Consider the following 243,793-nt stretch of genomic DNA (forward strand, 5'->3'; position numbering starts at 1 on the left):
GAGACTGGAAAGGGAGAAACGTGACAGCGTGTGCCCGCCTGCAGCTCCACTGGGCAGCTGGGCGGCTGCACCTGCCAGGGACCGATGCCCGCGGCAGCCGGCTGCCAGCATCACTCTGCAGCTGAACCTGCAACACCACCCCCAGCCCGCCTGCCCGCCCCAGCGCCCCGGGACCAGCCAGCTGCTGGTCCAGACAGCCAGCCCAGCGTTAGACCCAGCCTAGCGGCCACTCCTGCCCACTGTGCTCGGGACCTCTGTGCCCAGTGGAGAGGAGAGCAAGCGAGCGCAGCTGGATGGGAGATCAGCAACCCACAGTGCTGCGACTGCTGCTCGGGGACTCAGGGGTGAATCATAACTTCATCAGCCTACCAGGAAAAGAGCCAATTATCTGGCAATTGTTTGCAGTCCATTTCAGTGGGAGGCTCATAACCTAACCAGCCCTTGTAGTCAAGGGGAATAAAATATATGCTGACATCAGAACACAGAGGTTCCCATTGGAAGCCACTTTCACTGCAGTGTCGTGAATCTTTTCAGAAACAGCTTGAGAAGATTCATTCCGTGTATCAATCTTCCTGGGTAGCAGAGCTGATGATGGTCGTACATAATAATGCTTAAGTCAATTCACATGCACAGCCAGTGGCTGTCTACAAGTCTCGGCCCTAATCAGTACATTAAATAGAATCTTATGACTAATAACTCTGAAAGGGCCTCTCTGGGGGCAGGGAAATGCTCCATTTTGGTCACTATTGGCTCCTCTGGCATGTGCTACAGTGGCACGCTCTTCCCTTGGCTCCAGGAAGGGAGAATGGAAAGTCATAACTCTTCGTATGTTTGTTTGGGTGACACATTTTTTTATGAGCTGAATTTTTACTTTGAGTTTTGACAGTGATTCTGTGATTTTATGTCCATCCTGTAATCACATTGCCATTCTGGAGCAGGAGCAGAGCCCATAAAAACTGCTGGTTTAGCCAGCTCCACACTGGAAGGGAAGCAGATGCTCTCAGGAGGTGGGACACACTCTTTTTCTCGCTCTGGGCATGCTCCTTGCTTCCAGCTCAGCTGTGCTCACAGAGATGCACCTACCAAGAGCCTCTGCACCCACAGCCTCGCACGGAAAGCACCTCGCAGCCGCTCTGCTTCCAACAGTCTGCCGGGTGAGCTCAGCCGTCCTGACCGGGCAGAGGCACCTGTGCAGGAGCCGGTGTACGGAGTGTTCCCTCGGCTCCCCCCGCCGGGAAAGTCCAACCAGCCCAGCCCTCCAAAAAGCTGAGTTCCATGCGTGTCCTGCGGAGCTGCAGCTGAGCTGAGCTCGGTCAGGGCAAAGGGGGTCCCAGGGTCCAGCCAAGCTGAGCAATCGCTGGGGTGACAAAGGAAAGGGCACGAGGCAAGACCACAGACCATGTGCAGGTCAGAGGAGCTCAGGCTCCGCTTGCCCAGGGCCCCTGCAGCTCCAGGCAGGCAGCACTTGGAGGTTTTCTCCCTGGCCAGAAATGTCCGATAAGAACAGAACTACAGAAATCTAGACTTCCACATGCAAACGCCCAGAGCAAATCTATCTTTGCTATTCAGTTGCATGGCTTTTGTTGCTTGAAAATTTGGGATAAGAAAGCTATTTCTCTCAACACAGCAGAGACACTTTCCTCACACTTTCTCTTTTACCTCTGGGTCCCTTGCTTCACAGGCCAGTTGACTTGAGGGACCAGCACCTTTATCAGGGCCAACAGAAGAGTCCACCTCTCTTTTAAGCATCTAAAACTGACCACGCACACCAGTGCTTTCCAGCTGGTGGGAGCCGAAATGGGCTGAGTATCACTATGAAGCTGAGCCCACAAACCCAATAAACTGACCCAACTGATCCAGCTTCAGCAGTTTTTTCCACTTGGCTACAAAGCTCGCCATTTTTGCAGGAAGACCTATCACCAGGCCTGTGCAAGACACCGGGCTTCTGGAGCAGTATTTGTGATGCCATACCAGGTACCCCCCATCCACCTTGGAGGTGGCATGTGAGCAAGGGTGGAACAACCTTAAATACCACATCTTCTGCAGAAAGCACCTGATGCATCCTCACCAGACATCCAGGTGAGTGTCATATGCTTCAGTACTGCTGGGAGCATTCAATACATGTGCAGGAAAATCCTTCTAGAAGAAACATACTGCTGTTGGTAGATTTTCCCATGTAAATAGCTCTCATGTGTCTTCTTTTTGAGATTCTTGTGGGGTTTTTTAAGAGGTAGCAGACCATCTTAAAACTCCACAGAGAAAACCTGACCATTCGTCTCCCATTCACCCCCTGTGTACAGACACCACTCATTATAGTGGTTGTGGGAGTCACCCATTTAATTAATGAACTATTTTCTGCTGCCAGAGGAATGTAGCATGTGAGTTCAGGCAGCGTTCACCCATCCTTACCTCGGTGTGTGCTTCTCCGCGGGGCTCACGGGTGGGCACGGCTGAGGCTGCGCAGGATGCTCGAGAGGTGGCAGCACCGCTCGAGCCGTGAGCCCGACTCAGGGCAGGCTGCCGTGATTGCTGGCAGGTTTGGAGTGAAGTGTCATGCCAGGTCAAAGTCTTCTGAATGATTCCCTGTGAAGAAGGAACGGAAAGCATCTTACAGAGCAGCTGCTGGCTGCCCCCAGCCCCCGGTGAGCTGCAGCTCCTGGCGCAGCACAGGGCGATCGCTGCGGTGCCCAGACCCTGCGGGCAGCTGCTCCAATCCAGGAGCCTCTTCGGCATCCCCCGGGACACCACAGCTCAGACACGAGAACCCAAGGGGTGTCCAGGTTAGACCATGTCCAAAGCCAGTGTTAAGAGCTCTCTGTATGTTGTTTTGTACAACAGCTGAATCACAGATGGAGCTTCATTAAGCTTGAGATTCATCAGCCATTGTTAGTGTTGCGCTTAGTAATAAAATAATCATTTAAAGAAGACAGAAACAGTCATCAGAATCGAGCAAGCCCAGTGCTGCTGAGTGTGGCTTCCCGCACTGAGGCCTGGCATACAGCCTGGGCAGCAACAGGAAAACCCCGGACGGCTTTTTATTGTGAAAGCACTAGATGAAGCTGCAACCATATCTGTCACCTTCCAGCACATTGTTCACCAGCTCTCTTCAACATTCCCCAAACGATATTTTCTAGAGACTGTAATTCAGCACACTCACACCTCAGAGCTGTAGCATCAGCCCAGAGAGCAACATGATGAATGTATCACGTTCTTCCAGGGCCCGGGCTGGGGAGCTGGTTTGTCGTGCTCCAGCTGTTAATTATCCCTCTGCTTTTTCTGTTCTCATCCGAGCTGTGCCTCTGTATTTATCATAGGGGCCCACATGCACTAAAAACATTCAGGTTGTTTTAAGGTATAAGGAGCAATTTACCCCTTTTGTGCAGCACCAGGCAGCACAGGAGATTGCATGGCAAGACCTGATCAATAAGAAGCTCACCAGATTAGAGGCACCAAGGCTCCGACCTCAGAGTGCTTGTTTAGAAGAAGTGCAAGCAAGAGAACACACTACGAATATTAAGCACAGACACAGATACAATTTTCATCACTCTCCCTTCTCCAGCCTGCTTCCCAGAGGCATCCTCAGATTAATCCCTGCACTGCAACGATTGAAGAGCCCACACAGCACCAGGACGGCCCGGCCGGGCTGTTCTCTGGAAGAGCCGCTCCTGCTTTTGCTGCCGCACAGGGCAGCACCTGCGGCACCTCCTGCCCCAGCACCGCGGCCCCAGGAGCCTCCGCTCTGCCCTGCTCCCGCATGGGGGTCTCAGCCCCCCACACTCTGCCCACCCGCGTTCCCACCGCTGCCCACTCGCACTCCCAAACCTTTTGTTGGTGCAGAGTATGAACGTCAAGGGCTGCACTTTCACAGCCAGCACTGCAGGCGGATAACCAGCCATCTGACACGGAACTTCAAGATGCAAACGCCCGTCCCTCATGGATTTCCAGTGTGTGTGTCTCACACCTTCGTACACACCGTGACGCATCCTCCCGTTGCTCAGGACTCCGTTACTGCCGCAGGGCTTCCGCACACCTGCACTCAGTCCTGTTCTGTGCCTGATGCAGCTGGGTTCCCGTGCAGCCTCCCAAAGCAGCTGTGTGTCCCCACTCGGGATCCTGGCAGGGTCTGTCCTGCTCTCCTCCTTCTCCTCACTTCAGCACCACACAACATCTTGCTCCTTCCAGACAGCACAGGGTCCCAATGCTCTCAGCGCTGTAGGAACATCCCCACAGCCCCCCAGGAAACAGCAAAGCAAAGACCATTATCCCCTCTTTGCTTCCAAGGAGCTCATTTAGGTAACTCAGACCCGTGCTGACACTTCTCGAGCTGTGAATTGCTGATATTTAATGACATTTTCCAAATATTTTTAATAGAAATTTCAGGTCTTGTTCCTAATCTGACATTTATCTTCTATTAGCATGAAAACAAATAGAAGGGCCTGAGAATCATTGTTTGTATTATAAATGAATTTATTGTTGGTTTTATTACCTTCCCCATTAAGCTGTCACAATCTGTGCCTCTTCCCATTTTGGTGATGACCAGCCAGTGAAATCTGTCATCTTTTCCATGTAATTTATACAGGACCCTTGTGATAACTTTATTCATGTGGAGGATAATTATCAGCTCTATTATTAAGGTGGCCAAATCACCCTAGGGGATAATGTGTCAGAAAGGTTAAAATATTTACAAGCAATAAAGCATGCATTATAATTATCCAAGTGCCAAGATAGATAGCTGGCTGGGAGCAAGGCGCTGAGCCACAGTTTTGCCTTTGGCCAGCAAAGGCACTAATGACATGGCCACATCTCCCACTGGGACTGCAGAAATCCAGGCCAGTGATTTGGAGGGGACCTTTCCCATTCATATATATCGATCACTTAAACCCCGACGACCATAGTGAGCTGGTCTATTATCCATAATTGAAGAGGACGCAGTAGCTGAAGAAAACGTGTTTACACAATCTGCCCGTATTTCTTCACACAGTCCCTAAAAAAGTTTGTCTTCGTAAGCATGGCAAAAGGAAGGAGAGTGAAGAATTGGCATTTCTGAAATAAAACATTGATTTCTTCTGGGATTGGAGCAGCAGGTACATGCCTTATTGGTAAATGGTATATAGGTGTAATTCGAAGGACATTGCTGAGATAAATTGCCCTTTGGTTCAGACACTAACAAAACGAAGCACTGAATAACTTGGCACTACATCTGAAGTGAGACTATAAACCTAACCTGGGTCATTCCTCCAGATCTACTATAGTTACATCAAGAACAGTAGACAAGGGACTCTGGAGCTCATAAATAATTTCTCATGGAAAGCACGTACACTAGCCAGACGAAATCTCTCTCTGAGAAAATGTGGAAAAGTGGTAGATTTAACCTACTTCAAAATGTCATTTTTTTAAGGAAAAAACCCCCGATCCACATCTCTTTCTTGATGCTTAAAGGATGTGTCTGTACTCCAGCAGCATGTTAAGCACCAAGCCCTAGAACAGGCTTTGGGCAGCTGAAGGAATTTGCTGCAGCAAAGCCAGCCAGTTCCTTACAGTATAATCACACAGAAAATAGATGGTCACCTATGGATAAACATGACCAAACAAGAGCTGTAAGACATTTAATAAACTACATCAGTTAACCACCTTCTGCTAAGGAAGTGCCAAGAACTATAGAAACCATATTTATCTCAGGTTCATCTACAACTCACTGGATTTGTCCAGGGAGACATGATTAATGTAAAAGACTGACGTCCTGCAGCCAAGGGTTGGAGCTCCACCCCAGCAGCATGGACACCCTCCTGTCCCTGGTGTGATGGTGTCATCCGCCGCAGTGCAGGGACACCAGTGACACACAGCACACCTGCCCTGTCCCCGGTGTGGCACTGTCACCCGTCGCAGCCAGGGACACCAGTGACACACAGCACACCTGCCCTGTCCCCGGTGTGGCACTGTCACCCGTCGCAGCCAGGGACACCAGTGACACACAGCACACCTGCCCTGTCCCCGGTGTGGCGATGACACCCGTCGCAGCACAGGGACACCAGTGACACACAGCACACCTGCCCTGTCCCTGGTGTGGCACTGTCACCCGTTGCAGCACAGGGACACCGGTGACACACAGCATGCCTGCCCTGTCCCCGGTGTGGCACTGTCACCCGTCGCAGCCAGGGACACCAGTGACACACAGCACACCTGCTCTGTCCCTGGTGTGGCACTGTCACCCGTTGCAGCACAGGGACACCGGTGACACACAGCATGCCTGCCCTGTCCCCGGTGTGGCACTGTCACCCGTCGCAGCCAGGGACACCAGTGACACACAGCACACCTGCCCTGTCCCCGGTGTGGCGATGACACCCGTCGCAGCACAGGGACACCAGTGACACACAGCACACCTGCCCTGTCCCTGGTGTGGCACTGTCACCCGTCGCAGCACAGGGACACCAGTGACACACAGCATGCCTGCCCTGTCCCCGGGGTGGCGATGACACCCGCTGCAGCGCAGAGATGCCGGTGATGCCGGGCGGGCGCAGGCTCCCAGCCCCAGGTCCCAGCTCGGCAGCATGGGCAGCGCTTGGAGCGACACATGGAGCTGCTGCTGTCCCTGCTGCAGGGACCAAGAGCACAGTACATGCTATTGGTAGGCACTTGCCTGTGCTTTTCTTCGCCCCATTATTAAAATGCCCAGACAAATCAAGGGTGAGGGGGACTGGTGTGAGCCTAGATAAGGCACAGGGAGATAGATGGTCTATCTGTCTTACCATAAGCACTGAAGGGTGAACTCCCTCCTCCTTTGGAAGAAACCCTTCTAAGACACATCTCTACTGACAGAGAACTAGAGAACACAGACTCTAGAGGAAAGCATGTTTAAATAACATGCCATTACTTGCACAACGCACACAGATGCCTACTTTGGCTCTCTGAATGCGAACACAATACTTTGCAGAGCACCAGAAGACTGTCTCCACAGGACCATTGTCTCGGACTCTTGACAAAACATCTCCTGGAGCATTTCCTTCCCATTGTGCCAGGCAGATGCTTCCCTTTTTAATTTGTCAGAGACAAGCAGCTGCACCTCTGAAAATAACGTTCTTCAATAATCCTTTGTTTGCTGCCAGCTCTCCTTTCTCAGTTAGTACCCATGATGTTTATCCTTGTTTATCAGAAGGGCAAACTGCAGCCCAGGCCCACGGTTTATGTTAATCTCACAAACATGTCCAAATAAAAATCGACTTTGCACTATTGAAAGCTCTTCAGCTACGACAAGATGAGAAACATGAACATTTTAGCTATGTATCACAGCTTTCCAATTGTGATATCTTCTCTGAGCACAAAGGAGTTTTCTACTCCTTTACCAATAAAAACCAGATGGCACCAATTTCGATTGTCACCTTCTCAGAGCGGAGAATGCTTTTGTTGTGCTGGATCTGTTTTAAGTTAATTAGCGTCAAAGGTAATCAGATCTTTAACATATCAGTAATTCAATGTGAAGTGCCTGGGATGAATGTAGTAACAACCTTATTAATTGTCAGCTGTTTAGTCTAAAAACAGTGTGGAGAGCTAGTTATTAATAGAAGAATCTAAGAACATGGCATCTGCCATTCGGGGCAGCAGGTCATTGTCAGAGGCGGGGCCCGTCCCCTCTGCTTAGGGTGGGGGACACCCAGGCCCCAGCCTGCTCCTCGCTGCTGGTCACCCCAGGTACTGCAGGGTCACCCCAGGCTCCACAGGGTCACCCCAGGTACCGCAGGGTCACCCCAGGTACCGCAGGGTCACTCCAGGTACCACAGGGTCACCCCAGGTACCACAGGGTCACCCCAGGTACCACAGGGCCCCCTGAGGCTCCGCAGCCCCCCCTGAGCAGCCGTGGCACATCTCCCTGTCCCCTCCACCACACCCCCCGCCAGAGCAGGATACGGCCCAGGTCTGTTCCTGTTCCATTGAACCGGCAATGCCACCACAGCCCTGGCAAGGGACTACAACGGAGGAAAACTAGAGAGTGCTGAAGGTATGAAGCTGCTTCCTCACCATGGAAATGGCAGCCAGGACGTACCTGAGAGCACACAGGTCACAACCCTGTGTCACTACCAGGTTACAGCTTCTGGGAACATAGAAATAACTCGGCGTCTTCAGGGGGCCTGATAGAGCAAGGTTAGGAAATTCCTCCTACCAGCTGCTGTCCATTTGTGTTACAGTCAGCACAGCCCCAGGAATCAGTTACTGCTCATAGAAATTACAAGCATTAAGGATGTCAGATAGAACGTGAACTGGTCCTTTCTTAGAAATAAATGTCTTTTAATGGCACTTGAAGCAGCCTGTAAGTAATCTGCCCTTGCCGGACGCAGGACTGCAGCGGCTCTCCCAGCACGCCACGGACGGTCAGCACAGCCGGAGCTTCCCGAGGCGGCGCCGCAGCCACGCAGGTCGATGTGACAGACGGAGCCTGAGAACAGGAGCTCCATCTCCAAGGACCAAACGCAGCACCAGGCTACACAGGCCCTGACCCGCTCTTCCCTGTCTGGGCAGGACTGTGGCGTTATTGTCAAAAAGGTGTTTCCTTTAGGCCAGTTGACCCTTTTAGGGGCAATCGCCCGTGGTCCCAGAGAGGTCAGCGGTCCCCATGCCCTTCCCTCAGCCAGTGAACCAAAATGAAATACTGCATCTGGTCTTGTATAACGAATTAATTGAACCCAGCAGACTAATTAAACCTCTTCTGCTCTTGCTGTCTCCAGCCACGTCCTGCTGCCTATGGCCCAGAGGCTCAGATCCCTGGGAAGGCAGACGCTCGCAGCACGAGCAGACAGCTCTGCTCTGCTGGTCCCTCATGAACCCCGGCAGCGCCATGGTCCCCCCATGAATCTGTGCGTGAACTTCTGCCTTCCTAACGCAGCAAGTGCTAATGTTTGATGACTCACAATAGGGTGAGGAGACAGGCAGGCACCAGTCAGAAAGCTAATAAACCCCACAATCAGCATGGCTCGTTATTTACTTTGGGAACATGAAGTTCAGGAGAGACTATCTCATGCTTCCTCCTAATAGCAGTTTCAAGAATCCACCAGGGATCAGTTTAATGCTCTGGAAAAGGTTAACGTTGTTAGGGATTTACAGCTATATTTGAAACAGTTTAAACTATTATTTTTATTTCGTTGAGTAAAATGGAATTTCAGTGAATCGTGCAAAGTTAGATGGTCAGTTTGTGTCTGAAAGAGGTCATTAAAAGCCTGGGTGGTTTTACACGGCACCTAATTCTGTCTGTCAGGCAGGGAGTGGGGAGCTGCCGTCAGCTCTGGGTGAGCTTCCCTGCGATGCTCCTGCCATGTCCGGCACGTGTCCTCCATGCTCAGAGTAAGGAGCCAGAGCACAGCCAGCATGCCGTGGGACTGCACAGCCAGCATGTCACGGACCCTACAGCCAGCATGCCGTGGGACTGCACAGCCAGCGTGCTGCACCCCCAGCAAGGAGCTCTCAGGAAGGCAGGAGCTGGCCCTGGGTCCCAGCAGCGTCCCCGTGGGGCAGCACAGCATGCTCAGCCGCCAGCGCTGCCACAACGCCGGGGCTGCTGCCTGCCCAGCGTCCCTGCCACAGCCAGTGTTTGCTGTCCCATGGACATCCTGCCTCCTGCAGCTGTATGCTCCATGGACAAGAAATTTCCACCCCAGTTTGACATTTCAGGGTCACTGAGCGTTCCATGTGCCTGTGCTGTGAGGCAGCACAGGTGTCCCCAGGGCCTCTGCTGCTCGTCCCGCTGCTGAGCGCACATTGGTGTTGCCATCCCCCTTCACAGAAAAGTGTTTGAAGAGCCCTGACAGCCTGGCAGTAAATACCCAGGAGTGACAGAGGTTTCCTACGTGCCCGTTTGCCAAGCCTGGCTTTGGCCAGCAGGTCTGCGCCCCGTCCCTCCCGCTCTGCACCTCCCTGCGCTGCTGGCACCGGCACCGGGGCAGAGCGCCCTGCGTCCCCAGCTGCCTCCAGCTCAGACAGCTACTGCCCACGCAGTTCTTCTCAGCGGCTGCATGTGGTGCCCCGTGGCCTAAAACGCTGTCAGGGAAAGTCCACGTGCTGGCCGTGCAAGTCTGGGGCGATAACACTGCTTCTTCCACACAACCAGGAGAAAAGCATTTGCTTTAAAAACTTGACACTGGCCACATGTAACCCCGGGAGCCAGCAACTCTTTCCTGTAGAGGAAGTTTAGGGCATTCATGTCTCCCACTGCTCATTTCAGGGGTGATCTGCTAGCCTGCAATTGAAGGCATTTGTGAAAAACGCTGTGACAACGTCAGCCATAATTGCATCAGTCATGCCACACAAGACAAATGTGACTGGAGATGGCGTGTCAACCTCAGGAATTGCTTAAGACTGAAAAGCAAGTGGAGGAAACAGCAAGCGTTCAGAAACAATTATTTCACTATAGTAGGAATAATAACAGCTCTCATTTCCCACACACAGCTCTACTGGGAAATGGTGCAGAAAGCTGCCACGGTCTCCTCCCTTCCCCATGGGATACTATTTGGCTGAAATAGAAAATACGGAGCAAATGTGTCCATTTTCTTAAGTGAGGCTGAAATTGCAAGAGTCACCCACCTGAACAGAGAAGCATCCCCATTGCCATCTCCAGTCTCCACAGCCCACAGGTATCTGTCTCTACAGAAACCTGAGTTCTGCTAAGATATATCGGAGGCCTTTTGCCCTGCCACACTCATCCCTGAGAGAAAACACAACTGGTCCCTGTGGACACACCTCTGACACAGCCCCATGACAATGGCATCCTGACCGCAGGTGAGACTGGCAAGGCTGTGCTAAAGTGACCTCACGCTATCCCCATGGGAAAGGACAGGACAGGTTTCACCTCATCAGACTGGTAACCTTGTACCAGCACTGCCTGGACCAAGCAGAAGGTGTGGGAGGGATTCTTCCTCCTAAAATTAAATAAACCTTATGTGAAAAACACCATTTTCAATGTCTTGAGCTGTCAATTGCAGGAGAAAGTGATATTGATTTCTACAGAAACTTTATTTAAGTGAGTGACCTATTAAATGAAACTTATTTGACACTAGATGACTCTTGCAATTTAATTCCTGAATGAAGTGATGTCTCCAAGGCTTTGTGAAGTTCTTTATCTTGAACAATAAAAGGCATTTTCCTTACAGCCATTTGCGTATGTATTCCGTGGTCTTTGCAAACAGTCCTCCGAAGAATCCAGAACGCTTTTACCTTCATTTGCAAACACCAGCTGATAAACAGACAGCCCAGCACACACCAGCCCTTAGGAGCAAAGCTCAAGGGTGCTAAGAGCCCAAGAAGAGCAGCTGGACTCCCTGTCCTGCCCCAGGAACAGGGTGCTGAGGAGGCTGGAGCTCTGCTGCGCAGAGGGCTGGGGTGAGCTCAGCCAAGGGCACTGAGCTCTTGTGGTCCCCAGCACCCTGGGGGGACAGAGCTGCTCCCACAGCCATTCCCAGACGTGTGCAAGGGAACCCACCGCGCTCCCTGCTCCCAGCTGGGCACAGCGAGGCCTCCAGCCCCTCCTGACAGACACATCCTGATCATCGCTGTCCAGATGCAGCCCCGGCACGTTCTGTCAGCCTGTTTGATGCCAGGGCAATTGCTCTCCTGGCTTTTCTGTCTGCACCAAGGTTAATTCCTTGGGATGGTCTGCAGCAAGCAGCTTACAGGGACAAGCACCAAGCCCTTCGCTTGCAGTCAGGCTGCACCCCGTTCTTCTCTAGCACCCACTGCCAGCCCCAACCCGGGTACAGCATCCCCCAGCACCACCCTGGCACTGGCAGCCTGCAGAGGCTCTCAGTCCTGCAGAGATGTCAGCAGGATGCTGCCTGCAGGACAATGACAGGACTGTGATCTATAGAAGCAGCAGATAAACCTCCTAAGCCAGAGGTCCCTCCCAAGTGCAAACTGAACACATCGCGGCGCCTGTGGTTGTGCTGCTGCCCAGATGCCTTGCAGCAGCCTCTGTGCAAAGCAGCCTCACAAAGGGGGTGGGAGGCCAGGAGGCACCAAACAGACCTACTGTGGCACCAGCTACAGCACCTGGAAAAGCCAGTCTGCTGCAGGCAGCCCCGGGAACACCAGCACCCACGGAGAGAGCCCCAGGATGGGCAGCTCACACAGCCGCACACTGCCCTCACCAAGGAGGCACCCAGCAGCAAAGCACCCCCTTGGAAGGGCCAAGGGGCTCATCCCTCCCACAGCAGCTGCTGCCTTCTTGCCGGCTCCTCGCAGCCTCACCCCAGCTTGTCAGACCCCCACGTCTCCCAGAGGGTTTGGGCAGCAGCTACACTTGATCTCGGCTTGTCCTCCTGCACCCGCTGCAGCAGAAACAGCAAACAGAGCCTGTGCCACGCTCTCATGGCTTCTCCTGGGAGCAGCCCTCGCGGGGCCAGCGGCACGGGCAGGGGCTCACCCTGCCTGCACTGAGCTGTCTGCAATGTGCTGTGACCGCTTTGGGATGAGCCTGCCCGCTGGGCCATGCACAGGCTCCAAAACCTCCCCTTCCTCTTGTGCATTTCTTTTCCCAAGGGCCTCAAGGCAAAGCTCGAGCTGAGAAAAGGCATTTGGTTTTCAGTCCAGCTGCTGCACTGGGGCTCAAAGAGCTTGTTAGCTGGCTGGGGATGCAGAGCTGCCTGCCATGCTTCAGAGACCACTCGCTTCTGCTTACAAAAGCTTTTCCACAGTTTGTTCTTTTGAAAGAAGCCAATTTATTTTTATTTGCAATCTATAAGAAACAATTGACTAGTAAAACTGTCAGATTCCATCTCTTTCATCAAAATGGCTTAGTCATGTCTGGAATGTCAGCGCTGACTAACAACCCAGGTCCTGTCTGCGCTCACAGCCCCAAGTCTCCTGCTTGGAGCACCAGGCCCAGCTGAGTCCCTGTGCTGCTCCTCACTCGGGAGCCCTTCCAGGGTCCCTTCATGGGCAGACACATACAGTTACTTCGTGATTTTCATCTCTCTGTTCCCAAAACCCAGGAGCTAAGACTGTCCCAAGCTTCAGGAAGGCTTTTTCCAGCTGTGTGGCACATCGCATTCACAGGAGAGCAAGGCAGAGCACTCTGCCTGTGTATAGGAGGATCCTTCAGTGGTGTTCTGAACAGTGTGTGGGACAGGCAAAGCCACAGCTTGTTGTGCCTGTGCTCATGGGACTGCTCCAGGAACCTTTGGAGCTCAGCAAACGCCCAAGGCAAGGCTAAGGAGGGAGCAGGAGCAGGAGCAATGCCCGTGGGTCTGGGCTAGATGGCAAAGTCTCTCACCAGCACTCCCTCCTCTGGGAGGCTTCAGACCACAGCACTGCATGCTGAGCAGCCCTAGGAAGGTAAAGTTGCCATTAACAAGGCCACAAAACATTTAAAATGAGAACCATGCTCCAAGCAAGCAGCCATGTGAGGAGCTGCTGCTCTGGGCAAACACCACGGGCAGGACAGCGAGCGAGGCCCCTGCGCAGCCGGGTCAGGGCACACAGCTGTGTCCCCCTCCTCACCAGCACCCCGTCCCACCGCTGTCCTGTTCAAGGGGCGGCACAGCCCAGGCACCGAGCGCTTCCAGCAGGCAGCCATCCAAACCGCTACTATAAAACTACTTTGTACATCTCCTCTAATTTCAGTTCAGTCACGGCAGAGCAGCCCACAGGATTTGAATGCAATTTTCTCATTGAGTTATACTAAATCCTTTGGGGAAGGAACCAAAATTATGTAGAACCCATAAAAACTAATGCAACATCTCTATTCTGCGTTTTAACTTTTTATCATTATTTAGAGTTAACCTTTTCTACTTTTAAATCATAAAATCATTTCACATTCCTCTATCAGATATGGGTCATAAGCTACAGGAAACATGAGATGACAATTTGTTTCATACACACAAGCTAAAAGATAATGGGGCACCCAGTGATCATTGCTCCTCAGAATAAGACCCAGAGCAACAAATCCACTCAGACACACTGAACTGTAGCCTGTGTGTTAAAAGACAACGAAACGATGCGGATGTGGATTATACTGCAAGTCACCCAGCTCAGCTCCGAGTGCTTCACTGGCAGCGGCAGCCACTGGCCCCATCACCACAGCAGAGCTGCTCCCCCTGCTCCCAGGGTCATCTCCATCACGTTTAAACACAACAGCTGGAAATCTGGGACATAAGAACTTGGACAGTAAAAATCACAGCTCATAAAAATCAGGAGACCACATTTAAACCGGATCTGCTCTCTGCTCAGCTGCACAGGGCCCCAGTGGTGTATGCAGCACTGGAAGGACCTGTTGTCCTCCAAAGCATTGCCTGTGAGTTATCGCTCCAGGGATGGAAACTGGGCTTGACAGATGGCAAGTTAAACTAGTGACGACCCTTTCCACGTTAGCTGCCTGCAGGGCCAGTTACTGAGGGCTGGCCAGCAGCTGCCGGGTCACTGCTCCATGCCCAGCTCCTGCTGGAGACACAGCACCTCCCGGCTCTGGGGCTGCGCTCCCCACACCTCCCACACCACAGGAGTTAACCTGAGATCAGCCCAGCCTTCTGGAGGGAGGAACTGAATGTTAACTACAGCCTTGGATGGCAGAACAGGGAGCTGTTTGTCAGTGCATGCCGATGCCCGCTGGGTGACCCGGGCAGCACAGCCACGCCATCCCCCTGTCCTGCACCTGCACACCCGCGGCTGAGCAGGATCCCCGTCAGCTCAGCTCTGATGGTGTCAGTGTCTAAACTGCTCTGAAGCAGAACGAGGTTTCCCTGGCAGTGCACAGGGCATGCGCTCTCCCGCAGAACGGAGCAGCCAGTTTAATCATCCTGTCAGCTCGAAGCAGCAGCTCGTGCCACAGACCAGCAATTTGCCACTGACACCAGTTCCTGCCAGAGGTGTTTGTATGCTGCTGAGTCCATCACGTCTCCGCACAGAGCTGATGGGCTGCCACACCAACCTCTCACAGCTGTCTGCCGAGAGCTGGTGCAGAACATCCTTACACACGAGGTTCCCTTATCTGCTGCGTTTGTTTTCTGTTCCTGCTGCATTCCCCAATGCTGAGCCTTCTTTAAAAAGAAGGCACACAAAGCAGAGTTTAATTTATAACACACTGCTTTCTTTCTGAAATTTCAGCAAAGCTGAAACTTGACTTGAAATTTAACATCAGTTGTATTTACCCTACATGTAATTAATTCCCTTCATGCCAAGTGCTACCTTAGGAAAGAGAACTAGTCATAAAGGTATTCACCTGTCATTAAAAAAAGGCAGACAAAGTAAATAATTCAAGAGATTTAAAAATAAATTCCGACTTTCAAAGAAACAGACTTCCAAGCTTCTTTTCATCTGCTGTCTGCAGCACCTTGCCGTAATGGAACAGTGACACAAATCCAACGGGAGAGAACACACAGCAGGTGCTGGGCCTGACTGGCTTGAGAAACAAAGGAGTCTGTTTGCTGGGACAGAGCCCTGCAAAATGCACACAAAGGCCTCCTGGATTTGCAGTCAGGTCCAAAGAAACCAAACCCATCATATTTGCAAAAAACAAAGGCTTTCAAAGCAGACGGGGCTCCTGTGAATGGGATGGGGAGGGACTCTGCGGAGCCTCCTCAGAGCTCTATGACATGGGATATACAGCTGAGTTTTTAACAGGGAACCACATCAGCTTTCCTGCTGCATTTACGGTGTAATTTCATTACTATAGTGGTCCCAACTATCACTTTTAAGCCCTACATTTATTAAGAGCATCTGCACTACAATGGGATAGCACTGCTGGTAGCCAGCAAGGAGGCTCCTGCATCGGCTCTGCACAAGGTTCTGTGCACACCTGAAGAATCCAGGAGAGGGACAGGAGCACGCGATGGCTGCTGTGGACCTGTTCACGGGGCGCTCCCGGCAGAACGAGCCCCAGGGTGCGCTCAGCAGCTCAGCAGCGGGTTAGCTATGTTGCCTCAACACAGGAACGGGGGTGGCCCACCACATGTGTGCTATAAAATACTAATTAATCTGTATCAACAATGAGACAAACAGGCACACTGGCATGCCACTGACACGTCTTTGCACAAATGCCACATCTTGCACTCGCTGTATGTGCATGTGGTGCATTAACTGGTGTTGGACCGCAATGTCAAGGGCAGCCTGAGGTCTGGCCAGACACACCTCCCATGGCAGGACAGTCCAGTGCCATGTGGGACACATCCTTGGTGCCCTTCTGGCTCGATGTAGAAGCAGGTGGCCAGCTGGTGTGGCCATTGAAACCTTCCCCAGCCATAGAATCGTGGGCTATTGCCACCAAGGTCCTGGCCAAGCCAGTGGATAGAGCCCAGGGCTGTGCGGGCCTGGGTGCAGGCAGAGCTCAGCACGGTCCGGTGCCCAGAACACCGCTCGGGGATTTGAACTGCCCCTTCAGCAATGAAAAAGCATTTCAGGAATGATGGGCTTGGACACAGCTCCTCTGTGTCCACAAAGAAGGAGGAAGAGTCTTTCCTGACTCCACTATGATGGCCAGGATATTCTAAACCAAGGCACTAAGGCTACATAGGATTGCTGCTCCTTCCACCTACCAGCATGTACCTGACTTTTATACATAGAATTAGGAAAAATAACTCCAAATATAAGGTAACAATGATCCATCACTTTTAGTATCTTCAAAATCTGTAGAAATTTATTTCCTAGAACATTTGAAAAATACTCTTTGCCAATGGCCAGCTAAATAACGTATTGATGTTAAACAGCATGCGGATCCAGCAGCCCGGGCAGAGCGCTGGCCATGGGCCGGGAATGGGGACAGGAGCCCTGTGTCAGCACAGCCCTGCCAGCGCTGCCCTTGGGAGCAGGGACAACAGCTTCTCTTTGGGCAGAATTTCATTCATTCTCTTTCGCGGTCTCAACAACAGCATAGAAGCAGATAATGTGCAATTTGTTTTAACTCAACTTTATCTTGTCAGTCCTAGCAGTAATATCGCAGCAAGCATCACTCTGAAGAATAAAGATGCGATGATGCAGGGTGAGATTCTGCAAACCCTATTGATTACATCACAAGTCATCACTATAGATATTTGAAGGAGAGAAAAACCCTTGTTCTATCTAAACATGTTCATGTAACAAAATGTGCAATTGAGAGTGAGTGAGAGATGGCTCTAACAGGACACAGACGCTCGAAAGCAAAGCATTTAAGCTGCTTACCTTTCAACCTAAATAACATCCATTAAATGGAGCATTGTGGAACTCACACTGTGAAGAGAGAAATACAAAGGGTTCAGTGTGCAGGAGCCTCAGAAGCACAGACAGCATGTCATGAAGAAAGCACCGTGTTCCTAATCACTACAGAGAAATTAAAGTGTTTTCTATGGCTCCTTATGGGGCCAAGAACTGCTGCAAAAATGGGACGATGAATCCCAGAATTTGTAGGTGTGTTTGCACTGAGGGGAGGAGGGCACAGACAGCACTTACAGGCACAAGGACACCAATGCAGCAGAGCAGCTCGTTTACACCCGGCTCGTTATTGCAGGTTTGTCATTGCGAGGAAGCACAGAACAGGGCTGTCTGACAGCCTCTGGCCAGTCAGCTCTCGGGAAAGACCCCGGGCTCCTGCTCTTCTCCAGAATAAAAGTCAAATTCTGGGAAAAGACAATGTGTTCAGTCAGCACTGGCACCTGGCAGGGTCTGTCAGGGTGATTTGCACGGCCCGGTGCTGCCCTCCCAACGCCAGCACCTGCGGTCACAAACCCTATTTCTCTCCTTGTCTATAGGAAACAACCCTGATTCATTTGCTCAGCTTGTATTGATCCTCTTTTCTTTATTTTTACGAGAAATGAATTGTGAGGAGCTTTTCCTATGTTTAAACTTGAAGAGATATTGTTCAAGGACTTGCTGCGATGTTTCTCTATCTGACAGCTTTATTGGGTAATAGCCACTGATGGTATATGTGTGCACAGTCAGTCAGACCTTTTATACTATGTGTGTTCCCATAAAAATGATTGGTTTTAAGGTGTTATTCTAGCATCGTTGTGATTGTACCACGGGAACAAGCAGCCTAAAGGCAGATGTGAACCGAAGGCAGATGAGCAGGCGTGCAGGGACTGTTCCCGTCCCTGCAGAGCCGGGCAGTTCTTTGCCTGCGGAGCACGGACAGCGCGGACGGGGAAGCAGCTCTGCTGAAGTTCAATCACCAAATCATATTCAGACATCCCAGCTCCCCTGGCAATGGCCATATCACATCTCCCTGCCATGCTGGACCAAGCTGGAGGGGCTGTTTGAGCCTGAGGAGCCCAACGTGGCTGTCCTGTCACCAGAGGCACGTTCTGCCCACACAGTGTCCCCGCAGGAGGTGCCAGTGGCAGCGCTGGGGCCGTTCCTGGGCCGGGGAGCCCCTGAGCAGCCAGCGCTGCTGACGGTGCTGCTCGGCGGGACAGTCACTGAGGGCTCACGCGTTCGCAGCGTGTTTCAAACACACCCACCGTGCGCAGCTTTCGGAAGGGTTTCAGTCCCACTGCTCCTAAAGCAAAAGACAGTCCCCCTTAAAAGCAAGACTGGAGGCATAATTGATGCTACCAGCATCCCCATTACTCTGATTCCAAAAGAGAAAATGTGCTTTTATTAATTTATTAGCCAGTGCCATTAACTACCATTAGTTAATTATCACATATTAATTGTAACTGTAATTGTAACTGGATTTCAGATGATTTATAGTTTTGATTGCTTATTTTCTTGTCAGTGGTCTCAAACCCCCATCCAGACAGAAGTGAAAAAGTTTAAATGTTATGCTAGAGGTGGTTGGCTCACTTTGGCATTGGTAAGTGAAGGTAATGAGGAAGAGTCACTGATTATTTCAAAAACGAAGAACAGATGTTCCATATATTAAGGAGCTATTATGCTAAGTGTCATTCCAGTGACTTGTGGGAGTGGCACACTCATTTGACTAAGATTAGCTGTTCCAACAAGGTCATTTATGCTTTAATGTAATTAGTTATGCCAGTATTGATAAAGAAGACAAAAAAATACAACCTGGCAATGAAGCATCACTACTTCATCACAAGACTATCTCCTTGAGTTCAAGCTTCCTCAAAAATCCCAGCAGAGTCCAGTTCATACATAACACACGACTCTGTTCCTTCCTTTTCTGTGCTGCAGGATGAAAGGAGATGTGTCTGCAAACCCAAGATCCCAATGAGAAACCGGGGGTTTCAGAAAAAGTGCTGGCACAGCACCGTCCTGGGAAGCAGCAGAAAGGCTGGAGAGCCCAAGAGATCCTCACCCAACAGCATCCAGGAGACACCGCTCCATGCACTCAGTGACTGAATCGTGTCGACTCCAGTGAGCCCCACTGTTAACCTGGTTAACTTTCCTTGGGCTGCACCAGGTGGGATTTTGGTCCAGTAACTGAAAAATAAAATCTCATCAGATTCAACACTGGTTTCCTGGCTTGATCTGACACAGCTGTCATGGTAAGGGACACAGCGGTCCTGGGAGCTGCTGAAAGGACACGATGGTTTGTATGTACGTTTTATTACGGTTGAACCAGAAGCCCGGTGATGGTATCAGTGTTTGGAAGCTGTGTCAGCGGCCTGTGCTCCAGAGATGTTTCTGTTGATGTCACCAAGTCACCACAGACAATAGTGATGCAAAGTCTCGACACCTGCAGATGGTGGCACCAGGCAGCTCCGGGATGGCGAGGGGCAGGCAGCACCGTGCCGGCCATGACCATGGGAAACCACCACCAGGAGCAGAACTGAGGCACCGGGAAGGAGCATGGCCACCTAGGACCTCAAGCCATCATCCACCTAGGACCTCTAGACACCATCCACCTAGGACCTCTAGACACCATCCACCTAGGACCTCAAGCCATCATCCACCTAGGACCTCTAGACACCATCCACCTAGGACCTCAAGCCATCATCCACCTAGGACCTCTAGACACCATCCACCTAGGACCTCAAGCCATCATCCAAGGGCCGCCCTGGGCAGCGGCCAGGGGCAGTGGCAGCCCGTGGATGGTGAGCGTCGGTGCAGCCCCTGCCCCTCCTCGAGCATCCTGCTGTCCACACGAATGGCACATGAAATCTGCACAAAAGCCCTTCTGAAAGCTTGCATATTCAAATATTCTAGCGATGAGTTTTCAAACAAATGGCTGTTTCAAGAAACCCAGCTCCGAATCCAGCCTTGTCCGCAAGGCGTGTCGAATCTCCATCAAACGCTCGCCACCTGTTTCCACTTTGCAGGCGACCAATCCTTGTTCATCAAAGTAACAAAGCTGTTTTCAGTTTGAAAGCAACAAATCAAACTTTAATTATTTTGTCCTTCAGAGCTTTATGCTATCTTTTACGAAAGCTTTTTCAGATATGAAGACCTATCATTGGCTGGCTTAAAAAGGGAATAATTGACTGACAGCTGAAAAAACACTTCTAAGGACAATAGTATTTGTCAGTCTGGTATTTTTCACTCTGAAGACAAAACACATTTTATCAACACCCTGAAATTATTTTGTCAACAAAATTCATTTTGTAACAGTACCTTCATCTGTCAAGCTGACAGAACTTTCTCCAGAGTGTTTTAAAAACCATTTTCCTAACACAATTAATTTCTACAAAATTAAGTTTTGCCTTTTAATCCAGTGCGTGGGAAGGTGCTGCAATCCAAGCGCAGGAAGGTGTGAGCAGTGGCGCCGCCAGCTCACGCACAACCAGGACGCACCATGTGTGCAGAACACGTGGGTGCAGAACACATGAGAGCAGAACACGTGTGTGCACAACACGTGTGTGTGGAACATGCGCCAGGAAGAGACAGCACAGCTGACAAGAGGAGGCGCAACAACCAAGAATCCTGCTGAGTAAATAATGTTTTTACAGGTTACTTGATCTCACCGAAAACAATTCAAGGAGCCTTATGTAAAACATTGCACAGCAATTAGAGAAATGTGTGTGCATACACAAAACAAAGCATTATCACCCCAAACCAAGCAGAATCTACGAGATGGTTCCATCACCTGGTGGCACGGGTGACATGGAAGATGCACCAGGACCCCACACAACAGCCATACGTGTGGCTGATGGAAAAGGACCTTTTAAACACTTGATAAATTAATGCCAGCAGTAAACAAGCACTGTGGTTCTGGGCCATCCAGGGGATTTTCAATGGGGATTTTTCCAAATGTCTCCCAGTGACTCAGACACCGAATCTCAAATATTTTCTACATTTCCTCTCAGAATCTCATGACTGTCTTTCTACTTGAGTTTAGATTTCCAGTGGATATGTAAGTGGACAATTTTCCTTGTGCCCACTTTGTTTTTTGAGAAAATAATCCACAAAGAGGTCAAATAACTCTCCCAAGGCCATGCATTCCATCAGCACTGGGTAAGGGAACAAAAGCTGAGCTCCCTGCCTCGCAGTGCATCCCTCTGGGCAACAGCACCAGGAGAGGTTACTCACACATCACCAGAATTACACACACATGTGCCTAGATGAATAATGAATCAGCTCAGATGTTCTCAAACACGATTACATCTGCATTTGTAAGGACAGAAAGCATCCAGTTCTTCACAAATCACACATGTTGCATTTTGGAACACAGAAAAGGTTACAGGAAAAGGCACTTCTAAAGCTTTATAAATGAATTTATGGGCAACTGAAATGCATTTCTCAAGAGCTGTGTGACTGTGGGACATTCTCTGAAATCAGCTGGTAACTGGAGAAAAGGCTTGAACTGAGGTGTGGGTCTCCCCAGACTTTTAGACCTCTGTTCAGGAGCACGAACCCACATGTATAATTACAAGAGCTGATCAACAAAGTCAGGCATGCAAATTTTCACAATATGCCAAGAAATGCTGACAACTATTATTCCTGGAAACAAAACAATCCGACAAAACTTTGTCTTTAACCTTGTTTCTACATCTTTTACTAGTTCCTATCATAAGCCTCAGTTTAACAAGGCAAATGCGGGGTGGAAGTTTCTGCCTCACACCTTGGTTTCATTCTTCTAGTCTCCTGCAATGCACTTTCTGATTTCCTGGGTGCGGATTCAGGCTGAAGAACAGAAAAGGTGCTCAGCCTCAGGAAGAAAAAGCCAGAGCAGCCGCACAGGTTTCCAGGTGCGGCAGTGCCTGTGCAATTCCTTCCAGCACAGCCGCTCATGCCTGAGCTAGAAAACCCGAACCTCAGCGCAGGGGACGACAGGGCTGGCCATGTCTCACCCTGGTGCTGCTGAGAACCCAGACCCCAGTGCCCGTTCGCTGCCCCCGAGCCCACACGTGGCACCTCCCTGTGCTGTCTGCTGGGCTGTGTGACCCTGCCGCCCACCCCTCCATCCACAGTTCCGAGGTTTCACACTCACAGTCACACCTTAAATACACTTGCTCCTCTCGGCCCCTTTTTGACTCTGAATCATTAATTCATTAACCCGTTTTTCATATTTCTAAATAGAAACATACATGACTGGTGTGGATGATCAATACTGTGCTCTCTCATTCAGTTCCCATCATTTTAAAATCTACTCTGCTTTTAATCTTTGGCATCTTTAATAGGAATTGGTTTTGTGAAGAATTTGACACTTCACTATGGCAGCCCCACGCTAATAGATTTAATAATTCATATCTGCATTGGTCACTTTTAACTGGTATTACGCATTCCAGGGCTGCCTCACGACTCCATGCTCTTGTGAGCCAGTCACAGCTCTGCCCTTCCCCAGCGATCTCCCGTCGTGTTTCCAACACGGAGGGACCGCACCTCCCCACACTCCAAATACGGGCTGGAGCAAGAGCGAAGATCTTACACTGATCCTGAGAGCATCAGAAAATAGACTGTAAGTAAAGAGGGAAACCCAACAGACTGCTAGAACAAGACCTGACAGACCTACCAACACAATCCGGCAAGGGAGCGCAGACACGCTGGGAACACGGACAGTGCTGTGCTGAGCAACACGCTACGGCCCATCCTCTGAGCCCCTGGAGATGTCCAGAACGGCTCACCGTGGGGCCCCGAGGGTCCTTTCTGTTAGCAGCACCTGCCGCAGGGCAGGGCTTCCAGCAGAAAATAGTTTGTGTATTAAAAACATGGAAGTTCACAAAATTGACCTGAAACAGTCAAGACAAAAGAGGCAGATATTTGCTGCAAATTCGAAAGAGAGAAAACCACATCTCTTGGTTTTATGGTAACAGGAAAACCTGAAAGAGACATTAACAGCTCCTTTAATCATGATTATAGAAGATGTCATTCTCTTTTCCTGAAATGAATGAACGCATTGGTAGTTGGCCCTCAAACCTTCCTTAGCTGCATTACAATTGCGCTATTCTGGATTTCAAACCAAACTGAACAAAGCCATTTTTTCCTTTTGTTGTTGCTGTAGTAAAAGCCTAACGACCACGGCTGCTCCTCTGGGCGCAGGAATTGGCTCTGTATAAAAGGTTATAAACCAGTCAGGTTCAGCTCACCCAAAGAAAAGCTGCAGAAGACAAGCTAGACAGCCCTGCCCTGCACCTCGCACTGTCCTGAGGGGACATACTGTCACCTCAGAGGTCTGTCCTGGCTTTTCCTTTGGTGGTTTTGCAAGGGGAATATTTTACCTTGAATCACAAAGCAGCTACTCCATTTCTGTAAGTAAAATGGCAGAACATTATACCAACTTCTGTCTACTCACTCCTGCCTGTGCGTTCAGGGGTACAAGTCACCCCAGACTCCGCACCGCCACCCCCGCACTGTGACACTGCGGAACCAGCGAGGACAAAGGACGGGAGCCACAGTGGCACACGAGCTGCTGCCCCAGCACAGAGCTCTGGGGTGAAGCAGAGGCTGAGAGGAAGCAGCGTTCAGCTCCTGGACTTCTGATTTCTCCACCTCCACCATGTTGCCTTTGCTGCTCTTTCCTCCTCACACTCCTCCCCCGCCCCAGCGCGGGCTCCAACCCATGGGAGACAGTTCTGCAGGAACTTCTCCAACATGGGTCCTTCCATGGGCTGCAGCTCTTCACGAATACTCCAGCGTGGGTCCCCAGCCCAAGCCATCCGCTCCTTTGCTGCTTCTGGCCCCTGCCCCTCCACAGCAGATCATGGAGTAGAATATGGGACCCAACAGACAAGCAAAGGGGCCGAGAGGTGGATCACGCAGGGTAAGTGCCTTTAACTGACACACACACCTCTGGCACCAGCTCCCTTGTCATCTAACCCCAGCAAGTGTTTATTAATGAAACTCTCCTGACTGTTGATTCATTTGATTGTTAAAGCTTGTGGAACTCGTACCGTTATTATTCATTGTTATTAATGTTCACAGCTCAGCCTCTCTCTTTCCAATATGCTCCACAGAGGAAATTGAAGGCTGAAGCCAATCGTTAGAGTAAATGAATGATGGAGCCGCTTGAGGACAGGAGTGAGCTGGCTGCTCTGGGACTGCTGCAGGTTACTGGGAGTGAGTCAATCTTCACCCACGAGGACTGCAAAACAAATGCTGTTTCAGGGGGGTTCTCTGGTCTGTGCACTCACTGCTTACTCAGGCAGCTCATCAGCGAGCATCACCCTAACAAGGCTGTCAGTGCACAGCACCAGTGACCCACGTGCACAAAGGGTCTGAGTTTGGCAGGAGCACGGCCCCGGCTGGGCGGGCTGCACACCCACAGACAGATGCTCCGGGCAGCCAGGAACAGCCTTGCAGGAAACACCTCTCCATGCGACCGCAAACTGAGAAAAGCAGAGCCAGCTGTCCTTAGAAAGTCCTCTCCTCTCACTCCTGTGCAACCGCTCGTTCCTCATCAAGGGCCAGGGACCCACCAGCGGGGCCCAGCGGGTGGTGGCACGGAGCGGGGCTGGGGGTGCGACACCCACAGGTGCCGTGCAGAGGGGACAGCAGCTGCTCCCTCCATCACTCCGCTCCTGCCCTTCCCCAGGGCCCTCCACCTTTCCTCAGCCGCTTTGCCACACGGTGTTTGCCAATTCTTGCACCACATATGAACTCCCCCGGCCCGAAGGGTCGTGCTCCTACCTGTCTGGTGTGCAGCACCCTTCTAAATCCTCAGTAGCATTCTTATGCCAGCTTTCCAGAACAATATCTTTCTTCATGTTATATCTTCGGAGTCTACAGAGCCGTCACATACCATATTCTACCTATTATTCATCTCAAACAGAGAATTCTGCAAAGCAAGAGGAAATAAAAGAGAGCTTAATACAGCTTTACTAAAATGGAATTTGCCAAAGACTCATAGAAAAATGGATTTAATTAGGGCTGCTAATGGGGAACAGTTTGTTCCTGTGATTTAAAGCAGAAGTTAGATAGTGTCTATAATTTCAACATTTTAAATTATATATAGGGGGTTATTTCTCATTTCTACCTTAATTATAAAAATCCATCTTTATGAATCACAATTTTGAGGCAAATAAAGCAAAGGCAGCAAAAATGATGTTTTATTTAACAAAACTTGTAAGAACTCATAAAAGAAGCAAAAGACACTTCATATGGATAAAATAGACTTAGCACAGCAAATAATAGTTGCAGGCAGTCCTCTATGCTACTTAAGGACAACACAACAAGGTTAATTTTTTACTTGGGAAAAGCTGTGTAAAGGAACAAAGTGTGTTCTGTTATAAAAAATGAAACTCAGTATGTTTTTTATGCAATAATGGGAATGTCCTCTATTTAATTTTGCAGCTAAGCAGTCTATTAGAGTTGCAGGCATTAATTGGCCTAACGTGCTCCAGCTAGTAATCCGATATTCTAGAAGTCTCTGCTACCTCTTCTTACATTGATTACTGTCAGAATCTCTGAATTGCCTGCAAATTGCTTCTCCGGAAAAAAGGGCCAATAGATCTTGTTAGAAACACTCCTCCTGAGCCTCCTCTGTAGCCTTTGATTTTATTTAAAACTAACAAACATCGCTCTTGTGAAATTCCTCCTGTTAGCTGGCACTGACCAAACGACCTAAGTAAATGAGTCCCAGCATTGTAAAGCACTGATTAATTTAAAAGCAAATAGCGCAGCCAGCTGACTAGCGGGCCAGGCCCGGCTGCTGTCACTGCTGCAGATTCTGCACCCACTGTAATGCATTTTAATACTGCACCTCGGATCAGAACGGAATCAATGAGCGAAGTTCAAATGTGGCACATTTCCTATTTCTCTGACAGCTTATTTCATGGATCACAGGGACCAAAGTACAGCTGCTTATTCAACAGAGGAAAGAATGAATCAATTTTCATTCTTTAATACACTGTGTGACCTATTCTCTGATGCTCTATCCTTTACAATGGCTCCAGTCTTTTCAAGGCCTTCAATTTTGTCAGATAGAGAAAATTTAAAATAATGACAAAACACCCTGCCCTAGGTCTGCTTCCAACTGACTAACTGCTCTGCTGGTAATAAGTCCAAATGAAAGATACTATGTCACTCAGGTTGAATTAAACAGACAAACTATAATCCTATATCATTAAAAATTAATCAATCTCCTGGAAGATTTCTCTGATTTTGCCCCAAGTTCCCCATGAAAGGTGCTGGATGCCACAAAGATTTTGATCCTCATCCACTCCAGTTTTTTCCCCTACTTCAAAACAAGAAGGAATGGCAGGACAAAATGGCAGCCAGAGCAGCAGCAGCTGGAAATGCCGCACTCGTCCGCCCTGCACCGCTCAGCCGGGGCTGCGCCGGAGCTGCAGCCTGGGGGCCAGCGAGGCAGAAACGCAGAGCGAGCACCTGGAGCGGGGGCACCCCACTTCTGTTGCTCTGCTCACCCCACCAGATTCTCCAAAGGTAGCAGACAATGTCAACAATTCTTCAGGCACTGATAATTTGGGCAGAATTAATACACCGAGATGCATTATTTTGTAATTTCATTGTGAAGATTATTTTTTTCATTTCAGAACATCCCAGGGTATTGTGTTTTTAATTACCCTCTGTGTGCCTCATGTTTGTCTTGCCTTATTATTCATCCCTAGTTCACAGGTGATACTCATAATGTTCCTCTCATTGACAACTTGGTTCCAGCCTGGGCTTTCTTACTGCAATCATTTTTCAAAGAAGGAAGGTCAGATTTTGCAAAGGAGAAGAGTGCACAAGGGTGAGAGCTGCAGCCACCCTGGGCAGCCATGGGCACAGCATCCTGGTGATACTGCACCCCAAGGATGCTGCACGCTGGTGATGCCAGCACCCCGGTGATGCTGCACACCAGTGATGCTGCACCCTGGCGATGCTGCACCCTGGCGATGCTGCACCCCAGCAATGCTGCACCCTGGCGATGCTGTACCCGGTGATGCTGCACCTGGTGATGCCGCACCCCTGCGATGCTGTACCCCAGTGATGCTGCATCCTGGTGATGCTGGCACAGCAGCACCAAGGCTGCTGGGTTCCCCGAGCGCCTGAGCCTGGCACCCAGATAGGGATGGACGGCTGATGTGCCACCAAACTGACGGACTGAGCAGCACTGTGTGAACTGGAAAGCCTGGCAACGAAGCACTCGGGGACCTCCACAGGCAAACAGGATTTCTGGCTCTCCTTCCTCAAACTCTGCTCCTTTTGCCTCATACTTTGCAACCAGGATGAAGGCGAGACCCTATGAGGCTTGCCTGGCCTTAAGAAATAAAGGTAATAAATCAGGCCTTATCGGAATATTATCTAGATGAAATGCACATATCACAGCTGGCTTTATTTGCTTTTCTCCCTACATATCCAGTAGTTCAATTCTAGGGCTTTCAAAGCATGTCGATTTAACAAATATCAGTACTTCAGGGCACACGGGCAGACAAATTGCTTTTTCCAGTTCATAAGATGAATCTAGGAAGAGCATGGGTCACTAAACGGTTGCAACAAATGTTCTAGTCCAGACTGGTGTTTAAGCAGGATACGAGCAGTAGTAGAGGTTGCTGGTTTGATTCGTTTGCCCCTGAGAGATTAATTTTCCTTTTTTATTTTTCTGCCTTTGGTGAAGGCAGCCCAGAGACACATTGCAGCTCAAAACACCCCATCAGCAGCAGCTGTTCCACTTGCTGCTTCGCTCTGGAAGCAAACAGGACACTCAGCGTGTGGGAGCTGGCGGCTGAACTGTGAACTCCACAGTATTTGCCATTCCCATTTGCCCTCCCAAAGCTCTTCGGGGCAGCTGTTCAGACGATGAAAATTAACGCAGAAGAACTGAGAATAGCAAGTGCCCTGGCTAAGAAATACAGCCCTGCTCCTTCCCTTTCCTGGATTATCCACCTTCAATACAAAGAAGATCTGCTCTAGTAGTTCACTAACAGAACAGTTCTGAATGTTAATCAATTCTCCTTTCCATCGTCAAGCTGCCATTGACCCCAGCACTCCTCTGGCCTGAGGTGACAGGAGGTGACAGCCCCGAGGCTGTGCCTGGCACAGTCCAGCTCTGCTCCAGCGCGCTCCTCCGCTGTGCCCGCGCACACCGGGCGCCGAGGGGCACTGCGCCTCGCCAGGAGCGGTACTGCAGAACGTCCTTTCCCAGCACTTGTCAGTGGTGGGGACACACCAGGAACCTTAGAGCTATCATTAATTGGTCTCCTCACCAAGACATGTTCCCTCCACACCAGCCAGCAGATTTGTGGCAATCTTCACCTTTGCCACACAAGAAGATCAATTTTTCCTTCCTAGTTTTACCAGACAGCTCTCTTGGACTGGCTGCTGCCAGAGCGCGGTTCACGGTGGCACCAGTCTGGTGCTTTTCTCACCTGGCCAGGATTCTATTGCAGCTCAGCAAAGTATTTGAACTTCTCATTGATCAAGTTTTGGCAGACAGTTCTGGAGGACAGTGACGAGGGATGGAAGCTGAGCAGCCGGCAGCTCTTGTACAGTCAGCGGCTGAGCAAGTGGATTTTGATGAGTTTCACCTGATCAGCTTCAGGTGCACAAACATACTGTGTGTGCGGCACTGGGCACATACTGCCCTGGGGGTTAGTGCTCTGTCCATCCCCAGCACCCATTTGTCCCCTGGCTATTAAAGAAGATGTGAAAACTGCCCACTTTGCTCTGTCAAAGTAATGTTCAAAATGGAGTTCTGATGAGACCTTTTCCCTTCAAACAATGTACAAATTAACAGGCAGCAGCACTTGAAAAATGGCCATAATCCCTGTCTGCATGGGGAGTGTGTTCCCAGTGCAATGTGCCATATTATGACAACGATATATTCTTCAAGTGAGTGAAACCTAATGAATAACTAACACCCTGACAGTCTTGCTATTACTGAGTGCTTAGGAGTTGGGTAAAACCGACAGTGCAAGATGAATATGGCACTGAGATGTTACTTTGCATGACTGGTCAGGGGAATCCAGACTTAATGGACATTACAGATGGGTTAATTCTAAAGGCTGAATTTGATTCTGAGCCATAGTTGCTCTCTGAGCAAGTAAGGATGGCTTAATCACTTGGAAGACTGGGTTGCAGGTGTTATTCCTGCTTGTGAAGGAGCACTGAGTCGAGGTCCTGGGAAAAGCACGTGAATTTGCTGGTCGCCTCTGCCCGCCTCGGGAGGTCCAGCAGAACCCAGCAGAACACGCCTACAAGTGCAGCCAGGAAGGTGGGACCGTGCCCTGCAGGACGGGTCACCAGAGCACACCAAACGTGCGTTAGCCTGTTCTTACAGCACAGGAATCACGAGGTGCCAATGAAATTATTTTATAACAGGCTGAAAGAGGAAGAGCAGTATGACCTCAGAATTGAATGTGGATCTTTGCCCAGAACACTGTGCAGCCCAGATGTATTCATGGGTTTCAAGAGGCTTCAGAGACACTTGGGACCACAGCCGCACCTGCTAGTTCAGTGTGATCACCAGATACAACCCCTGCTCCAGATGGATTGTGAGCAGGAGCTCTGAGGACCGAGGGCAAATAATCACACAATCCATGCCCTGCCTGTGCCCGAGCCAGCCCATCCTGCGTGCCACTTGGATTGCCGCGGTGGCTGGAGGTGGCTCAGTGGCCTGTCCCTGGCAGCAGGGCCTGCAGCATCCCCCGGGCTCAACAGAGCATCACCATGGAGCACGGACCTCCCGTGTCCAGTTAGCGCTGCCCATCCCCAATGTAAGACAAACACTTGTCCTGCAGGATGTCCCCTGCACCTGCAGCACCAGATGGGCTGTGTCACCGAGGAAGGCTTGGCTTGCAGCAGCAGGCAAATATCACGCATTCGAGTCTCGACATGGCTGCACTTTGTCTCCACTCTCCCTTCAGTTTAAATGCAATCAAGTCCTCAGAAGATGTGGAGTAGGTCCCAGTCTGTACCTCTTTCCAGGAGCGGAGATTCAGATGATGATAACCTCGCAGTGCATCAGCTTGGTGAAATCATGGTCACAGGGATGTCAGGATGTCTCTGTACCTCTTACCCCAGGCACAAACCAGGAGGAGCCAGTTCCTGTAATTACAAAGTTGAGCCATATCAGAGGAAAACTAATCAGCTTGCTGGAAGCCAGCAAATTAAATATTAATCTAACTATTGTGAACACAAAAATGTTCAGATATTCTCTGGCACAAGTGTCAAAATCAGAGTGGAACTAAGGCTTTATTCGCTTTCCATTATCAACTTAAATAAAAACACTCAGAAAAATGGGCAATAATGTGCAAAAGCCACTAAGCACAGATAATTACAGTGTAAGTTTAGGCAGCTAATCACTCCTAGAATATGCTTTAGATCGAGATAACTGACTGGCTTGTTTCCCTGCTTTGTTAAATCAGACTCTCAGCTTTGCCTGATGGGGATGAGGCTCCAGAGTCGGCATCTTTCAAACACAACAGGGCTGGCTGGCAGGCACGGAGGCTCATCCTGCCAGCCAGCAGCAGGATCTCCAGAAGACATCTCCACCAGGACAGCAGAGCAGCGAGGGGAGGGACACAGCGGGAGCAGGGCTGGCAGGGGGCAGCGGGAAAGGTGGAGGGATGTGGGGCAGGAGGGGAAGCACAAGGACAGAGAACCATGGGCAAGGACACACAGAGAACTGTGGCACAGCCGAGCTGCAGCCACGGGATAGGGAGGAACAGCCATGGGAAGATGCCGTCCTGCAGCAGCTCTGGCCTTGCTGTGCACGGGCAGGAGAGCTGCAGAGCTGCCCCATCCCAACACACACACTCCTCAGACACACGGTGTGAGCTGTGGGGTTGTCCTGTGCAGGGACAGGAGTTGGACTTGATCCTTGTGGGTCCCTTCCAACTCAGGACATTCTATGATTTCTATGACCCACAGCTCTCCCCATGACCCCCATTGCTGTGCTCAGCCCTTGTGCTGCCCCTTCTCCCACAGGAGCCAAACTGGGGAGAGGAACAGCCACACAGTCGGGAGGAAATAACAGCACCAAAAGCAAAGGGTCCTTCTCCAAGGGAATCCACTTTGACTGTGGGCGAGAGGTCATGTTCCCTTCTCTGGCACATCAGCCCCGAACCCCCCGCATCCGCCAGCCCGTGTGTCCCAGTGTTGGTGCCGTGGGGCCGGACGCTGCCGGTGCTCACAGCAGCGAGCCAGGCAGTGAATGTGGCCCATGCATGGGGTGCTGAAAGGGGCACCCACCAGAGACACAACATGCCCCGTTGCCATTTGGATCATTTTGCATTCACCAGTATGCTGAGGCAATGTCTGACCACCGCATTATGTTATCCAGAATGGAAAAAATGAACTCCCCTTTAGAGTTGTACTGGATCACCCTTATGTTCTCAATCACTAATTTACATGGATTTTTTGCTAGGAACTGTGGCAAGAATTATTTTTATAACAGCATTCATGGATGTTCTCTCCTCTGCTTAATTATTAACTTTGTTGTAGTAAATAAAGGGTGTTTATGAATTCCATAAATCTCAACAAACCTTTTGCATGTAAAGCACTGAAGCATTTGTAATGAAGAAGCAGCATTCACTTTTGCTTTATTTAAAGGAATGAAATGATAAACATACTTCTGTGGATGCTCTTGTGCAGTTTCTTAAATTAGAATGCCTGCCAGCAATTATGCCTGAATTACTAGCTGCTTCATTATAACAACCTAAAAGATAGGAGTGGACTGGAATAAGTCAGGATTTTAAAGAGCTCGTACGCCCTTCAGCAACACGCAGCTTTTCCGAGCTGGCAGAAGCTCTGTCAGCGAGCACGGTGCTCAGTATTCCGTTCTGGAACACGGTGTGTCTGTGCCGAGCTGTGCACCGGCAGCTCGGCAGCCCCGGCTCTGCTCACAGCAGGAGAGAGCTGCTCTGGATGGAAATGCAGAGATTATCTATTTACTCCCTTTAGCACATTCCATGTCCAGCCTTTCTTTTTACACACTGATGGGCTCGTATTCTGTGGAATGCAGTATTGCTCTATTTATTGTTCCTAAGATCTCCAAGAGACAGGATCCATAGGGGAAATGCCAGCCACTGAATTATTCAGTGTAGTCCCCAGGATCGGCCTCCCCATTGGAAACACTCCTCTAGGGACACAGGCACTAAAGCAGTAGCTGTTCCTGGGTGTTACACATCCCAGCCATTTATACATCGTAGTGCTCCACGGGCACTGTCGAGGTTTCTTCTTCTGATCCAGTTTGACCCTTACAAACAGTAGTTTCCCTGACACAGGCACATTCTGTGCTGTTTTCTAAATAATCATCAACCTTTTTCCCTCTCAATTTAAGAAAGCACCGATCTTTGGGTGTGTACTACTCAGGATCCTAGGGGCTCAGCATAAGCAACCAAAAGAGAAGCCAGTAAATTATTCCAGCTGAGCAGCATAAACAACCAGAGCTTTTGTCGATACAAACCAAAAATGACCATGCTCTCATTCTGGAAGAAACAGTGGTATTAGAAAGCACAGACTAGACAAGACAAGATAAAACCTACACTCTTCAGATTCCAGTAGGCCTATGCTGTATTAATTATTTATCAAGATGTTTTCTTAAAGTAGTGTCTTTGTGCCTTTAATTTTCAATTCCCTTAATGCTATGAGGATCTCAGCTGGCAACACATCAATTATTAATAGAGTTAAAACAATATTTGTTTTCCTCAAATACATTTGTGAATGTTGTCCTCATAGCAGTGGTTTTTCTGAAACTTTAATGAGGGTGTCTGATTTCCTGCAGCCTCATGGCCGCGGCGCAGCCCTGGCCGGGCTTTGATGCGGCCGTGGCAGCACGTGGCACCACGTCCTGCACCCCATCCTGCACCCCACACATCCTGCACCCCGTGCATCCTGCACTGAGTGCAGCAACGCGCCCTGCACCGTGTCCTGCATCGTGTACAGCACCACATCCTGCACCCCATGCATCCTGCACTGCGTCCAGCACTGCGTTCATCCTGCACCACGTCCTGCACCGTGTCATGCACCCCGCGTGTCCCCCCGGGGCTGCACAGCCATCACACTAAACAGCTGTGATGAGGGACGAGAAACAGCAGCACATCTGTAATTGGGAATTTCAGTTGCTGAGTTCAGAGGTTCTGTTGTTCTATCTGTATTTTCTTTTTCCAGCAGCTGTCCCCAGGCTCTATACAGAGAGCTTGTGCTTTTCTCAGTTTGAAATACTTTCCTCCTAACAAAGAAAACAACAGTGCAGTTCCTTTAATCTATGAGCAAGCCATTTCAATTCAGCAAAAGGATACTTGAAACACCATGGTTTTAAGAATTTTATGCAATCTCAGCCACTTCTCTCACTGCCAGGGAGCATATAAAAAATTAAAACCCCAAATCCTGCTTCTTGCTTTTCTAGGCCCTAATTATAAATACATTTTCACAAGGAGGAGTCAACTTAAGCCTAATATTGTACGAAATCTCATAATTTCAATACAGTCTTCACTTGATGTGGATTGGTAATTGGAGCTGTGGAATCAATTTTTCCCATACTTGAAACACCCAAATGAGTATGAAATGTGTTGCGTTTGTTCCGTGCACGTCTACAGTTCTGCACTTTGCTTGGAGTGGAATGATCATTCTGATGTATTTTTTATAGCAGAGCAATGTTTCCTCAGACTTTGATGTTTCACGTATGGAGCTATTATAACCATTTGCCATTTAGATGCATGATCCGTGCCTAATCTCCAAAGCTTTGATGCATGCAATAATTATTGCTATTGATGTCATTGCACCATATTTAAAATACGAACATCTCTTTGTAAGTCTACAGCTAACAGAAGAGGGAAGCAACCAGTCCACACTGAGGCTGGAAACTTCCTGTTGGTAAAAAGTAAACCTCTGAAACAGTGTAGGACGACATGCGACAGCCTTCAGCGAGGCACCAGCTGTGCCGAACGCGGGGCTGAGGGAGCAGGGAGGTGATGCGATGTGTGCTCTGCTCTGTGCACAATCAGCTCTGGGAAACTGAGTCCTGGGTCTCCAGATGCCACATTCTGACAATCTGCTCTTGGTGCCTGCCCCTGAACTCAGCCATACGCCGTGTTCCAGGCAACTCCTGCACCTAGGGCTCTGAGCGACCATATCAGTGCAGCGTGGCACTGCCGTTCAGGAGCCTGGTGCTCATCACACCAGGTTTTTCAGCCCTGGCTAAGCAGAACCACTGGAAGTTCCCCAGAACTCTTCACCGCCCTGTCGTGAAACCTGGGGCTGGACAGATTGTGATCCGGGGCGTTGTCAAGAGTGTTTTTCACGAGGGCTGCAAAGCAGTGCAAGTCAAACAGCATCTCTCTTGCTCTAGTTGCTTTCACATATGGACGTTCAGCCAGAATGGCCTGTCCTGCACCAATGCACAGGAACATGGTCATGCGGAGAAAGTGAAAATCCTCAGAAAAGTTTGCCCCTTGTGCATAAATTCTGGGTGTGGGTTTAGCCTTGGAGAAGCAAATGTCATGTTTCTAAAGTTTAAGAGATGCCTCTTTGCGAGGTCACTTGGAAGCAGCGTCAGGTGTAGCCTGGCTGAGAACATCCATTGACACCAATGTGAAGCCCTCACCTGCCTCTCTTTACAAAGATGTGCTGCCCAGAGCTCCGGCTCCTGCAAGCCCAGCCAAGCCCAGAGCCAGGTGTCTGGCCAGGCCATGCCCTCCTGCCCGGCACAGAGACAACCTTCCCGCATCCCCTACGAGGTGTTCATGACAGGCTGCCTTGGCCTTGCTCAGACTCTACTCGTTGGTCTGACGTGTCATGTCTGAGTAGAAATCTCATTGATTTTATTACCTGCAGCCAGTGTTTTATGTGGCAGGCTCAAGAGACAGAAGACAGAGAGTGATGAGCTGAAAAAGAACAAAGGCAGAAGGCCAGCAAGGGCAGAGGTGAGGATCAGGAGCCGAGGACAGACGACAGCATCAGCAGCTGTGGTTCTTTGGAGCCACAGGCCGATGACACATCGCAAAGACGTTCACTGTTCACTGGCTGGACGGTCTCATCTTGTGTCCGGGCTGTACTCAGCCATCACAATCTGAGCCCTGGCCTCTTGGGCGGTGTCGTGGTGCCCGGCTCGTGCTGCCGACCGGCTCCCCAGCTGCAGAACCTCCCCGGGGCCCTGGGCACTGCGGCGGCTGCTGGCAATGCAGGAGCTGAGCCCTGCTAAGCAAACAGGATACAAAAATTGCTCGTTAAGACACTGGATGCAGTCAACTATCTGGAATAAAATGTGAATCCATGCAGAGAAGCAGAACTTTGTACAGGCCCTGACCGAGCAAAACCTCCTCCCTAGCTGGCAGAAAGTCCTTTTCTGGCCTCCAAAGGCAGAGTTCTGCATAGCTCCTGGTGCTCCCAGTATCCACCACCCCCTTCTCAACTACTTTAATCATGATCAGTGTACATGCTCTTCCTTTCCTCTCCTTTCATCTACCACACTAGAAAGACCGTCAGTGTCACACTTAGTCCAGCTGTGCTGTATTGTCATTTCATCCCAGAGGCACAAATCAGGGAGAGACGAGTTAACTTATTCCTATATGAACACTATCTAATGTCTACGCCTGACAAACCGACAGCACAGAAGACAGACATGACAAGAGCTTGCTTTACAGAGCACTTTATCTCTTTTCTCGTTAATGGAGTTCTGGTGGCAAAATTACTGAACTCTCCAGTTCCAGCTTCTAGGCGGTGCTGCTGCTGCTCTCTTATCCAAGCCCAAGCAAAATTAGCAAGTGTGACATACTCCCCAGCAAAAGCTCAACTGCTCATCTTACCAGCGTGCAGAGCACAAAAAAAAAAAGTGAGTGCAGGGAACTAGATTCCCAGCTGGTGTAGATCATACCAGCTCCACTCCTGTCTGCCGGGCTGCTCACTGTGGAGTTGGCCCAGCACCATGAAAAGGCCCTGGCAGTGTTCGTGTATTCCTACTTTACTTCCAAAACAATTGATCTGAATAGAGCATCTTGACCTTCAGCTGGTGACAAGAGACCGAACATGATTCAGCAGGATCACACGAGGAGTTCCCAGATGTCTTTATCACCCACCAGGCCACTCCATTTGATTTCACAGAATCACAGAATGTCAGGGACTGGAAGGGACCTCAAAAGCTCATCCAGTCCAATCCCCCCGCCGGAGCAGGAACACCCAGATGAGGTTACAGAGGAAGGCGTCCAGGTGGGTTTGAATGTCTGCAGAGAAGGAGACTCCACAACCTCCCTGGGCAGCCTGTTTCTCCAGCAAAGACCCTTCCTAAATCTACACTGTGAAGGAGAGGTCAAGTTAATCGAGAATTGAATCAGGCATTTCATTCTGCGATATAGCAATACAGATCAGAAACCACTAGGATGGATGTTAAGCAACGACAGAATCTCTCTGAAAGTGCAATACCATGGCCCAAGGCTGTCACGACCGAGTGTTGCCTCTCTGGACACCTGTGGTCACTGTGGATCCCCACCGGGGATCTCTCTGAGGTGAGGACATCTGCACATCAGCGAGAGATCTGCAAGGTCTAATCACGGGTTTAAAAGTAAATTAATTCAAGCATCAAATGGAGTAAGTTCAGGATGCAGGTAATTAGTAACAAAGTCTGTCCAGGAGACCCTCAGTGCTGCATGTGAAGATGACACGGTCACAGGAGCACACCTGCAAAAGAACCTCTGGGGTATTTAACCATTCCAGTGGCAACACGGCACAGCACAGTCTTGCTTCAATGTAGATTACCAGCTGTCCTTCCTGATTTGGGTTGTTTAAAATAAAATAGAAGTACCAATGGGAGGCACTTTCTATTAAAATATATTTATGTATCTAAACAACATGTAACAACATTATCTGGTGTAACACTGATACCACAGTAACCCTAGGGGTCCGTGCCTCGGGTTACACACATTTCAAAAGGAACACTTCCAAACCAACACCTCCTGTAGATTGCATTGAATTCACTGAAACCAGCAGCACAACCAGCGCCAGGTGCCACCCATCACAGCCCGAACACAGCGTCCAGAGGGTCATGACGACAAGAAAGGAATTACAGCCTTTCCAAATAAAAATGAGACTCTTCGGCTGCTGCAGAGTGCAGAGCTCCTTCCCGTGGCAGAGAGTGTTGTCCCTGCTTAGGAATCACAAAAACAATGGAAAAATCTCAGGAATTTTTTGGCTGCTTTCATCTGTAAAGTTGTCCCAAAGTAATTTCTCGATGCGAAAACAAAAGGACACGCAGGACTTTATCACGTGAAAGATGCTGCTTCAGATCTCATTCTACCCCAAAACAAGTACAGTTGAAACATATTACACTTAATTTTTAGGCAGCAGTGTCAGCCTTGGCTTTTGAACTCACTGCTCAACCGTAACTTGCGGCAGGACAGGGAATGAGCAGAGCTCGCCCCGCGCTGCGGCACCGTCCCGGTTCAGCTGCCAGGTCCTGCCGTGCACAGCACACAGCAGCAGCAGCCAATGAACCATCCTCGCTGAAACACCCACAATGAAAATCCAGTGTTGAAAATGCTCTGAACTTATTTTCATGTTTTCAGGCTTACATTGAAAATCATTATTATTGCTAAACATTTGACTTAATTTTTAAAAGTGATTATAAAACTGAAAATAATGGTGATATTGTGTTACTTTCCCCAAGGTGGGCATTAAAGGTAGAAAGTTGTGTATTTAAGTAATGAGGCTGCAGAGGGGAGGCAGGTACCCACAGAGCTTCTGGAGTCCAGAATGGAACTCTGGAAAGGATCCAGGTATCCCTCAACTCAAGAGGAGAAGAAAGAATTTCAGCTGTTGCTGCCCTGGTCACTCTGTCAACAAAGCAATGAAAGAGTTTCATTATCTACTATGAGAGCTTCAAATGATGCATCTTTTCTTCCTCCTCAGCAAGCTAATGGATAGCTTCTCCATCCTCTGATTTTATTTCCAGAGAAGCAATTTCTTCTGAAAAACACATTGGCAGAATGGGTTCTGCACAAGAACACCGCAAGTCCTTATCTCTTGCCAGCCTCCAGAGCCAGTGGAAACAGTATGGAGAAGTGACCGTCCATCCTGGATGGCAACCACTCCAGTGAGTGCTTATCAAAGACACAGAAAAATGGTGAAGGATGAAATGCCATGCATGAAAAATTGCAGCTACCTTTGCTCATTTTTTCCACACAATTGCTTCTACACATGGCAGTGACTCCTGGCACAGATCACAGCCTCTGTGGCCAAACACTGCACGCACATCCACCTGTGAAACTGTCTTTACCACTGCGGGTTTATATTCCACTGGATATATTTATTCTGAGTACCAGAACAGAAAACAGCAGCTGGTGCATGTATAGCAGACAGGTAGAGCTTGTGATAAAACAGCAGTCAGACCTCCAGCGCTTCACTGCCTATGAGTATCCTGGTGCTTGTAAAACTGTCCCTGCATCACACCTCCAGACAGAGTCTCCAGAAAATGTCTCAGGGCTGGGTTCACAACAGCTCTCTTCAAGCAGTTAAGGAAGGAAACACCATCATCCTTTTTGTCTGCTCAGCCCTCCCTCCCTGTCCAGGATCTTTTTGGCCAAATAACTAGTTAGAAGAGAGCCACATTCTGGGTAACTTCAGGAACAAGGATAAGTCCCAACTTCTTGCAGTAAAGTGCCAGAGTTACTTATCATCTGGACACACAGAATACCCGTACAGTATATAAATCACCTGTCATCGTCCTCCCTGGAAAACTCATTACTATAATAGTCTAATCATTGTGATATCCACTGGCATTACTCCCACTAACATTAATCCTGATTAGTTCATCTGGTACTAATGCGGACATCACAAGTACTTCCATGTGATTTTCCAGGCTTGTTGTGCGCTTAAGACCATCCTGGTTTCTGCTTCAAGGAAAAAGGCTTTTCATTCATCACCCGTAAGTCAGGCACCAAAGTCCCAGGATTCATTAACTATGTTGATCCCTTCCCTTCCGTCTCACAGTGTCGTCTTCTAAGTGAAGAAAGTACTTCATACCCCACCATTGTGCAGGCTCCTTGGTGTAGGGAATTTGTGTTTTCGCTTTGTTATTTTGCACACATTCCACAGAGCTGAGTGCAACATCTGTGCCAAGCGCTTAACAACAACCTGTCCACAACTCCGTGGTCTCAAAATCCATCCGATGCGTAGGGTTTTTTAAAGAGCGGGGAGCAGCTGGGGTTTCCTACATGCTCTGCACCAGAGCAGCGGGAGCTGCAAGCGGGCAGGTCCCACAGCACAGGTGAGAGGGACAGGGACAGGGACAGCTCTGCCTGCCCAGCCCAGGCAGCTCACCGCAGAGCCAAGCGCTTTACTCCGCATTCCTCCAGAGCTCTGTCACATCTCACTAGCTCTGCCGCGGATGCAGCTGGAATACCAAGCACGGCTCTGGTGCGGGAGGATGAGCGAACCCAGGCTGCCCTCTTCAGGAGATGCCTTTGGGCCTTCGCCAGCACAGCCCTGGTGAGCAGGGATCCTTTGGACTGGTCTTCATGAACAGGCACATTGAGAACTTCATTTTAGCAAAGATAAAGCGTGTCTCAAAAGGAAGGGCTTTTTCTATGGCACTACATGTGCTTGTCTTTGGCTCAGGCTCACAGGAGCAAGAATCAGCTTTTCTTCACAAAGAATACGCACCAGGAGATGCAAAGGAAGATGAAGAGTAGGGCAGTGGTAGCTCTACCCACTGCCTGTCACTGGGGGAACAAATAGATGGAAGATGAAGGGCAGCAAAGCCCATACTCCCTGCTTCACGTTCTGATGCAGCGGACAGTACATGCGTGGGGATTCCCTGAGGGCACACGGCATCACACCGACACCGCAGCGAGCTCAGCTGCTCCATTAGTCAGACTGGAAACTCCGCCACTGTCCTGCTTCAACAGGGGACTTTATAGCTCGGGAAGCAAAGCGTCTAGTGACAAAGCAATTGGTCTGCCCAGTGACAGGAGTATATTGCCCCAGAACCAAAAGGATGAGCATGTTGTGCACAGAAGAGGACAAACGCCAGGAGCCAAGGTGCACACTTCTCTGGGGCTGGTGTAGCCAGCAACTCCTGAGGCAGGTATGGGACCCAGCAATCTAAATGCAAACATGAGCAGATCACGTGAATGGGAACAAGGGAGGATTTTAGCATTACATAAGTATGGGGAAAGATCAGAAAGAAAGTCATCGAGAGAATTTAAACGAGTTATGTTTCATTAAAGAGCCAGAATTCACCATAATGAGGCTGTGTCCGAAAGGTGCAGTTCCACCTGGGAAGGTCATGGTCCAGCATGTGCTGCCAGTAAGGCTGGTTCTGGAAAGCACTTCAGCTTCTTCCCATTATGCAAGAGGAAAAAGCTACACCCATCATATCCAAAGCAGCTCTCAGGTGGCAAACTATGGCACATTGCAGAGATCATGTGTTTATAGTCCAATGATGTTTAAATCTTCTTCTCCTGTCTGCCACCCAGGGACATCTTTGCATTTTGCTTTTATTTATCACCAAAGTCTATTCTCATTCCAGCCCATAGAGGCTGGGGAATAGTGTTTCTTTATTTTTCATTCCAGAGGATTATTACTTATGTTGAACCCATTTGTCCCTAACAGAGATGTAAGATGTAGCTCCCTAGGAATTTAGATGTTATTTAAAGTTCTTTTCCAATATCCAATTTGTCTTTTGTTTATTTAGGGAGCTATTTCAGCAGGAACCTTGCTGTTGAGAGACGCCACGACCTGTTTACAGCGCTGGTCCTGCAGGCAGCCAGGAGCTGGGGGAGTCAGGTGGGCGCCAACATTACAGATTAAAGATGTAATTACAACAGAGAATACAACATTAAATAAAAGCAAAAATAGCAAAGAGAAAGAAGGAGAAGGAAACATAAACTGGGAGAAATAAGCTGGTGCTCAGCTTAAGCTGGTGCTCAGCAATCCCAGTGCAGGGACTGGAGGAGGCACCTCCAGCCAGACATCACCTCACTGTAGAGGAGCTCTGCCCGCACATTGTGATCGTGCGTGTGGCTGCTGGCCAGGCTGGCACGTCACCGCTCCAGAGCTGCACGGGCAGCACAGCTCCTGTAACACCCATGGTGGGAGGGCTCCTGTAACACCCAGGGCAGCAGGGCTGCGGGAGCACCTCCAGCGGGAGGGCTTGCACGGCTGCAGCAGAGCACGGGGCTGGTGACTCCCAGCAACAGACACTGCAGCCCTGACTCTGCCGACTCTGCTCTGCGCAGACACGCTGTGCAGCCCTCGGCGAGCCTCGTCACGCTCTCTGCTGTCAAAGGTGCTGGGCGACAATGGCACTCCGCACTGTCCCACAATAAAGTGATATCCTGATGGCTGTCTGGAGCTGCTCTGAGCCTGCCTGACAGGAGAAGAATGACTGAATTAAACCTTGCCACCAGGGATTCCTAGGCCACTCGTAATACAGCTGACAGCCAAACATGCAGCGAGGAAAGGGACTGGACTCGGTCGGTACCAGGGGCTGAGCAGCTTCATTCACATGGAACTTGGGAATAAGGCTCCTTGTCCAGAGAACTGCACAAGTCCCTGTGCACAGCACCACGCTGCGCACCCGCCCCTCCCTCTGCAGCACTCCCTTGGCAGCACCAAAACACTGCATTCCCCTTACTTGCTTCCAAACAAGGATTAAGAAGGTATGTCAATGCCCCAAACACAAAGTAGGTGCTAATTATTCCTGCTGTTGTTGGTTTCCTTTGGTCTCACTCTCTGATCATTTAATGGGAAGTAGATTATGCAATTATTGAATGTTGGAACCGGCAGACAGCCCCCCAGCAGGGGATACACATTATTTACCCATAAAAAATATTCCAAGGATTATTACCATGTAAACTGTGATTAATTAAATTCACAGGAGTTATTTCTGAGGCATGTAAATGGGAAGATTCCTGCAGAGGAAAAGCTGGAGCGCTGGCTCCATCCTGACAGCATCACGGCCGTGGAGTGAGAGGAAGCCCCAAACTCACCCCCACAGTGAGCAGCAGAGCGTGCAAAGGAGTGTGAATGGTGGAGACTGGAGTCAATGTGTCAAACTTGGATAGCACAGACATGTATGAGTCGCCACATGACTTCAAACCTAAAGTCCATTCAGCCCGATATCCTGCTTTTGGCCAACAGACTGCTGCTCTTCACTGCAGTGACCCAAAAAGCTCTCCTGCCCAAGGGCTCCAGCCTGATTGAGCTATCGGGTTGCTCACAAACAAAAGGAGGATGCTCCTTCTCAGAATGTGCATGAGAATACATCCATTTCTATTAATTCTACTCACCATGGCAAGTAAGTCCTCACTTCCAGAGCACAACGGGAGCACAGCCTGCCTTTGCAGGTTGCCAAGTGCTCCTGCCCTGGCCAGACTCTGTGCTCTGTGAGGAGCTTTGCTGCCACCGGCACCATCCAAGGTGGGAACGCAGCTGCTCAGGAAGAGTCAAAACCAAAATTCCACCCTATGTCAAGTGCAACACCTTGGAACTAGTGAGGAGGCAGCAGATCAGCAGGGGCTTCTGCCACTGCAGCAAGTGTCCATCCTCAGTCCGCCCGTCTGGAGAAAGAACAGAACGTGTCCGTGCGGCGGGGCGGAGCGCGATGCTCAGGAGCAGCCCCTGGGTCCCGCACCGGCGCGCAGCTCCAGGTCTGTGACACCGGCTGTGGACAGAACAGAGATGCTGGGCACCACGGGCAGGCTGAGAGGGCTGAGCTCCATGTTTCTCTCCTGCATTTTCTCACAACCTCCAACATTGTGATAGTGACGCACAACACCAGAGAATATAATTGCTGTAGTGATTACTTACAGCCATTACATTAAGCTTGAAAATGTTCCTTTCAAATTGAACAATGTTTTTTCAAAGTCAACAGCTGGTTCACAGCTTGAAAGCAACAGTTAAGATAAATTAAATAAAAAGGGTAATAAAATCACAGACTAAATTTAATTTCTGAAGCACATGCAAACTCCAGCAAAGCCTTTAAAATATCTTTAAAAAATATCCACAGTCAATACAACCAACAATTATACTGTGCTCATTAATAAGAATGTGATGTATGAACACAAATAACTGTGTACACTTCTAAAGCTACTTAAAACAGAGCACAAAAATTCATGCAGCATTTATGGCCCTAGTCTGGGGGATAAATCAAACAGAAGTTTCAAGTGGGATTTGTAAATCTTGGGAGGAAGAACAAAAATGTTTATATACATATACATTCTTCCTCTTAAGGTATATAAATATATATAAAGTGTGGTTAATGAAAATGACACATCCCTACCCTCAGGATAAAAAGGTGATCTGGTGTGTTCTCAAGATCAGCACGATTTCGGGAGCCTTTATCAGCTCTTGAAACGCACACTGAAGCAACGTGCGAGACTCACATTTCCAGAGTGTACGACTTCATTTAAACGCCAAGAGACTCTTCTCTGGCCCGATCTTGTGTTTCCCATGGGGAGAACGCTGCTCACAATCCCAGCGGCCTCCGCTTGGCTAGCAATGAGGTGCCGACGCTCCAGTCGGCTTGGCTGACGCCAACGCACGCAGACAGGCCCTGGCTCCCTCCCACACTCTGTCAGAAGAGCTTTCCACCGGCAGCCCCGCTCCCAACAGCCCCACCAGCGAGCAAGCTGTCTCTGCCTCCATCCTCCATACTGCTGATCTGCTGTTCAGCTCTTACATCCTATGGCACTTGAAAATGGCACAAGAATACATATTCCACCTTTTCTATGACAACTGGGTTTTTTACATATCAGAAAGGCTGTTTCTCATCAATGCGCAAAAGCAAAAAGAAATATGTCAAATCAGTCTTCCTCATAAATCTCTCCAGCAAGCAGATAGATTTGGTGTCCTGGTTTTACAACATGTGCATGAGACAGGTCTATTGCAACAGGCGGGTATATTCTCCAAGTTACACACCATTTTCCTTCCCTTCTCGCTGTTTGTCCCTTGCAAGCAGCAACAGGGACTACAACAGAAAGAAGAGATTACCCAGCCACTTGCTCTAGAAATCACTGGGACTACCTGTGCAGTAAAAACTGCACTAAGTACACATCCAAAAGAATGAGATGACTATGTAAAAGAGGACGTACCTCATTACTTTTAAGAAGAGGCATCTCTGTGAAGGTGGATTACACCAAATATTTTCCTGCACTTGGTGCACAAAAAGATTTTGGCAGGCACTCAGAACAAGAGGATGCGTTGGCACATTTTCATCTGATTCACCTCTCCTGCATTTATCTCCCGAAAAGGCCAGAAGGTTCATCTTCCTTCTGCAGCCCGAGGAGAGACACAGACACACACTGAGAGCAATTTATTCCACTTGCCTGCCTGCCCTAAGTACCCCGTCCCCGGCTGGGATGGATCCCTCTCTCTCAACTCCAGAGAGCTCAGGGGATTTGCTTAGGCCGGGTTTCCAGAGGAATCTGGCCTAGCCTAAAATTAGATCTCCTACTCAGGGTCCAGCTGAGACAGCACAGTATTTACTGCCACCAAGATTTTCTTAGATTTGTTGTAGAGAGTTTTTGTTTCTTTTAATGTTGAAGGAGCCATCTGAATATGTTTGCAAACATGGAGATTCAAGCTGATATATAAAAAAAAAAAAAAACCACTAAATTTTTTAAATAGTCTAAATTACATAATTTCCATCCAGCAAAGGTAACTAAGGCTACATAAGTAAGCAATACTATGTCTCTGTCGCATCTCAGCACTGACACACAAGTCCCTAATGGTTGTTATATAATGTTTTTGGAAAAGTAAGAGTTTTCCAGTGATTTCTGAATGTAGCAGTGGGTGTGCTGTTATAGCCTGCTTATAGCCCGCTCCAGCAAGAACACTGTGTGTCCTACACACACTGCAATGAAATGCATTCCAAAGTGCCATGCAAAATGTCACCTTATCTCGCTTGAAGTTATTCCATCTAGTAATATCAGAGAAATTATGACAATATGTTGTTCTACATGAAAGTACATGACAGCACTATTTGTGAGACCTGGCAGCTGCCACTCTCGGCAGAGCAGATGGCAGTGATAAAACCACAACGCAGGGAACAGGTTGGTAAAGACGTACCCGTCATTACACTTTTGCTGTACAATTACACTCAGCTCCAAGACACAATCGAAATGCACGGCTGTGTCACTCTTGAGCAGGAAGACCTTGCTTATCTGAGGAAAATAACTCTTGTCTAACAATTAATTCTGTACATATTATTAATCAGAATCATTCATCTCCTGTTCACAGCAGATGAAAAAGCAGCCAGGAAAGACATCCAAAGTCTTTAAAGTCTTATGTGTTCATGCTTTTGTTCTTGCAGAGAGAGAGACAACCATTCATCCCCTGTAATGGAAAATCGAAGCCAGCATGATAACAAACACTCTCACGGCAATCAGCAATTTACACTGCCATCTAAGGAGCAGAGGGCATGTTACTCCCCATTTTCATAGCCCTAAAACTGGCTATACTATTACATTTAAATCTTGTATGGTTTACTGTGCAAGCCTACACTATATCCTGATACAATTTCCAAAAAATGAGTTAGTTTAGGAAAAAAAGCAACTTTCATTTAGGAAACAAGTAATCTAAAAAACAGCAGAGGTACTGAGTGAGGAATCAGCCCCCTGCTCGTGGTAACCCCAAAGCGCCAGGCTGCCAACAGGGACACGAGCTGGGTGGCAGCAGGAGCTGGGAAGTCTCTGGTGCTGCCCAGGAAACCACCTGGCTAAGGACACCCCTCATACACGAACCAGCAAGGGCCCAGTCCCACAGGGGCTTGGGACAGGGGGTCCCACAGCCGTTTCCTTGCAGCCAATCCCGTTCTGCCTGGGTAGGGGAGCGGTGACCGACGGCAGCCCCAGAGCCGTGCCGTGTGTTCAGCTCTAACAAAAACCCCAAACTCAACCTGTCTGACACCATTTTGCCCATCAGCAAAGCAAGTAATTTACAGGTCCCTGCTTGGGTTTATGTGTGTGGGGCAGCTGCCTAGTTTTCATTACTTCTGGCCTTGGCTCACACACTCCTTCACAGATCAAAAAAGTGCTTTCCCTATCCGCTAACTCCAACAGCTGGTTATTACTCACCAGGCTCCTGCTACACTCGCCTGGGGAAGCATCATAAATAAATGTGTACAAGCAAGCAGATGCTGTCATTTAAAAAGTTGATCCAGCTATTAAAAATGCCCTATGTAGGACTCAAGTGGTGAACCACTGAGCATGTGTCTTGGTGACGTTTTAATAAAATCAAAAAAAATCGCAGGACTTTGTTCATTAATTCAAATTAGCAAATGAGGAAAGAGTGTTATAAACGAGAATATTACTACAAATAAAGCATTGAATTCCAAACAGGGCAAACACCTGCTCTTCACAATGAAGACAAAGGCAAGGTGAAATGCAGAGGGGTTTTTTTGATATTGGGTGTAACTAATCACCTTTCCACCAGTGGCAGACAAGGTAACATCAAGTAACTGTGGGTCCTGGAATCTATGACTGTAAACAGAAGAGAGAAATACAGATGGTTTATCAGACTTTATTATCTCTCTTAATTGTGTGCCTGTTTGTTTGGGTTTTTTTAATAGGTAATTTCTTTCTGAATGTCAGTGCTAGGAGAAAGTGAGCTGCCTGGAGCGTATTTTTAAAATACACAGAATATAAAAGAACAAAAAGTGCTTTGCAGACTACACTGCAGAAAGCAGCAGGGAAAGTTCTGAACACATAATCTCTGGGGTATTAATGCCATGATGAGCTTTATCAGCTTCACTGTATGTGAAGAACCAACTGGAGTTTGATGTTACGTTTTGGGTATTCAGGGAGGTTCAGTGTTTCTCTCTGAGTGTACTCTGGAGGACATGTAAGGTCCCAGACAGGCTTTCTTTCCAATATTTAAGATCAACATTGATTACAGTATCTTCCCATCTTCAAGAAATCATCTAGTTGTTAATATTACAGCTGTCTCATTTTTTGAACAGACAGATTTCCACCGTGAAAACAGCTGTCCTCCTCATACCACCACTGCGTGGTTAATACGTAAACTACAGCAGAAAAAACTACATTGGATTTATAAGTTTCCCTTTAATGCAAACAGCTGCATCAATCATACAATTGCTAAAGTCCAGGTCAAGACCCCAAATGACACTATCTAGACCGAGTTTTGGTAACATTCCACTGCTCATGGAGGCCTGGGCTTCACGGAGCATTTAACCCAGCAAAACCCAGCAATGTCACCGAGAGGAACGGCTGCGCCTCCCTCACCGTGAACCCTCCCGTCCCCTCGCTACGTCTGTAACGGCATGAACCGCTACGTGATGGACCAGGGGGGAGACCGACCTGACCCAAACTAACCTGGGAAAACTAACCCGGGCACCGGCTGCAGCAGCCGAGGCACGCGATCGTGACCCTGCGTTCTGAGAAGCGCCGCGGAGAGCAGCGCCAAGGCTGCGGCTGCCAAGACACTCGATCGTGACCCTGCGTTCTGAGAAGCGCCGCGGAGAGCGGCGCCAAGGCTGCGGCTGCCGAGACACTCGATCGTGAACCTGCGTTCTGAGAACCGCCGCGGAGAGCGGCGCAAAGGCTGCGGCTGCCGGCGGCAACCGGGACGTGCGAGCACGTGCGCCAAGTGCCGACCCCGCCCCGCTCCGTGCCGGGCACCGGAGACCCCGCGGCGGGGGGAGCGCGGGGCCGCCTCCCCCTCAGTGCGCGACGCCAACGCCGTTTCCGCAGCCGCGGGGGCGGAGCTGCCCGAGCGGCCGGTGCCGCCCAGCGCCGCCCCGAGCAGGCCCGGCAGCCCGCGCTGCCATGGCGGCGCAACCGGCCGCAGACGCCGCGCTCTGGGCAGAGGTGCGGGCGCTGCTGCCCGGCTGCGAGGAGGGGCTGACCTTGGCGCTGAGCGGCGAGGTGGAGGGCTGCGTGCTGCCGCTGCTGCGGCGGGCCCGCGGGCTGCTCTACAGCGCGGGCCGGCCCCGCGGGGAGGCGGCGGCGGCGCTGCGGCGCCTGGGCGACGTCCTGCGCGACTACTCGTGGGAGAAGCTGAACGCGGGCCCGTGGCGGGAGGTCGGCAAGGCCTGGCGGCAGGTGTACGCCTACGGCTGCCTGTTCGGGGCGCTGGCCGAGGTGGCCGCGGGCCGCCCGCTGCCGCGCGCCGTGCGCCTGTGCGACCTGGGGCTGCTGATGGGCGCGGCCGTGCTGGACAACGCGCTCGCGCGCCTGGTGCGCGTGCTGCAGCCGCACCTGCCCCGCGCGGAGCGGCGCGAGGCGGCCGCGGGCAGCGCTGAGGTACGAGCGCGAGACCCCCCGCAGCGCGCGATTTCTCCCCCCTCCCGTTCCCCCGCCGGCGCCCCCTGCTGGTCCCGACCCCTCAGCGCCCCGCGTGCCGCCCGTGTCCGCTCCACCGGCCCCGGGTTCCCTGTCCCTGCGCCCCCCGGTTCCCTGTCCCTGCGCCCCCCGGTTCCCTGTCCCTCCGGCCCCCGGTTCCCTGTCCCTCCGGCCGCGGGGCCGCTCCGGGAGCGCGGGACGGGCCAGGCCGGCGTGGAAGGCCGCGGAGGCTTCGTCAGCAGCTGCTGACCCAGGGTGTCTGTGCAGAGCGCCCGGGCTGACCCCGCGCCGGGCCCTGTTGGGCTCCCACACCTTCGCTGCCCGTCGCTGGAGCATTTCAGAGACAACTATCTGATTCCACAGAAACCTGTGGTCTTAGAGGGGATTATTGACCACTGGCCGTGTATGAAGAAGTGGAGGTGAGAAATAAGAGTTTATACCCTGTCCTACTTAAGGCCGAGGATCCTTTTCTGCAGATTTTATCTAGCATTAATGATAAAAAGATACAACATTTTTACTTGGCAAACACGGTAGCAGAAAGGTTAGCGATCCCTGGGCAAGAGAGACTAATGGCTTAAATCTCCTGAGCTCCTAAGGAAGTAGTTAACTGAAGTACACAAGGTTTTTAAATAAAAAAGACGGCTGTAGCATAATATACACGCAGACGTGACTGCTCCCTTCCTTGCTGCTTGCATCCTCCTAATTCTGTCTCTGGTTGGTTGGTTTTAGAGCAGAATCTTATGGTAGTAGAGTTTTAGATTCGTTTTGATCGGTTGCCTTACATTCAAAATCAGTAAGAAGAGCAGTATAAAAAGGTAATGGAACTTTCTTTATTTCAGTGTGGACTATTTTTGTCAAGTCGCAGGGTGCCGCACAGTTCCGGTGGAATTGGGTGCCCGATACACAGATGAGGAGTGGTCTCAGAAGCTCATGACTGTTGGTGACTTCATCGACCGCTATATTGTGAACAAGGTCTGTTACTCATTTTGTTTCATTTCCGAATACAGCAGTGTGTTACTGGTACAGGATTTCTGCTTAGGACAGACATGCTTAGAGGTGATGTCAAGGGAGGGAGTATGCTATAAGCACAACTCTGAATTTAAAGGTTTGATATATTTTCAAGATCTGAAGCTACAAATAGTTATTGCAGCCATAGCTAAATTTCATCTTCATATATAATCAAATGTACAGCAGCTGGAGAAGCAAAAGCCTGAATGGTGGAATCTAATGATAAGGGATCCTTAGCCAGTGGTTTTATTCCTCTCAGTTATTAAACTGCTTAGTGCGGTCTGGGATCAAGATCCAAATTCACATGCCATCAGGTAAAAAAATTAAAAGTTGATGAGCAGTTGAATGTCCTTTTGCTTTCACAGCCAAGCACCTGAAGCCCTCGTTTCTGTCACTGGTGTTCAGCAGGAGGGAACGTGTGCTGCTGCACACTGGTCTGTGGTGCAGCCTGGAGCAGAACGTTGAGACACTTGAGGAGTGCTGGAACTGTCCGTGTCCCTGCGGGTCTGGCTGTGACCATGCAGGGCCTTGTCACAGGATCCACACCAGAACTGTCCACTCCTCTACGGTTATAGCGAGGCTTCTTGCAGTAACTCGAGCTAGAGAACTGGTCAATTGTGGGGGTATATTGACACTCCCACAATTTCAGTGTAGCTGTAAGTGCCTATTTCAGAAGACCCCTTATGCTAGTCAGCTGTTGAAACAATTCTAGTACTCTGAAACAGGACATTGGAAATGGATGTTATCTGTAAGTAAATTAACTGAGAAGTCTTACCCTGTACATCACTGTGCATTTGTTTTCTTTCTCTGCTGTAATTTCAGAACAGTCTAGGATACCTTGCCCAGCACCAGCTTTTTGATCAGGTAAAACAGTGTTTTTATCTTTCTGCAGTCAAGTGTTCTTTTTGTAGCACGAGTCCCCTCAGGATGTCAGCTCTACATGGAAGGGCATGCAGGGAATTGACACTATTTCATAGATTTCTTTTTCCACAATTTGAAGAGCAAAGGGAGGGGTTTGTTCCATTTGACTGAACGCAGAGAAACAAAACCCATTTCGAGTTGAAGAAATTCAGTCTTTGTGCTGTTTTGCTACAATGTAGTATATGCTTACAGGGATATCACCTGGAAAGCAGCATTTCCCCAAAGAATATGCAAGTCAGGGAAGAGATTTAGACAAGAAACAGCCTTCAGTGGTGGTATGTTCACCCTGTTCTGGAATGTCATTCCAGTTACTAGAGATTAGGTTGATGGGAGACATACAAAGGAATCTCACAGAGGAACAAGCTTGGTGTGTAAAAGATCAGCTGCTCCTTTTCTATTAACTGCAAACCTTATTTTTGGGCGTTTCTCTGGTTTCTACTAAAGCACAGGGTCTCTGAAGCAGGAGAACCCCCTTGCTTTCTCCCACCTCCCCATCCAGCAGAAGTGCAAGGACATTTCCTGCAGTTCAGCTACTTCTCTCCTGCCTTGGCTGGCCAAGCAGGTCATTTGTTTTGTGTTAAGCCTTGTTCATCTGTCCTATGAACTGCATACCTTTGGCAAGTCAGAACGTACCCTTTTTAATGTTTATTTCTTTATGGGAATAGATCCCAGAGCTGAAAGAGGACATCGGTATCCCTGACTACTGCTGCCTGGGGGAAGGGGAAGAAGACGACATCACCATCAACGCTTGGTTTGGTCCAGAGGGCACGATCTCGCCTCTTCATCAGGATCCCCAGCAGAATTTTTTAGCCCAGGTCTGTACTCTGCTTATTCCACACATGCCATTAATGCTATAACAAGAAAAAAATGCTTATGGTGTGTGTTAAGAGACAAGGGTGGCAGACAACTTGATGAACAAGGATAGAGAATATGCAAATAGTATTTTGCTATTTTGCATTTGTCACTCCTGCAACTTAATGCTCAAAGGCATTTCCTGGTATTTCACATCTGCTCCAAGGGAACAGGTACTTGAATTCCAATAGTCTGATTTGTTTTAACTTCTTCCTATAGCAGTGTCTGTTTATTACTAACAAAGATGATGTTTCTTGCAATCAGCTATATTTTACTGTTAAATGCCAGCTGTGACCCGCAGTTTCCAGTAACGTGCAGGTTAAGGACAGATGGAAAATATTTGTTGTAATATATACAGGTATTTGGAAGAAAGTATATCCGTCTATATTCACCACAAGATTCAGAAAACCTGTATCCACATGAAAGCCAAATTCTTCACAACACCAGTCAGGTAAATAGCCACCTGAAATTTTAATATCAGTAATGTTGCTTTATCAAATCATATTTGAGTAAAGACATTCTACTGATGATTGTTTTGGTTTTTTATAGGTTGATGTGGAAGATCCTGACTTAGATAAGTTTCCCAATTTCAGAAAGGCTGCATTTCAATCCTGTATTCTGATGCCTGGACAGGTTCTGTTTATTCCAGTTAAATACTGGCACTATGTACGATCACTTGATATCAGCTTCTCTGTCAGTTTCTGGTGGTCATAGCTCTGACACATACACAAAGTCTGTTAGCATTGTAGTAGGAATTAAAAATGAGAGAAAGTACCACCTGGCATCTTCTCACAAGAGCATTCTTTTTAAGCAGGAGACTGTTCTTCCCTATGCAGTGGTTAGAGGTGGAGGATTAAAAAACAAAACCAAAAAACCACCACTCTTGCTTCAGCACGGTGAAAGACTTCTGTCTAAAGCAGGGACGAAACGCAAGCAGCAGTGCCAGCTGAACGTGTTCAGACTCCAGCCAGCCTGCTCTGGGAGGAGAGCTGCAGTTGTGCAACTGAAACTACAAACAGGGAACATGTTGCCAAGAAAGGCTCTTCAAGAGCTCACCTGCACAGATCAGCTTGCAGCACTGGCTGGAAACATTTGCATCTTTTGTACCTAAACATGCCCCGGAGGTCCCAACCCAAGAATATGGGGAACTACGTACACAAAACAGCCTCCCAGAAAGTTGTGCAGGTGTGACTGTGAAGAAGAATTGGAAGGTCAAGCATAGTTTTATTGTAAGAGTCTTAAAACTTCAGGAAAGAATAAGTACACTGAACAATGCACTGTTACTAATGAATACAATACAGTCTGGCTGTTCTGCACAAGTGGGGAATGTCACTGGGAGCAAGTTTTCCTAGCATCGTCTGCTGCTGAGAACAAAGCTCTTCTCTGCTCTCCCCACTTTTAATGGTGACTGGGAGTCTATCCGACTCATACCTGCAAAGAAAACAAAAGGAAAGTTAAGGAATGACATGCAAAAAAAGGATTATATTTTATAACCTCCAGATTTTTAAAATGCTTTATATATTCCTGTGTTCCTGTTCAGAATGTCCAATTTCCCTGGCTAAATAGAGGAATTCCAAAGAGATTTCTGCTCTTCTTAGGAGATCAGTATTTCCAGAAGTTGTTATGTCATGTTTTGTATCTGTCCTCTACCTGCCCTCCCAACCTTCGCACTTCAATGTTGTCAGAAACAACGTGCACACGATCTGCAAGTGACCATAAGGCAAAATGCTCACACTTTCATGGCTCAGTGTTGCCCATATATGGTTTACTATCTGAAATACATAACTGAAATCAGAAATAACTGATATTCAACTACATTCATAAACAATACAGGCAGTGCCACTGAATATCACAGTCTGTTCTCTAGATTTATCACACTCTAGTGAAAATGGGTTGCGTTTTACCTGGAATGTCACAAGACCAGCAGTCATTGCAGTGTGGACAGCGTGGGTCAGTCTGAGCTCTGAAGCACTTCCTGACACAAGGTAAATGCATTCGAATTCCGCAGGAGTCACATACTTGGCTCTGAAATCCGAAGTGTTGATTAAAAAAAAATAGATGTTATTCTACCCTGTCCTTCAGTTTAACCTAACATTGTTACAAAGGGCAGCAAGATATGCAGTGCTTTATTCCATAGGATGGTTCACAAAGTACGGTTGGTGGATACTCAAATGCCAAAGCTGGTAAATTATAAAAGGAGGCATTTTCCTGGAAACTAGGAAATAACTATTTCCCTATATGATCAACTAACATTCCTCGTTGCCCAAGTTCACTGTCTCCATGTTTACACTCGGACATACTGCTCCAAGACAAGTTTTATTCCAAAGATGGAAGATAAAATACCTACACAGGAAAAAAAAGGGGATTTTGTTTGTATACATAGGCACCATTACCAGATTACATGACCAGAATTTTTCAGTGCCAGCCTAATATCGCAAACTGCAGCCATGCCCACCTGAGTGCATCGACAGACACCTGCTGAGGTAATAGAACATGTTACCTGGATGGCAAGGCTGTGACAGATGTAGCATTTTCTTGCCAGGTCTTGGTAGTTGCTGAGAATGTATTGTTCCATCTCAATTATGCAGCGAGTATGCAGAGTATATTCTCCATTTCTCTGAGGAAACAAGTGGCAAGACAAGGAATTCCTCTTAATTCCTTTTACCTTTTTTGATTTTTCTAACCACCTGCTAGTAGGCATTTGACATCTGCTTTTCTCTGCCATTGTGACACTTAACATGCTGACACACGTAATGCAAAGCCAAAATACTTTTGAAGGAGCATAATTTATTTGTTTAGAGGATCAGAATAAAGATCTCAGACCTTTAACTGAGATCTAGTCCCTGGAAGGCACAGATGAGCAAGCACGCTCCCTGTAACAAAGACACATGGTTTTGAGACCCTCCATTTGCACATAAGTGGAAGTTCTACTGGCTTTCAGCAAGATCTAGGCGTTTGCTATGTGAAGTATCTCTGAAAATATCTGCTAAATCACTCTAATGTGTGTAAACGTGTGGCAGCAGGTTAGAGATCTATGATGTGATGAATCCAGGAGAAAATGGACTGAGGTCTCACTTGTCTTGGCAAGTAACTGCTGTGTCCACATGGTAAACCGATCTCAGTTTCTCCCTGAGAAACTCCCAGTGGCCCATACAGCTGGTATAAGAGCTTTTAACATGTTTGGCCTCACCACTTTTTGGGATATTGTAAATGTAACTCCCAGCACAATCTCCCTGAAGAGCATTGTCAGCTCTGGTTTGCCAGCTGCCGTGGACACAGGACATCTGTATGACATGGTGCAGGGCTCTACATGCAGCTCAGGCACGAGAAACAAATCATGTTGTCCTGTACAGACCCACCCAAGGACTCTGTCCTTGTACATGTATTACCTTTTCTGCCAAAATCACTGGAGCAGCAACACGCACAGGCCCCACAAAACCTTTTTTGCCATCATTCATTAAAGAGCAGCTCCAGTTTCAGCCATCACATCCATAGGGAAATAATGCCTGGACCCATTAAAATATGAACACCTGAAAAGACACAGCAGTTACCTCAGAGAGCCACTTATCCTCCGCAAAAACTTTCAACACTTGTTCCGCTTCTTTTTTCTTCATTTTCTTTGTCTTAAGTTGATCAGCCAAGTTTAAAATATCTGTAGAAGAGGCAAAGCCATTTTCTGATGAAATGATTAGGTCCATCTACAGAAAGAAACATTTTCAACTATTAAAACATGCAATTAGATACACACACCTTATAGTAACTTGCAGCTTTTTTTAGCATCCATACATATGACATACACTACAGTATATGGCACCAGAACTGTAGAACCAAGGCCAAGAGATGGAACAATCACTGTTGACAATCACAGTTTTAATTTTTGCCAAGAAAACATTTCCACAAATAGCACTGCACAGTCTGCCTAAATGAAGCTGCATTCGGGCACCCCTGAGCACACCTGGTGGGGACAATTCTGTTTATCTGCTCTTTCTTTCTTGCATCTTTGATTTGAGATAAACTTGGGTAAGATGGCAACTAGTTCCTGAACCACATCTCCATTCACATCCATTTCCATTCAGTTTAGGATGGCACCCTCTCAAATAATGTGATTTACTAATTAATAACTGACATACTTACTGTTTTTCTGAACAATTCTAATTCATTTTCTGTATAGTCAGAAGCCATTTTAGTTATTTCAGTTTCTGCCAAATTCACCTACAAAAAATTTAAAAAAAAAATAAATTAAAAAAAAAACCCAACATATCTTTGTATTTCTACACCATAAATTGTAAAAGATCCTTGGCGTAAAGAACACACCACCTCATAATTAGCAGGAACGCCACTTCTTTCAGTGGCATGAAGGGTTCCTAAAGATGGCACATGGGTCCATCCTTTGCACCCCCGACCTCCCAGCCACATTTCTCCACAGCTGCTCCTGAACAACCCAACCCGCCCAGGACTAACACACTTCTGTATGGCACAGCTGACATGTTCCACCGGGGTACGGTCTGGATAAGAGCAGTACCTATGTTATAAAGCATATTCGTATTTCACTGTGAAAAACAGTAACTGATATTTTGTATTACTGCGCATGCTACTGCTATATATTATTAGTTCAACTTAACCTTTCTGGGATGTTTTGCCAGTTAAAAGCAGCAGCTCATGTCAGAATGCCTCCTGTATGGTCGTTTGAAATTAGTATCTAACCCTCCCTCTCTTATAGAGCATCTAGGGAAACTTTTTATAGGCCATTCTTTAGCAATCCTTTTATGCTGGGTTGATTTTTGAGTAAAAGAAAACTAATATTGGAGGCCTCCCTGTGTTTTCTAGTTTAAAAATTCACCTTGAGAGAGATGTCTCCTGTGAAAAATACACCTCGCTTTGGCACTGAAGCAAGGTTTATGCTCAATGACTGAGGCGCTGCTGTAGGTCCCGTCTCCAGGCAGCGGGGCTGTCATGGTTTGTCCTCCCACTTCCCTGCTCACAAGCAGCTGCCCCGGGACAGCGGGATGGCCCCGCACAGACCCACAGTGTCTGCACATCACGTACTCACCAACGCATAGTGTGCCTTCCCATCACCCTCCGACAGCCCCTTCCGGATCTGCATGAACAAAGGCTGCAGATGGCTGTTAATAGTACTGACGAAATCATCCAGTTTATCATGCGCATAGTACACTGAAAATAAATAAGAAAAAGCACATACACAACCAAATTATGACACCTCAGGCAGATCTTTTTATGTTTTATCTGCTGAGATATTGTTTTCCTAGGTAAAGAGTTAAAAATCAGTGAGGCAGCATTAGAAAGAGCATTCATTAGCTGCTACCCTAGGGCACTGCTTTGGAGCTTTTTCTTTAGAGCAAATAGGAAACAGCAAACAGTAAATAAACAGAACACAAATATTTTGGGGGTTTGTGGGGTTTGTTTTGTTTTGTTGGTTTGTTTGGTTGGGGTCTGTTTGCTTGTTTTCCTAAATTTAAACAAACTCTTCAGTTCTGTGTGTAAGCAGACAGAAACACACCATGAGAACAGCAGGGTCCCTGCAGAGCGGGTGACAAGATCCAAGAGCACTGCAAGCCCACCAGGGCACGGCTTCCAGAGCCGGCAAAGGCAACGTGATGCAGAGCGCTGGAGAGAGCGCAGCCCTCCCGCAGAGCCTCCATCCCCACCTCACCAGAGCGCTGCCTCGGCACCCTGCCACAGCACGGCACAGAAACCGCCGAAGAGCATCGCTCCGCGCGTTCACAACAGCACGCGCTGCACAACTGTGTGATCTCACCGCGCACACCCTGCTGATCCTCCCCAGCCCCTTGTCTGCCCGTGCTCCGTGATTCGCTTCACTGTCTGCCCAAAAACACCCAGTCTGAAGAGCCAAGAGCCACGTTTGCTTTTTCTAGTTTTGCCACGTTTGCGGCACTACAAAGCAAAATGTCAAAACAAGCGTACAGTGGATTTTTATGTTGTTTTGCAATGCAAACACTTCTCTGGTAACATAAAACACAGACTTCAAACAGATGGTTATCTGCAAATTCCACCACAGATAAGAAAAATTCCCCTAAGCTCTTGCTGAACTTTGCACACAAGATACAACCATAATGAGCACTCTGGGTCACACACGGGAGCAGCTGCCGTGGCTTCTAAAATCCTAAATACTAAACGACATACAAAACATGTAAAGCAAAAATGCTTGTCTGTTCTATGATTCCCTGTTCCTCATATATAATTTATTTAGTGGGTCTTTCAACGGCCAAGCACAAAATACATTATGCTTAAGGAATTGGTATAACTATAGACCAAAGTCAACACTTATTTTCTTCCAAGTCCAGCTACCAAGCCAGTTAAATAAAACACAAAACATGGACAAAAGCCAGTCAGATCCAATCCATGTTAATGAACGGTTAATCAACACACTCCTTCTGTACATCCAAATAGGCAGGAAAAGGGTAGTTTTCTCTCATTCCTCCATTTTCTAGACATCCGTCCATATATGGACTGTATCAGCCATTTTTCTTATGAACTTTGCTGTAACTTAATATACGATTACATTTTATAATTATATTACAAACATTACCTAATACAGTCCTTCAGTAAATGCAGCCATTGTTTTGAAAGGCAACCTGACTTCATCCCTTCCAATTATCCTTAGGTTCATCAAAAATACACCAAAAGAAAATACATCTGTGTTTTCTGTTAACCTTCCGGCCTTGAAGAATGTAGCAGAGGAAACACTTGTGAATGACCATGTCTTTGGAAAATGAAATGCTGGTCACAAAAATGCCTAATATTGTTTTATTTAAATACTCGTCAAGTTAAGATGTGCTGAATCCAGGGAAAAACAGATAAGCTTGGAACTCCATCAAGGGCTAGAGAGCACAGGAATCTCAACATATGACTTGACTTCATTTGACACAGCTTTTCTACCCTTTTGTATTCAAGGAAACCTATGTCCTAGATAGGAGATAGCCTTGGCATGTAATGCCGACAACCAGCAGGAGAAAGGAATTAATCCATATAAGCTAGTTTTAGTAACACTGATCACATTTGAAAATTATTGTTCAGATTGCACTAAGCATTATTAAGATACGTTTGAAGAAACTACATCAAAAGAACATCTTTGCTAAAATAAAAAGTGCTCTGTATGGGTCTGACCTGATTAAAACTCAGTTTCCTCACTGCTGTGTTATCTTATATTTTAGGAAAGAGAGAGAACACTCACATCATTGAAGTTTTTCAACTTTTTCTTAGATGGTGTATGCGTTTCAGAAATCTAATTATTTGTAAACTGCACCAGGAAAAAAAAGTCTTTCCATCTCTCTACTTTTGCTCCGAAAGAGAGACGCACCTTTATGGATCTCGCAGCAGCGCCTGTGTAATTTCCTCGCCTCGGATCCTTCCATTATTCCATGAGACATCAGGACCTGCAGGAACCGCCGATGAGCGTCCGTCATCTGAGCTGCCATCGCTGTCCCCACCAGGCTCCGAACGCGGCAAGAGGCGCCAGCTGGAATCAACGCACATGTGCGCGCAAATTAAAAATACACAGCCCAAGCATACACAGGATTTCAATTAAACCTTCTAGCACTGAACCAGGGCAGAAAAGCAGATCTCTGGGGTTGTTCTCAGAACACTGTGACTAACTCCAAGGTTCTAGGATGCAAAATAAAGTCCAACTGATTTTAGCTACAGAGCACAATGTAGCATCGTGCTATCATTCCCACAGCAGAACAGAACTGGTGCGTGTGCCCAACACACACCGCTCGGCTCCGTTAACACCCCGCACCTCACGACTTGTCTAATCAGAGCGTGACTTCAGTCAGAAAACCCTGCCCTACGTGTTCCGAGGAACATCGGAACTAAGCAAAAGCACCTCAAGAAATCCCCTGACCGCCGCAGCCCCAAACCGTCAACAGCTCACAGGAAAAAAGGAGCTTCCAGGTTCCCGCGCCCCCGCGCAGGGGCCGAACCCCGCACCGGGCGGTGCGCTGGGTGCCCGGGTCCGCGCTGCCGCTCTCCGCACGACCTCGCAGCGGGTCCGTTCCGCCCAGCGGCCGTCCGGGCCCCGCTCGGCGCCCCCGGCCCCGCTCCCCGGGCAGCCTCACCCGCCGGCCTCCGGGGGCCGCGCTCGGCAGCTCGGCGATCGCTGCCACCGCCTGGCATCGATGCGCTCAGCAGCGCCCGCCCCGGCGGTTGGGCCGTGCGCTCTCCCGAGGGGGCGGGGCCGGGGCCGCCTCCCGAGCGCCCCGGTGCGGGCCCGGCCGCTCCGCGGGGGAGCGCTGCGCGCGGGCCGGCCCGGCCGGACACACGGGCGCCGTGTCCCAGCGTCCTCCCGGAGCGCCAGCAGCCCCGGCAGCGCCAGCAGCCCCGGCAGCGCGGCCCGGCTTCGTGCGGCGCCGTCACGCGTGTTCGGCCACCCCCGTAGGCGGTGCCGCGCTGGCAGCGGCGGGACGGGGCGTGGCCGCGCGGCCGACAGCCGGTTCGGCCGGGGCAGACCCGCGGAGGGCGCGGCGCTGGGGCCGCCCCGGTCCGGACCGAAGTCCGGGCGCGGGTCCCGCCGCGCCGCTCCCACCGTGAGCCGGACCAGACAAGGTACCGGGGCTGCCGCTCCGCTCCGCTCGGCGGGAGGATGGGGCCGGTTTGTTCAGTGCGGCGGGCGCGGTGCGGCCGCTCTCCCCGTGCGGGATCGCTCGCTGTCGGTGCTCCCGGCTGGCGGGGCAGGGCCGGGGCCGCGGCCTGGCGGCGGTGACCGGGCCGCGCCCGTGCTGTCGCTGCAAGGAGCTGTTCCGTGTCCGGGGGGCGGCGAGCAGCGCTCGGCACAGCGCGGGGTTGGGTCACCCCGGGATCGGGATCGGGGCACCCCTGGGATCGGGATCGGGGCACCCCTGGGATCGGGATCGGGGCACCCCTGGGATCGGGATCGGCCGCTGCTGGAGCCCGCGGGTCGCAGACGCGTCGCTGGCAGCCGAACTTCTCCTTCCTCGGGTAATCTCCGCCGGACCCTCCCTGTGCAATAACTGCGGACGCAGCCGGTGCGGTTCCCGCAGTCCCGATCTGCCCGGTGCCGCCCGCCGACCCGCGGCCGTGCCCAGCGAACCCCGCGGCGCCCATCGGTCCCGGGGCTCGTTACGAACCCTCCGGTGCGGGGTCCGGGACCTGCAGACGTTCGTGCTGAACTCTGAGCCCCGGCTGAGAACTCGGTGTCAGGAGCGAGCTGTGCTGCTGCTTTCCGGCCGGACGTTTGGTGGTTTGGGCATTTTTTTCGACTTGTTTGAATTCAGCGGTTTCCATAGTTTCTGTCAGCTCTAAATGAGAAAATATCTGAAGTTATCTTGCTGCTCGCGAGCTACAATTTGCAGTTTGTCAAATTTTGTGACAGTGCTGTGTTCCATATGTGCCCAAATGATGTGTTATTGGGCGCTTCGCTGGCTCCTGTCATCCCAATATGAACGTGTGCTGGGATGCAGATCTGGAAATGCAGGTGTGATTTGTCTGTTGTTGCGCGAAATGGCGGTAGTGGTAAATATCCCCAACTACACGAAGGAATTTGTGGAACAACGATGACATTAAAATATTAGTAAAATTACTAATTTAAAAAGAGTAAAAAATAATGTCTTGCTCCTTTAATATCCACCATGCTGAAGTTAAATTCCTTCTTTAGAGATCATACAATAATGCAGGGGATACTGTGTCAGATAAGCAATTACAGGTGTATTATGGCCTTTAAGATAAAAAATGGGACAAAACATCCCCACTGAGGGATCTGTGATCTAAGGAGCGGGTCATGGGTTGAGTTTGTGCTCACCCAGCACAGGAGGAGATCATTCCCTCCACGGCGTGTTGATTGAACGGCAGAGAAGTGCATGGGAATGGTTTTCTGTGAAGTTCAGAGAACACCGAGTGGGAACTATTGAATTTTATCTATTGGCCCCACATTGACCGGAGGTGCCATCCTTAATTATTGGAACTTCTGAGTATCTTCCAGTCCGCCCTTTCATCTGAACCTCAGCCGCCGCAGCTTCCAGATTCTGCTGAAAACCCCCTTGGTGCGGGACGCCCACGCTGTTCCCCATGCACAGTCACACTGCAGCTCAAAGAGCAGGTGTTACATTTATGTTCCTGTGGGTCTGCCATTTTGTAGATAAACTTAGAAAAAAAACACAATTAAAGGCAGCAATGAAAAAATTATGGAAATTACTCCCTACCTTTTTTTGGATTTTGATACAAAATCAGGTGATGAACTTTGCTATATACTGCTTATCTCATTTTAATCTGCAGCTACAGCCAACGTTTTAAAGCAGAGAGAATAAAGCAAGAATACTTTAACTATAAAAAGAGCCAGTTTTACAATGGGGGGTGGCCCTTTACCTGTACAGTCTTATGTAGAAATTACTGTTGCCTGTCTTTGGAGCATTGGTTACTTTTTGAGCATAACAATTTTGCGCATTTTGCCTGTAGATTAGGTGTGACCCTAATTTATTTAGAAGACCAGATAAGAAGTTATTATTGTTTTTCTTGATGGCAAATGAAATCTTTTCAATCACGTTTTTTTTCTAGAGACAGAAATGATAAACAATCAGAGCATGTAGCTTGTGTCAGTAATCCCATGGACCTGCTTTTAGCCCCAAGAGAGGTTTCCTTCATAGTTTTGGGGAAGTCACCTATGTCTTTTATGCCTTATTTTCCTCAAACATATTGGAATTACTAGGTGTGCTGTGACCTTAGCATTCTCTATATGTGTTATATTCTTTTTTAAGATTGGCATCTCATTATCTGATATAAAGAAAAACGTAAGGGCTAACAGACAGGAAAGCTATTGCCATTTTAAAAGCTTATCCCTTTGCATTGGATTTACAGTCCGCTACTCTTATTTGACCAAAAAAAAAAAATAAAATGCAGTTTCATTAGCGCAATGTGTTATTTCCATTTTCATCAACGTGCGGAGTTTTCCTCCTGTGAGGGAGGATTTTTCTCTGCTGATTCATACGTGGTTGTGTGATACGGGATTCCGTGCCAAAGTTTCAAGAGTTTCTGGGAACTCCGGTCACGCAGCCGTTTTACCGGACTCTGAACCGGGAAGGCAACGCTTCCACTCTTGAGAGTTCCAGGAAAAACGACACAAGGAAGGAGGATTTTTAAATGCTGGAGTGGTTTCCTCCTTTTTTTCTGACCAGCAGCACTTGTGTTCTTTTAAAAAAATTGTTACTACGTTCAGTCCTGTTTTGTCTGTTCCCCAAAATGTCAAAAGCTCAACTCTTGAGTAAGAGTTTTCTTGAGCATTTATGAGAAATCCATCTTTCAAGCACGTCCTTTATTACAGATAAGCAGTAACTGCCTCAGAGACAGTCACAGAAGTTTCTGTTCTAATCTTCTGTTTTCACTGACAAATCTCTTATCCCTTAACCTCTAAGACTGAAATAGTCTGTATTTGATCTTTAGAAGCTTGTTTTAAAGAGTGGTCTGTCGTGCACGTGGGAAGGGAAGAACACAGGCTCATTAAACGTGACTTTTCTGACAAGCGCAGAAACTTGGGTTGTGAGGTGGTTGCCTTGGAGCTGAATCTGGAGCTGAACGTGACCATCCGCTGAGCGCCCGGGTTGGATCAGCAAAAGAATCTTGAGGAAATAAGTTTTTGGAAAGTCTCTAATTCATTATTTAGTCTGTTTTCAGTTTACTTAAGCAGTTTTGCTATGCTTAAAGAATTCAAATATGGAAAAGCTGCGTAATTTTCCTTCTCCAAAGTTGTGCTGGTTATATCATGATCAGGTGCCTGTTTTACAGCTTCCTTTTGATTATTTACTGTGTTAGTGAATCTGCATTCTGTTGAGGGAAGGCTCAGAGGTCTTTGCTGAAGTCTTTTTCAAGAGGATGATGCTCATTATCGAGGGTACCGGTGATAGGACTTGGAGGAAACGCTTTAGTCGATAGATCAGACACTTCAGTCTTAAATTCTTTCAGTTATCTGAGTGGAATCATAGGGCTTTGATGTGTTTGTCAGTGATTTTGCTCTAGTGCTTGATGTCTCCCATACCAGCAGCCTTGCTTGTGCAGCAGCTGACGAGGGCAGGTCTGCTGCCACTGTCAGCCCGGTGTCCTCTGCAATTAAATCTTTGCAGAAGAGTCTTCTGCATCATTTGTGTTATCCCGATTCCTCCGCTCTGCTCGGGGCTCCGTGCGGTGGCTGTGGGAGGATGGCGGGGGATCTGCACCCTCACCTGGCCGCGGCACGAGGAGCTCGCGATGCTGTTTTCTGTTGGCAGAACCTCAGCGCAGCTGGTCCGTGGCACCCAGCCGGTGGCAGCGATGGCAGCAAACCCGAGAGCTGCACTGCACGCCCTCTGCATCCTTCTCTTCTCATATACAACAAATGAAGGTACGTTTGTTAATGTTTTAAATTATTATACTGAAGTTTTTGTCAGCAGCATTTTCCAATGACTAGTAGGCAACGCTATTGTCATTAATGAACTTATATAAAGCGTGTAACTTCAAATGTCAGAAATATCTGTGTACTGGAATAAATTCTTAGATCTTTTTATTGACCACGTGGGCAAGAAAAAACAGGAATTTGCAGGAGGAGAAACTGAGACTGTCAGGTCAGCTCCCTGCTCCCCCATTAGACTCTATGGACACCGGGGACCCCGGGGCGGCTCCAGACCCCGGGAGCAGCGGGTGTGTGGAGCGGCCGTGCCCGCCCTGGCCCGAGCAGCTGCTGCCAGATGTGCTGTGCAGAGCGCAGGGGACTGAGCTGCAACGCTCCGTTCGCCAGAGCTCAACACGTTTTGCAGGCACTTGCTGTCAGTCACTTGTTGGGTTTTTTGGTTGGTTTGTTTGGGGTTTGTTGTTGGGGATTTGTTTTTTTTTTTTGCATTTTAAGGCAAACAAAAATAGTTAAAAGAAAAGAAGATTTATTAGCTACTTTCTTATGCACTATAAAATAGTGCAATTCAAATTTGAATTAAAGAGAAGGATCAGGGTTTGCAAGGGCACATTGGCTGGGTCATCTTATCTAGGTAATCCTGCATTTTCTATAAATTATCAGCATTTAATTTCACAGATTTTTTTTCCCTAGTTAACTACATGTTTCAAGTTTCTTCAGCATGGTGTTCTAGTTAAGGATTAAAAAAGAAATCCAATATTTCAGTTCCCTTTTTGAAGCGCATGAACTGAAAGCAAACCCTGTACTGTATGCGGTTTCAAAAGGAAATTCTCAAATACCTGAGGTTTAGAAACACGGTGTACCAGAGGTGGAAGAGGGAGAAGGCCACAGGACAATAATGCAAAAGATAATAGAGAGTTCTGGACACTGAGGACACTGAAAGGCAAGATCAAGTAAAGCTGCTGATCATCTCAGCTTAACCCAGCAGGAAGAGCTTCATTTAATCGAAGTATTTGTGGAAGTGTAAGATCATTAACACATTGAAAAATAATGGTGTTCGTATTTAAAGGGCTTAAAATGTTCATACTTCTTTTAAAAGTCATCTTAAGGTGGAAAAAAAAAAGAAGAAACTTAAGAATAAAAATACAAATGGCAACCAAGTATAAACAATAGCAACAGGATAAATATGTAATGGTTCTTTTGGAGTAAATGAACTCTGTGACTTGTACAGTATTGCAGAAGCTTAATCTCTAACTTGCTGCTCTTCTGATGATTCTTGGGGTTTTTTGAAGAGTCAAGGACCATGCAGAACAAAAGGGAACTAAATGTGGTGCTGCCATCCAGAAAGGACATAATAGTTCTAATAAACATCTAGCCTTAGTAACTAGGAGAAAATGAAACATTCTCTAAATATTGGAACACTAATGAAACCATGAGCTGCAGTCAGTTCTAGGTTTATAACCAGTTGATACACAAGGCAATTTAGATTATGATTTTTTATGGAATTTGTAGTTTTTGTTTCGGAGGAATAATAGGAAACTTGGGTACCCATTGGAAAGAATAAGCCTGTGAAGCAGCAGTGGCTGAAGGACAAGGACCCTGCAGCATGTGAATTGTTGGCAATTTAATCTTGAAATTGCAATGTAAATGATAAGAGTGGAGAGTTAGTGATGTGCTGGACCATGTAAACAAAATTATTTATGTACTATAGAGAAATGAAATGTTATCTTTATATGGCCTTTGTATAATTGCTGCAGGAACCTTTCCTGCAAAACCCCCTTGCAAACTAACAGAAAAAAAAAGTCAGTTAATAGGATTCTAAAAACCAGACAAAGCTGCTCTAAATATTTACAGTGAATTGAAACGGAGAGAAGGATTTAGATCTGTACAACTTGCACAAGAAAAGAGAAATATTGTTAATATTTACTAATAACAGAGAAATCGAACATCAGAGAAGTCTGGGATGATAAAAATCTTGGCTCTTTCTGGCTGCCTCATCCCGCAGTGATGACATTGAGCACACTGTTAGTGCTGCTGCAGCACGAGCTCAGTGTCCCTCAGCTCCTCCTCTTGTGCTCCCGCGTCCCCTGTGGAGTGCAGGGAAGTGACAGAGCAGGAGCTGGAGGGGACACCCAGGACTGTGTGTGCCACTTCCCTTCCCACTTCTAAACAAGGTATTTTGACCAATGATTTCTGCTTTTTTCTTAAGTTCTAGTGACACAAATTTCTTTCCATTTACCCAGAATGTGAAAAATAACAATGCTTTCACTTAATTCGTAGGGGGTTGGTAGCTCTATTTAGATAGAAAAGTTCATGTTTCTGCGTAGTCCAATTTGTTCTTTTGATTCTCGTGCCGCTCCCCAGCTGTGGCTGCAGGACGGGTACAGGAATTCACCTGCTTCACTGACTATGACAAAGAGCTGGTTTGTCACTGGAAGGTGCCTGCACAAACAAATTGCTCCAAAGAATTCCTGCTCTACTACAGGAGGGATTTTCTTGATCTGCTGTAAGTGTTTAATAAAATGTTACATTATCATTGTTGGAAATTCATATATCCTACAGCCATTATCAGCTTTAATTCCCTCTCTGTACCATGGGTGTCTGGGACAAAATGTAATCCAGGTTGTTCTTCTTGCCAGGAGGAAAACGAGTTGTTGCAATTGGCAGCACACTCTGGTCAGCGTTGTTCTCTGCAGACCTTTCTGCTCTCCTGGTACAGAGCAGTGATCAAGGCTTAGTTGTAGCGGGGGGTGGGCTGTTGTAAGTTTGCCCAACCTTCATTGCATGCGTAATTTTACCTCCTTCAGGAGAAATCTGACCTGATCTCCCGGTGTGCAGCCCGTGCCAAGGGTGCTCTGCCTGGAGCCTGCAGTCTGTGTGCAGCCACATCTGCTGGCCCTGTCCTGCAGCAGGGCCGCTCAGCATCTCCGGCAAAGGAACATACATCTGTGCTCTCCTGTTCCTCTCCGTGTGATTTCTGCGTACAGACATCCGAATAACCTCACTCTGTACACTGTAGAAAACCTGTTGTGACAAAGGGTGTTAACCTTTCCTCCTGAGATCAATCCTTAGCCTTTCTGTCACGTTTTTCATAAGGGCAATACAGATATCCAAGGGGTGTTGGGGACGATGGGTTGTTTAGGAGCTTGTGGGAGGTCAGATTTGGTTTGTATTTGTTTGGGCTCAACATTTCTAGGAACTGAGCGTGTTTGTCCCAGATTTGATTAGCTCTTCACATTGGGAAACTTGATTTCACCCTTTCAAGAAATAGTGTGCCACACTTTCTAAATATCACGTATTTTTCTGCCTGTTTTTCAGAAATAATGTGTGTATCCCCGAGAATGGAAAAGACAATTTAAAGTGCACTTGCACGATACGTCCGGGTTATTTTGTATCAGGCCTCACATATATTCTAGCTCTACAGTTCAATGGGACTGATATGTGGAATTACAGTGTCACACCAGCCCTGGTTGGTAAGAACCTGTTCACTTTGTCACCAGGATATGTGGTTCCAGGCTTTGCAATCCCATCCAACTCCTCCCTCATGTCACTGAAACAGTTTTTCCTTATCAGAGGCAAAAAGTGCTATGCTGGTTTATTGTAAAATCCATTTGGCTTAGAAACCTGATTCTGGAGCAGATTCTTAAGGAAGGAGGATAAGTAATGGAGCAAACAGAGAATGAGTCCTCCAGCTGGCAGCCAGCAGCACTTCGGGGGCTCAGACAAGTGCTTGGTGCTTTTTACTTGTGGCTGTAGAATTCAAGGATGAAGAGGAATGTGCTGCCTCCAGTTTCTAAAAAGACACTAGGCTATCCCTACTGAAATTTATTCCATTCCTGTCTATGTTGCACTCTGATTTTTCAGGCTAATTGAATCATCCCCCTGAACAGAGATTTTTACAGTAATTGCTGTTGGATTACAACCACCAGTGATAAGAAGTTAATGACTCTCTCACAGGACAGAGCGTAGATGCAGTTTATGTCTCGCTATAGGCATCTCGTTTGTTCCGAACAGTGTGCCTGTTCTGAATACTTGGCACCTCAGACACTCACAGAAATCCCTCACACAGCTTAGGCAGCCGTTCATCTGCATCAGTGAGCCGGGGCTTTTCAGAATACTTGATTGTCGCTGCTGCTTCTCAGCGGAACAAGCAGGAGCCTGTGTCGGTGTGTGCGAGGCGGGACAGCCCGGCGGGGGCTGCGGGTCTGTGCCCCGCACCGTGTGCTGCTGCGGGGGCTGCCCGTTCTCTGGGCTGACACTGCATCCAGTGCAGTTTGTTCAGCCAGCTTGAAGATTCAGTGCTTGTTAATTAATACCTTGCAATTGCTCTGTTTTGGCCTCCCTATCCCTGTGCTACACCATAGTGAAAAGGGCTTTATGCATCGGCTGCGATGAGGTTCTGGTCCCTGGTGAATGTTTGCCTCTGCTTTGCTCCATCAGTGCTTTCCCATTGCCATGTTCTCCTTAATTGTATTTTCTAACATACAGTTAAGCCACGGGCCCCAAAAAATCTGGCCATTGGGAAAGCTGAAAGTGGTAATTTCAATCTGAGCTGGGAGGAGAGCTACTCTCCTCCATCCAGGCTCTCTGGACAGCCCGTCATCTACGAAGTGAAATACTGGAGGAAGCAGCACCCAACAGAGGTAAGAGACAGCCAGTCTCCTTGTTTTCTGTGTCTCTGGAGCTTTCAGGTTTTAAAAGTCATCTGCAAAGTCTTGAAACCTTTTCATGAATAACAGCGTAAGGGCCAGCAATGGCAGGTCCCACAATGTTCCCAATGGCACGCTTGCCACAGGTTACGTTGCCGCAAGCTGGTTCAGCTGGGCTTTAAAGGATCGCAGCTCTTGTGACCGCCACCCCAAAATGGTCTGCTGCTCACAGGGGACAGGGCAGAGCCTGGAAACACAGCGCTGCTGCTCCCTCAACATCATTTGCTCCTTAGGCACCAGGAGGCTGCTCGTGACACCGTGGTGCACCCGAGGCGTTTCAGACACCCCTGAACGGGCGAGCACCTTTGGGCTGTGGTGCTTCTACGGGGAGGAACGTGCATGGTGGAACGTGCACAAATACCACCTGCTCAGGGCAACAATGTGCCATGTCACACACAGCACGTTAGGGCAACAGGCTTTCATTTGTGAGAGCTCACTGAAACACGTAACACTGTTGTTATTCAATTGCTGTCACTAACCCTTCACCTCATATAGAAATTAAAGTGAACTTTATAACTTTCTTTTCAGGTTTCTGTAAAAGTAATTAACTACCAGGCAAAAAGTTTTGAAATTACTGCAAGCTCCTTGAGGAGAGGCTATGATTACGTCGCAAGTGTAAGGTGTAACTACACAGACTACCCGGGGTACTGGAGTGAATGGAGTGAGGTTGTTGAATTTCACTATGGTGAGTATTGTGACAAATAGCAGCTCGATAAAAGGATGGTGCAGTTTTATAAACCATTTCATATATACCACATCGCTCTCAGAGCAGAGTTACGGAATCGTCGTCATTTTGAATGTATTGTGAATACGTCTGTAAAGGCTTCCAAAGACAAAAAACATTGGTTACTTTTTGAGCATAACAATTTTGCACATTTTGCCTGTAGATTAGGTGTGACCCTAATTTATTTAGAAGAACTTCCGAAGACACTTCCAAAGTGTAAAAAAGCAATTTGGGGGGAAACTAAGGAAGACAAGGCCAAGGGAAGTGAGATTGTTTAGCCTTGTGGGAAACAAAAAAAAAAGCCGAGAGGGGATGTGTTTATTCTCTATAAATATTTCATGAAGTAGACACCAGGGAAGGAGAAGAGATACGTAAATTAAAGAACACAGTTGATGTAAGAGCAAGTAGGTTTAAATGAACAAGAGATATTTAGGCTGCAAATTAAGCAATGCTTTAACCATCCAAGGGCTGAGGGTTTATAAAAATCTTTGAAGAGCAACAGAGAGAAGCAGCACAGCTGCACCACAGTGGAGACAATAATGCCACTTTAGGGACTGTGTGACAGGTTTGCCCCGAGTGCTGACACAGCCCCATGGTGCACAGTGTCTGCCCAGCCCTGAGCCCCGTCCCTGCCTGCGGCCCCAGTGCTGTCACCCTGAGCCCCGTCCCTGCCTGCGGCCCCAGTGCTGTCACCCTGAGCCCCGTCCCTGCCTGCGGCCCCAGCGCTGTCACCCTGAGCCCTGTCCCTGCCTGCGGCCCCAGTGCTGTCACCCTGAGCCCCGTCCCTGCCTGCAGCCCCAGTGCTGTCACCCTGAGCCCCGTCCCTGCCTGCGGCCCCAGCGCTGTCACCAGACACCACACAGCCCCGTGAGCTCCGTGTGCTGGGGTTTGTCTGCCGGAAGCTTCATTTTACGTCCTCGGCAGGAGCATTTTTGAGGTGCTAAGGAAGAGCAATGAGTTGGGTCTTGCCAGTACTTATATGTACATACACATGTAAATGTCTGTGTTCATTTAACAGATTACCAAGTAACAGCTGAAGACATTCTGCAGATGGCTGTTCCTGGAGCCTGCGTACTGGTCATGGCAGTATCTGTCTTTTGTTACTTCTGTTTTACCAAGTATGTATCATACTGTTGACAGGTTTTATAGAGCAGCAGTTTGCACAGATAGCAGTGTTGCTATTGGATTAGCTGAATGTCTAGTAGTACAGGAATCTAATGTTTTGTTTTTCTTCAGCATCTTTATCTCCCTCTCTTTGAGCAAATGTTGTATAAACATGAGTCAGTTGCACTCTGTCATTTTCTGAATAGATAACTAAATATTGTCTATTAATCTTACTAGGATGGAGTTGTTATAGCATTCAAAACAGCCGCAGTTACGGGGTTTATGAGTTTTAGACCTCAGTCTTTGCTGGAGTTCCAGTAATGATGGCTAAATATCTGCATTTCTTTTAACATTTTTTTAGTGGTAATGTGAAAGTGGAATCTTATCTGTTTCACACATCATTTCAAACACGATTAGAAGAACATGTGACTGTAGTTGTGCAGTGCAGTCACGCACCAAACATACAAACATCTTTGCGTTAGTTTAATGAAAAGCAGCACTTGGAGATGCACAGAACAAGCACTTCTGGTGCTGTGGTGCTGACGGCCAAGGGCCAGAAGAGGGAAATGTACACTGATGAAGCCAAAATGCAGTCAGAGCAAACAATTTTAATTCTTCCCTTGCAGAGTGAAGAAAGAATGGTGGGATCAAATCCCAAATCCAGCAAAGAGCCATTTGGTTGTAAAAAATGTCAAGGTAATCCAAAAGTTTTGCAAAAATACCCTTTCCTGATCACCAGATGTAGAATATGTAATAAGAGCTATTGTCTGGCTAATGCAAGGGATACAAAACACAATTCACATGTGTCCTAATCTCCTTTGTATCTTTATTAGTTGTCAGTCTTGTGCTACATTGATGAAATTAAGTTCCCTTTCCATGATGTAAAGCAGAGTTATATGGACAACCAAATGTAAGTAAGCTAAAAGAAAAAACCCCTCTGCCTTACAGCATTAAGTAGCTTTCTGTTACATAAACATTTATTGTCTTTTCTTTTTGACTCCTAAAAACAGAAGTTGCAAGAACTGCATGGCTCTAAGTTTGTCAAGCCAAAGCATCAAGGGGACAGATAATATCAGAAATGTTGAGAAATCTTGCAGTTGCCACAGCAAGTCTGGCGAGTGGTTTCCAAAAGGCAGCAGCGCAGTTTTAACCCCTGAGACAATTCTGGTTGAAGAGTCTTTAGAAATCTGTGAATGTTTAACAGACGTTGAGGCTGAGAGCCAGGAAGAGCCTGGTGACCCGATGACGGCATTCGAGCCCCATGAGAGCAGTGTGAGTGCTTTCAGAGAGCACACGGAACACAACGATGCTCTAGCCAGCATGTTTATTGACATCCTGGCAGATGAAAACAACACGCAAGACAATAAAGACTCAGGCATCTTCACAGGTGAGAATAAAACCTTTGAGAAACGTGAGTCAGAAAATCCATCACAGCAAAATGCAAAGGCAAGCACAGCCCAGAGCCAGCAGCCATGTGATATTTTTCATACAGTCTCCCTTTTCACCAAAGCCTCTCAAGATGACTACAATTGTAGTACTGTGAGCAAGAAGTCGGAACAATCAGAAGAATCCTTTGAATCTGGCTATCGGAGCTCCAGCATCAATTCCGCTTCTCTGGATGCAAGAGATCTTCAACATATGGTTCATCAAGGCCTTTTTCCATGCAGTTCTGAAAGTCACCATGACTTGTGTGACTTGATCCAGGAACCTCCAAATAAGCCATCCTTTGGGACCAAAAAAGACAGAATAAGCAACTCTGTGCAGGACAGCTTTGATCCCCTTGCATCTCCATCCATGGGGCTGTGTAGCTCTGCATATAAGAGCTTTGACACCCTTATCTCTCCATCCATGGAGCCCTGTGGTTCTGCCTACAAGAGCTTTGACACCCTTATCTGTCCATCCATGGAGCCCTGTGGTTCTGCCTACAAGAGCTGTGACACCCTTATGTCTCCATCCACGGAGCCCTGTGGTTCTGCCTACAAGAGCTTTGACACCCTTATGTCTCCATCCACGGAGCCCTGTGGTTCTGCCTACAAGAGCTTTGACACCCTTATGTCTCCGTCCACGGAGCCCTGTGGTTCTGCCTACAAGAGCTGTGACACCCTTATGTCTCCGTCCACGGAGCCCTGTGGTTCTGCCTACAAGAGCTGTGACACCCTTATGTCTCCATCCACGGAGCCCTGTGGTTCTGCGTATAGGAGCTTTGATACTCTTGTGTCTGCATTCAAGGAACCGAGCAGCTCTGCGTATAAGAGCTTTGATAGCCTTATGTCTCAGTCTATGGCTGACAATAGCCTGAGTACCTGTGTTGGAAGTATCTGCTCCTCACCGCATTTGACAGAGTCTTCAGAGACACCAGAACTTACCTGCAGCGGTCAAATCTATCCACCCCCTAGCAATCTGACATGTTATACCAACTATGGATCTCCCTGCACTGGTCTTGATTTTCAAAACAGCTGCTCAGAACATCCTGATTTTCCATCTTTCTCCATTCCTGCAAATGACAGTGCTTCAGTTTTCGTACCAGAGGAGGAAATACATACACAATTAGCATATCAAAATGTTCAAGAGAAAGCCAGTATGATTTCTTGCCCTATTGAATCTCAACCATCTGGTTATCGACCTTTTGATAATGCAGTTAAATGTAGTGGTACATACTGTGACAGTGACAGTGAGGTTATCTCTAGGTCACTACACAAACCCTTCTTTCATCTTTTGTACAACAACCTGAGAGAAACACCTCCAGATACCATAATCCGTGAACCTGACCAAAGGACAGATGACCGCCTGTGTCTGGTTGCACAGGGGTTTGACAGCAGTATTGTCCCAGATTTAGCCTCTAGTGCAAATGTCACACAGACTGGTGATGGCAGCCTTCGGATCATCGGCTCTATTGAGCTGTCTGGTGAGAGCAAAGATGAAAATACCAGCAGAGACGAACAGCTGTTGCATTTGTTAGAGCTGAACTGTCAAGATTTTAACAGCAGAGAAAGAACTATGAAGGAGACAAAACCTACGAGCTTTATCTGTGCTGGTAAAGGACTGCAAGAGAGCAGCAGTGACAGACTAAGTGCTGCCTTCCACTGCCACACGCACAGCTGGCGGGGGAGACGTGGGAGCGCAGGGGAGAATAAAGAGGTGCTGACTCCTGCGGTGGGCACGTGTGGCTCAGCAGGGAGGTCACCAGAGGAGTCACTGGACAGCGTTGGGATAAACTTAGAAAGAAAAACTGCAGAGCCCCAGGAGCTCCTGGTCTCAGACACACTGTCACCTCCTCTTTTTGTGGATAACCCCTGTCCTTCTGATTCTCACACCATTCACAGGGAGGGGTCCAGACTGGCACCTGCGGTTAAAGAGAAACCAGTAGAGCTATTGAGGGAAAACAATAGGAAGAATGGGAAAAAAATGAAACTTGTACAAGCCCTGGCCCAGGAGGACAACTGCTACATGAAAGTAGCCTAGCTTGCCAAGACTGATCAAACCAGTCTTTGGAAACAAACTGTATGGCAAATGGAAATGTTGCTTGTTCTTCCATCCTATCCTGAAGCGAGGGCTGCCGCGGGTGAGCCGTGGATCCAGGGCTGTGACGCTCCAGCCGCGGCAGCGCTGGCACCCGGTGCACCCTGCGGCACGGCAGAGCCGGCACCTGCCCGCTGCCGTACGGCTCTGTCGGGGGGAGAAGCCAGAGCTGAAGTTTCTCTGGCTGTGGTTGTTCTCTACGAGTGAGCAGGAGTTGTTGGTCAACACCTGTGGTTGCTGCTCGGGCTCTGGGTGTTCTTTGGGAAGCAAACAAAGGTGATGTGGAGCTGACACCCCTCCGAGTGGGACGTAGGTGCAGGTCCCAGGGAAGTGACTGACGGGCACTGGCAGCGGCACACAGCTGCCAGGACCTACTTACTGCGGGGGAGCAGGGAGGGGCTGTGTTCCCAGCCCCGGCATGGCCCTTGTATGTCTAAACTTGCTCAGTCAAGACCGGAAATAAAGATTACTGTAATTTGGGCTTGAGCAATGCTGTTGTTGATGATTAGTATCTTATTCTGTAGAAGCAAGCAGTTATTTAACACTTCTACAGCTGTAAATGGAATCAGACATTTCTAAACACTGTTCTCCCAGAAAGGTTATCCAGTTTGTGGTCACGCTCCCTAAACTGACGGAGCATTTTTTTGGCCTCTTGGTTTGGTCCAGTCAGAATGGGAATTATGCCTGCAGCTTTAAGGCAGCATATACTTCTTGTTGAATAATTGTTCCAAAAGTTTTACTCACAAATCTAAACTTTCTACGGCATTATCATGTATTTTGGTGTGGTAAATTCCACCCTAGTGTCCTGACAGTGGCACAAAATAGCTAAGAACCGTTAAGTAATTTTATGTGTATTAAAATATACGTGTGTATTCTCATTATTTAGAAAACACTATTTGCATTGCCATTCATAAGGAAGGAAACCGTAATGCTAAGCACAGAGGCTTGTTTAACGTGTTTTGTAAGTAACATTTTTGTACTGCAAATGTCTCTGCAAAGTTCAAGGTGGCCAAGTAGTAGAGGTATCTCTGGATCAATTTTGCAGTGGTAAAAAAACGGTGGGTAAGCCCTGGAAGGAGACTCGAGGTGAAGTGTCTGTATTTAGATGTGACAGTATTTGTACAGGCACCAGTTTGTAGTTCACTTTCACTAAGGTGATGGTTAGTGAAAGACCCTACTAATTGTAGCTAAGGTGCTGATGAACGTGTTATTTGTTTTTACTTAAAATACCAGGTTGAATGTTATTTTCACTCATGTGAGGTTTAATTCTATCAGAAATACTTTTTTGTTGCACAAGGACAGTGGCTGCTGTAGTTGCCACCAGCACAGAGGCTGTGGAGCAAGAGGGCTGTGAAACCAAGGGATGGAGACGCTCTGCAGGCCCCACGACCGGCCTGCACGGACTGGGTGGAGCAGGAGGATGCACGGAGGCCGTGGTGTGCCCCATGAGTCAGCCGACTCACTTCCCGAAATCCAAGCAAAGTCAAGTTTAAGCAGAATCACACAGCTGGTTACTGCAGCTGCCAGAATGGGTCACTCAGGGCTCCCTGCGGTGACACCCGCTGTTCGGGAGGCGCAGGGACAGCAGCAGTGCCTCCTGCTTGTCCTTGTGAAGCCCTCGGGAAGGCTGGCCCTTGGCTGGAGCAGCCAGGAGAGCTCTGGCTTTGTTCTTCCTCATAGCTGCGCCCTCCTGCCTGCTCATTTCCAGTGGATGGCTTTCTGCATGTGCGTATACATCCCCTTCTTTCCCTTCTCTGGTGAAACTGAACTGTACCTCTTTGAGAAGGGGGAGCCCTGTTCCTTTGCCTTTGCATAACCCAGAACTGGGCATAAACCCTGGGGCTGGGGGCGGCTGGCCAGCTCACCCCATCCTGCCTCACTACAGTTCATGTTCCATCCTCTTCTGCTTCTGCCGGCGGGTATTGCCGAGCCGTGAAGCACAGGTGTGTTTCCAGTGACAGGTTCGTGGAGCTCGTGGAGTTCTGACCAGGCTGGGACTACCGACAGGTCCTTTTAACCAGGGGAGGGCTCCTGCCAGGACAGAGAATTACTTACAGTAAGCGTATTTTCAGTGGTTTTCAGTTTGTTTTGTAAGAATGCAGTGTGAGTGGAGTTTGTGTACAGTTTTAGTCTAGTTATATTGCCACTTATTACATGCTCGCAATCGCTCCATCTCCACACCTTTCTCACCTGGCTGCTTACCAGGTATCAGCAACCTGTCTCACCGTGAGTGAAATGGGTTCCTGAGAAAAGCAGGTGTGTTTCCAGTTTGGGAGCAGCTGGTTCTGGCACACGGCTTTTCCCTGGCCGAGAATGCCACAGCTTTGCCTTTTTTTCTTCCTCTTCTTGTTATTAGGTCCTTGGAAATGCACACCAGTGTGGAACAGGTGTTGGCAGATTCCTCTCCATCACAAGGTTAGACATTGCCTGTGGAAAACTAACAATAACCACAAGATGAGGGTGAGACTAGTGTGGAGCAGGAGCGAGTTCTTGGAGACAGAAACAAGTTAATTTAGGGTGAAGGAGGGATTAGGTCAGCTTTTTAAATAACTTGTTTCTGCGTCTTGCTTTGGGACCCTGCATTGTTCAGGTAGGGTGCAAGGATGTCCAAGTATTTATCCATCATGAGCTACAAATTTAATCTAAGAAAACAAGCTTTTTTAGGTGTTGCATTCTAGCGGTGACATGGCCAAAGGAACAAGGGGTGAGAGAACCAACTGAAGGGGCTTTGACTTCCAAAACCCCACTTGCTAATATTTATCTCTGACTGGAGTTCTGTGACAAAACTCCATAGTGAACAGAGACTGAGAGGACAGTTTGAATTCTCCTAACCATGTTTTTTTCTGTAGAAAATTCCTTAGGGAGCATGGTTTGTGCAGTTTGTATTCTAGCTCTGACAGAGGTACTTCCAAAGTGTGTAACTTTGCATACAGTTGCTTTCACAAAGAATAGGTGTTTTTGACTAATTCTCAGGGGAGCTGTGCCCATGCACTGCACACACACGTGCGCACACACACAAATCACTACCCCCCTGCAGCCTGCTGAGTACAAGGTCTGTCCCAGCCCCCCCCACGGTGATGTATCATGATTGCACGTTACTCGGAACTTCAGGCAGTCACGTCATGCCACCAGCTTCTCATCAGACGTGGCAGCCGCAGCACACAGCCCTTGACGCCCCGGCTAAACTGCAGTGCTGAGGTCAGAAGCCAAGCAACAGCTCAGCGTGACGGTGCTGACCGTCAGAGCAAGGACACCGATGATCCAGTCCGGTTTTCAGCTGCAGGACTACTGCGTAACAGTTTCAAAGCAGATTGCTCCAAAGTGATGTTGAGAGGAACTTTACATCGCTGCTGTACTTTGGCCAAAGGTGCTTTGTAGTGTTTGTCCCTTGTGCTGTCCTGCTTCCGTCCTGCTCCTCAGCGTCTTTCTACAGCATGAAATTTCCACACAGCCACCTTCTGCCCCTGCAGCAAGACTGCAAGATGACAGAGAAGAACAAGTAGCTGCAGTGCCAGATGAGCTGACTGCTGTGGCACATTGAGCGGCACAGGAGGGAGGAGCAGCTGTTTTCTTCTTTTTTTGCTCTTGGCCAGAATGCTTTTATAAAACAGTGAACATCTGTGCAGGAGACCTGCAGTTTTGTATTCTGGATGCAGAGAGGCAATTGTAATGGCAAGAGTTGATGGGAGTATCAGCCTGTGACCCACAGCCTGGTTTTGATAGAGGGATGGCTGCACTAGACCTGCCTGGTCCATGGAGTGTGGCTGGCATCCTGAGGAGCTCCTGTCCCGAGTCACTGATGGAGCAGCTGCTTCCACGGTCCTGCTGTGCTCCATCATATCAGAGTCAGGCATGTGCAGTAATGTGGTGTTTTTCCTCTGCTTTAAGGTTACTGTGTTTATGACTAACATATCACTGGGACTTTCCTACTTGCTGCTGTTTCCCCAGCTCTTAGACATGGGGGAATTTGCCATAAGCTGAAGAGTTTGAGGTTGGCTGCCTCTCCCCAGCACAACCACTGCTAGTTTCACTTGCAGTGAGCCACCCACACAGCAACAAGAATTACAACAGGGTAAGAAAGCCCTGGACTGCCTTCTGGGGTAGAACTTGCACACCTGGCTCAGGGTTGTAACCAGCCCCCGGTTCTTGGTGCTCTAGAGCTGCTGTGAGAGCCTGGGCTGCGCTGGCCGTGCGTGGCCCCACCGCTGTGGCCCAGCGCGGTGAGCAGCCGGCAGGCGGGGGAGCCGCTCTGCCAGGCTCGGGCGTGTGGCCCAGCGCGGTGAGCAGCCGGCAGGCCGGGGGAGCCTCTCTGCCAGGCTCGGGCGGTGCTGCCGACACCGACCAGGACACGTGTCTGCAGGCCCTGGGCTTGGGGCTGCGCAGGGCAGTTCTGTGCCAGTGCTCTGCTCCCCCTGCCGAGCTGCGGCACTGCACAAGCACGCAGGATGCTCCTCCACAACAGCCGTCAATGGCCTTGTTTCCTCCACAAGGAAAGGCAGTAGGACCCATAGTTTAGCTTGTGCTACCCATTCCATGGTCTCATTGTGTACTGGGCCCCTGCAACAGACACATGGGTATCAGGGATTCTTCCCACTTCTGGTCAGGCCACCTTTCCTGTTCTCATGACTTGCCTTAAAATCCTCCAGCTGCGCTCCCCAGGGTGAAGGACCAACACATTCAGCTGCTGTCCATATTGTTGCTATTTTGCGTGTTATCCACTGGTGGTTTAGCTTCCTGCTGGTCCTAATACATCACTTATAGACTTGTGCACATGCGGAGTGGCAGGGTGAGGACTGTGGGCACTGGGCTCTGCAGAGCTGGTCACAGAGCAGCAGCAGGAGACCCCGGCAGCCTCCTTGTTCGAGCAAGAGCCTCGCTCCACAACCAGAGCCGTTACGGAGCATGACGTCTCCTGGCCCCTGCTTCTTGTAGGAACAACTTTCCCTGAGCTCTTCTTGCTGAGCGCTGTACGTGTTTACCAGTGCTGATTTGGATGCAGATCCACTGATGTGACACAGTTTCATCGGTTTAGTCCCTGCGCTTTAGTGTAGCAAATAACCCCATGTTGTGGCCGTTTTAGCCTCAAACAAAACAAGCTGCTGCCTTCTACCACCTTACAATGAATTCGTATCAGCATCACAGCAAAGCCACATCTTCACAGGACTAGGACTGCCCCAAGAAAGTCTCACAAAGCCTTTTGGCTTTACGTAGAAATATAGTTTGAAATTTTGGAAACATTGGTTACTTTGGTGCAATCTGTTTCTGTGAAAATCCTGTTTGTCTCCAACATTGTTAATATGCCCCAAGATATCACAAGGTGTTCCTCATAACTGCCTGTTTGTCCATCCTGCACCCCCGTGATGCCTTTTCTCCTAAAGACACGGCACATTGCCGCCAGTGACATGAGAAACCACCGGTTGTGTTAGCACTGCATGTTCTGCGGATGTTCTGCACTGCGTGCAGCTGGAGGCAGCTCCTGCGTGGAAAGGGCTCCCACTGGCAGAGGGTGAAGATGGCTGCTGTGCTTTTCACCCCGCTGAAACACAGGCACACTCCATTGCTGTACCCAGCCCCAGGTGTGGGAGACCTGCTGTGAAACTTGTGGCCAGGCAGTGTGGGTGGGAATGCTGATATTTGACAGCTGTGGTGAAACAAAGCTCCAAGCTCAGGTGAGGCTCTTGCTGTAAATATCTCTATGCCAGCAGCAGGGTTCTGGTCTTGCTGCATCTGTGCGAGCAGAGATCTGGGGACAAGCTGATGTGTGTTGGCTCTAGATGGGTCTGTCAACCTGCAGGAAAGGAGCAGAGAGTGCTGCCAGCACTGCTGCCTCAGGTGAGTGCTGTGGGGACATGTGGTGGACTTGCTGCCCTCATGCAGGGTCAGTGCTCTTTGGAGTCACAAACACTGAAGGTGTGACCTGAGACCAGTCTGAGAATGGCTGTGATGGGGGGGGTGGAGAGGATGAGCCACATCAGCAGGACAGACAAGAAAAGGCTGGTGCTTGCTTTGTGAAGCTGCAGGAACCCAGCTGTGGGGCAGGGCTCTGATAGACATCTGGAGAGCAGTGCTTGTGGGCTAACCAGCGGGGTCCGGGCTCTCGGTAGGGTGCTGTGGGGGCTGCCTTGGGCAGAGCGCGCTCTCCTGTGGGCTGAACGTGTACAGCACAGCGAGGCATCTGGGGAGACGCTCTGGGCACGTTTTGCATGGTGTGCAGAGGAGGGTGGTGGGTTTGAGCCTGAGCAGAGCTGCAAGTTTCTGTTCCAGATGGTTGGGGTGAGTTCACAGGCACAGTCATTCCTGTTTCTGTTTACCAGCATGTGTCTGGTGATTTCCTAAGAGAAGATAAAAGCCTCTGTGTGAGCAGGACGTACAGAGTCACAGCTCCATGAAGGTAAGCCTTTCCTCTGGTAGGAGCCCAAGTGATGTCCTCCTACTGCAGCCTTCATGGAGAACGGGTTCATACTTGATGTGTGTTGGGGAAAGCAGGAGGCTGAGCCCAGTGTTGGTGGCTACAAGGAGACAGCTGCAGAGGCGGGAGGGCAGGGTGCTGGTGTCTGTGGGTGGCACCCAGCGTTCCCAGTGACAGCACCGCGCTCCTTCTCTTCCCCGCAGCATCCTGTGCCAGCTCACTGCCCACCAGCTGCGGGCTGTGTTGTTTTTCAACATGCTGCTCTGCTGACTAACACCTCTGCTTTCTGCCTGTCTCATTCATATTTTACCCTGTTTCCTGAGCTTTGAGGTGGTTTCTTCTATTGCTTTCCCTTCCAGTAGAACAGTGTTACTCATGTCTCAGCTGTTCTACTGCCATTTTTTACTCATTACTTATCGTAATGTATGATAATCTTCTTCCTAAATGTCACCAGTCAGCAGAGGTGCCTTTTACCCTAGAGTTATACCAGGTCTGTGTCTCTGACAATGCTGAGGGTATTGCTTTAATTCCATTGTGACAGGAAGAAAACACAAAGGTAGTACTGTTCGTGTGGGGGTTTTTTTTCCCCACATTGTGAAGTTGATAACTTCAAGTGCCACTAATCCTCTCTTCTGGAGAAAGGAGTTGTCAGGGATCTGTTTTGTTCTTCACCGTAGAAATGTATTGTACTTAGACTGGCCAGCCATGACTCCCCCAAATATGTATTCTCCCATGTAGCTACCCGAGGAGCCTGAGGTCGGGGCGGGCGCTGCGGGCTGGGCTGTGCCAGGTCTCTGCGTCTCCTCTCGCTGGGCGGTGGGTGCAGCAGGGCCGGGGGCTCTTCAGCTCAGCAGCTCTGGGGCTGCACATGGACCCACTCACCCTGGACCCAGCTGCTTTGTGCCCTCTTCACTGCTGCCATCTCCTTGGGTTATTCCAGCTCCTTCACCTTCCTACCACCACGACAGGCTGTGTGCCCAGCCCCCTCCATAGTGCTGCTCCTCTTGCCCAAGGACACAAGGAGCACACGCTGGGCTTCTTGCAGCCCTTTTTAAGGTCTGTGGAGGTGAGCTGAGCTACACTCCCTCGGTGTCAGCCTTGCACTCCGCAGAGCCCCAGCCCAGACACAGCTGCAGGCATGAGATGGGGTGGGGTGAGCCCCCGTGCAGAAGCCGGACCGCGTCCCTGTGCTCTAGGGTGGGTGCTGTGCCCTGGTCCCAGTGGCTGCTCTGGGGACAGGTGTAACCGCAGTGCAGTGGTACTTGGCTGTCTCTGAGGTAGTACACATGCTATAGTTAAGTTAACCATTTAATGCCTTGACACTGATGTCTCCCCACTGCAAGGCTCTAACGCCATCAGCCCCACTATGACCTTTAGATCTAAGGCTTGTGAGTTTTAATGTGCTCTCCCACGTTTTTCTTGTGTAAGAGAGCAGAGCAATCCACTAATGTTGTGTGGGTGTTCGGACCCGAATTTGTTGCCTCCTCTGCTCACCACATCCTTCTGTCGGCACAGTAATACCGATACAACGGTGACGTTCATCACTGTATTCCAACACGCGGCCGCCCTTGCTGGTGGCAAGCTGGCTGTGCTCTGGCTCAGAGCCGATGGGCTCCACCTGCTCTGGGGCTCCTGTGCACGCAGCGGCTGCAGGAATGGTGTAACCAGGCCAGCCATGGACTGTCAGAGGGCTGGGATGGACAGCTGAGAGGACAGGGCAAGGTAATGTCCATGTTTTCACCAATTTTCCCTGCTCCTAGTTTGTTACTGCTTGCTATCTGTGACTTCACTGTAAGTCTTTCTGATAGCTGATGTGGCCCTTGTGCCACTGCTGTCATTGCTGTTGACCTCTACTGGACAGCTGGAGAATCCTTCTATCTCCCTGTTGCTTTAGCATTGGGATTAGATGGCAGTGTACAGTGATAATGATTTTTTTTCAAGAAAAAAGCTGGGTTTTGCATATAACTGGTGAACTAAGAGGCTTCCACTTCTTTTTTTTTTTTTTGAGTGTGGTTATTTATTTTTTCATGCTTGGAAATGTCAGATTAAAAATAAATATTTAAACTGAGTTCTTAATTGGGCTTTTATTTTTGTGGAAGTTTCGTAAGTGTGTACATTTCCTGGAGACACTTTCAAATTCTGACCTTAGACTGCATTCATCTTTTGCAGCTTATAGCGCCATATTTCCAGATCCTTAACAAAAATAGTATTTGTAAATGTCTATGTCTGTATTGTTCCTATTTTTTATTCTCTAGTATATTAAAATCTTGTAGCATAATTTACATGTGCACATCTATATGAATGGTTAATCAACTTTATCACTGCTTTCACACACTGTTCCCTAGGATACTACAGGATTTTAGCAATGGTGTTTAGCAGCTGTACGATGACATCTCATAAGAATTAAGTAACTGTGTTTCAGAGATGCATTTTACCGACAGAGAAATTGAAATTCAGGTGTAGAATGGACTTTTCTAACACCAGACAGGGAATAAATTCCTGCCTGTGCTCATTGCCTACTGCCATTCTTCCCACCAAGTGAATAAACACATGTGCAGGGTGCTGACACATGGGAGCAGATGGGAAGGATGTAACAAGTGGAGGGATGTAGAAAAAGTGGGGGGTCTTAGTCCTAGAGCAGGATTGGGGCTTGCAGGGGGCCTGACGGGAGAAAGCTTCAGAGCAGGGGGTGCTGCACATCTCTGAAGCCATGAGCTCTTCAGCCATCAGAGATCGCAAAGACGCTGCTGCAGAGCTGCACCTTCCCCAGCTCTTCTGCACACACATCCACATCTCACAACAACCTGGGGCACAGCCAGGAGGCCGGACACACGGAGCGCTGACACTTTCCGTGGTGGTCTCAGAGGCCTCAGTCCTTCCCACCCCGCTAAGGTATGAGAACTGTGTAAGAAGTGAGGGAGATAAATGTTGGACTAATCTGTGGACCCTGTCAAGGGGAAGAGGTTGGACGGTAGAGTTGCAAGTGAGGAGGCATTGTTTCCTTGCTTCACCTGTGTTAACAGATCCTACTGCTTTTTTGTCTTATTTTGGCTACTGTGCTCTTGGTGAGGAGGAAGCTTCCTTCTATATCACGATGTTGTATGTTAACCTCTTTCTAGTGTGTAATGGCAGCTTAAGACATCTCCATAAGACCTGGGCGTGTTGCTTCGACTTTTTCCTGTTCGGTGCTTCCTGTCCTGTTGGATTGATGATACCAGTCCCTGAGCAGAGGAAGGAAAATAGGGGAGGCACTTTAAAGCAACCACAGGTCAGGCATTAGGCTGTGTCTTGGCAATAGGAGACTGCACCACCAGAAGTAGTGGTAACGACAGTAGTTGTCATACAGAGAAAAATTGAAGAAGTGGGATCAGAGGGGTCAAGGAAAGATGTTTTATCAAGGAAATGCATGAAGTGGAAAGATGGGCTGGAGTGTGGGGAAAGAGAGTTTTTGTCCTGACACTTGCAGCAGGTGAGGGAGACTAGTGTGGCTGCTGGGCTCCTGGCTGCGCCTGCAGCGTGTGCTGCGCCTGCAGCTCGGCTGCTCCCGCCGCGGGGCTGGGGTGCTGCGGCAGTGAGGTGTTTGTGGCACCTCCCGAGCGAGGTTGCTGATCTCATCTGGACACTGTGGTGCCTTGAGAGCAAGTCTCTGAGCTCGCATGGGGCTGCAGGGGCTTTTCGGTGGCTGCTAAATTTATTTTGCTTTCGTTATTTGAGTAAACCTGGGAAATTTTTGAACACCACAAATGTTCCTCAAGTGGGAGAGGCCTCACTGGTGTTCTCTCTGCTGAGTGACTGCGTGTTCGCTGATGGTGGTGGGGGAGGCACAGGCACCTGAGGACCTGGGTCGTGCACCTGTGTGCCCGGTCTCTGACAGTGCTGCTCTGTTCAATGGCATGTGGGCTCTCCCTGCTGTCTGTGCATCCTTGAAACTTGCTGCAAACACAAGTATGTCCCAAAAATAATACCGTTAGCTTCCCCAAAGTCTTGTCCCCAGGGAGTCTAACGCATTTCAGAATAGCTTGAGAAAACAGTGCTGAAATCCATATCAGGTATCAACAGCCGGTGCTCTGCAGGGAGTTTATTTTAAGTCTTTCAATGCACATCTGTGTGTTTCTGTAAATGTTAAACACTGTGACAACACAGCCTTAATTTGATATGCAGCTTGAGGGCCTGGTCTTAGACCAGAGGCTGTGGGCTGGGCAGTCATTTGTATGTGATGCTATTTCCTCATATCGTTGTAAGCATCCTGCTATCCTCTTCTCTGAAGACTTTCCTGTTCTCTTCACCAACCTGCATCAGTTTGGTGAAGTAAGTGCCTTACTTCAGACCCTGAACTAGGTGCTGTACATCATTCTCTTCTGTGCCACATGGGAAGCTGTAATATCTTTATGTCTAGTCTGCCTTCCTGGAGTCCCTTAACTAGATATTCCATGCATATTTAACCATGGGTAGGCCAAATCAATGAGTTTGCACAAACCTTGCTCATACGGACCCACAGTTACATTCAGATTCTATCTGACTAATTCACTCTACAGATGTTTAAGCCACATCACTGTTACTTCTCCTAGCTGCAAGCTGTTTCTAGTTGCAGGAAACCAGTGAAGAAAAAAAGGATTAGCACATAACCCAAGTGCCTTCCTGTTGCATGGATGGGCTGAGGCTGCAGTTGCTCCGCTGCTTGCTGTGCACATGGTGCTGACAAGAGCAGAGGTTCCACTGCCTTGGCTTGTGGGCAGGGCTGTGGGTCATCCCCCCTTAGCCCATGGAGCAGACACATCCAGGAGAGCTGAGGTGACTTGCTTAAATTAGGAACTTTAATTTCAGACATTTAAATGAAAGCAAGATTAATTCCACCTCAATTTTCAACATATGAGTAAATGGCTGAGCTGAACTTTTAATTGGTTGATGAGGTTTTTTCGTTTGTTTGTTTTCCCAGGACGTCCAGTCAGAACCAACATGAGGAACAAACTGTGGCTCCAGAGTATTTCCTTCTTCCTTTTATTACAGTACAGTAAGTTCCGAGATCTCTCTTCCGGGCTGTGTACCCATAGGATTTATCTTGGCGGCTATTGACACGGGCTCTGCTGAGATGCACATGGCACAGGGTTGTCGTGGAACAGCAGGTGAATATAGGGCACCAGGGAGGGCATTCCATGGGATAACAAGCTATGGAAGAGGCTCTTGAGGCAGCGGAGCACAGACAGAAGGAGAAGGTGCCTGGCTGGGCAGAGCTCAGCTGGACTGCACACCCCTCCAGGAGCAGTGCTGGTGGGAAAGGGCAGAGGTAGTGCCTGCCCTGCATTGAAATGTCTCCTGTTGACATCAGGATAGGATTTCCCCTCCCTCAAAAAAATCTTTGCAGTGGGACAGGTTCTGGTGGCCAAGACCCCAGGATATCCCCAGGGCTTATGGCCACTGTTGGCAGGCCAGCTGGTACAGAGGAATAAACCCCTCCTGGTCTGAGCTGCTTGGCTCAGGACTGCCCTGTGCAGTCACCCCCCTTTCTTGCTGGTTCAAACCCACTGTCTGAGCTCCAGCTGACTCAGAGCTGACTTTCTGAACAGGTCAGCTGGACAGAAAAAGGCAGCGACAACAGTGCCTGCAGGGAACAGAGGTGCAAGTTTAGCATCTTGCCTGCTGCTTCTAGGCAGACCGTTGGACCAGCTCCAAACCTCAATTAGCAGAAAAGATTAATTCATAGTTATAGCTTCCTGCCATACAGAACCATTGTGATGTCTGGTCTGAATCTTGTGTAACACAAGCCAAGGAATTACTCTGTACTAAATTCAGTTTGGACCCAACTAGATCTTGCTGTTAAAAGTATTTGATTTTTGTTTCTGAAGCTGCCAAGGATGGACAATTAATCCTAGATATAACTGGGTTTATGAATTATTCCCTTCTCAGTAAAAAGCTGTCCTCTTCTTAATTTTGTTGCTACCTAGGAATAGTAGTCCATTTGATTGATTAACATAATAGCATAGAAAAATGCTAATTAACCATGCTTATTATCTTATTCATACCTGCCGCCCTCTTTAAGGAAAGCAGAAGGTTTATAACCCCATTTTTGTAGGAGGGTAAAGTTAGGCTAAGGGAGATTATGTTGTCCAGGACTCTGGAACAAACAGCGCTTGTACCAGGGCCCTCAGAAGAGCCTGTTGAAGGCTCAAAATGAAAGGTTAAAACTTAATGGAAATTCTAGATCAAAATTTCGAAGTCAGCGTGAAATGAAGAAGTCAAAATGAAACTAAGTGACAACCACATAGTTTGAATCACTAACAGTTTAATAGAGCATGTGTTCACCCTTGGGACCAGTCTGCCACAAGCATCCCCAAATTTCTTCTGTTGCCATCCTGATGCTTTGGGGGGGTCTTGTACACAAATCTGAGTGCCGCCCAGAGCTCCTGTGGGGAGAGGAGTGTGACTGGGAAGAAACGCTTGTGATGAGTGAAGTCAGTGGGAGAAGTTGGACTTTATCTTCCTTTGAGCTTACTCTGGCTTGAAATTAGGCTGCACCCTCCACTGGACATGCCTGCTGTGCATTGTGACTGTAAATGCAGAGACAAGTTTGTGAGGGCTGTTGTTTGATCCACGGGGCGAACAGCTGTTTCTGGTCCATCAGTGCACACGTGGCCTGCATTGATCGTTCTCTGCTCACGGCATTCTCTCCAACTGTAAAACCAGGCACTGTGGTTGTGGAGCATATCACGCAGGCCTGCTTTCATCTTGTGCAAACAGCTCTTCAGGACACAAAGCATGTTCAAAGGGCAGAGGGGAAGCAGGGAGTGCAGCTTCTCTAACCAGAGCGACCAGGGGAGGTGAACTTGCCTTGGAGGGTTTGGTGCCTGACGGATGTGAAGTAACGTGTTCCCATTAGGCCAGGGGCTGTTCTGGTGGATGGGGAGGATCAATGCTTGATTTAAGGATGGATATAACAACCTTGAGATCTTCCCCTAGATGATGACAATTTTATTCCCATCAAAAAGAGGTGATACTGTACATGTAACAGATGAATAGTCAGTGTTTGCGCGTTGTTTGTGCCAGTGAGGGGCCAGTGTGGCAAAAGTATTGAAGCTGCAGATATCAAGCTGTAGAAAATAGTAAGTGGAGAGAATGGTAAAGAAAGAATTACTAAAATAACACTTTTTTAAAATGTGCTAAGCGCTATGTAGATGTCATAAAACAAAAGACCAGCAAAGAACAGTACTCAATTTAGGAAGTGATATAATTAAAATGTTTGAATATGCTGCTGTTTCTGATTGGGTAATCATGCCTCTTTTATGTGCTACGTAAACTGAGACTCTTGCAGAAATAATATGTTACTGCTATAGGGACTATATAAGAGGGAACAGAGATAAGTTTGAAAATTCGGTCACAATTTGGGCATTTCCTGGTATTTTGGTATGCCATTTGCTGCCACAGCATTTGAATAGATTTTTGTTTGACGCTTATCTTTCTGGCAATGGCTTGCCTCCCCGCAGAGGTGGAATGCACCTTGTGCTCCAAGACTGGAGGCTCCTGGGGAGGCTGGCACAGCGTGGCCCCTTCCCTTCAGATCCAGCCCTGAGACTGTGTATGTTGATAAAAAGTTCTGCCTGCTTCATCAAGGACATTGATATTCTGTTTTCTCCTTCCAAACCTACAGCTACGCAGTGTGAAAACCTCACCTGCTTTGTGGACTATGTACAGACCCTGTCCTGTATCCTGAGAAATGACTTGGGTGCCAGTTCGTACAACCTCACTGCAACATGGTGCGTCTCAGGAGGATGAGCAAAGTGCAGTCAGCTGGAACTTCTAACATGGCCATAGCACAGTGGTGTCCCTCTGTCCTCTTCCTTGGGTGGAATTCCTGTTATTGCTCCTGTGCTGGTTTTCACTTGGTCCTGCACACTCCAGTTATCAACTGGCTTCTGCCCTGGCAGAGGATCCCTGGTTCTGTGTCCCCTGACTGGCTGCTTGCTGCTGATTGCTACACTGACTCTGGCTTCCTCAGTGTTGTTTTCTCTCCTGCCCTGAGAATACCGTGCCTGCTGCTGTTAATGGTGACTGTCACTTGTGAGTGCTTGCAGGGCTCATGACATTCAGGCCCCGGGTGGCTGCTGTTCTGCCCCAGCAGGGAAGTGGGTGCAGTCCTGTGAGTACCTTTCCTCTCCACAAACACTTCAGCATCACTTTCCCACTTCTCTCAAAGATGCTAAGCTGAGCAAATAAAATGGGGGGAAAAAAACTGTCAAATTTCAAATACAAATTTTCATTTGAACATGCTGCCTTTTTTTCTTTTCCCTTATTAATTTCTATGCCTGGTGGTTCAGTGACCGATTAGTCCAGCTACAGCAAGTGGTAGACATGGACTTGTTTGTTTGTTTTGATGGTTTTAGGGTTCCTGAGGAAGATCCAGAAGATACTGTGGCTGCTTGCAGTCTTCTGGAGTTGTCCAGGAACACCAGCCACACACAATACGTGTGCACTGTGGACATGACTGAACTCCTGGCAGATTTCAAAGTCCGGGTGGATGTTACAGAGACGGCTAATAGGCAGCACATGATTTCCAAAGGCTTTTATATGGCAGAGAACAGTAAGTACAAAAATGGTGGATTTGATAAATATTGTCTGAGCTTATGTGTATCTGCTAGGATAGTCTGGGCAAGGAGTGAGCGTGGCAGCCAGTGGTGGGGGGCTGTGTTTGGAGTGCTCTCATCTAAACAGGGTGCTGTGCTCTTATTCTTGCTGTTGGAAACTACAGAAACATGCTTGAGGCCGAGCTTTAGAGCTGGCTTGGCCCCAGCCTTTTCATGGGGAAATTCCTTATCCCCATGAAGCAGTAGGTGATAAATTTCCACCTTAGACCAGTCTCGTACCTAGACTGAGCAAGTGTTTGTTCTTGGCTAGAATCTAAAGGGCAGGAATTGCTTTATTTGCAAATGCCACCAATGTCTTCCCAGGAGTCCCAGCAGGCCCTTGCAATAGACACCTGAACCAACACGACATTATCGTGAGTGGTACAAGGTGTCCCAGACACAATGGAGATGACACTTGCGCTTTCTGGGGCAATTCCTAACAGTGTCTTCTGCATGACAGGAAGACTGAGTGTGATCACATAGCTGGCTTGGTGGAATGCTGGTGTGTTCCAAGTTGTGCAGCAAACTCTGTAGAAAAGAGGTGGTTAGCCTGGCAGACAGGTACCATGTGGGTATATGAAAAAGGATTTTTCTACTTGGATTCTTCTGAAATTAAACTTTACATAAGACATGTTGTCTTTTTGACAAATGCCATGACATTTCAGGAAAACCTGTTGCCCTCACTGACAGAGCTTAGATTGGATAGTGGTGCTTTGCGTGTCTCTAGATGTCCCCATCCAGAGGCATCGCGGCTCAGGGACAGACCCTGCAGACTGGTGCTGGAGTTTGTGCATTACTGCCTTCCAGCAGATGAAAACAGCCTGCAGGGCATACAAATGCTTTCCTTTTAGACACTTATAACAGGGATTTGTAATGAGTTCATGCAGTGTCTGCTAGCCTGAGCTTTTCCTAATGTCTCTTTCACATTGAGGGGTATTTCCCTAATGGTGCAAGTGATCATGACCCCATGAAGTCCTCCTATGTCATGAGAAGAAAAAGGTGCTCTACTCTTTACACCTTCCAAGATGTATTATGCCCTTGCGCTGTCTTCTCCTGCTCCTTAGTGATGAGGAGATTCAGAGACAGGCATGTTCAGGGCAATGTGGGCCTGTCTTCACGGTGCTGCTGAGCTGTGAGGTTCCTGGCTCAGGACTGACCAGCCTGAAGGCAGGAATGCTGTGGGTGTTGTCCTGGGGGTGCGGGGCAGCCGTGCCACGGCAGTTTTGCTCTCTGCTCACTCTGCATTGCTGACACCATGCTGGGCCACCTCTGGTATGCAGTCGTGTTGTGAAGGGTAACACCATCCTGTCTTCCAGTCAAACCACAGCCTCCATTCAATCTGACCGCTGTCTTCTCAGACGGGTACAATATTTCTTGGGAAACCATCTACCAGAACTCGCCTTTCTACTTTTTGAATGAGGAGCTGGAGTATGAGCTGCGATATAAGAGAAGGACTGACACCTGGGAGGTAAGTGAAATGTCAGTTTACCGTCAAGTAGGATGTGCCAGCAAACAGGAGGCCAGCACAACCAGGACAGAAGTGCTGGTGTGGAAGAAGGTTTTTCATGGTTTAGAAAAGGTGTGTTTGCTTGTCTGGACTGAAAACTGGCAAAACTAAAAAAAGAATCAAGAAGCAGAAGCTGTTTGAGAAGTACTAGATCCTGTGGGGAAGGCTGGTAGTTCATATGCTTCTGCATGGGAGGATCCCCCCTGCAGCTACTGAGCAGCCAGAGCCTGGCCTTGCAAAACAACATGAAAGCAGAGGAGGTTGCTTTGCCGGGCTCCTCGCTGTGCAGCAGTCAGGGGGAGGTGGGAGCAGTCACTCCGGTCCCAAGTGTTTGGTGTTTAATCATTCACAGACTCAAAAGACAAAAGCTGTCCATGAAGATAAACGGATGCTGGTGATCCTGCCATGGGAACTCCAGCCGAACACTGAGTACGAGTTCCAAGTGAGAGCCAGACCCCGAGAAGACACAGGCTACCGTGGATTTTGGAGTGAATGGAGTCCTCCACTAATGTTGAAAACCAGCCCTCCTGGTATGTACTACCAGCTCTCCTTGCCCTTCCAGTTGGTCCAATGTTAGAATGCGTCCAGAACGCTAATCAAACCTAGTTAATTAGAACAAATTCTAAATAGCCTAGTGAAGACAGGCATGTTTGGCTCGCTTACTGATTACTTGCACCCCAGGCCTGGGCTGGTATGTGCTGTCTGTACTGACATTATCACTGTGCTGAAAAGCCCACCTGACAGCGTGGCTGTGGGAGGAGGGGTTGGTGGGACTGGCGGTAGCTTTGGGTGCTGCAGCAGGAGTGCTGCCTCCAGCTCCCTTTCCAAATGTCCATGACCCTGCTTGCAGCTTTCAGAAATGGGGGAGATGAGCAGAGATGTTCCCACAACTGAGGCTTAGCAGCCCCTTGGCTGAGAGGAGAGGGGATCCTGCACTCAGGCCTAAGTTCTGTGTCCAGACTCTGATGTCTGGTCATGCTGGGCATGGCTGTTTCATTTGGTAGCCACCACTTCCGCTCCACAGGGTGTGCACAGTACCTCATGCTCAGAAGTACACTGGTGCTTGTCATGGTGGAACACAGGCTACAAAAATGGGGAACCTTTGTTCAAATAGAGCAGGGCAGGATGACTGTGGTCAATGTTGGCAGCATGTGCTGAGCTTCCCTGCTCTCACTGATCTGCGGCTCGAACTGAGGTATTGCAAGGTGCTGTGGCAGCAGGCTCCATTTGCTAAGGGTTATCTGAGTCCTGCGTCTCAAAGGTGCTCCTCTCCATCACAGCCTGAGAGCAGCCAACAAGCACTCATCCAGTCAACACCTTTTCTTCATGTCTCTGGCCAGCTGCCCTCTCTTTTCACTTCATGGATCACCTGTGGAGGTGTCCCTAAACCAGGAGGAGTCTTGGTAGCAGGGAGCTGCCCTGCCCCAAGCATGTTAGCTCTTGGTCGGCGGTGCAGCCAGGCCATGGGGCAGCTGATGTGTGGCTCCTTTAATTGATGCAGTCTTCTCTGAGCATCCTCACTCAGACCTCATGTCTGGAGTGCTAGACCCCAGGTGACAGCCTCAGTGTCCCTAAGAGAAAGTCTGGGGTAGAAACTGAGAGTGTCTCTTCACTGTAGAAATGCAAGGAGTCTGAATGACCCTGTCTCTTTCTCTAGCAGAGACACAGACAGCAGGCATGGGATGGCTGCTGCTGTTTGGTGTTGTCGTGGCAATCGCTGCTTCAATCACAACCTTTCTGGCCAAACAGAAGAGGTAAGAATGCTTCGGGAAGCTGGAGTAAATGCTCCTATTATGTTTTCCTAAAGATGGGGTATTTGCATGCAGCCGTTTTTGCATCTTTTATATCCATGCATGGACACAGCTATGGGGCTGTGAGGGCCAAAGTATGGTCTCCAGTGGGTGCGCTTCCAAGAGCACCTTGCTTTTCTCTGGGGCTCTGCTGCCGTTCAGCTGGTGGGGACATGGCAATGGCACATGGGGACTAAGCAGGGGTGACCCAGTGTCCCAGGCTGCTCTCCTGGTCCTTGTCTGTGCTCTGCCATTGCCAGATGGGAGCTGTAGCCAGTGCTGTCTTGCCCCTTTCCAAAGCTGACACAGGCCCCGCAGTGCTAGCTGGGAGCCTTTCTGCTCTTTGGAGGGTCGTGTCCCCTTGCAGAGGGATGTGGCACACAGCGCCACAGAGGAGGGAGCTGGGCTGGTGCAGCAACAGGGCTGGCACAGCCCTCGGTCACAGACACAGTGCCCAGGGCAGAGTTCTGGCCCGCGGGTGCAGATCACAAGCCAGCCTAGCTAGGGGAAGATGCATTTCCAGCACTTGGTGCTGTTCCAGGAAGGAAAAAAATTGGAACCTCTTTCCTTAGTGTCAGCATTGTGTGCACAAGTCCTGAGGCTCACGAGAAAGGCCATTAGATGGCTCTGACAGAACAAGGCATCCTTGGATCCTCAGCCCCTTGCCAACTTGTGAGGCCGGTGAGGCTGGGCAGGTGATTTCCATTGCTTGAACTGGATCTGGAGACGCCTTGCTTTGCACCTGTAATGTGTGCTGTACTCCAAAGCCTTTCTCTTTTCTCTTCCAGCTTGTGGAAGAAGATGGTTTGCATCCCAGACCCTGCTGCCTTTTTCAAACCTCTTTACCAGGTGCATAATGGAGATTTCAAGGTATAAATGGGCTACAGAAACAAGGGGAGCACATGATAAAGCCCATCATGCTATCCTGGGCAAGGGATTCTCATTAGGGCAGAGGGTGGGGGAATCTATCTCAAGAGAATGCCAAACAGCTCCAGATATAAGGATCAGATCTCTGCAGTGTCTATTCTGTGCCACGAAGGCCTTTATGTCACACTTACGCTGCTTATTCCATGTAGGTGCTGCCTCAGTGGGTGAGCTGAGCTCAAAAGTGATCTGTGAAGCCTGGGAACCTGAAGGGAGCAGATAAAGATATACTGGGACAGTAACTGAGATTTTTCCAAAGCTCCAGTGCAGTGTTGCCATCAAGGCCATGGAGCAGACTTCATTGTAGAGCCAGATCTCCCGCTGCAGCTTCCGCAGTGACACAAGCCCAACATTAAGCGTTGTAGCTCTCTCTGAGTCAATCATAGAGGCAATACCTCTGCACATCGTCCTGGTAGGATGGCTAGAGCTTTGTGGACAAAGAACACCTGTGTGATAGTACAAAGGAAGGAAGCGTCTTTGAGTAACTCTGCATAGCCCTCCTAAATTCTTGTCCCATTTAACACCAGCCTCAGTTGTTCATGTGACAAAATGGCTTCCAAAGGCTGCAGTTTTCTGGAGTTCTCAGGGTGCAAAAGTAAAAGAACATTGAGCATCCATAAATAATGGTTGTATTAAGCTGTGAAATAACTCACTATGTCATTATCAAACTGTAAAAGTGGTGGCATGTGAGTTCAGCCATCACTACGCCTTTCTGAACAAGTTCCTGGTGTTACTGTAGCACCGATCAGAGACACTTCAGTGTCTGCTTTGTGTTTTCTGCCTTTTCTTAGACCCTCTAGGAGAGGGACACCAGCTGGGCCCTAATGATCTTCATGTCCTTTCCCACTGCTGCATGGCTGAGCTCTGCAGTTCGATTAGCAAGCACTCTTGGATGGGTGCCGCTCAAGCTGAAGCCTGCAGTGACCATCTCACTTCCTTCCTGCCTTCCTCTTTCAGCCCTATTACAGCTTCCTCTGTCTGCACCAGAGGGCTGCGGGCATCCTTCTGCTAGGCAGGTGGCCCTGGTTGCTCTCAGGGAAAGGAACCAGGACCAGGTGGGACCCAGCGTGGGAATTCCTGGTGCTCACAGTGGAAGTGAAAGGTCCCTGTGTGCTGAGAGCTGTCCTCCTTGTGGGGTGAAGCCGTGGCGTGCTGTGCGAACTACGTTCTTACTAGTTTCTGGTTATGCTGTTTGGTGCTGCTGGGAAGGGAATGAGCCTCAGTTGCCAAAGCTGAGTTGCTTCTTAATAAATTTGCAGATTAAAGCAGCAGTTGCCCACATGGCCACAGCACAAGATGCGCAGGCAAGGGGTTACAAGAGGATGTGGTGACATCACTAGCGTGTGAACAGACTTGTCACTTTTGGCTACCAAGAAACCAGTTGATGTTAGGGCTCATTCGACTGCACTCTGCCTGCATCAAAGCAAGTGGTTAGGTCATGTCTGTGAATAATGATCAGCAGCCTACAATAGTAATGCTCTGCAAGCAACAGTCCTGGGTTGGGTAGGAAGTAGTGCAAATGTTAGAGGAAAAGTTAAGACAGAAAAAGAGAAGGGAAAGCAGAGGAACATTGCTTACTCTTGTGTGTACATGGGGCCTTAGATTCATGTTGGGTGAGAATTTGCAAAGAAACGTCAACAGCGAGTAGGAAATATTCTGCCTGTTCAGTTCTAAGAAAGGGCTTTCCTGCTGTTTCTTCAAATAGCTTTTTGCAGCTTAGGTGCTTTTCTGTCCATTACAGCTTTAATAATAAGCTCTTTGTAGCTTAGGTTAAAAATAAATTAAAATAGATTTGGTGCTTGGTGCTGTCATGAAGATTTTTACATGCTCTGTGTCACAGGGTAATAGGATGTGTCAAGCTGTTCTCTTCACAAATATTATGCTCATGTCTAGTTACACGGAGCGCAGTTCGGGACAAGAGGCTGATACGATTAAGGCAGTTTGACAGCTGCGGCAACACTGAGCTCTCATGCAGCACTCTTGGAAGCCTTAGTGTTTATGAAGCTCAGCGTTGTTACCTATTTCAAACACAGTAGAAGGTGGTGCGCTTAAAGAGCCTTGACACAGCTCAGCCATTAGGCAGGTGTCAGACAGGGGGCAGAACCAAGTCTGGAGTTTGTGATGCACCCAGCCACAGGACTGCAGAATCCTTTAGGACTTACTGGCATTCACTAGTGGCACGTGCCTAAAGTTTGCTGTGACCTGTCTGATTCAGTGACTTCTCCAAAAAGAACAGAAACTTTTACTTTGTTCTTAGATCAGAGAAACCCAGAGGTGCCTTTACTTGCAGATGTGACTGAATGCAAGGGGCTTGTGATCTAGAGATAATGCGTGGCACAGGGCAGAACGTAGTACTAATGGTGATCCAGAAGGGCAAGATTCAATGTGTGGCACTCCATAATTGTGAGTAAGCGTTGTCCACAACAGGTTGTTGCTGCAGCTCTCTGAGGTCCCATCCATTGCCTACCCCTGCTTCCTTCTTGTCACTGAGAGAGACCAGGCTGGTCTGGGCATGGTTGTGTACAGGAGATCGGGAGAAGCCTGACCCGTTCCCAGGGAGGTGACAAGGCAGGGCTGTGTGTGTTGGGGGCAGCAGCAGCGCACAAGGGGAGAAGATGACAGTCTTTGCAGAGAGGAGCAGTGTCCAGGATGCAGGTGGGAAGACATAGTGGTTTGGGTCAGGACCTCTGGCTGATGCATAAAGGAATGCTGCTATAGGCAGTGACATTCTTTGCACCACAGAGAAAACTGCAAAGCCATGCAAGCTTCTCAGAGCTAATGGCTTCAATTACTTGACTCAGTTCTCCAGCAGCTGCATGTTTGGTAGTAACAGCATCTCATACCCTGCTATTTTGAAGAAGTCAATGGTTTTTAGGGTTTGACTTTGCCTCTAAAAGCATAAGAACTCTGGTCATTTCTGCGGAACCTCAAACCTGATGATATTAACCTCTGTCTCTCCCTGTATGTCCTTTTATGCAGAAGTGGGTTGGTGCATCCCATATGAAAATGACCCTTGATTTCTTTGACTGGGGAATAGTCCTTCCAGAAGTCCTAGAAGTTTACACCGCACATCCTTCCACCAGCACCTCACGGGAGGAGCTGCGTGAGCTGAGGAAAGATCCGCCCTGCAAGCCCTGTGTGTCCTGCCTGACTGCCCCAGGCCAGGACAGCCAGTCCCTGCTGTCCAGTGTGAATGGCAGCGCTGGGACTCCAGACCAGTCGTACGGGCATTTGTCCATTGATACTGTGACTGTGGCTGGTGAGTTTACACCTTGTGACTGTCAGTGCAACTGTGACCGTGTGTACAAGGGACATGAGCGTACCAGCGAGGAGGATAGTGCTGGAGAAACTGGTTACCCCAAGGTTAACATTGATGATGAAGACACAAAGATACTCGGTGACTTGCATCTGGCGGACCTGAGCACACAGGACAAAATACTTGCTTCAGGTTCTGTGTCCACTGACCACCCGAGGAGTACAAGTGTCCCAGACCACCAGCAAGTAGAAAGGGCTTTGGAAGGAGGGATAGGGAGCATCCTAGAAGCACTTTGCTTGCAGCCTGACCAGTGGGATTTGGAAAACCCAGGTTCTCTACCTTCTCCTGATGGTGAAAGTGTTTCCTACAGTGAAGGCTCCTATGACTTCTTCCCTCACATTGCAATGCCTGGTGACAGTTACCCAATGATCTGCGTAGACTTGGACACTATTGACAGTGGCTTTGTGGACTCAGACTGTGGGAGTCCAGTAGACTGTGAATTTGAGCAAAACAGTCAGAGCAACTGTGGGTCCATCCCTCTGGAGCAGGAGGGGGGTGAATTTCCACGGAGCTACGTGAAGCAGTGGGTCTCCTGTCGCTCTGACAGCCCTGCTGATGGGACGCAGACCAACTAAGGGCTTGATGTTGCCTTGCAGAGTGTAGGGCCTTTTCTATACTGTGCTACGAGCAAAGTGTTCAAATTCAGATGAGAAACAAAGTTCACTTTGTGTAAGCTCTGTTGCATACGACTGAAAACTGTAAGGTCCATAGAAATATATGCCTATTTCTATTGCTACTTATCCTGTTAATGTCTCAAACTTGATGTGTTGTGGGGTTTTTTTACATCCTAGGTCAAACCCCCTTATAATGGCAGAAAAAGCAACTGTACCTTGACAATTACCCTTTAGCTTATGTAGATGTGCACATTTTTTAACAGTGACCTTATAAAGAGTACAGAACTTTAAATTATTTTCCCTGATATTTTTGCATGACTTGAGAGTTTGGATGTACATGGAACCTTGGAAGTGTAATGCATAGCAAGCGTGTTTGTTACATTAAAGTTCCCTACCCTTTCCAAACAACATAGGTGGTGTTGCTTTTCCTATTGACATCTTTGGCTCTTAAATCCAGCTGTAATCGTTTGTTAATTACAGAAGGTCTCAGCCCTGTCCATGGGGTCTGATTAAAAACAATTCTCGTATAATCATCACAGAACTGTGTGTCCAGGAGACCAAATGCAACTCAGGTTTCAGAAAAGTTTTGCCTTTCCAGGTGGAGTCTGCAAATGAAAAGTCTTAAAAATGCATTTAATTCCAGACAAACTCTTGCTACCAGGGCTTTATACAGAATCAGCATCTCTCCCAGCGTTTTCCAAGCACTGAAACATTGAGTAGCTTTTAGAACTATGCAGATATTTCAGAAATGTTGTCCTACTTGGATGTTCCCACAATTTTATATTCTGTCTTGGACCTGATCTGCTGCAGTTAACAGGTCAGTAGCACGAAGTTTGAGCAATTTCTGTTAGCTAATAAAGCCAACCACTAAACTGATATTTGCACGGTAACTATGAATATGTTTCCCTCTGACATCTCTATCTCTGTTTTGTTTAGAATAATTGTCTTTAAAAGTTATAGTGATACTGATATTGAATGTGAAGACCTGCATCTTATGTAGGCATGGTGCTACTAACCCAGTGCTGCTTGGCTCCAGATGATCTTATACAGAGAGAACCTTTGTGGTAATAATATGTTGTTGCTGTGATACCAATAAACTTTCTTCCCTCTTACCCAAGGCTATAGCCAACCCCACAGCTCCCTGAACCAGAGGGAACACCGTAATGAAGAGAAGCTCTTTCCTTCACAGGTGAGTGCTGGGTGAGTTTTTCGATGCAACCGCATCCCTGGTTTCATTATTCAGAACAGCCATGGTTTCTGCTATGTTGATTTTGAACCTACAGGGCTTAGCTTTGCTCATGTTATTACTCCTTTAATATACCCCTAGCTCAGGGGCTTCCTGGGCTCTGCTCTGTCAGGTTTTTTTTGTTCCTTCTCTCCTTATTTTCCATTTTCCTTGTCATCCTCTGTGATCAGTCGTGTGAGGCAAGCTCAGCATGCTCTGCATCCTCCCGCTGCGCTGCAGGCACCCTGCGCGCCCTGAACGAGGCAGCAGAGGATCGAGCCAGCCCCGCGACCCTGCCCCGCACTGCCCTGCAAGGACTGCTTGCACCGTGCTCGTGTCTGTGCGAATGTGCGCTGAGCAGAAGCATTGCTGATGGTCCGTAACAGTCTTCTGCAGTTTCATCTTGCAGCTATAGCACTTCAGAAACTGCACTGCAATAACTGGCCCCAGGCTGCTTAAGGGAGGAAGAGAAACTTGCCTGTCTCTCCAGCGCCCATTTACAACACATCTCAGTTCTGCACGCTTGTTTCTGACAGTATCACTGGCCCCAGAACTGCTGAAAGAGCTGTTTTTGTTATTGTTACACTATCATATCAGCAGCAAAAGGAAGACTAGGGAAAGTGTGGGCCTGCTGTTGAACGAGCTGGGAACGCTGGTGCTGGAGGGTACAGAGAAGGCAGAAAGATACAGAATGTTGCCTTTGCTTTGGTCTTTACTGTTCAGGCCTGCTTAGCTGCTCCTGCCATGCTTGGGGAACCAAGTGATCTCACCCCACCCTGCAGAGGTGATGTTAGTCATGCACTGAGCAGCGGGATGAGTTAATAAGATGTCAGCAGCACCACCTGTGCAGACAGAGCCCTTGGATGGCTGTGGTCTCTTGAACCCTGCACAGTATTCACAACAATCAGGGACGTAGATCCAAGAAAACATGGAAGAAGGGTCTGAGTGACCTTGGGAGAGCAGGAGGTGAGTTACTAATGCTTGGGCCAAGTGGTGCTTGGGCTATGGGGGAAGTATGGAAAAAGGCAACTTGCAGAGAGCAGTGATGTGCTCCTCAGAAGCACTGCTCTATATTTTGAAATAGTAATATGAAAGGAAACTGGGAAAAGTTTGTGCTTTGCCATTTGAGTCAAACTGCTGCTGAACTCTTGTACTGGTTTTTCTATCTGCCCTGTAGGCAGAATAAGGCAAAAGCTGTGGGTCATATACAGCTGTAGTATCTTTATGGTGACCTGTGGCAGTAGGCTGGGAAGATGCAAGGGTACAATTTGTCTCTTCAGGAGACCAGATGTGTTCTGCTGCAGCAGGTGAACTACAGGCATCTGGACAATTTGAGGCAGCAGGGTTTTTTTGCTTAAATGACATTCTGAAGGCTGCTTGCATTTGAGATGTTTTCTGTTTCTGCTCCTGTTCAAGACTGTTGTAACTATAAAAAGTGTAATACACATTTAGATGGGTAACCATGGGGCCTCATGGGAGCTGGCAGGAGTATTACTGGATGGGGAACGCCCAAAAGCGGGTGCTGGAAGAAGCACCACAATTTAGTCTGTAGTACCAATTTGGAAAGGTCTGTCCCCATTTCTGCCTGGCCCCTGCCTTCCTGTCTCTTGGCCCCTAATGCAAACTCCTCCAGACGGTTACTCAGTCTGTGCTTTGCCCGCTCCTCTCTTCCCTCCTCTGGCACCAGACCCGTGTGCGTGTCTGGCCCGATGGGTGCTGGCTGTGCCGGTGCCACTGCAGCTGGACGTGGGAAGATGTGTTCCCTCCGCACCCGGGGGCTGCGCAGGCAGCGCTGCAGGGACGGGTTGTGTCCCGAGTGGCCCCGTTGAGCTCAGCGCAGCCACGGGACGGGCAGCGCGGGGGCCGGGGTGTCGAGCAGCGCTGGGCAGAGATCCCACCCCACATTCAGACAGCACTAGGAAATGGCTGTGGGTCACTTAGAGAGCTCTTCTTTTGGCCTTTTGAATATAAATCTTGCAAAAGAGTACTTTCACATTCAGCAAATTACTTAGCCTTTAAATGTTAACCCTTTAACAGAAATTCCTCAGTTTCTCCATTGCACTGAATAAACGCAGATGCAGCTAATTTAACTCAATCTGATAATCTGAGGAGGTTTTTATTGGTTCTTGAGATTATCTTTAAAATCGGGTACAGTAAACTCTGCTTTATTATGCCACTGCTGCTACCGCCTGATCTTCAAACCACACAGCCTAAACTATCAAGGGACAGAAGCACTGTGAAAAGTGACATTTCCTTCAAGCTGGTAAGACAGTTTAACATATTTCTGTTCTATACATGCTAATAGATAATGAATAGGACATCTTTATTGAGCTAAGATACTGAAAAATAGTTTCTTTACCTAAATGTGGAATTCTATATTCTTTCTCATACTGGGAACCTAGAAAAATAAAATAACTAGAAGAGTCTTTGCATTTCTGTTCTGCTAGTTTGCTGAGCACAAAATCACACTATTGTGTTAATTCTGATATGGATTGTGCTGGGAAGAAGCACCATCTTGAATAAATGATTTTTAGGTACTCCTCTCTGACTGAAACAGATGAATGTAAATGAATCCAACCAAAACCGCCCTCAGTGTTTGGGACTTTGCAGACAAAAATATGCCTTTTTAAAATGTGTATGTGTATGTATATACACATATGTGCGTGTATATATATACACATATGTGCATGTATATATGTGTGTGTATGAATACTGCTTTACTGCAGTAGTCATCCTTTGTAGCAGCTTTTTTTCGCCCTCTGGGATCCAAGTCTGTCAAATCTGAAAGTACATAGCTGTTAGTGAGCATCAGATTGTGGGATAAGGGAGAAAAAGGGAGAAAAAGACCAGTTATATGGGGTTCTCTCTGACCATCTGTGTGGATGACGAAATCCTGCTACTTCTTCTTTATTCTCCAGCAGTTCTCTTGCTGATCATATGATTCTAGTCTGTGCACTTGATGTGCTTTTGTCAGACATGTGCGTAGAGTCCTAGATACTCAGGAGGAAGATAATCTATAATTAATCTTTTTCTTAAAGGACTGGCCAAATATTTTCTTGTAAGCAGTGATGACTGAAGGAGTGCCCGTGATAAACAATCACACTTAGTAGCACAATGGATCGTTCTGGAGAATGTGCACTTTGGGCTAACCATGGCTGGAGGGATGTGCACGTCGGCACAGACACGCTGCTGCCCGTCCCTGTTTTACTTATAGGTGCGAGTTGGTGTCCTGCCTTTCTTTAGTGCCTGTTGGTGCTGCCTCTGGAAGAGATTGAAGCAAAGGAAGGGATTATGGCCAAGGGACAGAAAGTCATTTATGACTAATTGCTAAGATGTAAGGAAAGGAAACAGTGTTGAAGGGTCTAGGCGTGCTGAGCCCGCTCTGCTGTGCACCACTCATTGTGCCTTGCCATGGGAGGGAGAGCAGCAGAGCCTGTTTGGGGACAGCTCAGAGTCACCGCAGATCAGAACTTGAAGCTTCTGACCTCCTCTAAGATACAGGTGAGCACAGCAGACCATACGAGTGAGCTGCAACAAGAAAAACTGCACTGACAAAACAATCTACTCTACATAAAGTTGATGGCAGAGGTGGGATAGAGCCCAGGAGTCCTAGCTGTCTGCTGTGGGCTGGCATATAGTATCACTACATGTATCAAAAGGTACTCAAGCACGTTGAAGAATCTTATGCACACACCTCCACATGAAATCCTTTATTATGTTCTTGTATGACAATTGAATTTAATGGTTTATTTGACCTTTGTAACGCTGATCTTGTCTCACTTGCAGTCATCCCAAGGCCAGAGATGCAAAGGCCTGAGTTTTGTGTCTGTCATTTTGAACTCTTTACATTTCTCCACACAATTCTTCTATCTGCCTTTCTCTATCACCTCCAACATAAGCTTCTTATCCCCACTTTTCAAGTCACTGACAGCCTGTCCTCATCCTCTTGTCATCTCTCACTTCCATATCAAGAAGTCAACTCTTTCTACGATGCCAGCTTCCACCTCCCCCTAGATCATCAAATCAACTCCTCCCAACCTTCCTCTATGCTACTGCTTACACACTGAAGGTGCTGCAGACAATACTTTTGAGCTACTTGAATATAATTCTTCAAGTCTCTCCTTAATGCTCTGCTCTGCCGAGTTGCTAAAACTCAGATGACATCTAGGCTAGCCACATGCTGTGATTGTGCTGCCACCTTCTTGTATTACTTTGCCTCTCAGTGGTTTTTATTAACTAATTTATTTGACCCTATAAATTCTTGAAAACAAAAGCCATCTTTTAATTGTGTTCTACTGGACCCTGAATGTAGGGGTTAGCCAGAGCTTTGAATATGGATTTCTAGTAATACAAACAGATATAGCAATAACAGTCGATCACCTGTCTTTCTGTTGATAAGCAGTGGAGAGCATTTGGAAAATATGTATTGTACACATTTAAGTTAAAATTACTTGAAATTACATTTGGGAAATGGAGGCAGACGATGGAACCACAGGAGGGGAAGGGAAAGGCATAGCTGCATGGCCTCATTTCCCTCGAGCAGATAACAGGCAGAACATCTCTGCCCGGAAACACACAGAAAGGATGGAAACACCATTGCAACCAGCTTGGGACCACTTTGGAACTCCAGGTCACCAGTCAGCTTCTGGTGCTGAACCAACACCTGGATTGGTGGCAACATATCTGGTGCATCATTTCAGGGCTTTCTCTCAGACATTTGGTCTCTTTCTTTCCTGACATCTCCCATAACTACAGTTCTCACAGGGCTTTTCTGCCTTCACCCACAACTCATCAGTGCTATAGAAACTGGAAGTTAGGTCAAAAAAAAGCACCAAGCAGCTGGGCTGGGAGGTTGATTTGTCCTCCAGTGCCCCAGCTGCTGTAGTAGTGCCCTTGCTGCTGGTTCTGGACATAGGGCATGCCAATGAGATGTTGCCTTGCAGTGGTGCTGGCACCTTATTGGTTTCTGCTTGGTTCCTGGCTTGATTATCAGCTTCTTGCTTTCCTCCTGCTGCAGAAAGAACCAGCAGTGTTCAGAGATGATGATCACTGGAAAGAATTATGAGTGCCTGCTACGTCATCAAGAATCCTTTCACCCATCCATTCTCACTGAAATTGAAAAGTGCTTTTGCATTTGCCTCATTTGTACCATTCTGTGGCTGTCTGCTGTCCAGCATCAAGAGAGGCTGAGGTTTGAATTGACCATGTCCATTTTGCTACGTGGCCTATCAAACGCTTCATATTCACCTACATAAGACAAAGAGAATTACACCCAAGCAATAATTTTCTTCTGGGACTTGCCAAGACACTTCACCTGTGGTCAGGCCAGGCCGTCATCAGCTCTACCTGCCCCAGGTTAATATGGCAATTCTTTTCCCACAGCTGAGTGGCTTGGACCAGGTGGGAAGCACAGTGAGTATGAAAGGTGAGAAAAGGCATCAGAGCACCTCTAGCATTGTAGCAAAGCTTGCAGCTATTTTCCTGCAAAGCCAAATTCATTGCAAGCATCAGCAGACATTACTCAAATGACCTCATTAATGTCATTTGCATTGGTATTTCCCTTGAGCACTACATAACGTTCAATTATTTCCTTTCTTCATAAGTAGGAAGTGCCTGGCAGAAGTGATAAGAAGTGGGCAGAAGGGATAGGGCCTGTTTGTGAACAGCTCTTCAGGATGTACTATAGGTTTACCTTTGCACGGCTGAGGATTGCTGATGTTAAGAGGAGAGCAAGAATGCTATCACTGTAGGACAGACAATTATAACTAAGTCCATTCATGACTTCCTTCTGAGTTAAGGATTATTTTTTTTAAGATACCTAACCAAGATTTACAGACTACAAGTTGTGGATCATGTGTTTATGCAAGAGATTCCAGCAATAAAGGTAGTTCTCCTTTGTACAAATGCGGCACTTTGTTTCTGTCTGACTGTGTCTACCTTCAGTGTCCAACTACTGGCTTCTTTCCATCTTTCCCTATTAGATTAAAGAAAATTTTTAAAAATAATTTTCTCCTGCCTGAAATCTTCTCATGTTAGATACTTATGGCTGGTGTGAAATTACTACTTAGCCTTTCCTTTGGTTAAGTTAAATAAATTTAGTTGGTCTTCAGTTGTTTATTTCTGAGGAAGGTTATCCAGGATTAAATCACTCTTATTGCCCTTTTCAGAAATATTTTCATATTTTCAGCAACTTTTTGTTTAAAGTGTGGATCCCAACAGAAGAAATTAAATTATAATGGTGTTAAAGTGCTACATGTAGCTGCAGTAACATTTCTTTTAAGCGATATGCATTCGCAGACTGTGTGTTAGCTCCTCTAATTGCATTCATGTACTGCAGGATCTCCTTCAGCTGGGTATGTGCTCTTTCCCCAAATCATTTTCTGATAAGCCTTTCAGAATTCAGTGTTCCATGACCTACTTAGGACTAATATTCATGGCTTTTAACGCACAATTTTGCATTTAAACATGCTGTATTTGTTTCCAGGTGAGCTAGAGAACCAGGAAATGTCTGTCATGTTTCAAACATTGCAGAACGGAACAAAGAAGTTCTTGCAGGGAGTAGGGGTGGGTGTTTTTATCAAATTAGTAGCAATTACCTGGAAATATTCTGTCCTGGTTTAGTTATTCTGACCTATGTTTGTTTGTGTGCCCGAACAAGTTCTTGTAAGCATATGTATAATTCTACTTAATGCAGCTCTCTCTATTTCATATTTAGTCAGTCTTACTGTATTTATCACAGGGATCATATGCAACCCTGATTAGGATGATAAGCAGGAGACTTCATGCCTCCCTCAGCTCAAATCAGCTAATGGTGACACTTCCTCTCGACAACCCCCACTGTGAAGAAGGTCTGCAGCAAAACAGGATATTTACAAAAATATTATTTTAGTATTTAATTCAGAAAAGGGATGCTGTAAACAAGCATAATTACGGGAAAGAGGTTGATCTGTGGCTGCTGCTGTCCAGCTTGTGAAATCCGGACTGACAGGATACTCTTGGCCAGGGAGTCCAGCTCCTGCTACTGTAGCCATCAGATCATTTAATCCCTTCAGTAAAACAATCCTAATTATTGAAATATCACGATCCTTGCAAAGTGTAGGCTCTTTCTCACTCCTGTTCAAGACTACTTCAGACCCTTTGTTGGTTGGAAACCAACTTATTCTGTAGCCAGGCTATACCCATTTGGTATGAGCTGGGTGTCAGAGGATGGACCAGACTCTGTTCAGTGGTGCCCAACGCCAGGGTGAGGGGCAACGGGCACAGACTGAAACACAGGAGGGTCCATCTGAACATGAGGAGAAACTTCTTTGCTGTGAGGTGCCAGAGCCTGGCCCAGGCTGCCCAGAGTGCGTGTGGAGCCTCCTCTGGAGACATTCAAATGCACCTGGACGTGACCCTGTGTGATCTGCTCTGGTGACCCTGCGCTAGCAGGGCTTGGGCTGGGGATCTAGAGAGGGCCCTGCAACCCCAACCAGGCTGTGATTCTGTGAAAGAATTCACAGGATAGAATTTCTGGTCAAAAAAGAAAGAGACAAGTCCAGCATAACCTTGTAGAGAGACAGTGTTCCATATTGCAGAAGACACACTTCAAATATCCTTACACAAACCTTCAGTAAACTGGGGTAATGTCTAGGCCCTAAGTATTCTAAGAACATCTATGCTTCCTCTATTGCTACGGTTTTCTCTAAGCATCTCTTTTTGGTTACTGTGGGAAACAGGATACAGGGAAACATGAACATTTGTTCCAACCCACTGTAGGTCTCTTCTGCTCTTAAATTGTCATAAACCAGATGCTAAAAATGCAGGAAGAAGGAAAGATGGAACACTCCCTTGCTCCTGATCAAATGGCAGGAATTAAAGATTTCCTTTCAGGCAGCTAGTGCTTTAGATTCCTATGCAAAGTACTATTTACAATCATGAGAAGAACAGTTCCTATGTAAGGAATGATATGGTTGAGTTGGTGCTCTTTCTGGCAGAGCCAAGGTCAGCTTGTGTCAGGACTGGCAGAGGCGTGTAGCTAAAGCTTCAACCTGCTGGTACAAATACTGACAAAACTGCTTCTAAGAAGCGTTGTATTTCAGATCCTGTCTGGAATGGGAGGAGATTCGTGGCGGCTGGGCCTCCAGCTGTGCATCGCTGCTGTGCTGCTCTGTGCTGGAGGAAGGGGGAGAGGTAAGAGGGGACATGGAACAGGTCCACTGTGGTAAGAGAAGCACGTGTATGTGCTCATTTCTCACTCATAGACCCTAAAGTGTGCAAGGCAAGATCCAGTGACTGCCCTTTCCCAGGAACCAGTACAGCTGGCAATGCCCAGGGAACTGAGCACATACTGGACAAGCTGGGCAGCAGCAAAAAAACATCGCCACTGCCCAAGGTCCCTGCCCTGAGATCTTACACGCACCTCATGCAGGGAAGTGTGGTACAAGAGAGGAAGAGCATCGTGAGAAAGGATAGATGAGGTGTCAGTAAAGGAAGCACTAGCAAGTGATGCATTTGATACACTATGCAAGGCTTCATCAGGTGACACACAAATGCAGCTCTGGTCTCCTTCCCCGCAGAGTTCCCCGGCAGCCTGAGCTGCCTGAATAACTACGTGACTGCTGTGAACTGCACGTGGGTGACAGAGGAGCCCATGGGCCATGGACCTTTCCACCTTCATTTCACCAAGTAAGAGCTGCACGCGGCAGCCTGGGCAGGGGATGGGGACGGGCCCAGCGCGGGCTTTGCTCCTGCAGCAGGAGGGCTGTGGCACAGCCAGCTCTGCCGCCACATCGCCCCACACCTGGCAGCTTCGGAAGCTGCTCCCTTTGCACCCTTTTGTGGGCCCGTGGCCTCGGGGTGCAGCAGGGGTTGGGCACAGACGGCTCAGGGCGGCCCGTTTGCCCACTGTCCCCTCTGTGATTCCAGCAGGGGACTCAGAGCAGAGAGCTGTCCTGTCCCAGCCCTGCTCCCTGAGACCTGGGGACCTCCAGAGCCTGTCCCACATGAAGCTGCATCATCCATTTCCAGTCCCTTCCTGTCATGTTACCTAGGAATGAAAACCTTAGTGGTTTAAGCTAAATTAGTAAATATGTATATACACAAAATTATTTTGAAAGTCCAGTGAGCTTTAATAACAGACTTAGAATATTCTGTGAATATTTTTTCTTCTAACAGAAGAAATCAGGTGAATAGTTCACTAGGTGATAGGTTAATAAGCATTATGATACGCTAATTTGAGATGAATGTGCTTAGATGGTGTCATAACATTGCCTTGAGTACCCGTCACTAGTGAACTATTATATGAGGGTAAGCCATGCTGACATTAGATGCCTCATATATTCTGTAAGGTTAAGAACAGCCTAACTCTTAAAGACACTGGATTTTAAATCTATGAAAAAATGCCAAGCTGATGAACTGTGGTATCCCAGTTTATTGTGGACTCAAATGCAACTTGAAAAATTTGCTAATAAATGGCTGCATTAGATAATTATTTAATAGAAGACTGTACTTTGGAGCTACTTCCCCAATATTATGTTTTCTGTCATTCATTCTGTTACGCTGTGCTGAAGCTTCTGAATATTGAGATTGAATATTGTTCATGGTGAATGAGGCTTTAACGTACAAGTCGTTCTGTTTGTGCTGCGTGTGTAAGTCGCTGCCCACTGCTCCCCCTGCGCACGGTGGAGGAGCGGGGCAGGAGCGGGGCAGGCGCTGGGCTCTGCAGCTCTGGCACGGAGGGGCTCTCCGCAGTGGGTTTTGCAGGTGTCTCCTTCCTCCCTTCATCCCTGCCGTCCAGCCAGCTTCAGCGCTCCTTTCTATGCCGTCTGCACTAAAGAGGCTCATGTTCTTCCAGAATGTGGTGCTGTGCAAAGCTGCCACCCATCTTTCATCAACTGGAAAGCACTTAACCCTATGCCTTAAAAGAAACTTTCAGCCACCTTATTCTTCTAGCCTCTGGTCAAAGGGCCACAACGCCAGCTGCAAACTGACTGCCAGAGACAGCACGCAGAATCGGTACCACTGCACAATCCACTTAGCCAGCCAGATCCTGGAAACAGATGGCTATAGAGTCTCTCTCCAAGGCAACTTCTTTGGACGTAATCACACATACATTATCTTCCCAGAGTACAATCCCTGCAAGCACAGTAAGTATGAACCAGGGCAGCTGTGGGCTGGGGCTCTGCCCAGCAGCTCAGGGTAGGCCTGATATGCTGTCTAGAAAAGGGCATCTCAAAGACAACAAGTGAAAACAATGGAAACAAGGCAGAGTGCCCACCCTGGAGAGCACACTGTGTGGGCTCCATTAGTAAGAATGCAGGCCCAGTGTCTCTCCATTCTGACTTGTCCAGGACTTCAGAGAGGGCCGGGGCGCTGGAGCACCTTTCGAGTACACTTCTCATCTGCATCATGTTTTCTTGTGCCATGGATAATATACAATTGGATTGCTTTTATGGTTGGTTTTTTTCTTAAGAAATGAAGTAATGAGGAATTAAAGTCATGGATCTAATTCAACATCCCATGACCGGGTACTTCAAATAAATGCTCTAGTATCCAAAATCTCAGAGTCTGTCTCTTAGCGGTATCTTGGAAGAGCATAATGTGACATTCAGAGTGGTTCTTTGCTTGCAGGACTATCCCCAGGGACTAATTTATGTCAGTTCTGTAGCTGTTCTGACCTGCCCTGTAAGCTAAATAGGTCTACTGCTGTTCTTAGTATGACTCTTTAGACCCAGCTTTATCTTCCAGGACTTTAGTCAGCCTACTATCATGCATCGCCTATGGTGTTTATGTCCCAAATATTGTGAAAAAATCTACTTCTCTATTTGCAGTAAAACTTGATCCACCTTTGAACATCCAGAGCAACACCACTGCCAGCAAGTGTCACATATGGTGGAGTGTGCCTTGGTACCTTGCTGAAATTCTTCAATATGAGTTGCAGTATAAGGAGTCCGGCCTGTCCTGGGAGGTAACGGGATGAGGCACATGTGTGTTGCTCTCGGGGTGCAATGGCCACTCAGCTTGGGGCCCTGTGGCTGCTGACCGCTTCCCGTTGGCCTTTCTGGTTTCCCGCATCAAGGCTGAAAGATTTGACATAAAGCATAAATACTGAGTATCAATGAATCTTCTACTTGCAAACCCTGCGTTCAGAAGTCATCCATCATCATGCAGGACCACTTCTTGCACCCAAGAAGAGAGGATTTGGAAAAAAAAAAAAGCAGGGTGGGAAGAGTATTTAAAAGACCATCCTTTTACCCAGCCTTATTAACAAATTCTTTGTAATATTTCACAGATCGCATTGAACAAGACGTCACCCAGCTCACTGCCACAGATAGAAATTGAAGCCGCAGAGCTTCGCCGTGGCGTTGCTTACATTGCACGGGTCCGCTGCAAGATTTCTGAAGAGGAGGATTCGTACCAGAGCCAGTGGAGTGAGTGGAGCCAGACAACGGTGTTTCAAAGAGCAGGTACAAGTGTTGTTTTTACCTTATTTCATGCCTTTTCATGTCCATGTTCCAAAAAAGGGAAGATACCTGGTAAAATGAAGATTTTCAAATCAGAACCAGCTTCCTTCAAGATTTCATAGCTAAATCACTTTCCTTGAGGTCTTTAGCAACCTGATTCGTTTGCATGGCTTGGTTATTTGGGATTCTGTCTTGACTTCCAGACTTTTTGTCAATTATTTTTGGTGCTGATTCTTTTCCTAGATGTACCAAAACTGTCTGAAAAGATCCTAAATACCAGAACTATGCAGTTCTTGTTCATTCCTCTGAGTTTCGGCATGCTACTCTATTTATTTTGGAACTGCAAGCTTTCTTCAAGGTATGTTATACTTTTTCATTCAGTTTTGCTTGATCTTTACAGCCTGAAGAGGGTAAATCAAGTGTCCTCATATCACTTTTGCTTCCTGTTTCTGCTGCACAGGCTCAATCATTTTCAAAAGCTGTTTTGACAGTCTCGGGGCATGACATTTTCCTTGGCTGATGATAGTTTATGAGCCACTACACAATCCTTAAGGAGACCAAAGTGCCTTTGTGGTACCCAAACTCAGCTAAAGCTTAAGGCTGAGCATCTCTTGGAGTTAAATAAATTTAAACCCATGGAAATTTTTTGTTGAGTTTCGTGTAGATAAATTAAAAGCGCAAGTCACAGCAATCTATACAGGTGATTAAAGTGATATCAATGTTAAGCTACTTGTGACATACCCGGCAGTAGTCAGTATGTAATATAACAACATAGGCAAACTACACTGACGCAGATTCAGTGTTTCTTAGGGTCTGGGACCAAGTTGTACAGAGAAAAAACTGTCTCTAGAACCTTGGTTCAACCATTCTCTGCATTTTTTTTTACTGGCAGAGCAAAGGTAAATCTCCCTCTTCATTTTCTGCCTTGACATACATTATTATGCTCCATATACATGTCACTCTTAGAGAAACAGAATACATGGTGGCCATATGATAAAATATTTTTACAGGATAGACCCTAATACAGGGACTAGGATGTCTGGCAGAATTTCTCTGTCTAAATGTAATGAAACTGGAACTCTAAAACACTTCTAGAAACAGTGGGGTAGATCAAATAAGTTGCTAAACAAACGCATAAATAGCTTTAGTGCATATAATGAGTAACAGGCTAGAATTGAGTTTGCAGCATATAGCATTCCTCAGAAACTTTTAAGACTGTGCTTCAGGCTAGAAACATTCAATGCATGCACAGGAGGCAGACGAACAATTGCATGAGATGTCAGAAACTATGTGAAATGGGCTTCTTGTGCAATCTTTCTACCATAAGTGTGTGGCTTTCATCTAATCAGTGTGCTATGTCATCGAGACAGAATACAGAAAAATTGTCCTTTTTTTCATGTTGTTTTCTCACTTCAGGGCAAAAAGCCTCTCCTGCTTTAACATTCCTACGCCAGCTGCTTATTTTCAGCCACTCTATAATTTGCACAATGGGGATTTTAAGGTAAGAAGTAAGTTGAATTTTTTTCTTATCACCCACACTTCATGGGGGGGATTTTTTTTTTTCTGGGATTAATCCTTCCAGCTCCTGAGCGGAGTTACTGACACATGGTCCTGATCTTCCTGAGAGTTCATAGTTTCTCGTTTTCCTGCCTCCATGTACAAGCTACAGCACCAGAACTTCTGTCCGGCTTCTGTCTCCTTAGAAATAAACCCCCTCCCGTCCCTCACTCCCTGTCCATGCTGAATGTGAGAGGTGCACCCTGTCTTTGCAAAGCCAAAGCAATACAAGCTGCTTGCAGTATATTCTGGAGGTGAAATCTTGAAAATGTCTTGTGAAATTGGCAGTTAGATTCTCTACTGCTCTAATTTTGCCCAGTAGATTTGCACTAAACCTCTAGATTATTATGCCAAAGTCATATAGAAAGAACAGCTATTTTGCAAATTCCACCTCTAAGCAAAATGTTCTGAACTTATTGATCCTTTCACTAGGACTGGGTTAGACCTAATGAGGCTTGTTGGCAACTCAGACAAGAAGGGGCCAGGAGCTCAAACAAAGTGACTGCAGACGGATTTTCTGATCTAAACACCCAAGAACTGATTTCCCAGATCTGTTTCAAACCTGTGGAAAGCACAAATCTGGTTGCTACAGAAGAAAACTTTGTATTTGCCTCAGGTCCAAACCAGCAGTATCTCCCCAGCAGGTATGTAAAAACAGAAGAGATAGAAGTGAGTCTGGGACTATTGCTCGCACAAAACCATACTGATGATACAGCTAGCCTGGAAGCCTCTGAAATGATTAAAGCCAACTTTGAGAGCCATAGCATGGGAAGGAATGATCCCGCTCACGCACAGCACAAAAAGGGTGATATCCTTATGCTTCAGGACTCTTTGGAGATAGCAAATGTGTCCTTTGGCAGCAGTGACTATTGCACCTTATGTGACAATGATACTCCAGAAGGTTCGATTCCTGCTGAACTACTGAAGCTCTCCAACAGCAATAGTTTTGTCAAACATCAGGATGATCAAAGTGGCCTTCCCTGAAGAATACTGCCTGCAAAGGCAGTATTTGTGTTGTCCTCATCTGCAACACCGTCCTCCCAAGTGGTTTAAATGGTGACTGTGCAGACAATTACAAACATGTATCAATTTTAGGAAAACCCTTGATTTCTGTACTTCAAAAGAAGATTGTGATCAACTCCTCCGGCCAGCAAATGCCACCCCTACAGGCATGACAAGACCCGCCAGCAGCAACTTCTCTGTCTCCGGAGACACATGGCCATGTCCCGCCCTGAATTAACCTCCTGGCAGCAGCAGAAGTCCAGCAACCCCCAGTCTGAGGAAGCAGCAGCAGACCTGCTGTTTTTCCACAGGAAGAACTGTTGGAATTTTGTGCCTTTCAGAAGCAACAATATTTGCAATGTACTGAAGCATGATTTACACTCCGTAATTATTGTAAAACTATGTGTGACTCTTCGTAAAACCAGGATAAATGGTTTTTGCTAAAGAGGGTACGTTGCTTCTTAATATGATACTGATGACTTCAAATGGTTCCTGATTTCATCAGAATTTATAATTGTATTATTTAAAGATAATCAGGCAGTGGGCCTTGTTCTTTATTAACCTGAATGGCTGTGACTTTTTATTTTGCAGTAACTGGGCCCATGTACTGCATTGATTTTAACAAAAATTTATTCCAAGGTTAAGTGGCTGGCCTGATCTAATGGGGAAAGGTAAAAAGCAAGAATAGCCCAAATGAGGTTTATTTATTCATAAAACAGGCCAGGCCCACTGCCTCTCCAGGGCTTTTATTATTTCCGAAGAACTGACAAGTCCTTTGCCTGTCTGCTCAATGAGTACAGCCTGAGCTGAATCTCTGGAGGTTTAATTTCTGCCCTAGACACAGAAAATCCTGTGCATGGTTGATTACCCACCAAGCAGATTCCTGGAGTCTTAGCTACATCTCCTAGTTTAAAAGGGCTCAACAGTTTTAGCAACCACACTGCAGTATGCGCATGTGCATCTGCACCAGCTTGCACATGTGTACATATGATCACACGTTCATTCCCTCTCTTTGGGAGTGCTCCCCTTGTCTGTCAGGTGACTGTTAGCACTGAGTAGTTTTGACAACACAAAGGAAGTTTTCAGTTATAAGTACCAAAGTAGATCAAGACACCCTTCCCAAACACTTGTGCTGAGCCAGAGAACTAGAGTTGGAAGTTTTCAGCTGGGAGAGAAGCAGTAACAGAATGAGGAGGTCACATCCAGCTTGTGTGACAGTCACAGGAGGTGCAAGCACTGATCTGTTTGCAGTGTTGTAAGCAGAGGAATTAATGAAAACTTTGATTTTTCAGAAGTCAGTGTCTGAGAGCTTTGGAAATAACTCCAGTTTAGAAAACATTGACTATAGGAATCATTATTAAAAGCTGGTTTGAAAACACCATAGAAGAAGCAGAAGAGAGAACTAAATGCTGGCCAAAGCACTATGCCAGTGCTGCTGCTACCACCATCAGCAGTAAAAGGGATGCGAAGGCTCCTGAGTAAAGACGTATTTTACAGCTCATAACGCCAAGGGGGATCAGCACAGTGAGCTACCCATGGTGTCTGGTGTGTGAGCGCCTCTGGTGAAGTATTGGTGTTCCCCGTGAGAAAAGCTGTATCTCCATCAGACATTCTGCTGTTTAGTCATCTGAACGCTCATTTCAAGAGGGGTAAGAAGATCAGACTGCATGGTTCTCAAAGTATAGGTATCACAGCGCTGACACGAACTCATTTTGAAAGAGCAGCAAACAAGTCACAAACATTAAGACACAGCACTCAGCCTGTTGTGCCCTCTCAGTTACGACGACTTGTCTCCACAGTGTGGCTTCTAATGTATCGCAGCAAAACACAAGTGTCAAACAGTGGTGTTCAGCATGCCGAAACACCCTCTGCAGCCCTGAGCTTTGGGGCTTAACATCATTGATCTGCAAACTCCCGCTCAAAGGTGCAGAAGCCTAGCCTGTGAAAGCAATCTTTTTTCTAGAGACTACAATTAGTCAATGACCAAATAAATCCAGAAATCTTTTCCCGGTTCAATAAGCAGATAGGAGGACAATAATTACAGAGACAAGAGAAACACACTTGCTCTTTTTAATTTACTTTTGTTAAATTTGATCATCGTGTAAACAAAGGACAAAGAAATGTCAGACACAGAGCAGCACCACCCTCCAAACTGCCCAGAGTGAGCTCTGTGGGTTCCAGCCCCACAGCCCTGTCTCCATCCCCCCCACGCTCCCGCGAGCTGCCAATGCTGTGCTGCAGAATTCTGTCACCGCGGGCCACTCCGGACCAGCAGAGCCACTGGAGCCGCCCAGCATCCCCCAGGGTGTGTGTTCTTTCACAGAGCCGTTCACTCATCTAGCCAGCAAAAAACACCCCAAATTAAAAATAGTCTGTTTAATCTTCAAGTAATTTAATCTGATCTGCAGATCTGTTCCTGCTAGAGGCACAGCAATTCTGAAGACAGAGGTGCTAATCAAATACAGAGATCTAAACTATCAGTTCTAAAGCAAGAACCGCAATATTTGATGACATACATATTTATGTACTGGTGATCATAACTGGAAAAGAGGAGGGGATGTTCTTTTTATGCTAGGAAGGGGAATGAACACACAGGGGGCTTGCTTTGTTTTTAGCAACATGCAAGCCAAGGATTACATCGCAACACAAAAGTACAGTACTTGGATTGCTTCTTCATTGATGCTCATGGAGCCAAGTTGATTGACAAAATTGAAAATCTCAGTGTCAAATCTCATCATCTTAGGGCTGGTGAACAGACTGATTTGATCAACACCCTGCGTATTTTCAGTGCGTACTGCAGTGTAGCACTGAAACTGCTGTGACAGCATCAGCTCTAGATACCATGTGCACGTACAACGGCCCAGTATCATGCGGTATTTGCCTCTGTCTAGAAGTGATACATTTCTATTCAAATGGTACTACAGGCCCAGCACAATATGTTTTTTTGAGCCAAGCTGATTCATGTGAAGCCTAATATAGGCAGCGCCAGAGCACAGGAGTAACAGTCGTAACGGTCTAAATGCAACTTATGAGTTGCCTTTTCTATAATCTTTTTCTAATGTGATCTGCCAAATGCCAAAAAAGTTGTAAGCCACAGGTGAGTCTAAATAAAGCATTAGTTTGAGAAAGGAATCAGGGCACCAATGTGGACAGCTCAGTGAAGACCTTTTCATAAGATACTTTTACATTTTACAAACAGATAATAGGTGTATTCAGAATGAGACTGACAGCACTAGAGAAAAAAAATAAGAATGCTTTAACATAAATCAATGCCATGGCTCAGCTAGTTTCACTGTGTGTAACTGGTTACCCTGTCTTTACAGTTTTCCATAGCTTACACAGTGGATCCCACAGCTTGACATATTGCCGTAGGACGTGCACCAGCGCCAAACGTAAGGGTCATACAACCTTTGGAATCCAAATATCAGTTTCTTTATTACACAAAGATCACATCTGCCACTTAAGGACTACTGATCCCTCTTACCACCTTCCCTTACTTTCATGCCCTAAAATCTGCACTGCCGCTACCACCAAACTGAGGATTTTTTTGTCTGCTGGAGCCAAGGATGAAGTTAGTTATTTAATCAGCATTCTGTGAGAGGGAGAAGACAGGATGAATTCTTCCCTGGCTGGGAAATGTTGGACCAGCTCTGAGCAGATAAATGCAGTCAGCTCAGCAATGTTTCTGGGGCTAGACAGTCCAGTGACATGGAAGTCACCTGCCAGCCTGAATGGAACTTGTGTACATGGACTAAGGAAAAGTCTAGGGCTTGTTTATAGTATGCCTCAAATCTTCTGATAGCCAAAGTTTTCCCATTGCTGCAATACAGTTGCTTGTATTTGCAAATTCTGTATTAAATATTAATTTATCTCTCTTTCAGAGAGCTACAGGTGATTTTGCACCTGCATGGTCAGTTACAGGAGTGCTTTCCATAACCAAGTGATTCAGAGCCCTAAGTGTGATCACAGCTGGAATACACCTCTGTAAAAAGGGTTGCTGGGTGTGATCTGCTCTCCTGCCCTGACCCAAAGTGCAACAAGAGGCCTGAACTGGCCTGACCAGTCTCACCTGGGATTCCCACCCACATCCTCTCCATTTAATCTCCGTTTAGGCCTGAGCTCTGTGTCATTTCCTGGGTGGCCTCTGGACCTGAGCTTTAGGTAGGTTATGTTTTGGATGGACCCCTTGGGTGTGTTGTAGCTTGTCTGTGACTCCTGGATGGACTCAGGTCCTGTGCTGTAGCCCTGTTTCCAGCCAGGCCTCCCAGATAGACCTGCATCTGAGTCAGAGCTTTGTCTCCCGGCTGCCTGCACCCCTGCTGCTCCTGAGCTGCCTGCTCGGCCCGCAGCCCCGCCGTTGCCCGCAGCCCCGCCGTTGCCCGCAGCCCCGCCGTTGCCCGCAGCCCCGCCGTTGCCCGCAGCCCCGCCGTTGCCCGCAGCCCCCGCCGTTGCCCGCAGCCCCCGCCGTTGCCCGCAGCCCCTCCGTTGCCCGCAGCCCCGCCGTTGCCTGCAGCCCCGCCGTTGCCCGCAGCCCCGGCGCAGCCCGCCGTTGCCATCTGCCGGGGAGCCCCGTTTTCACTGACTTCAGCCTGTAGAGCAGAACGTTGAGATCCCACCAGCATTTCTAAACCGCGTTTGTTGGTCCACGCTAATGTACTAATTAGTTCTACGCTGTCGCTCAGCTTGGTAATTAAATGTATCACCAGGTGGAGAGCACAGACACACACAATTCTAATCTCTGTTGCAATTCGCTCAGCAGGGCAGGTGCAGGTCACCTCCAAATACTACAGTAAACTATTTTACCCAAGACAACCCATTATTTCCTCTAGGAATGGAGTTCTTCCTTCTATCTTTATTTTTCTGCAATACTGTATATTCAAAAAAATCTGTTCAGCTGTGTGCAGGAAATGAGCCAAGGCTGCAGCAGGCACTGGAAGGGTGTGACTGTACATGCTGCTCTGAAATGCAAGGGGCAGAGCTGTGCAGACTGACGGCTTTAGAGCTTTAAATGTGGTCACTGTGTCAGCTTCATCACAAGCCACCGTATACTAAACACGTAGTTCAGAAAGATTCATAGAACACGTCTTACATAAACTGACTAAGATTACACTTAACATAGATGTAGGCTCTGAATCAAACACAGAAATCAGGTTCTCAAAACACGTCATGCTAAAAGTAGCTGGAGCAAAACATCTGGGGAGCTTCCAGATGTGTATAACTGTAGGAAGGGAATTCTATCTCCACATTCGTGTTTGGGGACCAGGGAAATGGGATTTCAATTATGCTTAAAGTAGAACCTCTACAGTCATAGACAGAAAGGGAAAGATATTTCAGACACCTAATTTTAATTGTCTGGATTTTACAAGTGCCAAAGAGTTTTCTGTTATGGTTATTGGTGAAAGGTTAAATCAGTTACACCGGCTTTGTGAATTATGTTTATTCTACTGTTGTTACTTGTGTTTATTTCATTTTTCCCTGCATTTTGTCTAGAACTATCCTCCTGTTTTGTCTTCATTTGGATTGCACACACTTATTTTCCTTTTCCAAACATAATGTTTTTTCTTAAAACAAAACTACATTCAAAAAAAATAGTAGATTATCTGTTAACACGGCCTGCACAGCTTCTACTGCTTGCACTATAAAATGCAAACACATGCACCACATAGAAAAAATGCTACGGCAGAAATGAACTCAGTTGTAAAAAATGAACTGTATTAATTATTTTCATTGCTAAACTATGTTCTAGTTAACTTTTTTTGACAGGAAAAGTGGTTTGGGCATACCTAAAACCAGAGTAGGCTTTTTCCAAGCTGCCTCGGTTTAGAGGTCATGAGGCAAGGAGAAGGTTGGCAGCCAGGACTAACAGGGGAAGGTGTTTGCACTTGAACTTGGTTCTTGGAAAATTACAAAGACATTTTCTGAGTGATGGTCCTATAACCTTGCAGAGTAGGGAAATACTTGTAACTTAGCAAATAAACGCATAAAATCCTCTAATTGAGAAAGGGTAGGCAGAAGATTTGCTGTTGTATTTTTAAATTTTGTAAACAAACTGGGACCATGGAAAATAAAGACTTTTGGGAAAACATCAGTGCTGAATTATGGTAAGGAAAGCAGAAGAAACTCTGCCAAGTAGCAAAAAGCTTTTGTGTAGCTTAGGGCATTAATGCTATAACAGTGTTTGTGGCTAATGAATGTTTTAGCACTCTGCTGGCTTTCACGTATGTCAATTCAAACATCCTCCTGGCTAAAAGGCAGATTCTTTTCCATTTGATCTGGCAAAATGTTTCTCTCATCTGTTCAGAGTTTTGGCTCTGTAACTGGACAGCATCATAACAGTCCACACAACAGTCGGATTTATGTTTATGACCTTGCCTATTTTTATAAGGCTCAAAAAGCATCAGGCTCGTCACAGAACTAGTAGAATTTAAGGCTTGCACAGAGCAAGGTGTATAGCTATTTCAGACGTTACACAGCTGCAAGCTGTGAACACAAAGTGTTAAGAAGTTTTCTGTTCCCGAACAAAAAGGAAGGAATGAAGGGCAGACATAATAACATTACATGACTACTCAGTCAAGCTGTCTGAGTCAAGACAGTTCTGTTCAGACTCACCTCCTGTTCCAGCAGGGCTCCGGCAGACAAGATATTCTGATTTATTTGTATCCCTGCTCATCTGGGCTATGGATCAGCCACACAGACCATACACGTATCTCCCCACCTACGAGCTGAGGCAAATACAGATCAGGCCACAGCATCGCTACAGGCGATTTTCTAGGTTGTGCTGCTTAACAGCAGACAAAATGTAGTATTTTCCTTTATAGAAAACCAAGGAATGGTGGCTTCAGAACAGGGGTGGTAAAGCACACACTAGCATCCAAAGCTGTTTCATGAAATACCAATATCATCAGCTACAGCCTTTCAGCACGGGAAGCATTCATCGATGCTGCAAAGAGCAGCTTTGCTGTGTCATCCTTTGAGATGAAGACAACGCTACAGAGTCCAACAGCCTCAGCTGGCAGAGCTCAGGGTACCAGACCTGCTGAAAATCTTGTACAGTAGAGATTTTTATCCCTTGCTCAGTTTAAAACAAACCAAGCAAATAAAATGAAGTAGAAAAGAGGGAAACAACAAAATCCATGAGTTAGCTGCAGCCTCAGGAAAAAGGGAGAGCAGAGGACCATTACTGAGCAGGAAAGGGACTGAATAATAGATGATGAGTCATGAATTGAAGGATTAGCACCTTCTTTTTGTTTCAGTAGAACATAGTTTAGCAATGAAGATGATTAATACAATTCATTTTAACAAGATGATAGTAGTACATGCAAAATTTGAGTTAAACCCCTTAACAAGTGTGTTAAATTCTGCATGGCCAGACAGAATTCACACTGAAGTGTTTTTTGAAAAAAAAAAAAAGCCCAAGCAAACCATAACTAACTACCCAAAGCAGTCTCTGCAACAATGGAAGTTATTTCTGAGTAGCCGTGCAGAACAAGAAACCTAAAGGACTTTCGAAAGATAAATAGTCCCATCTTCAAACATAGGAAAAATACAGACAAAAATCACGCTAGACCAACTAGCCTAACTTCATTATTTGAAAGGATTCTGGAATAAAAGACTAAAAATATTTCTAAAAATATCCAGAAGACTAAAAAGCGAGAAACTATTAATTGATTGATCAGCTTCCATCTTTGACAAGAGAGTTTACTTGCTGGTAATGGGGAAGAAGTAGGGTTTATGTAATTTGTCTTTGGTAAGATTTTTGACACAGTTCAATGCTAAAGGACTGCTAAGGAAGCTGGTTGGCCTAAATGATACCACCTAGACCCATGAGTGAATGATGACACTTTTAAAAAATGCATTTGAGTCTAATCATTAATAGTTCCCCATTAAACTGAAATGGCATTTCAAGTGGTGTTCTAGGAGTCTGTTCTGGCTCAGTCTTGGTTTGATTAAAGATTTTCATTAATTTTGGTGACAAAATAGAAAGAGTGCACACAAGATTTGGGACATTGTTCTGGAAGGGATTTTAGTCATTTTTGGAGACAAAAATTAAGAGAAAAATATTTTGACAAATTTTAAATACAGTCTAAACATGACATTCCATAAAGTGCAAAGTACCACACTTTGAAAGAGAAAGAAAATATGTTAATATAAACTGGGAAATAATAGGTTACTAGCAATATACTGAAATAGGATGTGAGATCTGCAGTGTACCATAATATAAATAACAAACGGTGAGATGTTACTGCAAACAGACAAATACTATTATAGCACCTAGTAAGAGATGTAATTTGAGAATGGTAGCAAATACTTATTTCATTCTAGTTGTAACAAATGAGGCCACAGTTCAATATTATATCCAAGTCTAGGCACGAGAGAGACCAGAAATCTGGGTACAGTCTGAAAAAGCGTGAAGGTATAGTTAAAATAAATACACCCACACCCCTCCCTGCTCCACGTGCACCCAACCTATTAGAAGATGATGATCAGTTGTTCTACTTGTCTGCTGGAGAAAAGGAAGAGAAAATCACCATACGGGAAAGATGACGGGCTGGCTATTGCAAAAATCTTTCCAAAGACAGTGTTTGAACCCTGGGATGCAGCAGCTGCCCTGGCCCTGCGCCCGGAGAGATCACAGAACACACAACGGTGAGGGCTGGAAGGGACCTCTTGAGAGCGTCGTGGTGTCTGGATCTGGTGGATTCTCACGCTGTCCAGTGAACAAGATGGTCCTTTCCAGTGATCCTGACAATTCAAATAATCCCTTGACAAACTCATGGTGTGTGCTACAAAGTGTTGTGCACAAACGGCCTGGGCCTCCCAGCACCCGCTGGGTCCGGGTGGTCCCGGTGGGTCCCGCGCAGTGAGCACGGGTGGGCACGAACGCGCCTCCTGCGCACCTTGGAAACAACGCTCATGACCGAGTCCCTGGCTGAAGGGCCGCCCAGCGCCGCGACCGGCTGTCAGAGCCGGGAGCTCCGCTCAGGGGACGCGGGGAGGCGGTTTTCGGCAGTGACATTAACACCTGCACAGAACCGCTGTCTGCCCACGGCTCCCAGCGCCCACGGGTGACAGAAGCGGCCCCGCCCCGCCCCTCTGACGTCACTGCGGCGTCGCTCCCGCACCATTCTTGTGTCGTGGCACGAACCCGGATGGGAACGCGAGGTGGAGACTGGGAAGGCCGCGCTGCCCAGCTGCCCTGCCCTCTTCCGCCCTCATCCTGCCCTCTTCCGCCCTCATCCTGCCCTCTTCCGCCCTCACCCTGCGCAGCCTCCTGACAGGACTGGAGCGGGTAGCGTCAACCCTTTAGCTGCGCATGCTCACCACCGCGGAGGACGCTGGGGCTGACGGGAGACGCTCTGTCCGGGCTCGCACGTGAGTAGCAGATCGTGCCACCAATGAGCGAGCGGGCTGCCCGGAAGTCCTGCCCGCAGCGGAGGGGGGGCATTGTTGTGGGTGACGTCCCGGGCGGAGGATGCGGGCGCCCCATTGGCTCGGGCTCGGCGGCCGCGCGCCGGGATCTTAAAGGGCGACGGGCCGCGGGCCGCGCCGGGCGGGCCCATGGCCAGCACCAGCAGCCCCCTGGTGAGTCCGGGCGAGGGGCCGCCCCAGCCCGCTGCGGCCGCGGCCCGCGGGGCGCCGGGGAGCGGGTAGGCCGGGGCCGGCCCGTGCGGGGGCAGCCGCCCGCGCCCTGTGCGCTGCGGGGCGGCGGGTCGCGGTGGGGTCTCCTGGGCGGTCCTGCCGGCGGCTCGGGCAGGGAGGGCGGCCGGGCGGGCGCTGCCCTCCACGGGGCCGGCCTCGGCGCGCCGCTCGCCGGCCTCGTTCCGCCTTCCGGATTGCCGCGGCCTCGGGCAGGGCCCCGCTCCCTCCCCAGGCGCCCGGGCCGGCCCGGCGGCGGGAGGACGCGGCGCTGGGACCGAGGCCGGAGCGGCCGCCCCGCGGCCTCCGGCGGAGCGTCGCTCTCGGTTCCGGGCGGCGGCGCAGCTTTGCCGGGCCGTGTCCCGCCGGGAGAGCCGCCGCGGTGGCCCCGGTACCCACCTGTTGCTGTGTGAAGGGTTTATTTTGTAGTGGAAACAAACGCGTGGGGAAGATCGTAGAGTCGTGATAGGGCGTGTGTCATACGCGGTTGTTGACGTTGGTCTGTAGTGTAAAACTGTAGCGTCTATAACTAAAACTGTACTGCCCTGCGAGCACTGGCCAATGTAAGATGGTGTTGTAGCTGAGACACAGAAGTGGTAAATCTTAGTTTGCATTATAGTTTATATGTTTTCGTTAGTGTATAAATTCCCTTACGAAAAGAGTGTTTCAGACAAAGACGACCACCGCTGTCATTGGTGCCGTGTCATTGGTAACTGATGGGCCGTGGTTCCTTATCCTGTGTGCACCCGGCACTTCTGGCTCTGGTGGTCGCTCTATGGGCCGTGAGCTGCCGGGCTGGACGGGGCTGCAGGGTCTGTTTTGTGGGAACTGGCCGAGCTGCGCTGATTCTTCAAGTCCTGTGTCCATGTGCTCTTCTCTTCGTACTCAGTGCTTTTTCATCAGGTTGTTAGACATAATCATATTTGTTGACTGAAGACAAGAATTATTATGTGGACTAGCATCACAGGAGAGGACACAAAATACTGTATCAAGGATTATGAAGTAAAGCGATGTTTGATTATTACAGGAATTAGTTTTGTTTCCCTGCCACTTGATAGAGCTCCATATAGCTGCTTCTCAGCATCAGAGATGACTTCTGTTTACTTGGATACCATCAAACAGGGAGTACACTTCCTTTTGTGCTTCTGGCCTTGTTGCCTCTCTTTCCAGGTTCTCTCCAAAATACTTTTCTATTCCTCTTCTATATACGGTTTAGATCCCTGCCTAGAAGAACATACAGAGAGAGAATGAATGAGGAACAAAGTTGACAACCATTTTTGTTAAAACTAAGATTATTTTTCAGGGTAGCTTGTTTTTAGGTCCTTCTCTTCCATCCTGTTAAATATTTATCTGGTCAGGTGAGTGTAGTGATTTGCAGTAGCAGATGGAGGTGTCTTGATTCACCTAACCTTTTTGTAATTCAGGTGATATCAAACGTGGGAAATCCAGTATATCTGAAACTGAGCAAGTTACTGTTAATGTTTGTGTGATAGAATAAATGACATTAGTGAGTTTCGTGATTATTTTGCTATGAATGCAAAAGACTTGGGGTGGGGGAATAGAGCACAGCTTTGAAAGAAATGCTCCAGCATTCCTCTGCTAAAACAATTAATTCTTGTATTTGTGTATGTGGGAACAATTCCTAAAACATTCTGCTTTTTTCTGAAGATGTGGTACCCAGGAGAGAATTGCACTTTTAAGAAGGAAACAACTTCAGTGCTGCTTTAGTTACAGTTGTCAGTGTGGTCTTAGTTATTTGCTGTTCATACGTTCATCGTAAGCGTATTTGGTCTCACATCAAGAAGTGCTCTTCCTCTCAAAGGGAAGGGTCTGGAAGAATGGTTATTTACATCTCCATCGTCAGTAACAATTTCACTGCTTTAGCTGCCCTGGTGATTATGAGATTCTGCCAGTGTTTCTGACCTGATAAAACCGGTAGTATAGTCATGGATGTGTCTGGACAAAACTGCTGGCTTTTTTCTTTCCCTGTAGAACTAATATAAACTACACTTGCCAAAGATCTGGGTTCTTAGTACAGTAAGTTCTGTATGTATGCTAGGAATTAAACTAGGCTATGGTAAGAGTTCTCTTTGTGGTTATTTGTAGATATAGAACTTTCAGACAGGCTTGAGGGGTTTTCCCTACATACCTGTCTCCTTAATATTCTCTTCTCTTGGGTTTTCAGGATAAGGCTGTGACTAGTCTTTATCACTCATGCATAGGTTTTTAAATGGGGTAAGTTTTCTGTAAATCTCTTACCAAAGCAGGCTGCACAAACAGAAAATAGAAGATCTTGTTGAGATGATGCTCAAAGGTGAAAAAATGGAAGAAGCCGAAGAGGAGCAGTTTTATATCCATTCATATTTCTAACATAGGAAGTGGTGGTAGCTAGTGGCAAGGAGGCAGTGCAGAGAATAATCTGAATATAATAGCGATGCTCAGCTGAACAATGAATCCACTGTGTGGGTAGGCTTTTTTAAAAAACAAACCCAAAAAATTATTGTTTGGGTTATTGGTCTGTTACTTACAATGCTCTAAGTAGGGTCTGTTCTGCACAGCTCTTGATGCTGTAGGGGTAGGTTTGCTGTAGCTGGGCGTTGTCAGCGCCCCGTGCGCTCGGGCTCATCTCGCTCCCCAGAGCAGATCGCTGGGTGACAGCACTGCCAGGGACGCTTGGGAAGGGATGCTGGCTATTGAAGTACTTGCAGGAATTTTGATACAGAAGGCGTGAAACCAGAGGTGCAGTCACTCTGTTACGCTGAAAAAAGGTAATAAACTGGCAAAATAACAAAAATAGGTTTGATCTATGAAGATGTTAAATATTTTAGTAAGCCTTGTTTTTTAACAGTAACCTTGTATTTTATCCTTTATTTTTTTCTAGAAAAGCTGTATGGATTGCTGTAGAAGTAGCACATTTATAGCATCGGAATATAAGTGAGAAATTACTTTTTAATATGGAAAGATAAGAACTTAATTCAGAAAACACTGTGTTTGAAAGATAAAATCTTCCAGGTTCCTCATATTGGAGCTTCCTGAAGAATTTGTATGAAGCCAAGGAATTATTGTTTCTGATATTTCAAATGGCAAAGCTTTTTTTGCATATGGCCAAGTTAGATTATGTATATATAAAAAAGAAGCAAAAAAGGGGAAGGAGCTGATTTTTCTCCCTCACCACTTCCCTTTCTGATTTGCAGGTAAGCTTGTAGAGAGTTACTGAGGTCTAAATAAAGTGTATGAAAAGACTGAACACAACATGCACAAAGTCAACTGTTTCATCTAGAACCTTATTTTTCACACCTTATGGTTTCTACTCAACAGTGCTGTAGGAAAGAAGTGGTTTGTTGTGTGACTAAATATTGAAACTGAGTTTTGCTCTGTGCTTTAAGAGACAAGCAGTAAATACTGGCAAATATTCTATAATTCTTTATGGTGAAAAATTGCAAGAATTATCTTGCTTAGCACATTCTTCTGAAAACAAAGTATTAAATTTGATGTTCCATTATTTAGTAATCCTGCAGGAATTTAATTTACAGTTCTTGACAGTGCCATCCAACCTTTGTATGCTCCATCTACATACATACTCCCACCTCGGTGTGGCTGCTGCTCCGCTCTTCACCCAAAACTGTTCTCTTTGCCTTCTAGAATTGCTAGAAAAGCCTAATGCAGGAAATCTTTGTGTGTTTGTTAGCGTGAGTTCCCATCCGCGCGGTGCAACACCTCTCGGTGTTGGTGTGCTTCAGGAGGTGACGGATGGTGCAGAGTGTGATCAAGACCGTTGCTGTCACAGATGCCTTTTGTTTTCTTGTGAGCTGGCCTGGATCTGCTTGTGTGAAATGAATTCTCAATGGCTTGTTTACATATAGAGCTATTTGGGGCATAGGCTGACTTTAGGTTCTTAGAGATTTTTGTGGTTTCCTGTTTCTGATCTGTTTTGAGGCTCAGAATGGGACGGGGGAGGCAGTGGAAGGGGCCCTTAAACAGTCTCTGCCCCCAAAGGTGCTTGGAACCGAAGTGCTTTGCTTAGCTTAGCACTGGAGGAGGTTAGAGGGTGACTGGCTGATAGGCAGGCTCTCACAAATCCTTTCATTAGCTTTAATCCCTACCTGAATTTGGAATTAGAATGCTGGAAACTAGTGACAGGAAATACCACTGTATGTGTAAAGTTGTCAAATTTAGAAAAAGGCATTTGCATTAACTAAAGTGTTTGGGTCAATGTTGCTCTGTATGTGAGAAATTCATTTCTGTAGAAACAAAATCACTCTTGTGGATAAAATAACTTTCTTCCCTAAATGAAGAGTCAAAACAGTCTTAATAATGTAGATGTGTTATCTGTGCTTCCACATCCTTGAACCTATTGGTTATATTTTGGCTGATATAACACGAGTCTGGTTTCCTCATTTCTTACGTCTGGATAAACTGTGTTAGAGATTGACTGCAGGAAGTCAGGAATGGGTGGTAGGTGGTCAGTTCAGTTGCAAAGGAGGTGGAGTGTCAAAGCCGAGCTTTGTCTCTGATGTTTTGAGATTATTATATAGGACTGGTATCTTCCAAAATTGATTTTGAACAAGGCAAGCAACTGCTGACTAGATACTGGAGTATTTTAAACAACCTACTTGTGCCTTACATCAATACAAAGTCCCTTAAAAAAATACTAATCAAATTCTCATAGGTTATTACAACATGACATTGTCAGACATAGCTAGGGCTTTGTATTTCCTCTGAAATAATAACTGTATCTTATGATGATTTAGTACAAGTATTTTCAACGTTACCTTCGTATTAGTGTATTTTTTCTTTGAATTGTATTAGCGCTGTTAATAAATCAAGCAGACTACATCAACTCGAATTCTTTTCATACTTCTGTTTCCCACTATTGCAAAGGTCCCAGACAGTTTAGGTAGAATAGCATCTTTGAAGAATTTTCTGCTCCAAGCTTTTCCCTTCCGTTAATAGTTATAATCCTTAATCTTGAGATATATTACCAGGACGTTATTTTAAAAGGAGTCTTCTTTTGAATGATGGTCAGTTCTATCAAAATACTTCAAGAGGTTTTTCTGAGGGAACAGCTTTGTGCAGTGCTCCCATCAATGTTTGCCTTCCAGTGACTCTGCACGTGCAGGTGAGCACAGTTGTTCTGATGGGTCGGAGTTCAGATTTCTTTAATCAGTTAGCATGGCAGTCTCTTTAAACTATAAAAAAATTCTCCTTTTATAGAGCTGAATGCCTTTGCAATGTGCGTAGTTTATTCATAAAAATGGTCTATTTAACAACAGATTTTTCATGTGGCAACTTCTGATATGAAAAAATGGCACTCCATGTAGATGTATGACTATAAAGATTCGCTTGCAAAACAAAGTTGTGTTAACATAGCTTTTATAATTGAAAGATGAGATTTCAATCTGTTATTTTAAATGTAGTGATTGGTAACCATTTATGAACCTTGATCAAGCTATAGATTTTTGACAAACGGGCTTCGAAGTGTTTTGCTGGCTGTGCCGGTTGGTTTCTGTAGGACACATTTGTTGTGTGATGAGGTTGATCTAAGTTCTCTGCAGGAATCGTTGCATATCATCTGACGATGAGATTTGCAAGAGCTGATGCAGCTCTGCACAGCATAAACACAAACCGCTGTGCTACAGAAGATGGATGTCAATGCTCTTTTAATACCTATGAATAACTAATACTCGGAGTAGGGTTTGTTTAGTGTAGTTTGAAGAAAGTGGCTTTCTGTGGTCTTCAAAGAACCCCTCTGTAGGAAAATACATCCTATTGACCCGGGAAAATATCTTTGGCATCTTTGTAAGAGGAGGGAGGAGGCCAGTGGGAAAGCTGTGCATGGTATCTGTTAATTGCCCCTTCTTATGCTCTTTTTCAGGTACAGGATGTGTGTCAGGTGCAGTTGCTGCATCTTTGTCAACTCTCTGAAACACCAGTGTGCCATGAAAAGAATATATTAAATATAATTGCCTACCTGTTCATGCCCAGGCTGTCAACGTTTAAATTATAAGCAATACAAAATAAATTTCAATTTTGGAATTTTTGGTTAGTATGACAATATCAAAATAATTCACAAAACCTCCCAGGTCAAGCGTATCTAGCTTTAACTGTCTTTAGCAGAATGTCAGTATTAAGAGTAGTGAGTCAGCTTTATCTCTAAAACTGTGAAGCGCCTGTTCGGTGAAAACAATTACATTCTCTCAATGTGAAATAGAGGCCTCTATTTCTCCTTAATTTCACAGATAAATAGGTGGACTCCATGTTTTTACTTGAAGAGAAGCGTATTAATTTGGACATGGAATCTTAGATGCATAGATTTGGGCAGATGTGGAAGCTGTGATTGCAGACTGCCAGCCAGGGAGGGTATCGTACACTGGGTCGTGTAGTATGTGTTTTGAAATCCTCTCGAATTCCGTTTGCAGGTGAAAAGGTTCATTCATAGACAGCCTGCAGTGCTGCTGTGTTGCTTTCTGAATCCTATCATTTCCTAAGCAGACTATGCTGTTGTAGGGCATACATGTTTGTGTTGCTTTATCTTCATGGTAGTCTGTGAACTTCTTAATAGCAATTTAATGTAATGCTTGTGACATACCCCAATCAGGAATTCTTATATCCAGTAAGACTTGTTTTGGATTGCAGGTGACCCTAATTTTCGGAGTTCTGTATTCTTTGATACCACCAGGCTGAAACAGTCAGGTTCTTTAATGAACACAGACTTGAGGAGCTTACCCTAGTCAGATGATTGGATGTTTTTACAGGGGTTCAGTGTCTTGATTTTCTCCTGAAACTGGTTTGTTTTCTTTTCCTCCTTAATGTTTGCACAGTACTACTGGCAGAAAGACTTTGCTTCTACTAGTTGGTGCTTTCTAGTTGTGTATATTCAGGTATGGACTAGGTTAAGTTCTTTGTCCACTTGTTTCCCACTGTTATGCCTAAGTTCTTGAGCTGTATTTTGATTTATAGTAATGTTTTGGTAGAGACGAAAGTAAGATCTGTTTGTGTAATTTACCAAAAGGTGTGGATTACTTTAAGTAAGATATTTACTTTGACAAAGGGCGAGTGATTTTCTCCCCCCTCCCCCCCCCCCCCCTTAAGTTTATGCAATTACTCTTTTTCTTTCAATCTTTTTGGTTTGAGAGTCAATCCAGGTGCGAACTGGAAGTCATCCTTGTTTGAGGGTGACTATTAATTATAAGTTGTTGAAGAATTTAACCAGTTTTACTCAGAATATATTCTATATTCATTTTCTTCAGTATTCTGTATTTCAGGTGTTATATAATGCCAAGTCAAATGTTTCATTGATGCCTATCTGCATGATTTCATTTAGTAGACCCCTAATACAGGTTACCATAAAAAACATTCACGAGAGGGTTGTGCCAATGTTCTAACTTATAAAGTCTCACCAGGATTGTTCATTATCAAACCAGATGTACCAGCTGAGGTGTAAAGCACAGGTTGCTTTCTGTAAATAATACTTTCTGTTAGCAAGGTCTGCTTTCAAAGAAAAAAAAAGGCCTTATAGGCAAGTGGATGCTCATGTCTGCCCTACATGCTAATCCAGCTGGAGATTCAGTGATGCAGTTGGACTCAGTGCTCGGACCAGGGGTGGGGCAGGACCCTGCGTGCACCAACTGTACCAGAAAGGAGATTTTGCGAATTGAGTTTCAGTGGAAGCAAAGACACTGAGTTGTCTTCAGGGTTCACTGTCATGGCAATTAGGATACAAGTAAAAGATACTCCAAACTTCAGAAGGCCAAGTCTTTTCAAGTAGAACTGTATCAGCAAAGCAGTGTTGCGGATTTGGTGATGGGAAAGAGCCAGCAGAGATGCAGTTGTGGTTGTGCGTGGTGTTTGTTTGCTGCATACTATGTGCTAAGATATATTGAAAGTTGTCGTGGTAGTGCTGTTGTCAAAATGCTGAATTGCAAAAAGGATTCCAGAAAGTATATGTCTTTCTAGATAGCTGGGAGCTTTGCCTGTGACTGATTTTTCATACAAAGGGGAGTGAGGAAAGTATAAAAGGAAAAATGGAGTGATATCTAGTGGGCTTTTTGCATTGATTCAAGTTTTCTTATCTCAACATTTTTCTACTGTTTGCAGCTAAGAAGGGAAAAGAACAATGTATGGACTTAATTCACATGGAATGTAAATAAAACAAAGAGTGTTTCTAGTGATTTATTGAAAATTAATGAAGATTTGGACATGTCTATTGATCTATAATTCCACTTATCTTCAGTAGATATTGTCTTCCTTATTATGTTTTCGAACAGTATGTTGTACTAAGAAGGAAACAATTTCTATATGGAAGTAAATTAGAAACAGCACCCTTAAGAACTTGGGCAAGTAGGTAGTGTTAGAGCAGTTTTTAAAAGTAGAGATAAAATGATTAGATCAGTGGTTATCAGTGTGGCGCACAGTGATCCGTGACGTGCAATAGGTGAGTCTGTTGTCACTGTGCGAGGGCCTGTGCTCTCACTGCCTTGCCAGCTGAGAAATGCTGATAATTGTGGGCAGGAAAGCATCCTCAAGCTTCTGAGAACTGCAGACACAGTTTAGAAGGTGTTTAAGTTGTTCAGCGATTGACTTCACATCTCACTAAAAGCATCTGCATCTAGCAGAGGCAGAACCTTGGATCTGATTTTTGCAAACGAGTGGCTGTACGAGGTTAGACCAGACGAGCTAGCCTGTATTCTGTCTCTGACACATGTGTAGACGTACATGTAGAAACATGTATAGTCTCTGCAGATGTTTTTTTTGGAAGCTTTTGAAATAAAACTGAGAAGGTAGATAATGCAGAACATAAAATAATAAGAATATGTGGAGTGTAGAAAGGCAAGTGTTGGAGTGACCTTTTCTGTAAGTGTTCAGGTGCAACATAACAAGTTCTGTCGCTTCCTAAGTAACTGATACTTTCAATCTATTGCATCTTTCTCTGTCCTTCTTGTTCTTAATCTTGACATTCCTTTGAGAAAGTCAGGGGACTAATTGACGTTATACCTTGGCTGAAAATAACCTTCTCTTCCTACAAAGTCCTTCACTCCTGTCTCTCCTTCCCTTAGGACTTTTCTGTACTTGATATTCATTGTGACTTAGTTTCAGATACTGTGCAAAAAATATACTGCATCCCACACCTTCCCCCTGTTTCTCACAGTGCTCCTTGGTGCTTTTATGGTGAGGTTTTTTGTGTTTGTGTTTTCAAGGTGATCTTGATAGCCGCAGAACCTAATCAGATCTCCCTCTGCCCCCCCCGCTGCTGTTTAACTTATAAACCCTGAGAGCTGCTCTAGAATAGCCTGACTGGAGCCAATTCATCATTTAAATCCTAATACTTAGTCTGTGTGCATGTGTTTTTATTTACTATATTTCAATTAATGGAATGTTTCTTTTATTGGCACCACGTCAGTTGTTGAGCAGTCCTGCTTGTGTCAGGCTCGTTGCAATCTTGATAGGAAAGAGTACAATTTGTTTTTACTTCTAGCTACTGTGCATCTTTATACAGGCTGCTGCTGGAGTCGTGCTCTGAGGGAAAGGTGATTCAGCTGGGATGGGAATGTTGGGATATCACCTAGTCTGGGAATGGTGTCAGCTCAGATATCTGCATAGAAGGTATAAAAGGAACTGTGACCTATAGCACACATACTTTAATGTGTATGCAATATTTTAATGACAATAGCATCAATATACTTCTCTTCAAAGGGAAGAATGCTGCACAACAGACTCGGAGTAGGGACATATCCCTCTCTCGGGGAGTTATTGAACTTCTTGAAAAGCAAAATTCTCCCGCCTGCCTCCAAGTCTTCCCCCAGCCTCGTCCCCCTTTTGTCCTCATGAATGCTGTGCAAAATACAGCAAATAGCTATAATTTTGGGCAGATTCCTCATCAGTCTCTGCTCTACCACAGAGCTCAGATGAAGGTCTAATGCAAGAAGTGGTTACCTGTTGTTGATCTGCTGCACTGTTGGTGTAGTCACTGTTCTTGGAACAAGCCCTAAGGAGAGTGGAGGTCCTGAGCGAGGAGGCTGCACACAGGCTGCAAAGGGAATCCTCCTGTATGCTTTTGCAAGATATTGTTTAGAACAGTTGCCTAATAATAGCTAATTTTCAGTCTTGTGGGAATTTATATATCGATTACGATGAGTGGAAAAAATTGAGAGTTTTAGCTGTACTCTTTTTGACCTTGTTATCTTCACTCAATTTAGAAAGTATACATTTGCATTGCTTAGAAATGTTTGTGTCTCATTCTGTAATGCCACTAGATGTGTAAGTAAAGTGTGTTTCGGAGTTGTATCTTGTTTTTGAAAGAAGTGTAGCAGTAAATAAGGGCTGCTTCTCCCTAATGCATAGAACACAGCTAGGTGAGTAATTGCTAATTTGGGAGCCCATATGCATGATCAAACGTAAGTCCGGTTCCCTTCTAAAGTGGTTTCTGATAGAAATGAAGGCAATTGTTCGGAATCAAATTGAAATTCATGAGATAAAAAATTATTTTTGTCAGAAGTAATGTTTATTTGAATGTCAACACAAGCTGAGTTACAAACTAGGGCAGGGTTGTATAATCCATCTCTTTTGAGGTTAAGAGATTTTCATTAAGTCATAGTTTCATTCTGCCGGATGTGTGTTAGAATACTGAGATTAAAAAATAATGGTGTTAATTTTCCTCAATACTCCCTCTTTGCATACTGTTTCAGTTTGTATTGGCAGAAGTAGTTCAGCAGAGCTCTCTTACTGTCTGTGTTTTCAGGCCAGTTTCAAGTAAAACACATGGAGCAGACACCTGACAGACTAATGAAGGTATATGATGGAGTATAATGAAGGTATATCACCAACAGGGAGGGAAAGCAGCTTGACAAGTTTCTTTGGTCTTACTTGAGGAAAATTGTTAAAAGGATACCAAATGATGATCTGTTTTGTATATTACAAGAAGCAGTATTTGGAGTGTATCTCCTGGTACTTGCTGTTTCCTAGGCTAAATCTGGGTCTTTGCTTTGGGATTGGGAACTCTTTATGTGACCGTATGCACAATTTAAATAGTGTAATCTCCCTTGTTTTAGAAGGTCATAGACCAAAGCATTCTTCAAAAACTTTATTAGATATTGCTGGTTATTAAACCCTCCGGCTGATCTGCCTTTTGTATGTTGTGCTTTCTTTTCTTCCCACTCTTCGTCCATGTGTATTAGAGAGAAATACTATCGGAGAAAGTGAGATTCCAAGTAAAAATGTAGGAATGTATTCTTTGTCTCCTTTAAAATTTTCATGCTTTACGTGTTTGTTTACAGTTCATTGTAACTTGGATCTCCAAACTAATGTTACTTGTGCATACAGGTTTGCATGTATAACTAGATAATTCTTTTAGTTTCAGGAAAACTACTATATGTTAAGATTGGGTGGATGACTCTGTCTCTTAAGCACGAAATAAAGTTTAAAAATCATGTTACTTGAAGGAAAATATACTGTGAAATTCGGTATCTTGGTGTTAGGGAGCATTTTTTTGAGTTTGAAAAAAGCATTGTTGAATTCAAGAGTTCAGACTTTTGACTTATGGCTATATGTATGTGTGCAGCATCACTTGAACAGAGTCGTTCAACAAATTAAGAGCTGCCATTCCCAAAATAAGTACAGGCATTCCCCCCAAAAGTCATTTCAATGATAACCCTTTCAAACAGGACTTTATATGATGCTCGTACGGAAATGAGGTGCGGGCGTGTGTGTTAACGATCTGAAGGTACGGGAATAACGGTTTCATTTCTGTTTTCAGTACGATGCTGTTCCAATGCAGTCCAGCGTGGTGTTGTGCTCCTGCTCGTCCCCCTCGATGGTGAGGAGCCAGGCAGACCCCAGCGCTCCGGCGGCGGCCCCGGCCTGCGGCAGCAGACAGGGCCCGGCCATGGAGGGCCCGGCCGAGCCGCGGCCCGGCGCCCTCCCGCAGCACGCGGGGCAGCAGCCGCCGCAGCCTCGCAAGAAACGCCCCGATGACTTCAAATTTGGGAAGATCCTGGGAGAAGGATCTTTTTCGACGGTAATGTTACTTTTTGTAACTACATTTTATAACGTTAACTTTTTATATTTCAATCTATGCCATTTATGTGAAGAAGTAGTACTGTGACAGATCTTTGTAAATATTCCTCATCGCTCCTGTTGCCTTCCTTTTCTCCCCCCTATAAGAAGATTTGGCAATTTACTGTGGCTTATATTACAATCTTCAGAATTCTTCTGGGAAAAAAAAAGAGTAAATTGGTGATTACTCCAGCAGGTGTATGAGTCTCTTAGCAAAACAAGCATCATGATGCTGAACAGAATTCCTGCAGAGGTCTTGCTGAAGCCAGCATAATATGAACACGTGCTTAACTATTTTGCTGATTGCAGTTGCAATACCTTATTTTGGACAATCGTTATTCCAAATAACTACTGGAAGTTCAAAATCAATGTTCGTGTATGTCTTCAATGAACCATTACAATGTATTTTCTCTCCTCTGACAACAGGTTGTCTTGGCTCGAGAACTGGCAAGTTCTAGAGAATATGCCAGTAAGTATTGACTCCTTCAACAAGAACGTTTTAAAAATACAGTATCAATGTAGTCCTGTTAACAAAACACCTGTTGCTGGGATTATGACAATTTTAAACAAAACCAATTACTTAGATGGACTTCATTTGGCTGTATCTCCTGCATTTTCATTCTGTCTTTTTCTTCACTAAGTTAAAATTCTAGAAAAACGCCATATCATAAAAGAAAACAAGGTGCCGTACGTGACACGAGAGAGAGATGTCATGTCCCGCCTGGATCACCCGTTCTTTGTGAAACTCTACTTCACCTTTCAGGACGACGAAAAGCTATGTATCCTTTGTGTGTTAAAATTTGCTGTAACGCTTTCTTTAAAGTGTGCAATCCTCAGTTTTGGTTCCTTTGAAACATTTTCTAACAGGAATGATGAGAATAACTTTGGGTATTTAAAATATCTTAATGTTTGCGATGCAGTTTTCACAATCGTAATTTTAATAGAAATGAAGCAAATAGAATGAGTGCGCACCCGCAAAGAGATGAGCAGGTGACTTGTGGGACAGGGGAGATGAATAAAACAATAACTTATATTGTCCATGTGGTAAGTGCTGAAGGGTGACTTGCAACACTCTAAATTTAAAATATTGGTTTTTTTTTAAAAAAAATGTTTTAGAAATGTTTTATTTCTTACATATAGTAAACCACTACAATAGATATGTTTAAAATAGGGATAGCCAACTATATTTACTACTATTTCTTATTTGAACAATTAATCTATTAACATTTTTCTTGTGTAAAAGTCCTTACAGAAAAATCTGAGTGATAGCTGAAACTCTTCTGTTTGGATCATGGTTTCCTAAGTTTTCTCTCTAGCAGTAATTGCAAAGTGCAGTTTCATCTTGAAAACTCATTAGCTTGCGGTTGGCTTTTCTTTGTGAAGAAAATGTTAATTATGTGAATTTCCTCCTAAACTTCCTGCTTCGCATTGGCGGTACCAAGGGCAGAAAGGTCTGTGTCCGGGGTCAGTGTTTGTCACAGGGGCCGCTGGCAGCGCTGATGGGCCCCGTGTCTTGTGTGTGTACGTACGTAAGCACACGTGTACAGGTGTGCACCAACAGAGCTTACAGGGGCCTTTTTTCTGTAATGTGAACACTAGTTTATTGAACACTGGTCTGACTCTAGAACTTTCCAGATGATGGGGCAGTTTTAAACTTAGGTTGAATGCTTGTTATGGCCGTAAGTAGTTCTCTTCGAGGGCAATTATGTATGTAGTTTAAATGAATTATTCAGGTGACTGTCTGGAAAAACTGCAAATTTAACCCTCTATGTAGTCTTTGCTATGCTAAAAACTTGGGAACTGTCCTAAGTTGTTAATATATTTAATACATTGTTTGGGGTTGCTACCATGTAAAGTTTCAAATTAACCAGCTTCTCTTTGCTGTTGTTCGTGTATTTTTAGTATTATTCTTGTCTTTGAAATAAGCTATGGGCAGTTTTGTTTTAGAATGGGTCAGTGATAGACCTTAACTATACTCACATTCAGATTTTGGGCTTAGCTATGCCAAAAACGGAGAGCTGCTAAAGTACATACGCAAAATTGGCTCGTTTGATGAGACCTGTACCAGGTTTTATACTGCTGAAATTGTATCAGCCCTGGAGTATTTGCATGGAAAAGGAATTATTCACAGGTAATAAAAAGCTGAGAGCAACATGCATTTGATTATGCACAAGTTTTTTTTTCTAGAAATGTTCTTTTTGAAGTCTAAAGCAAATGTGGATTTCGTGGAAAGCTAATGAGAGCGTAATAGCATTTCTCTAGCATTAGTACCGTTGTTAAGGAGCTAAACAGAGAAAACTTTAGGAGGAGAGCCAGTCTCTTTTATCAGACCAACTGTTCCAGCATGAAAAAGTAAGAGACTTTTTGAATTAACATTACAAAAAACTTATCTTTTTCAGTCTTGATTGGTTGGCCTAGATTTCTAGATTCTTTACCAGCGTACAAAGATACTTTGTATGTTGCCTTTTCTTGTCAACTGAGGATACTTGGTGAAGAGTAAATATTATAACAGCATAACCCAATGCTACTTTGTGTTGTTGCTAGTGAACCTCTTGACATCTAACTCTGTATTGCTATATATTGTGTGCACGATACTGTGAGATCTGGTTTTATTCAGGATCAGAGGCAGTGTCCACACATACATTTGAAATACGGATTATACATGAATTTGTATATGACAAATGCCATGGAGGCAGTTTGCAGTTCTTCCCTGTTCCAGCCACGTCACTGGGCTGGGGAGGTCGCAGCTGCTTGACTGACTGGAGTTTTGCACTGAGTCACAGGCCTAGAAGATCTTACTGCCAAATCAGCCTGTCAGATGCTATTTAAATTAAGGGATTTTGTTTGTTTTTGTTGAACAAGTGAGATGCACAATAGCTTGGTTTTGAGATTATTCATTATTTCAGGTCTTTGCAGAAAAAATGTTAATTAATAGGCCTTTCAAAATCTTTTGACAGCTACAGGTTAGAGAAAGGCGACATAACAATTTTCATAGAATGCCTACATCATTTTGATAGTGTTATGTACATAAGCCACTAGACAGTTTTGCAACTGTAACTTATGTGCTGTTTAAATACGAAAATCTACCTTTTCCAGGGACCTTAAGCCAGAGAACATCTTGCTGAATGAAGACATGCACATTCAAATAACAGACTTTGGAACAGCAAAAGTATTATCTGCAGATAGCAGGCAAGGTATGCAATTATTTACTTCATCATGTGACACAGGTAACTATAGGCAAGTGGGCCTTTGAAAATATGTGTGTTGTATTTACCAGATTGTAACCTTTAAATATCGTTATCTCTTATGTAACAAAATCACTGAGAGATCTTGAAACAGTTTTGAGTGTCACTGCTTAGATTATGTGAGAAGAGGTAATATTTGGTGTGGCAGTATAGCCAGCTAGGCCACCAAATAGCAGGAAGTTAAACTGCTTCAAATTACTGCTCATTTGCAAGACAAGAATACAAACAGTTACTTCAGATGAGCTGAAACAGTAGGTTTTTGCTCTGCTTATGTATTTAACCCCAGTGACTATCAGAGTTGCTCACATGTGAGGGCTGTACGATTCTTGTGTCACTGGTTGCTTGGCATTAACCTGTGACTCAATGATGCTGCAAACAATGTCTGAACGAAGGACTGAACTGAACTGGATTGGTTGAACTTTTTACTTGGATGTAGTAATCTTATCTTGGTAGATTTTATACCTAACAAAGTGCCTAAATGCCCAGCTTCTTGAACCTAATTCTTGTGGGTTCTTTGTAGTGTTACATAACTTTGCCTTTGGGTTTTTGATTGGGTGGAGGAAGGGGAAGGTTGTCTTCTTCAGAGTATGTATTTGCTTATTTCTTTCAATTTCCTTACCAGCACGGGCAAACTCATTTGTAGGGACAGCACAGTATGTTTCTCCAGAACTGCTAACAGAGAAATCTGCCTGTAAAAGGTGAGGAATCAAGTATTTCAGATTTTAGAACTTTACTGACTGTGCCAGGATACTGCCAAATGGAAGGGGCGGGGAGCGGTTTAAAAAAAATAGAGAGATGGATTAGGTGTCAGGAGAAGGAAGTGGGTCATGGATTTCTCTTATCCATAAATAAATTGGAAAAATTTGTTCCGTCATCCAAATAACGTAGTTATTTTAATTCTGTTTTATATTAACTTGCTCTAATGTGGTAATTCCTGCTACAAAAACAACAATATCAAATTCTGTCAGTTAGGGGAAAGGCTACAGCTTTCTTTGATTTGTACTTCCGATCAACTTGTAGTTATCTTTGCTAAGCTTTGATTGAGGTTTGCGATGATTTAAAGCTCATCTCTCTGCCTGATATGAGTGATACCGTTAAGAGATTTCTTACCTCATTTAAATGGGTTCTTGATGATAACTTGCAGACTGTTGTATATCTATTTTATTACAATGGTGGAAGAATAATCAAAATAATCACTGAGAAATGATAGGGAAAAGGAGTTCTTTTATATGAGTAACTGTGGTAACTTGTGCTAGCGTTTCTTAAAGTGATAGAAATACCGTTAGACTTCCCACTTTTCTTCTAGTTAAGAGGTTTTGACTGGTTTGGCTAATGGAAATACTTCATGAGGCTTTCATCTCCTTTTAGAAGTTACATAATCCTTGATCTTTACAGAAAACTCCTAATTTGAGTAGTTTGGAGTCTTTGTTAGTATTTTAGTCTTCCATGAGGATTTCTAAGCTTTAATGAAATCTACGTATAGTTTACCTTGAGGTAAAATAAGCTAAAAATACTTTCAGGCCAACACACTGAAACTTAAGACTTTCCATCACCCATGTACTATATATTCTACCTTTTTCTTTGCATCTTAAGAAAAGCTTTAAGAGAAAAAGCTGTATTGTGACCTATTTTGCATAAAATATTTAGAGGAAAGGATTTTAATTCTGAAGGAGCATACATTGCATTAAGTTGGATGCATTTTTGAATTGTGGTAGTGGATAATAAGTATTCTTTTTAGTCTCATTACATACTCATTAATTATTTTTACGGTGGATTTGACAGTCTTGCGCATGTGCCTGTGGTCAGTTGTTGTGAGGTGGTTACTCTATACTTTCCCCAAAGTTGTGTTGCCAGCCTACTCTTCTGTCAAGGAATGCTGTGGAAATTATGCTAGGCAGGTTTGTCCAGTGTGTTCATGCTGTGTTCTAACTAACAGAAGCTTAAGAATTATTTTTTTTAGTTACAGTTTAAATACTTCTTATAGGAAAACACGCTATATGTTTTGTTTTGGTTTGATTTTTTTTCTTCTTTCTTTTGAAGCTCTGACCTCTGGGCCCTGGGATGTATAATATATCAGCTTGTGGCTGGATTGCCTCCATTTAGAGCTGGGTAAGAGATTTAAGCTAATTCTTTACATGTGGATCATAAATATATTGACTTGGTGTTACCTTTTACCTTACTACCAGTTCTGAAGTACAACTTTCTGTGGTTCAGCATTGGTGTTGATGTCATGCCTGCTTTTATTTGTCCATTCTGATGTCATGAAGATGCTTACACAGCTATAGCTAGAGTTCCTGAGAGAGATTTCTTAATGTATCCTAGGATTTCACATGTAATTTATACCCTAAAGGTAACAATGCCTATGTGAAGAGGGTATGGGACACCTCTGTATTGAGCTATTTGAACTTTTCTTATTATTCAGGTGTCTGATACAGGATCATAGGTACTTGGAAGACTGTACCCCTTTGCCCTAGCAAGAAAGATTTATGGGAATGCGACTTAACTTGTAGATCTCCCGTTTAAAATTTGTCCAGGTTATGTACTGTTAAGATGAAAGAATCATAAAGAACTAATAACAAGAGCTATTTCTTTTTCTTTTGCAGAAATGAATATCTTATATTCCAGAAGATAATAAAGTTGGAATATGACTTTCCAGAAAAATTTTTTCCCAAGGCAAAAGACCTTGTTGAAAAGCTATTGGTAATATTTGCTGCTGTTGAATGATTTGATGACATTGGAAACATTCAGCTTATGTAGTTATTTTTTCCCTAAAGTTTCTATGCATTCTATTGCAAACCTTATAATAAGAATTACTGTAAGCATTCTTGACTTTCTATGGGAGTGTCTTGAAAATCAATATCCATTATTAAACAGCACTTAGATTATTATTTTTTAAAATCTGAATTCTAAAGTGTGGACAAGGAATGTCTCTCAGTAGCAAAGGGTTCTTATTACTGTACATTACACACAGAAGTTAAGATTCAAAGCTTAGGTTTATGTAGTACTCAGCTTAATAATGAATAGTTTGGTTGAATGTAGTGTACTCTACATTACGGTGTAAGTCAGCCTTACCTTGCATTTTTGCATGCACTTACCTTGCACTTAATGCACGTCCCAATAGTATCATCCAAAGGACTCCTCTGCATTTGAATGTTTGACAGGAAGGAAGAAACGATAGTTCTGCCTCATCAATAAGATATAGTCATGACACTAAAATGAACATGCAGAGAACATTTTAGGTGGTTCAAGCGTTTCGAGGTTCAGTAGTCCAGTGTACTGGCATGGCGCAGGCCCGAGGAGGAAACTGCCGTACGTTTGTGGATGGTGATGAGTGCGGCCATCGTAAAGGGCTGGCCACGTGTTCCCTGTCCAGGCCAGCACAATGGCCACGGCAGGGCCTGCTGAGCAGTGAGGTCCAGGTTGCTTCAACATCCTGAGAACTCTGCAGTTGTAGGTGCTTGAGAGGTTGATGTTTGACACCAACTATAGCTTACACAGCTTCTTGCATCACTACAGTGTGATGCTGGGCTATACTTCAATGAGCTGTGCTCTTTTGGGCCTTCTCTGTATGCTTGCTTGGTTTTGGGTCTGTCTTTATGAAGAAACAAAGCCAAAAAAAATTGTGTGGACCCAAAGAAGTGCTCCTTTCTCTAGATCTGTGAGCTGGTCTAGTACGAAATCGTGCTGGCAAGCCATACTGTGACAAATAACATCTCGTATTATAAGCAGTCTCCTTGTATTCTAGATACGTATGCTTGGAGCAGTGAGACAAACTGTTTCTAAGTTTTCACATGCTGCTGTGCAAATGTGAATGGTGCTCGCCCCTTCCTCATCATTATTTTATGCATGTTAACTTAATTGTCATTTGCTCAGGTTCTAGATGCTACCAACAGATTAGGTTGTGAAGAAATGGGAGGATATGGACCTCTTAAGGCTCACTCCTTCTTCGAATCGATTGTGTGGGAGAACCTACATCTTCAGACACCCCCAAAACTTACAGCGTATTTACCTGCTATGTCAGAGGATGATGAAGACTGTTATGGAAATGTATGTTTTTTCTATTGCTATATTCAGCTTTGATGCTGTGTGAGACCTTTGTTAAAGCATAATTATAGCATATTAACTAATCTTATTTAAACTACTGATTAGTATATTTTAATGAAGACTCAATGATTAAGTATCTAATATAAAATTACTGGTTAAAACTTGAACTAGTCAACATTTTTTTTTTTCTGATGAAGTGGGTTTTCAGAAAAACTACTGGTTGGCTTTGCTTTTGACCAACCATACTTTTTTGGATAAGCACCTGTTAATCTATAGAGAGCAGGCTGTCTTTTTGCACAAAAGCATAATAAACAAAAGCATGCTTAAAGAAGGGCTGCAGTTTAGTGTAAAATAAGCTTTTTAATCCAATAAATGTCCTTACTTCATTTTGTTTCCTCCTCTAGTATGACAATCTCCTCAGTCAGTTTGGTTGCATGCAAGTTTCTGGTTCTGCCTCTTCCCATTCACTGTCTGCCCCAGAACCAAGTACAGCACAGACATCAGGAGGAAACATCGAACAGTATATTCATGATCTTGACAACAATTCCTTTGAGCTGGACTTACAGTTTTCTGAAGATGAAAAGAGGTTACTTCTGGCAAAACAAGCTGGGGGAAATCCCTGGTAAGGTCTTTGAATGCAGCTCATCTGTTACTCGCACAGCAGTAGCGATTCAGGAAAATATGTTACTTTGATTCAAATTACTCTTTGTCAATCTTAATATCTTCAAGCAAACAATTAGCAACTAGATTTTTCTTGACTTCTATTTTTAAAGTAATGGTAGCAAAACCCTAATACTATGTTTCTAAAATTTACAGGGTCTGGAAAGTGTTATGGAGTATGTTTATAAGACAGGCAGAAATGACACTGTACCAGTGCTTCCCTCTACAGAGAACTTGAAGTCCCTCTTTCTTACAGTTGCCATATGTTGGTGGTTTTTTTTGAATGATAATCATAGAATGACACAACAGTTCAGGTTGAAGGGACCTTCCCAGCTCCCCCAGTGCCACCCCTGCCATGAGCAGGGACATCTTCACCAGCTCAGGTTGCTCAGAGCCCCGTCCAGCCTGGCCTGGGATGTCTCCAGGGATGGTTCAGCCACCACCTCTCTGGCCAACCTGAGCCAGGCTTTCACCACCCTCATTGCAACAATTTCTTCCTCATGTCCAGCCTGAACCTCCCTCCTTTGGTTTAAAACCATCACCCCTTGTCCTGTTGGTATCTGACCAAAATTCCTCCAGACCACGTACTTATTAGGGTTTATCTTCACTCTTGAGAGGAGTTTCTCATCTGTGATTTTTTTTTTTTCTTCCCTGTGTCAGATTGTAGAGGAACTATTTGGTGTGGAATGAGGAAGAGTCCAAAATTCATCTAGTAAAGTTGTTCAGGATTCTGTGGCAGAAAAGAAGACACTAGGGAGAGACATGTAAAATTGCTTGATAATCATAATAAAAGATGTTTCTGTGGAAGAAGTACTTCTGGAGTAATAGTTATTTTTCTTTTTTTTAAGGCATCAGTTTGTAGAAAATAATTTAATCCTAAAAATGGGTCCAGTGGACAAAAGAAAGGTAAGGGCTTTTCTAATTCCCTGTAACAAAATTCAGCTGTTAAATTTTTGCACAGTGGCAGTACAGATAAGGAACCTGGTTTAGAGCTTCCTTGTGTAACTTATAAATAAGTGTCAAATAGTTTTGTTTACTTATTAAAATGTAGTGATTTGTAAATGTTGTTTCTGAAGGTAGTGGTATGCTCTTGATTTTTGGAAAAGGCTAAAAGTAAATGTGCTATTGGTGCTTTCATTTCGAGCCTAGAAAATGAGTGTTTGTTCCCCCTCCTCCTCCCAGTCTGGTACAGCCCACTGGACGCTTTGTTTTGATACACGTCTGCATGTGGACTGAGCCACAAATATCAGAAAACACGATACAAGTCCATATTATCCTTACCTGTGGCGTTTTTCCTGGCTCCAGCTAGTGGCTGTATCCTGAGAGAGGCAGAGGTGACATCGCAGCAGCTTTAAATATGAGCTTCAAGGTGGCTAGATGAACAACAATAGTCTGTCAGCTTTACAGGAATGGAGATTCTCTTACATCTAAGTTACTACCTGCTTATTCCTAATTTTCTCCACAGAATCACGAGTATTGATTTCTGTACTAGAATCTTTGACAAATAGATTGTGCTTCACTCTGTGCAGCTGGTTGTTTGCTTTGTTAGAACTTCAAGATGCTTTCTAAAATAGTACTTGTGTTTTGCCATGCAGTAGGAACGCACCGCAGCCCCCAAAAAAGGAGTGAAGTCAAATAAGCAAAAGGAAAAGCAGAGTTCCCCAAGCTCAAATATACTGTCCTGTCACTGAGCTCTTTTAATTCTACCTCTGTTGTTAAATTCAGAGCTCTATGCATTTACATTTTTTTTCCTCATGCTTTTTTTGCATTACTGTTTCTACTTTTCTTCTCAGGGATTGTTTGCACGACGGCGCCAATTGCTGCTCACAGAAGGGCCCCACCTGTATTATGTGGATCCTGTCAACAAAGTTCTAAAAGGAGAAATTCCGTGGTCTTTAGAGTTGCGGCCAGAAGCCAAGAACTTTAAGACATTTTTTGTTCACACAGTAAGTGACTTTCTTGAATTTCTTTGTAAATTGCCCTAAAGTCCTTGGACAATTATTTTAAGTTGTTAACAAACAATTTTTTCTGGAGAAGATATAAGTCCTTAAATAGAAGAGCTGATAGCCTTAATTTAAAAACAAACCACAAAAAACATACACAAAACCCCCCCTAACAACAAAAAAATCCTGATGATATACACATTTCCCTCAAAAATAGAAATGTATTTTTTATTATTCATGTGTAAATAAAGTATAAGTGGCTTTTGAGATTTGAAGGAAGGTCTTAAGAAGGACTTCTAACATTTAGCTGTCTTAATACATAGTGGATCACAAGGAATGTCGCAACAATATATTGTCAGTTGACTGCTTAACAATATTGAGATGCCAGATGTATGGTTACTCAGTAATATGTAATATTATATAACTAACCGAATTTAACTTTTGCAAGGTTTATTAATTTATTCTGAATAATTATTTTATTGTTAGGTGAAGAATAATTAGTGTCTTTTTGGTTAAACTGTTTGGAGTACTCATTAAACTGTTGTTCACTTATAGCCAAACAGGACATATTACCTGATGGACCCGAGTGGGAATGCTCATAAATGGTGCAAAAAGATACATGAAGTTTGGCGGCACAGATACCACCAGAATGCTGCTAAATAGTAAAGCTCATGAAAAATTTCCCAGTTTCGCTACTTGCTGCTAGAACTCCATGTGCAGCCGATCAGAGGAATCTTTTCAACCCACCTATTACCATCTCAAGGGGAAGCAAATGTCTGAAATGTTCTGTGTGGTTTTTTTGGTTGTGTGTGTGTTTTCTTTTTTTTTCCTTGTCTTTTTTTTCTTTTTTTTTTCTTTTTTTTTCTTTTTTTTTTCTTTTTGTTTTGTGTTTGTTTTGTTTTTTAAGAAAGAAAGAAAAAAAAAGAAAAGCAAAAACCTAATGGAATTCAGGGTCGCTTTGCTTGCTCTTTGTGCTTCTGTTGAGGCTTCCACATGCATATCATTGCAGTGAAGATCTTGCTTTTGTGCACTTCAGCTCAGTTTCTGCTGCAGACTAGTGGATAGACCTTGCGTTACCAGCTTCACTTCAGATGAGTTCAAACCAATCCACACGCACACATGCCAAATCATGGCCCAGCCTGGCATTTTCTGGGGCTGGGGTTTTCTGTGACTTTCAGATTATCATTAAACTGTATTTCATCAGGGAGCTTTTATATGCCTCTCCTAAGCACCACCTCTTCGTTTTCTCTTCCTTTCCTCACAGTCCCCCAGCTTATTGGTATATGGCATTTGTAACCAGGTCAGTTGCACCCTTGTGTAATTCCTAATATAGTTCTGGTTGCAGGATTTATGTGGTACTTTAGTAATTATGTAAATGAATCACATGTATGTGTCTGGCAGACAGGCTCCAATGATACAGGTTGTGAGAGAGTAAAATGCTTAACATGGCACTGAAAGTTTTCTAAAATTGAAATGTTGGCTTCTGAAGCATATAAGATTTTAAACATTCAATTTAAATTTTAATATGAATTGTATGTGTGCTTAATCAAGGGACAATAAACTTACCAGCATGCTTTTAACTAATGCTAACTAAAAAAAAATAACTAGTTAGTATGGGGGGAAAAGGTTACTATTAAGTAGTAAATAGTTTTTCACCTTTTCAGGAGATGAGGGCTAGAAGCTTTCTTTCCAGGGTGTGCATGTATTGTGCATTTTAGTGGGGCCAACCTATTTACCTGGGTAGAGAAGGAAATGTGAAAGCCTTGTGCAATTGATTACTTGACTTTTTTTTGTCTCATTGTGTAATGAGATGTATAAATAATCCTATTTTTGGTCTTTGGCCAAACATTTACCAGCTCTGAAAAAAAAATAAGCCATTGAAATATTAGATCCATAAAGTAATCTGGTTAAAAATGCAAAGGAAAATATTGATACAAAGGGGAAAATATATGGTACTTAAGTCATATCTATAAAATGAAAATATTTTTCATATCGATCTCATGTATCCTCTTCAAATTAAGGCTTTTTTAGTGGTCAAACATTTCTTGTAACATTGCAAAGATATAACTTTCTATGTGCTAAAACCAACTTCCCTAGTGGTATTTTCAACACGCCTGTGTCCCTGAACCTTGCAGAGAGGAATGGCCTGGATCCAGACAGAGGCATTCCTTCCTTGTTTTAAAAGCAGTATAAACATCACACCTATTTATTCACCTTGTACACACACCATCTCTTTGCATTTTGAGGTCTCATCATATGATGTGCTTTTCCTTCTGCCAAAGAAAGAAGAGTTCCGCTGCAATGTTGAAAAAACTCATGGGCCACTGTTTTAGAAGCAGAATTTCTCAGCAGACACATGAATGTTGGATATTTTGTTGTTTTACAGGGTGAAGGAGATTTATTCTTGATCTCTGAAAAACTGTGTTACATGGTTGAACTTGATGACAGTTCAGCTTTTCCAGTATCTCTCAGTCTTTAAAGGAGAGAGTGCAGTTGTGTTTCTTGTGGAGGAACCGCATTCTTGTGGTCTTCTGTCATCCCACCACGTGCACAGGCTTGACAAAAGTAAATCCCTGGCGCAGTGCCCAGTGTTAAGGGAGATAAGGTGTCCTACAAATGGATGAGATGAAGACAGAACACCATTCCCTTTGCATCATGAGAAATTTCGTCACATAAAACGTACACTCCTTGTTACTAAAATTTGTATAGCGCAGTACACCTTCGACCTGTGTCTGTATTAATCCTATATTCACCATTCTAACCAAGATGATATATACTGTAATTCTGTTGCAGTGCTATCTATTTGCTCTCTGGCTGCCAAGTTCCATCTATCTTGGGTCCACTGGAGGCAAGCCTACCACTTTTGGATTTAGTCTTTGGTATAGAGATGTAGACGTACTCCCAACTTCATACTTGAGAGTTTGGCAGTGATGGAGATTCATGGTGCTGCTGCTGTTCAGTGTGACAAAACTTGGCCTTCCATAAAAAGTCTGGCAAGGCTGTTCTGCTGACAGAGAACACCTTAATGTCATGAGATGAAGTCATCTCTCTTGGCTCGTTCACTAGGTGGATATCTAGGAGTGCTTAAACATGTTTTCTGTAATATTTAGGCTCGTAGTCATTTTGCCATACTGAAGTAATTACTCTGCTTTTTCACACCTTGGAAATCCTCTCTCAGTAGGCTTCCATCCTGCCCGCCAAAAGCTTTCAGCCACATCAGTCTATAGCAGTAAGCTGTCAAGAAGGTGTCTGGAAGGCTGATCTCTGCATTCTAGTTTCCTTTTTTCTTTTGACAATGCTGTCATTAGGAAACTGAGCATCACTTGCAGGCATCCCTCCCCTCAGAACTTCAGTGTTCCAACTCAGGGCTTCCTTAGCTGCTGCTTTTTTGGGAAGGGACCTAGAACTCTTCTAGGAGGGGTATTCATTTTTCTTGGACTGTAAGTAAAATCTGTGGTTTTGAAAGATGGCAGAAGAATAGAGTGAGGCAAGACAAAGCAATCATGTGGATTTAAGTCAGTTTGTCCGCTTCAGTGTGGACTGACAGGAGCTGCATGCTATGGAGGGCTGGTTCCTGTTTTAATTGCGTACACCTGCAGTGGGATAGCCTTAGATCTTTGGAGATCTAAGCCATCTGGAGATGGCTTCTGTGCTTTGTGGGCGTTCATGGAATGACGTGTACAAGGGAAGTTCTTCGGAGCTGCAGATAAGCCAGTTAATTGCTCTCCTCCTTTCTGAGGTCTTTCAAAGCACAAAAAGGGTTATTAGGCACTTAAAGACTCTTCTTCAGATTCCTCACTGCAAGCCTACTGAAAACCCAGTCTGTTCATTATCAATTCATTCCATCTTTTGCATTTTGAACACTTGCCAATCATTTATAAAGCATCTGGTCAGTGGCGTTGTAATCTTGTTTTGCTTGGGATTTGAACTTCAGGGAGGTGTTTATTCCATCTGTTTTCTGTGGGGTGGAGCTTAAAAAAGGATAAAGTACTGCTAGAAAGGATTTTTGAATCACAATGTTCTATTCAGTATCCAGCCCAGTCACACGGAGTTTAAAACTACTCTGACAAACTGGAGAGATTAGTTTATTACCATTGGCCTTGAAGTCCAGTTTTGACAGAGATTTATGTTAGGGAAGACTTGCTTCGGATGTGAAGTTGCCGCATTGTGAGCAGACTGATATTACCTGCTGAAGACATCGAGCTGTCAGATAGCGCTGTTCTCCACTTTTCTCCTTCTGATGTGATTTGGTTGTGAAGTAACTGCTATATCTACACCTGGAAAACAAAGATGTGATAGTTGTAGTCCCTTTTCGTAGTTCAAGATGCTTAATGTGCTCGATATCATTACATTTTGTGCTGGGAACTTTGAAGAATCCTGAGGATTTTCCACATGTACACGTAACAGTTTCTCTTGAATGATTTAGTAAAGTCAACACAACTATTTCTTTTGGCCTGTGGACAAAACATTTGATTTCAACACCTAGCTGAGGAGAGAACTTGTGTATTAATAGTTGCCTGAAGATGTGGTCTGTGGATTCTGATCATTCTTTCTAATTGTGAATTACACAAATAGGTGTGGTATTTATATTTGAAATTTTGCTGAATGCCTGTAATAGTTTATGCAAATATTTTATTAATCAAATGGAAGTGCTCCTGCAAAGCTTCTTGATACAGATTGTCCATCAGTTGATCAGGTGAGCTTACAGACAGTAATTCTCTGACCCAACAGGGCGTGCTTTCAGCTAAGATGAGACTGGTAATTTGAGAATGTTTCCTCTTTCTTAGAAGAAATACGACATTCATACATCAACAATAACCTGGTCTGTCTGTCAGCATGGCAGTGAATGTAGATGGTTGCCATTTGACAAAGCTTCCTATGACCATGTACTAACTCTGATTGGATGTGACAAATGTTCTAAATTGTAGCAGAACTTACAATTACTGTATCCGACAAAAGAGAAGAAATAGGAATCAGGAACCATAATCAGTTTGGATAGTTGTACGCTAGCTGTTTTCAGGTTGGTGGCAGTCAGTTACATGTGTAATATTCTCTACCTGGTTTGTAGCTGTAACTGTGATGTACAGATAAAAGGAAAAAAAAATATGACAAAAACAAAACAAACCACAAACAAAACCAACACAAACCCAAAACCCCCTCAACAAATGTCACAAAACAATCTCCCCTCCTCCAAGAACTTGTGAAAACAGAAGCAAATAATGCAATGATTTAAGATACACACTTTTTGTATTTTTATTCTTATAAGGTTATTTGCTGGCTCTTGTTGGCCTCTAGTTCAGTCTGTGTTATTTAAATTCTAATATATGAAATATTTGGATTGAATTCATGTTCGGGGCCATGGTGTTGTATGTATTGATGTACAGCCTTGAATGTGAATAATTATTGTAAACTATATTTTACACCTTTTTTCTGGCTTTATTATAAAAATTTTCTATTGGTCGATGATTTAATCATATCTCATAATTTAATGACTGTTTATTCTCTCGACAGATCTCTGTGCTGTAGATGTGTAGTTAGTGACCGGATGATGGATTTCACTTAATGCTTGGTAGTCTGTAATAAAGGCATGTAGGGTCCTGGCCTGGCTTCCGCCTCTTCCTTCCGCTGTGGGGGGGGCAGGACCTGCAGACCACAGAATGTCCTGGGCTGGAAGGGACCCCGAGGATTGGGTTCAGCTCCTCTCCCTGCCCAGCACAACCCCACAGGTCACACCATGTGTCTGAGGACATTGTCCAGTCTCTTCTTGAACACTGGAACAGGCTCCTCAGGGAGGTGTCATGGCCCCAAGCCTGTGTCCAGCACCTCTGGGTGAAGAACCTTCTCCTCATGTCCAACTGACATGTCCTGGCACATGTTCCTGCCATTCCCTGGGTTCTGTCACTGTCACAGAGAAGAGCTCAGCCCTGCCCCTGCTGCTCCCCTGCTGAGGAAGCTGCAGCCCCATCAGCTCTGCTCTCCGTCTCCTCCAGGCTGAACAAACCCAGGGACTTCAGCTGCTCCTCATTTGGCTTCCCCTCCAAACCCTTCACCAGCTTTGTGGCCTCTTCTAGACACTCTCCAGTAGCTTTATATCCTTTTATCCTGTGTCCCCAGCCCTGCACACAGTGCTCCGGTGAGGCCACCCCAGAGCAAAGCAGAGTGGGACAATCCCCTCCCTGCCTGGCTGGCCCTGCTGTGCTGGATGCACCAGGACATGAGTCCCTCTGGGCTCCAGGGCTACCGGTGGCTCATGTTCAAGCCCCAGATCCTTCTCTGTGGAGCTGCTCTCCAACATCTTGTCCCCCAGTCTGTCTGTACAGCTGGGGTTGTATGTCCCAGGTGCAAAATCCAGCACTTGCTCTTGTTGAACTTCATGTGGTTGGTGATTGCCCAGTTCCCCAAGTTGTTCAAATCCCTCTGCAGGGCCTTTCTGCCCTCGAGTGTCGGCAGCTTCCCCCAGTTTTGTGTCATTGTTGAACTTCCTTATTATTCCCTCAAGTCCTGTGTCCAGGTCATTTATGAAGACATTGAAGAGCGCTGGCCCTAAGACCTTAATCTGAGAAAAAAATTCTTCTCGGTAAGGGTGACAGACACTGGAACAGGCTGCCCAGGGAGGTTGTGGAGTCTCCTTCTCTGCAGACATTCAAAACCCGCCTGGACATGTTCCTGTGTGACCTCACCTGGGCGTTCCTGCTCCAGCAGGGGGATTGGACTGGATGATCTTTTGAGGTCCCTTCCAAACATACTGTGATACTGTGATCCCTGTGGAACCCGCTTCTGACTGGTCACCAGCCCGACGTGACCCCATTTACTAGAACCCTTGAGCCCGGCCCGTCAGCCAGTCGCTCACCCACCGCACTGTGTGTTTACCCAGCTGTGTGCGGGACATCTTGTCCAGGAGGAGACTGTGAGAGACACTACCGGAGGATTTACTGAAATCCAAAACCACTGCCGGGTGTCCGAGCGCCTTCCCGGTTCCGCGGGCTCGGTGCGGGAAGGGCCGCCCGTGGCCGCGCCGTGGGGAGCAGCCCCCGCGGCCGCTGCGGCGCAGGCGCCGGGCGGGAAGGGGAAGGAGTCGTCCCCAGCGGACGCTTCCGGTGGGAGGTGCCCCGGGGACCTGTAGCTGGGGCGGACCCTTCCGGCGGCGGCGAGGATGGCGGCGGAGAACCACTGCGACTTCCCGGTTCCCCCGATCGACGGCCTGGGCCTGGGCGGCGCGGGCGGGCCCTGCCTCCGCTGCAGCTCCGCGCCGCCGCCCGGCGCCGTGCCCGGCAAGTGGGTCCGGCTGAACGTGGGGGGCACCTGTTTCCTGACCACTCGGCAGACGCTCTGCAGGGACCCCAAGTCCTTCCTGTTCCGCCTCTGCCAGGCCGATCCCGACCTGGACTCGGACAAGGTGAGCGCGGGTTCCCCGGGGGGTCGCGGTCCCGCGGGGCCGGCGCTGCGGGGTTCCCGGGGCCCTGCCCCCCGGGCCGGCTCCGGGGGTCTCGCTGGGCTCTGGGGTGGCTGCGGCTGTTCCGCGCCCCGCGGTGGGTTCCTGAGCGGCACGGCTGCTCCTCAGCACAGCAGAGAGACGCGGGGTCATTCGCGTGTTTGGGGTTTTGTGTTGTCGCTCCGGGTTCAGTTTCAGCCTTTTAATGGAGTATCTGCTCGCAACGATGCCGTGTTGTTTCTGCACTGTCATCACCCTCTTGTTCAATTTCAAGGACCAGATGAAACTACTTTTGGTAACAGCCTGGCTCATTACCCACAGCATTCTGTGTTTCAGCAACTCTTTGAGTAAAACATTATTCTCTGTCGACTGCAAGTGGTGGGTGATAATGAATATTCGGGTGTTCGTTCTCACTCAGTTTTAGTAGGGAAAAAAAAGTTAACTGATTAAGATTTTATTTGTGGAATGGAATGTAGGAGCAGATATAAAGTATTCATGTGTTGTGCTGGCTCGGAAAGAGATTTTGGAGCATAATGGGCAAAAATGGCCTTCCAGTACAATACACTTAGGGAAATTAAGGGAACACGATATAACCCTTGAATATTTAACCAACAGGTTGAAAACAGAGAGTTGATTCTTAGCTATCAGCTTTTAACTTTTATTTTTCAGGCAGACTAGTAGTGAATTTATTCATTTTCTCATCCATGAATTCCAGAAAAGATGTTTAAATGCTTAAAAAGATAAGGAACAGAACCTGAATAGTGTTCCAGAGTTAGCAAGAAAATACCTTAAAGTGTGGCGGTGTGGGGGTTGTTTTTTGGTGTCTTTGGTCTGCCTTTTTTTTTTTTTCCACTGCAAAAAGGTGCTTATTTGCTATCTCAGTGTCACCAAAGGGAGAGAGGAAAGGCACATCTTTACAAGAAAAGCTTTAGTTCTAGTTAAAGTCTTTGGCTGCCTTTTTTCCGCAGCTGATGAAATCCATCGTCTTTCACAAGCACAATCATCGAGGTGTTGCTATCTTGCAAAAATTTCACAAGGCTACTAATCTAAATATTTTTGGTTTTACTGTGCTTACATTTTTGGCTTTTAGCAGCAAATAGTAAATTTATGCTAAGGTCATTTAGCTATCTGGTAGGATTTGATGAATTGGTAGGGTTTGATTTTATTTATTTGTTTTTTAAACATGTTTCAAGACTTCTGTAGCTATGGTTGTTAAAAGCATAGGTGACGAAGCTAGCTGTAGCCACAGCTGGAGAAAGATGCCCTTTGCTTACAAGGAACGTGCCTATACGTTATTTGAGCTGCTTAGATATTACAGAGTGTCGTCCTTTTTTGCCAATGTAGAAGTCTAATGGAAACCACTTTAGCAAGATGAAGACAAATTGCATTGTCCTGTCACTGTGAGTAGCCTTTTTTATAAAACTATAGCTAGTACTTATTGTGCAAATCAGTAACGTGAGGCAAACAGTAGGTATAGAGAGAACTACAAATTGTTGTGGAAAATCCCGTTATTCAGAGACGAATTCTCTGGGCTTATGAACCTGGATGTCTTCAATTTGATGTACAAAGCCCAAAGCTTTTCCTGGCTAAATATGCCCCATGGTTGTCTTTTCTGTACAACGATTGTCAGGGTTTCGTGTCCCGTTGTCTTGACCATCTGTAGTCGTTGATTTTCACTTCAGCCATTCAGAGCCTGATTTCTGCAGTCACCTGTCACCTTGGATTTTGCAGAAGCGGCCTACTGCTTAGATTACCCATCATAGTGTATTAATTACAGTACCTAAGCTTGCTTAAACACACAGAGCCTTTCTTCCAAGGATGTGATTCAGAATCTTTGGATTCTTCATCTCCTGTGAACAGCAAAACATAATCCAAGCAGTTTCTTTTACCTCGGAATGAAAACGTATATCATATGTTCTTTAAAGAGAAAAAGAAATCCTTCCCTGATATCTCACCAATTTGTGAGTGTATCGTCTTGATACAATAGCACATCAATAGATTGTCTGTATGGTTTGATTTTGAAATGTCAGATGCCCTTAACTGATTAGCACAGGATCAATTGGTGATATTTGTGTTATCATCCAGGACTCTGGTTCTTCTCTTTTGCCACATATAAGTAAATTAAAGTCTGATAGTAGGAGATTTGTTTTTTCACTCGTGGTTTTTTATTTTGGAGTCCCATTAGGAGCTCTAACCTGGTACTAAGTTGCCATATTTTTCTTAACTGCAAGTGGTCATTTGCAGTGACTACTGTGCTGCACAATTTTGCGCTGGTCAAACAGTCGTTCGTACAAAATGCAGCTGATGGATAAAGATACCGTCCTCCTGAAGCTCGGTGCCTTACAACCGGTCTTCGGGTTTGTTTCCATTGTGTTTTCTTCCTAAAAATCACCTGGGTTTTCAACACCCCGTTGTGAACTTCACCGCGAGAGGGTTGTGTCTGAGCTCAGGACACGCTCGGCCCTGCGGCCACGTGGGGAGCGGAGGATCCTGAGGGTCGGGCAGCCAAGATGATCGGAGCTGGCACCCACAGCCCCGTTTGAAAGAACTATGAAAAATCTGCCCTTGGCATGCGATATTGTGTTTCCTGCATGGGGAATTTGTCCGGGATGTACTTGAGTCACTCACTTTGGGAAGTTTTAGATGTATTTTCAACACATTAATACTGAATTGTCCTCATAATGCAAAGCACGTTTTCTAGTTCATAGGCACATTTCATATTCCTCTGATCACGCTCCATCTGATATGTAATTCAGCAAAAATGAAGGAGGAGGCATATTTTTTAGAGCTTCGGTGGGTTAAACAGCTTGTGGAAAGCTCTAATGTTGTCCCAGCTGACGGAAGGGAGGGGGGCAGGTTGCACATCTAGAAACAAGACCAAACAGAAGAGCTCAAAGTTGTTATGGCACATAATTTGAGAAAAATGTGTTGTGGGCATCTAGCTCAAGATTTAAAAAGCATAGGAGGTAGGTGAGAGAATTACTTCTAAATCCGGATTTAGATTTAATGCCAGATATGATTGTATTTCTGTGCATATTGCTGCCTTTAGCACAATTTCTACTTGCTCGGTGTATGTAAATGATGTCACTTTCTAGCTGCCCATGTTAGAGCACACAGCTCTGAGCTAAAACCTCGGCGGTTTGGATTCTGAGCGTGTCCATTCTGGAAAAACATTTGAGGAGAAATCTTTGGTCTAGTTTTGACCTCAGTGAAGATAATTAACTGGAAATAGATTTCTGCCATTTCAACTAGTGTATTAATGCAATTCTTGGGGAGAATGTTAAATGGGATTGGGGATTGTCACTTGAACTGTGCGATTTGGCGGCACATTCTGAAAAGCGAACCTTTTTTTGGCAAGGAGTTGATGAGTGACTTCTCAGTCCAGAAGTACATACAAGGGGCTGGAAATCTGAGAGCGAAGCCGGATGAGCCTGCAGCGGTGTCCAGCTGCTGGAGTGTGCAACTATAGGTGTCCAGGCTAGAAAGTACATATTTCTAACAGCGACAGTAATTGGAATGGCTTGCATAAAATGGTTCGGCTTCACCACTGCTTTCTAAAGGTCATACATTTCACTGTATATAAATTGAGACCTATGTATGTTTTAAATTAAGATCAGGCTAGGTATTCGTTGCGATTCCTTTGAGCCTCTGTCTCTGTAAAGATTGAAGTGGAAATGTTTGAAACTCGAATACGTTTGAATGTTTTTGGCAATATTTTTCAAATTCTTTGAAAATACATGTGCATTTTGAGTCTCCTGAAATCTGTGGATGGTAGATATGCTTAAGTGTTAATTCTTAAGGAAGAAGGAATACGATTGTGAACTACACTGACTTTTCATGGTATGCTGAACCAAGGGACTGAAAATTTAAGAGCAAGTTATTCAGCTTCCTCTGAAATTCCATGGTGTTTGTAACTTGGACTGAACTTTGGTGTGGGAGAGTGGTAATGAACAAATGCAGCCTTCACTGTAGCTCAGCAATGTTGTTTTTTAAATGGTGCCCTCTTAAAAAGGAGCGGGTATGGAAAAGATCCAGGACTTATGGACTAGGAAGGAAAAGTACTGGGTAGTGTACTGGGTAGTGAAGAATGTAATGCACAAATATAACAGAGTAAAGATACAAACACCATTATGGTTAATTAGCACTTTTGTGTCAAAGTCGACTGGAGCATTTGCTTTGAGTATCCCTACGAAGAGTGGGAGAATTTGTATGGAACACCGGTGGGGTCAAAATGTGGGTTGATGGGACTATGTGAATAGAGAGGAAACTTGAGTTTCAGCTGCTGTTCTGGCAGACATTGACACCACTTTGTGTAAAACATACCTACAAGAGAGAAAACCGAGACCCTATTAGAATATAGATTTGCCTGGCATTTGTGGGATTCACCTGAAACTTGGAAAATGGCTTCAAAATACCACACGGGTTGTGGCAGTGAAGATTCAGACTTGCCCAGAGCTGGTAGGGGCCTCATTATTTGGCAGAGGCCGCAGCACAGTCTGTTAAACCGAGCTACCCAGCCCAGAGCTACTTCGGTCATGTCTGCACAAACTGTAGCTGCACCTTTCAGCTGTCCAGATCACATCTGAAGTGCAATTTTTTGTTCTTATCTTGAAACGGTGTTTTAGAAAGAGTGTCCAAAATGCTCATTACACCTGAGAATACAGTGTGGTTTCATGTACATGTGGATGAAGCCAATCCTGACAATATTCTGAAAGTGTGGAAAGACTTACCACACGTATTTTGAGAGTTCTAGGTGGAACAGATGACTACGTTGCTGTGTCAGCTTTTATTGGATTTATGTTTACATAAATATCCTTAAAGATCCGGCATAATCGGCTTTTCCTAGCGATTTCAACGTGAAGTGCTTAGTGTACATGGGAGGATAATCAGGCAGCTCACTCTACAGGAGTGAGAAGGCATTTTTTGTAGGAAGATGCCTGGGAAGTCAATTTTGTGCCTCTTTTTTCTTTGGGTTCTTTGTATATTGTTACAATATTCTTTACTGAACGGTTTGTGTTTCGGGTCCTGACTCTCTGGCACTGGTGTGTAGCATGCCAGGCTTGTAAGGCCTAAGCCCAAGACACAAATCTTTCTCTTTGGAAGCACATTAATTAATGCCTGTTTTCCATATTTGTAATCTAGGTAAGCAAGTGGCTACTCACTCTGAATTGGTCAATCTATTAATAATTTTGCGTGGAGTTTACATACTAAAGTGACTCCTATTGACAGAATTTGCATTGCTCACTGTTAGAATTTAGCCAGAGTTCTTAAACTTTAACCATTGATATTTGCTAATTTTAAAAATAAAAAAACCCTATTTCACCATACATTAAGACTTTTGGGCTCCTTTTTCTTCTTTATTGTTTTTTGAGGCGATGATGCTTGAAAGGTTAACTATGACACTAATGAGATGGCAATTTATTTGTATGTGGTGTATTATACATATGTTTGGTTTGGTATTTATATTTATCAGTGTGACAATGAAGAATTTTTATAGATTCTAGATGGTAATTTGATGAGGTAGAAAACCTGGTAGTGATTAGGAAAGGAATGAGTGTAACAAGAAAAAAGTGAGATGTGGAACGGTAGAGTGGAAAATAGTTTGTAGATGAGGAAGATGGTTAAAAATAGGTAAAAGACCAAAGCAATTCTATGCTGTGTTTCACAGAGTGGTGCTGTCAGTGTGTGTAAAACATACTTGGTACAAGCGCCAGGAATGAGCTGTGATGTGCCTGTCAAAGACGAGGCCTGACAGCTCCTTCCCTTTGATCCCTGAGTTTCTCCAGTGTATAGAAACCTGCTCAGGGAGGAGTAATTTCAGATACTGTAATCCAGAAAGTGAATAAATAAAAACAAACATTTTGAGGCCTTTTGCTTAAGGAGCAAAGTAACCATTGTTACTTGAAATTTCCTTTAGAGCTCTTAGTTATTGTGCTTCCATGACCAGCTGTGTGTCGGTGGTGTGGAGCTGGTGGCCGGTGTGAGAAAACACTGTCCTCTAGAAGAATACAGTAATCTTACTGAAAAATATTGTTTCTGGAGACTTAATTAACTTAACTGGGTGGACTTAGAGGTTTGTAAGCCCATGTTTTTCTTAATTCAGTTAAACTGATGGCCCAAGACCGTGCTTTAAAACACAGTGTTTCTTTTTATTGGTTTTAGATCTTCCTTTCCAACTTCACTGGTTTCTGTTCCTGTATTAAATAATACTTTTCAGGTTATAATTCATACAGTTGTCAGCTAATTTAATTTATTTGGCTTGTATCTGTAGATTGTTCATTCTCGAAGTGTTTTGGTAATGTAAATCTGTTTAAATGTGGAACATTTAAAATATACCACTTTATGCACTTCATCCATCTGTTGGTTTTGGTGCATCGTTTCACTTCTGTGAGACTATGAGTTTAGATCAGAAGAAATGGTGATTAGACTTTTTATCAAGCGCCGTCTGCTCTGAGTGCAGGTTAACTGACAGCACGTTTTAATATATTAGCATTTTCTTGAACAGTTAATTGTATATAAAATATGACATCCCTTCTTCTAAAATGACATTCTAAGTGTGTAAATCCTTTAGCTTGTAATTATAGAAAGAAGTTTATATTTTTTGTAGTTCAGACTGTGGTATTTCTACATTCTACCAACCCTGGCTAGACAAGCACAGTTATTAAGAAACTAAATCCATGTACCTGAAAATACATCCACTGTCTGGTTTTCAATGAAACATTTTAGTAATGTTAGATGCTTTAAAGTGGAGAGAGTTTTCAGGTATCAATGTTCGGTTATCAAACCTTTTACATGTCAGCATTACTGTCCAAATGCAGAGGATTGGGTCAGTACAATTTTTATCACGTGGAATAACTATCATATGTAGTTTTGGGGGAGAATGATTGAAGTTTAGCCAGGATTGTTGGTAGTGATGTTTTTTTAGGATCTCCTGTAAATTACTAGAATATTAAAAATAAGAATAAATAAAAGAAGTGTCCGGGTGCTGCCACATCTCTCCAGTATGTGCCTGTTGGTTCGGATGGGTTAGTGCTGTCAGTGACCCACACGGCAGCAGGAGGAGCCATGTGTCTGTCAGACGTCTGTCTGTCTTGCTCACCACCTGGCCAGCACAGTGTTGGTGCTGCATTGGTCACAGGTGTTCACACACGGACTCTAAATTATGTAGGAAATATCAATTTTGCTCCTTTATCTCTTTGTCAAGAATATCAGCTATGCAGATGTATTTCTTGACCTGTGTTTTCCATTCCACAAAATGCTGTGCTCTGTTCAGTAAACTGAGCATCGGTGAGCTGGATCTGTCCCTTCTGTGTCTGCATGAGACAGGCAGGAACTGTGTCTTCAGTGTGTCTTCGTTTCTCTAAGATGAAGCACATACAACCCTCGCTTGGTACGCAGCTGTTCTCAGTGCCATGTGGGTATTGTACAGCTGAACTAAGACAAACCAAAACTTTTTATAACAAAATGTTGAGATTAGAAGAAGGTAGGTTCATTTGTCTTAAAAAAATATAAAAAGGCGAGCTGATATTTCAGCCTCACTGGAATGTAGGTTGCCGAACAAAATGTTAGTTTCCTGGTTTTAAGTGTTATTTTTAAGCTTAATTTTCAGTGTTCTCACTACTTAAATCTTCTATGTTAACGATGTTGTTAATCTTTTGATAGAAGGGTGAGGGGGATTGGTGGAGGAAGAGAAGTTGTCTAGTACATGATTGAGTGATCACTCTGATACAATTACAACTACATTGTTAAATTCCTTTAAATGTCTTTAATAAGTCTACCTTTAAGGGATGTGGCTATATCTGAATACATGCTTGCTGTTTGGATGCCAGGCTGAATATAATTAGTTTGCAGTTCTGCTTGGACATTCAAATCGTTGTGGGGTTTATGCCTTTTTGGTTTGTTTGGGGTGTTTGTGGTTTTGTTTTGTGGTTGGTTTTTCTTTTTTTGGGGGGAGAGAGTGTGTGGTAAGTTGTTGTTTTGTTGTTGTTTTGTTTTTTCCTAATGTAGGATGAAACGGGTGCCTATTTAATAGACAGAGACCCAACCTACTTTGGGCCAGTGCTGAACTATCTCAGACATGGGAAACTGGTTATTAACAAGGACCTAGCTGAGGAAGGTAAGATGTTACTAAATCTTCTGCTTTCTTGTCACTTGCTTATTATTTTTATTCTTGCTTTTATTTTTATACTCTTTCCTGTTCCATCGTGAGGTGGGGCCTAAGCCATCATGATCTATCAGTCTGCTGTGAAATGGCATTTATGCTCCTTGTCTTTGTTTCCTACCTCTCATTCTGTGTTTGAAATGGCATCGGTTTTGTTCAGATTTTTTTAGGACAGTTTTTCACAGTGGACTGGGCTTTGACCCACATGTGCCTCAAGGAAGCCAGAATCACTAGATTGGTAAATAAACTTTTCCGTGGGCAAAATGAATAATTTTCTATAGCTGTAGAGAAGATAGTTGTAGGAACTGGTTGGTGGTTTTGGCCTGGAATCTTTGTTTACACTCTCTTTCAAAAAACCATGTTCTCATACTAGGTGTACTGGAAGAAGCCGAATTCTACAATATCACATCACTAATAAAATTGGTAAAGGACAAAATAAGAGAAAGAGACAGCAAGATCTCACAGGTGAGGCTGTTTTCTAGTGTGGTTTTGATTATTTGTTCTAGGGCAGGTAGTGGGTGGGTTCCTTCTTTTTTTTTAACTGCTCATTTGCTCATTTCCCCGGTAAGATACTGAACGGCTGCCTCCCTTGCTGGCTGAGCTGGAACCGTTAGTATGGAAAGATTAATATTATTAACTGCCAGTATCTGCCAGTCTGCTTACAAAGAGCACAAACATATGGTTCCAGTTCTTGTTTGAAAACTGAAAACATTCTAAAGAATTGTCAAAAAATGTCTGACAATAGTAGAATTTGTCATAATAACGTTTCTGGAAATAGTTATTTTAGAAAACAGCTTTTGTAGAATGTATTTTTCTCATATACATTTAAATACTCTGAATATGAAGAGATTGTCTAACTATGGTATAGGTGCTGTTTATACAGTATGTCTTTACAGCGAACACACAGATGCTGTTTACCTCTAGTCATACACTTCTGTAGCAAAGTTGGTTTCTTTATTTGTAGTGCTGTGTAGCTGAGAAGACTCTGCCTCTTCTCATTGCCGCTCGTGAATGTTTCTTCATCGAAGTGGCTATGATAGACATACTGTTACGAAAGTATTCAAGTTTGTTCTTCAATTCTGCTACTCTGGCTTTCCCTGGTAACTGAGTCTTCATGGCCATGTTACAAACCCATGTTGGCAGATCTCTCCTGAAGTTGAGCTGTGGGATTGCAGAGTTGCTCTGACAGCATTTTCTAAAGTGTTTCAGCTGAAATGGTCCTTGTTACTCATTGCTGTAGACGGGAAACTTTGAAAGGGAAATGAAGACATTCCTTGAAGTTAGGTAGGCCTCTGCAGAACCTCAGCCTTGATTTTGAATGGTGTGGTTTGCTACCACATGGAGCGATAGGCAAGTCTTAAGATTATTTTGTTATAACTATTAAGTAGCACTCAGTCCCAGAAACATTCTTGAAGCATTGAGTCTTCTGCAAGGTGATTCTGAACAGATGAGGTTCTGGGGTTCAAGGTGGTGTTGCTTACCATTTCTAAAGAAGAAAGGTAACTTTAGACAAGTCACATACATAGTGAATTCCAGGTTATTTTGAGCATCTTCTATTTCTTCTTGAAGGTGCCAGTCAAACACGTGTACAGGGTGCTGCAGTGCCAGGAAGAAGAACTCACTCAGATGGTTTCCACAATGTCTGATGGCTGGAAATTTGAACAGGTAAAAAAAAACTTATGGGATATAATTACAAAGTCTTCTAAAAATTCAGTTATGTGAAAGAATATCAAGTCAGTTCTATGTATCTTTTTAAGTGCAGTCATTTTCAGAAATGGGATAGATAAAGATGCACAGTTAAAATTTGATATTTATATTCTTATTTGTCAGAGAATAAAAAACCTGTGGCTTTCCAGGAGGTAGATTGTGCTGACTTTCAAGAAAAATGTCTACATCATGTTTGAAATGTAATGCTTCAGTGTCTACACATGAGCATTTGAAGGGCAAATGAACCAAAATTAACTAATACAAGTTTATACAAATTTGTAGGTCAAATATAAAGAGCTCTGGGTAGAAGAAATGAGCTTGGGAGATAAATGCTTGTCAGGCCCAAACAATGGATCTCCAGATAAGGGATGATAGACATAGGAGGGTGAACTTACCCAGCATGGATGTGGAGCTGGACAGGTGTGAGCTGCGTGGATGTTCTCGTTCTTTGCACTGCATAAAAACAGCTTTGTGTGTACATTCAAGAATACATTGTAAAATTGCTAGAAGATCTTTCTGTCATCTTTGCTAATCTCTGTAAATAAGAAACTAACTGTGTGACTTGTTCATCCTTTGCATTCCTAACCTGCTGGAATATCTAAACTGCACTGGAGCAGTGAACGTGTTAGTGCTGGAGCAAGACACAATGCTGAGCCGCCAGCTCCTTGTACAGGGGCTGGTGCCAGCTGTAGGAGAGACGGGATAAACACGAGTCTCTTACCCTGTGCAGTCTCACTTTAATAACACAAAAAAGCAACATTTTTTTAAAAGTATGGCACACAAAGGTAAAAGAGAGCGTTTTGTTTATGTATGATGAAATGTGTGAGGTGCTGGTGTCATGGAGACAGCCATGATCAAATAAACCAAACCAGCAGAGAGAGAGTGTCTTATGCTTCAGTTCTCCGGCACAAGTATTACCAGGTCTGTTTGGAATGCCCAAAGCTGAATGTTGTTCAAGTCCTGGAAGAAGCTCTCGCTTACTGCACATGACTGTTGTTGACCAGTGCATTGACAAAGTTTTGGGGTTTTTTTTACATTCTTTTTTTGTCATGAGAAACTGGCTTTCATTGCAAATAGAGATTCCTTACTTTTTAACAGATTGAATTATACTATGGCTTTTACCTGTCCTAAAGCCTTGTATTCTTTGGGGATATTGTGTTTGGGAAGAATACTGCTCTGACAGTACAAATGCTGAAAGAACTATCATAATTTCTTTTAGAATTCAGATTCTCTTCTAGCGCTGGAAAATTCCAGTGGTTTTCTTGAAGGTTGTGTCTCTGTTTCATCCAGCTTTCTCCTGACTCCCTCCTGCCTGTGTTGCTCTCCCTTGGACACATAGTTTGAAGTAGATGAACACAACAGCTGTGTGGTCTCGTAATGCTCATTACCTCAGACCAGGCCATTCTCTCCTTTGGTTGTATTGCAGACCTGCTTTACCAGACATCATTCACTTGGAACATGATTTGAATATTCTGTATAATCTAAACAGTTCTGTTGGTAAGATTTGAGAACGATGTAGCATTTCTATAATTTTTTAAGCTTTTCTAAAGCAACATGCTTCCCTCAGAAGTTGTCTCTGGGGTGAGAATCCTGGGAGTCCTTGTGCTCTGTGCCACATATAACATGTTTAAATGGTTGGTTTTGATCAAAAATATTTCTTTCCCCTTAACATTTCAAAATTTTATTGTAAAATACAATTGGACGTGGTGATTAAATAGGAGGTGAAAGTGTTAAACTTCTGATGCTGTATTGATGCACTTTTCCAAAGAATACCACTGAAAGCGTTGCTGGAATACTGTAATTATGTATCAGTCCCAGTCCAAAAACTACTGCCAATAATTGTGCTGCCCCACTTTTGTGATTTCAGTGGGTTATTTTGTAGGTGATTTTTAGTTTCAATCATTACCTCTTCAGGCAATCAGAAAAAACAGTATTTTGGCAATGCTGCATAAGGAGAAACTCTGGGCTCTACAAAATCGCTACGTACAAAGGCTTTAGACAGGAGTGGTGCGTCAGACATGTAAATTTTAATGATCAATGTAAGCTGAGTCTGTCGCCATGATGCTGTCTTAAATATGTTCAGTGTGTGAGGAGGATGGCGTTTAGCTGCTGCCCTCAAAATTATTCACCTAACAATAACAGGATAAAAATACATGTTCATGGGCCTTCTCATCGGTAGTAATCTCCAGTTTACTCAGGATAGGCAGTTGTCGTGTAGTTCTTCAGCCTTAATTTAAAGCTCTAATCTTTCTCAAGTGCACTGACGGGCTATGCTTTGATTTAAATGGGCTAGGAATTGCCATGTGTTATGAAGATAAAATATTATTTGTAATAACAAGTTGAGAATTTTAGATGAGTTTGGTCTGAACTTCTGAATTATTAGACATTTAGCAAGTGTGAACAGAGTTCTTGGTACTGATTTTTATGGGAACAAAGCAGACAATTTTTTCCACTCCAGTTATTTTCTTGGACCATCTGTAAGTTATCCTTCTGAAACCTACTTAGAGCACTCAACTTTTTTGCCTCTAGTTTCCTTAGCTGTATTTTGTTTATCAATATGTGGAACGAGATGAAGCTCTTTCATACCCAGGCTTGCTATATTGCTTTACATAACACTTTCCAGTCTTTTATCCATATTACTTTCTGCACTTGGCAAGTATGACAGGAAAAAATGCTCACTTTCATAATGCACCAGACCTTGTGTTTCAGAGTAGTTTGCTACACCAAAGTGATATGGGAAGTTTTTTGGCTTACTATCAATAACTCTTAACTTCCCTTGAAATTACAATTGCAATTTGCAATTGCTTTGCAATTGCTTCCATAAATTTAAAGTATGTTGAAATGAAAGTTGTAGCTTGATACCAACCTGTTCTAGTGGCAAGTAAATGTTACCTGAACGTCTGAGCTCATCTGTTACTTGTACAATTGGGATAATGGTATGTGCTTCAGCTTTACAAAGGTTTCTCTTTGTGTTTTGCTTTGATTGGTTATTTCAGCTTGTCAGTATAGGTTCCCAGTACAGCTGTGGCCGGGCCCAGCAGTCAGAGTATCTGCTGATAGTGTCACGGGAGGTGAGAGGGGAAGAGAGATGCTGCCAGAAATGCTGCAGTGAGGTGTGTCCCACCGTTCTTTTTGCCCTCACACTGATATGCTTGGCTTTCTTGCATTTCTGCTGCTTTCAAATCATTCCACTTTATTCCTGGATGTACAGCACATAGTAATTTGTGTGTATTTGTGACTGGCTTCTGTTTATATTCACAGTATTTCATTACACATTATGAATGTTTGTATTGTAAAAATAATAAGAAAATGAGTTTAAAAACCCTAGTTAAAGGTTTTTCTTAAGAAGGGTTCTTACCTTCTCAGTGGGTAACTTCTTTTATGTAAATTTCCTCCAAACTTAACAACCTTTGATCCATGAGGAGCCCTGTAAATAAAGCTTTGAGTTCACTGGGTTCAGGAGGGTACATTTCTGTGCTAGTCATTGTTCCAATTTGAGTGTATTTCATCCATCTAATAGCCAGTTCTGAGTTTGAACCCTGTATTTCTAGAAACTCGGAACTTAACTGGTTTTTTTAGTGGATTAAATATGTTCAAAGTAGAACAACTAAAAACATGTTTTTTTTCAGAGCTAAAATATGGAGGAGTGAAGGGAGAACAAAACCAGCATTTTAAAGTCTTATCTCAAGTGGAAAGAACACCCTGGGGTTTTTTTTGGCTTGTTTATATGTTTTGGGGTTTTCCCTTTTGGGGAGTTTTCTTGAAACCCAAATGAAGAGTAGTAGATTCACTCATTGGCTTTTTAGGCCTCTCATCCTTTTGCTGCCCTCGCCCTCAGGTCACTGCTTTTTAAATCGCTGAGTTACTTCCCAGTGTTCAAGAGTTTGGGAAGGATGTTTTGCTGATGGGTCACATTGGAGGGGGTGTCCAGTTCTTTACATAGCTGTGCTCTGCTTTGCAGTGTGCTGTGTGAACTGATTTGGGAACCTGGTGTTCTGTAGTATTTTTCATCAATAAAATATCGAAGTACTTGTTCTTTGCCTTGCTATATATATGGTTATACAGTCTGAAAGATCAGTATAACATGATGAAGATAACATGACAGCGAAGTGACTTGATACAAGCAGAACTTGATACAAGCCTGTGAATTTACATGGGCACTTAGCCATACAGTTCTAGATTTTAAACCTGGACTGTTGCCTAGCTATATACAGAGTCTGCTTTCAATGTACCAAGCACTATCTGTTTCTTGCAGTTGTATAGGTAACATTTGGAATGTGAAATTAATGCACTGGGTTTGCAGATTTCTTGGAAGTGAGTGGGAAATGTGGCCTGTTGTCAAGGGATGTGTTGGGTACCGGGTGCATGATGTTATTCATGTGTTCAGGTCCTAGATAGCTCAGAGTAAAATTCAGCATAATAAAATGGGAGATGGAGGAAGGCAGTGAAGAAATAAATATTGTTAAACCAGGATAGCAAATCTGTGTAGGCAAGTTACTGAAATGTGGCTGGTTTTGAGATATCTCAATTTGGTTGGGCATGACATTTGTTCACTTCAAAAATAAGGTTCCTAAAAGTGATGCACTAACCATTTTGCCTATTCATAGGGATATTTTTAGGTGTACAGTCATTGATTTGAGACAGAAAGAGATTCATATATTTTGCTGCCATTGAGTAACTTGATTCAGGAATCATTTGACCTGTTTTCTCAGCTATGCCACCTTTATCATCTGTTTTTCTTAAATACTCTTGCAAACAGTGAATGGACTGTGATCTAATGAATTTTCTGTGATAAGTAACATTGGCGTTTTCCTCTGCTGGATTATGACATGAGCTCACGGGAGCGCTCAAACAGGATCACACTGCTTTAGTAAGGGGGGAATGAAACAAGTCATGGAAGGGGAAAAAAAAAGATACATACATGCATCTATACATATGTATATATAATCATACAAATCTATGAAATTCAGCATTTCAAAATGTTGTGGTTTTCCTTCATGAAGTTTCTGGTCATTAAAACTCTCTCTACTTTTTAAGCCCCATGAGCCAAAAAGAGTTTGTCCTTTCAGAAAGGCTGAGAAACAGTGGGCTGGATAATCTAAAATCCTTTTCTTGTGCATTGTAATGCATGTTTTACAGACCTCAGCATGCTCTGATTTGTTGTGGGTTATTTTGGGGGGTGGGGGAGTTTAGCAGTTCCAGTTTATCAGCATCTTTCCTAAAGTGTTGTCACCAACACTGGGAACAATGGGGTGACTTTTGGAATACAAGTGCTAAAATATTGTGGTTTTTCTGGTGATATTTTCTGACACAACAGTTCATTTCTAATCCGCAGTCACTTTCTATTGTTTCTTTTTTCTGCTATCACCCTTATTGCTGCTGATACATGCCAAAAAGCTACAACGAAGTTTCTAGCATGCTGTTGATGTTATGCAAATAATGCATTCTTAGTAGCACACGTATGGAACTGCTTAAGTGTTGGAATTTTGAAGAACTTGTGTTTAATTTTGCAAAGTGACTTTATCTTGAAAGGCACCAGCTGATTAATAATGGCAAAAAGGCACCCAGATGTTTGGCAGTCAGCTAAATCAATAGTCCTATCCAACTAGCTAGTAAGTAGTCAGCATGCCACATCTCCTAAGACGACTTGGGTGCAAAATGTTGATTTATTTGGGTTATGAAGCATTGGTGGGTGTATGTAGCTATCAGCTGAGGACCGGTCAGCCTCGTTGAACCAGGATTGATCATTTGGCCAATGTTTTGATCTTGTATCATATCTGCTTTTAGAGAGGTCATTTATTCCTTTGGAGTGCCAATGAGTATTTTTCCTCCTGGCAGTTGTTACCATTGCTTATCTGATAGCAAGTTCTTGGCCTTTTGCAAGAAGAAATGTTGACTGCATACTAAATCAAATCATACACTTGATTTTTATTCTTCAAGTTTCTTTTCAGAGAAGGTGAATTATGCGTGGCTTTGTTTAAATATTTATGCAACTTTTTGAACGTTTTCTAGAATTTCAGTGGGTTAAAAATACTGCTTAAAATAGTCCTATATTTTACATCAGTGATTTAAGCAGTTACTGTATTTGTGTTATATGGTTTGTAATTGCTATGTAATATACAGGATAAACTTTATACCACTTCAACAGACTTAGAGCTGGCTGAACTGCTTTTTTTTCCCCGAAAAGTTATGCACGATGTTTCCTGCTGGTAGGGGAGGAAGTCAACAAGTCACGTCTATGTATGGAGTGAGTCTGGGTTGATTTTCCAGCTTTTCATTGGACTTTCTTAGTCCATTTTGTGCAACTAAGCAACTAGTAACTTCATGGGTTTTGTGATTCTCTGTTACACAAATACGCTATGGTGCAGAATGTAGAGTATCCATTGTGAAAGATGAGCTGACTTCACATCTCAAGTTAGATGGCGCCTTTGTATTCCAATGAGAGTATATTGGCGCCTCTAAAAAAAATTGGGGTTTTGTAACTTCATTAAATGGTTTTGGTGGAAAAAATGTCATGATCACATTAATTTTTGGTGAGCCGATGTTCATTACTGGCTGTATTTTGCAGAGCCAGAGTGCCGGTAGGAGCGGAGGAGGGAGGGGTTTCTCTCCCCTTAAAACTGCAGTGCAGCGTTGTTTTCTCCTGAGGGTGCTATATGGAATCTGCTTTTAACCTCGGTCTGCCTTCCACTTCTGCTGGGGGAATAATCTCATCCCTCAAGTACAGATTCTGGACCAAGATTTCATCTTGGCTGCGTCTTCTCTGCTTTAACAAAGATTTACTCTCTTGGTGCTGTGCTGGACTAATGGCAGCACACGCTTTTAGACAGATAACTGAAGTGTTTCCAGTGCTGTTGCCCTGAAAAACAAGTCAAGCATTTTCTATGGGGCCGTTACCAGTGCACTCGAATGATAAAATAGAGAATAGGAACAGGACAGCCTTATAACATGTGGGTGGTGATTTGGTAGGAGGATTTAATACATTAACGGTTTTAATATAGTTTTGGTAATGACATTTAGGTACAGTGTATCTGTGCAACAGTTGATTTTTTTAGGGCTTTGATCTGTGTCAGTAGTTATACCACCGTACATTATCTTGCCATGCTTTTGAAATAAACCCTTAAAGTAGCTACATCTGAATTGATTCTGGCTTGGAAAGGCAGGCTATGTAAAGCTTCTAGCATTAGGAAAGTGTACTGTGTGTAAGGTAAGCCAAGTTACATGAAATTTCTGCCATTCGGTGAACATGCTGCATATAAGGTAGCACTGATGTTGAGTATATCCTTCTTTCTCAGTGAATTGTCGTTTATCATTCAATATCGAGACTTGTAGAAGCTTGTAAATATGTCGCATTTCATTATACATGGCTTCCGCTTGTAGCACTTCCTTAATTAACTTAGTTGTAGCAGTACCTCTGAATTTCAGATGTTAACCTTGGTGTCTCACCATGCTGTGTCTTGCTGTTTTCCAGTCAAATGCAAATTTTGTCTTTGTCCACTCAAAATATGTTTTAATACAAGTATCATTATTCTGTAAGTAAAGCAGGTATCTCTTCAGGCTAAAGTGCTTATTGCATGCAGCCGTTTACATGTTAAATTACGCCACATAAAGATACCACGTACAAACTTTTTAAAATTAACATTGGAGGATGGGAAGGTTTCTAGTAAATAACACGGAACAGGCTACTTCTCCACTGACCTGCTCTATAGCCTTTTCTTTCACAGTACAATCATAAGAATAAAACATTAATTCTGTAGATGTTTAGAAAGGAAAGGTGTATTTATCTCATCAGAGTGCCTGTATTTGTCAATATCAAAACGTATTTTCATTAAAGTGGAGAATCACGCTTCAGGCACAGCCAACAGTCTGAAGAGTTTGTACAGACTGAGGAGCGTTTGCACTAGTGATGAGAATTTATGGAGTTTGTTTTACGTGGAAATGCAATTCACTTTCTTTTTTTCACATCTTTCAGCTGGTCAGTATTGGTTCCTCCTATAACTATGGCAATGAAGATCAGGCTGAATTTCTGTGTGTTGTCTCAAAGGAATTGCATAACACTCCCTATGGCACAACCAGTGAACCCAGTGAAAAAGCAAAGGTAAGTTGCTAGACACCGGACTAAAGAAGTGGAGTCAAATTGGGTGGGCTTCACTAACTTGTGCTAGGCCCACCTCTGTTCTGGAGCGTTATTTAATTGCCTTTTTTCCCCTCATTCATAATAGTGGTTCACTGTCCATCATATGAGACACTGTAAATGGTACAGTCAGCATACATTTGTTATACCAGATGAGTTCTTTAAATGCAATACTCTGTACTGTTCCTGATGCCTGTGCTGTTTTTTCTAGTATTGGCAGGTATTTGCTGTTTATGGTTCAGAATCGTGGTTTTGTTTCTTACACATTTGAATGCTTCCTTATTCTGCCAAAATTTGTTTTTCTTCTTTGAATTCAGCTGAAGAAATCTTACTGTTAAAAATGGAGATTGTAATATACTGTCTCTGAAAAACAGTCATTTGCAATGTTATAAAATGAAAAGGTTAGCTTAATATTTTCAGGTTTCTACCTAGTTCTCTTTACTTTCTGTAACCCGCTTTACGAAAGATTGTAATGGGCACAATATCTTAGCATTTTACTGTTGTCTTTTAGAGTTTGTACAAAGGAAAATGTAGAAGCACAGCTGAATAGTAATAAGGCAGAGCAGTTATTTATGTAAGTTTATTCTTCTCTTCCATGCATATTGGGCAGTTGCTATCATTCTGTCGTTGCTTTGCATGAGGAGATGACTACAGACAAACTGGATACTCCTGTAGCTGGCTTTAAAGCTTCTCATGTAGTATATGTAGATGGGAAACAAGTGGTAAAACATTAAAGGTTGTTTTTTCAAGAATCACCCCAGAGAAATTAAATTTTGAAATAATGATGGGTCTTGGCACTGAGGCCTCAAATAAATAAAACTTCACTACTTTCTGTGCCTTGGAACCTGATTATGCAGCTACATATAAAGAGCTACTTTTGTAAATTGCACTATAACAATACTCTAAACTTTATGTTGGATTTTTAGTGAAATGATTAATTTATGCTCTTTTGCCACTGTCGAGATAAAACTTGCGAAGAGTTGTAAGGGATTAATGTAGTCAAGAGTGAAGAGTGAACCTGGGTGAGCCACATGAGCCAAAACCATGTTCAGGGTCTGATTCTGCCAAGGTGCTTCGGGAAAACCACAAGTTGGCGAGTTGTGTGGTAATAATTTAGGGCTGAGATATATACCCAAAATAAAACAGAATTCTAGAACTTAATAAGCATCTTGGCAATGAATGGTAGTGTAACTTCAGGGAACTTCAGAAGCTGCCGGAGTTACATTGCATCCTTAATGTAAAAGAAAATACAGATCAAATGAAACTATTAAACCTTAAATACAAGAGTTAGTTGAGAGTGCAGCACAACTCGGTAAATTCAGTATCTCTGAGACAAACTAAATCTTAGAACTCTCCATTTAAGTTCTTCTTGGTCGTGGTTTTATAGAATAGAGCAGAGCATAATTTGACCAGGGTGATGAATAAGAATTACTGTTCTTTTTGGTTGGAGATATAAACATTTGCTCCTTTTGTTGAGCTGTTGCTAGTAATTAGTGGCAAAACTTGAAGAATAATTTTTTCGATATTATGTTTCTAGTAGGTCAATTATTTTTTATATGTAGAGTTGTATCGGGGTGGGGAAGCAAAAAGAAAATTAAATCTCATTGGTTGAGAGATTTCTGAGATTTCTGTGTTCAGGAATGTGGACTGAACCCGGGGAGCTGTGGTCGCAGTTCCCTCTTGGCCATCATTAATCCTCCAGTCTGTTGGTTACTGTCTGAGTTGATCTTCGTGAAGTTCATGTGATTGAAATTCTGTATCCAGTGACATACACAGAATAACGTGCTCACGGCCTGAGGCTGGCTTTTAGAAGCCATGAGCAAGTCGTCCTATTACTTTGGCAGCAGGTTGAGTTAGAGAAAACAAAAAATTGCCAGTATGTAATTTTTATTGACAAGCACTTAAATTTTAATTAAGAGTGCTGGACTTTCAGGATAAGAAAAATAATTTTCTGATAGGTCATCTAATCAAGCTTCACCTTCTTTCCTTCTTAGAGGCTTTTTTTTCTTGTGTTTTCCTTTTCTGGAGAATGGTTTGTGTAGTAAGTTAGCAGTTGACTTCCATGTAACCTTCTAATACATCTAGGCAGAGGAAATCAATGGCATTTGGGCATTGACTTAAATGGGTCCAGTGTCTTTCCCCGGTAGCCATGGCACTACTGTTAGAAAACCTGTGTTGCCATGAGCATTCCCCTCTCTCATACCACTTTATTGACTTGTCACTCTTGGGACAAATAAGCAAAGCTTGTTCAGAACATCTGCATCCCAGGTTGCATTCTCAAGTGCTGTCCTTTCCCATCCGTGGCAAAGAGTATATGGAGTGAAGGTTCCAGCTTTACAGTTTTATTTAGATTTTCTCTGTACCTATGGTCCCTATTCTTATATTGCATGGCACTATTGGCTTCTATCTGATGACTTTAGGACATTTGAAGAAGGAAATTTTCATGAAATATGTAACGTTCATCCTTGAGATTGTCTGCTGTCATACTTGCTTACAAAGAGCGGGGGTCCCAAATAAAAGTAAATAAATGTCATTCCCAGGTGCTTCAAGTGTAAGTGGACTGTACTTCGCTGCAGCTCTGACTCACTGGCAATCTCTTCTTTTCCTTTCCTTTCTCTATACTTGCTGCATGCTGCATGCCACACAGAGTGAGGATGAAGAAACGGATTACGATATGAATGACTCAGATTAAGTGTAAATGTCATGGTGAGCACTAGCTGCCCTAGGATTCTGCCCAGCTGCTTTTCTGCCCCATCCAGTTCCTATCCCACTAGTGCTGTCCCTTGGCTAGTCCCAGTGGTGTGTGTGTTTGTGATTATCGTGCTGGCACGGTTAGCAAAGACGGAATTCCCACTCTGTATATTGCTTCTTTGATGGAATAATTAAGTGTTGCTGTTATAAACTGCATTGTGATTGGTTCCTTTAAAGCTTTGCTGAGAAGAACATTTCTTTCTGTAGATTCCAGGGTCAGAATTGCTTTTCGTTTTTATTTTCTGTGCACCATCTTTTCTGTCTCTTTTGGTTTTTTTTACACGTAGAGGCATCTGATACAAACTTAGAGTATAAATTTTTAGTAAATGTCTGATTCAGCAATAAATTAGCAAACTTGACTGAAGGGCAACATAGTCAAAAGGTGGTCTTTCTGATAATTTTGAAACCAATAATTTTTGAATCAAGATCTGCCCAATGTAAGTAAATAGTGTGATCTCAGTGCTACAGTTACATTTATCACAGGAACCAACTCTTTCCTGGGAGGGATCAAGTCCTCCCCACAGAAGTTGGACATGTTATTGAAGATGGAAGTACTTTAAAAGTCACAAGTGGAAGAACACAAAAGGTGCATCAGAAAGAACAACTTTTGCAACCTTTTCCTAATGTGTCTGCAAGCACTGCTCAGATTTATTCCGCTATCCAGTTTTGAGAAGATAACTTGTCACTGAATGTTCATTGATGCAATGTGCAGGTAGTCACTTGAGCCTGTATAAATTGAAGTCATTTACAATGGCATGAGGTAGAACTCCAGCTTCTCATCTATACACTAGAACTCTTCAGCTGTAAAGCAGCCTTATACTTATCTTGGAAGTGTTGCTTCCACATGGCTGAAGAACTGGCATTATTTTCTTAACTGGTGCTAACAGGAACTATGGCCGAGGTAGAATAAGGTCTTTTGCCAAGGGCTCGGGAATGGCTGCAAGAAACAGATCAAATCTGAAACTTTATTGAAAAAAACAATAAACTGGCATTGTGCTGGAATTGAATGCAAGATTCTTAAGCTGCCTGAGAAACGAACAGTCCTTAAAAAGCTATTCTATCTGCAGCAGATTTATTTTGAGTGGGAGGAAATAGATCTCCCATTCTGCTTCCCTAAGAAGCAATCACATTCAGGCCCCTGGGATGTGAGAGTCAGTTCAGCGTTGTTTAGAGTTGATAAGTCAACTTGGGATCTGGTGAACCTGGAGGAAAAGCAGAACAGAAGCATGAAAAAAAGGAAACTCAGAACACAGCAGATCTGCAGCAAGGGCAGGACAGTTCCCAGTGTCTGTACAGCGTGGGGATGAAAGGATTGAGAGCAGCACTGCAGAGAAGGGCTTGGGGATGCTGGTGGGTGAAAGGTTGCATGTGAGCCAGCAGTATCCAGCTGCAGCCCAGAAAGCCCATTATCCAGGGCTGCACCCAACGCAGCGTGTCCAGCAGGGGCAGGGAGGTGATTCTGCCCCCTGCTCTGCTCTGGTGAGACCCACCTGCAGAATTGTGTCCATCTCTGGGATTCCCAGTACAAGACAGACATGGACCTGTGGCAGCAGGGCCAGAGGATGGACACAAACACGGTCTGGGCGCTGGAACACCTGCTGTAAAGAAAGGCTGAGTCAGGGTTGTTTGGCCTGGAGAGGAGAAGGCTCTGAGGAGATGTTATTGTGGCCTTCCAGTACTTAAAAGGGGCTTATAAGAAAGATCGAGCAGGACTTTATACCAGGGCCTGTAGTGACAGGATGAGGGGCGATGTTTTTAAACTGAGAGTAGATTTAGATTGGATATAATGACGAAATTCTTCACTAGGAGGGTGGTGTGACACTGGAACAGGTTGCCCAGAGGAGTTGTGGATGCCTCAGGAGAGCTAGCTGATCAGAAATCACCCTTTAGCAAAGGCATGGGCTACAGAAGATGTACCAAGCAAAGTGTGTTAAAATATTGCCTGATCTGATAGAATTTTCTGCTTTATGTTGCGTTTACTGGCTCAGTAAAGTGTGCCAAGTTCAGCATCCAGATTTGGCTTAGCCTTATCTTACTGTATGTGCTCTGAAGCTGCAGAAAATAGTTCTGGGTCTTAGAAGTACTTTTTATCTTCTAGGAAAGAATAAACGCAAATGTTTCATTTTAAATTGGAAAGATTAAAAAAAAAAATAGGTCCAATAATATTATCTAACTACACAGATGCTTATTTCCACCATGGCTTTGTCTCCATTAGAGACTCTTTCATTTACTGACTGCATTTGCTGGGTCAGACTGGTATCTACTATGTGGACGTTTACTCCAGCACTTTCTTCTCAGCTGTGACCAACAGCGAATACTCAAGGAAAGAGTTTATGTGTGAAACATTTATAAAATTAACTCCTGATACATTTCCTCACCTTCCAGTAAGGCTCAGGAATTTTGGCTTCAAGCCTGCATCCAGATCATTCTGTGAAAGCTACAATGACACTATGATGCCATGAGCATGTGTCAATGGCACTGTCTGTAAGTTTGTCTAATCCCTTTAGAATATGTCATAGTGGCAGCTGTTCAGTGATTTTCAGGACCTGGCTTTTCCTCACAGAATTCACTTGGATATTTCCTACAGTTTGAAATGAAATGTTTTTTGCTTAGAACACATAGTAAATTATCTTGATGAAATAAGCAATGTTTGCATCTAAAATATACCCTAAAGCATGTCATGGCCCCTGGGAAACATATTTTTCTGTATTTTGAAAATTTATTAAAGTAGGTGCAGTGACATCTGAAATGAAAAAGAACTTGGTATGCACAAGGCAAGACCCAGGTAGTGCAGGAAGTACAGTGAGCAAGAGATGAAGTGGTTTGTTTGTTTATTAAGCAAACATTGAACTGTCTTCAAACTGTCCCTGAAGCACCCAGATGGTGATGGGTTCTTCATGAACTCCAGTCCTTCAACAATCCCATGGAGTTGTGCAAAGCAGCTGAGAACCTATTTGACTACAGTTGCTGTGAAAGACATATTAGGCTTGCCAATGGAGGCTGGTAGGTTAAATTATCAACATTTCAACAATATTAAAAAGAAACCAAACACCTAGACTTTTTTGATTTAAAACCATACGTGAAATTGTGGTTGCCAACCTTTACCTACGAGCACAAAGACCGAAGCATTTGTCTGTGTGGTCAAATCCCGCACGTCATCTGGGATCGAGGGGGATACTGAGCACTACATCAGGTGTTTGTCTTAACGTCAGATCACACTGAAACCATCATCAAAGGAAATTCTACATTGGAGATAGCTCTGCCGTTTTCCAGGGCTTGTGCCTTTGCTTTCTTTCAGCTTTTGAAATCAAGAGCCCTTCCCAGTACTAGGAAAACTGTCAAGAAGCAAAAGAAAATGAAGTATCTTTAGAGATACTTGTACTTACAGATTAACGTTGTTAAGGACTTTCCCTTAGTATATTTGAAGCTTTGCTTAGTGCTTTATTTGGCTTCTGTTGCTATTGGTTCTACAGTTTGCTGAAAGGCGCCCCAGCAGTGCTGTGGAGCCAAGAGCTGACCCGTCATTGCTGATGTGGAGCAGCAAGGTGAGAAATGTTGTGCTTGGACAGCAAATCCTGAGACCTGGATCCTTTCCTCACTGGAGCATCCAAAAAAATGAAACGGAAAGGAAAAAAATTGTCAAATTGGAAGTAGAATAAGTGGTTTTCATGTTGCAAGATGCCAGAGACAAGGATTCATAGGTTTTCCAGGGGTAGATGTTTTGTTTCTGTTAGACTTCAGTCCCTATGTTTAATATATGCCTTTTAAAGTGAATATTAAACAAGCTGACTGCTTTAGGGGAAAAAAATCCTCTTGCTCGCTATAATGGGAATCTCAGTTCCTTGGTAACAGTGGGAGAATCAGACTCCTTAGACAGATTGAGAAATCTGTTCCTCCCCGTGAAGTCAGAGCCCATGTTGCCTTCAGCCGCCTGGCCTGGATGTTTCAAAGGATAATGGTGGACAAGGTAACGCATCAAGAGTTCCGTGTGCCGTGTCCACAGGAACCATTTTCATATGGACAAGGATGCCTAAAAAAACTTGTGAGATCTTGCACAAGAAAAAAATATTAATGTAACAATATTATAAAACTGCTGTCAGAGTAGCACGTATTGTCAGTCTGGTCAGTCTGGCTGATAAGGTTTGTACGTCTGAACAGCATAGTAAACATCTGTGAAGAAATGTAGTTGTTTGACTTTAGTTCATGCAGAAGACCAAACCTGGGTATCTATTTCAGATTTTAAGTGGATGTGTTGATTTAAATCATGTCAGCTCATACTCTTCGCCTTTGGAAGCTTCCTGCATTGTCTTGTCCAGTGTGCCATTTGTGCACATTTTGACTTGCTAGTTCATGTTTTCAGTACTAATTCATGGGACACAATTTGCAGCTAAAACTTCAGAGGCTTAAGGACATTTTACGGGAACAGGAAAAATGAAGATTAAATTCAATTTCTAATGAAGTACCCGAGTTCATTTACCACGCAGGACCTAAGTATCTTCAGAACTAGGATGAGGTGAAATGGCTTACTTTGTACACCTAGTAACCCTTAAGCTTTGGTTATATTAATCATACTCAGTTCCTAGCGGTGATTTACATCTGTTTTCATTATGTTTGATAGTAGACATTGTATGTATCAATCTGTCTTTTTTCAACCTTAAAGCACAGACTTCAGGAATGTTCTTGAACCAGGTGACACTTTATCAGTTATGCGAAATACTCATTATATTGCCCTTTGACCTCCATGTTTTAGGAGTGACGCAGAGCAAATATTGATTTATAGAATTTTTATTGGTCTGTTTCAGATTTTGCAAGAACGAGGTTCCAGGATGTGAAGACAGTATTGAACGGTGACACTTTTTTCTTTTATTCCAAGACGCAGTGAATTGTCACACTGAAGAGGCTCGGCTGTACAAGAAAAAATCTGATTTAGACAATTTTCTGTTGATCTGGGTTCAACCATTTTTGCCTCTAAGCTGGTGTCAACTGGCTGAAAGTGTTGCAAGATTATGTAATGAGAATAGATGGTGTGGGAGTGTGTTAAGCTTTGGTTGTAGTGCATGGTTGTACTCCCTTGTGGGCTGACTGACACTGGTCATTGGTCATTTGAAAAGAAATGACCGTGCACTCATATTTTCCTCCGAGACATGTAGCACTTAATATCTGGTGCTGGATGACCCAATGTTGATCAGTTCAGAGACATTTTCCTACTAATCATTGTAAACATTTAAAGGACAATGTAATTGGTGCTACACAGACACACACACACATATTGCAGCCTACAAATGCAAATATTTGGGCCTACGTTGTTTTCAGAACCAGTGGCAGCCCCAGCTGACTGTGTTATACTGCACATTCCTTATGTCTCTGTGACATGCTCTATTATGTAATAACAGCCTAGGAGATCAACTGAAACTAGCACGTAAAAAGTTACACAACAGACAAAAGGTTTCTCTAAAGGAAGGGTGTATATATTGACTGGATTTATAGCATATTTTAATACCCAAAGGGAAGACTAAGCTCAGAGAAAATGGCCTTCATCTGAGTTGTTCTCGAAGTTCCTTCTGTTGAAACAGTCTTCTCCTGCAAAAGTTATGCTCCAGTCTTAGCCAGATGTTTGGAAGGGGAATCAGAATTCACTTAAAATGAACAATTGAACATTCTGTTTCTTTTGAGATGCTTGTACTCACATGTGTGTTTGTGTTTTTATAAAATGCCTATAAGCGTTGACCTCTGTGGATTATGGTAGAGATTTCTCAAGAGCTGAAGGTTGCACAGAAATACGGCTGGCTAGTCCTAGATCCCCGTCTCTGTGACTGGGATTAAAATCAACCTTGTGTGAACACAAGCTCATCCAATTGCAAAACTTAATTGCTTCAAACCTTCAGGATACCTGTAATCAGTCTTTCTCTTTCTGTACTGTTCCATCTATGCAGTTAAAGAACACTGTTTGAAAACATCTGGTGCAGCTGCATTAGTTTGTCCTTGATGAAGGCTAATACACGAGACTGGAGCTTTTTAATACACTATGTTTTGAGCAAAATCTTTAGCAGATCTTTAAAACACTTAATGAAATTGACTATCAAACTTCATTGACTTAGGAAAGTAGTGGAAGGGAGTTGCAAAAGGCTACGAGTTTGTTTTGAATTCTAAAGACATTACGGTTTTCATTCTCAGTAACTTCAGAATTTATGGTTATACTCTAGGTAATCCTTTACACAAAAGCCTGATTTTTCAAACACCCAGGGTCTACTCTTTTTATTTTTAAGGACTTATTATACATCGATAAAAGTTTGGCAGAAACAATTTGTAAAAACCGTTTCTACTAAGCAGGTTCAGCAATGGGCTAAATGTTTTGTCCATGTGTCTAATGCTTGAAAGGGTTTGTAATGCATTTTGCAACTTGGATGTGGTCTGCACGAGGAAGCTGCTGGCCCCTCCACAACAACAAATAAAACGTTTGTCATTTTTTTAAGATGTTAAAACGGAATCGAATTTACTAAAAATGTAATTGTCTAGGGGGAAATGTTTATACTTTTATACTTTTTTAGGCACCCATATTTTATCAGCTTAAATTTAGCACCCAAATTTCCCCTAAATAGTAACAGATTATCTTGTGTATCTGGAAATAAGCGTAACAGTTGTCTGTGTTAACTGCATATTAAAAGGTTTCCTCTGCTGCAGTAGTCACTGTGTTTTTGAACAGCATGACTCCACCAGATTCTCTGAGCTCCCCAGCTCATGGAATTGCAGCCAACGATGTTTCTTCTTGTTTTCTTGCTGTGCTCTCAGAGTAATTGGGCATTGGCCTAAGTGGATTTTAATGCCTAAAGTATCAGTTGTACAACGATGCTTCTCAATCAGCATTTCTGTTGTCTCTCTTGTTTAACCCCAGAAAAGACAGAATATTTTGTTTCATAAAGTGAAATTCTCCAGACTGGCAGCAGCAAAGCATGAGTAACAAACTGAGCAAACTGAACAAATTTAGAATGTGTAAGAGTGTGCTTTTCTAAGTAGGTTTTTTTTCCACTGGAGTATTTTCCATTTAAAAACAGCTTTTATGGTGAGATTACCTGCAATCTAGTTTACATGTATCCCTGTTGTAGCAAATTTGGGAAAATGAGTGGTTAATCATTTTGCACTTGTTTCCAATACCTCACAAAGATTTTTAAGAAAAACAAATAGGCAGGTACCTTGTAAATTATTTTAAATATGCTGTTGTTTGAGTCCACCTGAACTACCTACCTTCCTGTTCTTGCTAATGCCGTTATTGCTTTAATCAGATGGATGGAAGTGCTACCGTGTGCTGTTTTCAAGGCATTAAGAATTGATCCCTAAGTAAGTTTGGCTTCTTTTTATTTGACTCTTGTAATTTCAAATAAAAATAGCTACAGTAACAAGGTAGTTGCATTAAAGTCCAGTTTGCATCATGAGGTTTTGCAAACTTTGCTTGGTCTCTTGAGATCTTGCAGGCTGAGGTAATGTACCAAGATAGTGTAAACCGGAGCCCTTTGTCCCTTTTTTGGCATCTGTATTTACCTCAAGAGAACTGCCTGTGACTGTACAGAGCGGATGGGTTCACTGGGGCCTGTAGTTGAAGAGCTGTGCTGCAAAAGCCTTTGACATGGATGTGGATTTGCACAGCTGCTCCATTCTTAAAACAGCGTTCCAGGTTAGAATTTCAGATCCTGAGCACAAAGAGATCTTGGCAGATGGAAATAAAGCAGGAAGGGGGAGATGGCAAAACATAGCAGTTAATCAAGGTGACCTCTCGTGAAAATGTAAATTCTATGACAGATTTAACGTTCTACCCTTTTGCAATATGAATATTCAGTGAAGTTGTTTGGCATGTTGTCCATGGAACAGGATGTTACTGCAGCAGGTGATTAGTGGATTTTCAGGTAAATTCTTTAATGGCTTTTGCATGACAAACTTCTTGCAAAACTTGTTTTAAAACGGAGAAGTTCAAATTGACTAGAGCAACTTCTTCCTTTGAGTTAGGAAACAGTGTGCTGTTGGCCTTAAGCTTTGTCAGAGGCTCGTTTTCTGTATCAGAGGTGACATTTTTATATTAAATGCTTTTGACTTGTTCAGGTGGCAGTTAAATTGGAGTTTATCTGCAATGAACAAGTCATTCTGAGGCCTCTAAGATGTGAAATGAAAGACAAAAGGCTACCTGGAATTTTCTCCCATTAACTGTGGAGTCTCCGTGGATTATGGCCAAGAACAGTTTGTTATCCCACAATAATTTGTGTGTCAAAGGCCTGATTGTATTTAGAAGCTTTATATTGATTCTCTACTAAACTTTCAGTCTCCGGAATCATATCCTCAGCATATTTGGAAAATGTACTGTGTTTTTTTTCAAACTCAGCTAGGTTTCTTGTAATGATAAAAGTTCCTTCCAGCTTTCATTTTAGCATTAGTAAAAGATATTTCTTAAGAAATTGAGCTTGACGTATCCATCCGACTTTTTTTGTCTTCAGATTTTCTTCAGACAGTAGCTGCGTAGCTCCATTTCTAGCAATGCGAATGCACAGTTGTGATTGATTAGGAACAGAACTGTTTCCTGAAGACACCAAAGCTGAATCAATCTCCTCTTTCTCTGAGAATTGTTCTTCTTTCAGGAGGAAAAAGAGAACTCGTAGCAGATTAAACAAAAGATTTGTTTGCGGACATGCTTGGGGAACGGGGCTGTTGAGTAGGATGATGGTGTTTCCAGAAAACTGCTGCTCAGAACAGAACGTTGTATTCTGTGAGCATCTGTTGAGGTTGTTGAGAGCTGTCGGTCTCTTTGAGCAATAGGAAGTGACCACTAGTAAATTAACACACACTCAATAGATATCAGTATTTTTATTAGTATTACAAAAATGAATTTGGGATGCAAAAATGCAATAGTATCTGATTGAATGAAATGACCTAGAAACTAGATTGTAATATGTATTGTCTAGTCACTCAGGTATACTGGAGTATATTCCTTGAGAAGTACTGAGAAAAAAAGTGACTACCGGGCTTTTCATGGAGATCAAAGTCAAATGAAAGAGTCTGGAGATGAGGCCTGGGATTTTGTTCACTTGAGATGTGATAAAATCAGAAAGTGCCATTCTCCTGGTTTATTCTCTTTCTCACCACATCAGAAGCTTCTTTCAAGTTTTTCAAATTAACTTCTTCAATCAGCTCCAAAAGGTGGGGCCCTTATAAAGATACAAGGTTTTATTATTAACAGTACCCGTTAGCTTAGGGCAGTAGGATTAAAGCTTCCAGTGGTCATTGGAGAAGTGTCTTTTCTGACATAACAATTTTGAAATACATACAGTCTGAGGATGCTGCCTGGTACTTCATTGTAGTTTCGACTGCAGTTATGTCCAGCTTTAAGGACAGTCTCAGGATCTTACCTGGATTTGTGTGTCAAATTGTTGATTCTTAAAATGGTATAAATATTCAGGTGTTGGGGTTTTGTTTGTTTTTTAGGGGTTTTTAAGTGGAAGGCTCTCTGAGCTCAGTGTCATATAACTTTTCTTTCTTTTGGCTCACAACAATCAGGAGCTGTCTTTAAAGGCTTCTTAGGGAACTGAGGTTTTAAAGGGCTAAATAGACCTTATTGTTCAGTTTGCCTAAATGAGTGTCAGACAGAAGGAACTCTTTCCATTTTCACTGCAGAAATGCTAAGGGCTAAGATCCTTTCCAGGGCTAATTTGAAATTCTGGAGACATGTAACACTGAAGAAGCAGCTCGTCTGTTTTTCTTTCAACTCACAGACTCTCAAACAATTTTTACGAATGGCTGAACCACTTGCAGATACAAGTGTTCATATATGGCTTGGGATTTCAGTATCCAGCTTGGTGAGGAATGCACTAGAGAAGACAGTGTATTTCCCACCACTTTATTATTGCCTGTGCTGAAATCTAAAACCTTTTCTGAACAGCACTGGCAATAGAGAGACTTTGAGGAAGATTCTGACGCAAGAAATTGTCGCTGGATATTTCATTGCAATTTGGCTGTCCTTCACTTTAGCAAGGTCTGTCGAGGCATAAACTTCTCGGAAGTTCAGTGAATAGACACTGCTGCAAACAGCTTTCTGGGCCCATCAAGGGCTTCTCTTTGGGATGTTGTGGGTTAATAACTCCAATAACGAGAGAGTTTTTAAACAGTTCTTTTGCTGCTTTGGGGGTGTGTGGAAGGGGAGGAGGTTCTGTGGCAGTGCTCTCCTTAGAAAGCTAAGCCTAAATTTTGATCTGACTTAGCACCTGTTGAGACTTCCAGGCCTGGTAATCTGAAATGTAAGAGTTAATGTATTTATGTACATGATTCCTGCTCTTTTTGAAGATTTTTTCCAGAAGCTTATGCACAACTTTACTCAAACTTAACTTGGCTCATGCGCTTGCCAGGACGAGACAAGTGCCACGGCACGGTAAGACAGACGTTGCCAACCTGTCTGCCTGGAACTTAAACAAGATGACCAAACCGAAGGAGTATCAAATGGCAACTATCTCCACCTGCTCCTGTCCTGAGCCTCGTCCGAGCCTGGCTGCAAAAGATCTAATTTCTGTGGACTCTGTAGGCCCACCTACCCAATTCAACAGGTGTTTGTTCCTTTTCCCCCAGATCGCTGGTCTCAGAATTAGTTGTGCATCAGCTTTTTGTGTTAATATTCAAGTGGCCATACTTGCAACATGTTATTTCCTGGATAGTGGATTAGCAATAACACTTTATTTTGTGCCAATTCATTATCTCTGAAGTGTTCTTACTGCAGCAAAGTTTGAGTTTTGATCTAGTTTTAATGCTTTTGCATTAGTCAAAACTCAGCACAGACAAGAAACTGAATCCATGGAATTTCCCTGGATGAAAATCTGCTAGGGCTTCCCAAATCATTTGAAGATGGTTACAGGTAACCGTCCTTTTTAAAACAAATATACAATTAAAAGTGTGTGGGTATTTTTTTAACCTCCTTTTCATAACACTAGCGTATTGTAAACTGCATGAAATAAACCTGTTTTTTTCCCTTTTAAAGTCTGATGTCTTAAATCTTTCTTTTCTAAATCTGTTAATGTTGACATTAACAGTGTAATATCACTGATATTCCTAGTTTAGCACTTCAGACATAAAACGGAGTTGCATTTTGTGCAGTGATTCAAAGCAGTAATACTCCTTCCTTTATAAAGGAGATGTATCCTTTTCTGCTGCCCCAAATACTTCTGTCACAAAGATGTCATGTTTATTCAGATATGGGCAATGACAGTATTTTGTGTTTACTGTGGCTGTTGCTCATCATTATAGTAGGAAGTACTCCCCTCTGTTATGGATATATAATCACACAAAATAACACGTACCAAGTTTTAACTAATCACTTTGCATACATTTTGTACAACTCACAGATCACACTGCTTAACATCACAGACTTATTTTCGAATCCAATACTAGAGAGAGTGCAGAGGAGGCGACGAAGCTGGTGAGGGGCCTGGAGCACACGTTTGAGCGGCTGAGGGACCTGGGGGGTTCAGCTGGAGAACAGGAGCTGAGGGGAGACCTTCTGATCTCTGAATTGCCTGAAAGGAGCTTGGAGCCAGGGGGGGTCGGGCTCTGCTCCCAAGTAGCAAGTGATAGGACAAGAGGCCTCAAGTTGCACCAGGGGAGGTTTAGATTGGATATTAGCAAAAAAAAATTCTTCCAGGAAAGGGTTGTCAGGCGTTGGAACAGGATGCCCAGGGCAATGGTGGAGTCGCCATCCCTGGAGGCGTTTAGATGAGGTTCTTAGGGTTATGGTTTAGTGCTAGAGTTAGGTTATGGTTGGACTCGATCATCCTGAGGGTCTCTTCCAACCAAAGAATTCTATGATTCTCTGATTGATTGATGAGGAACCAGGGACCCGTGTCCTGGTGCATCCAGCACAGCAGGGCCAGCCGGGCAGGGAGGGGATGGTCCCGCTCCGCTCTGGGGTGGCCTCGCCGGAGCACTGTGTGCAGGGCTGGGGACACAGGATAAAAGGATATAAAGCTACTGGAGAGTGTCTAGAAGAGGCCACAAAGCTGGTGAAGGGTTTGGAGGGGAAGCCAAATGAGGAGCAGCTGAAGTCCCTGGGTTTGTTCAGCCTGGAGGAGACGGAGGGCAGAGCTGATGGGGCTGCAGCTTCCTCAGCAGGGGAGCAGCAGGGGCAGGGCTGAGCTCTTCTGTGACAGTGACAGAACCCAGGGAATGGCAGAAGATGTGCCAGTGGAGGGCCAGTGGGACATGAGGAGAAGGTTCTTCACCCAGAGGTGCTGGACACTGGAACAGGCTCCCCTGGGAGGTGTCACGGCCCCAACCAGACAGTGTTCAAGAAGAGACTGGACAACATCCTCAGGCACACGGTGTGACCTGTGGGGTGTCCTGTGCAGGGACAGGAGCTGGAGCCGATGATGCCGCTCGCCCCCTCAGCTCAGAACATCCTGCGACTCGACGCCCGTCTGACCGCGGCCGCAGCTGCCGGCCCGGCCCCGCCCCCGCTCCCTCTGACAGGCTCTCCCGCCTGCCCATCACCTGCGAACGCCCGCCAGAGGCAGCGTCCCCATCTGCCAATCAGAAGCCCGGCTGGGAGCAGTTGGGCGGGTTCAGCCAGGCTCGAGCGCGTCCCGGGACAGGCGCTAGCGCCCGTGGCGGGACCGGACTACTGAGGGCGCAGGTGACTCTCTCGGAGCCCGAGGTAAAAAAATTCACTCAGTTTGTCGACGGGGGCATGAGGAAGTGATTTGGCTTGGGAGAGCCCTGCTGGGATTCTGCCCTGCGCTCCGCGCTCTGGCATTGTTTTCGCCACCTCTGGGTCCTGTGTTGCGGGGATGCGTAAAGCGTGGCGGACGGATCGCGGTTGAGGTCATTCTGCGCCGGCGCAGCGGCACGGACGGGTCGGGCGGAGGGACACACGGCGCGGCCGAGCTCCGCACCGAGGGAAGAGGGAGGGAAACTCCAGAGACAAAGGGGGGGAGCCAAGTCGGGAACATCCGGGTCATTCGCTGCCGCTTCAATCCGGGACACGCGCGGGTGCTGCGGCCGATCACGGTGAGGCCTGGCCGGGCGAGGGGCCGGGGCGGCGGGGCCTGGCGCGGCGCGCAGGCGGCCCCGGGCCCCGGGACGGGGGGTTGGGGCTGGCGCTCGCCGCCTGTGGCGCGAAGGGACGGGCAGCGCGGGGCACGCGGGCCTGGCGGCTCCCGCGGCGGCCGCACGGCTGGGCCCGCGGCATCGCTGCCCGGCCGAGGGGGGCTCTGCGCCTCCCGCCGCCCCCGGGGGGCTCGGCTGCCCGGGCCGGGCACACCGCGGGGGTCCGGGGACCGCCGGGCCTGCGCGCAGCGGTCCTGGCCCCGACGGTTGCGGACCCGGGGCCGGCGGGGGCCGGGGCGCCCTGTGCGGGCCTCGGACGCGGCCCCTGCGGCCGCTGGGCCGGGCGGGCACCGAGACCCGCGGCCGCGCGGCGCCTTTTGTTCCTCCCGGCGCCGCCAGCCGGTGCCGCCTCGGGAGCGTTTTTGGTGCCGCGGGCTGGAGGAGACTGTGTGTCCCAGCCCGGCGTTGGGTGCGCTGGTTAAACCTCAGCCTCTGGCGCTCCCCACTCCTCTGGAAAGTAAAGTTTGAATCATTTTGAGGCAAATTACTCCAACTCATAATTGCTTCCAGTGTCAGAGTTTAACCTTTAAAGTAAAAATGTGAGGCTAGCAATCTTAACGATTTTTTAAAAAATTGTAATTAATTAATAAGAGCTATTGAATGTTCTTGAGAGTTAAAGATGTTGTTGTATTTAGAGAGTTGTCATGGATCAGAATCGTGGGTGTGATTGCCATTCCTGTGGCACGGGAATACTGCTTTGCAAGACTTGTTTTTATATCTGGAAGCAGGGTCCCTCTTCCCCCCATCAGAGGGTGTAGATGGGTAAGATGATCTGTAACGGAACACAAGATTTGCACCTATGATGAGTGTGTTGGTTTTATTTTGTCCTTTTTTTCCAAAATAGTAGTAACAGCAGTGGAGGTAAGCTACTGAGTAAATTTGGAAGTTTCTATTAATTTTCTAATGAGTTTGTAGCAGTGAAATGGACATTGCTACCTCCTAATGCCAGGGTGTGTCTGGAGAGATTAAAACCAAACAAAATGTAAATACTGGTCTCTTAGGCTTGTTTTTTTTGTTTGTGTGGTTTTGATGGTGGGTATCCTGTTTATGGTTTTGTTTTGTTTTTAAATGTTGACTCTTTCAGGTTGATAGACATGTCTTGCATTTGTGAGGTATTTCAAAAGCTTACAAGAGCAAGACTTAAGGTACAGATATTTGGGCAAACTACTGTTCCGAAGGAGAGAGAGGAAAAAAATACCCAACCAAACCATGCACATAAATTATTGAAGAAGATAAAACTAGTAGTGAGAATATCACATCTTCGGGTTGAATACCCGCTTAGTATCTCATTCCTTCCTGCTACTCCATGATTTCTGAGACCAAAATATATATTGAGATGATCAATCCCTGTTTGTCTTATCTCAAGCTCCAGCCGAACTAAAGTTAAATTATTTTATTGAAGAGCTGCTAGAGAGTATATATTGGCAATTTGTTAATAGATTGATTTGTTTTTGAGGGGATGCTTATACAACAGGATCTTAATTTTTGAAGTGGGTTTTCAGTTGTCTTTTTCTCTAATGTCTACTTGGCAGCAGTTTGTGATGAGGTTTTAGATGCTTGTCTGCCCTTGTCAGGGCAGCTGAAGCCTATGGAGACCACATACCTGAAGCCTGTGGTCTCATACATGCTGAAATGTTGGATGTAGTCCAAGGGTGTCCAACTCATTTTCACCGGGGGCCACATCAGCCTCATGGGTGCCTTCAAAGGGCCGAATGTAATTTTAGAACTGTATAAATGTAGGAGTAATTACAGGAGTAGTAATCCTGATGTAGTCTATCAGTGCTTAACTAAGTCAAATGTCTCAAGATTTGAAGAGGGATTTATAGAACAAAAGAAAATCTTTAATTTGCTAGGGCACAGTATAGCGCATAACCAGTTGAAAAGCAAGCAGGGTACAAGAGCCTGAGAACCTGGTTTTTTTCTGTTGAAAAGTTACTTGATTGGGGGTGTTCTGTAGGACCTGTGTTGTTTATATGCACTCTGAGAAGTTGGCACTTTCCTTGAGGTGTGCCAGGAAATATAACTCACATATTTGAAAGCATCCTATAATATGTTTCTTGACAGAAAAGGTAACTGAGCTATACTAAACTATCTAAGAATATTTGAATGCTTTATAAGCACAAATAATTTTCTGAAATTATTATGGGAAGGTTAGTATTATTACGGTGCACCACCAAGTACTAACAGCACACCTGAAATTCTGCCATATGTTCAGTAGTTCATTTATATCTGTCATGAATGCATGGGCTCACAAAATATTTAGAGTGACTCCCAGTACAATTTGGGTAAGGGAGAGTTTTTTGTTCTGACTGTATGTTTTTGGTGGCTGCACATCTGCGTGTGAACAGACTGAAGTCTGAAGTCGTGTGTAAAGTTTGTGTTGACTAAGTCCAGCAAATCTTCTGATATAACCAAGGTACAGATAAATGTGTTGGGAATATTGGGTTGGATATAGGATTTTTTGTGTGTGCATGTTTACTGAGTGTTAATGGTCCCTTTTAAAATGCTTTATCTGACATGAATTTGAAGTTGAAGTTATGGATTATGGCCAACCATGCAAAATTGACTTGGGGAAAAAAGCTACAAGGAGAGATTTGAAATACTAGCCGTCCTAGGAACTGCATAAAGCTCTTAATCTGGTGTTTTTGAAGACACTTAGATAAGGTGTCTGCACTGCTAAGCCACTGTTGGTATGTAAGTACTTAAATTGGAAGTATGCTGTCTTCTGATCTTTTAAAGGGTACAGCAGATGAACATATCTATGTATCTCACATGGGGCAGGTCAGTGCCTTGTAAATCTTTTCAACGTGAACATCATGCTAAAGGGTGTAGCATGAATGTGTGAGATTTTTAAAACAAGGATCTTTGTGAGCTACGATTCATATGGTTATAGTAGCAGACTGTAATACTCTTACAAATAGTCTACATAGTAATAGAATAGGAATTTTACATAATTCTTAACCAGTGTTTAAATATTTGTTTTAATAGAGCAGTAACACTCCTTTCATTAGTCCTGTGATACTGTTTAGTGGAAGAATTGGAGTTTGTTTTGACCATGTGGCTAATGAAACCCTCAGTCTAGATACAGTTTGGCAATGAAAAATAAACTCACTTTGCTGTTCCGGGAGAATCCTCCCCTGGAATTGAAAGCACCACTCTGTTGGAACCATTGTATCTAGATCTATTCTTGCCTCACCTGCAGTAGTGACCGGCGGTCTACGTGCTGCTTCTGCAGTGTCGGTCACCACGCTTGGCTGTTCTTAAGGCAGTGAAACTGCAGAAAGATCATTTGGTTTATACTGGGTTGAAAACCTGCCATGTGGAATGAGCAGGCCACTGGCTCTTCCTTAGCTCAGTTCTGTATTGCCGTCTGTTCATGCCGCTGTCTAGAAGTTATGTATAGTGTCAGCGCTGCAAAACTGGATGATTTTGTTAAGTTCTATGCTTGTGTTGCTTTCATGTGGAATACTGGCTTTCAGCAGGAATTTACAGTCTAAAAACAACATTTCTCATTCCTGTGTTTGCCAGAAGCAGGAGCAGTGCAGATGTTTACCGAGAGAAGCAAGCCATACCATTTGTGGTGTAGCAAGGAGATACATATGTGTCTATCAGTTGCACAAGTTGAAAAGTCTGAGCGCTTTTGCCGTTACTAATAGCGTTTCTGTTGTCAAGCCGCTATCAAAGTTGTTTCAAAGATGTGGTTCAGCTATAAAACACAAGGTGGGAATAGTATTTTGTAGGTCAAGTCCAGTAACTAAGAGGTTGTTGACAAGGGGAAACTTGATGTTATTCCTCATGTTAACGTCTGCAAGGTGTGCAAAAATGTGTGCCTTGGCTATAGTAGTGGATATCAGAGGCCAAAATATTTCCTGAGTGAGCAGGGCTTATAAACAGATCATATCATGCATTGTTTACACTGTAAGTTCATACTAAAAGCAATTATTTTTGTTTTAGAGGGACTCTGAATATGTCTGGCATAGCTCTTAGCAGACTTGCACAGGAGAGAAAAGCCTGGAGAAAAGATCATCCCTTTGTAAGTATGAGAACTGTCAGATTTCTGTCTCTGCAATTATTTTGGTGGTGTTTACCCTGATGTGGTTTTTTAAAACTATTTTTAAATCAAAAAGCTGCTTAAAGCTATGTAGTGCAAAAAGAAATACCTCCATGTAAAGATAACGTGTCATTAAGTATTGCAAGTGCCTTTTCTGAAATCCTCACCCTTTCGCTTTTTACTTTGTTTCAGGGATTTGTAGCAGTACCTACAAAAAATCCAGATGGCACAATGAATCTAATGAACTGGGAATGTGCTATTCCAGGAAAGAAAGGGGTAAGACTTATTCTCGTCCTAACATCTCATGCTGAAAATTAGCATAAGCTTGCTTGTGCATTACACTGACACCTGAGAGTGAACCTTAGGTGTAGCTGAACAGAAGTACTTGGATCCTGCTGCTACTTCAGAATCCAGGTGGAGTGAGCCAAGAACGATACTGGACAGAACACACCATGAGCCTTTTCAGCTGTTGGCACTGAACACCTTAAGAATAAAAGTTTTCAGACAAGTGTGTAAGAATCCTGCATTGAGCAAACTTGAGATGATCTTCTGCCTCACGCCAGGGATATTTGTGACTTCTGTTCTTAGTAAATGCTGGTTTAACCCCTAAAACTTGAAAATTAATACTACCAAAATTTTGCCTCTGCTGGTTAACTGCCTCATATTGTTTTGTCAACAAAATCGCAAGACTTTTCAGTCCTGGAGAAGTGCTGTAGTACTGGTTTTTAACTTTTTGGATTTAATGGAAAATATTATCAACATGGCATCTCATTGCCTTCCATTCTGTGGAATTTTCTCTTTTTGTATTAGGGTGAGAAGAATAGAACTCCCTTTTTTCACCTGATTTCACTTGTGCTTCTGTGTCCTTTTCTATAAAATAATAAGGGAAGGGAAAAAAGAGACCAGAATTGCTTGTTTTTATCAGCTTGATCTGGTTCTAGGGGATAGGACAAATGCAAACTTTCATGTGGAAAGAATCATTAATGCATGAAACTACTTTGATTTTGTACACTGCCAGTTTGACATTCTGAGCAGCATCTTGTTTCTGCTTTTCAAGCATTTACTTAACATGTAAAGATTATTCTTTAATTCATTGGATGTAGTTGTTTCTTCTGATGTTATACTATTTGTTACGTGGTGGTTTTCATTCTTTTGAGTCTTCAGTGTTTGGTGTTGGATACGGGACTTCTTTTGTTGCTTTGGCTGTTTTACTGCCTCTTGCCAACTTGCTTAAGTCCCCTTAAGATCTCATTTCTTAGGTTCTGAGAAGAAAAAAGTGTGTAGGCGAAACCTGCAGATTCCATACCACTGCCTCAGTTTATGCTGGACATGGCATTGCTGTTACAGTTATAACTTGGCTTAGTACTTTGGTAGTTGTCCACACAGCTCAAGTTAGTACTTAAAGAAGCACCTAGAAATAATTGAGCAGTGTAAGGAAAAACTCATCCTCCTGTGTTCTGCGAGAACAAATTATCCCTCCTAATAGCCAGATATATATCTCATCAAGATGTCACCTTTAAATACTTACGTAAAATCTTCATGAGACTGCTTTAAAGTTTTGAAAGCTGTAATCTAAACTCTACCATAACATTTTATAGACACCATGGGAAGGAGGCTTATTTAAACTACGGATGCTTTTCAAGGATGACTACCCTTCTTCACCCCCAAAATGTAAGTAAAATGACTAAAACCCCAGGTTTATTAGAGCAACGATAAACTAGTCCATGAGGTTCTATGAATTATTATTACTTTCTTACAGATCTTTTTTTTAAAAGGAAAGTTGTTTTTTCCTTTTTTCCCCACCCAGCACTTTGCATTTAAAAAGTTGTGATGAAATAAGTGTTCAGTATAACAAAATTGGGAGAGGAGAGGTACATTAGCGTGCAGGTTTCCTCAAAGTTGGACAAAAACACCACTTGAAGCGGTCACTACTTGACCAGTGCACTTTGGAAACGAATAGCTAGGCATGGTTAGACCAAATCCCTGTGCATGTTCTTACTGTTCAGTTAGTCTTTTAAGCCAAGAAGGCAAGAACTTAGACAAAATAATGATTTAAAAGTTCCATCAACTTTAACCTTTTAATTGACTTGCTCTAAAACATGGAACTGTTCCCTTCCTGATACTATGTACAGCAGATATCTTCAGGTACCTAGTTTCCTTGTGAAGTTTTTGAATATTCCTTATCCCGTCTGAAACTTAACTACTTTAGAAACCTGAAAATATCTATTGTCTTGCCTGGTTTCTTCGTTCTTGAATTGGCTACCATCACAAACCAATGAGAGTGATTACAAGTGGCTCTTGACAGTGGTTAATTTCTCATTTCATTTTAGTGTTTCAGCTGGGTTGTCTTGGCTACTCCTTTTGTTTGTTACCAACTAAATGCATGTAACACAAGGGGAAACATCATTTAACTAAACATGAATACCTTGAGAAATACCAGCTAGCACATCTTGCAAGTGTTGAATGAACTGTCCTGCCTTAAAATGAGTATTATGTGACTAATAATACTTTTTACTAATGCAACTTTTGAGTTCCTACTGAATTTCATTGAGCAGCTCATAAGCAAGACTTACTTGTGAAAGAAAACTGTGCTAACGTAGATATTTCATATATTGTTAAACAAGGGTTCATTACATTAACTCGAGATGGTGGCTGTTGCGTTTAAGTGCTGTAAAGGTTAAAGAAATGCCAGAATACAGATTGAGTGGCAGCAGAGCTGCACAATCCTACTCCTTCAGTCACTCTTACAATTTAAACTTGGTTCCTCTTGTTCAGTGCATCTTGATTATACACAAAGGAAAACTGAAACTGGAAAAAATGCTAGAAACCTAGTCGTCTTTGTGTGGAACTTACTGGATTTTAACGTGAGAAGAGATGATTGAGGGGCAATATCTTTACAGCCTCACATGCTACTATATAAAGGAAAGACAGGATTGGTTTAAAAATGTCTTTCTCACAAAGCTGCTACAAACTATTTTGTCCATTTCTTTCCTAAACCAAAAGATTACTGGTCACAATGATAATGTTACATTTCCTGGATTGATACCAGAGCTGTGATGGAGTTCCTGCTTTAGGTGAAGGCTGAGCCAAGAAGAAAACTGGTATTAATAGCTCCTGAAACCTGTGTGGGGTTTTGTGGGGGTGGTGGGAGTGTCTTTGGCCAGGTTTGTACTTTGTCTAAACCAACTCTCTGATCTTAATCGTAGTGCTACGTGCAAGTAATTTTATTTTCTTCGTCAGGTAAATTTGAACCACCATTATTCCACCCAAACGTGTATCCTTCAGGCACAGTGTGTCTCTCCATCTTAGAGGAGGATAAGGACTGGAGGCCAGCAATCACAATTAAACAGGTCATTAATTGTACTTAAACATATTTTTAGCCCTTTTATTTGCTTTGCTTGCTTATCTGATGTGTATGTAAGATGTTCACTCTGTGTTTCAGCAGTTGGTGTCTAAGGCTTTTTTAACTGAATGTCTCTTGGTAATATCCATGCCAATGTTACTTCTATTCCTTCTTCCACAGATCTTGTTAGGAATACAAGAACTTCTAAATGAACCAAATATTCAAGACCCAGCTCAAGCAGAGGCTTACACAATTTACTGGTAAGTGTGTATTAGCTTGAAAGCTGTCATATTGTCTACAGCTCTCTGTTACACTGTAACATGCAAATGTTTTAGGAGTGATCAGGGGAAATATTTTAGCTTCATGGCTGTGTCCTGTGGAGATGCCTAGCTCTAGCTTGTGCCAAACTAGAACAAAACAGTAACTTCACGATTCATAAGCTAGTGGAGCTTTTAATAGCATTGCAACAGCAGTAAAGCGTTAAGAGTCCTGGTTCCAGCCCACCAGAGAATCCTTGCCCCTAAAGGCTGAGTGATGAGGCAGTGATTTCATGGACCAGTGACAGAGGAGACTGAGTTGGGTGACAAGTCCCATTCATCAGTACAGGGATAACTTCTAACTTATAGGTGCCTGACTGCTCTAGGAAACATGCAGCATTTTGTGAAAACTGTATCTTCCAAAAGAATAGATTAAGAAGTACAGAAAACTTGTAGCTTTATCAGAATAAAGTTGTGAAGTTTGCATTGGTTAGGAAAGGTGACAATTTGAGAGCTAAGAAGGATTTTTTTTTTTTTTTTTTAATTTTGTTTGTTTGTTTTTATTTTTTTTGGCTTAATCTTCAAGTTTTCCCACCATTGAAAATATTTGGCTGATCTGTAATCTTTAGGGGAGCAAAACACTTTAAACAAATGATTGCTTTTGGCACTGACAGCTACTGAAATAATGACCAAGATGGAAATGTGGAATTACCTTTCTGAACAGCAGAGCAAGTCTCCAGGAGAGTGCCAGTTTTGAAAAATGGCACTTTATGAGACTTCACATGCAAGCTACATAAAAAATATCTGTTATAGGATGGGTGAAACAAACATAGGGATGGGTAGTGCATCTTGGATTTAAATAACATTGCGTGAGGCCTTTAATTTTCAAGTATCTGCTGAAGACTTGATGGGACTGAGTGCATATGGAGGACAATTAGGCAGCCACAGTTGTAGGCAGTGCCTTTGGGAGCCACTAATGATGAGGCAGAATCCCCCTACTTTCTTTTTTAAAGCCACTCTTGAGGGAATATGGGGTAGGAATAATATACTTTTGTACATGTATAAATAGTCTGTGTGGGGTTTTTTTAATCACCTCCCACACGCATGTATGTACAAAAATAGTCTTTGCTGGTCTTGTTTCTGGTTTATTTTAAGTGCTTCTAGAAAAAAACTACCGAGAATAAACCATTACATGTTTTTTGTTACTTCAAATATATATAGTCTCCCATTTATATTCCTCATGTCTTTTGGACATGCATAGTATTTCAGATGGGTTACTAGATTTCTGTGGTCTGGGGGAGTGTTGTCTCTTGCTACTGAGTGAGTGGAAGCAGCAGCTCCGTAGAGCAGCATTGTGTATGCATCTGTAATTTAGCAGCGTTGATAAGTAGTGGGGAAGACACAGTGTTGTTTAAATAGATGTCTTATAGGCAAGTTGTTAAACTTCAAGAATAAACTTTGTGTTCCAATTAGAATACTTGTTCTCATTCTCAGGATGGCTTTGGCGCTGTAACTCCAGCACTCTCACGTGCTGACCTGCTGAGGCAGGTGGTGTCGTGTGTGCGGACTGAACAGCCGGGTTGTGTTCTCGTGTGACAAGGCAATATCACCTTATTTGTTTATGAGAAGAGACTAGAGTATTTTCAGTCTGTTTGCTGGTAATTGTTCATTGGATGTGACCCAAATTGGCTTCATTTCTTCTTCCTCCCAAACCGTCAACTTCTGATGATATAATTTGCTGCCTTTTTTTTTTTTCTTTACTGCAGCAAGCCTTCATAGCTGAAAGTAAGTTAAGTTTACTGCAAAGCTGTCTGCAAAATCTAGTCACTGTAAACTACCTTTGGCACATGAGTAATGGTAACAAAGCTTTGTTTAGCTCCTGACTGACACTTCTGACAGCTAATACAAAATATGGTGTTGAATGTAAATGGATGCTCTACTAAGCTACTACCATCCTTTGTTGGCCCAAGAAAGGAGAACAAAGAACTTGCCCTTCTGTGTGTTGAATCTGAGGCTTCATGACTGGTCATAGCTCCTTGAAGTAGTACTTGCTTGTTAATCAATCTGTAGCAAGTGTACTGGACTCTGGGAACTATAGTGTCTTTTTTTCAAGACATTGAGCTCGCTTTTTTCAGCTGAAGCGTAGGATAAACCTATCACTGAGAGTCAGGGTCTGCAGGGATAAAGGCTGAAACTACCACACCATTATCACTTGCCTGTTTCTGAGAGAGTGCCTCTCCTCTCCTCTCTCCCCAAAGCAGTAAAGATAATACTTCAAAGTTGAATGAAGTCCAACAACTGCTAGTGAACCACTCTCATAACCACTTTGTGCTGTCAGGATACAGGAATTTATTGTTAATGACCTCAAGTCTTAATGTGGGGAGTGGAAAACGTATGTTCAGATGAAAAAGATGGCGTGCATGTAAAGTACAGCTGGCCTTGAGACCTCTTACAGAGACTGGTATGGTATGAAGTCAGACAGAATCATCTGACAACAGATACGTTTGGGAAGTAACTGGTTAAACTGTACCTTACTTCCCTCCACAGGAGATTATCAGAGCAATGGTCCAAAAGAGCCTTTAATATATTGTAGTGTTCAGCAGATTCCTATCCAATGGTTTTGTCTTCAGCAATGACTTAGTTTCATATTGAAGAGAAAGAGAAGAACAATAGGATGTGGCCTCTGGTTTCTCAGACTGTAATTACCCTTTCTCTCTCTTCTATTCAGCCAAAACAGAGTGGAATATGAAAAGAGGGTTCGAGCACAAGCCAAGAAGTTTGCACCATCATAAGCATCTGTCATGCAGAATCTTAAAAAGGAAGGGATTGGTTTGGCAAGAACTTGTTTACAAAACTTTTGCAAAATCTAATGTTGCTGTGTACAATTAATATCCACTTAGGGGAGGGGGTTGTATGTGTGCCATTTTCCATATTCGCCACTTGTATACAGTTCTAAATTTGCTGAATTGCCCCCAGTTTTTTCATACAGGGTCTCTTCCTTCAGTCTTTTGTATTTTTGATTGTTATGTAAAACTTGCTTTTATTTTAATATTGATGTCAGTATTTCAACTGCTGTAAAATTATAAACTTTTATACTTCTATAAATTCACTAGTATCTCTAGTTACTTTGCTATCTGATGCAGGCATGCTTTAAAATGTTAGAACTATATTTAGCCTTTAGCTGGCTGTATGAAAAAAATCATGCCCTCCACCCCCTTCCCTCCCTGAATTTGTTTTTCTATCTTTCAGAAACTAGGTTGTTATTGCTTAAGAGCCTCTGAGATCCAAAGTCAGCCAGCATCCTTATTCTGCATCACTTCCTTTGTGTTTATATGGCGTTCTGTCTGTGTTGCTGTTTAGAGTAAATAAACTGTTTATATAAAGGGCTTTGTTTCACTTATCTTCATTAAAATTATTTTAAAACGCTGCCATTTAAATGGCTCTGAACACAATTCAGTCCAAGTCCTGTTTTTAAGGCCTGTGATGCTGCACTTTTGCTTGCATGTTGCCTTCGTTTGTTTTCCCTGCCCTCCACCCGCAATGTGAACACATCCCTTCTTGGGACCCGAGTGGCAGTTGCAGCAACTCGGCTTTGAATTCTGAGCAGCTACAGAGCAGCTGCTCACGGTGCATAATGGGATCAACATACTGGTGTGACCACACACATAAAATAACCCAGCGTTAGACTCTATGATAGAAGCTGTCAGAGAAAGGCAAGGGGACCTACAGCAACTGCAGATTCTAAGTGGTACCTGTCTTTCAGAAATACTTCTGTGCCTTCTTCCATATGTCAATGTATATAGCTTTTAGGAAAAGGACGTGCTCTATGCAATTAGTTTCCTTCTGTAAAGGAAAGTAGTTAAATTATGTAAATTATTTTAATGTATGTCAAGCTGATATGCCCTCTATTAAACTTTCACTGCTTTTTTAATGGTATTTTTTTAGTCAAAATCATTCTGCAAAATAAGTGTGGAAAGCCTTGTTCCATCTGGGCTGTAGCTTCTTCAGTGCTTGTTACTCAATGGCTACTGCTAGGGACTTAAGTTATTTTAAGTATGACACAGCTCTCTTCTCAGATTTGTTTTGCTTGTCTGCATTTGATCATGAGCTTTGTAACATAAAAGCATTCCCCCAAATTAGAAGAGCCAACACCCTCATTATTTGCAGTCCTTCAAAACATGTGTATGATTACACTGATTAGAATACAGGGGGGTTTTAACCTCTATCAAAGCTTCAGGCCCTTTACATAATAATTAGCATTACATAAACAATTATCTAAAAATTAAATAACCTAAAGCCGTTTTGTGCATAAATAGACCTATAAATCCACATCTAGCCTGAGGTTCACCTACAGGAATGTGTTTGCTAAGCACCAAGTTACAGGTTAACAAACCACACTAACCGGTCACAGGAAAATTTCTTTATGCAACATGTTACAACTCTTTGGGATTGTCATTTATTTATTGATGTTCTTGTGGTATGTGGGGTTTTCTGTTTGGGGTTTAGGGGTGGAATTTGTTCTTACTTTTCAAATAGTTCATTTATTGGCTGTTGCAGCAACTTGACAGTACCGTCATCTTCTGGACTGCTCTCATCACTGCTTTCAGTGGCATCATCTGCAGTGCTTACACTGTCCTCCTCCGATTCTTCATTACTTTGTGCTACCCTGGAAACATTTTTCTGGTTATAAAAGCAAAACAACTTAAAATGAGAAAAACAGTATTTAAATTAACTTTCATTACCCTGGGGAACTGATTGGTCTGTTGGGATTAGAAAATTCTTTCCCTGAGTCAACGTCAAATGGATCTGGAAAAGGAAGGAAAAAAACCATACACGTTGATGAAGATGGCATATTTTAATGGTCTACCTTCATTTTCATTATACAATAAGACTACTGGCAGGGAGGGAAAGGCATAGGAAGCCTGGGTTAGCTTTCTGTTCAGTTTACTGCAGCTTGGTCAGAAACCAGGGGAGGACAAACAACAAGTCCTGTCCACCCTTCTAGTCTTTTCCCTCTTTTCTGTGCCCTTTGTGCCCCTCGCCCTCCTCAAGGGGCTCAGTAGCTCTTTAGGGGCAGTCAGACTACACACTGATTTCTAAGACTTTTGGCAAGAAAACATGGATGTTCTCAGAACGGTTTAGTTCTAAAAGGTCTGGCTAGTTAGTCCATGTCTGCTGAGAAGTGAAGTAGAGCCGGCCAGGCTCGGGTCTTGCTGGAGTTACTGGGGAGAGCGGTTACCTCAGAAAGCCAGACAGGGCAGGACAGCGTGGGGCTGCGGGGGGAGCTGTGCTGCCCCTTAACAGCTCTCTTCAGTTCAATTTAACAGTAGTTAGGCTTCCACCAAACAATGGGATTATTTCACTCAGCATAGCATGTTGTAGAGAAACTACCCTTTCCTTACAGTGTGATCCCCTGGCCTGTTTTTATGGGACTGAAGCACTGTGAAGGAGAACATTAATTAGGAGCATCTCTCTTCACGTGTTGTTGATCATTTGATTTGGCTTTTTTTTTTGTGCTGTCTTGAATAAGACCAAGCACTCATCTGTGAATGCAGCCTGAAATACTGGGATACCAGTCACTGGAAGACTCTGGGAATAAACTACTGTACTTATAAGCTATTTTCATAATAGCTCTGATTTAAAACATCTTGATTAGGGACTGTATAAATGTCCATTAAAGGTCTTCCTCAGGCTTATTTATAACTAACTTGCTGTCAGGCTGTGTGCCTGTATTTCTCCTGTAGTCCTCCTGATTTACTATTCTACTCATACTCTGCTTTTAATATCTGTAGATAAAATGAGGAAGCAGCATATTTTCTTTTTACTGCGTAGTTCTCCAATATCCTTAATTTAATCAGGGTAAGTACTTCACAGTTAAGCTATGAGTATACCACTATATGTATTAAATTGCTTTAGTTGTCTTTTTTAGTTGAAAAAAACAGGCAAACTTTCTTGTAAGAAGAATACACAGTGTAAAGACAGAACACATCTCAACAAAGCTCTCATCTTCTACCTTGTCAATATTTTCATGAGGTTAAAGGAAGAGATCATAAGGAAACTAAGTTAGGAAGAGGAGGTGTGTGGTGTGTCTGTGTGTCTTACCTATTTCTTCATCTTTTTTTTCTTGGACACTGGCTAAGAAATCCTCTTCAACTCTCAGCACTTCTTCCTGGCAACGACAGGCTGCGTATTTTTCCAAGAGATTTTTGTTCAAGTCAATAAAAGCCTCACCCCATTTAAATTTCCGTAGAAGAATGGTGGCCAGGTCTGGGAATCCTAAAGCAGAAAATAAATTATCAGTTTTCTTTTTCGGTGTGAGATTTCACTCAGCTTACAGGTTTCTAAGTTCAGTACGAACCTACATATCACTACAACAGTGATACGTTCGCCAGTGTATTTTCAGTGTTCAGGGATTCAGACTTTTAAAGGATTAAAAATCTTTTCAAATTTCAGTTTAACTTGAAATATCTGACTCAAAGAAAAGTCCATAGTCTCTTAGTGTTATAGAAAAGTATTTTGTAGAGGTAATGAATGATTAAAGCTCTAGCTCCCACCGTCCTTCAGTAAGGGAGTAACTATACGTGCGGTATTTTCAGAAGACTGGTGTGCAGTGTAGTAGAGTGTGTCCCTTCAGTTGGCAAGGAACTTCGTGATGAGTTTGCAAAACATCACAGGGGGCAATTTCTTTTATTCTTAACCAGAACCCAGCTTATTAACTGACAGCTGTTCCCTCTTCTTAAGACAAAGGTGCATAAGGATTCACACTCTGTCTGGTGGTTTTTAACAGTTTTTCTAACATTAAGTGCCATCCTGACAAAACCAGGATCATCGGTTTACGTGTCCCGTTTAGCAGCTGACATGAACACCCCACAGATACCTCCATGCTACCGGATACAAGTACGTGGAAGAAAGCTGGACAATTTGGTTCCAAACTCAGTAACGTGATGACCAGCGGAACAGTGGATTCTATTGTGGATCATCTCTGATTTACTAAGGATGTAAGAGTTGCTGGTAAGTTATTTCACACCAGACACAACCTACCAACAATGCAAAAAGCTGCAGCAAAAGCCTCGGCGCAGGAGAGCTTGCAGGGCCGGCCGTAGTTCACGGGGTTTGCAGCCAGCAGGTACGGCAGCAGCCGCAGGTGACCTCCTCTCATTCTCTTAAAGGGAGTTTCTTCTAATCTGGCCCATGAGCAATCTATGACTGCAATGCCACTCTGAGCAATGATGTGCCTGACAAAGAAACATCGCCGCGTTTGAAAAGTTGTTACCATTGTATTGATAAGTTGAAGTGAGAATTACAATTGCCACTTTATACTGGCAACAGATTTGCATACAGCCTCCCTCCTTTGTCAATCAAACCCCATGTTTTACAATGATCTAAAATCCAGATGCAGTGAGAAAGAATAACATGCTTTTCTTCCTACTACGCATGTGGTGAGAAACATCTATCCATATGTTTCAAACTGAAAGTAAAAAATTCGATGTTTAAAACTGACAGAAGAGTGTGGTTAATAGTAACGTTCACATTCTTAAAAATACACCTAAGTTCAGATTTAGGTTCTTGGCTACCTTCTAACGACTAATCTTTTCTCTCAGTAAATACATCTCTATAAAAATTCTGCAGGCACATCTCTCAAAAGTTCTCAAAGTTGCCACCAAATAAGTTTTATAGTTGATGAACTGCGTTGCCCAGCCAAAGAACTTTAGTATGGAATGATAAAAGATACAATAGCTATGGGCCCGTGGTTCTGAGCAAGTTAACCTGCTACCAGCTGTGTAAAAATGTTCACCTGATTTAATAAAACGGCTCTATTTCTCATGTTCGTGCATCAGTGCAATGTAACGGGAGGGTCAAACCTATTCCGTAGCACCATTCTGGCCATGGCTCGGTGGTTAAACTCCCTCCATGCACCGGCACGCTGCGCTGGAACCGAGCACCGGGCTCACCTGTCGGCCGCAGACACGTACTCGGTGGCCAGAGGGCTGAGGACCAGCCCCGGGAACCTCTGGCGGAGGCGCAGGGTGCGGAGCAGCCCTTTCCGGGCCAGTTTCCTGCCGGTGCATTTCTTGGGGTCGCAGTGTCCGAGCTCCCACATCGCCAGAGGACACGGGAACTTCGCCTCCGGCGCGTCCCCCTCGCCTTCCACACAAGCTGCGAACAGCAGCGCGTTAGTGCCCGGCCCGGCGCCCGCGCTCCCGCCCGGCCCCGGCCCCGGCCCCGGCCCCGCACGCCCCCGCACCTCTCAGCGCGGCCTCGGCTTCCGCCGCGAAGGTGTCGAGGCCGCGGCCCCCGCGCCGGCCGCCCCTCCGCGGGGCAGCGCGCCGGCCGCGCTCCATGCGCCGCGTCCCACGGGCCGCGCCGGGCGGAGCGGCCGCCCCGTGGCGCCGCGCTCTTCCGTTTCCAGCGGAAGCGGCGATGGCGGCGGCGCGGCTGCTGCTGGCGGCGCTGGGTGAGCGCGGGGGCCGGCGCGGGGCGGCGGGTGCGGCGCGGGTCGGCCCGCCCGCCGCAGCCAAACGCTCTTTGCCCGGCAGGTCTCGCCTCGGCGGGGAAGATGAAGATCGTGGAGGAGCCGAACACGTTCGGGTACGAGTCCGCCCGCTCCCTCGTCCCGCGGCCCGGCCGGGCCCGGGTGCGTCTGCCGCTCCCGCCCGGCCCCGGGGTCCCGCTGCCCGCTGCGGGTGCTGGGGCTCTCGGGTGGGGGAGGATCTGACCGTGGCCGGATCCGTAATTCAGCCTTAAAGGTTTAACTTTCCTTCTTTTGAAAGGTTGAGTAACCCATTCTTGCCTCAAACAAATAGGCTTCAGCCAAAGATGTCCCCGTCTGCAGTATCAGGTATATGCAAGCATTGCCTTTTTTGTACGGTTTTCATCATTTAGTGCTAGTCATTTGCAAAATATTCTACTTTATCTACTTTATGGAGAGCCTAATTTTACGTGTCATTTTATGAGCATCATGGAAATGAAGCATCCTAATTGCTATGGCACAGATTGCGTGTTATTGGGGGGCAAAGCCTTTGTCCAAGCCGATGATAATCTGTAGAATGAAATGCAAAATCATGCAGCTGGAAAAATCACATAGGAAGGAGGACCTGCCTGTGTCCCGGGGATCGGGGCATTCCAGAGGGTGTGATGCCGGTGGCCTGGTCTTTGTTTCTAGCATTGCTTGTCTAGATATTTGGGAAAATTATGTGGGCAATCCTGGCAGTGGAGGGTTAGAATCCAGGATGGGGTTTTATTTTATTTGCTTTGTCATCTCTTTCGTTTTCCTTTCTTCACAAACATTTAATAATTCCATGCAAAATTACCTTAAGGGACACTGAAATATCCCTGTAGCACATAGTTCAGAACTTTTGACCCTTTTTTGAATGACAAGTTACCTGCCTTGGATTTCTGGGTCAGCAAGGCTGGGATGGTCGTCTGCAAGACTAGAGCTGTAAGTGCTGAGCTCTCTGACCGCAGCAGGTTTGCCGTGTTGAGTACTCACTGGATCAGGCTGGGCAGGCAAACTGGGAAAAGAATTTCTGGTCAGAGAATCTCGGTGAAACTTAAATGTGCAGCACTGCCAACATTCTGAGCACATGGGCTTTCCTCATGTAAACTGGAGGAGCCTCGGTGGCTTTGGGGACACACAGCTGCCAAGCAGGAGTTGTGATGATTACAGAGTTAGATTTTGGCAAAATCTGCACTGGTGATTTCTCTTACGGATTTGGCCTCCAAATATTGGTTTGTATACAAGTTTCTTGTTTCTATTGCAGAAAGAGACTTATCTGTTTCACTCACTATTGAAGATGAAAAATGTTCAAGATCATGAAGCAAACCAATATAGCATTAGTGGGAACTTAGAGTAATTCATATGGAAGATACAAATTTCCTTACCTACAGCAGAAAACTGAATTTGTTACAAACTAAATTTGTTACATACTTGTTGCAGTTTTGTCATGACAGTAACTTATTCTTATTTAACCAAAATATTATTCTTCCTCGCTGTCATTTTGTGGTGTTTTTAGGCCCTGCACATCTCTTTAGGCTTGCTGGCAAGTGTTTCAGTTTTGTGGAATCCACGTGAGTAATGGATTTCAATGTTTGATTCTATACATTTATTAGGAATGAAATAGGTTTTTATTTGTCTGAAACATCTTATTTTCTTTTTATTTTCAAGGTACAAGTATGAGTTTTGTCCTTTCCACAACGTCACTCAGCATGAGCAGACCTTTCGATGGAATGCCTATAGTGGGATTTTAGGGTGAGGCTTTTTAGACCTTTAAGTTTTACCTATGTTATTAGCAGACCATTTTATAGACTGTCAAAAAGGAGAGTTTTAAATTACGATTCTTTTATTGGTCAGCTTAGGTCATTGTAGTTGTTATTATGCATTAAAAAATTCAGATTTTTTTTGGTGATAAATACATTCTGTTTTAGCTGATTAATAACCAAGTGCCAACTGCAGGTGTGATATGTTAATGTGAGAAATTCAGTAATGTATAGCTACAGCTTATATTCACAGTGATTTCATGCCTGTTAACTGTTTTCTCTTTGAGTTGAAAATAACCTTACAAAATGAAATGAATGCTTTTTGTGTCAAAGGTATTTGACAAAAGGTAATAAGACTCAATGTAGACCCAAAAAAAAGTATCCCAAATATTCAAAGACCCAAGACTATCCAAATCATAAGACCTAAAATAAATTTAATTATAAACCAGAGCACTGCTTTAAAATTACTGCCTTTCTAAATATTGTATGTAGATGTCTCTCTTTCCCTTTGTGGACAATAATTGGTGAGGCAGTATGAGAAGGAAAGGGTACATCAAGATGCCGAGACTATCTATGGCTTTAGGACTAGCAGAAGTAGAGGCTGGTTTTTAGGTGCTCTCAGCAGCACTAAAAATCCTGCAAATAATCCAAATTGCACAGGGCACTTAGCGCCATGGAATTTGTTGTGGGGTTGACCTATAAACTGTATTTTATTGGATTTAAACACGGATTTGTAAGAGCAAAATGTTTGCAAATGGAAAGCTGATCCAAAACCGTGCTCCCAAAGTAATATTCATATGCCCTGTATAGCAGCCTGGATAACAAACTACTCTCGTTACAAGGTTTGGGCTGTAAGAAATGGAGATACTAAGATGACAAAAATGAAATATATACAGTTATACTGAAGATGCCGTAAGGGTATTCCTGGTTTTCTTCCGGAGTGTTCACCTTTTTCTTTCCAGTAACTTAAAATAAAATGATGTCCTGTTTTTTCAGAATCTGGCATGAATGGGAAATTGAAAACAACACGTTTGTTGGAATGTGGATGAGGGAAGGAGACTCGTGTGAAACCAGGAGCAGACAGACAAAGGTACAATAACCCGGACTGTGCTAATTCAGACAGCATGACTGTACACACTCACAGCACACTACAGGCTGAAACATAGAAGTGCTTTGTAATTTGTGTCAGGAAAAAGAGCTGTTTGTTGAATTCACAATGCCAGCCTATTGTGCTAAGAACATCCAGGAAAAACGAAGGAAAAGAATTAGGCAGTGAGCACCAGCATGGTGAGAAGCTAACTAAGGGGTTAAAACAAGAGAAACAGTTTGTGGTGTGAGTACATTTTAAATAAAAAGTAAAAATTCTTATTTTGTGGGGTGATTAAAATGTTCCCTTTCACATTAAAACAGTGGCTGTTCTCTTTGACTAGAAGTGGAACAGCATCCGATACTTGACCCATGTGTGGCACATGAGTTGCATGTGTCCTTTATTCTTTTATTCATTCATGTTTTTCTACCTCTTGTTTCGGTATGTTACATGGTTTTACAGATACAATTAATTAAACGTCCTTCCCTGGTAACATTATTGTGAAGATGAGTTAGAGATATCACATAGTTCACAACAGGCTGCTCTCCATGTAGAAGATGCTTAGCTATTACAATGAATGGTGACAATACAATATTTAAGAGACACATATATAGCTAGAATAATAACTAAAGTGAAGATGGGACAAGGGGCAAAATATCTTGGCCAAGGTGAAAATATTCTGTGCTGTAGTGGAGGTGCCTGTTAACAGCTTTATCTCCTGTAGGGGCTGCACAAAGAATTACTATTCTTGTGTGACCTGTGATGCTGATTCCAATCTTTCACTGGCATTTACTTTTGAACAGACAGAAAATAGTGGTGCTGCAGGTTTAAAGATGAAAACAAATTTCTGCAGGCTAGGTGTGTATTGTTCTCTTCATTTAGCACGTTAGTCAGAACTGAAATCTGTTGAGTGAATTATGCACAAGTCAGATGGGGTTCTGAAGGGTGTCCTGTTCACCCTCCTTTTTACCCTCATTCTTGCTGGAAATATGGTGCTTGGCAGTCCAAGGAACAAAGATAAGTGGGGGAATCATTTCCCATTAGAAGAAGCGATTTTCATATTTGATAAAATAATTTGAATCTGTGTTTGTTATGATTCTTTTTCTGTGGGTGCCAGCACTGGGAGCTTTGACGTGACAGTACGTACAGAAATGCATCTGCTAGCATTGGAAGACAGCAAATTGATCATCATGCTGGCCCTGTTTTGTGCAGACGTGTTTTATTCATCTTTGTTTTTACTGATGTTTAGGTTCATCTCGTTTGTGGAAAGAGCAATAAATTGGCTTATGTGTCTGAGCCAAGTACTTGTGTTTACTCTCTGACATTTGAGACTCCTCTCGTGTGCCACCCCCACTCTCTTTTAGGTAAGATTGAGAAAATCATTTGTGAGTGGAGCAGCCGGCAGATTACACCAACCTCAGAGTGAAAATGTTTAGGTTGAGTTTGTAACTTGGTATAAAGGAGTATTAAATCTAACATATAATATGAAGTGTGTTTTAAATCCCAGTCATTATAACACGTAGGTGTTTCTCAAATAAACTGTCACTGCTGGTATAGACCCGGTGAGAGATTTCTTTTTTTTTTTGGACTGGTTGTAGGAATCACCCGTGTAGTATCTGCTCATTTACTCACATTACAAACAGGGAGAGCTCACTTAGAATTACATTCACCAAAGATACAACAGACCTTCTAGATGGAGAGAACAGGAGAAATTTGGGTTGGTGGCATTCTCCAGAAACTTTAAATGCGTGAAATGGAATTTAAGTCTAACTCTTAAAAACAGTAGAGACCATGTCCTGTATAGAAACAGGTTTTTAAAACAAATAGGTATGCACACTACTAATGCAGAAGAGTGCTATTGGTTTTTACGTGGTTTGGCTTCCATTTTTCAGTTTATCCAACTCTGACTGAAGCACTACAAAAGAAATGGGATGAAACAGAGCAGCTTCTGTATGATGAACTAATAACTGAGCAGGTTTGTTAATGTTTTCCAACTCTGTTTGGTAGAGAACCATTACTGTCAAATAGACAAACCTGGCTTCTGCAGTTTCTCCTTTAGTTTCCTTTATTCTGCAGTTGGCAAACAGCAAATTTTGTGCTCTGTAACTGCTACATCAACTTGCAATTGTATTGTTTTCTACAGTGAAACTTGAGGAATTGTATTGGCCGGTGCAAATTACAAGCAGAGATGAGAATCAGATCGATTAATCTGTTGTCTTTCGGAAACGTTCTTTTTTAGGGATACAAAAAAATACTGAGAGAGATTTTTGAGGAAGCCGGCCTTCTGAAAGCAACAGAAGAGATGGAAGTTGAGAAACAGAATAAGAAAATAAGTCTGGAATTTGAAACAGTGGAGAAGTGCAGTAAGGTATAGAGTGTAATACTGACAATGTGGAATTAAATTGCCACCTTCCTAATGTACAACAGGATCTGTGCAAAAGCATTATGTAAATACTCTGGATTCAGCTGAAATCTGTTCATGGGATTATATTTTCTGGTTTCAATATGGAACAGTCTGCATACTGAGTGATTTGATATCTTTATTCTAGCCCTTAAGTCAAAACCAAACCAGCACAACTGAATGCCCAATAAGAAGATGGAGGGGAGTGTGTAGGAGTTAGTGTAGGTGCTTGGGATATGAACACCTTGTAAGTACTGTTCCTGGGGAATATCAGTCTGGGAATAGGGAGGAATAACTAGTGAAAATAAATGTGTAATCAGCCTTGGGAATGATGACACTTTTCTCTGAAGATAATGATCCAGACTTGTGTCAGAATGCACTGGCTGTTACACGGGCAAAAGGCAGAATGATCGATGCTGTGTCTTCTTCTGAGAGACTTTAATTTGTGCAGACAGTCCTTCTGCAACAGAATTGAACTGGGGAAAATAGAGGTAGGAGGTGTGTTCAGCCTAAAAGAGTGCAAGCTGAACATCAAAAAGAGAGCATGGAAGGGAATCAAATCATTATAATGCAGAGAAGCTGCTTGTGTACGCATACACAGGCGCGTCACAAGCAGAGCCAGAGGCCACAAATGCATTTTGTCATTTTGTTAGCAAAGTCAAAACACCACATAATGGTTCCTGAACATAACCAAATAAACTGCGGTTAAGCTGAATATGCTAATCTAAAGATTACCATTTTAATGTGGTACTCTTAGGAGCTGGAACAGTCACCTATTTTTTTTAATAGTTAACAATACAGTATTTATTAATTCATACTACTTTTTCTGGCTTCATCATAGCTTAATTGTCATAAAGTTGGCTGGTTTGGTAACCACAGAATCTTTTGTTTTTTCTTGATTTGTATAAAAACTAAAGCAATAAAAAATTGGGGCTTTTTCAAGATTTTGGATATATGGTTTGAGTCTCTGAAGCGCTGAGGAATCCCTGGCTCTGTCAGTTAACAGAAACCGCTGAAACTGAGAACATGAATTCACTAGGTCAAGAACTGAGGAGATGACAAATTTCCAGACTGTAGTGTTATGATATAAAAAAAAAAACAATAAGGCTGGTATTGTTTAAGATCTTTTAAGTCAAAAGCTCCAAGCTCAAAGCTGTGCACAGACCCGTTATTTTGTATAAATTCCTGTATGCATCTGGAGAGTGGAAGAGCCATTTTAAATGTATTTTCTTTCTTAGGAATACAAGGAACTTTCTGAAGAAATAAAAAAACTTAAAGAGTTATTGAGTCAGCATGGCATTGCATACAAAGGAAATTCTGGTGAGTTCTTTGGTATTGTTCTTTTTTCATTATTGTTTATTCGGAATGTGAATACCCAAATATCGTTTTCAGTCACAGCAAGGATTAAATAATCTGTCAAATATGGAGGTAAAATTCAGTAGACAAAAGTTTTTAATAAGTACTTAGGTCTTGATTCCTGCTCAAGAAGACTTATTTTGCTACCCCCAAAATCTGTCGATGACTTGAAATTTTAGCTTTATAGAAAAATTTTGACTTCTATTGTAATTGAAGTTTGTCTCTAGTACTTAAGGTGCCAAAGAAAAATGGCTGTTACAAAGAAAAATGCTGTTACAGCATTTGTTGCACATAAGCATCTTTTAAGTAACTCCACGTTCTGCATAGTCAACCACAAGGCCTGACTTCTTCAAGAACACTTGACATGTTCTTTGTATATTTGATTTGGTTTTATCCGTTGTTAGTCAGCTTTTTTCCCCCCTCTTTGATTTCTGTTAGGTAAGTACCATATCACGTGCAGTTTTTAGAAGGAAAGACTGTTTGGTGCTGGCTATGAAGAAGCAGGACTATTCTGGTTTAATTCCAGATAAATTTTGTTTTGTTTTGTTGTTGGGGTTTTTTTGTTCCCCACCTCCCATTCCTTCCAGTCCACCGTGCCAATTATTACGTGAACTGTTTGTCTAAGGAGGACTTAATTTCCCCGAATATATATTTACACCTTTTATGTTCAGAATTGGCACCTCAAGAAAATAAGGAAACTTTGAGCTAATTAAATTAGCTTACAGTTAGTGACTTTTTTCTTCTGTTTCAAGAAACTCATTATATTAGAATTTTTGTAAAACATTTTATCTGCATGTTTAAGCTACTAAGTATGTAACTTGCACAGTATTCCTGCCGGTTTGGTAGTTCATTTAGTTATTGGAAATGAGAACTGTATAATCAAAAGCAGAATTCACAACTTATTCTAGATGACTTATTTCAAAACTATTGAGTGAATTCTTTGACAAAAATGTTTTGGTGTGTAAAAGCAGAAATAACTGATGTCTTAATATTACAGCTGAAAATACTAGTGTTGAACATGTAAGTCACAAACTGGCAACTGCAGCGACAGCTGTTCTTAACGGGTCAAAGGACGACGAGCACCTGCATGGCGACACAGGGATTTGGAATGACACCGTATGAGGAGACTTGGGTGGCAAACAGCAAGTTCACAGGGAATGCCAAGCAAGTTGAATGTGTGTCATGGCACTAAGATGCTTTACCTTTTGCAAGTATTTTTGGCTTTCTGACTTTCTGCCCTAAAGCAAAGGGAACGTAATGGAGCGAGGGCTCACCGGTACGGAGAAGTTGGCTGGTTCTGAGAACATCATAAAACTTCTGTGCTAAGGCTGGTGTTGGGAATAGGTTTACAGATTCTGTGTTTCCAGTCCCAGCTTTTGTTTTCTTTGATCAAAGACAGCAATGAGTGGTGTAAATACAAAATAGTTCAAGACCAATGCTGTAAGATGTTGTATGAAAGGTAATAAATACAATATTAAGAACTTACTTCATCTCCATGCTAAGATGTTTTCTGTGCAGGCTTCAGAAGTGTTTTCTTGCAGAGCAGCGTGTAACCCGCCGCTCGGCCTGTGTTCGGAGGCTGGTGTCAGCTTTGGGCAGTGGGTGGATGAAATGAAAGGTGTGCAGGATCTGACAGACAGGTGCTATGAAAACAGCAGATTGTTCTAAAAGAATAGCAGTGTTAAGGGAACACGTAGCGATTCTAGAAGGTATACGGAATACAGCTGCGAACACGCTGCGGTGGGAGCCCGTGGGCGCCCGAGGGCGCTGTCCGCTCCGTGACCGCGCGCCCGCGCTTCCGCTTCCGGCGGCGGGATGAGCTGGGCGCTGCGCGGCGCGCGGTGAGCGGCGGGGCCGGGGCGGTGGCGGCTCCGCGCCGCCGGGCCCGTGCGGCCGCCCGGCCCTGACCCGCCCCGTGTGTCTTTGCAGGGCGCGGCGCTGCCTCCGCCCGCCCGGGCCCCGGAGGTGGCTGGCGCAGCGGCGGGGCCCGGAGGACGCGGATCCGGAGGACGGGGGGCCCATCCCGTTCTCCGCCAGCAAGGCCAGTCCGCGCGTGTGGAGCGTCGGCCGGTCTATGGGGAGCGACCACGAGAGGCCGTGGGCGAAGGTGCTGCCGGTCAGTCTGCTGTGCACGGGGCTGCTGCTCTGGTGCGTGTTCCGGCAGCAAACGGAGGTCGATGAGCGGCTGGACGCGCTTTTCTCCGATCAGGTCGCGGACTCTGTAGATGTGGCCCCAGAGGGCAACGCTGCCCTGCGGGAGGAGAAATGAGGGCGGGAGCGCGGCTGCCGAGGACGAGCTGCCGAGGGGTCGCTGGCATTCACCTGGTTAAAGCTGTACTGAGACTTCAGGGGGAAAACTTGTTTCTCCAGCCTGTCGACAGCCTTATCTTGCAAGCTTGATTCCTTCATGTATCGTTAGCTTAGTAATTTACACCGGTAGTGCAAGGAGTGTCTTCCTGCATTGCACAGTAGGGATGAACAGTGTGTATTGCAATTCAACTTGCATTTGAAGATACGTTTTGTACAACCCATCTCTTTTTCCATGGATCGTTTTGCTTACGTGCACAGTGTATTAAAATATCAAAGCTGTAAGTGTGTAAAATTGCTGAAGGTGACCTTCATTGGGTGTTTTGTTAGTCACAAACTTCAACTTGAAGGCAACTGTGTGTGAATCATTAATATCTGATTCCTTTGTGCTTTTTTTTTTTTTTTTTGTAATTTACTAAATAACGGAGAAACTACCTTCAACCTTTAATATATAGTTGGTGCTTGCTTTCTGGACTATAACTGCTCAGGCATGTCCAGTTTAGGTGATCATTACTGCTAGGAGAGGGTTTTGCAGGAAACTGAAGTTATTGGATTCTGTTATATTGGGGAGGAACCTCCTAGTTGCACTGAACAATGTAGTGTTTGGGTTTTTTTTTCCTACAGATTCATAGATACTCAAATTTGCACACTAGAGACTTTAATTGGAGAGGAAGAGTCTAAGCTACTAATACGACTTAGTTCCCTTCGAAGTCGAAGGCATTTTTTTAAGCTTTAAATGTAAAAATGCAAAGCTGTTTTTGTGCCATTAGAGCTCCTAATTAAGAAACAAACCAAAAACTCAAACAAACAAGAAAACAGAACAAAAGCCCCAAACAAACAAAAAAACCCACAAACATGGCAGCAGCTAGTAAGACAGGCTGGAGCTACAGAGAAAACGGAGTTAGCATCACGTTCGCCTAATACTGCTGATTACTCTCTAAACAACATGCACCAGCGTGGCTTTTGATTTTGCTGTGGAGTCCCCGTAGTTTAACCAGATGATGCCTGGTAAATGAGTACGGTTGGTTTGGTACCTTCTTGGATTCAACTTTTATTAGAGTAGAATGTCACAAGTGAGGTAGGTGCACGGGAGTGTCGTGACAAACAAAAGAGTGACCCTGGATTTTATTTATATCGACCTAAGGTGTAATGTCTGTTTCTCTGATCGGCTTGCTTTCTCCCTGTTCTATTAAAATGATGAACCCAGCAACATACTGCTTTGTAAGGAAATAAAAACCCGCCCCTTCGTGTGTGACTTACTTTTGGGTGATGGGATACGTGTTCAATAAAGAGTGTCCACGTGTAAAACTCATAGTCCCTTGCTTTTAAGGTGTTGGAAAACTGCAGCATTTTGCAGTTAGAAGCACGGATCGTGAGGCCACCAGCGGGACCCGCAGGAGCAGCTCTGCCTGCCCTGGGGCACCTTTCCGGAGCCCGGGGTCCCGCTCGGCGGTTCCCGCGCTGCCCCCGGGGCCGTGTCCCCCACCCGCCGCCAGGTGGCCTGAGCGCGCGCTCTGCGCGGGGCGGGGCCGGCGGGGTCGCGTTCCAGGGGGCGGGGCCGGCAGGCCCGGGTTGCGCCTGCGCCTTGTTGGTCGCCGTGGAAGATGCCGTCGGTTTCCAAAGCGGTGTCGCGGAGCGCTGTGTCCGGAGCGTCTCCGCAGACCGAGCAGCCGACGCATTATACGTAGGTACCGCGTCCTGGAGGCTCCTCGGGCCCCAGCGCCGCGCGGGGAGAGCCCCAGGACCCGAGGGGCAGGGTCCGCTCGTACGCTGGGCCTGCTCCGCGCGGCCTTGTGCGCTGGCGGCGGGGCTGTGAGGCGCGGCCCGACCCGGCCGGCCCGCCGCGCGCCTCTTCCGGCTCCGCGCCTCGCCAGGCGGAAGCCGCGCTTGGTGCCGGCCGCTGGAGGCGGCCCGGGCACGGCTGACGGCGGAGCGCCGGCCGCGCCTCCCCGCGGCTGCCCGCGCCTCCCCGCGGCCGTGCCGCTGGTCCGCACTGTGACCCCCGGCCCCGCAGCTCCGGCTCTCACGTCGGGACTGCTCCCTTCGAGATATGACAGCAGTCCTTCCACTTCTCCTAAGCCTTGCGTAGCCAGCCTCAGGTCGAGTCCTTGGGACGCTTGTGTGAGAACTTTTGCAGACCTCCCCGTACTGAAAGACAGCTCGCATGTACTCACCATCCTCTCTGCAAGCCTGTTTTCTTCTGATATAGACTATGAAGTCCCTGCAGCCCTCTAGCACAAATCACAGCCTGTCTTATGTAGGACCAGGTGCTCTCCAGAAATGCAGAATAATTTATCATTTAATTGTAGCATTCCATCACTCCAGTTCCCCATATCATCACTTCTATAAGCTCACGTTTCAGCACACTCAGACCACGAGAATGTAACCGCTTACCTAGATACCGCTACAGCCCTTAACATCAAAAAAATATATTCCCCTCCCTCCCCACAATCCTGGATTGTGTAGAGATAGTTCTCTAAACTTAAAGACATGCCTAATCGCTCTGTGTCGTTATGTCCCCCATCTATCAATTTATGCAGCTGAGAACAAAAAAGTGTCCTTTATTCCTCTTTGTAATCCTTTCCTTTCCCTGTATCTTCAATTCCCCTGTAGCCTGTTCCACATCCTGCACCCTTGTAGAGACCTCCGGGAACTTTAAGATTCTTCTGCAAAGCTCCCTTATACCCCTTCCTCTGCAAACACTCCATAACTTTAGCAATGTACTGAACTTGCTAAATTGACCGATAGATACACTGAGACAGGAAGAAGTGCTGTCTTACATCCTTTGACAGGTGCCAGAGTCATGCCTAGTCTGGCATGATCTTGGTATCCTGTGGAGAGAAGTATCAGACTTCTTAACTAGCTTCTATGCCCTGTGTGCTAATGAAGGACTGTCTTACTAACACTCAAGTAACCTTCAAAGACCCCAGACTGTCTCAACACAAATGTAACAGTCACTAATATGAGTTTGCTGAAGCCCTCTCATAGCCCCTGATAACCCTCATAAAGCTCTTGTAACCCTCTAGCTTTCTATGTAGCATGTCCACATTCTGGGAATGTTGTGATTAAGGACTAATGTTTAAAGTAGATGTGGTATTGAGCTAAATAGCCTCTGTCTGTAGGACTATTTTGTGTGGTAGCAAGCAATGCGAATGCTCATTCAAGTAACCTGTTGGATTTATAATCTCTGTTTGATGGTTACTTAGAACATTATTCTAATTACTGTGCTTTTTAAATTCATGTATTTATTTGATTTCAGTTTAGTTACAAAACATAGTATAATTTGCCAGGTATTCCACTGTATTTTATTGGTCATGCATCTGTCATAAAAAAATGAAGTCACTTGTATTCAACAGCTAAGCAGTAAATTGTGCATAGGAACTGAAACGCTATGCAGGTACATTTGTACAATTTTTCATGGGCTATGTACACTGAATTGTCAAGTGCCCTGTTAATACTGTAAAAAATGTGCCTCCAATAAGATAAACTTGTAACACAGTTTAATTTTTTTAGGTATCTAAAGGAATTTAGGACAGAGCAGTGCCCCCTATTTTTGCAGCACAAGTGTGCCCAGCACAGACCATTTACCTGTTTTCATTGGCATTTCCTAAATCAGCGTCGTCGTAGACCTATACGAAGGCGTGATGGGACTTTTAACTACAGTCCAGATGTTTATTGTACAAAATACGATGAGACTACAGGAATCTGCCCAGATGGAGATAAGTAAGTGATTTCTTTCAGTCCTAGGTGTTTATAGTATTATCAATGGAATTAAGGAAAGATGCTAATTTCTCTTTAGTAAAAATGATTGATAGAGTCCTGCTGCAGTTTATTTGAAAACAGGTTTCTGTAAGTGTTTTGTCAATTTTTGGCACACAGACCTTTATACAAGCATGTATTCTTTAGGCTATCGTAGAGTTAGAACTATGAATTTGCATTGTGATGATCTTTAAAACATACCATAAGAACCTGTTTTTCTGCTAGTATTGTTCTGGCACATTTGTGCTAGTGTAGTTGCTGCACTGTTGGTTGGTTGGGTTTTTTTGTTTGTGTTTTTGTTGTTGTTTTTTGTTGCTTTGGGTTTTTTGTTGGTTTGGTTTGGTTTTGGTTTTGGTTTTGGTTTTTTCGTTCAGTTATGTTTCCTTTTTCTCCAGCCAACTCTGAAATTGAAATTGAGTGCAAACTGTACTGTATAGAGGTGACTTCAAGATTTTAAACTTCTGTAAGTTTTGTGAATATTGATGTGTAGTAGAGGAGAATGACTATTCTGTGATGCTTCCAGTGAGAAAAAGCAAAGGAAGGAGTTCACTGTTAGTTGTCTCGCTAGCCGCGTAGTGTTTGCATTTCCATGGACTTATGTTGTGGCATATATAGAGGAGCTGGGTATATTGTGGTTGTATGTCAGAGGAGCTATCTTCATCTGCAGTGATGGAAGCAAGGAAGGACTTCTAACAAAAAAATGCAAGAAAATGGCCAGGAAATAAAAGTTTGTTTGCTATTGGTAGTTGGAATTATAATCCATAGATTATAGCCATTATAAAGTACAGATTGCAAGTCACATAGTTGTGTCTGGAAAATGGTTAGTATATGTACAAAGATGTATTGGTGATGTAAAAATTGTTCTCTTCCTTTTAATAAAGGAGTTGTTTTAGATTTCCGCTGAGATTATTCGATAAGTTCCATGTCTATAAAGAGCAGAAAAAAAAAATCACCATCAAGCAGCCCTTGATTTTAGATGGTGATAACATTAAAAAAATAAAATTGTACTTATTAGTGTGGAAATAATTTGAACTTGTATCAGTATGGAAGATGTCATTCCTTAGCTCAGGTGATGTTGTTGCTTACAAGGGTGCTTACTAGATTCATTAATAATATTTTTGCGAGCATCCTGCTATAAATTCTTACAACTTCAGCAGAAACTAAGAAATAGATTAGTGTTTTTTATTTTGAGGCTGATCTGTGATGGTGGTTTGGGACAATTTTTGTTTGAAGAATCCTGCAAAGTTACTTGTTTTGAGTTAATAAGAGATATAGCATAATTCAGAATTAAGTTATTAAAAACAAAATTCAAAGCAATGCTCTAATTTTCTTCTTTCTATTATGTAGTTGCCCTTACCTACATCGAACAACAGGAGATACAGAAAGGAAGTATCATCTCAGATATTACAAGACTGGAACATGCATTCATGAAACAGATGCCCGGGGTCACTGTGCGAAGAATGGAATTCACTGTGCCTTTGCTCATGGCCCACATGACCTTAGACCACCAGTATACGACATAAGGTAGCTTTGTTTCAAATTCTTCAGTCTGATTAGCAGGAAATAACACCCATCTGCTATCACTACATACCAGAAAAATTCGTTATGCTTTGCTTGAAAAATATACTTGCTTCTGTAACTGTAAACATAAGAATACAATTCAATGGACATCACAATAGCAGATAGAAGCACACTGGGAAATACAAATACTGAGGTTCTGTAACTTGCAATTTCAGGAACCATATATAATTCTTACAACTGATGAAAGACCAGACAGTCTGCCTTTTGTCATTTATGCCTTGTAAATTTGCATGTGTTTTTTCCATTCACAAACTTATGATTTTGTTAAGCCATCTTTCAAGTTCTCAGCTTGTATATTTGACATTTTGCCTACTGACATTGTGGGGTTTTAAAATTATGTTGTATTTTTCCGTGTATAAGATATCAGTATTATTTTCTGCTTCTCTATTGTATCATCAAGTTACAGGGAAATAAGTTCCTTTATGAATCAGGGTAGTGATAGGTATGAGTTTTAGCTGTGTCCAAAGCTAGGAGATAAGCATGGTGTTGGGAGGTTTTATAAATGGGTGGAAGGGGAGCTCTGGCTACAGAAAGCAGTCTGTATATATGCGGTAGTAAGGGACACCAATTCCTAGAGAGCTTTGAAGCCTTAGAGGGTCAAAAGTATCTCTTTCTGGACACTGGAACAGCATTCTGGGGAATTACCAGTGTACTCTTGCCCTGTTACTATACTCTTCTGTAGACATCTGTTACTGGCCACTGTTGGAGGCAGGATTCCATGTATTTGTGTGACATGGTTATTCCTTGAGATTGTTTCCCAGCTTCAGTGCAAGTAATAGTTAGAAATACAGTTAACTTATTTTCTTTTACAATTTAGGCTTCTTAAGAGCTGAATTAAATGACAGCATTGTGATTGACTTGCCCAGGTTTATACCTGTGACAGAGAGGGTTACTGTAGCTATACCATTTAGCAGTGTTGTTTTCTTTTCCCCATTCCAGAGAACATCAGGCACAGGAAACCTTACAGAATGGGCAGCTGGGATGCTGTGAAGGCATTCCTGATTTACAACCAGGAATTTTAGCAAGCCAGGCAATGATTGAGAAGATCCTTGGTGAAGATCCGAGATGGCAGGGTAACGTTACCCTGTCTCCTTTCCCTGCTACTTTATTGGTGTTTTAGCCGATTTGTTGATCCTGGGTCTTCATCTGGGAGAAGTTCAAAAGACTCTTGTTAAAGAGTGAAGAATTGGTTTGTATGTGTAATATGGATATTTGTGAACAAGTTTTACTGTCTGTCACATATTCAGATTGCATTTTAAAAATGTTTTGTTTTGAAAAGGTTTAATAGGTTTTTTTCTGTTTACTTGATACAAATGTTGCTAATCTGTGTCAATTGAACAAATGTTCTTAAAAGTCAGTAAGAGTCTTGTGCTAAGTAGTAGTAATGATCAGAGTCTTCATTTTTTGAGTCATTATAGACTAGTTACTGGATGATTATTCTTTGCTGAGCTTGGTTAGCAGGAATGAAGTAGAATATTAAACAGAAAAATGGAGGAGGATATTAAAATACAAGTATGTCTTGAAAGCATTATAGTAGATCTCTTAAAGTAAATCCAGTTGCCCCAGTTTTCTTAAGGCTTTAAAATTTGGTTCTCATGTTCTTTGTTTAGACTTGCTTATTATGTAGCCCAAGATGTTAGTATCAATTGGATAATGTTAGAGTTCTTGCCAAATTTTACTTTAGGAAAGACTGCTGGGTACGATTATTTCACAAAATTCATGTGGGGACACGTACTTGTTTGACTGAAAGTGAGTTGATTTTCTTTGTGCAGTTAGAAACACCTATTTTTTGTAGCTAGCACAGTTGTTGTTTGGATTTAATTTGAGAACAAGAGGGTAACACCCCAGGGCAGAATTAATGTTTTTCTTCAGGTAACTTGCCAGTGGTTTTGAGTTGGAACAAAGAGAATATAAGAGCTTATTGTTATCTTAGTTGCTGTCTGGGAAGCCAAGGTCATTCTGAGCTCTCTGGATGCAGGTGCGAGGCAGCTGGGAAGGGACATGGATGGGACAGGCCTTGACTGACATCCAAAACTGGTCAATGTGAATATTCCATGCCATTAGCATCATGCTTCGTATTTAAGGAGAGTCAGGATTTACCAGCTAGAGAGAGGGAGATGGACACCCATTCTGGTTCTGCTCCGTTTCAGTCGAGTTCTTTTAGTCTGGCCTTTTGCTGTTGAGCTGTTTTGCAGTGGGTCTCTGTGCCTTTCTGCATTTTTCTCTCTTCTCACCGGGACTGGTTGTTTGGGACCAGGATGCTGCTTCCAGGGACTGGTTGCTCAGCGTGGATGGAATTTGTGAGAAATTGCATTGAGTATCTTTTATTTTATTTTCTTTTATATATAGTAGTAGTAGTAGAAATATACTAGTTTTGTTTGTTTGTTTGTTTTATTAAACTGTGTTTATCTCAATCCACAAGTTTCTACCTTCTCTTTTGACTCTCCCCTGTTTGGGGGCAGGTGCGGGGGGAACGGGCAAGCAGCTGTGGTGGTTAGGATGAATAGCTCAGTCACATGAAGATGCTGTCTTCGAGGAATCTGTGAATCGTAATTATTTTACAGAAAGCAGTGTAGTAAGTAAGGTTACTAAAGACACTCTGAATGCAGAAATTAGTGGTTTATTTCTTTTAATTCTTGACCTGTTTACAGACAGAAATTTTGTATTAGCTGGCTACAAGACAGAACAATGTACCAAGCCACCCAGACTCTGCCGCCAGGGTTATGCGTGTCCGCACTATCACAACAGTCGAGATAGAAGACGAAATCCCAGAAAATTCAAATACAGGTACACAAATACATATTAAGAATAGAGCTTTTGGTCAGTCAAACAGTTGTTACTGGACTGATCTGTTTGGATTCTTCTAAAATACAATTGGATATTCCTAATGGAATAAAAACACATCTTTCCCAATAGACTTGCTAAAATTTTTTTGGGGAAAAAAGCATCTGTTCAGAATGATCAGACAGTTCTGAAGACAAAAACTATGACACTGTAGTGGAAATATCCCTCTTTCTCGTGAAGAATGAAAACCATTTCTATAATTCTTAGCAAAAATTGTAACTGTTAGGTCAAACTTTCTCTGTCATAAAAAGATCAGTTATAGTTTCTGTCTTTTTTCTGGTTTTGTTCTATGATTTTCCACTTCTGAGCAATATTTTAGGACCCAGATTTAATGCGTTGCCTCTCTTGCTTTTCATCATTACATCATTTTACATCATTCTCATACACTGTGGTTTCTTCATTGGTTTTGGTGGATTTTTGTGCAGTGCTGCAAGGTTTAGAATTGATGGGCTTTGCTTGACTGTGAATAAATGTAATGACAGAAGATAGATAGAATCCTACTAGCTCACCTTTCTGTCAAAGGCTTTCCAAAAAGTCAGAGTCTCTCAGAATTTGCAACTTTATAGGTCCCAGAATCTGAGATTTAGTGGGAAATTGTTTGAGACTTCTGCCAGAAATAGATACAAACACGCTCTGGACATGGCTTTTTTTTCTAGGTCCACTCCTTGCCCCAGTGTGAAACACGCAGATGAATGGGGTGAACCCTCCAGGTGTGAAAGTGGGGACAACTGTCAATATTGTCATTCTCGTACAGAGCAGCAGTTTCATCCTGAGGTAAGAACTATGTTTCCACTTATTTGTAGAGATTTCAACTTTATTATGGATTAGATTATTGGTTAAGGATATTATTTATGAAAAAGCATGTGACATTTCATTCAACACTTCCAGTCACTGAGGTGTTTGCTTAAGCAAAACAAAATTTGCTAAGAAATAGTTATTTGTACTGCTGTGGTTTTCACTGATAGGCATTTTTATTGTACTGCTAATGAAAAAACAAATTTGAGCATAAATAAATGTGTTCTCTCCTTTTACCTAGCTTCTTGGATTGGTAATTAAGTCACAGTAGCACTTGCTATTCAATGACTTGGGTCAAACTTCTGTTTTAAGCACAGTTTTAAAAGCTTTATTGCAAATAATTAAGAGAAACTGAATAGGTCTGGAGGAGGTGGAAAGCACAGATAACTTTCCTAGTTGCTGAAGTAAGACGCTCCAGAAAAACAAGGTGATTCTAGATTCCTCTGTAGGCAAAGTCATTTTAACTTGTTGGGTGCTTGAGCGTTAACACCTATGATAGCTCCCAGTGGAACTGGTGGAAAGTTTAGTCTTGCTGTTTTGCTTATCAGGTGTGTCATTTGGGTGAATGCTTGTCTACAGCATGGTTGTTTACCACCTTTTTAGTGTTCGAGGACAAATAAATTATTTGTAGAGTGACAAACATCAGTATTAATGTTGTGATTTAGCATCTTACTATAGTTTCTTGGATGATCATTGGGTTATGCATGAACTAGTGTTGTATATAGCAACTGAACTTTCAGCCTCAATTCAAAATCGCTTATGAGAGGAGAATTTTTCTCAAGTGCCTAAAATAGCTCTAAAATAAAGAGCTTACAGAACTGGTTGTTGATATTTGTTTTAATACATAGTTTCATTTTTCACCTTTGCTCTAAGGCGGTAGTCCGAGGTAAACGTTTTTTAACATAGCATATGCAAAAGTGGCATTCTGAACTAAGAATTATTACTTATCAAGTCATGAATCACTCAAATGACATTGAAAGCTCTCTGCTGTTTGCCACGGACTTGCAAATCACCAGACTTAATTTTCTAAAGAGTCTATGTGCTCTTAAATAGGACCTTAGTATTGTTCTAGTATGATAGTATGTCAGCCCCTCCTCCCAGCCTTGTGACATCCAAAGATCATCAGGATCCAGGTAGAGCAGCACACCGGATCTGGCTCTTACTGGCGACTTGTATAATCATCACTGTCATGAACAGTCAGTATTACTTCAGTTCTCACGCATCCAGTCAGGTTAGAGAAAGACATTTGAATGTTAGGATAATTTGAATATTAGAGGTGAAAAACACATACTGTTTTTTTATTTGGTTGGTTTGGGTTGGATTTTTTAGCTGTGTAAGCTGCTCTACTATATACATAATTTCTCCTGCAAGATTTCTTAAAAGTGGTGTAAATTACTTTGAACATTTTATTCCTGACGTTTTACTTGTTTCTATACAACATGGAAAACCAAAGCAGTTTAAACAATGCTTTTCTAAAATGTTATTGATGCTTACTATTTATTACTATGCAGAAGAGGGTTAAGATTCTCTTGTGTCAGGTTTGCTTTTCTTCAAATTCTGCCCTTCTATTTGGTTTTTAAAAACGATCATAAGAACTGAATCTTCCAAGAAAACTATAATGCATATTGTTAGTAAATATTCAGAATTTTTCACGTAAAGGTGTTGAAATTTTCTGACTTTTGTCATTATGTAACAAACATGTTTAGGTTAACTACCCTTCTGTTTTGTTTAGATATATAAATCTACAAAGTGCAATGACATGAGCCAAACTGGTTACTGCCCACGTGGTCCATTTTGTGCATTTGCACATGTTGAAAGTAAGTAAGAGAACTGTTATTTTGTATCAGTGTTCATAAAAAAGTGAACAGTCATTTCTAAACATCAGTAACAGAAGTGACTTATCATCAATTTTAATTCAGAAATGGCATTTAATGTCACTTGTTTTTAGAAATTTATTTCGTGTTTTCTGATACTGTACATTGCTGTGGGAGCTTGCTGCATTTGCATCAAATTTGCATCAGCAGTAAAACAGGAGGTGCTTTTCTTTACAAATTTAACTTGTCCCTGTCACTTTTTGAGCTTGATTTGGCAATAATCTACACACACGGTTGACTTTTTAAAACATATTAGCTGTGCTATTGAAACCTCTACTCATCTTCTCAGGTAAAAGTTAAACATCCTCGCAACGTATTTGCAGAACTAGGGCCTTAGCTAAACTGAAAAAGAACACAGAGAAAATGATATCAGCTGTCCTCTTTATTCCTTAGCCCACTTATATCATCGGTGCACTCGAACTGTTCTATACAGAAAAAGGGAAGAGGGAGCATTTTTTTCTAAGAGAGCACTTAATCCTTTGGTATGCATCCACACAGATTAATTCTGGGCATGCGTCATCAGATGCAACAGTAGTATCAGCCTGAGTTACCCCTACACTCTTCCTGCACTCCAAAAGGTGAAGTGTATAGTTGTAACAACTATTCATGCCTTCTTTTCAGTTGTGATGCAAGGCAAGACTTGAAGCATTTCTATGTAGCTGGTTTCTTATAGGTGATAAATATTTTCCTTTTTGATTATGTAGTTTTTGCTTGCTTATGTAATCAATAAAACCTCATAGTTTTTCTTGCAAAAATAAAAGGTCTGGTCCTATCTTACTTTTGCCTTGTGCTTCTAGAGCTGGAAAGAGGGATGAGAGACCCTACCAATTTCGGAAAGCTCCAGATTTCTGCAATTCAGCATTATTTATCTTATTATTCTCTAATGATAAGTAATGGCAGTCTTTTCTCTCTGTCTAACCTATGTAGGCAAATGTGATGTTCCATACAACCATTTATTGTGTCACTTGCTTACCTAAAAGACTTTCAGTAAATAGAGTGATACTTGCTGCCCACAGCTCTTGTCTCTGAGAATCTGTGGTATGGCCAACTCATCTTTTAACTTGTGTGGGATGATCAAGTTTAGTTTTTGTTACTCATAGAAGAGGAGGGATGAATAGCCTCCTGTATTTATTTCAAGAAACACATTATTGTAAAACCTAGCAATTATTCAAAACAGTATGGCAGTGAAGTCAGTATTGACTATTTCTTTACATCAAAAGTAGCTCACTGCCTTTGCTTTTGGGCTGTTGGGGCACTCTCTTAAATCATGTCCTTCACTGTTCGCCAGTGTTGGCAAGTACTTCTTTGACTCAGGAAGGTCTGAAAATACACATTTTGTTACAGCAGTAATATATGACACTGGGATTACTTTTCTGTTGATCTGCTGTAAGTTTTTCCTGAAACAGCTGAAAGACACTGATTTAAACAAATTCACTCCCTACATGCAGCATGGTATAATTGTGACATGCTACAAAATTCCTGTGGGCAAAGACTACTTTTTCTCACTTGCAGACTGAAATTCTGCTGGCAAGAATTAGGAAACACTTTGAAGAACACATCTCCTGTGTAACAAACAGCTTCTGTTACTGAAGGCATTTGCCTTCACATTGTTCATCCAAGACTATTTTCTTCTATTGGTGCCAAGATGTCAATAGTGAAAAAACTTACTTCTGACTTCATGAAAGATGGGATTCTCTAGGCCAGACCTAGCCTGACCGTTGTTAGTGCAAATTCTAAGGAGGCTATATAGCTGAAAAAGTTGTATCTCATAAAGAGTACAACCCTATTTCTACGTAGCATGTTAGGCCTCTGATGCATAATCCCTGAAGCACCATTGCGCTGGCATTAGGTAGTTGAATTTCTTTGTGAGGGCTCTGTCCTGATCTCCGTGAGCTTCCGTGGTTGCCATGGGATAGGCCGCCATGTGAGACTGTCGCTTTTCTGTTAGCTGCAACCTCCTACAACACTTGGAGATCTCTGAGACAATACGGTTAGACTGGGGGAGGCTTACACTGTGGAATTCGTAACTTTTGAGCAGCTGTCCACAAACTATGATGTTCACTCTTGGAAGGAATTAGAATGATATAGAAGCACACATTCTGAATTTAATATATCTGTTTGACTTACTATCAATAAGCATAATAGCAACAACTAATCATGCTGTTCTCCCTAAAAACCTTGGAACGAGAGAGATTATTTCTCTTTGAAACATTTGGAAAGCAGTCTTATACTACCTTTTTAGGGTGGGATGACTGCTTACACTCATTTTTAGAATACTGGACATGGATGTGGTTGTGTCAGGGGAAAAAGCTAATGAAGATTTAAGAGAGAGTGTGAATCAGATGGTGCTTTTGCTCTTACTGCGAGGGTTGGCTGGACACGAGGTGCCTGACTAGACTTGCTCTGAGCAAGCAGCTCTACAATGAGATGATATGTAGTGACAGTGAGAGTAAATTAGGAAAAGTCAGTGCATCTGTTTCTGTTTTTCCAGCTGTTCCTCACACTCTCATTCTGCAGGAGGCACAGCAGGGGTCTAGTGGAAGATAGCATCATCTTTGCAATCCCTATGGTTTCTTTTTCCTTTTCTTTTTTTGGTGTGACTGGACTGGACTTGTGTGTATAGTGGTACTGATCAGTAGCTTTTTCCTTTCTCTTTTGTGAATTACGTCCCTATTTTTGTAATTTATACAATAGTGGTAATATTTGCTAAAGCTTTGGGCTGTGTAGTAAGAAGGCAACAGAGTTGTGATAAATCAAATGCTACATAGAAATCCCCACATCATTAGAGACAATCCTTGGCTATGCTATCTCCACTGAAGAGAGGTGTCTGTATCTCATACTCATTCTGTTTCCTACTATGGCTTCTACTTTTGTGCACTCTATCAGAGCTACTTATTCTTTCCAGTAGAGAGAAATGTTTAAATGATGTTTAACTGTAGTTTATATTTACAGCTTCAGAAATGCAGTAGTGGCTAGAGATGAAAAAAATCTTCCTGTACCTGTAGAATTTATTAAGAGATATTGTTTTCAGTCCTTACTTTGATGTGTGTGCATGGATTATGAGATGAGGAGTGTTATTAACTGTAGTTGCTTACTAAAGTAAACTCATCATTTGTCTGTAAAACTGGAAGTCTAAGTCTCCTTAATATATTGCACATTTAAAGAATCAAGTATCTAAGATGTTTAATAGTTTAACCCTTGGGGAGTTGCAAAGTAATTGTTCGGTCACCTTGAGATGAATTTTCCGGTACTAAAATTAACAAGTCACTTACTTAGAAGTTAATAATGAACTTTCTCAAAGGTTATTGTTCCTTTTTAAGTGAAATAGTACAAGTCTCATATTCTCTTAAAATTGTTTTATGATTAAGTCAGTTGACTCTGGACTGGAAGAAGAAAACAAAGAACCCTGTAATTATGATGCCATTGTTACCTTTCTAAAAATACTGTCTTTAAACCCTGGTGTGACAGCGATTCTGGAAAACAAAGCGAAATCTAGAATACTTTAAATATATTAATTTCGATCTACCTCCCGCCAATTTTTGATGCAGCAAGTAAATAAGAGTATCACGTTTGTTAGCAGCCACAAATACGTAATGGTGAATGATATTATTCTTACCTTGCCTTTATGCTTATATTTAAAGAAAAAGAGCGAGATTTCTTGTGTGTGATTGATGTTTCCATGTGACAGGTGCTGTGTTTGGTACTAGGTATGTAATTGTTAAATTCACACAGCTAAGTATCAAATCTGTGTGTAATTTGTTGGGGATTCCTTCAACAGAGGACACCATGAATGTAGTCATACTGCAAACTGGTTGTCAATCAAAGCCAGGCGCTCACCTGCTTTCAACAGACAGCGTAGGAATTGCAAATGAATGGAGCAGCAGTCTTAACTCAACAAAGAGCATTACAAATAGCAGTGGGCAGTCTGGAAATGTAAGTGTAAATAATTCTGGAAAAGTTACTACTAATAATCAATGTTTATTTTACTTCTTAAACGTCTGTTTTTTATTTCTTTTTACTTCAGCAAAAGAGAAGAAAAAACGCAGCTATAGTAAATGTCGGGCAGTAATATTTCACTGCTACTGTAAACCTAAATGGAATGTCTGCCTTTGGCACCAGATTTAACTATGTATTATGTGTGTTTTCTGTTCTTGTTTTTTGTCTTTAGATGCAATATTTTGAATGCTACAGTGAGGAACATCATTGTTAATCAAATATACAAGTACAGGACAGCTTAATTTACATATGTCTCTTTTTTCTATAGGAAAGGTTTCATTCATGGAAGATCTTGCCTGATCCCAGCCCTCTTCTCTGCTCTAATTTCTTAACATTAGGAATTAATTGATGTCGTACCTGAACATGCTTTATGCTTAAAGCTTCTTACAGTGGTGCGGTACATGCAATATGTTTGGTAGTAGAGAGGTGTTTGATTACAGGGGTGATAAATGTAGTTTATATTACATTTAGCAGTTAAGGATGGGGGAGAGGAAGGAGAAAGATATATTGCAGAACTTTTATTATCTTCCTTTTAGTATCAGTTGGAATAGATCCTTTTGTTAGGTTTTATGTTTGTTGCAAAATAATATGTAAGAATAGTGACTTCTCTCTTGTTCTCTCCTGACTTGGGGTTTTCTTACCTCATTTGTAGTGTCGAGTTATAAGGAAATACACATTTATCCCCAGAATTTTCACTTCTAGCTTTCCAGCACTGTTGATCCATACTGTTTGGTTAGAAACCAGATAAAAGAATGTATTTTAAACAATGTTTAAAAGAAATTGCCAATAAATGGCGCAGTTAAAACTTGTTTTCTTTCAGGTAGCTTCATATTGCTGTCCTGTAGACTGAAAATAAAGGTACCAATATGCCTACATTTTATCTTAGGCTCCCAGTGCAGAAGTCTGCCTCTGTACATGAAGGGTTCTGAGAGAGGGTCTGCCTTTTTATTGAAGAAGCTCATTTTGGTTTTGCTAAGGTTCTAAAGCATTTCTTCTCCCAGAAGCTTCTTAGCCTTTCATGAGTGGTCTGGGCACAGCTGCAAATACTAACTGTTCTAATACACCTTCCAGCTGTGGGGAATCTTCTACTGTTAGACATCTTTAGGAGTCTGATGAACATTGTGTACGTTTTCCATTCCATGCTCAGTGAGTCTCTACCTGTACTACTGTTCAAGTGCAAAAATGGAAATGTTGACGCTGCTCCCTTCCCTGTGCTTTCTACTTGAAGTCCTATGGCAAGTGGCCACCTTTTTTCTGATGTCTGGCAAAGTGTTCTGTTGTTCTGTCTTTCACTTGACTCCTTACCTGCAGGATTATTTGATGCACTTCCTTTTTTTTTCTTTTTAATATTCAGTTCCTGGTTTTTCATTAGCAGGTTGGTCTTCTGCTTTCCGTGTTTAATTCGTGAGTTTTGTTGCTTGCTTGCTTTCACCTTCTCCATCTGCTGTAAACCACCTAATTTTAGTATTTGAGTAGTCAGTCTGTTTTCCTCCCTCCCTCCCCCCATTTTTTTGTATCCCAGTAACATATTTACAGTGGTGGTTCGTGTTTTTCTCTCTGTTCTGTCACCTCCTTTGTGTTCCTTCTCATCACTGTCAGACACTGGTCCTGAGTAAACTTGTCTAACAGTTTACATACCTGACATGATCTACTCTTGCCCTGCAGCTCTGTACCTCAAGCCCCATACATTTGGGTGAACAAGGGCATCTTTCCCCACTTAACGGCTCTGTTGTTTGCAGCAGCCCTCCAGGACAAGTAATCCATAACGGCTGTCTTCCTTCCTCCCTTTTCCCCTCAACTTCATTAGGTCACATTGTAGGGGAACAACCATGATGTACATCTTTCTGTGTTGGTAAAATGTTGCCCACCTAGCTGAAGAAGCAGACATGAAATATGCATCTGAGAAGCATTCTGTGCAGGTTGGGGAGCTCATCCTTGAATTGAGTCAGTAGCTTTCCTACAGTAGTATCTTACTTTGGGTGTTAGTCTGCCTTTGCTGTCTAGTCATTTTATTTTACATATTTGTCTGCTGCATTAAGGAGCCTTGTGCTGCCACAACTGTTTCAAGTGCACTTACAAGGAGTAACTATGTCATTCACAAAAAGTTTTCAAAATCTTTTGATACGGAACCGAATACTTTAGCATCACTTTATTGACCAAAACCCTTATTTTTTTAATTTCACTTAAGAGCAATGGTTTGGTTTGTTTGGTGTGGGGTTTTTTGGTTTTCTTTCTCCAGCAGCGTCCTTTTATTTTCTTTTTCTCTCTACCATAGAGAAAGGATTTCAGTATTTTAAAGCTGAAAAAAGTGCATGGCCGTGCAGAGGGACAATCCTCAGGTTTGGATTTACAGTAAATAGTGACAGAAAGAGAAACTTTGCATGTGGTAACAAGCTTGTGGTGAAGTCTTTGACTTCAGAAGGAATTTTGTCAGAGTAAACCTTGGCTATCAATTATTTTTTGCTGTGGTGCCCACTCTTGTACTTCTGTCCGCTCTCAGGGTGTATGTACATCTCACACTCTTGTGTAGAGACGCTGTCTTTGGATTTCAGAAGCAATCTAAGTACAGGACTCCACACCAATAAGGTTCATCACGGGAGATTTTTCCATAGAAACAGGCATGAGTGAATGCATAGGAAATAATCTTCAGCAGGTATAGAGCTTACATTTGTTGGAGGGTCTTTTTCTGTCCAGGGTTAAGACCTCATCTAGGTTCATGTCTGTTCTCTACCTGATTTACAGGGATTTGAATTTGGGGGAACATTTTGATGTTATACTATTCTGGAGAGAGAGGTGGCTCCTGTTAAAATGCTGATTTGCTTAGAATACTTTCACATTCTTTGGAACATAGAATAAAATTGAGGGTTTTTACTGTAAATTGAGAGTTTAACAGTAAACTACGTAGTTATTCTTGTTTAGTCTGTCTGATTCAGTGTGTGTTTTGTATTTAAACAAACCAAAACAACTTGGGTAGAATTTCACCCACTTATTGTATTAACTAATTCAGTTCCTTGAGAGCCGGCAGTTTCTGTTCCAGAACTAACATGGAAGGGATTGGAAATGTGTCTCATCACTGAGTGTTCTGTCCACTGGGCCGTTAGGTAGAAATGTAGGATGGAACTATTTCCATAGTGCTTTTGTGAATCTGGTTATAAATCTAGTTTAAGAAAATTGAACAGTTTACTTAAAAAATGTAGAAAGGAGAAATGCCCACAATTCCACTCCAACATAGTATTGGAGGATGCTGCACCTGAGTTCATAAATTTCAGGTTGATCAGAATTGCATTTTTAGCAAAAAAATTGTCTGGACCTACTTACAGATTGTACCTTCATCTTAAGCCTTTTACTTTAGAAGTTTAAAACTATAAAATGTACAGCAGAACTAAAAGTTATAAATTCAGTAATATTTTAAAATATTAAAATGTTGATTTATTAATCAGTAACCATTTTTATATTGAAGAATTTCAGAAGACGGCCTTCTGAGATTTACAAACAGGCATTTAGATGCTTTTTGCCAAGATTCTACATGCCTTTTTCTTTTTGAATTGCTTGGCTTGATTCAGATGAGTTCTTATAAGAGTAAAATGTTGTATAATGCTTGCATTAAACTGTAAATTAAGAAATATATGAAGGAATAGAAATTAGCATTGTCAGAAAGCAATTATTCCTTTTTTTTGTAAATTAATACCCATTAAATAGAGAGCAATCTCTGTCTGTGATTGATTTTGTGCATAGGGACCAAACAAGGTTGCATTCTAGTGTGCACAAATGCATCTCCTTTTGCAGTCTGTCTGTTTACTGTAGCTCCATGTTGCTTTTGTCATCTGCTACTTTTTTTAAGCCAATGCTAAAAATATATACAAATAAACCCAAATTAGTATTGTATTTACATCAGACTGAAATAAATTTATAATTTCAACTGATTGTGTTACAGAGGGAGACTATAGCTGTAAGCATTAAAAAATCATAGAGTATATTAGACACTGGTTTTTGTCTTCTACAGATTTCATGTTCTTCAAGTCCAACTGTAACATCAAGTTCTGGTAGCAGTAGTTCTCTATCACCCCTTGGATCTCTTTGTAGACAGAGATCATTAGCAAATGGTGGTTCATGTTCTGAGTCAAGCACATCTGGTGTTTCTTCATCGATATCTTCCTATCCGAAAGCACCAGGCTTTGAACGAGAAGATCAGGTATGTGAATAATATGGCTCTAGAAGTCCAAATGTAATCTTAAGTTAAATTAGATTCAGCATTAAATGTTGTCTGCCTCGTGTATCAGCACTGATTTTTGATAATTCAGCAGTATTTGGAACCCTCTACTGAGCTAAACTGCATCAACTTTGCAGTTGTCACAGCCCAAGAACACTCATGCATTCACTGCAGCTCAGCTGACATGCAGTGAATTCCAGATTAGGAATCTCCCCAAGGAAACAAGGAACAGACACAACAAGATGGCTTAAAAGCAGCAGAGAGAACCATTTTTTCCTGAGGAGACAGAGCGCCTTGCAGAGTTTACTGCTAGTCAATTTTTGGACCAGAAATAACTTGAATGTGCTCAATTATGCATATAAGTGGAAAAATTGCAATTGCTCTTCCTTTTCCATGTATATTTACTCTATGATTGTTAAAATGTAATTCTCAATATGGGATCGCAGTGAGGGAAATGAAGTCAGACTGTTTAAGATACATACCATTACAGAGATGCCACTGACCCTCCATAAACTAATAATATCTTTTACAGCAATGACTCATTAAGTTCATATATTACAAAGATTTTTCTTCTTTCAGGCAAAGCATCGAGAATTCCCAGCTGAGAATCAGCAGACAATAAATGAACAAGACAACAAGCAGGTATTGCCAAAAGCTAAACACTTTTTCCCTTTTGATAATCTATTCATGCAGTATGAAAGTTATGCGGCACTTTACAACATTGTCTAAGGAAAATTTAAGCCCAGTGACAGGACAAGAGGCATCAGGCACAAACTGAAAACCAGGATGTTCTGTCTAAATGTACGGAAATATGTTTTTACCATGTGTGTTCAAGTGAAACTTTCCATATTTCAGTTTGTGCCCATTTTTAAAGGAAAAATTATTAATTCTCTTGGTTGTTATTGGCCTCAGTCTTGCACTGTATCTAGCTTTGAAATAGACATTTTCTGTGGTATTGGTAGAAATCCGAAGGGTAAATATTGCACAATCACTGCTCATCATACAGAGGACAATGTGGGTTTATTCAGTCACAGTTAAATGTTTTTATTAACTAAAAGATTGGAGGGAATAAATAAACAATAAAGAGAATTAATATAGTGGAAACTCTGCACCAGGTCCCTGTAGGCTTTATGGAGTTCTTTTCCAGTTTAGAATGTGACGTGGTTACATATCGTTTGCATTTCTTACATTTTACATTTAAAAGTGTGATTCGTATATTAAAAAAATGTTCAGGTAGAAAAAAGTAGCACATGTACAGGTCATCGTATAACATGATACTTGTGTGCAGCACAATCATGTTTACGCACCGATCGCATTCAGATTAAATGAGAACATTTGCAGGTAAAAAAAATAAAATAATATAATTTGTGTACAAATGCATAATTAAACGGTACAGTCCCCCAGGAGATATTTTCCTTTTGAAAAGGAGCATCAGACCAGCTAACTATTACATTTATTTAAATACATTTTTGTTTTTAAAGCAGAATTCCCTCATGTGGTAGTGATGTCCAGCCACAATGGAGAAATGGACTTGCTGGGAAACTATAAGGAGAATTATCCTATCTATTATTCAGAGGGCTCTTCTGGATTTCTTTCTGTTTGAATTAAAATTAACTACAGTAAAATCTGTATTCTCTTTATTTTATATGTTTGTACATAATTCTGTGTGAGTGTGTGTGTGTATATTTATATACCTATGTTCGTTTTTTTTAACAGAACCACCTCAGTGTTTTTTCAGCAGTTAACCCACTCGCTTCCAGTATAACTTCCAGTCTGGCCTCTAGTGTTGGATCAGATGGTTCATCTCCTACAGCTGTCTCTGCTATCAGTGCCAAAGCTCTCCCGTTCTATTCTGGCAGTAACACAGTTGAATCTGTAGTAGGTAAGTCTTAACATCTCATCTCCAATTGTACATGCTTTTTTGCATTATTCAAGTTGTTCTTGCTTTCGCATAGGCTCAAAGAACTGTGGTCTCACAGGTGCTGGATAGAGAGGAATAATCACTTCCCCAGCCTGCTCGCTGCACTTTTACAATACAGGCCAATATGCTGTAAGCTCTCGTTGCCACAGAACATGCTGAACATGTCATTCATCAGAATTCCTAGATCTTTTTCTGCAGTGCTGCTTTCTGATCTTCTGGGCCCAGTCTGTGCTGTTGCAAGGGATTATTCTGTCCCAGCTGCAGCATTATTGTATTTGCTTTTGTTGAATTTCATGAGGTTTCTGTCAGTCCAGTTCTCCAGCCTTTTGAGCTCCCTCTAAATGGAGGTCCTGCCAGCGAGTGTACCAGCTGCTCCCCTTAATTTAGTGCTAGCCACAAACTCATTTAAATTTGTGTCACTTTTACAGTAAGTGTGGGTTATTTCGGAGGCTGTGGCAGACAAAGTTGTGATTTGAAAGGTGCTGTATTCTGCAGTCTATGGTATAAGTCATATGATCAGGAAGCTGCTCTGATTAGCTGGTGTACTTGAAGCTGTGTTTAAATCCATGTGTAGCAGTGACCAGCAGACTGCAGTGAGTCAGCATGTCAGCATGGTAAGTTAGGCATTTGCTCTTTTAATTATTTTAGGAAATAAATCTATGCAGAATATTAAATGGTGGATGATCTTCTGCAGTCTCACAAGTGTATAGCTTGCTTTCCTTAAAGTTTTTTTTTATGATCTGTGTGTTAGAACAGAAAATAAATTTTAGATTATTTTTAAATTTCAGAATTAGAATGAGCAGAATTTTAGTTTTTATTCTATGCAAGTAATATAACTTCATTGGCTTATGGTTAATATTTTAAGATACTCTATGGAAGGAAGTCACATTTTTGTTGAGATAAACATTACTTCTGGAATAAGTAGTTGGCTGTAACAAGTTGCTCATATAACAATAAAAACCACGGTTTAATTACTGTAGATTAGATGTGGTGCTAATCAGTGTAATTTTAAAATAATGATATACTGAACAAGTGTTGCAAAGTAATTTAAACAGTGATATGCTATGTTTGCCATGTCCCAGTGTGATTATATTATTGAGCATGAGACTCTTGATTCCTCTGAGTTAGAATATGCCTCTGCTGTCTACAGATGCTTTTCTAAAGCAGTTTTCAGAATGCTGTTTGTTATCAGAATATTAATCACAAAATACATGTCTCATGTATGTATAAGGTAGTGTAGTTCATGGTAACTGCATAGGTTTGGGGTTTTTTTCTTTAAAAGAATTTCATATATATAAAAATTCTTTTTCCGGAATTCTGCTTCATGGACATATACGATGGCATTAACAATAAAGTGCTGCACATAATCTGAATAGAACAGAAGATTATTGTGGAACAGAAAATAGATACATAGCGTTCTCATAGGAAGTGGTGGATTGAAGAATCATAAAAAAGGGATAAAAAAAAGAGCTACAGCAAGGGAAGGGACCGGATGATTATGGGAAAAGGGGATGAGTGGGTTCGGACAAAGGATGAGGTGAAATGCAGGAGGGTTACATCAGCAAGGGCTGAGGAAGCTTTGTCAGACAGTGGGGTCTGTAGCCCTTTCTGTGGCTCTTTATGTTGATCTCATGGGGAGCTCCAGGCCCCCTCTGTCTGCTCCCCGAGTAATCGTCCCCAAGAGGTGGGGAAGAGAAAGGTGCAGGAGAGTTGGGAATAAGTATACCAGTCAGATAGAAGTAATATTTGGCATTGAGGCTTGGACAATATGTTGAAAACTGAGGAGTAACGGAGTGGAAGAAGATATATTGTTGCAGTCTACTCCTGTCAGAGACGAGAGAGGTGCATTGAGTTGTTGGTTTCCTTCTGATAAAAAAACACAAAGCAGCATAATCAAGAACATAAAAGCTGCAGGGTGTTTGAAGTCCTCCACAGATTTGGAGAGGAATCAATAGAGAATGGGCAGCAGTGAAGGGAAATGACTCAAGTGGTAGCAGGGAGAAGGTGGGAGCTTAACATTAGGGGACATCTGCCAGCCTGATACTTCAGTCTGTTCATAGAATCATAGGATTGTTTGGGTTGAAGGGACCTTCAAAGCACACCCAGTGCCACCCCTGCCATGAGCAGGGACATCTTCACCAGCTCAGGTTGCTCAGAGCCCCGTCCAGCCTGGCCTGGGATGTCTCCAGGGATGGTTCATCCACCACCTCTCTGGGCAACATGGGCCAGGCTCTCACCACCCTCATTGCAACAATTTCTTCCTCATGTCCAGCCTGAATCTCCCTCCTTTTGTTTAAAACCATCAACCCTTGTCCTATTTTAACAGGCCTTGCTAAAAAGTCTATCCCCATCTTTCTTCTTGGCCACTTTTAAGTACAGAAAGGCTGCAATAAGGTCTCCCAGAGCTTCTCTTCTCCAGCTGAACACCTGAACTCTCTCAGCCTGTCCTCCCAGCAGAGCTGTTCCAGCCTCGGATCATTTCTGTGGCTCCTCTGGCCCCTCTCCAGCAGGTCCCTGTGTGTCCTGTGCTGAGGAACCAGAGCTGGACCAGCACTGCAGGGGGTCTCACCGGAGCGGAGCAGGGGGGCAGAATCCCCGCCTCCACCTGCCGGACACCCTTCTTCTGATGCAGCCCAAGTTAAGATTTGCCTTGTGGGCTGCAAGCACACATGCTGTCTCATCATGACCTAGATGCAAAAGAATTCTGTGATAGAAGCACTAACAAAAATAGTCAAATAAAGTTTCCTTATTTTAGCCATTATGAAAGTTTTATGGATAATTCAAGGATAATTCATTGATACAATGTTTTGTTTAACAGGTTCTGCTTTAGATTTGCATTTTAATGATGTGAACATTGCATCCCTAGATAGAGAATTAGAAGATCAAGAAGGCAGCGACCTTGGATTAGCAAGTAAGAGGTCCAATTTGTAAAATAATACTAATTTAAAATATCCTTCTTTCTTACCTTTCCAAACTTTTATTTATCAAAATAGTTACAGACAACACAGACTTTGAAGAGAAGTCCTCTGTTTTCTTCCAGCCATGGTGTAAAGGGACTGCAGCACTATCATCCTATCTGTATTTTGCCAAGAATTAGTCTATTAAACATTTTTTTAACATGCTTAATGACTTGGGCCCATGGGCATAACAGTAGATGGAAAGACTTACATGCATTTACAGAAAGACATTATGCTTGAACTTGACTGCCTGCATATTGAGTGCTGCAAATGTCTGAGAGCAGGCAGTGTGTGCTGCGGGGACCAGCCAGTACTTCCATGGTTAGGTGGCTGCTGAGAGGGGGAGTGGGGACAATTCTTGAGGAGAAGGAGCTAGCAATCTTTAGGATTTTAATACTTGCAAATTAGAGTCCTCGACTTTCTATTAATCTAACCTGGGAGGAGCAATCCAGTTGAAGGTCTGTTGGGAAGTATTCAGCCGTTTGGCCTCTTCTGGGAGAGGAGCGGCACAGCAAAGGAAAGCAGTGCAGTGGAGAGACAGCAGGGAGGAAGGATGGAGGGGGCAACATCAGGAAATTAAAATGCTACCTTTTCTTTGTGAAAGTAGCAGAGGGAATATAATCAAGAGGCAAAAATTAGAAAAATAGGAGGGGAAACTGAGGAACTATAATTTTGTTATATTCCTTTGAGAGTCACAGAGCAAGAGAACAGATGTATTTATAATACTTCATTTATTTGCTGGTATCTGTTTTGCTAGCATTTATTCAAAGGGTGTCTGGCGATTATTAAGCCAGTTGTGCGAGCATTCACTTGTGCAAACAAAACTGTATTCTTGGGTGGCAAACGTGTCCTTCTTGCTCTGTGGCTCTAGACACAAAGGGTGAAACAGCTACAGCTGTGCCCCAGTTTATTATTGCTGACTGTTGCTCCAAGAAGAACAATTTCTCCACTTGCATTAGTTGTTTGCTGTTAAAATGAGTAAGTCAGAAAACTTGATCTGAAAAATGTTTTCTCTTTCTTTGTAGCTGCATATGAAGCCACTGGCGTAAGCTATAAATTATGTTTTCGGGCACTTGGAAAACTACTTTCAAGTGTTCAATTTAAAAATATTTTTGTAATATCAGATAAACAAACTTTTTAATTGAAAGGTATTTGAATATATAATTTAATTTACATTTGATACATTTTTCAGAAAAATACTTACAGAGCACTTTGGACTGCTTTGAAACTTTGTTTTGTCCCTGTGCATCCATAGGTCAAAGATTACTGGGAAGTTCAGCACCTGTCAACATTCCAGGTTCTCTTGTTCGTTCCTCATCTTTACATTCATCATCATCCCTTTCAACCTCTCCACTTAGTTCTCTCTCACAATCACTGTCTCAGTCCTTTGTTTCGTCTGCTATGGCTCCTCACTACCAGCAGCCTCAGCCTGTGAGGACAGAACGTGGTTTGTTGGGCACCTCAGCCTCTTCTCACAGCCCTACAGGTAAGTAGGTTGAAGGCTGCACTTTGTGTATTGTAAGAGGGAGCTCAATGGCGGGCAAGAAATGTTCACTTCAAGGCTTTGCGTGGTTTTTATGTCTTAATCTGGACAACAAAGCTTAGCTCTTTTAATTGATAGCACAACCGAGAATGGGGTTGTACGTGGAAGAAAGTTCAAGGAGTGAACTTCCATTCCCAGCCAAGGAAAAAAAATAATTATTGGAAGAGGGGGTATTTACACAGGCGTTTGAAAGGGGTAAAATATAGCAGTTGGCATATAGACAGCAGGAAGGTATTTTAACCACAGCATTTTGCTAAAGGAAAAAAAACAGAGGAAGAATTAAAATTATGTATGAGCTGCTAGGAACAAAGTTTTTGATATATAAATGAATTCTCACTCGAACTTCTCCTTTTATGGACTGTACTGTCTTTTATTAAAAGCAGCAATAAAAAATGTGGTAGGTCTCCTGAATTGCTATAAATACTGTAAACATTTTCCAGACTGTCACATTTCTGAAGGTAGTGAAATAATGTCATGAGTCTTGCAGGTAAAATTATAAATTTTGCGTATGTGGCACATCTGTTTTGTTCTTCATGTGAAATGTTTTGCAGCAGTGTGTGCAGAATGATTTATTTTTTTAATTTCTGCATTTGTTTTACAGGTGTAAATGGTGTTCCAGGGAGCATTTGGGACTTTGTAACTGGGAATGTCTCTCCTAGTTCATCCCCAGTACTAAGCGGTGGCACCACCCCCTCAATAAGTTCAAACGCCAGTGGGAGCGAACTGACTCGAGTTAGACAGGAACTTGACAATGCCAAGAAAAAAATGAAGCAATGGGAAGAATCTTGGAAACAAGTAAAACGGGTATGCTAATCTATGGTAATATGAAATTATATATATATATTTGACAATCATGCAGCTCTTACGGCTTTTCCTTTCTATATATCTTCTCATCCTTGGACCCAGAGTTTCATTGCAATCTGTCAAAGGAATATCTCAAAATGAACTAGCAGCATAAAGGAAACTGAGCGCTTTAAAAGGCAATTAATTTTCTGAAAGTTGATCTGCCTCTAGACAAGAACACTTGCAGGTATTCAGGATAGGGCTGAACAGCAACGTATCTTCATGTTTAAGTAACTAAAAACATACATTCCCTCCTGTACCTCTTGCAGACAGTAAGCACAGGAAAAAAGCAGAGGCTTCCGCTCAGCTGTGGTTGTGTAGGGTACCTGGACAACATCTCAGCAGTCAGGCTGAGGTTGTTGATAACTGCCAGTCTGGTGCATTTTCTGTAGTTCTTTCCTTCCCCTCATGTTGTTCTCTGATGAGAAGTAGCTAAGTAGCTCTACTGAATTTTGGTAGTTTTTGGTGTATGTTGACATTAAATTATGAATTTAACATTTAAAATTTGTTCAATTTATAGAGCTCCAAAAAGGCTCCTGGCTGTTTACAGACAAGTAACAGTGATATACCTAAAAATTACATTAAGACAAAACAAGAAGAGTTGTTAATTAGAAGGTAGGATAAGTAGGGGGAAGCATTAAATTGACAGTAAACGTGTTGTTATGTTTAAAATGAGAGATTACCTGCATCTTTGAAGGCTTTCAAATTTGTTCTTCTGTTGTTAATTTTTAACAAAATATTTTTAATATGCTGGAAATCTCTTTCTCCCAGGCATGTGATGCATGGCAGAAGGAGGCTCAAGAAGCAAAAGAACGTGCTGACATCGCAGATGTGGACAAACAACTTGCTCTGCAGAAGAAGGAAGAAGTGGAAAATAAGTTTAAAAAGCTGAAGACACAATTAGCGGCTTGTCTGTCTACTACGTTACCTTATATGAAAAACTGTGGAGATATAGAAAAGATATCCTTGCCAAAGCTTCGGTCCTTACAAAACCAGCTGCACTTAGATTTAGAAACAATAGATGAGGTGAGTTTCTTCATCTGCATAACTATTTCTGATAAACAGAAACTGGTAGCTCAGTAACCCTCAGTGACTGACTTATGCAGGTTTCAGTTCAAAGAGCAACACCGCTCTCAGTGTTAAGTCTTTTCTGGAATAGAGGATGGTTCAGATTTCTCAATCTAATGGATTCTTCTAAGTTTTTGATCAGCTATCAGAACAGATTACAAGTGATTCACCAAAATTCTTGGGGTAATTAGAAAAAAACATTTAAAGCCAGCTATTACATCCAACTTGGGCATTACCTAAATAACTAAAAATAATTGCCTTAAATAAGTTAAAATAGTTACATGCTTTTCACTTGTTTAGAAGGTAGGTGGATAGGAGTTTGTGTAGTCAGAGAGGCCAGTAGAGACTTGGAGCACAGAATCATTGACATCAGAAGGGACCTCTGGAGATCATCCAGTTAGATGCCCGGCTCAAAGCAGAGTCAGCTCAAGCAGGTTGCTCAGAGCCTTGCCCGGTAGCGTTCTGATTATCTCCAAGGATGGAGAGTCCACCACCTCTGCGGGGAACCTTTTCCAACGTTTGACCATCCTCACAGTAAGAAAAGTTTTTTCTTATGGCTTTGTAGAACTTTCTGTATTTGAATTTGTACCCATTGCCTCTTCTTTCACTGGATACCGCTAAGAAGAGTCTGTCCCTATCTGTTTTACTCCCTCCCATCAGGGATTTATACACACCAGTAAGATGCCGTTTCTTCTGAAGGCTGAACAATCTTTCACCCTCTCCTTGTGTACCAGGTGCTTCAGTCCCTTAATCACCTTAGCGGCATATTACTGCATTTCCCCTTCTCTCAAATCCAGACTCAGTTTTTACCAAAATTTAGGATACTCTTTTGCTGCCAGATTGAGGGCATTTGTCAGGGCTCTCAGCTCTGGGAACGTCAGGTACCACTCCTCTGAGCTCATCAAGGAAGGTAATAATGACCACGTACTGCTCCAGGCAGCATGCTTCAAACCTTACTGGGGGCAACTTGGTTTCACATTCCTTTCTTCCCCTACAGTCTCCAAGGGCAGTGACACCACATAGGACACCAGTTCTTGCTGGTTTGTTTTGGCTGTGATGGGCCTGTCCAGATGAAAAAGGGACAGTCAGCCATACTCCAGCACCTCTCTGAATTCAGCAGTGTCTTCTCCATCTCAGTGCACAGCCTGTCCAGTGCCTCTGTATCAATATGAACTACAGCTTTGAATAAAAAGCCAGGATCGCTTTAGAAGAGTTTAAAGCATAATTTAAGTCTTGTCGATAAAGTAGGTGGAGGACAAGACTTGCTAGTTACTAGGCTCTTGTTATGAAGTATATTTACAGGATTCTGGATTGGATTAGGGACCACTATTGTTTTTTTTCTCCTAAGGGATTTTAAAGAGGAGCAAGAGAGTCTTGGGAACCTTTATCAATAAAGTCCTTCCATCGTGGAATGGAGGTCACCTTGGCTAGGCCGGAGTGATCAGAACCATTAAAACCTTTTCCAGCTCCTCAGTTTCTCAGGTTTCCTTTGCCGCTGTGGCCTTTTCTCACGTGTCTTTTCCTTTCAGGACAAAGTTGTGTCTTAGGCAGTGCCACACAAAGCGTTCTGGGTTCTTCTCTTAGTCCAAACCGTGTCTTTCTCTTCAAAAATTAACACGGCTTTTAGATGCTTTTCAGTTCTTCTTGTTCCTTAATAGCATTGATATGCCTTACCACATGGAGACATTTATTTGCAGTTGTAACATCCTCCCCGAAGTCTGTACCAGTAGCTTGATTCAAAGTCTCGCGCATTTGGGATGCTTCCATTTTGTCCTAATGTGGACATTTCCAACAGCATGAGAAAATGTAACCGTGGTTTGAAATGGCAAAATAAGGGAGCAGATGATAATGAAAAAAGCTTATTTAGTCTTTTTGTTTGGTTGGTTTTGCTTGTTTGTATCTCTCATCCCAATTACGCAGGAAAATTTCAATGCAGAGGTTCAATCCCAGATATTTTCCTTTCTAAAAGCACCTGTACTCCTCCAGCTGCTACTTCAAAGGTTGCGCATGTTCTGATCTTATGATCCCTCAGTTCAGTCATACAGAGACATTGTCCTTTGTGTTGTTAAATTAGAAATTTGTTCAGGACAGCCAAGTGTAAAGCTTCTAGAACACAACTGTATACTTTGGAATCGTTTTTATTGAGTGCAATAATCTTTTTACAGGTGATTTTTCAGCTTCAGTCAAAGAAGTGTGTCGTATGTCAGGAAGGTGATCGTAGCATTATCCTTAATCCACGTCAGCATTATGTTCTTGGCGATCACTGCGCAGCTGCACAAGAAGAATGTCTGTGCTGCAAGAAAAAAGATAATCCGTGGTAACATACAGGCGTAGTACTCAAATCATGTTCATGAATTAAATAATTTTATGGTTTTATACTTTGTATAAGAATTATATCACTGATAATTAATCCATCTAATAGTGCTAGACTGATTGCCATCTTGATGTGGGAAACTTAGTTGCGTTAAGATAGAGAATGAGCTTGCTCACCCTGACATACCGACTTCAGTCACTTCATGAGGTTCTATGTTCTTGGGGTTCTGTCAGTCCCCCCAGTCCCCTCGCAGCTGTTTCTGACTTCCACTTACATTCCCAGCGCACAGCAGCTTGGCTTCATTTGCACTGTGATCACTTTGTATGTGTCTTACCATAATGCCCGAATGAAGTGTTTACACCTGTTATTTTCGTACACAGAAGATGGATACGTAGATACGGTAACTGCACACTCAGCAGTACCAATGGTCCCTTTGCCGTGTGTGTTGTGTGCAGAACGCCAGAGCCAGTATTTTGCAATCAGTCTAACACTACGTTTACGTGGATGTTTGAAAAACACTGATTAATATAAAAGCACTTTTTAATTATTGCATTTTATTAGAAGATATGTTGTAAATGGCTTCAAGCTGCTTTTTGGGTCTTATGTTTATTTTTTTAATATGCAATAATACGACATGTTATATGTGTACTGTGAATTTAAAATATTTTACATTGTTTTACTGTTAAATTACAATATGATTAAATAGAAATGATAACTTACCTAGTTCTTTTACAATTTATAATTTAAGTGCATACTGTAGTATTTATAAATGTACCAGCAGACACAAAACCAGTGAGGCACATGTGCTTTCATATCCAAAGGCATTTTTTCAATCTTGTGAAACAGATCAGTTTCAGTAAAATGTGCATTTGCACGTTCCCCTCAGTTTGGATGTCTGTAGTTCTAAAGTATTTGTACGTCTCCTAACCCGTGTGGAACTCCTTGGGAGCAGATATGATATATATAATATTACCAAGTGCCTATCCCCAATATCCTATAAAATGGCAGAAGACATAAAAAAATAATTTTACAAATAATTTCTATTGCTTAATTTTGTATTGAACAATTTGACAATAACCAGAATACATCTCTTGCTTTTCTAAATATTTAATAATACACTTTTTTTCAACAGCGAAGCAATGCACGTTTGAAAGGAACTACAGAAGTATTTCAATATGTAATCAGGCAGTGGCACTTTGACACAGAGATTCTTTTAAAAAGTGGTAATATCCTTACTTCATCCTGGTAGTTGTGAACATGCAATTCAGAAGAAGTTAATTAATTACTGCATGTTAACACTGTATATTTTTATTTTTGTTACATAGAATAATTGCCTGCATTATTCCTTTTCCTATTAAATTCAGGTGTGACACTAGTACAGCTTAGATTGAAATGACCTGCTACTGTGTTACGTGATTTGTATCTCTGTATTACTGTATTGAGTACAAACAGTGACTTCACACAGGCAGCAGAGTTAATCTGCTTCAAGTTCAGTCACGCTGAAACAAGAAACAAGATGTACACTAAAATTCTTACCATTGAAATAGAGTTTTTGAGAACTGCGCCAGCATTAAAGGGCCCGAGCCAATAGTACCGCAGTCCCTGTCTCCTTTGGGTTTAGTGTTCTGTATACAAGGGCTTGAGTTAGCAAAAAGTCATTACACATTATCTGTGAGAACTAAATGCACAAATTGCTGCTTTCCTAAGACACAGATCTGCAGGAACCCTGGAGACCTTTTGGGAAGGGCAAAGTAGGATAAAATATTAAATACATTTCTACTTGCTGCTATTTCAAAATTTTGTCTGAATATCACTTTAAAGAGCAAAGTTTGGTTCAATAACATGATTTTGTTGACTTCAACAGTTTCTCTGAAACATTTGTACTGAGGAAAGTATAAAATTGGACTGTATTTGCATTTCCAAACACTCTTTTCTGTCCTGAGGGAAGATGTTACAATTTGAAAGGTGTACCCAGCTTTGGACTTTTAAACAAAGGAACGTGGATCACAGAGTTTGGCTGTAGGTATTAATGAAATTTTTGCATCTGTGTAGCCTTTACAAAGACAGATTTTTGAACAGCGTTTTGGACTAAAGCAAATGTAGTTCTGTAAGGGGTTTGTTTTGGTTTTTTAAACAGCAAATTGAAGAACAATGTGTCATAGTTTGAAATTACGTTATGTAGTTTTCAAACAAGCAGTTATTTTGGACAGCAGTTTACTGTATTTATGGTGCGTAGAGCAGCATTCTGCAACCATTGTGCTCACAAAAACATTTAGAAATAGCTTAGTGACAATTTTTGCTTTGCTATTTTGGAAGAAACCAGCTTAGGCCACATTGTGCTGCAGATATGTGACCTTTGTCACCCACAAATGGGTTTTGTGCTGTCGTGTCAGAGTTCGTAGTTCTCCATGGGTGTTTTAGTGCGTCTGCCTGTGTCCTAGGGCTACGGTTTAGTCCCTTTTTTTGGTAGTAACAGGCAATTTTCCTCATCTTGCGACACCAACAAAAAAGGAACGTGACAAGTAACTGCAGTGTGAATCATCACCTGGATATCATAGTTTATACGTGCTGCATTTTTAGAGGAAATGAACTATTATGTTTAGTCTGTTGCTTCTTAAAGTTGTATGTTTTGTGTTTTGCAATGATGAATCTTGAAAATAATGATGTGTGTCCTATAGCAGCATCAGTACTGAACGTTTTTCGGGTGTTCCCTGTAAGTTCCTTTGGTGCTGAGTTACACACACATCTAAAAACAATCAAGAAACCATTTTGTGGAGAAGGAAAAACCCATACCAAAGAAACACACCGACGTGTGAACTCCGACTGGGCAGCTTGCTGTGATTATGGACGAATCCTTAGGTAATCACTTGAACCAGAAATCATCATACATTACAGACATACGAAAATAATACAGTCATTCTTCACTAAACTCTTTTTGTGAGGAATTACAAGCAAAATTTTCTGTATCTTTAATAAAGTAAGTCAACTGCAAGTACAAATAAATACGTACTTGAACCCCAGTACTTTAAAACAGAGGATAACAAAATATGTGCAGTTGACTAGAGACTATTTGGAAGAAGTCAGAAGTGAAATCTGACCTTTGTAAATATTCATCCTTGTTCTATATACACCATCTAGAAAGTGGATACATTAAAATCACATTTTAGCGAGACCACAGTACAGTAATTTGCTGAATTCACCAAGTACAGAAAAGCAAACTAAATAGATTTTCGAGATTCATTTTGGTATTTGACGGAAGTTCTGTGTTAATTTATGTAAGAATATAATTTTTAATGTGAATACCATTATGTTGCCACAATTTCTGTAGCCTGGGGAATAATAGATTAAAATTGTGATTTCTCAGGGTTTTTACAGTTAGGGGCTGTAATTTAACCAGAAGGATGTTAATTACAGATGGATCCCAAGCTGCATGTTATAGGCTTATTATTAGTCTTCTTTGAGTAGCAGATTATTAAAGACATACTTGTTTTACTCTATATTGTCATCCAGAGTATCCCAGTATTAAATATAGGTAGTAATATTATTACTGTCACACATGCTTGTGTATCTGTGGTCATCATCAGACCCTAAATAAATATGGAATTTTTACTCATATTAATTTATGGAAGCTGTTAATGTTTTGAGTGTATAGACAAATGATTTTGTGAATGAATTTTTTCTTAATACAAATCATATTATTTATAATGCGTATACTCATTTACTTGTAGTGAACTGTTCAAAATTGTTAACGCTTGTTAAAACTTTTCTATGCTATAGCGTTTCTGCAATGGTTTACAGAAGTCATGGAATTATTTTTATTACCAACATGGAAATAAAATTTTGATCTTTATTTCTAAGCAATATTGTGTTTAGAGACTCAAAAATTTACAGGTGTTTTCCTTGGCAATCTAATTACAGCATTCCTGATCGTTTCAGGGTTTCAACCACTGGGACTGGCATTTACTGTTCCAGGGGAGAAGGTCCAACTACGACACAAATAACCTGCTTCAGCAGAACGGGCCGCAGCACCGGCTGTCAGAGCCACTGGGACATCGTCTGTCGGTACCTAAATCCTCGG

The 243,793-nt window shown here is 44.1% G+C and overlaps 9 protein-coding genes across 23 annotated transcripts; 7 read left to right on the top strand and 2 right to left on the bottom strand.

Annotated features, from left to right (window-relative positions):
• Window positions 1-47,869: 47,869 nt before the first annotated feature.
• KDM8 (lysine demethylase 8) lies at window positions 47,870-52,018 on the top strand. Of its 2 annotated transcripts, none has more exons than XM_082064216.1 (7): window positions 47,870-48,194; window positions 48,723-48,874; window positions 49,295-49,427; window positions 50,286-50,327; window positions 51,050-51,199; window positions 51,595-51,687; window positions 51,786-52,018. In XM_082064216.1, the coding sequence occupies exons 1-7, from the start codon at window positions 47,940-47,942 to the stop codon at window positions 51,948-51,950; spliced, it is 990 nt and encodes a 329-aa protein (XP_081920342.1). In that variant the 5' UTR covers window positions 47,870-47,939; the 3' UTR covers window positions 51,951-52,018. The 2 variants fall into 2 exon arrangements, with proteins under 2 accessions (XP_081920342.1, XP_081920341.1); XM_082064215.1 differs by having other exon boundaries at window positions 47,872-48,416.
• A 422-nt stretch (window positions 52,019-52,440) lies between these two features.
• NSMCE1 (NSE1 homolog, SMC5-SMC6 complex component) lies at window positions 52,441-59,546 on the bottom strand. 3 transcript variants are annotated; one of them, XM_082064217.1, is made up of 8 exons: window positions 59,333-59,546; window positions 58,576-58,734; window positions 56,287-56,408; window positions 55,371-55,448; window positions 54,788-54,934; window positions 53,737-53,853; window positions 53,141-53,261; window positions 52,441-52,667 (listed from the first exon to the last, which is right to left on the bottom strand). In XM_082064217.1, the coding sequence occupies exons 1-8, from the start codon at window positions 59,388-59,390 to the stop codon at window positions 52,585-52,587; spliced, it is 885 nt and encodes a 294-aa protein (XP_081920343.1). In that variant the 5' UTR covers window positions 59,391-59,546; the 3' UTR covers window positions 52,441-52,584. The 3 variants fall into 3 exon arrangements, with proteins under 3 accessions (XP_081920343.1, XP_081920344.1, XP_081920345.1); XM_082064218.1 differs by having other exon boundaries at window positions 59,149-59,372; XM_082064219.1 differs by lacking the exon at window positions 59,333-59,546 and adding an exon at window positions 59,101-59,119.
• Window positions 59,547-59,654: 108 nt separating this feature from the next.
• Window positions 59,655-97,510, top strand: LOC309445419 (uncharacterized protein). 5 transcript variants are annotated; one of them, XM_082064210.1, is made up of 18 exons: window positions 59,685-59,819; window positions 63,488-63,600; window positions 65,968-66,109; window positions 66,922-67,076; window positions 68,092-68,246; window positions 68,841-68,997; window positions 70,055-70,154; window positions 70,767-70,836; window positions 70,974-71,050; window positions 71,151-71,527; window positions 85,005-85,079; window positions 87,711-87,816; window positions 88,444-88,640; window positions 90,000-90,151; window positions 90,543-90,720; window positions 91,848-91,944; window positions 92,769-92,850; window positions 95,884-97,510. In XM_082064210.1, the coding sequence occupies exons 2-18, from the start codon at window positions 63,531-63,533 to the stop codon at window positions 96,793-96,795; spliced, it is 3,102 nt and encodes a 1,033-aa protein (XP_081920336.1). In that variant the 5' UTR covers window positions 59,685-59,819; window positions 63,488-63,530; the 3' UTR covers window positions 96,796-97,510. The 5 variants fall into 5 exon arrangements, with proteins under 5 accessions (XP_081920340.1, XP_081920336.1, XP_081920338.1 ...); XM_082064212.1 differs by having other exon boundaries at window positions 92,769-92,829; XM_082064211.1 differs by having other exon boundaries at window positions 91,851-91,944.
• A 1,344-nt stretch (window positions 97,511-98,854) lies between these two features.
• Window positions 98,855-112,465, top strand: LOC309445575 (interleukin-9 receptor-like). 3 transcript variants are annotated; one of them, XM_082064524.1, is made up of 10 exons: window positions 98,855-99,025; window positions 100,214-100,322; window positions 106,141-106,231; window positions 106,618-106,726; window positions 107,993-108,186; window positions 108,871-109,007; window positions 109,332-109,506; window positions 109,747-109,861; window positions 110,920-111,004; window positions 111,493-112,465. In XM_082064524.1, exons 2-10 carry the CDS (start codon window positions 100,230-100,232, stop codon window positions 112,042-112,044), a joined length of 1,551 nt encoding a protein of 516 aa, XP_081920650.1. In that variant the 5' UTR covers window positions 98,855-99,025; window positions 100,214-100,229; the 3' UTR covers window positions 112,045-112,465. The 3 variants fall into 3 exon arrangements, with proteins under 3 accessions (XP_081920650.1, XP_081920652.1, XP_081920651.1); XM_082064526.1 differs by having other exon boundaries at window positions 100,269-100,322; XM_082064525.1 differs by lacking the exon at window positions 100,214-100,322.
• A 9,055-nt stretch (window positions 112,466-121,520) lies between these two features.
• On the top strand, window positions 121,521-182,830 carry PDPK1 (3-phosphoinositide dependent protein kinase 1). Of its 3 annotated transcripts, XM_082064448.1 has the most exons (19): window positions 121,521-121,644; window positions 133,451-133,711; window positions 134,176-134,218; window positions 134,391-134,528; window positions 135,736-135,880; window positions 136,846-136,943; window positions 137,617-137,692; window positions 139,035-139,103; window positions 139,598-139,694; window positions 140,868-141,041; window positions 141,443-141,660; window positions 142,547-142,604; window positions 143,492-143,644; window positions 159,081-159,189; window positions 159,608-159,699; window positions 160,804-160,899; window positions 163,938-164,054; window positions 168,914-169,039; window positions 176,629-182,830. In XM_082064448.1, the coding sequence occupies exons 1-19, from the start codon at window positions 121,621-121,623 to the stop codon at window positions 176,656-176,658; spliced, it is 2,124 nt and encodes a 707-aa protein (XP_081920574.1). In that variant the 5' UTR covers window positions 121,521-121,620; the 3' UTR covers window positions 176,659-182,830. The 3 variants fall into 3 exon arrangements, with proteins under 3 accessions (XP_081920574.1, XP_081920572.1, XP_081920573.1); XM_082064446.1 differs by lacking the exons at window positions 159,081-159,189; window positions 159,608-159,699; window positions 160,804-160,899; ... (1 more) ...; window positions 168,914-169,039; window positions 176,629-182,830 and adding an exon at window positions 144,197-149,246; XM_082064447.1 differs by lacking the exons at window positions 121,521-121,644; window positions 133,451-133,711; window positions 134,176-134,218; ... (9 more) ...; window positions 143,492-143,644; window positions 163,938-164,054 and adding an exon at window positions 150,735-151,037.
• Window positions 182,831-184,374: 1,544 nt separating this feature from the next.
• UBE2I (ubiquitin conjugating enzyme E2 I) lies at window positions 184,375-195,988 on the top strand. Of its 2 annotated transcripts, none has more exons than XM_082064855.1 (7): window positions 184,375-184,499; window positions 188,906-188,984; window positions 189,195-189,278; window positions 190,601-190,673; window positions 192,243-192,352; window positions 192,526-192,605; window positions 195,331-195,988. In XM_082064855.1, exons 2-7 carry the CDS (start codon window positions 188,919-188,921, stop codon window positions 195,392-195,394), a joined length of 477 nt encoding a protein of 158 aa, XP_081920981.1. In that variant the 5' UTR covers window positions 184,375-184,499; window positions 188,906-188,918; the 3' UTR covers window positions 195,395-195,988. The 2 variants fall into 2 exon arrangements, with proteins under 2 accessions (XP_081920981.1, XP_081920980.1); XM_082064854.1 differs by lacking the exon at window positions 184,375-184,499 and adding an exon at window positions 184,726-184,852.
• Window positions 195,989-197,044: 1,056 nt separating this feature from the next.
• Window positions 197,045-200,982, bottom strand: TSR3 (TSR3 ribosome maturation factor). Of its 2 annotated transcripts, none has more exons than XM_082064853.1 (6): window positions 200,848-200,982; window positions 200,576-200,759; window positions 199,644-199,837; window positions 198,705-198,878; window positions 197,345-197,408; window positions 197,045-197,268 (listed from the first exon to the last, which is right to left on the bottom strand). In XM_082064853.1, the coding sequence occupies exons 1-6, from the start codon at window positions 200,942-200,944 to the stop codon at window positions 197,124-197,126; spliced, it is 858 nt and encodes a 285-aa protein (XP_081920979.1). In that variant the 5' UTR covers window positions 200,945-200,982; the 3' UTR covers window positions 197,045-197,123. The 2 variants fall into 2 exon arrangements, with proteins under 2 accessions (XP_081920979.1, XP_081920978.1); XM_082064852.1 differs by having other exon boundaries at window positions 200,555-200,759.
• On the top strand, window positions 200,943-209,186 carry GNPTG (N-acetylglucosamine-1-phosphate transferase subunit gamma; the record flags this gene model as incomplete). The annotated part of the gene is made up of 11 exons (XM_082064851.1): window positions 200,943-201,057; window positions 201,140-201,191; window positions 201,374-201,441; window positions 202,616-202,670; window positions 202,768-202,851; window positions 203,856-203,949; window positions 205,196-205,310; window positions 205,839-205,921; window positions 206,186-206,314; window positions 207,586-207,667; window positions 208,701-209,186. 11 exons carry the CDS (start codon window positions 200,943-200,945, stop codon window positions 208,823-208,825), a joined length of 1,002 nt encoding a protein of 333 aa, XP_081920977.1. The 3' UTR covers window positions 208,826-209,186.
• Window positions 209,187-211,604: 2,418 nt separating this feature from the next.
• On the top strand, window positions 211,605-243,212 carry UNKL (unk like zinc finger). Of its 2 annotated transcripts, none has more exons than XM_082064856.1 (16): window positions 211,605-211,694; window positions 213,524-213,733; window positions 215,117-215,293; window positions 216,290-216,423; window positions 218,002-218,137; window positions 218,851-218,968; window positions 220,722-220,806; window positions 224,642-224,796; window positions 228,863-229,051; window positions 229,649-229,711; window positions 230,786-230,951; window positions 233,809-233,901; window positions 235,203-235,433; window positions 236,092-236,294; window positions 237,105-237,359; window positions 239,567-243,212. In XM_082064856.1, the coding sequence occupies exons 1-16, from the start codon at window positions 211,615-211,617 to the stop codon at window positions 239,720-239,722; spliced, it is 2,451 nt and encodes an 816-aa protein (XP_081920982.1). In that variant the 5' UTR covers window positions 211,605-211,614; the 3' UTR covers window positions 239,723-243,212. The 2 variants fall into 2 exon arrangements, with proteins under 2 accessions (XP_081920982.1, XP_081920983.1); XM_082064857.1 differs by having other exon boundaries at window positions 233,857-233,901.
• The last annotated feature ends 581 nt before the right edge of the window (window positions 243,213-243,793 follow it).

This window comes from Streptopelia decaocto (genome assembly GCF_964273445.1).
Source record: "Streptopelia decaocto genome assembly, chromosome: 13".
Taxonomy (NCBI): Eukaryota; Metazoa; Chordata; class Aves; order Columbiformes; family Columbidae; genus Streptopelia; species Streptopelia decaocto.

Excerpts from the sequence above, each read along its gene's own strand:
- KDM8 (XM_082064215.1), top strand. The coding sequence starts at position 47,940 with ATGGCGGCGCAACCGGCCGCAGACGCCGCGCTCTGGGCAGAGGTGCGG. Across the intron at positions 48,417-48,722 it reads CGGCCGCGGGCAGCGCTGAG|AGCGCCCGGGCTGACCCCGC; the intron begins GTACGAGCGCGA and ends GTGTCTGTGCAG. Across the intron at positions 51,200-51,594 it reads AGCAGAATTTTTTAGCCCAG|GTATTTGGAAGAAAGTATAT; the intron begins GTCTGTACTCTG and ends TAATATATACAG.
- NSMCE1 (XM_082064217.1), bottom strand. The coding sequence starts at position 59,390 with ATGCCAGGCGGTGGCAGCGATCGCCGAGCTGCCGAGCGCGGCCCCCGG. Across the intron at positions 58,735-59,332 it reads CGGCCCCCGGAGGCCGGCGG|CTGGCGCCTCTTGCCGCGTT; the intron begins GTGAGGCTGCCC and ends CGTTGATTCCAG. Across the intron at positions 55,449-56,286 it reads GGAAGGCACACTATGCGTTG|GTGAATTTGGCAGAAACTGA; the intron begins GTGAGTACGTGA and ends AATTTTTTGTAG.
- LOC309445419 (XM_082064214.1), top strand. The coding sequence starts at position 63,531 with ATGGCAGCAAACCCGAGAGCTGCACTGCACGCCCTCTGCATCCTTCTC. Across the intron at positions 68,247-68,840 it reads GGAAGCAGCACCCAACAGAG|GTTTCTGTAAAAGTAATTAA; the intron begins GTAAGAGACAGC and ends CTTTCTTTTCAG. Across the intron at positions 70,155-70,766 it reads TGTTACTTCTGTTTTACCAA|AGTGAAGAAAGAATGGTGGG; the intron begins GTATGTATCATA and ends CTTCCCTTGCAG.
- LOC309445575 (XM_082064524.1), top strand. The coding sequence starts at position 100,230 with ATGCCACTGCTGCTACCGCCTGATCTTCAAACCACACAGCCTAAACTA. Across the intron at positions 106,232-106,617 it reads TGCTGGAGGAAGGGGGAGAG|AGTTCCCCGGCAGCCTGAGC; the intron begins GTAAGAGGGGAC and ends CCTTCCCCGCAG. Across the intron at positions 106,727-107,992 it reads TTCCACCTTCATTTCACCAA|CCTCTGGTCAAAGGGCCACA; the intron begins GTAAGAGCTGCA and ends TTATTCTTCTAG.
- PDPK1 (XM_082064448.1), top strand. The coding sequence starts at position 121,621 with ATGGCCAGCACCAGCAGCCCCCTG. Across the intron at positions 134,529-135,735 it reads TCAGGACGACGAAAAGCTAT|ATTTTGGGCTTAGCTATGCC; the intron begins GTATCCTTTGTG and ends ACTCACATTCAG. Across the intron at positions 143,645-159,080 it reads AGACATTTTTTGTTCACACA|GATGAAACGGGTGCCTATTT; the intron begins GTAAGTGACTTT and ends TTCCTAATGTAG.
- UBE2I (XM_082064855.1), top strand. The coding sequence starts at position 188,919 with ATGTCTGGCATAGCTCTTAGCAGACTTGCACAGGAGAGAAAAGCCTGG. Across the intron at positions 188,985-189,194 it reads GGAGAAAAGATCATCCCTTT|GGATTTGTAGCAGTACCTAC; the intron begins GTAAGTATGAGA and ends ACTTTGTTTCAG. Across the intron at positions 189,279-190,600 it reads CTATTCCAGGAAAGAAAGGG|ACACCATGGGAAGGAGGCTT; the intron begins GTAAGACTTATT and ends AACATTTTATAG.
- TSR3 (XM_082064852.1), bottom strand. The coding sequence starts at position 200,944 with ATGGAGCGCGGCCGGCGCGCTGCCCCGCGGAGGGGCGGCCGGCGCGGG. Across the intron at positions 200,760-200,847 it reads AGCCGAGGCCGCGCTGAGAG|CTTGTGTGGAAGGCGAGGGG; the intron begins GTGCGGGGGCGT and ends TGCTGTTCGCAG. Across the intron at positions 197,269-197,344 it reads AGACCAATCAGTTCCCCAGG|GGTAGCACAAAGTAATGAAG; the intron begins GTAATGAAAGTT and ends AAATGTTTCCAG.
- UNKL (XM_082064856.1), top strand. The coding sequence starts at position 211,615 with ATGCCGTCGGTTTCCAAAGCGGTGTCGCGGAGCGCTGTGTCCGGAGCG. Across the intron at positions 215,294-216,289 it reads CCACCAGTATACGACATAAG|AGAACATCAGGCACAGGAAA; the intron begins GTAGCTTTGTTT and ends TCCCCATTCCAG. Across the intron at positions 230,952-233,808 it reads CACAGTTGAATCTGTAGTAG|GTTCTGCTTTAGATTTGCAT; the intron begins GTAAGTCTTAAC and ends TTTGTTTAACAG.